The following is a 261,509-nucleotide window of genomic DNA, read 5'->3' as shown; positions in this document are numbered from 1 at the left end:
TACCGGCCCAGGCCCCAAGCATCTCTGGGTGGGCACTTTTCTTTTTACACCATAATCCTATATAATATTTGAGGGATTCAGTTGGACACTCCATCCTCAAAATAAATGCAAACACAGTGTATTCCCACTTGTTCAAAGGGAGAATCAGTGTTCCACCCCAGCCCCGGAATGGATGAAGTTTTGACTCATTAGCACCATCCCAACAAGGCAGGCCGGACAAGGGAAGGCCATCCCAAACGAGGGGATTTCACTGTTCAGTAACAAACTTATCAGAAAGAAAGAGTTTGTGGTCATTTTTCTGTAAAGAAAAGAGGAAATAAAGCACTTGGCTGACAGAAGTTGTCAAAGTTGTGAAACCTGTATGCTGGCCCAGTCTCTGTCCTTCACCAGAGGACAGGTGACTCAGCCTTTCTGGACACGAGCTTCCTCATCTGGAAAATGAGAGGGTTCCCTTCCGGAGAGATGGGCAAAACGCACGTTTGTGTCACCACTCTCTTTGAAAGCCACCAGAATGAACAAAGGCAAAAAAAAAAAAAAAAATTCAACCATAGTAGTATTAGGGAATGATCACAATCTCACACGACAAATTCAAAACCTACTCATTCATTCGTTCGTTCATTCATTCATTCTTCATCCATTCAACAAATATTTACAGGGGGCCTCTGAGGTGCCAGCAATGTTCTAGACGCCAGGAGTTCTAGCTGCCAGATGTAAAGAAAACTGAGCCCAAGCGAAAGAGAGCACAGAGGTCTGGCACCTTTTCCCTCTAATTCGAAACAGTGACAGAATTAGAAATGTAAATAAGAGTGCCGGTAGGGGCCTCGTTGGTAAAGAATCTAATGTCGCCCAAAGAGAGGTTTGATCTTTACTCTTAGCTTCTGGGAGGTAATCTCTAAAGCCCTCGGAATGCCATGCCTGCTAGGAATGTTTTTGTTTGTCCGCAGGCCTTGGGTCACCCCAGATAGACTAACAATGTGAGTTAGGGTGGGGGATTTGGGTCACAAGGTATCAGCTTGACCTCCGGAAGGGCTGGAGATGGAGATTAGTCACATGGGTGGTCAACCATGCCCACGTGACAAAGCCCTAATAAGAACCCCGGGCACTGAAGCTTGCGCGGGTATTATCAGACATCATTCCTAGGAAAAGCGACACTGTCCCCAGCACCACTGGGAGGGGACAGCTGGAAGCTCTGTGCTTAGAGCTCTCCTGGACTCTGCCCTATGCACCTCTTCCCTTGGCTGAGATTAACCTGTAACCATAACTCTGACTGTCATGGCTCTCAGTTCTGCGAGGCCTTCTAATGAATTATTGAACCCAAGTTCAGCAAGTTTGGGGACCCCCAAACTTGCGATTGTTGAAGAGAGGTGTCCTGGGGACTGCTGCTCTGTACGGGTAGAGGGTCCCATACCATGGATACAGAATAGGGGGTAATGAGAAGACCTAGAAGAAAAGGGGCATGTGTCGCTTGGGATCCATTTCCACAGTGGAGAAAGGCCAGTGAGATGGGCCTGAAGGGAAACTGCAAGACTCTTGTCCCTCCTTTTCACTGAATTTCCTAACTGAGAACACCCTTCAGGCTGACTGGCTGGCCCCAAAGTGAGGGAATAGCCCAAACCAGGAAGCGGTCCTCTTTCATAGCATGAGCCACATGCACAAGAGGGAAGACAGGCTTCATGTTCAGGCTCCTTTCTGCTGTCACTCACTTCCCAGCCCTCCCTGTAGGCAGAGGTCACTCTCGGAGGCTGCCCACGGTGCCCTGCACTCCCACTCAAATTCCAAGTACAGGTGGGGAAAAAGAACAATGAAGGGTGATCCACAAACGGGATTCTCAGGCAGATAATAAGCTGGAATAGAATGTTCCATCCAAAGATGAATAATAGGCTGTCCTCCACTCCGATTCCTGTGCATTGAGACCACAAAGAGAAAAGATCGGAAGGAATGTATCAAGTACAAATTAGATAAAGAGCAAAAGAAGAATTACTACACAGCACATGGTTTGGGGCACCTGGGGGACTCAGTCGGTTGAGTGACCGACTCTTGGTTTCAGCTCAGGTCATGGTCTTAGGGTTCATGGGACCGAGCCCTGTGTCAGACTCTGCACTAACTGTGGAACCTGCTTGGGATCCTCTCTCCCCGCCCCCACCCCCACCTCTCTATCTGCCCGCCCCCCCTCCCCCGCCAAATAAATAAATAAACATTAAAAAAAAATTTTTTGGTGTTACATTTATTTATTTTTTTTGAGAGTCAGAGAGAGACAGAGCACAAGTTGGGGGAGGGCCAGAGAGAGAAGGAGACACAGAATCCGAAGCAGGCTCCAGACTCTGAGCCATCAGCACAGAGCCTGATGCGGGGCTTGAACTCACAAACTGTGAGATCAGGACCTGAGCTGAAGTCAGACACCTAACCAACTGAGCCACCCAGGCGCCCCAATAAATAAACATTTTTAAAAATTTCAAGAAACCCAGAACACGGTTTTAGATTAAACTTGTCTGCAATATTAAAAGCACAAAGTTTTATATAAAACATGCTCAAAAAGATACTACCACAAGATGATAATAATAAAATCTAATATCTATTGAATATTTACTATGTGTCAGACATTGTTCTGTAATGTCTTATGTGTCTTAGTCATTTCAAAACCATAACAATACTGGGGCGCCTGGGTGGTCCAGTATTTTCTCTCCAAAAAAAAAAAAAAAGAAAAGAAAAGAAAAGAAAAAAGCCTGTGCAGTGAGACTATTGTTATCCCTATATTACAAATCAAAACACTAACAACTGTCCCAGATTTGCTGGTTAGTGGTAAAATGGGCTTCAACACCAGATGGTTCATTCTTTTTTTTTTTAAGTTATTTATTTATTTATTTATTTATTTATTTATTATGAGAGAGAGAGAATAAACAGATTAGGGGCAGAGAGAGAGACAGACAGACAGACAGAATCCAAAGCAGGCTCCACGCTGTCAGCACAGAGCCCCATGTGGGGCTTGAACTCACGAACCAGATGGTTTACTCTTGGCCTCTATGCTGTACTACCTGAAAGATTTGAAAATTTTTTACCAAATAGACGGCCATGAAAACCTAAGTAAATTTTGATAGGAAGAAGCTAATACTGGCTATATTATCTGACGGTGATGAAATAGTACAAGTGATTCTTATAAGAATGGTTTTTTTACTCCTCTATCCTAGTAAATTAAGTAATCTGAGTGAGATAGACAACTTTCTCAGAAATGTAAATTATTCGATATGAATGAATAAAATGAAGGCAAATTCAAATTAGTGACCAGAACAAAAACAATGAGATAAATTGAGAACGAAAGTTGTCAAATTGCCAGGCTGGAGAGTTTTATGGGTGAATACTTCAAGGGGCACCTGGGTGGCTCAGTTGGTTAAGCGTCCAACTCTTGGTTTCAACTCAGGTCTCGATCTCGCAGTTTCATGGGTTCGAGCCCCGCATCGGGCTCTGTGCTGACACTACAAAGCCTGCTTGGGATTCTCTCTCTCTCTCTCTCTCTCTCTCTCACTCTCTTTTTCTGACACCCCCCCCCCCTTAACACTGTCTCTGTCTCTCTCAAAATAAGTAAATAAACTTTAAAAATTAGAAAAAAAAATAGTGACTTACATACCAAGCCATTTATTATCAAACCTTACAGAAGTCTAGGGGTAGGTGTTTTCATTATTGGATCAGACATTTCATGAGACCCTCAAGGATCTCAAGTCCCAGGAATCCTGGCCTCAGAGGTGGAAGGAGGGGGGTTGATAAGTAGAAGGGGATCAAAGAGCCAGAGCCAACCGTGGAATAGACCTGTGTGGCCCATGTTGTACCGCTTACCTATACCCACCTATACCCACCCGGTGTTCTGACGTGCTGAGGACCTGTTCCCAGTGACTGGGGGTGTCTGAGTTGCATCTGTTTTTACGTGTCATCCTTGCGCAGGGGCCATGCTAATCTTCTCTGTATCGTTCCAATTTTAGTATATGTGCTGCCGAAGCGAGCACGCATCTGTTTTTAAATATTTTGAATATCATTCCTGAACATACCAAAGATTTCTGGACATTTAGTGTCTTCTGAAAATGCTATGTATTTTTTTTAATTTATTAAAAAAATTTTTTTAATGTTTATTTATTTTTGAGAGAGAGAACATGAGCAAGGGAGGGGCAGAAAAAAAGTGGGGACAGAGGATCAGAAGGGGACTCTGTGTGGACAGAAGCAAGCTTGAGGCTGGGCTCGAACCCACAAACCATGAGATCATGACCCGAGCCGAAGTTGGACACTCAACCAACTGAGCCATCCAGGAGACTCTAAAAATGGTATTTCAAATCAACAGGGAAAATATGGCTTATACAGATATCTACTTCATTCTTTAGAATAAAATAAAGCTGGTTCCCTGTCTCACCTGTCCTACTGTTCATTATCAATAATTTAAAGATTGAAATGTTAGAGAAGACATAGATTGCTAGAGGAAAATCAGAACGACTTATTTTTATTCTCTTTCAATGAGAAAGGATTTCCAAGCATGATATAAGAAGCACGAGAGATAAAAGAAATGTTTGATAGATCTGACCATTTAAAAAACTTGAACATTTTGTATGGAAAGAAAAAGAGCATTCTCATAAAGTCAAAAGCCAAAAACATCAAGACATAAAAACACAGCAAAAAACTTACTTACAACACATTTGACAGATAAGGGGCTAATTTCCTTGTACAAAAATCAATGAAAGCTCTTACAAATCAAGGTCTAATAAAGAAAAAAAAAGTCTACAAAAAATATAGCAGGCCAGATTTGGTCCATGGACCATATTTTTCCAACCCTTGCTATGAAACTTACACAAATACAAATAAAACAATAATGAGATTGGCTTGGTTGCCCCTAGATAACATCCAATATTGGCTAGGGTATGGGAAAACGGGCACACTTAAATACTTGTTAACATAACTTTTCAAGAGGAAAATTTGTCAAATCAGTGAAAACGTTAGATAGTTATACCTATTGGCAGGATCATTCCTAGCAACATCATTTGCAGCTTCACAAAATTGAAAACAACTCAAACATCTATTTACACGGGATCAATGACACAAATTAGAGTACATTTATTAATTCAACAACGTGTTGACTGTCTGACAGCTGGTGAAACTTGCATTCTTGTGGGGGCAGCTGCAGATCAAACAAGTGAGCAGAGAGCCATCCGAGGTTTGTGGAACATGCTTCAAAGGAAATAAACAGGCTGACGTTTGATAGCGAGGGTTGGCCAACTACGGTCCATGGGACAAACCTGGCCTGCCGATGTTTCCGTCTTGTTGGAATACAACCACGCTTGTCTGCACGTTGTCTATGGTAGCTTCTGTGCTACAAGGGCAGAGTGGAGTCGCTTCTCTAGAGCAAAGCCTAGGATGTTTGTTATCTGGTCTTTTGCTGGAAGAATGTGCTAACCTCGTTTTAGAGGGAAGGAATAGAGGACTCAAGAGAAATGAAAACATATCCATACAAAAGCTCATACACAAATGTTCATAACAGCGTCGCTCGGAAAAGCCCCAAAGTGGAGACGACACAGATACCCATCCACTACTGCACGGATAAATAAAATGTGATAGTTGCCTACTCGGTATCCGTCCGATATTCTTTACTGACTTAAGCCTGAGCAGCAGTGTGCCTGTGCCTAAAATGCATTTCCCAGCTCCCTCGCTGCAAGGGGTGATCACACAACACAGTTCCTAGCTAGGACACCTAAGTGGAAGTGTGATGGGAACTTCTGGGAAAGTTTTTGTTTCCTCATCGAGATGACAACCCTTCTTCCTTGTGGCTTCCTTCTTCTTTGTTCTGCCTGGACAGAGGATGGGAGGCAAGAGATTGAACAGTCATTTTGCAACCATGACTAACTAAGAAGACGAAAGCCACGTGCTAAGGATAGGAGAGCTTTGAGAAGCTGCCCGGGAGACCGGAGACATGGTAGAGCCACTGCACCAGTCCTGGACTGTTTACTTCTGTACGACTCATGATATAAGAAAAAATGATCTTGGTTAAGTCCTGGTAGTGGGGTTACTGCTTTGTGAAGCTAAGCGTCATTCCTAACTGATGTAGCAAGTTAGAAAACCAGAGAGAGAAAAGGAATGGTCAGGGAGCTCTTTCTAGGAGAACCAGGAAGTGTAGCATCTCAGAGATCAAGGGAATCAGAGTGCCATTGGCTGACAGCCAGAGCAGGACAGAGGCAGAGAGGGCATTCCAAGGACAAGCTCTCCACAGAGCCGGGGGTGAGAAAGTGAGGCTGCCAGGGTGGCTCGCACGGGGCCAGAGGAGCGGTCGGTGGCGTTGAGGGGGCAGAAGTCAACGCATTTGTCAGGTTGTTGACATGAATGTTGAAAGTCACTGGGATGATGGCAGCCGTGGAGAGAAAGAGTGAAAGTCTGATGCCAAAGAGTTAGCGAGGAGCTTAGGAGTGGGTCCCAAAGAGCAAGACTGAGTGTTGCGTTTAAGGAGAGGAAGAGCCAGCACCGAGATGGGCTTTCACCAGCCAGTCTTGGTCGGGGGTTTCACAGCAACTCAGTTTGTTTCCACTTGTCCATAGTGGTTGGAGGCTCAGGAACAGGCTCACTCTTCATAAAGCTGGACCTAGAAAGCCGTGTGCCTGTTGACTAACTCAGGGGGAAATACACCTTTTCGACTGGCACGCTCAGAGTTCTGTTGTTCTTGGCACCCTTTGCCTGTACCCAGATAACTAGGAAACTGAACCCATAGTCAGAAGATTGACGAGCCCCGAACCAGAATAAAAGCCCTCCTGCTTGAGTTCCATGCTTTCGCAGGAGCGGCAGTGCGGTCGCCCCCCTCTACTGCCCTTCATCTGGGTGGCGTGCATGCCTCTCGGCTCTGGTCCCCGAGGCTCTCTTCAGTCATACAGAACCCTCATGGCTGCCTGGGCTATGGCTTTCCTCATGCAGTGACCCCAGCATAAGGACATCCCCTGGTCACCTGGGCAGGTCTGATGCAGGCGTGTCCCTTGTCCTTCTGGCAACTGATTTAGAAGCCACGTGCAGCTTGGAGAGACTTCTGTGGCTGGTTGTTCTTATCCGTCACGCACTGATTAGTACCATTTTCACTGTCAAGGAGTGAGAGTTATCTAGCCTCTTCCTCAAAATCAGGAGTGCATTACTTATACCCCTGTGAATCGATGACAAACGTGGATAGTCGTCACTTTGATTCTTTCCAAGTCACTATCATAACTTCAGATCGTAGAATCAATACAATTCCTCATGGTGGTCACGCTGTCTTGGCAGAGACAACCCATGAACTTCTTGTTTTTTAAGTTTTATTTGTTTATTAATGAGAGAGAGAGAGAGTGAGAGAGAGAGAGAGTGAGAGAGAGAGAGAGAGCGAATGAGCGGAGGAGGGGCAGAAAGAGAGGGAGAGAGAGAATGCCAAGCAGGCTCCACACTGTCAGCACAGAGCCTGATGTCGGGCTCAGTCTTACAGACCTTCGTGGGCTCATGACCTGAGCTGAGATCAAGAGTCCGACACCTAACTGACTGAGCCACCCAAGTGCCCCATCGCATGAACTTCTAAGAGCAGGGAGCCCTCCAGTTGAGGCACTAGCCCACCTGTTCCTGTGCCTGCTCCTTTCTGCCTGGTGGCTGATGTATGTGCTTTTTGGCTCAGAAAATATGGCCACTGACCCATGGGTTAACATTTGTCCTGGGTGTTTTCAAAGAAAGTGGAGAAATATTTGGAAAGGATGAGCAAGGTCTCAAGCAATATCCTTTTGTCCTTAGGCATGACTGCCAGTTGCTCTGATTTGGCCAGGCCCCCACTGTGTGGCCTACAGGGTCCGAGCATCTCTCTTTCAGACAATATGGCAGCAAGGGACCTGCCTGGGACAGTGGGGGTGTGGATACCCGGGTGCTTCCCGAGAAGGGGACTCTACAGACAAGACCTGAGGTGCCAGGGTAACAGTCATCAGATTCCTGACAGGAAGTCAAGCTTTACCTTTGATATAAGAAGACTATAACCTCCACGGAGGTAGAATGGCTTATTTTGGGAGGAAATGGGATGACTGTGGAGCTTCCCTCCAGCAGAGGTTATGTGACGCTGTCGGGAAAACCATGGAAGGGATTCTTTTCTGGGGCAAAAAGTCAGACCATATGACATTTAAAGTCTCTCCGACACCAAGACGTGGCCTGATACAATGACGATTTACTGGACCCATACAAGGAGAGCATCCAAAGTGTATGTCCGTGCGTGAGTTTGTATCCTGACCATTAACTGTTAAAATCCTCCCAGCATGAATCTTGCAAGGAATGAAAGAAAGCACTTATATTTGGTAGGGAAAATACATAGCTGTCTTGTTACATGTGCTAATGGAGAACAATCGACAAAATGCAGCAAGTGAAAACAAAGTGAGCGCAACGGTATAAATAGCACACTTCCATCCACGTTTTAGATGACATATATTTGTATAGAAATATATATACTTGCGTATTCATGGAAAGATACCCAGAAATCTGACAAAAGTAGCTGTGTCTGAGGAAGGGAACTGAGTGTGCGAAAGAATTACGTTCCACTAGATTTTTTGTTTGTTTTTATGGGTTTTTTTGTTTTTACTTCTGTGCAACGTGCTTATAGTACCTTTCGAAACAATAACAATAAATTTTGGCTGACTTGCTGAGAAACCCCCGTTAGTGGCAAGTGCAGGGAAGCTCTGGAAAGGGCAGCCTCCAGGGGATCCCAGGGAGGGAAGAATGCCTGTATTTGAATACAATTCAACACGGCCCACAGTTAGCAATCATTTGTGGCGTATTCCTTGTGGGATTAGATTAGTTTGAACTTGAGCTGCCCTCAAATGGATCATAAAAATGAAAAGGTTGTGTCATGACTCTTGGTAAGTAAACAAGCGGTATTACCTCGGGTTGTGAGCATTTTGGTCTGATTCTTGTACTCCTGGATGAGGAGTCCAGACACCTGGGTCGGGACTTCATTCTGCCGCCAGCCAACAATGTGACCTTGGGGAAGCCTCTTGTCGCCTCTTGGCCTCCTGGAGAAGTAACAGCGCACAAATTCATTATCGAACGCATTCCGTCAGAACCAGGGTGTGTGTGGAAAAACCACTGCAGAGCAATAAAAACCGAAGGCTGGTCTTGGGAAATCAGAGAGCATATCAAGGAAACCACAGCCGAGTTGGGCTAAGCCTCGAGAGAATTACCATATCCTGTTTTCTGTCAGAGTCTCACCGACTCTTGACCAGGTTCCAGTGAATCACCAAATCTCTGTCCCAGACTGCTCCAGGCACAGCTCACCGTGTAGACGGTGCTGGGAGCCGAGCGAGCCTCGGTAGATGGTACATCTCTTCTCTAGTTTTAATCCCACCAAGCATATGCTTAATTGGGAAGAGTATGTTGGATTTCCACAGTACAGATGATTGAAAATCAGTGCAGGAGATGGCTCGTTTTCATCTTAAACACACACACACACACACACACACACACACACACTGAAAGATACACATGCGGGTAAAGTGTGACTAAATCAAGAAGGACAACTTGGTTAACTTTTGAATTTTTATTGTGTGCTTAACTATATGGAAACTGATTTTAACTGAAACGCCACCCTAGATTCTCTTCTGATCTTGTTTAATATGCAAACATCTTTGAAAATATTTATAGTGTTTTTTTATTTCAAAGGTAATGCGTGCTTTTATAGAAAGGTAATTGTATTTCAAAGGCAATGCGTGTTTTTTATAGAAAAAAGTCAGAAAACACATATATATGATTGAAGACAGTAAACCTTGTGATTGAAAAAAAAGAAAGTACCATCTTAGGGTGACGAATTGCTCAAGTTACGCTTAGTTAAGAAACTGGTGTTTCATTGTGCTTTGAAAATACTCTGATATCCCTCATGAGCCCTGGATGATGGAAGCCCTGAGATTTGCTGATGAACAGTACTCCCACATCCTCTGGTTTTAAACATGCACTTTATTTTTTTTTTAGATTATTTTTATTAATCATTTTTTAATTTTTATTTAAATTCTTTTAATTTACATCCAAGTGAGTCAACATAGAGTGCAACAAGGATTTCAGGAGTAGATTCCTTAATACCCCTTCCCCATTTAGCCCATCCCCCCTCCCACACCCGCTCTAGTAACCCTCTGTTTGTTCTCCGTATTTAAGGGTCTCTTATGGTTCTGTCCCCCTCCCTGCTTTTATATTATTTTTGCTTCCCTTCCCTCGTGTTCATCTGTTTTGTGTCTTAAAGTCCTCATATGAGTGAAGTCACATGGTATTTGTCTTTCTCTGACAAACACGCACTTTAAATTTATAAATTCAAACTTCTCGGAGATTAGTTTCCCGTAAGGTATTGGCTGCTTGGGGACTGGAGTGATCTGTTACCTGAACCTGGTTCTGCTGAAGGGCACCTGCCCCACCCCCACCCCCACCCCCGGCCTCTTGGGATCATGTGCTAGCCGCCATTGTCCCAGCCATGAGCCAAGCAATCTAGCCCCATCTTGCTTCTGTGGTCCCCTGACCCTGTCAGTGCCATTGCATTCCCCACTAAGGCATTCGGCTTCCTACAGGTCCTTGTCTTGCCGCCAGAAGGCCATGGAGAACCAGGAGCTCCCAGTTTGTCTAACTGCCCATCTCCTGCCCATCCCACCACACCGTCCCTCAGTGCTTGAAGCAGCCGCAGGTAAGTTTTCTCATACATTGTTTCTGTAGAACTGAGCTCCTAGCTCTAATGGCCTTGGGATTCTCAAGACTCGTCTGGATTTTTTTAAGTTTATTTTGAGAGAGAGAGAGAGATTGCGAGCAGGGGAGGGACGGAGAGAGAGAGGGAGTGAGAGAACCACAAGAAGACTCTACAATGATAGCGTGGAGCTCGACGCAGGGCTCAGACTCATGAACCATGAGATCATGACCTGAGCCGAAACCAAGAGTCGGCACTTAACCGACTGAACCACCCAGGCGCCCCTGTTGGGACGTTTAAGTGCCTGCCTGGCATGTGTGGAGAGGAAAACAGTCTTTCTCCTGTGTTCGTCCCATCTGAGCAGAACAGGACTGCCTTTGGACTCTCCGCTGTCTCTGTGTCATACCTTCCCTGTCCCTAGGTCAGCAGACCTCAGAGTTTAACCATCATAGGGCAGAGGCAGACGATTCTTCTACAGTGGAAGAAAGTGCGTGCTCTTTACCTTCTTGGATTAGTTTCTAATCTGGTTAAACAGGAGCTACAGGAATTTAGAAATCCTGTTTTTCCTGACAAAATCTGTCTTTCAAGACCTTTTCCATGGTCTAAAACTCTATTTTGGGTATCAAAAGCAAATTATTAACTCTTCCTTTTTCTTTTTTGATTTTTAAAAAATGTTTATTCATATTAGAGAGAGAGAGACAGTGCATGAGCTGGACAGGGGCAGAGAGAGAGGGAGACACAGACTCCGAAGCAGGGTCCAGGCTCCAAGATGTCAGCACAGAGCCCCACGTGGGGCTCAAACTCGTGAACCGTGAGATCATGACCTGAGCCAAATTTGGGCACTTAACTGAGCCACCCAGGCGCCCCTTCCTTTTTCTTATAGTAAGAATTCTATGTGCCCCTTCTGCCCCCTAGACCCTCACCCCCTCTCCTGTCCCTTCACCTAACACAGTTGGATTTCATAGGCCGATCAAAATCACATGCGTAGGACCATTAAGCAAACATTCATGTTAGCATACTTAGAAATATTCCTCTAGTTACAACATTTTTAATGTGAAATTTTTTGGTGAGTAGTAAGATTGGACATTTTTTAAAAACATTATTTAATGTAACATTTTTGTATAAAATGCATTTGATCTTATAAAATGTTTTATGTAAGGACGCCTGGGTGGCTCAGTCGGTTGAACGTCTGACTTCGGCCCAGGTCACGATCTCACAGTTTGTGGGTTCAAGCCCCATGTCGGGCTCTGTGCTGACAGCTCAGAGCCTGGAGCCTGCTTTGGATTCTGTGTCTCCCTCTCTCTCTGCCCCTCCCCAACTCGCTCTCTCTCAAAAATAAATAAACATTAAAAACTTAAAATAAAATAATAAAATGTTTTATGTAAACAGAGATATCATTCTTACACTTATGTTTCTTTCACAATTGTCTGCTTAGAAAATCTGTCCCAAGACCACTTAAAATATTGACCTATATTTCTCTCACATTTTTCAATCACCAGCATTTTTATGATTTTATTTTTTCCCTTTAATATTTTGTGACTTTATCTTAAAATGTAGTATAAGGTGAAGATCTAACTTCACTGTTTCTAAGTTGCCAATTTTTCCAGAACCATTTGGTGAATATTCTAGAAACATATATCTCTATTGCTGTATTTGGTGCAGATGCATTAGTTTATGCTTTTCATCACTGAACTTCTTTCGAATGGTAAGCATATACAGCCTCTTATATCCAAATGAGTGGTTCCCCTTCTGAGTAGTTTCTTTAGAAGACAACATAATTATTTCAAGGATGCTGCCATTGCTGAAAAGTTCTTTGCTGATTTCCTTTGGAAATTGTTGTTGAAAATAGCTTTTGAGCCACAGAGAAAACCAGTCTTATAACTTAATAATACTTTTCTTTGGACTCAAAATTGCTTAACTGCAGCTTACCTTATTTGCCAGATAACATGGTTCCAAATTGGTCCCTACTACATCAAAGGGAAAATAAACTTTGAAGCACTTTGAAGATGGGGAAAGTTATGCTTTAAAATTAGTCTTGTACTGGGGCGCCTGGGTGGCTTAGTCAGTTAAGCTTCCGACTTCAGATCAGGTCATGATCTCGCAGTTCCGTGAGTTCAAGTCCTGTGTCGGGCTCTGTGCTGACAGCTCAGAGTCTGGAGCTTGCTTCGGATTCTGTGTCTCCCTCTCTCTCTCTGCCCCTTCCCCACTCGTGCTTGCTTACTCGCTCTCTTTCACAAAAATAAACATTAAAAAATTTTTAAAAAGTAAAATAAAATTAGTCTTATGACTTTATAGTTGGATTTGATCAGGTTTGTGTATGCAAGTACATAAATAAGGCTACATCTTCCTGCACTACATATTTGACTGTAACTGTAAATTAAAGTCCACTCTGACAAAGAGAAGCCTAAGAAAGGGTCATGTGCACTGAGGAAAGAAGATGACCCAGTGGTCTTCCTCTCCTTCCAGGAAGAGCCTCTTTGGACCCCGAGCCCCCTAGAGGTAGATTCGCCAATGGGGATAACAAGTGATTCTTGGAACAGGATGAGCTCAGTAGCAAAGCCCATGGTTCCATTTAATTTCTTCTAGGGCCTTACACATTTCTAACAACACTGACTAAAGGGAAGAAATGCCAAAATTGATATCCTTCCGGATTTTATACATTTCCCAATTTTCTAATTGCTACAGCTACTGCCAACAAAACACACTGAAAGAATGCCCCATGAGGAAAGGTCTGAGAACACACCACAGGATAGGATTGCAAATTTCGGTGATTACAAACAATTAAAGTGGGCAGCCAACATGTAATTTTCTTTTTAGGCATGGACATAGAATGAGAAACTACTTACTGTGTTGGAATAGATAGAAACAGAGCTGTTTCCCTTTGTGTAAAAATCATACTCGATCAAGTTGAGATTAGAGCTAATGTGCTCTCCCCCAATTTGCTTTTAAAATTGAGGGATGTGGAAATTAGTGAAATTAAATTCACAGCTGCATTAGTTGCAAGTCACAAAAAATTCTATTTGATCTTGCATGAGCAAAAAAGAGGAATGTTTTGGCTTGTGGGGGAAAAAAAAAAAAAAAAAAAAAGAGTTTAACGACCAAACAATGAGAGAGGCAGGGACACAGCGGAGCCTCCACGAACAATTGGAATCATAGCCCCAAATATGACCAGAACCGTCTCCCTCTGTTCTGCATTTTGGCTTTTTTCCACACACTGACGTCATTCCGTCTCACTGCACACCAGCGTTCTCCATGTGTCAGAGTCGATGTCTGTCCTAAACTCCTGAATGTTATTGTCTTTGCTACTGGGAAGACACTGCCTTGTTGTTTTTAGTCTCAAGTTCAAAACTCCTGCCATAGGGAGCCACTGCACAAACCCGGAGGCACCATTCATGCCATAAAAACATTGTAGATTTCAACAATTTTCTCGCAGATGGGCATAAAGTATCTTGAGGAAGGGCACCTTTTCTAATTTCCACAAAGATGCCGTATGGACTGGTGGTGGTGGCCCTGCGTAGGGTTCTGATTGGCACAACTTGGGCCAGCCAACTATGGCCATGAGACTGAGGTCATCTAAGCATATGGAAGCCCCTATGGGATCCTTATAAGTGGAAGAGGAGCAGTTTGGGGACAAGGGAAGTACTGTTTCATGAAGAAAGGGATATGTTGGGGAGGTGATAACATTAATTTTCCAATACAGCGCTATAGCAGTTTTGTGAGCCTATTGTACATTTCTCTCCCCCTTGAAAAAGTTCCTTGCTTCTACTTTCCTTCTTTGCTAAATTTAAACTCCGGTAGGTTCATGACTGAGACTCCATGTGTTCCCAGAGCCAGGGCAAATACTATTTGTTAAAAGGACACATCAAGTCATTTATTACATGGTTAGTCTGAGTATGGAACATTTTCATCGAATTGATTGACCTACTTTCTTTGGCCTTTGTGCCATCCATGCAAGATTTTTTTTCATTGTTTCTCTTAGGAAGAGGCCTAGTTCAATGGACTTGGGCAGGCAGTTGGGTTCTAGGCCTGGCTTCGCCTTAGGATGATACCAACTTTAGGTAATTAGATAGCTACCTTAGAATGGGTCCTTCAACTCTCTTAGTCTCTACTCTTCTGAAAAATGGGGAGAATTAGATGTGCCCAGATATACTTCAGAAAGGTGTTGAGAAACCCAAAGAGCAAAATTAATGAGTGGGAAAGTGTTGGTAACATAAAAAATGCAATTATCTGTGTTAGAAAATTAAGATTAGTCTTCAAGCATTATTTGGTAACATGACTCCCTTCATCAATCCAAGTAAGATCCCTAATTATAGATTTTTATGCTTTCATCAGTTGACTCTTGTCAGGGAACTGTGATGTAGCCATCATTATGTGGGAATTAAAAACTAAGTGGTTGAATTTGATAATCCTATATCACATCAAAGATGTTCGGCTGGGGAAGAGAAATACTTTTCTAGTACCAAATCATATTGTTTTCTGCTCTCATCCTGGACTTGGGTACATCGAGATACATTTTCCAACGAAATCCTTTGGTCTTTTCTTCATCTTCATTTATAGTAACCCTGCATTATTTTCTACTACTTAATCTTATTAATAATATCTATGGTAATAATTCACATTTACACGATCCTATAGGTAATATTAATAACCACTTACTGAATATTTTAGATGTGTCCAACACTCTGCTTCATGTATTATTCCAATCATTTCTCCCAATAACCCCATTTGATGAGCACTGTTACTATGTCAGTTTAACAAAGTAGAAAAAAAGGCACATAGACAGAAAATGGTAGAGCTGGGTGTGTCCGATACCAAAACATGTGCTTGTTGTCCTAGTGATGAAGCAATGAAGGAGGGAGCAATCCTTGGTAAATTGTTGCTGGACCATTGCTGCCATCTTGCCTCTTTAAAGATGGGTTCTTGGTCGTCATCTTTGTAATTCTTACAACTACCATCACGCTTTGCACATAGCAGACACTCAATATGGGTCAAGTACCCTGTTAAGTTCGTTACAGACATTGACCAACAACGTGATTTTCATAACAAAACCCAGATGTATATGTGTTACTATTATCTCTATTTTGTAGAGTTTAGGAAAATCAAAATGACTTGCCCAAAGTGGCTCAGTCAAACCAGGAGCCCCTGTCTTGAGCTTCTACCCCTCTACTAGGTCCCTGCCCTACAGTTGGCACCTCTGGGACTCTGCCCTGGAATTCGGAATCAGTGAGGCCTGGTGTGCTGCCCGAGGATGCCCCCATGTCCCAAAGCTCAGGCCTGTGAGTGTTTGCTCTAGTATTCTCCCAACCCAGCCAGCAGGGTTCCTAAATAATCTATTGGGTCATATTTCTTAATACTATTATTTCAAGCTCCTATATTCTTTCTAACATTGTGTCTGCTCCATCTAGCAGTTTCGAAAAGAGGCAGGTTAATGTTTTACACTATGAATGCAGATTTGTCCATTTCTCCTTGTGAATGTATCAGTTTTTAAAGGCTGTGTGGTTAGGTGATCATGGTTAATATATATTCTTGTTAGATTGTTACTTTTATCATTATGTGATATATCCCTATATGGGCTTTATGCCTTAAAATTTATTCTGTTTGATATCATTACTGCTGTCCTTGCATTCTTTTGGATAGTATTGACATAGTATATTTTTTCTGTCCTTTTATTAACCTTTCTATATATAAAAAATATAGATTTTTTAGGTGAACCTTATAAGCAAGGTATAGGTCTATATAGATGGATTTTTAAAATTCAATATGATAATCTCTGCCTTTTAATATGTAAATGTAATCCTTTTCTATATATTAAATTGTTGATATGTTTGAACTCGTTTCTACCCTCTTCATTTGTATTTTCTATTTATGGTATTCTTCTTTGCTTTCTTTCTCCATTCCTTCTGTATGTAGATAAAAGCTTCTATCTTTAAATTTTCCCCTTTTAGCAAGCTCTGGGTATTATTTTTATTCTTTAAAGTGGTTATTCTAAATGTTTACTTTGTACATATTTAGCTAATTAGCCAATATTTCTATCCCTCTTTAAAGATGATACAGACATGAATACACTTTACCTATTGAACAATGTGTCCCTAAACTTCCTATTATTGTTTAGAAGATCAATTTACTGTTTCTTTGTAAACATATATCATTAGTTATTTTTATTTTTATTACAGTCAGTTTTTTGTTAAATTTATAGAAACATACCTTCTCATTCTGTGCTCACAATTTTTTTCTTGTATCCCAGGCTTTGCTTCTCTTTCCTTCATTTCTTCTTCCTTTTTCCTTTCTCTTCTTTGTTTCTTACTTCCTTAAATTAAAAGGTGCAATTATTCTCTTTGAGTGAGGACTTGTGGGTGTTAAATGCTCAGATTATGTGTATGTGTGTACTTTGCTATCTCCTGAATCACAGTTTAGCTGGGTATAAAATTCTAGCTTGCCAAATATATTTTCTTGCATTTTGATGATATTATTCCATTGTTTTTTGGTGTGTATTATTGTCAATAAGAAGCCTCTAATTGTCATTTATTTTTAGGTGATCTATCTTTTTCTCTAATAATTCTTAAAGATGTTTCATTTATTTTTGATGTCCTGCAGTCTTACTGTTAAGTATCTACATGTGGATTTAGTTACATTTTTCTTACTTGGTACTTGCAAAAAAAGGACATGTAACAACGCTTAATTCTGATGAGTTTTCAACTACTGCCTTTTCAATTATTGCTTCATTTCCTCTATTCTTTCCTCTGGAACCCTTTTTACATGTATTGTGTAGTTTCTCAATTTATTCTACATGTCTCTTAACTATTTTTTAACACTTTGTGTTCTGGGTGAATTTTGTGATAAGTCATCTAACTCACTAAGTTGCTCTTTAAAAGTGCCCAGTGACCTATTAAGTTTTTGATTACAAAATCTATTTGTCTAAGTTTGTTTACTTATTTATTTTGAGAGAGAGAGCACAAGCAGGGGGGGAGGCAGAGAGAAAGGGAATGAGAGAATCCCAAGCAGGCTCTATGCTGCAGCACAGAGCCTGATGCAGGGCTCAATCCCATGAACTCATGAGGTCATGACCTGAGCCAAAATCCAGAGTTGTATGCTTAACTGACTGAGCCACCCACGCTCCCCCAAAATCTAATTTTCTTTCAAAATTCTGGATCAATTTCATTGTGTAAAGCTGTTTTTATTTCTGTCTGTCTGCTTTTTTTGTCTTTATTTTTACGAATCTAGTTTTAGCATACTAACCACACTTATGTTTAAGTCTTTTCTTAAAATAACCTCTAAAACTTATTCCTAATGGAACAATTTCTATTTTTAATTCCTGATCTTGATTGTAGTCTTTCTTTATCTTAGATTTCTTCAAATGCAGTCATTTTAATTTTGCAAACTCATTTTGAGAGGGGGATTTGTTCCTATCTCTCTTCTCTGTTTAGTTCATTTGTGAGTTTCCCCCACCTTTTCTCAGGTATCTGAGTCTAGAACCAGATCTTATGTATATGGATGGGGGCTCCTGCCCTATGATGATACTGAGGACGTTTTAGATCCTGTCACCAGGCCAGTGGGCAGCTTGTTTTGCTTTCTGCTTGTGGGATAGTTTCTGTTTCCTACCTCCCTCTGATTCCTTTCTTCCTTTATAAAAGCTGAGAGCTCACACATTAGCCCAAAACAGTTGTCTTTTACAGCTTCCCATCATGGTCAGGTAGGTATTTCTGGCTTCAATACTTAATCTCATGTGGAGCACATTTGGTCCCCATTATTCTGCAGGAACTGACCTCCTAGCCATGGCTGTGCCTCTAGACCAGAAGCCTGGGAAGCCATGGCTTCAGCCCTGTTTACTTTTTGATGTTTTTATTTTTATTTTTTCTGGGTCATGGAAATTTTTATTTTCTTTTTGAACCCAGTTGTGTTATTTTAGTTTTGCTTTGTTATAGTTATCTATTACTGCTGTATTTTAGAGTAAAGGGATGTGTTAGATTTGCCACCTCCATTGGAAATTTTAACCCCATCGTTTGGCAATAAAGAGGCAAAGGGATATTTCCCAGGTTGAATACAAAGTATGTGTGCTTATTTATTTATTTATACTTTGCTCTATTCTCTAAATGATTTGAGGAAGTTTTATAGAACACTTACAGTAGTAAAATATAAGTAAGTCTTAAGGAAAATACAAGTTAAAATAGAATATTAAGATTAGTAGAAAAACATAAAACTCACATATTCACATATAGAGATTATAAGGTCCCAAAAGTTGGGCTGTATTCTTGGCTGTGAGCTTCCAGGTGACCAAAGTGAAGAAACACAATTGATTACTTAGTTCTCTCTTTCCACCAACAGAACACTTGCCAGTTCTTTGAGAAAAGTAAAGATTTTTGCCCACAAATTCTAAAATAAACTTCACCTGTGTGCATCATAGAGAAGACACTGAGAGGTGGGGTAGACGACGCTTTCAACAGCTTTGCTACAACATAAATCAGCAAGGCTGACTCTCACAGTCTCCCAATGAGATGCCAAGGCCTGATACCCACTCAGCAGGCAAATGGGTGAGTTGAGACAAACTCAGGTATGTGGCTTCCTCAGGTGTTTAAACCTCACAATACTTTCTTCTCTCTAGGCTTGAAAAGATTTCCATGTATGAACTTTGCATTAGAACACTTTGGCCAGCATTGAGGCAAGAAGTGAGCTCCCTTAACAGTTAAATTATTGTTTTTGTTGTTGTAGCAAGTGATAGGAACTCAACTCAAACTAGCTTAAGTAAAGTGAAATTAAAGTTTTTACAAAAGTCTTATTGAAACCAAGTGAATGATTGTAGAGAGGGCAGGGTGGATCTGACTGCAGAGACAACCGACTCTAGGGAATCAAACACTGCCAGGATTCTCTCTCCAGCTTCTCTCTCCTTCTGCCTTTGTGTTGCCCCAAATCCTTTGTTCTCTCTGTTGGACAGTCTGGGTAGCCATAGGCGGCTGTAGCTTCCCAACCTTACACCCAAAGAGGAAAGAGAATGCTTCTTCAATGGATTGAGTTATAACAATCCTTGGGAGGGATTGCTGGTGTGGTTTGGGTCATATGCCCACTGTGGACTTCTGCTAACATTTGTTAGGCACTTACTATGTGCGGAGATCTGAACTAGAAGCTTTGTGTGGATTAGGTCATTTAACCTTCAGAATAATGTTCTAGGAGAGATAGAAGGCAAACGAGAAACAATCAGCCTTCTATGGGCCATTTTGCCCTCTCCATTCCTTGTTCTCTCACCTGCAATGATCTTACCCTCCACTTCACCAGTCCTCACTCCCATGGTTATACGCTAAAGTTTACCTTCACCAATAACGGCATAATTCCAATTTCAAGTGTCCCACTCTTCAATCCCTACTTCAAGTACTCTTAACTTCAACATTCTTGGACCTCATTGGGTCTTCCAATCCTTTGATCTTATCACCTTTCACTGTCTTATCAACACTTGCTTTCCCTACCCCGCATCATATTCTTAATTCTCTCCCAACCTGGCTTAAAAACTATGGTTCATCATTGTCCTAGTTTGGTTCTCTCAGAGACGGACTCTGAGACAAGAATCTGAGTGTGAGTAGTTTATTTGGGAGGTGATCCCAGGAAGTGCTGAGGGGAGTATAGGGAAGTCCTACAGGGAAGAAAATGAAGTGAATAAAGGGCATTTATTGAACAGGCATGCAGAATAATCCTCAGAGTTATTTTCCCCTCAGGGGCAAGGAAACAGGGATATCCCATCCATCATTGGCTGTAGGTCATTGCTGGGGACACTGACTTACCGGCATTTCTGGCATGCCAACAACACAGATCAACAGGAAGTCCCCAGATAGAGAGTTGCAGGTGCTTCATGTAAAGAGACAACATATGTATTGTTATGGGGAGCACTGAGAGTGGGGAAGGCACTGATGACCATTACTGGCCATTATCCTTTTAGGATACACTCCTGCCCATAACTCCATCCATTGTACTCCCCTAGTACAATCCCAATCCTAGTGAAACCCAATCTCTTCCTGATCTGAGCAGGTGAAGTCATTGGAGAAAAGCACACAAACATGCTGATGGGTCTCACATTGAAAGGTCCACCAACCCCAAGTTAATCCTTAATTAATTCCCTCTACTACCCTCCAAAACATTGGTTTCAAACTTTCTCATCTCTTGCCAAACCTTGAAAGACCCCCTTCCTCATCCTCACATTTGATTCTTCTTGCTCCTTATTTCACAAAGAAAAGAGATGTTATCAGAAGACACCTTCCATGTTTCCTTCCATGTTGCCTACCATGTATTTAGAGAAACACCTACTCATACACTCTACCTTCTCTTCAGTTATAATAGACAAGTATTTCACAATCATTGGTTTTCATTGCCACCCCCCCCCCTTAGGTAGTCTTTTTAGATAGAATTTTTGCTAATTGCACAACCTCTCCCATGAGATTTTATTACCACAGATATACTGTATATCTGTTCATATACTGTAAGTATATGCACTTTATACCCCAAAAGAGTAGGAACCAATTTTCGCGCCTGTTGAGAATGTATGCAACACGTGAACTGTCCATGCTGCCACCATAGGCTAAAGCTTCCACTGTGCACTGGGTTCCAGCCCCTCTCACCAACTCAAGGGTATCATTCCCACCATCATCCCCTCTCTCCTCTGCCATTATTTCCACCATTCTACTAGATCATTCCCTTCAGCCTACAAAACTGTTGTATGTTCCATCTATGAAAATCCTCCCTGGAACCTGTGTCTCTCTTTGTCAGCATGTCCCATTTCCCCCGTACCCCTTATAAAAAAACTCCGAAGACATGCCTGTCTTTGCTGCTTTTCTTCCTCTCCCTTGTTCTCCCTTCAACCCTTTCTTATCAGACTTTCATTCCCGTGGCTTTACCAAATCTGCCATTGTCACCATGTCACTGTTCTCCACCTTGCCACGTCCAAACGTCACTTCTCAGCGTAACCTTCTTGACCTCTCATCAGCATTAGGCAGAGTGGATCATTCCCTCTTTCTTGAAACAATCGTCCTGTTCTCCTGGCTTTCTGCCTACCGTCTTGTTCTCGGCGGCTGGATTCTCTTCCTATTTCCTGCTTCTAAATGATGGCGTGTTCTTCTAGGTGTGTTCCTATGGCCTTCCTTCCTTCTTGGATGAGTTCAATTAGTCTTGTACTTGAAACATCATTCTTCTTTGACCCTTCTTCCTTCAAGGGGCGGGGTCTCTCTCCTTTCTCCTTTGTATCTGGGCTCTGCAACCACTTGATCCGTAGCACATCGTGACAATGGCACTGTGCCAGCTTCCAAGCCTAGGCCTTAAGATATGGGCAGCTTCCACCTTCTCTCACTTAGGATGCTCACCTTGGGCGCCTTGAGTGGTCACGTGGGCTGTCTAAGGGCTCTGGGCTGTGGGGAAGCTGGACTGCACGATGAGACCATGCGCCGGGGTATCGGCTGACAGCCGGCATCACTCGCCAGAGGGAAGGTGTCTCCAGACGATGCCAGGGTGAGCTTGAGTCAGCCCACTCTCCAACCTTGAAGTTTCCTAGCTGGGACCCCAGACATCATGGAGCAGAGACAAGCCATCCCCACTGTGTCCTGCCCCAATTCCTGACACACAGAATCCGTGACTGCTTTATGCCATTGTGTTTTGATATGGCTGGTTACACAACAGGGATAACTGGAATAATCCATCATTGCAATCACTCCTCAATTTTTTGGCCCCTCTTCCAATTCTTTATTTTCACGTGACAAAATCCTACCCACCTTGGTGAATCCAAACCCCCTGCCTTATTCCACACCCGCAGCTTCATAGAAGAGCATATTGGAAATGCTCAATCTACCCAGGTCGACCTGTGCCTCTACCCAGGAGGCACAATCCTTAACACAACTCCCCCGCCCCCCACCATCTCCACTCTTTCTCCCTTACTCTGCCCCTCCTTGCTATGCCTGAACTGGCTTGCCTGGCACGCTTCTGCCACAGGACCTTTGCACTCATTCTTTCCACTTCCTGAGAGCCTCCTTCCCCGGCAAGACATGGCAGGCTCCTTCACCTCCTGCAAGTCTTAGTTCCAATGTTACGTTCTCGGTATGGACTTTTCCAACCGACCTACTGAAAACCGCAGTGGCCCCCCACCCTGTTCCTCTTCCCTGTTTTATTTCTCTCTTAACACCCCTTGATGTTTACCGCTCATCTTCTGTATTTTCTATTTCCCCCCGGTTGGAATGCAAGCCCTGAGAGAATGGAGATTTTTGTCTGTTTCATTTACCGCTATCTGCTGATTTCCAGTATGTAGAATAGCGCCTGACACATAGTACACGCTTAGTAGGTATTTTGGAGTGAGTGACTCTCACTCAGGCCCCGCGGAAATTGTACAATAACAGCTCCCTGGCATCGGCAAGCCTGACTGTGTCACAGTCTTCGGTAACTGCTTGCTGGGGCCTTAAGATACTTCCATCCCAGCCCCTCTGGAATGCAGCCCCCTGGCCACGTGGCACCTCTCTCTGGACCCTCTGAGCGACATTCATTGCTCCTCTGTCCAGGCAAAAACACTCTGCTCCCGGCTGCAACTCTGGTCCCTCCCCCCACCCTCCCCACTCCCCTGTACCCACACCCCCATCTTGGGGATTCAAACAGGCTTAGTTGGGGACGGGGGGTGGAACCCCGGCCTGCACAGCAGCGTACCTACCCCTGTGCTTCTCTCGGGCCCAGAGGTCAAACCAAGGCCTTATAGAAACACACCCTCGTTTCCCTGGTGGCTGGCTATCCAAGCCCCAGGTTTTTCCATCGCCTTCCCCAGAACTAAAGAGTAGATATGCAAACGAGATCCCTGAAGGTCAGTTATGAGAGAGCTCAGCCCTATTCCTGCCCCGTTGAACTAGGAGTTTGACCACATGTCTGCACTTGGTGTGGATTTCCTGGTTTTTACCTCAGTTGGAAATGTGTCCCCTGTAGCCTATTGATTTTAGGCGGGTTGTTTCACCTCTATGGAGACTTGGTTGCTGGTAAGAAAATTCCTTCTTTCTGGGATCATTTGAAGGTGAGGTGAAATACATTAGTTTTAGGAGCGTTGGACAGTGATAGAAGGAACAGTAAAGTTTCACTCTCTTCTTTCCCCGGACCTTCACACTGCCTCCCATATTCTTAGATGAACTGAAGTTCATTGAGAGAAGGAGCCATACCTGCCACTTCTTTATGTTCTCCATGGCCCACGGAGTAGAACGTTTAATAAATTCTTACTTATTGTACTCTCGGTGTTCCACCCCGAATTGAACCAGAGGATACAAAAATCTCCAAAGCAAAAATTTCTAAATAACTCTTAGTTGAAGGTCTTTTGGTATAGAATTCTTTTTTTAAAAAAATCATGTGAACGGGGCCTCTTGATTTCTGCTCAGGTCATGGTCTCACAGTTCGTGAGTTCGAGCCCCAAGTGGGGATCTGCACTGACAGTGTGGAGCCTGCTTGGGATTCTGTCTCTCTGTCTCTGTCTCTGTTTCTCTCTCTCCCTCTCTCTCTGTGTCTCTCTCGACGCGGGGCTCGAACTCAAGGACTTCACAGTCCTTGTGACCTGAGCTGAAGTCGGACGCTTAACCAAGACTGAGCCACCCAGGCGCCCCTAAACACATTTCTTAAAGAATAAAACAATAATTTTAAACATCCCTATTCTTACACATTGACATGAAACCTGAAATTTTTGATTGAAAGAGAAACCTCTTTGCTTCTAAAGAGATTACAAATTTGAGCAATCCGTGAGTTCTTTTTCGTATTGTACCTTTTTCAATAAACTCTTGTGGTTTTTTTTAGTTTAATTTAATTTAATTTAATTTTTTTACAGGGCCAACCCTCAGTGAGTGCTTAATTTTGCCGAATTTTGAACCCTTTCGCTTCAGGCTATGGGTCTTTTCTATACTGGCATCCAAAGCCCTGAATGGTACGGCTTCACTCTCTTGTTCAGTTTAATCTCTTTCCACCCCTCCGCATGCCCTCCCTTCTCCTTTCTCTTTCCTCTCTCCCATCCACACATGCTCCTCTCACCTCTGGCCCTTTACGCTCGTGTTTTCTTTTGCTTTCTGCCTTCTTCACCTGGCTAACTCCTAGCTGTATCATCTTAGTTCTGGTTGCTTCTTCTTCTTCGGGGAAGCCTCCCCTGATCACCAGGACCAGGTGAGCTGCCTCCCCCAAGGCTCTGTCCTCTAACAGAATAGACGATTTTGCGGGGCGAGGACCTCTCTCCCCACACACTGCACACTCCCCAGTATGCAGCAGACTCTCCAGGAACACACAACTCTGTTGAATGAGTGGAAAACCTGGCTTCCTGGCATCCTCGAAAGGAAGTCAGAAAATGTCACTGGAGAGATGATCACTTCATCATTTCATTAAAATATTTTATACGTTGGCAGCCAACTCCAACAGCGGCCACGTTATGGGTTGCCAGCCCTTCAATATACATTAATGATACTTTGTAAAAAGCCTGGGAGAATCTCGTAAACCGATAGGCAGTGTATTTAGAGACAAAGCACCAGAATAGGGGAGGAGGGTTTAGAGTACAGTAATTATGATCTAGAAAGTAGTAGAGACACATGAATGTTCATGGCAGCATTAGTCCTAAGAACCAAAAAGTGGGGATAACTCAAATGGCCATGACTGATGAATGTATTCACAGTGTGGAATGCACACACACTGGAATATTAGTTGGCCATGAAAAGGGATGAAGTCCTGAGACACACTTCCACATGGATGAGCCTTGATAACAACCAAAGCAAAAGAAGACAGTCACGTAAGGTCACATACGATATGAGTCCCTTCACACGAGCCGTCCGGAATAGGCAGATTTATAAAGGCGAAAAAAGGACATCAGTGGTTGCCTAGAGCTGGGGTAAGAGGGAGAGTGGGGACTGAATGCTAATGGTAGAGGGTTTATTTCTGGGATGCTGAGAGTGTTCTAAAGTTAGATTGTGATGATAGTTACAGAGCTCTGTGAATATACCAAAAACCATTGGATTGTGCAGCCTAAATGGGTGAATTATATGGCGTGTGAATTATAGCTCAATAAAGCTGTTTTTAAAAAGTAGTAGAGAACATTTGTGGCAAAGTTATACCTCAGCAGACCGTAAAAAATTATTTTTCTAAATAATCTTTGTTTGGAGTAGTTCTACTCGATGCTTCTTGGTAAGCAAAAAAAAAAAAAACAAATCTCTAAAACTTAGGCCTTGGAGACCCTGGGCCCACAGGCCAGGCCGCCCCACTCACTGTTGACCGGGCAGTTGGTTAGAAGTCACAATTACAAGGTGCTAAAGATGCCCACAAAGCTGATGCTGAAATCGGTGGGGAGGGCTGTACGTGAAGAAAGTGGAAAGACTCTTCAGAGGACACCGCGTAATTAGGAAGGACACCGCAAAATTACGTTTATGATGTACAGTATAAACCCGTACCTAGAATCTGACAGCTTGTAGAAAATGGGACTGTTTCAGGGTGGACTCCTTCCTGGCTCGCTGTTACATCTGGGGAGGCTTCCAACTGATCGCCGACTGATGCGATTGGCCTCATTGGAAGGAGTGCTGGGACTCAGGACACCCACATTCTCATCCTGGCTCTGTCCCTTATTCACCATTCAGTGAACAACTATTGGAAGCCCACCGTATGCCAAGCATTGCATTTTAACCCTGGGGACCCAAAGTTCAAAGACACAGACTCCCTCAAGCATCTCACTTTTCAGAGAAAGACAATACAAAAGCGGAAGTGTAACAGGAAGGAAGGGACCTATTCCCTCTTGAGGAATGGAGAAAGAAGAGGTAAGGGGTGAGGAAGAGGCTTGCCGTGAATCGAAGTCGTATTGTTTCTCTGTTGATTGTTTGCTCTCTGAGGAGCGCGTCAGCCCCTTCAGGAAAAGGGAGACGTTTAGGTCTTACTTGTTATTCAAAGACAGCTTTATTGAGACATAATTCACATACCGAGCAATGTATCTGTTTTAGTATGCAATTCCATAGTTTTTAGTATACTTACAGATTTGTACAATCGTCAGCACAATCTAATTTTAGAACGTGTTTACTACCTTGGAAAGAAACCCATTAGCAGTTACTCCCCATTTGCCACCCGCCCCCTCCCCAACTCGATCTCCAGACCTAGCTAACCCCTGATCTACTTTTAATACGTTTTCCTGTTTGGGATGTTTGACATAAATGGAATCTTTTTTTTTTTTTTCAAAATTTTTTTTAACATTTATTTATTTTTGAGACAGAGAGAGACAGCATGAACGGGAGAGGGTCAGAGAGAGAGGGAGACACAGAATCTGAAACAGGCTCCAGGCTCTGAGCTGTCAGCACAGAGCCTGACGCGGGGCTCGAACTCATGGACCGTGAGATCATGACCTGAGTCGAAGTCGGATGCTTAACCGACTGAGCCACCCAGGTGCCCCTAACATAAATGGAATCTTACAGTATGTGGCCTTTTGTGCCTCCTTTCACTTTGCACAGTCTTTTCAAGATTCATCTAGGTGGCAACCTGTCTCACCACTTCATTCCCTTTTTTTAAATAAAGCTTTTATTTTGTGAGAAATCTCTATACCCAACATAAGGCTCAAACTCACAACCCCAAGGTCAAGAGTCCCATGCTCTAGCTACTGAGCCAGCCAGGCACCCCAGAACTTCATTCCTTTTCATGGCTGAATAACATCCCATTGTATGGATGTGCCACCATTTGTCCATTTATCAGCTGATGAGTGTTTGAGTTGTTTCCACTCTTTGGCTCTTATGAATAATGTCACTGTGAACACTTGTGTACAAATGTTGGAGCGGACAAATGTTGCCATTTCTCTCACATGTTGTGTATCTAGGAGTGGAATTGCTGGGTCGTGCGTTTACTCTGTTTAATCTTTGGAAGAGCTACCGGCCTGTTCTCCACAGTGACTGTGCCATTTTACGTTCCTCCCATCGATTTCTCTACATCTTTGCCAAAGCATGTTTTTTGTCTTTTGGGCCATCGATGTCCTCCGTGAGCATGAAGCAGTCACCTTACCCATTTTTGCATCCTGAGTGCCTTAAAGAGAACCTGGCACGGGCAGACGCACGATTTATTTGTTGAGCAAATTTGAGAACATGGTGAACATCAGCCATCTGGGGGCTCTCTAGCATCTGACCCACTTTTCTTTGTTTGGGGTCATCTCATAATTACTGGAAGGAAGCAGATCCCAATTACAATATAGAAGTAAAAAAAAAAAAAAAAATGTCAGCTCCTTGTTGGCCCAGCTCTGCCGGCAACAAGAGCAAGAAACTTACGCTAAGCTTAGTAAACCTGATGCATCTGCCCCAGGCTTCGAAGAGGGAGCTCTGGTGATGCAGAGCAGGGTGGGTGCAGAATCCATTCCGATGACAGTAACAGGCACCGCAGTGACATCTGGTTTCCAGGGGCAACAGCACTGGTAATGCCAGTGGCAGGGGGTCTAGAGTCCAGCGCCATTGACCTGGAAGTGTAAGCTGAGGTATCCTGTGTTGAATGGTGGTGGCAGTGACGGTCACCTCCCCAACACGTTGTGCTGTAATCTTGGCCGTGACCCTAGCTGCTGCCCAGGCTTCCTTGTTCTCGCTTATCGTCTGGCCTGTTTCTGCAGCCTCCTTAGCTATTGTGTCAGCCACCCCATAACCTGTAAAACCTGACTGTTAACCATGAATACCGGATGGGGGGGGGGGGCGGGGAGGATGGGTGGGTGGAGGCATCCACGGCTGAATGGGACTTCATGGAAATCGTTTTGAAGTATGAGGAGGGGTTCATCAGGCACAAACATATTCCAGGCAGAACCAAGAGCACAGCATAGGCACTGAGGAATGAGACGGCCCAGTGTCCTGCTGGGAATTCAGTCTGGCTGAGGTCTAAGGAGCAAGGTAGGGAGTGGGGAGGTGTAAAGATAAAGAGACTAGCCTGGCATAGATCATGAAGGATCTTACAGGCTATGCTAGAGAGTCTTGATTCTATCCTGAAAAGAAAAAAAAAAGGGGGGAGGGGAGGGGGGGAAACTATCAATATAGTCAAGATAGTGACATTATCAGCTTTGCATTTGTAAAACATGCTCTAAGGGAAGTAAATGTTGGCAGCGGGGAGGAGAATGAGTTGGAAAGGAGCAAGGGTGGAGACGGGAGGACTCTAGTTAAGGAGCTAGAGCAATAATTCCCACGAAAGATGATGTAGCCTGAAGCAAGGCAGTGAGCGTGGAGAGGAGGCATTGGTCCGAGATATGTTGAGGAAGTAGAGCCAGGAGGAATTCTGCCCTCGCTTTGATATGTGGGAATTCAGCAAAAAGGACGATCGTGATGACGCCAAAGTTCCAGCTTAAATGAGTCAGTAGATGGTGATGCCATTTATATATGCATCCATTCATTCAACCAAAATTTAATTAGCAGTGAATAAAACAGACCCGACCCTACTGTTACTGTGGTACTCCCTTTGCTCTATATCAGGCTCTGTTTACGTGTCTTAGATTGTCTGAGCCTCTTGCTGTGTCTCAGCTGCCACCACAATTGACTTAGTTAAGTCCCTTCTGGTTTGACTAAGGCCAACCAGCCACATATCCATAGTCTTCTCACACCACTCCTGGACTCCAGGGCAGGTCACCTGGCTTTCTGAGTCACTATCAGAGAATATAGATCATACGGTGGGAAGTATGGGAAAGTGAGCTCCCTTTGGGACCAGCTTTGACCAATAGGAGACAGGCGACATGCAGATAAATGTCTTCCCTTCCTCAGATTGCTCTAAGGCATGACTTTTCCTTGTTGTCCATCGGAAGATGTCCTGTATGGCCCAGTGGCTGCACCTGTCAAGAGACTGGCTGTATCTTTTCAAGGCTTAGCATGAAGCAGTGTTTAGCACAGTGATGCATCTTTCTGCATTACTCCCCATTCTTCCTTGCTTTTTCTCTTGTGGTCACTGCTCTGGGATAATACCTCCTAAATAAAGCACCGGCATCCTTGCACCAGGCTCTATGTTCCAGGGAACCGGGCTAAGGCACACTCAGAGAGGAAAACAAAAGGAGTTGATCAACTTTCAGTTGATGATGAGTTTGAGTGAAACTCATCCAACTATTCAAAAATATCTATTGAGTGCCTCCGTGTATGGTTAAATTAGGGATAATGTGGTGGACAAGAGAGACATGCTCAAGTAGGGATACTGTGGTGAACAAAGCAGACACGCTTCCTGTTCTCATAGAGCTCACATTTAGTGGGAAGGAGTGACAAATGATAAATCAGTACAGAAATAAGTGGATGTACTTCTAAATAGAGTTTGGAAGAGAAATTTAAAAAGGTGATAGGATAGTGTGGCTGCTATGCGTGTTTTGGGTGGGTGGTATATGCTAACCTAGAGTAGGTGGCCAAGGGAACAGAAGGAAAAGCCTTTTCTAGGAGGAGCAGGTTTTTCACAGGACATGGCTGGAAGGATAGATCCGGAGACAGACATACAGTCTAATGCTAGCGGTTTAGGTGTGGACAGGAAATGTGTCCCTATTTTCACTGTGAAATAGTTGGTCAGGGCATGTGCATAGAAGGTAATGGGAACAGGAGAATTGAAGAGAGGCAGCAAAGGCATGGGTGAGGGTAGAGACCAGGAACAGGGATATGAATTAGTGGGCAGTGTCAGAGCAGGAAAGGTAGATACTGTGTGTAATTTCTGGAGCTAAGTGGCCATCGGACTTTGAAGAAGCTCGGGCCTGGATTTCTTTATCTGAAAATAAGAGCATTGATCAGGCTCCATGACTGTATGCATACTTCAAGGCAAGCAGGAGCTGATATGAAGCTTCTATGTAGCGATATAATTTACTCCTTGAAATCCACCATTGACGTCTTTAGGACCCAATAGTAGTTGGCCCTTTCCCACCATTAATGATGTTCTGGCCACTCATCAGCTAACCCAATCGTCAGACTTCTTCAGCAAAATGTCTTTTTCATAGCTGAGGACTGTTTACAGTAAGGACAAACAACTGGGGCTCATTAATTCAATCATTAGGACACTGATTATGCATCTATTGTCTACCCTAGTCAGTTATGTTAAATAAGCTCTTCATTCTTCATCAGAGCAATTATGCTAACATGCTTGAAATTTTCCAAGAGCGTTATACCTTCATACATTAAACCTGCCTAGCAGCAGCCTGGCTCAGTCAATATTGTCACACACAGACAATTATAATCAAGGCATAAAGCCCTATTGTTGACATATGACTACCAAGTTACCCCTCTTTACAATAGAACTTTAAATAATTTGTACATTGTTCTTTTGGCATTTAGACATGGGCCTTTGTCTAGTTTTTCCCAAACGTATAGATCTTAAATAATATTTAAATGCCTTTATGGGCATGCTCGTTGCATCAAAACGGTTTTATAATTTACCAAGTAATATTTGAGCAGTCATTAGATTAGCTATCCAATGATCAATTGATCCAATGATAATTTACACTTTTAAATGTATAGATAAGAAATATATTAATTATCAGATGCCTGGAGAACGATGAGACATACGTTTTTAATTTTCACTGAATGTTTTTCTCAACCAGTGTCAACTTCTCAAATACTTTCTCCCTTCAAATCTAAAAAACCCTAAACAAATGTCTTCTTTTCTTGAGAAATGTTGGCCATAAAATGAGAATTTTCCACCATGCTTTTATGATAGGCACATAACAGACACCAGATAAATGCCAAATTTAATTCTTTTTTCTTATACATACTTTATTCTCCAGCATTTCCATCAGATGTTAAATTTTTATTATTTTTAATAAAAACTAGCATGTGAATAAAGACTGTGTGTACACAGAGGCAGGTACACATCTTCAACATGAATTCGTTTAAAAATTCGTTTAAAAATTCATTTAAAAAAGTGCTATTTCGTCATATTGAGATAAAAATCCAGCTGGTGTCAGATTTCTTCATCGTCATTTGCAACAAAAGTAACACCGTACCTTTGTTCTTTACAATTTCTACTTAGGTTATCTCATTTAATCGGTATCCTTTTAGTTGTAAATGACTGGATCTTTCTTTAAGAGGTAGTAAGCGGGGCGCCTGGGTGGCTCAGTCGGTTGGGCGGCCGACTTCGGCTCAGGTCATGATCTCGCGGTCCGTCCATTCATGCTCTGTCTCTCTCTGTCTCAAAAATAAAATAAATGTTAAAAAAAAAAATTAAAAAAAAAAAAAAGAGGTAGTAAGCTGGCTGCAATTGCATTCCACCGGGATGAGCGAGTATACAGACTGGATGCTGATAGGATACTCAAGAGTTGTGTCAAGGGCAACTCAGTAGATTGGGCAAAGCTGTGCAGAATGCCTGCAGACCTTTGACACACATAGAGCATATTCCTGCTACACAAATGCTCTATTTCACCTTTTTTCAATTACTTAGTAATTTTTTTTTTTTTTTTTTTTTTTATCTCCGAGTGTGGGAAGACAACTGAGAACAAGATGCTGTCCTTGTCCTTCAGGAATTTACAATCTACACGGGGGAGACAAAACATACACATGAAAAGTTAAAAAAACTGCTCAAGACTAAACTAACTGATCAAGGCATTAATCAAAGCGAAGTCGTGGTATGTAAATCATTTTGACTACGAGAGAAAATTCAGAGGTGAGTGATATCCTTTGGGCTGGAGTAACCAGGAAGGGTTTTATAGATTTATCAGAGGAGATGGAATAGGAGTTATATCTTTTGAAATATCAGCAAAAGGACAGATTTTTTAAAAACTCAAACTGCCTAAGAATTAATGATGGAATTTAAGTTTTCCAACTTGTGACTCCACAGATCTCTTTCCAAAAGCAATCACCATTACTATTTGTCTTCTGTGTCTTTCCAATACATTTAACTACTTTTAAATTGCTTCTGAATTGATTTTTTTTTTTAATTTATTTATTTTGAGAGAGCGAGAGAGCAGGGGAGGGCCAGAGAGAGAGAGAGAGAAAGGGAAAAAGAACCCCATGCAGGCTCCATGCCGTCAGCACAGACCCCAATGTGGGGCTTGAACCCATGGACCATGAGATCATGACGGGAGCTCAAACCAAGAGTCAGATGCTTAACCGCCTGAGCCACCTAGATGCCCCTGAATTGATTTTGCAATATCTATCCACATAAAAATAAGACTCAATACAATTTATACAATAGGGACCTACTGTTAGGTCTGTCTTGAGGTACCCCAGTGGATTTCCAAGCTGGTTGTTGCCACGACAATCTCTGCTCCATCTGCCTTTAGTTTCTGTCTTGACCCACTTTAGTTTAGATGCATTTCTGGCAGAGGGGACAGTAGGCATGCTCCCACTTCTAAGCCCTTTGGGGACATCATTGTAGTCAGGTTTCCCCTCCTCCCCTTTCCTCAATCCCAGAGGTCCTGAAAAGCTCCCTACAGGGAAGAGTTAGGAACCCAGATTCTGACACTTCGGAGAGATGGTCTAATGTAGACCTCAAGCATATTACCCATTTACTTAATGTACCCCAAAGCACCTGACTCCCATATTGGGAGCAGATTCTTCTGGAATCCCAGCCACCCTTGCTTTTGTTTCTACTCCTACTCACCCACGTGGACACCCAAGTGCACATCCGGGTCACAAAGGAGAAAATATTTGTGTGACCCAGGGTAGCTTTTTTTAAGTTATTTCATATTAAAACTGTTGGCTTGTGTCAGCAGGAAGAAGAACCAAAAATCAAACACAGCCTTCCTACTTCTAAATGGAACAGCCTTTGCCCTAGACTATCCTCCCTGATGTCTCTGGGAAGTGGAAATAGAAATCTTAGGAGGTGGAACAGCTCCACCAATTGGCTTCCCGGGTCTGCTTCACAAGCTAATTTTTAAAAGGGGTGAATATAGCTGTCCCTAAACTGACAATGGTAGAATCCACCCTGGAGGTAAACTTGTGAAGAATTTCTGCCGAGTACGTTCATCTTAGCACAAACAGAAAGGAAGAAATGATAACGACTATTGACTTTCCTTCCCCTTCAAAGCCCTATGCTCTTCATGGTCATATTTATTTTATTGAATCACCACGTAACTATTTTTATTTAAAAAAAAATTTTTTTTAACGTTTATTTTTGAGACAGAGAGAGAGAGCATGAACAGGGGAGGGGCAGAGAGAGAGGGAGACACAGAATCTGAAGCAGGCTCCAGGCTCTGAGCTGTCAGCACAGAGCCCGACGCGGGGCTCGAACTCACAGACCACGAGATCATGACCTGAGCCGAAGTCGGACGCTTAACTGACCGAGCCACCCAGGCGCCCCATGACGTAACTATTTTTAAAGAGCCATCATTGCAGGTGAATTCCACTTGTCAAAGCTCACAGATTGGGAACACAGCAGCATTCAAAACTACAATTTGCTTAACTCCAGGGCTTCCATATTGGAGGAGGTGGTAGAAATGAACATCTTGATGGTCTGGAAAACCTGCAGGACACAGAGAATGGCCAACTATCTCTCCAAGTCCATTTGAAGGCACGCTCTTCAGGGAAGCTTTCATTTCTGAAAAGAAAGAGTATGCTTCAAAACTCTTGCTGTTGAAAATGGTCACCTGGCCTGTTAGAAAACAGATGTGTACTACCAAGTGTCTCTTTCCTCGTTTGTCTTGAGCTCCCCGTTGAAGCCACAAAGTAAGGATGGAGGGGGATGAGTGTGGGCCATGGAGCCAAGAAAACTGAGTTCCGGTCTTGCTCTGGCACCAACTACCCGTGTAAGACCTGTTCCTCTTCGTCTTTGGCTCTGTGGTGCTCCCCGCCAAACGTAGTAGGTGCTTAATAAATACTTGATGTGATTAGCTGGGTTCAATGTTTCAGCATAGGCTTGGGTGTCCGTAGGGTACAAGCGACAAGATTACTGAAGTGCAGACACCCACCCACCAGCCTTGGACAGCCAGCAGCTTAGGGCCTTGTATCGCACATGTGCGAAGTTGGAGCCTAAGAACATCGCCTCATCAGTGGAGAATTGAAGAGGAAGGGAAGATAACCCAGCAATTAGGGAGCATCGTGCTAAGCGCTTATCTTTTAGACTTCGCAAGGATCTTTCAGAGCATGCATGACTAGCACCATTTTTAACGAAGACAGAACCAAGATTCCGGTTCTACCTAAATACCTGGCATCCCTTACCCTGGCTCCTAAACCCCGTAAAAATCCCCTCCTTGGGCTTATTTACATCTCGGACCCCGCCCCGTTTACCACCACGAGGGCCCCGCCCACTCGTTCGCCTCTGGGCGGGCCCAGGGTGGGTCGGGTCCTCGGGCTTCTGCGGACCCGTTTTCTGCCCCATCTCGTCCTGTCCCCGAGGCGGACCCCGGGCCCCCTCAAAAGATGAGCACGTGTCCACTCCCTGCTTGAGTACGGAAGGTGGACTAGGCGGCGGCCCCCACAGGCCCCACCCAATGGCGCTGGCAGGAGACCGGGGAGGGGCCCCGGGCCCAGGCGATGAGTGAGGGGTGGTCGGCAGCTCGGCGGGTTCCGTGCCTTCCCTTCCCCTGCTCATCTCTCCCCTCCCCTTCTCTTCCCAGAGCCTCGTGGGAATCGCGCCCCAGACGTAGTCAACCGAAACCGCGGGCGTCCCACTCCGCCTCATCCTCGGCCGCCCGGCAGCCCTCCCGCCCGGCCGCGCCTCGCCTCACGCTCTACGGGGGAGGCGGGACCAATCAGCGAGCGACGTCTCCCTTCCGATTCGAGGCCCCCGACGCGCGGCTCACACCCCGAGCACCGCGCGCGCTGATTGGCTGCGCGCGCCGCCGGTCCGGCCGGGAGGGCGGGGCGGCCAAAGGGAAAGAAGGTGGGGAGGTAGTGGCCCGCGACTCTCCGAACCCCGCTCGCGCCCCGACCCTTCCCGGGTGCTCGGCCTCCTTCCTTCCCTCCTCCGCTCACCCCGTCTTCCGTGCGCGCCGAGCGCTGCGCTCGGCCGGCGTGCCTCGCGCCCTAACGGGCGGCCGGGGGCGCCAATCAGCGGGCGGCAGGGTGCCAGCCCCGGGGCTGCGCCGGCGAATCGGCGGGGCTCGCGGCCCGGGGTGGGAGGCGGGTCTACCGCGCGGCCGCGGCGGCGGCGGAGCAGCTCCCAGCCAGCAGCCAGCGAGCGCCGAGCGAGCCGCCCGGAGGTGGGTGCGCCGCGCCGCTGCGGCCGGCGGCGGAGGGCGCAGGGCGGAAGCGGAGGTGGGCCGGCGGGAGCGGCGGGGGAGGGCCCGGCCGTCCGGGCGGCCCGAGGGGTGGGGGATGCGGACGGGCGCGCGCCTGAGGGGAGGAGGGGCGGCGGCGGCGGCGGCGGGACGCGCGTCCCCACCCCCTCCCTCCGGCGGGCGGTGGCCGAGCCCGCGCCCCCTCCCCGCGCGCCGGGCCGCGGGCCGGGCAGTGGCTGGGGGGCGGGGCGGGCCGGGCGGCCGCGAGAGTGTTTTCAGTTCCGCCTCCAATCGCCCCTTCCCCTCTCCCCGCCAGCCCCTCATCCCATTCGGAAGAGGAAGGAACAAAAGGTCCCGGACCCCCGGCTCTGACGGGGCGGGACCCGGAGCCTCGGCGCGCAGGTAAAGCGGCGGCGCCCGGCGGGCCCTCGGGGCTAGGGGTGTGTTTGTGTCGGGCTCGGGTCGGCGAGGCTCGCCGCGTCACATGGCCGCGGGGGCTGGGGGCCGGGGTGTGGCGGGGCCGGACGGCCCGGAGGGGAAGGGGTCGGCGCCCGAGCTGCTCCTCCGGGAGCTGGGGCCGGCCGGGGCCCGTCCCCTCCGCCGCGAACGCGCTTGGTAGTTTGTGGTTCTGATTTTCAAAGCCGGAGGGACGGAGCTCTCGTTTCGGGAGTTGTTGGCAAGCCGTGTTAGGAGCGTGCGATACTTCGCTTCCACTTTCCTCCCCCCGCCCTCGCCCCGTAACCTTTGTTAACCATTATAGTCCCGGGGTTCTGAATTGCTTGTGTGTACTCTCACAAGCACGCACACGGCTGATACTCTGCCGAGATCCTTCTGCATTCACTTGTGAAAGTTGCTCTGCGAGCGGAGCCCATTAGTTTTTATCACACGCCTTTAGGAAAGCACGCTAATTGATTCGCGTATTTCAAACTTGGTTTACAAATTGCAACTCTGTTTTGTTTTCTCTTGGGGGATACTGTCCTTGGGTTGGGTACTTTGGGCTTTTACTTAACCTTTTTGTGGTTATGGTTTCCTTTTGATCCCAAACAAAAGGAAAACAATACCTAGGTTGGTTTTGTTGTTCCTTCCTCTTGACCCCTTGAAAGTTAAATACTACCGGTTTCTTGTCAATTAAACCTTTAATTAGAAAGGCATCTCCAGGTGAAACGAGTTTGGAAGCATTTTTCCATCAAAATCGTGTCTTGTTTGTTACAGTTTGGAGTGTCCTAAATTTTGTTTTAAACTTCTGAAGTAACACATGTAAAGTAACTGTTAATGGATAAATAGGTGGCCACACAAACTTAACTTGGGAGTAATTACATCTTTCAAAAGTGCTCCTTGAAATTTGAATTAATTTATAGAATTCTTCATAATTCTGTAATCTTTGTTCCTTTTCATTTTTTTCCTGGTTTTATATGAATTGAACCTGTATCACTGATCGTAAGGATGTTTTTCCTTGAGCCACATAAGAATTAATTTGCTATTACTCTGAAAATACATTTGCTTTTCTAGTTTTGACCCCCTTTAAAATGTTTTCTTTAGATAGAAGTGTAAGTTAAGTAGTTAAATGAAGTTTGAAGAGTTTTAATGTAAATACATAAATATGTGAAGCAGATATAACAGAGATGGGAGACATAATGTAAAATAGATTTCATAAATGTATACTAGTTTGAGGATTTTTCTCATTTGCTTTAAAAAAACCATACAGGATATTGGAGGAATTTTCTCAACCAGAAGTTTATTTAGCAAACATTTATATTAAATTCGAAAAGTAACACTGATTTTTGTTTTCAAAGTTCCTTAATTTTTGCCATAAAATTAGTCGTGGTAATAAATAAGAATATGTTGAGTCTAAGTGCTCACTTAGTACTCTTAATGTTAAAATTGAGTTTAAAGTAGTTCATTGGCAAGTTTTAATCAATGTGATTGGAAATATCCATTTCTGGGCTTGTTTAGTAAGAAATTGCTCTCAGAGCTTTGCTTTTATGCGTTGTAGTTGTGTCTTCTAAAGTGCTTTTACATTGTAGGTGTTCACCAAGAGTTTGCTTTTTCATGGTTGTAACTTACCTGTGCCTAGCCGAAAGTGATCAAATCTACACAATCTGTAAGGTTCGTGTAATAATAGTCCTGTAAGAAACCATGAGGGGTAATTTCCTGTTGTTTGTGGCTTGTCAGGCCTGGTATGTGTTTTAACTAAGTAGGAATTTGGGGTTGGTTTTGTATATTTCAGCAGTCACTCTTTAATAGGAGCAAAGGTTATTTCTACTTCAAGATGGCAAAAGGTCCCCTTTTCATTTTCATATTGTGAATATTAGAATCATATTGTTATCATATTCACATTGGGGGGAGATATGTGGCTGCATAGCCTGCTGATCAAAGACCCATTTATTAAGTTTTTGTATTTAGGTGATATTTTCAGTTTTGGCTCTTACAAATGCCTGAATGCTCTCCTTATTCTATTGGTTTTGTACTTTAGGACTCCAAAGGCCTTGTTTTAGAACAGCTTTTTTTATACAGGTGTTTTTGTAATGCTTATAAAAGCTGTATTTGGCGCAGTCCGGCAGATGGGGGCTCATTCATGTTCTTGGGACGAGAGTCATTTTTAGAGGGTGGAGAGGGGCATGTCTTTTAGATCCCTTGTCTTTTGATGGGAGGAGAGGAACCGTTGTTAAGCTTTTAGTTTTTGTGAGATGAAAGCTGTTTTCCACTAAGTATTGCAAGAGTATGTCAGAAGTGAGAAATCCAAAGATTTCAAAACCAATTCAGGAGAGGTTATACATTTATTCAACAAATAACTTGTATTTATTGAACAAGTAGCATTTATTCAACAAGTAAAATAGGCTTTGCTGTGTGTCAGGCCCTGGACTCGGCAATAGAGTAACAGGGAACAAGTATACCCCTGTTCCTTAATGGAATTAGAAAAGTAGAAACTCCTTCTATCTCCTGCCTTGTCCTCCAGTCTTCAGAGTAAGGAAATCACTTTATTGTACAAATTGAGGGAGCTTGCGATATGTTACTGAGCCAGTTTCTAAAGTATGCTTGCATTGCATGCTTTACTGTAGAGGACATTACCAGGGAAGACAAGTGTTAACTCATAGTGTCACTGGGAACAGTCTGTAGTTTGGGGAGGAGCTTGTCATCAGTTTTTCACTATCTATACAACTGAGGATGTGGCCAGTGTTTCAGAAATACATCTGTTGCTGAACAGGTGAACACTTACAGAGCTAAACTTCCTTCGGCCTTAGTTTGACTATCCATTGCCCTTTAGTTATAGAAAGTGGCTGGAGAAAGGAAGCAAACCTGCATCAGACACATTCCAGAGAAAGAATTGGAAATAAAGTGCAAAGACAATGACCGACATCGAGAATAAGGATTGGGCTACAATCTCATGTAGTAGGACGGCCATGGGTTGTGGCATCAGAGAGACAGGCTAATAGTTGGTTTCTCAGTTACTATGTTGGGCAAATTGCTTAACTCCTGAGCCTTGTTTTTCTGGCTGAAAATGATTGTAAGGATACCTGCCTCTTCAGGTTATTACGAGGATTAAATGATTGTGGTTGAAGTACCTAGAACATTGCCTCAGACAGGGTCCTCCCAGGTGATCTGTTGCTCTCTTGTAGCTTTCTTTTTTCTTTTCTTTTCTTTTATTTTTTTGAGTTTATTTTGAGAGAATGAGAGGGGAAGCACAAGTTGGGTAGGGGCAGAAAGACTTCCAAGCAGGCTCCACCCTATCAGTGCAGAGCCCGACATGGGACTTGAACTCATGAACCCGGAGATCATGACCTTAGTGAGGTGAGATCAAGAGTTGGGCCCTTAACCAACTGAGCCACCCAGGCGCCATGTCTTCTGGTTGTAGCTTTCAGCAGTTCTTTTTAAGCTAAAGTTCTAGTGATAGGAGAGCCATCGAGACCCTTAATCGGAACCTGTTGGCATTTATTTCAGGTGTTTCTAACAAAGTTATCTAGCTTCTAAACCCACAGTAGATTAGAAACAAGTAGATTGTGAGTAATGTGGGAGGTTAAGAGGAGTGGAGGGGGGGTGGTGGGGTAGGAGGATGGGGAACTGTTTTAGCCTATGTGTGTCTGGAAAGAAAAAAAACAGATAACAGCCTGGTGAGGATAATAGAGATAATCTACAGGACACAAAACAAATATTCAGAGCCTAACTAGCATGTCTGGGACCATTCAGTGCAGGACCAGACCTGAAAGCGTAGTAATGAATGTTCATCAATTAGCTTAAGCCATGTTTGGGAAAATCTTTTTAAGAGTGCAGTAATCTACATAATATGCTTTAGATTGTCATTTGGGATGATTAGCAAATATTCTTAAAGGGGTAGAACATTGTGCCGTATAGAATGACTTGTTTTGTGAAAGATCCACAGGACCTACTATGAGCAAGATGTTTTTCATTTGTTTTGCTATTTAGAGCTCCACTGTTCGTGACTGAGAAGCCTTTCATGCTAGGCCAGTAGTAAAGAAAGGTGATCTAAGTGCTGTAGCACCCCATGCCACCCCCTTTTTTTGGAGTAGGTCATTCCTTGTCAGTCTGCAGGGGTGTCAGCTAAAACATTTCACTCAGGCTTCAAGATGGTGTGCTAGAGATTCCGAGGACTGAACAAGTATGGACAGTTGGCTAGCCTGTCTGTTGAGGGCTTCTTGCCTCTTATGTGTGACTTTGACCCAGTATTTAGCCTTAATAATTTTTTTTTTAGATTATTCTCCTTCCTACCCAGGAAGAGTTACTTTCTAAATCTACTCCGTTAAATGCTAATTGGTGACCTTGTAACACATAGCCTTAGCCTTTTTTTTTTTTTTCCCAGTAGTACACAAGTAATTCAATGTTACTCATTTAAAAATGAGTTTGAGGCTTATGGCTTGTCTCTGATCAATTTTGATCATTATTCCAGATTGTTATAATTGCAATGTATTCAATTAGGGCATATTTCAGTGCTGATTCTAGCTAGTCATGTCAAGGATAGCCCTCAGCTTCAGTTTCTGTAATTTCATGTGGGGAGAATATAATTTTGCCAAGCTAGATGGATTTAGACACTGCCTTTGATTTGGCCAGATAGCCAGAAATATTAAGCTAATTCTGTGACTTACATTCTAGAGTACACAGGGTGTACATTCCTCTTAGATGTAACTGAGCCACAGTAATAGGGCTGGTGCCTGGTAATTTAGATCTCTTTAAGTTTGGGCTCTTAAGAAAACAGAGATCCTAGTGAGTGACTTTAATCCCATTAAAATTTGTGAGTTTATTTCATTGTAATATGAAATGGTCACTAATTCTTCTAGCTAGTCCTGTGATTTTTCTTTTTCTTTCTTTCTTTCTTTTTTTTTCTTTTTTTTTTTTTTTTAGTCCTGTAATTTTTCAAAATCTGGAATTACTTTGGCCTGAGGATGAGAGCAGCGGAAAGTAAGTGTAGACTTTAGTTGCTATCTGTTCAGTACATGTGCCCAGTTTGCGTCTGAAAACCTGCATTTCCTTAAATCTGGTGTCCTCCTCCTAACTCCCTTCCATTTTGGGGGAGGGCATAGTTTCAGGCTTAATGTGTTCAGTTGGTAAGGAAGAATAATCTTGGGGGGAGCCATTGGAAGTCCATCAAGTTCGTTACCTTGATTCAAAAAAGATGCCATCTGAGCAAGTAACATGGGAAATCTGTGATCTTGTAATTTGCCTGTGTCTAAAGTGCATTTTCATATGCTGCTTCAGCTCTTCCAAAAATTCTATAAAGAGATAATGGTTAGGGGCGCCTGGGTGGCTCAGTCAGTTGAGCATCCTCCTTCTGCTCAGGTCATAATCTCGCGGTTTGTGAGTTCGGGCCCCCGCGTTGGGCTCTCTGCTGACAGCTCGGAGCCTGTAGCCTGCTTCAGATTCTGTGTCTCCCTCTCTCTCTGCCCCCTCGTCTGCTCATACTGTGTCTCTCTCTGTCTCTCAAAAATAAATAAATGTTAAAAAAAAAAAAAAGATAATGGTTAAACTTTTGTGAATATTAAGGAAATGCTCTATTTTAATCTCATGCTTCTTTACAAAATATGGGGCGGCGAATCTGATTTGCAAAGTTCACAGAATAAACTCCTGATAAATGCTACAATGGAAGCAGGGCCGTGAGCTTTCTCCCTTGATTTGAATGACCTATGGAAACTTTTTTGTTGACTAGAGATGTTCTATCTGTGGCAGTGAATGCAAATTTTCCATGCTTAGACCAGCCTTTTACTTCACAGACAGGTGGTTAGGCAGTAGTTCATGTAAACTGGCCATTTAAACTTTTATTTATAAACTGTTTTAAGTATCAGAGGGTTCAGCTTTGGTCTGAGGTTTGTACGTCATTTCTGCTCTGAGCCAGTAGTTTTCAGACTTAACACGTGCACGCTCGCGCGCGCACGTACACACACCCACCCACCCCTGTATGCGCACAACAGCACCCAGAACGTACAAAACGTTATGCAGAATCTCAAAATGTAAGGGGGATGGGCGGTTGCGGAAGTCCTGCCTGCTCAGTTGTCCTCTCCCGGGGGGGAAACCTGTGAAGCTCCCCCTGAGGACTGATAGATCACGGAGAAAAACCTTGGCTGTAGACCCGAACTAATATGGTAGACACTAGCCACAGGTGGCTGCTTAGCACTTGAACTGTGACTGCAGTAACCGAGGAAATAAATGTTAAATTTAATTTTAATAGAAAGTTTTGTTGAACAAGCCTACTGTAGACTTTGCTTTGATTGCACTTGCACACCCTGAGGACTGTAAGCGGCTGCTTCAGCAGGTCAAGACTCTGGGAGTTGGAAGGGCATTTGGAGTACTGAATCTTCATGCTGATTTGAGTCTGGGCCAGTGTGGTCTTCTAATAGTTGGATATATATATTTTAATCTGGGAATGATAAACCAGCATGTAATTTTATGTTTACAAGCTGCTTATAGACGTATAGATTCCATACAACTCTTTCAAGGAGAAAGGAATAGAACTCCAAGAATAGGTAGTCTCTTTACACAGCAGTCCGTATGTAATGTGGCCTTTCACTGAGCTAATGACCTGCTTTGAGGGTTAAATTCATGCTCTCACTTTAGGTTTTAACAGTCCATAAAATTGAACACATGAATGTTTTCTATTTGCTTTCATTTAAAAGACACCCATCGTTCTCTAGTGGGGCCACCTTATGTTTCCAATGGCAGGGTCTTTCCTTCCTGGCTTACAACTTTGGAAAAGAGCATAGTTACAGTGAGAATTGAGAAGTCTGTTTTTCAATGAGTTGTTGTCTATCTTTATATATATATTTTTAATACTTTTTTTATCCTCATTTCTTTGACTAAAACCATTGTCAAAATTCAGGTCATTAGTTGTTTTTTGTTTTTTGTTTTTGTCTACCTGTGTAGCACATGTTTGAACAGGATTGCCAAAAATCTTATGGTGATTTTGTACTCTTTCTGGAAGGACCTTAGGTGTTTGAGACAGCACTATTACATTTGAAGTATTTTATGTTGAAAAAATCTAGCTTTCTTTTGAAATAAAAATTCATGTAGGTATTTGGGGAATATTTTGTATTTGTAATTTGAAGATATTTGAAACCTACATTTGCTTTCTATATTTAATCACTTCCTTTGTTCTACCCTTGAACCTTGGAAACGTTTTTTGCCACTCTTTCATATTCGCTTCCTACCTCCCTTTCAGAAGTTACCAGTGAATTCTGAACAGCCAAGTTTAGCAGTCTTTTTTAGTTATCATACTACTTTTTCCAGTGTTTGTCATTATTGACTAAACTCTTCTTTACTTAGATTTCTTAAAATCACACAGACATGCCAAAGCAGACACAGATTAGGCCCATTCCACCTGCTATAAATGTTGAATTAGATGTAAGAGATTTCCTTGGGTATATATGTTTTTTCTCTTATGTATATAGTTGATCTAGAGAGGGAGGGGGAAAGGAAGGGAGGAGAGGGAGAGAGATGTTTCCAGGTACCAGAAACTTGGAAATCAGTCAGTGTTCAGGAAAAGCTGACTTTGGGGAGTTTACTAACGAATCCAGTTGCTAGGGATGAAGTTGTAATGATATGACTCTGGGAACTATGTGCTAAGTGTGTGTGTGTGTGTGTATAAAAACTACTTCAGTATCATTCAAGTATCTGGCCTCTGGGAAAAACAAGCCTCAACGCTCTCTATGAAGAAACTAGAAAAACACTAGTCTTTATAGATGAACTTACATATCACATGAAGACCAAACATGGTAAATAAAAAGATACCAGCTAGATGTAGAATGAGGAGCTTTTAAGATAGGTAATACATTATTACCATTCAAAATTCAAAAGGTGCAAAAGGATATATGGTGAAAAGTCTCTTTCCGAGCCTGTCCCTTGCCACCCAGTTGCCTTTCCAAAGGCTAGTAACGTTACTAGGTTTTTGTGTAATGTTCCAGTAATTCTGTCCATATATGAGCAACTTTGTGCATATATTACTTTTTAGGACAAAGGGTCACGTATTTTATATAATCATCTTATAGATTATTCCATGTCAGTACATAATGAGTACCCATTTACTTTGGTTTCAGAGTATTATTTTGTATGGGTGCTGTAGTGTATTTGACCAGTCTTCTGTTGGCGGACATTTAGGTTATTTCCAGTCTCAGGGTATTAAAAACAGTGTCGCAACAAATAAACTTAGTTTATTCATCATTTTACACATACATGAGGTAGGTTTCTAGAAGCGGGTCAAAGGAGATCTACGTTTATGTATTTATTCTATGGAATGGACTTTATTCATGTTTTTGAGTAGGTAGTACATGAATATGGTGCAAAATTCAAAAGGAACAAAATAGTAAATCATGAAAAGTAAGTCTCCCTGAAAACTCCCACCTCCTACTCCCCAGTTCTACTTTCCAGAAAGGGAACCACTGTTATGAGCTTCTTTCTGGTGTATCATTCTAGAGCTGCTGTGTCCCAACATGTGGCCACCGAGCACTTGGAATATAGCGAGTCAGAACTGAGATTGGCAGCAAGTGGAAAATACACAGGAGATTTATAACATTTAGAACAAAAAATAGAATGTATTTTACTTTTTAGTACTGATTGTGCATTGAAATAGTAATTTTGGATATAGTGGGATTAAATTATTAAATTATTTAAATGATTAATTTTATATTTTTACTTTAGTTTTTTAATGTGGCTAGTAGAAAATTTACAATTACGTGTGGATGGCATCCTATTTCTGTTGGGCAGCCCTCGTCTAAAGAAATTGCACGTGTATACAGACACGTATGAATACATGAGAATTTCTCAGGCGGTTTTTTTCTTCTTTTGCATTGTAGTCTGTGGGAGCAGAAATCTCTTGCTAAGGTGACGGTTAAAAGAGAGGTATCGGGTGGTTCTTTACTGTATCATTTACTCTTAATCATTTACGATGACCATTGTGGGTCTCATCACAACGCTTCCATTGACTTTTATGATGTTTGTGCACTTTGGAGAGAAGCCTGGCATTATTCTTGGCTGTATATTTTTGAACTTGCTCCAGTTTGCATTGGTTGCCTGTATACCTAGGACACAGCAGTCATCCTGGGATCCCTCTTCATTCTTGGTCATCTTATGAGGTTCCTTCACCTTTTTTCTTTGTTAGATCCCTTATTCTTTTGGCTCTCCTTCCTTTTAGTGAAACATGTCTGTCAAGACTCTCCTTGAGAGACAATGTATTAGGTAAATATCTGGAGATGTTACATGTCGAAAATACCTTTATTCTACCCTGGTTGGGTAATAGAATTCTCAGTTGGAAGTAGTCCCCCTGCCCCGAATTATGAAGGCATTGCTCTGTTGACCTCACTTACACTGTTACTCTTGAGAAAACCAAAGCTGTTGTGATTCTTTTTAAAATAACTTGTTGTTTCTGCCAGGAGACTTCAGACTTTCTTTGTCATTAGCATTCTGAAGTTTCACAGCCACCAACCTGGATGTATGTGGATGTGTTCTTTCCTATTGTCCTGAGGTCTTGATTGGCCCTTTAGGTCTTTCGGTTCAGGGAGTATTTCTTGATTTCTTTGATTGACCCCTGCCCCGCTGTTATCTCTAATGTCTTTCTGAAGTCCTCTTTGGACATTGGACCTCCTGAATTAAGTCCTTCAGTCCTCTTCACTTTTTCTACTATTTTTCATCCTACTGTTGTACTTTCTGGATTTCCTCTACCTTTCCATCCCTTCTATTGATGTCTGCCCTTTCTGCTATCAAGAACTCTCAAGCTATCCAAAGCTCTTTAATTTTTTTAATGTTTCTTTTATAAAACATGCTGCACTTGCTTCAGGGTTGCTCTTGTCTTCCCTCGTTTCTCTAGCTATGTTGATGATTTTTACAATGATTTCCTCTCTCTGTATGGTCTCAAATTTCTTGAGTTGCGTTTTTCAGGTTTGGGCCATTTTTTCCTCAGATAATGAGAGTCATCCTTGATTACGAATGTAGGGGTCCAAAAAGCCGATTGAAAACTGAGCCTGTGGGTGAGGCTTGTCTCCTTTCAGTTTCAGTGTAATCTGTGTGGGCTGTTTGTTGGTAAACTCTCAGTATTAGTATCTGTACGTCTTTTCTCCTCGGTCGGGTCAGGCACCCCAGAGAAGAGTCTTGATCTGACTAAATGGTAAAGGTTTGGCTGCTAGTATTTTGGGAGCCAGAACCCAGTGGAGGAAGGGATTGGGAGTCTGCGTTCAGCATGGAGTGTATTCGCGTTCATTTACTCCCTCTCTTTTCCCAGTGATCCCCAGGCCATCTCCTAGTCCAGTGAGACTGTTTTACTTTCTGCTGAGAATAAACATTTAGTCTTCTAGAGAGGGAGAGGAACAGGAACAGGTACTTAGTGACATAGATAGAGTTGGAGAGCAGATCTCAGGATCTAATTGCTTCTCAGATATCTCTCACCCAATCCTGCCTTTTTCATCTCCCCTCTCAGAGCCCTCAATTTTTGCTGTGACTAGTGCTGTCTTTTACTTAACCCTTTGAGGATTCTGCTGTGAAAATCAGGATGTTTCCCCATACCTCGCTTAGAGTTAGTAGAGTTAGTAGTCTCTGATCTGTTCATCCATTCATTTTCCAGTTATCAAGATTTTACTTGCTTTCTTTTTTACCCTTCTCTGCATGAGAGTGTCTTTTTCTAATTCCTTTATTATGGTTTTTTAGTAAGCTGTGTTTTCACCTGCACCCTACTGATGAAAGTTTTCCATTAAATTTTTAAGGGTATCTCCCCACCCTCCCCCCCCCCCCCAAAAGATTTGGAATTGAAGGTATAACTCCAAATGAGGATGAGGGAGTGGAAATGAAGAAATTTGATCATTCCAACAGAAGGCAAAAAAGGAGGAAAAAGCAAAGAAGATGCAGAAGAATTACAAAGCACAAAATAAGACGATAGAAAATTGGCCCAGGTATTTTAATACAGCTTGCTGGTTAAAGGACAGTGGCAACTTAAAAAAAAAAAAATTCAAATGCTTTTTATTAGTAGACACAACTAAAAGTATGATGACATAGTTTCAAAGTAAAGGAATAAAAAATATACACTAGGCGTTAGAATTTATGTCTGAATCCATTTTGGTCTGCTGTAACAATTCTATAGACTTGGGTGGCTTATAAAAACAAATTTATTTCTCACAGATCTGGAGGCTTGAAGTCCAAGTTCAGGGCACCAGCAGATTTGGTGTCTGGTGGGGACCTGCTTCCCACTTCTTAGACCGCTGTCTTTGCTGTACCCTCATCTGGTGGAAGGGAACAAGGGGATTCCTAGGGTTTTGGTTTTTTTTCCCCCCTAGGGCTTATTTTATAAGGACACTAATCACATTCACGAGGAAATGTTTCTTACTAAAGAACTAAAGATTAATGCGTTAACTATACAATGTGATGAGTTAGGAAAAGGAAGGAAATAAAGTTGAGAAACATTAATGAAAAAAAAAGTTATAATCGGATCGACTGAACCAAAGGTGCCAAGTTGAAAAGACTACGTTTGCCAAGATTGATAGAGGAGGAAAAAAAGGCACAAATGCATTAGAAATCAAAAGGGGATATGACTACAGACAAATTGAGATTTTAAAGCTGAGAACACTGTGAACAGCTTTTTGCCTTTAAATTTGAAAACAGAATGCACAATTTCTTGTAAAATAAATTACTAAAATTGGCTTAAGAATAAGAAACTTGACTAGATTATAATTTAAAAACTTAAATTAGACAACTACCTACACCAAAATAAAATTAAATAAAAACCCAAAACCAAGAAACCAAACCCCAAGTGAAAACCCCAGATGGGCAAGTTGTATAGAACATACAAAGAATCCATGATTTCAGTCTTACACGAAATGTTATAGGAAATAACAGAAAACATGATTTTGTTAGGCTACTGCAATCTAGATACCCCTGATGGGACGAATGTACTAGGCAAAGGGAAATGAATAGGCCACATCTCACTAATGAACATGGCAATACACATTTTAGGTAAAATATTAGTATTTGCTTAAAACAAAAAAACATAGCTAGTCAGGGTGTGTCACAGGAATGTAAAGATGATTAAACATAAGAAAACCCATAAATGAAATCACATCAAAGGAAAAAAGCCAAATGATAATCTTGATGGGTGAAGGGGAAAATAGCATATGATTAAATTCTGTACTGATTCTTAGAAAACTAGGAGTATAAGAGAACTTGCTTAATTTGAGCAAAGGGTGTTGGTTAAAAAAAAAAACAGAAGTGTACATATGACATGATTCCAATTATATGAATTTCTAGAACCGGCACAATTACTTCGATAGAAATCAGATCAGTAACGGGTGAGGAGGGTAAATTGAAAAGGGACACAAGAAAACTTGATGAGATGGTGGAAATGGTTCTATATCTTGATTAGGATGCTGGTTATGTGGATGTATATATTTGTCAGAACTCCTCAAACTATACATTTAGCATCTGTGCATTTCATTGTATGCAAACTAAGCCTCAATAAAGTTGATTTTTAAAGCCAATACATAAATACCCTGCATTTCTATATACCAGCGACAATTTAAATTTTAAAAAGTCACCATTTAAAATGGCAACACAAATTGTAAAATACCTAGGAAAAAATAAAGCCAAAATGTGTGGGACCTTAATGGAGAAAATTTTAAGGCTCATATAATTATAGGGAGATGTATATACTTGTGTTTATGAATGGAAGACACTATTATATATGTCAGTTTTCTTTCTCGTATATTTGGTGTCATTCCAATTAAAATCCCAGGAGGTGAAAGAAGTCACTTTCTCCAATATCAAGAAAAATACTTTCACTTTAGTAGTTAAGACATGATGGTATTTGCCTTAAATATAGATTAATGGAAAAAAAAAAAAAGAAAAGGACCCAGAAACACAAGTAGCATTGTAACTGCTAAGGAAGATTCAATATATAGTACTTGTATACTTGGTTATCTTTGTTGGGGAGGGAAAGATCTCTACCTCACAACATACACCAAAATACGCAAACCAAAACTTGAGACTTTATACCTCACAACATACACCAAAATACGCAAAGCAAAACTTGAGACTTTATGACTTTTAAAAGATGACAACATATGGAGGGATTTTTAAGAAGATACCCACGTAGGGGCACCTGTGTGGCTCAGTTTGTTGAGCATCCGACTTCAGCTCAGGTCATGATCTCGTATTTCGTGATTTCAAGTCCCACGTTGAGCTCTGCTCACAGACCGCTCAGAGCCTGGAGCCTGCTTCGGATTCTGTGTTTCCCTTTCTCTCTGTCCCTCCGCTGCTCGCTCGCTCTCGTGCTCTCTCTCTCTCTCTTTCTCTCTCAAACGTTAAAAAAAAAAAAACCCACTTCATTTAAAAAAAAAAAAGATACCCATTTATACGTAATATTTAAAATATTGATTAAATTTGAGCACATTAAAGTGAAATCTTAGTGTAAAAAGCCACCAAAAGTCACTTGCTGAGTGAAGAGATGTGGCAAGTGTAATTAACAAAAGGTTGTTATCCAGACTCTATAAATCAATCCCGTGATTTAAGAAAAAGGTGGTGAGTATGAACAAATGATACAAAGGAATTGAATCCTGAAAAGTCAATAAACATGAAAATATCCTGAGACTTCTTAGTAGTCAGGGAAGTGCAAAACATCAGCAACCCTCCGTGTCACACCCATCCTTTTGGCAAAAGTTCCAAGGGACTAAATAATGTCAAATGTTGGTGACGTGGGGCTAAAGAGGAACTCCTACTTCCCTGGTGGGAATGACAGTTGCTAGAACCCTGTTGACAGTATTCGTAGAGTCTGTGTGCATGGCCTCCTCTGCAGCCTTTCTGCTCCTCGGCATATGTCCCAAGGCAGTGGCTTTCGTATGTTTTTTACAGACCCTCTTGGAAAATGTATCTTACGTGTGATAAAAACAATTAAAATATTAAAATAATTAAGTGTACTGTTTTCTATTTTATTGTCTCTACTTTTTATACTTAATTTTTGTCTATTTTTTCTTTTGCTTTTTAAAAGGAATTTTTCAGAACCAACCAAATTGATTTCACGTTCACCAGTGGTTCACGACACTCAATTTAGAGAAATAGCAGAGGGTGACATACAGTAAAATGTCTGTTTTAATTGAGAGAGACTGATGTATTTCTCACTGCAGGTCTGCTCTTTTGATCAAGAAGTTTGAAAGTTTCTGCCCCTGAACAGCTCTCACATACGTGTAAGAAGGTATACAGACTACTCCTGGCAGCTTGTAAGAGTGGAGAATTGGAAACGATCTAAATAGGAATCAAAAGGAGAATGGACAGCTGTAATAGTGACACAGTGGCATGCTCTATGACAGCTGAAATGAGTGACCTAGAGTTCAGGATTATATATGTATCAATGTGGATAGTAATAGTGCAGAAAGCAAAGTGACATGAGCGGTATTAATGTGTCATAGAAATTTATAAAATGTGCAAGAATTTAGGGGTACAGTATGTACCCAAACCATTTAAGTGACAACAGGGGAAAATCAGGATGACGATGATCTCTGAGAAGCAAGGAGGAGGGGAATGGAAGTGGAAAGGGGTAGCTAGGGGGATTTGAGCTCTATCCATCTAGCATGTCTTATTTCTTCTATCTGGTCAGAATACCCCAGAATGCTAAGAGATGACAGAGCTGGGTGGGAGGCCCAAGGGTGTTTCCATATATTTTTGGTATGACTGAAATATTTAATTTTTTAGGTAAGACACCCATTCACAATGAAACCCAAGATACTTGGAAGAATAAACAAATTAAACAAGATGTGTGAGACCTTTCCGGAGAAAATTCTGCAACTTACTGATGGATCATAAGTTCAAAATAAATAGAAATATCTCATTTGCATAAATAAGGATACTCAATATTATAAACATGTTGGTTCTCCACAAAGTGATGTAATCACAATCCTGTGGGACTTTACAAACTAAAGATAACTAACGTACGTTTGAAAAAGGAGGAGAGAGGGACTCACCCTGCAGATGATCAGCTTCCTAGAGAGGGGAAGGAAGTAAAACATTGGGATTCTGGTGTAGGTGTGAACAAGTACAATAAATAGAATACAAAGCCTGCAGTCAGACGTTGGTTTCTAGGGATTTGCTTTGTGACAAGAGCCACGTGGATTATTAAAGGAAAGATAAACTAACGGCCCTGATAAAGTATGTCCTTACAGGAGATGTTTGGTCATTATCTCACGCCTTAACCAAAAGCAAATTCTTGGTATGTTGGAAACTTAAATGTGAAAAGCAGTACTAAAACATCCACAAGAATATCTAGGGAGGGATATCTTTACATCAGGGGCCTTCACACCTCAGATTCCTCATTCGTGAGCGATGGTAGGATGCTTAGAATTGAGTTAATGCTTAATTACCTGATTCCGAGACTAACCTGTTGTGTCATAGAGTAAGCACTAGGTGCTTGGGGGCAGAAAGGAATTTCTTTAGAAAGAAGCAAAGTGTGTCCTAAAAGAGTCTAAAGTAAAAATTTGTGTACTCTAGAAGACAGTATAAGAAAATGAGAAAACATTCTCAGGATTTGGAGGTTTTTTAAAATCTATATTAAGTGATCAGGTTTATATCAGAATAAAAACAATAAGCAAAGAGCAGCGTTGAGGGCTCAAAGAAATGAACTATAATAAAATACGTAGAGAGTCCTATTTGTAAAACTATGTTATACAGTGATTAATAACTTGAAGGCTTTATTTTTGAGTTCAGGATAATCAGACCTTTTACTTAACTGAAACTTTCCAGTGAGTAATCTTCGAATCCTAGTTTTACTGATCTATCACTTGATAAGGTTTCTTATTGAGCTGTACAGATAAAGCCTTCCTGTTGTAATGAATCCTGCTTTGTAAGTCTCACTTATTGCTGGAATTAGGAACAGAATTAGTATCTGAACTTGTTTTTCACTTCTTGCAGATGTTGAAAAAAAAATCTAATTTCAGTACAGAGCTCGCTGCCACACTATGGAAGGAAATCTGTATATTCCGTAAATGACTCATTTTTCAATAACTTGATCATAAATCTAGTTTTCTTATTCCGTTTTGTCTTCAACTTGGAGCACATTGACATGGATACCTTGTAAAAACCTAAATTCAGTCTGTTAACATTTCATTTCAAGACTGTTGGCTAAATATATCTTAGCTATTTAAAACGTGCAACCGGTTGAAATGTATTATCAGCATTACTGAAAAATATTTTACCGAATACTTTAAAAATTCTCTGGAGATAATTAGCCAGGTGTCAGCCAGCCCTGGTTACAAAGACATGACGACTGAAGGCTGTTAACGTTCGGTGGTTACATTGTTCCAAAGTGCTCATAACTGTTTTTCTAAGACATGGGACGCCGAGATTGTGTGGTTCTACTAGGCCATGAGGTCTCACAGATGACCCAGAATAGGCTTAAACTTTTCGGGTATTTATTCCCATGAAGAAATAAAACTAGAAAGGTTTCACAGAAAACTTTTAGATTCCCAAGAATCCATCTGACCTCAGAAACATTTCTCCCAAAAGAAGTGTTTCTGTTACTACCTGTTACTACCACTGGGAATCCCTTTCAGTTTTGCTGATGATACAGTTTAATTTTTATTCATTTTCTTAGGCTGAATTCTCATAAGTGGATTAACCAAGTTCAAGTGGATTAACCTTGAACCAAAGGTATAGATCCTTTCGGACAAATTCTTGTTATATTTTGTTTGTTCTATCAGTTTTTCACAAGGAACAGGGACCCCCCCTCGTGGAACTCAAGAGTTTTGTTCTAAGGATAAAATGGGTGTGGGGCTGGGACGGACCCGGAGAGTCTTCAGAAACCGACCCTCGAGACTGGCTGCATCTGCTTTTTTCAGCAGGGACGGTTGTCTGCCTTGCTTGGGCACACTCTTGTCTGTGTGCTGACTACCCTCTCCTGAGCCTCTGCGGTCTTCGGTGCTGCCTTCTGGTCACGTGGGGGGCACGGTGACTTACACTAAGGCCTGTGTAACTACTACAGTAGTGACCCCGTAAACCGTAGCCTTCAGACTTGCTTCTCTTTCTGGGTTCCAGACAGCGACTCGTGTGCCACTACACGCTCTTCAGTCTGGTTGGTCAGTGGCAGTTGTCTGAGTTCTCCTTTTCCGGGGAATGTCCTCATCGGGGTGGTGAATTGTCTTGGAAATACCTGAAGGAGGAGACTCTCTTTGGCTCTGTGCTCTGGGCTGGCCTTCCCCTCCCCTGCGGCATGCCTACCACATTGTTTCCTTCTACCCCATGTTGTAGCGATACCTACGGATTTTGTAACTCCTGGAAACTCTTTGGAAACATGCTGAACTTTCTGCCTGATGTTCTCTCTCTCCTCTTAGGCTTCTGCTCTGGTGTCCCTTCTGTGATCCCTCTCCCTTCTGAAGGTTGAATTAATCAGCATGTTCTCTGTGCTCCAAAAAGACTATGTCACATGGGCCTGAGGTTTACACAGCTGGCTCCCCTTTAGCATGCTTTGTGGCAGAGGAGGAATTCAGAAGAAGCCACAGATAGGCAGGTATACCTTTGGCTGCCCGGTAGTCCCAAACATCTGCTTCGGTGGATTATTACATGTGTTTGATGGAATTTTGTGTGTTTGCTTTATTTTTCAAGTTGTAGTTTTGTGTACTGGCTTGCTTATTTATGGGTAGTATATAGAGTCAACCACTGTAGACAGCTTAACCGTGCTACTCAAGTTCTCGCTGTGCTTTACTTACCTTACAAATCCCTAGCTCTGGGCAAACCTCACCTTCTCACCATGTCTGCTGTATTGCTAAAGAAAGTCACAGAATCCTGCTTATTGGCTTCCTTCACATTTTTAGTGTCTAAACCACAGCTGGACTTTGAAGAGTGCCAGGGCAGCATTGTTACATGGTTCCAGGAGATGTCCCTAAAGAAATGTACCCATTGGCCGGATAAATTTATGAAACGTGGCATATGGTATTGGCTCTTCTGGGAGACCCTTGGGACAGTGTCCTGAATTGGGGCTGGGGGCCTTAACCTCATTAATTTTTCTTCCCCTTTGAGGGAATGAGTAGGATTATTTATTAGGTTGTGACCATTATTTTCTAGCAAACTGTCCCAAGGCCCAAGTGTCTTCAGTTGGAAGACCATTTTGAGAATGGTCTTTTGAGAATCCAAAGTCCTTTTTTGAGAATTCTGTTTCTTTTTTTTAGCAAATGTATAGCTTTATCACAGCAACCTTACCACCATGCAGATTCCATGCAGTTTTCCATGGAGGCAGTCATATCACCAGAGAATATGCTTCTTTCTTTCCAGTCTTTTCTTTTCTTTTCTTTTCTTTTCTTTTCTTTTCTTTTCATTTTATTTTATTTTATTTTATTTTATTTTATTTTATTTTATTTTATTTTATTTTATTTTATTTTATTTTATTTTATTCTATTCTATTCTATTTTATTTTATTTTATTTTGTCTCTTGCCTTACTGGGCTGGCGAGAACATCCAGGGCTTTATTAAATAGAAGTGGCAACAGTGGACGTCCTTGTCTTCTTTCCAGTCATAAGGAAAAGGGATTTAATGTTTCATCATTACATATGTTGCGAACTCTAGGTTTTTCATAGATGTCCTTTTTCAGAATAAAGAACTTCTTCCTCTTTTCTATTTCCAGTTTGCTGAAACTTTTTAATTGCGGATGGATATTAAATTAACATACCAAATGCTTTCTTTTTTTCTGCATCAGTTAAGAGAATCGTAAAGTTTTTCTTTTTTATTACAATAAATGAGGTGCTTTATTTATTTATTATTTTACCGTTGAGCCAGTTTTGCTCTGTGCGGTAAACCCTGCATTGTAATGATGTGTTACCTTTTCTGTATGTATAACTGTATGTGACTTGCTGATATTTGTTACAGATTTCCCCATCTAGGAACAGCAGACCTTTGCTTTGTGTTAGTTCAGGATCTTGAGTCCCAGGCCAGTTTCTTGCTCCTGTGCCAGTGTCCGATAGCTTTTTCTTCTCCTTATTTCTCAGCATCAGTGTATCCTTGTCTGGGACTGGTGGTGACAGTGTTTCCTGCCTTCTTGTAGCACTAGACTGTGGTTATCGTTACAGGGGGAAAGGCTGGTGTGTGTGTAGCAGGTGGGCAAGTAGGTTCTGCCCCGTCCCCCAATAGTACCATGGCTTTTGCTCTGCTCTTCCCCTTGAGGCATGCTCTTTCCCTGGGCCCTAGGTGTGGGAGGTTTTCCTGATTCTCTCCTCCTAGTTGAAGGCTTTTGTTTCATTTGAGATGCTGCCAAGGCGGAAGAGCTCTCTCCCATCTTTTGCCCCATGCGAGTCTCTTTCAAGAGATCTCAGTTGAAGCCCTTGGAGAAGAGCTTATGAATGAGTGCAGGTTCCCCTTCTGTCTGGATCTTCAGTGAAGTTTTAGCTGTCATCCTAGCTGGCACTCAGCCTTTATCTTTACTTCTGTCTTTAACATTCAGCCCATTGACTGTGACTGTTTCCTTTGCACTTGCGGGTTGATATCTGCCATCATTTCCAATAAGTTCTTGACCATTATCTCTTCATGTATTTTTTTTCTGTCCCATTTTCTCTTTCATCTCCTTCTGGGACTCCAGTTAAACTCTAGTTAGTAGATATTTGGTCTCAGATATTCAGGGTTTTGCTTCCCCCCCCCCCCCCCTCTTTGATTTTCAATTTGGGTACTGTTTGGCCTGTTTTCAAGTTCACTGTTCATTACTGTCTTTTATTAAATTCATTTAAAGGAATCTTTAATTTCTGTTACTGTAGTTTTCATTTCTAACATTTCCCTGTGATTGTTTCTTTTCTAGCTTTAGTTCTGTAATGAAGTTCCCCATTTCTTTAGTGTTTTTGTCATAGCCATTTTAGTCTGTTTGATAATCCTGACATCTGGGCCCTGTCTAATCTGATTATATTAATAAATTCATCTTTTGCCTGTGGTTTGCTATTCCCTGGATCTTCTAATTTTTTTTTTTAAGTTTATTTTTGAGAGAGAGAGAGAGAGAGAGAGAGACAGTGTATGGGAGCAGGGGAGGGGCAGAGGGAGAGGGGGAGAGAGAATCCCAAGCAGACTCTGCACTGTCAGCGTGGAGCCTGATGTGGGACTCCATACCACAACTGCAAGATCATGACCTGAGCTGAAGTCAAGAGCCGGACACTTAGCCACCGAGGCTAAGAGCCGACTGGGCCACCCAGGCACCCCTGTATCTTGTAATTTTTTACCGAAAGCTGAATATTTATGCAAAAACAGTACGGATTGAAGTACATACTCTTTACTTCCAGAAAACTGCCTATTATTTCTCATGTTAGTTTAAGAGACAGTGAGGTTAAATCCAGAAGCTGTGTTGTCGGGCTAGTTCAGGGTTTTTTGCAACTTTAGTTTGTTCCAGTGTTTTGAGAGCAGGATTGAGACTTGACCTTCTGCAAGATTTGTTGTCTGAGTGTGATTTCAGTTATCTCTTTGTGCTTTATATATGAGCCTTCAGCTTTCTTGAACCTTGGGTGATTTCTCTGCTTTATAGCCCAATTGTCTGTCCCTTAGTCATTCTGGAGTTCTTTTTGCTCTCGTCCTGCCCCAGGCTTTTGTGCGTGGCGAGATATCTCCGTGCTGGTAACACCATTTCTTTTAGCAGTCCTTCCCCTGGTAGTTCAGTGTCCCGAGTATCTGGGTGGAACTTTTGGCCTTAGCTCTCCTGTCTCACCTCGGCCCTTGGCAGCTGAACGTCTGAAATCTCTGGGGTTGATTTCTCTCCTTTCTGTCCATTCTTTCCCCCTCCTTGTCAGAGGACAGATTACTTGCATTTGAGGGTATCTCTCAGCTTTCCAGGCCCGTCTCCCAGCCTTCAGCATAATTTGGCAAGCTTGCAGTGGGGCCCAGTGGGAGTGAGTGGCTGGGTGGTACAGGTTTGCTCTGTGAAATCCTTGGAATTTTTGTAGATCTTGTCAGCACACATGTTGCTGTTAAAATTTATGAAAGGGTAAGTTGGTTTCTCCTTACCCTCCTCTGTGGTGGGATGATTCCTCCTTAGCCACTCCACCAGGAAGGAAACCATTGGGGGGGGGGGGGCTCTCTTTCACGGCTCAACACTTTCTGGAATTTAGTTCCACTTAGGTGGAACTTTTTTTTTTTTTTTTTTTTTTGCATCCTGAGCTTTGACAGGTTCAGAAAAACCATGATTTTGTAGCTTTTATCTGGCTTGTTTTGCTTGTTAAGGTGAAAATGATCGTCTGTTGTCATTTCTTCATCCTGATTAGAAGTGGGGCTCCTCCGAAGGAATACTTTTACTGTGTAGCCTGGCAAATACCTGATCAAGTGTGCCGCCATCATTCTAGCTGGTTTTCTGTAGATGTTTCTTAGAGCTACGTTTCTAAATCTTCATTCTTCTCAAGTCCCAAGTCTCCAGTTCTGTCCTCAAGTGGTAAATGATCTTGTCTCTTATTTTGAGATTAAAGTCATCCGCATTAAAATTTAATTATGGGGCTTATGAGGAGTGTGGGGAGAATTTATGGCAGGTGCAGAGAAAAACTAAGCACATGACAAACTGAGATAAGAAAGAGTTGTACAAAAAGGGAAACATGATTATATAGTAGTTTACTACCGGTCTCATCAGGTGCTAAACTCCTTTGGGAGATAATTGTTAAGGCTGGAGGAAAGTCAGTGGTTGTGGTGTAAATCCTCACGTTCCGTAATCGGTAGATAATACCACCCTGGATGTTTCAGGGGATACCATCATGAGCCTATTACTTGAGATATAAATAGCAAGAATAAGGGGTAAAGATTTTGAGGAATTGTACCTCAGTGTGAGAAGAGGAAATGTATTTGATTTTAGTCACGACGCATATTGTTACTTAGACAAAAATGAAAAAATATTTTTACAAAGAGGCCTAATTGAAAGTCTTCTTAAGGGATGGTAAAAGTGAACCAGACCTTGTCTTCACAGACTCTGTTTACCTTTATTTTCTAATTCTTGTTGGTTTACTTCACACTTGATGCCTTTTCCCTTCTTACAACTTTAGGTTTTACTTTATGATACTATGACGTTTTGTTCTTTTAAGTTTGTTTCTACCGTTCATTTAAAGTAGTAAAGACCTTTTCGTAGGAGAAAAAGATCACTTCCGAAAGTCCCTGATCTGATTTTCTGCCTCCTTTTCACGTTCGCTTTAGATACAACATTGAAATTATTACTGGAGTTTGAAGTTAGCCTCTAAACCATCCTTTCCGTATCTCTTCTAGGTTAGATAGAGAAGCGTCTTTTCTCAGTGTGGGTTGCGGCCTTTGGTAAGAGCATGTCGTCCATCTTGCCCTTCACTCCGCCAGTCGTGAAGAGACTGCTGGGATGGAAGAAATCAGCCGGTGGCTCTGGAGGAGCGGGTGGAGGAGAGCAGAACGGACAAGAAGAAAAGTGGTGTGAGAAAGCGGTTAAAAGTTTGGTGAAGAAGCTAAAGAAAACAGGACGATTAGATGAGCTTGAGAAAGCCATCACCACTCAGAATTGTAATACTAAATGTGTTACCATACCAAGGTAAGTGTCGTTAGAGCAGAAGTTCGATGGTCACACTGTTAAATTGCTTAGAGGAATCCGAAGGAACGTCACTGAAATTGTGTTACCTTCAAGTCCCCTGTAAATCGTGATTTTATTAAAAGATGACAGCTATCTGTAACCTGTCGTTTCAGTTTTGTGTGACTAGTTAAGACTGGTTTATTTTACAGATCCTTTTCTTGAACAATGAGGTTTGACCAAGCAAAATAAAATACTTAGTTGTAGTGTTTCAGTCTTCACTGCGTTCATTGCCTAAATGCTTCACTGTAGCTTATCCTCGTGTCTGATTGAATGACATTTGAATAAAGAGTCAGAAAGCTTTTTCTCTCACTAGCGCAGCAGTGACTGACCGTTTTCTCTCCCCTTGGTCAAAAATTTGGTCAGTAAAGAGTTAACGGAAGCTGCTAACACAGTGATGAATTTTACTTCCATAATTTTTGCTTGAGTTGCAGCATGGCTTCTTAGAACGGTCTAGGAGGCAGCTTCTTAGATGTCTAGGGAGTCCGAACCTCACTCAGAGACCTACCTGCCTCTCGTACTGGAAGGGCCTGTTACCTAAGAGGGTGAAGTTTTATTAGCGTAAATCTGATTACTCGATAAGTACCACTGTCAGAAATGCTGTTTCTTTAACAGAGAGGGTGTTTTTTAAGTGTTTCACTACACTCGTATGCCTTGCAGGGTTTGGGGAGTGGCAGCATACAGCATTTTCTAAAATGACTTGTGGCAGTGTCCTACGTGTAGGCTAGCATGAATAACGTGACCTCATTCTACTTCACAGGTTTCCCGTGAGCTGTGTGTGGCAAATGCAGTCAAATGCTTGTTGATAATAGATCCCAGTAACACCAGCCTCTCTACTTGCAGAATCTAACAGTAGGATGTTTCCTGCCTTATTTAGTCGATTAATTACCCGTTTCTTTTACTTTACCTGTTTCATGTATATCTTCCAAAGAGTCACTCTTTTGGTTTATGCTTCTGAGTGCCTGCTGAGTGCAGGGCACTGTTTCTGGACCCATGGGGATACGATACAGTATGACCAAAACAAAGTTCCTGCTCTTCTGAGGGATAGGTCCACGCAGAAAGCAAGTGGACAAATTGCACAACTTGACACGGTAGTGAGCGGAAAGAAGACAATGACTGAGGGATAAAAAGGCTGCTTTTGATTGGCTTGTGAGCCTCAAACTGGGCTTTGAGAAGTAGCATCTAGCTGGAGGAAGAGTCTTCTGGGAGAGGAAGGAGCCAGTGTAAAGACACCCAGCTGAGAAATAGCTGATTGTATTGGAGGATTTAAAAGGAGCCCTGTGGAAATGGAGGAATACAGAATGAGTACAAGACGTAGAAGGGGTCAGATTATATAGGGCATCGTAAGGCACGGTGGAAGTGTGGAGTTTAGTCTAAATACAACAGAAAGCAAATGAGGACTTTGAAGCCTGGTTTTTAATTTAAAGTGTGTGTGTGAGAGAGAGAGAGAGAGAGTGTGTGTGAGTGATTGGACAGTGGGTCTGGAAGGAAGGAGATCAAGAGGCTAGTAAAGTGGTCTAAATTCGAGATGCTGGCGGCTGAACTGGCATGGTGGCTGTGCCGATACGTGAAGTGGACAGATTTGGATGGAGTAGACCTGAAGGGACTTGGTAATGAATTGGCTGAGGGTAATTAGCCAGTTAGGACAAGTCAAGCTACATTTGTTAATTTTTCATCATATGGTGTCTGGTATTTGAGTTCAGTAAACATTTATTAAACAACCCACTACGTGTGTGATAGGCTCTTCCTCACCGGAGTAAAAATTCAGTCTTTGCTTTTGAGTTGTTTCTAGAAAGGGGGATAAACTTGACAAAATAAAGAAGATAATCTCATGAGGTGTCATAGGTGTTAAGAAAGATGTTTGCTCAGGGAGTTATGTCCAGAGGGGAGGAATTTTGCCTACTCTGCAGCTTGTGGAAGTTTCCTTCTGGACTAGCATCGGTGCCAGAGTTGAATCTTGATGGGTGTAAGGGAGGGATTTAGTCAAGAGAGGCCCGGTTTGTCCAGAGTGGCACTGTGGTCTTGAGAGGGACGGTAAGGGGGCTCTAGTTGAAGGATTTTGCGCCAACTAGTGAGTGTCCTGGGAGGCTCTAGATCGGGGGTGGGATGTGGTTGGGCTGAGGCTGTGTGAACCTGAACCTGCACCTGAACCTGAACCTGAGTGGGTGAGGGTGGAGTCGCCGAAGAGTCTTAGCACAGCATCGGGCTGCGGTGAGGAGAGTGCTCGTGACACTGTCAGGAGTGGAGGCAGGGAGGCTGGTGAGTAGGTTCTCTTCCTCCTCCAAGGGAGCGTGTGTGCGGGAAGACCTGGCGCCATGGTTTTGTGCGCCATCACTGGAGGCTGAAGTGGCCGGTGCGGGGCAGTCTTGACAGGGCCGAGCCTGAGTAGAGCTCACGCAGTCCCTTCCTTTCAGGAGATACGGTGGGTGGTGAGCTGGTGATTGAAATTGATTGAAATGTGTGGGGAGGTCACCTTGGAATTCTTTTCCTATTTCCCATTCTTCTTTTGATAGCCTCTTTGAAAGATCCTTCTAGGGTTCTTCTAGGTTTTATCGTCATTAAAAAAAACATTTATTTTACTCTTTTACCTGAATAGTGAAAGTGGAGTGGTGGTGGTTCATTGTCCTGTCTCTTTTACTGTCCAGAGTTCTTTGAAGCTCACAAATTTGACGTGTCTAATTTGGTGGCTTTTGGTTTTTGCTTTTGGAAGACATGTAGATTTGTTAATATCGGTTGTTGTCATCAAGAAGTCTAAGTTTCTAATACTGTGCTTTGGTTTCGTGTATTTTATAGAGTTTGCCTCATTTTTTAGTAGTAGAACACTTCGGTTGTATCAGATTATTAGCTATTTCTTAACGAAGTGTCCTTAAACGTTCAGGCAACTCTTTATTTATCTAGACTGTAATGTTTGAGGAATAGGAGTGAGAAAGTTCTATTATGGATAAATCCAAACCATAGTTTAGGCAGAATTATTGAAAATACGACACAAAATGGTTTTACCGTGTAAGTTGATGTACTTAAAATTGCAAGGAAATTGTTAACAAAAACATGAAGGTTTTACAAGCCTAAAAATACCAACAAGTTCCTCTGATGAACAGGAAAGAAATCCCTTAATTTTTAAAAACAGCAAATGTTTTCTGTTAAGATACCTGTTTTGTTGACTGTTCATACTTTTCCCCCTCGACCCCTCTTTTAAAGTTAGAGTGGACCAAAGTTAGGGCGGAAACCGTCCTGGCTTCATGTCCCTCCCACCCCTCACGCAATTACTCTGCCTCCATGGCTTTGTCTCTGGAGGGATAGAAGCTGTGGTTAGGTATATATGTCACTGCCTCTTCCCTGTTGTTGAAGGTGGTGGTACAAAGCGATTCATTGGTAGAACGTCACCTTCCCAAGCTGCAAGGAGCTGAATAGTATAAAAGTAAAGTTTTGTGAGGTTTTTATATCTCAAACACTTTTGAGACCAAGGAATGGAAGACAACTCTGTTGTAAAATTAGAATGGCATTTGCTATTTGGGTAATGAATCAATCAGAAGAAGAAAAAAAAAAAAAGGCTTCCAATGCATATTCTCTACAATAAAGCAAAATCTAAACTGCTGTAGGGTTGGGAACTCTGAAGTTGAAGGAAAGGGGCTGTGAGGTCTAAAAGGGCCATTTTATAATATCCATTATACGTAAATGTGTAGGAATGAAGAATTCATTTTCATAGACGTGCGTTATAAGGCTTTCCTACGGTGGTGCTTTGACCATATAATCACATTTTTGATCTGTCATCCTAAGAAAATAGGAATATGGTCAGAGGTTGCTGGTGTTCGTTACAATTTTGTTGGTAATAGCAAAGAATTAGAAAAATCCCAATCCTGATCCTTCATTTTCTTACCTCTGGTTGTAAAGGAAACTTACCAACCCATTTTTATACCAGAATTGAACATGAACAGTACAAGAAAAGTTTATTATACCAGTGTTACTTATAAAAACAGTTGCAGAAATTGTAAATAAATATCAGAAACTAGAGTTATTGGGACGCCTGCGTGGCTCAGTCGGTTAAGCGTTCAACTTTGGCTCAGGTCATGATCTTGCGGTTTGTGGGTTCCGGCCCCGTATCAGGCTCTGTGGTGACAGCCCGGAGCCTGAGCCTGCTTGGGATTCTGTGTCTCTCTCCCTTTCTGTCCCCCCGCCCCCACCTCAAAAATAAGTAAACATTAAAAGAAAAAAGTAGGGTTACTAAAAACAAAATCACAAAATCATGACTAGGAAAGGTTTATTGCAGGAAGGCAAATACGATTCAACTGCAGGAAACCTATTAATATGAGATACTCCACAGTCATATTTAAGACTACTCTGGGGCACCTGGGTGGCTCAGTTGGTTAAGTGTCCAACTCTGTTTTGGTTCAGGTCATGATCTCATGGTTTGTGAGATCAAGCCCTGCGTTGGGCTCTGCACTGACAGCATGGAACCTGCTTGGGATTCTCTCTCTCTCTCTCTCTCTCTCTCTCTCTCTCTCTCTCTCTCTCTGTCCCTTTCCCCTCTCACACACATGCACACTCTCTCTCTAAATAAATAAATAAATATTTAAAAAAAAAAGAATAACTCTGATCATCTTGATGGATCTAGAAAGAGATTTTTATCAAATTCTGTATTTATTCATGTTAACAAATTAGAAATAGGAATTTCCTTAACTTGATAAAGCATACTTGTAAAAGTGTTAACACTTAACCATGAATCTTTAGAGAGAATGTACCAAATTATATGGATACTCTAAAAAAAGGAATGTCCTATAATCTTTTCCTAATATTTATATATAAAAGTGTGTTTTATTTTTATAGCCAGCACAATGAAATGTTTAAATAGGACTTTTGGGCAATACATAAACTGTTTACTCTTTTTTAGCCCTTAGAAGTCAATTTTTCTGTTAAAGGGTAATTGTATTTTTATTTTGTTAACAGTCTTTAGAAACATATACATTTATATCTGTATTTTCCTTCAAAAAGTATGTTTCTTAAAAACAAAAAGTATGTTCCTAAAAAACAAAATATAAGGTGTACATGATTCAGAATTCACCCCTGTATGATAGGGTGGGAAAGGTCTCCCCTACTCAAGTGTCCCCATCTCCTCACCCACTTTCCCTCTTCAGAAATCATTGTATTACTGGCTCTCCTGTATCCTTCCAGGATAATGTGTTTCTTTTTAATGCTGTTATTGATTTTTGGTTTTGTTTTCCATCTTCTAAAGTTGTAAACATCAGAGTACTTTAAAGTAAATGTGGATTGTCAACTTTGATTTCTAACTTCGTGTTCCTACCCTTTTACTTCTCTGTATAACCCAGGAAGAATTTTTAAAGAGCAGTCTTTTGAACCCGAGCAATGGGTTCTTCTTAAACTAGTTCTTCAGTTCTTCTTAAACTAGTTCCTTTTAATTTTTTAGAAGAGAGTAAGAATAACCCTCTTTCCCTCGTTCATACATAAGATATATGCAACTTGCCAGCGCGCGCGCGCACGTGTGTGTGTGTATCAGCCATATGTGTGAGAGAACTCTGAATTTGAAGTCTGGTAACCCACTGAGTCGGCTTCAGTACTGGATGAATGTGGATCCTGAGGCATGTGACTTACTTTTTACTGTTTCTTCACCTGTGAAAAGGGGTGGTAGATACTACCTGAGTACTTCCTCAGTACTATTTTTGGGTCCTTTGAAATAACGTGAGTTTGGTTTGTGAATTGTGAAACACTGTAACCACATGAATGTGATTTATTTGTGATATTCACATATAATCCGCGTCTTCATTTTCCTTCCATTTTTTTCTAAGAGGACTTTACACTAAGTTGTAGACATTAACTTGTATTGTCTATACTTAGACGAAGTTTCTGCCAGGTGACATTGCATTATGTATAATTTAGTTTATTCACACTATAGCATTTAGTCGTAAAATCAATCAGTCAGAACAATGAAGCTTTTCATAGATGCGAATTAGAACTTGGAAATTATGGGTAATAGCTACCTTTTATCAGCCTCAGCATCCAATTTGTCATTTTCTATGTGTTCTGTGTCTAAGTTGTGAAAGCACTTCTGATGAGGTGCAGGGTCCTGTGAAACGCAGTTGGAAATATGCTTTGCCTAGACCCTGCGCCTTTATCCGGTACCTATGTTTACAGTTAGGAGTTTTGAGGGAGCTCCTGCTGCGGGACACTGGTATTCAGAGCTCTTTTGTGTACATGATATATTCTCACATGGACATTTTTATCACTTACCTTATCAGGGAAGACAGCCACCTGCTCTGGGACTTTTGTCTTTCCATAAAATCACTGAGTTGCACCCAGACTAATTAACGTCTGTAAATATAACATTTAACACCTGATGCAATAAGCATTCTCTCCACTTGTTTTTTGTCCCATTAATGTAATGGCTTGGCTTTAAAGAATACATTGATCAACCTGGCTAAAATAATAGGCATTTAAGAAATTACAACCACCTTTGGTTTTGCCGGCATCCTTGGTCTGTTTCCAGTTGTACCTGGAGCCGTTCCAGCTTTGCTCAGACCATTTCTGTGTTACTAACCACATTCTGGGAGGATTGTAATTATTGGGGATGTTTAACCATACTGTTTACTCCTTCTCTTTCCTGTCCTGTGGTAGAGTGTTTCCAGGCTGATGTGATCCCCACTAGTGGTACACAAGAAAACGTACGACCATCTAAGGGACCTGAAATAGAAAGCACCACACATGGACTGTGGAGATGGAAAATAATAGTAAAACGCCAGTTTAGGATATCCTGCAATCTTGTTTTAAATCCTCTCTGGTACTTGGGCTCAAACGACTAGATGCCACATATTTCTTATGCTCTGTTCTTTTCGTTCTTTTTTTTTTCTTTTGTTTTCCCTTTTTCCGTTTGGATACTCTGTTGACCTGACTTTGTGTTTACTGATCCTGTTTTATGCTGTGTTTATTAGTCTGCTGTTAAACACATTTAATAAGTTCTTAATTTAAAATACCTTATTTTTCTGTTTTATTATATGTTCCTTTGATATTGTAAATTCCAACTCTCATTTGAAATTCTTCATCCATTTCTGTTTTTCTTAATCTTCTTTAATATTATTTATAATTTTTAATTTTTTTTTTAGAGAGAGAGAGAGAGAGAGAGAGAGTGTGCAAGTGCGCATGAGATCATAACCAGAGCTGAAGTCGGATGCTTAACCAACTGAGCCACCCGAGTGCCCCTGTATTATTTATAGTAGTTATTTTAAAGTTTGTTTGCCAGCTCTAATATCTGGATCATCTCTCGGTCTGCTTTCATCATTGTCTGTTCATTCTTGTGATTATTACATTTTCTGGCCTTTTACGTGCCGTGTAATTTTGACCGTGTGCCATATATTGCATGTCAGGGCATTGTAGGTGCTGCAAATGATGGTTTTCACAAAAAGTATTTGACCTTTCCTATGTCAGGTGGATGGAGGGGCTGATCGCTTTAATCTGATCGGGGTTGAGCAGGGTTGGGGCTCAGTTGCCATTTATTTGGATTCAGTCTAGCACTGGCTCATACCTTTTCTTTGAATAGTGCTCTCCTGGGATTTTCATTGAAAGCCTGGCAGGTCTCTGTCACCTACTCCCTCCATCACTGCGGGAGATTCACATCTTTCTTCCATGGTTTGAGTTTGGCTAATGAGCCTCCTATTGATTGCATCTTTAAAATCTGGCAGACATCTTTGAGGGAGGAGAATCCTGTGACTGTCCAAAGTTCTGTTATTCAGTAGAGTTTCTCTTCCCAGACCGAGCCTGACCCTTACCCTATTCCTGGAATCTGCAGATGAGCCCTGGGAAGGGAATGGCTCACAGTCCTCAGCTCACTTAGATGGGTTCCTTCTTACAACTTTAGTTCCTCCCGATCTCGTTACTTCAGTAGCTTTCCAATGTCTTTGCACAATTTTTTGTGGTTGTGGTTATCTTTTTCCCCCTAGTTGTCGCAACAGTAACATTGGCCTTCTGTGACCTGCTTATATCTTAACTGGAAGTAGAATTGTAACAGTATGTTCAAATGAGAATTCTTTGGTATGTTTTCAGAGACTCCCAATCTGAGATCAATAGATTGGAAGTAACCTACGTTCAAAACTGAGGTGCTATCTACCATTCAGTTGTAGGACTTGCGCAAGGGGTTCCATGAGACAGGTGTTGCTCTGGTTAACCCATCACTCATCTCTAGGCGATATTCAAAAAATGCAGGAGCTTGTAAGAGGGATCCCATATGAGAACTTCTTTGGAGAGAATAGTAAGTGCTGTGGCATTCCCCCTTTCTTTCATCCATATTGAGAGATTTCAGGGCAACTCACTCCTTTGACTTACTGAGGTTTGGGAAATAGACTGGTACCTGACTTCCTCCTGAAAATGGCCAACCAAGTGGGAGACCAGAGGGAGCTGCCTCTGCATCAGTAGAGTGAAGAGTAGGCCCGGTGAGAACGGCCTGCATGTTCAGGGTTTGATGGATCAGAGATGCGTGAGTTTTCCCAGGGTCCACGTAGACTTTACTAAGGTAGTGGAAGTTGTCTGGAAGTGATCGAGAGGCCCAGCCTGGAGAGTCAGAGTGACCCAGGCAGATGGGCCGGGGAAGTGCCTGCACTAGGAACTAGCCGCAGGTAAGAGGCAGCCCTGGGTTTCTGACCTTCGAGGGACCTGACCACCACGTTACCATCACATCAGATTTCAGTCTGATCAGCCCCATGAGACTGTTCCCTTTTCCTCAAAAATTCCCTCTTCCTGCTGCTACGGGGCCCTTAACAACGACAGCTGGGGAGTCCCGGAGGAGGTGGAGTTAGCAAAATTGGTAGGATGAAGTTTTCACTCAGATCGGGGTAAAACGTTAGTTTATGAAAAGAGATCTGTTGTTACTCCATATATCTGGGTATGACTACAACAGCCCCGGGTTCTTTCTGAACTGTCATGCAGGAGCGGGGAGAGCAGACGGACGACGGCTTGTTGGGGGTGAAACGATGTGAGAGAGGGCGGAGTCCACCTAGTCTGGCTTGTCAGGCAAGCGCTCTATGTTCTTGTGGTGAACACTTGGGAATACAAGTTTAGTGGTGCTGGCGATGGGTAGAATGTATGAGGAGAATGGAGGGGCATTATATGCCATTCGCACAACACATAAAACGTCTTTTCCAAACACAGAATATTTGACCATGATACCAGTCAGCTTATCCAATGAGGCTTTATTTCCAAAGAGACTGTGTTATTATGATGCAAATTTTCTTCTTTCACCATCTGCCCCCCTCCCCAAACAGTTAGATTAGTCTTTCAGAATCCAACTTTAGCTCTGCTTTTGGGTGGTTATGGGAAGCCCTGTGCAGTGGTGGTCTTCAGGCTCTTCGAAAATTGAGATCCTGAATAATGTTTACATTAGAACAGAAATATGTAAGACTTTTGACTAACCCCCTCACCCTGTGCCTTTTTCTTTTCTGAATTTGGTTTATTTGTAATGGCTTTATATGTCTGTAAGAGGATATAATTTCTCCCTGATTTGATTTATTCCCAAGTTTGCCAGGCCAGTGCCAGAGGGGGTGAAGGGAGGCTATATTTGTGTTCAGGACAGTGTGAAAGTTCAGAAGTAGATACCGAACAAAAATTTATGATGCAAAATAATTTAAGTAACTAGAAAGAACTTTTTCCTCATAGTTTTTATGTGATGGCTTGTATAGTTTGCATTAACACTTATAAATAATACATTTATCTTTATATATTACCTACGCATTTTAACTTCTACATGTAAAAGCATATTGTCAACTTCAAAGTGTGATACAAATGTGACTTGATTTTTATTTTGTAGAATGCTAATTTTTTTAATTGTCAAATTAAAAAAGCTTTCTTTACAACCGAATACAAGCATCACAAAAATGTATGACTTAGAGAGTTGAGTTTTTACAGAATTCTATTCTGTATTGCAATCCTCGTTTTATGCATTTAATCTTTTAAAAGATTGGAATGGTATGTACTTACATCTTCTGTTGGGATTTTTTTTTGTCATTTATGATACTTTTTTAAATTGTTAAAAACAACATATATATTAAAATGAATTTAGAAAATCCATCAGCTACATTATTTAAATGAATACTTCTGAGCCCATTTTATCGTCAGTTTTTTTTTTTTTAAGTGAAAAGTTTGTTTTTGGATGAACTTGAAATATGTGAGCGACTATTTTTAGAATTGATATTTAAATCATTTGTAGGGACTTCTGTGGTGGGGACTGTTTTCTTTGTGTGGGAGACAGTTTTCAAAGGCAGTTGAAACATCTGGCAGAGTCTCAAAGTAGTGTTCTAAACATAACATTTAGAGGTAAAGGTGAAGTAATTTTCCAGTCCTTACCTGGTCCTTCTTCTAAGAAGAGCGCTACCAAAACCAGAGAAGAAGAGTATCAACTTTGATTCTAAGGATTCTTTTGTCTCCTTCTATTTTGATTTGTGAGTGGCTGTGCCCATTTACTTGTCTAAAGAATTCTTTTTTCTTGAGAAAGTAACTCTTGGAGCGAAATGTCTAGTTTTTATAATTAAGGATAATCTAATGTTTTCCTTCTCTGGGATACTGTACCAAAGTTGTTGTTATTTTAGTTTTGTCTTGCTATGTTTTTATTACTTCTTTTTAATAACTATATAAGAAGCAGACTAGCGTCGATAATTAAGAATACAACTGGCTGTCTGGCATGTTCCTTTTTCTTGGTGCTTCTGTTGCCTCCTTTGTCCAGCGGGGTTAACAGGGCCTAATTCGTGGGTTGTTGGAAGCTTAAGTGATATATGTGCCAGGTCTTCATGCTGATATGTACATTGTAAAATGACATCTCTGAAGTGCTGACATCAGGAAGCCATAAATGTAAACGTGTAGCTGTCTAATAAAAAAGCTTTGTGATACATGTAGTAAAACTTGATAGAATTGATGGATCAGAATCACAAATCCGCACTTATAGTGGAGAGTTCAGTTAGGACAAAAAAAAAAAAATCAGTAAAGACACAGAAGATCTAAGTTACACTATTAACTACTGACTTGATATTTGTAGACTACTGAATCTAATATCGGTGTGATGCACCATCTTCTCAAGTGCTCATGGTAACCTCACCAGAAAGACTGTTTGCAGGGCACAAGTCTCAGTAAGTTTTGAAAGATTGAAATCGACAGACTATATTCTCTGCCAACAACAGAATGAAATTAGGAATCAATACGGATAAAACATCTATTAAAATATGGAGATTAAACAACACAGTTCTTTGACCGATGGGTTATTTAGAAGAAAACCCTGAGAGAAGTTAGAATATAATTCAAATTAAATGATAATGAAATTACAGCATATCTGTTATGTGGGATGCAGCTGAAACAGTGCTTAAAGGGAAATTTCTAGCTTTAAATAACTACTAGAAAAGTTACCTAAGACTTTATCTAAGAAAGTATAAAAAAAGGTCAAAGAACATGGAGAGTAAGTAGAAGGGAAAGATAATAAAAACAAGAAATTGGTGACTAGAAAAGGGACAGAATTAATTATCAACACCAAAAGCTGGTTCTGTAGAAAGATCAAAAGTTGGCAACCCCCTCTTTGACTAATGACGAGAAAGACTAGAGAGGCCATGAACATAAATTACCTGTTGGAAATGAGAGGGGTATCTTTCTGCTACGTCCTACAGACATTTTTAAAAGCACAGTATGCATACACTTTAGTGAATAACTTTATGCTATTAAATTTGTATGGTCAACTTCCTTAAAAAATGTTACCCCAGCTGATGGAAGAAGAAATGGAAAATTTGGGTAGCCTTATATCAATTAAAGAAACTGAATTCGTAATTGAAATCTTTATCACAAAGAAAACTCCTGGTATAGGTGGTTTTACTGGTAATTTCAAATACTGGAGCAAGAAATAACCTCAGTCTTGCAGGAACTCAGAAAAAAAGTTATTTTATGAGGCCATCATAACCCCGGTGCCAAAACCTGACAGATATGGTGCCGCCATAATTAAGAAAGAAGAAAATTGATAGATTAATATTTGTCAGGAATATAGATGGAAAAAAACCACAAAATACACTCCAGCAATATATAAAAAGAATACATCATGGGTGAGATGTATCCCCAAAACGCAAAGTTGATTTCTAAATTTCAAAAATTAGTGTAATTCACTGCACTAACAAAGGATCAAAAACCTATCACCTCACTTGGTAAAAAGTAATTGACAGAATTCATCCATTCATGATAAACACCCCCACCAAACTAAAATGTAAAGAGTTTTCCTCAGTCTGATAAAGGTCATTGAAGAAAAACTGACAGCTAAGAATACACTTAATCATAAAGTAGAGTTTTTTCCCAAGATCAGAAACAGGACAAGGATGTCCACTCTTGTGTTTTCATTTCATTTCATTATTTTAGTGGAGGACCTAGCCAGTGGAATATGAAATGGAAAAGGCATGAAGATCTGAAAGATTGGGTCACAACTCTTGTATTTTATAGATGACATGATTATGTAAGAAACCTTTTAAAAGGAATCTGTTTAAAAAACAGCTACTGAAGCAGATGAGTAAATTTAGCAAGGCTGCACTTTACAGGTCCCATGTATAAAAATCAATCTTTTTCGTAAATATTAATAGCAAACAAATGGAAGTGATGTTAAAACAATGCTATGAATAGTTGCAGACTTAAAAGTAGTATCATTAAAAATTAAAATACACTTTTTTTAAAAGACACAAGATCTCTACACTGAAATTTCAAAACCCTGAGGGAAATTAAAGACAAATTGAGAATTCTTGTATAGGCAGGTATACTTTTACCAGAACGACACTCCCTCAGATAACAATTAGAAACTGCACAAGATAAAAAGAAAAACATAAGGCACTAGAAAGTAAACAAAAATAGACATATTTTGGAGGGGATTTGACTCTTATAAGAACGGGTGAATTTTCTGTTTTTAATAAGCTTTTTATATCCATGCAGAATGTGCAGGATAGCCAAATGTCGATCGAAAACCCGCTGTGTTTTTTGTTTTTTGTTTTTTTGTTTTTTGTTTTTTGGTTTTTTTTTTGTCCTGAAAAACCAGAGGTCAGAGTTTGGAACAACCACAATGACTGAAGAGTAAGGGGAGAATCCTAGCGAGGAGAAAGCTACGGAACAGAGCAAGAATCCCAGATTCTGCTTAAGAACTTCACCGGAATCACTAGGCTGACCCTTAAACCCTCACATATGTGGGGTAGACTTAGTGCAGCCTAGCTAATGGTAAAAAATTGATTTGACTTATTCAAAGACATAATTTGCAGTTTGAGTGCAAACAAATTACTGCCTGCTGGAACAAAACCAGGTAAGACTTACTGGAGAAATAAAACAGAATCTAGCATCTTTATCACACCGGTAACAGTGTCCAGCATACGGTCCCAAATTACTCAACATATGAAGAACAAAGAAAATGTGATGTTGTTTCAACAGGAAACCGGCGGAGACCAGCTCTGAGATGACCTACATGTTGGAATTGACAGACATATTTATGAGTTGGAACACTCAGTAACATTGTCAGTTTCTTCCAATTTAGTGTGATTCAAATTCATCTCCTAAAAAAGGTGTTTTTGTTTTTGTGGAAATGTAGAAACTTACCCTAGCGTTTACATAGAAATGCACAGGGGCCTAGAATATTCAAAGCAATCATGAAAAAGAAAAACCAAGGACTTAAGGACTTAAATTCTCTTACTTCAAGACTTTCCATGAAGCCACAGTAATCAGTACAGGGTGGTTCTGGCATAAAAACATAGATAAATGGGATAGCATAGATAACTCCAAAGAGAAACATGGTTATTTGATTTTTGCAAAATGCCACAGCATTCTATGCCAACGTATAATGCTGGAAGAACTGGATATCCATATGGAAGAATGAACTTTGACCCCACCCATACACCATTCAAAAAATCAATTCTAGATGGATCATAGTTCTCATCTAAAAGCTTCTACTGGAAAATATATTTGAGTTGGGGATAGGCAAAGGTTAGTGTGATTTTTTTTTTTTTTTTTTTAAGGGTATAGAAAGCTGTGGGAGGAATTTGATAAATTAGTCTTCAGTAGTAAAGGGATCTCAAAAAAAACACTGTTAAATGAATAAGCAAATCACAAAGTAGAACAAAATATTTGAGAAACATATTTCTGACAAGAGGATTGTATCCAGAATTTATAAAGAATTTCTGTAACTCAACAGTAAAAAAAAAAAAAAAAAAGATAAAAACCTAATTTTGAAAATGGGCAAAAGATTCAGCTTACTTCACCAAAGAAGATATACAAAGGGCCAGTAAACCAGTGGAAAGTGCAATATTGTTAATCATCAGGAAAGTGAAAATTGAAACATTCTGAAATACCACTGCAGAACCACCAGAATGGTTGTAATTAAGTCAACTGGCCACACCAAATGTTGGTGAGGCTGTGGACCAACCAGAAACTCATAGATTGAAGGAGGGAATATAAAATGGTACTACCCACTTGGGAGGAAAGGTCTGGTAGTTTCTTCTAAAACTAAACACACATGTACCCAGTGACCTCTAAGAATTTCACTTCTAGATATTTACTCAAGACAAAGCACATGTCCACAAAAAGGCACATACTAATTTGAATGTTCATAGCAACTTTATTCATAATATCCCGGATCTGGCAGCAAGTCCGAACCATCAGTAAAAAATGACTTAAAAAATTGTTTATGTAATGAAAAACTCAGCACCAAAAGAGTAGACTGCTGTCACATGGGTGAATCTCAAAATCGTTAATGCTGAGTCAGAAAAGACAGATCTAAAGGAGAATATACTGTATGATTCCATATATAAAAGTTCTGGAAGAGATTAAAGCTATGGCAAAAAATATCCACAGATCGATGATTGCCTCTGAGGATGCTAAAGGGGATGGCAGGGAATGACTGATAAAAGAGCCTGAGGGATTTTCTGGATGGATGTTCTTGACAGGGTTGAGGGTTAACCCATTTATGCAATTGATAAAACAAGATGGCACTCTTAAGATGAGTTTCACGTTACATAAATATTACCTCAAAAAAGCCCACAAGGGAGCAATGAATTCTAGTTAACGTATGCATGTTTAAGTGTCTAGATTTGAAATATCTGCAACTTAATTTTTAATATATCAAAAAATAAGATGGGTTGATAAATAGAGGGGCAAGGACCGAGGACAGCCCAGAACTGTTGTTGGAGTTTTCCAGGGAAGTAATGGGCAATGCCAGGTAGGTATGCTGAGTGAGATTAGGATTGGATAGTTTGAATAGTTTTGGCAGGCTCTGGACTGTAGGGCTCATTCCTAGCTGTCCAGTACCTAGCCCTGGGGTGATTTAGGGCAGGAGGAATAGTGGCATGATGTGTGAGAGTTTGAAAGAACAGTTATGGGTATGGGCCCTGGAATGGTTAATTTTTATGTAAGAGAGGTGCACTCACTCGAGAGTCTCTTGTTACCTCTAAGAGTTAGCCCTGTAATTAGCAGCTTCCCCATCAAGGCTCCCAATGCCAGGGTATTAATACAGAAAATAAGAAAATACAGTCAATACATAGTCCTCTAAAAGATTGAGGTTGTTCATTTATACCATCATCGTGCAGAAATGTGTACCATGAAAAATTTAGGCTCTTAAGCCAGCCAGGGATGGATGTAAGTCCTGGTTCTTATTTCAATAGCTCTGTGACCTTTTGGCTTATTTAACTGTTCACAATTTTTTATTTGAAAAATAATGGTGATGTTAACTTTATAGGGTTGATAGGAGTATAAATCAGATAGTATATGTAAAGTACTTTGAATATGCCAGGTACATAGTAGTACTTAAAATAAGTGTTGGTAATGTTTTAAGTTTTCTGTAGCCAATGAAAATTTCTTAATTGTTTACTTGGACCTTTCGCTGATTTGTTAAGGACAAGAGTGTTCCTAATGCTCCTTTCTTGGTGATAGAAGGAAGGCAAAAGACCTATCTGGAGGTAGGCATTTTCTTTTTTTCTGTTTCTCAGCTCTTAGCTGTATAGTGATGATGACGTACACAGAGAGGTATAGCATGTGTAATTATAGACGCTTTATTTAAAAAAAAATTTTTTTTTAACTTTTTTAGTTTATTTTAGAGAGAGAGCATGAGTTGGGGAGGGGCAGAGAGAGGGAAACGCAGAATCCGAAGCAGGCTCCAGACTCTGAGCCGTCAGCACAAAACCCGACACGGGGCTCGAACACACAGACTGGATGCAAGTTCATGACCGATATGAAATGAAAGGGGTGTTGTAAGTAGAAATAATTATGGATGGGTAGTTGCAGATTTTTCCGTGGAAGTCCGTATTTCATGAGTACATCTGTAAACAAGAGCTGGAGCCTCGAGTGAAGTTTCTTTTGTTGATCTCATACTCCTAATTTGTTACCCCCTTTAATGTCACTCAGTGTGTTCAGCATGCCTTGTAGCCTTTCCACTGTGACATCCTGGATTCTTCCTCTTGATTGGTAGAAGAAATACACTCTTTAGGCAAGAAGGTAATGAAAAATAATAAATTGGTAAAACAGTGAGGTTTATTGCTTTTGACAGTGGTAGTTGAGCTGCGTCAGTAAATCATGCAAATAAGGCAAGAACAGTAATACTTCATGGTATATGAATCAATAAATATACACGTCCTTAATACAGTATGTTAATTAACAAACATAATGTCTTTTGGCACCAAAGTGGTAAATTGTTAACAGAGATGTGCACCTAAAATACTTCTGCATGTATATAGTTGGTAAATTGTACACTAGATTTCAATTTTTAACCTCAGTTTTCAAAGGCTGGTTTATTCTTAGGTGAAGAAAAGCTTCAGTGTGTTAATTTTACTGATATTTACTGTGAAAGTTTACTAGGGAATTCTGGGAATTTCTGCCAGGTTTACTAACAAGTAAACCTAGCTAATCTGGCTGTTCTGTGATCAGTGATACATTGTATGTCACACGACTTTTTTGGCACTTTAGTGTCCTGATGATTTTAATAACTTTTCCAAGCTATTTTTTTTTTAATTCAATCTATAAGCAGGAAGTTCACACAGGTGATAGGGGATAATCTGCCGTTAAGAAATTGTGTTGCATACAAAGGACTGCAGGACTTGCATGAGATTCTCACATGGGCACGCTTGCTCATCTGTCTGCGTATTGATGCAGGGACAGCATTGTAGATGATTTACGGTCTATTACATCCAATTTCAACATAGTTTGCAACAGTCTATGTTAATTGCTTTAGTGAACAACATCAAACTTTGGTCAGGCAGAATTTATCTGAGATGTTCATGTTTTTAGCCACTTAGCTTGGTATTTTTTAATACTTAAGAGTTTTTAGAGTGTCTTGAAGTCAGATGGTCAAATAAATTAAGGAAATGTTGAGGGCATGTGTCTGGGATAGTGCTGTCATAATGATAATAAAATTGTATACTTTTTTGGGGTATATGACTTCAAGTCGGTTTATTAGTTTAGCATTCTCGGATCTATCCTGTATTATTATTATTATTACTCCTAAATAGTTTAATGTTGTGCCAGTAGATGCTTTTCACATTCAGGTACTGTACAGACATTTCTTGTGGCTTCCCTTAATATTGTTTAAATATGTAGAAACAGAATGTAGTGTAAATTTAAGCCTATCAAAGAAGGCTTACGTATACCGAGCTCTGTAACCAAGAAAATTCTGATGTCTGTTCAATGAATGATGCTATTTTTCTGTTGATACTGGTTTTCTGTTTCCATTGTGGTTGTGGTGCCGCACGCCACCCGTGACTAAAGTTCTCAGGAGGTCAGTGTACTGCCACGTGCCCAGTGTTGCTAAATTCTCCTACTTCTTTTCTCTACAACTGCTGTGAAACATAATTTAAGTAGCACACACCCCGATACCATTTGGCCTTTCTGGTGTGATGTCATCATTTGCACGTTAAGTTGATCTATTTACCCTTGGTGCTGAGGTGCTTGTAACAGATCCAAACCCAGACGTTGAGGTGATAAAGCAATAAAGACTGGGGCTTATCCTGGTGACCCATATCCCAGGGTATGTGGATATGGAAGTTACTATTAGCTCAGAATACAAATGTAACTTAAAAAGTTACTGTGGGAACCAGACACACCCTTGCAAGTACTGTAGTTGAGATGCCCCGGTATCCGTAGGCTTTAGTCCTAGAAATGCTGATGTAAGTTGGTATTAAAGTAAAAGCTTAGAAAGCTCTTGGTAGAGTGAGAGCGTTGTTTGGTAAGATGTGGACTAGAATCCTGGCCCTGTCTCTTGTTAGGTGTATGACCTTGTTCTTTTATTTTCCCTCTGAGGCTGAGTTTTTGTTTTTTTTTTAATTTAAAATGAAATGGCAATACATAGCTTGCAGGTTATTATAAGGTCCATAATATTAAAAGTCTTACCTGTACCTGACATGCAGTAGCTAACTCAGGAAGGTAATTGTTAGTCCATATTTCATGGATCCCAAGATGACCATGTTTTCACCTTGGGATGGATCTTGTAAGTAAAATTAGAAGAGTTTTTTCTTTTTCACGTAACACAAAATAATGTATTTTAAATAGGTGACATTCTAGATTTATTGAAATAGGGAATGTGTAAAAGATCTTTTATGTAGTTGTTACTGTCAGTGCTATTTCTTTAACATTTTTCCTGCACTTGTTTCTTTTCACATTTTTATAGGAACTGTCTATACTTGCAATTACAAGTTGCCACTCCTTATTAACAAACTGAAAATCCGAGAGAGCCATTTTTCTGCACTGTTACTTAAAATAGATGTCTTAGTATGATTAGGAGTTTGGTGATCCAGTTTTTAATTTTTTTGTTTTTTTAATGTTTTTTTATTTTTGAGAGAGAGACAGAGCGTGAGCAGGGGAGGGACAGAGAGAGAGGGAGACACACAATCCAAAGCAGCTCCAGGCTCTGAGCTGTCAGAGCGGGGCTCAAACTCACAAACCACGAGATCATGACCTGAGCCGAAGTCTGATGCTCAGACTGAGCCACACAGGCACCCCTGTGATCCAGTTTTTATGCTATAAAAATACTGATTTAGTCACCAGTACCTTGTTACTAGCTGGTAGGTACGCAGAGATCTTTGGGAGCTCAGGGTCTTATGGGCAAAATAACATGTGGTTATAAAGAACCAATGTTTAAGGAAGAGGGGGTGATTGAAACTTGCCTGACTTAATCCCCTAGACTCCGGTTGGTCTTAAAAATTGACCTGGTTTGGTAGGCAAACCGAAAGAATTAATAGTGAAGACAAAAGGAGGCTAGGAAGGGGCTGTTGATATAAATGCATGTAGAAGAAAATGGGTTCCAAAGGTCCATGTTAGAGAGAGAAGACATTGTGCCAGAAGAGAATCAACAGGGCTCCAGCTGGCACTTTATCATCTCCTGCAGCGATGCCCAAAGTGAGCTGAAATGACACAGAATAGGAAATAACAATCTGTACTTACGCTTAGTTAACTAAGGTTAGAAGCAGATCTTTTTATAGAAATGTCAAGATGACTTGACTTGCATTTAATTCTGTGGCAGTATTTTCTTTTGTTTCATTTGTTTCATCATAAAAGGCAATATATTCAGTGGTTTAAAAATTTATATACATTTATACATACACATACATGCATGCATACCTACAAACAGCAAACATTGAAAAGCCTTCCTTCTCACCTCAGATAACCTCTGTTCGTGTGTGTGTGTGTGTGTGTGTTTCCTGTATGTGTACACAAAAACTTACAGATATTTCTATTTGTCCTTTTCTTTTTTTTTTAACAGATACTATACATACTGTATTTGCTTTTTTGCACTTAATATGTATGATATTTTAGAGAGTTTTCCCTGTCAGTTCAGAGGGAGCTTTATCATATACTAAATTACTGTATGAATATTTGTGTGTTGCTACTTTCCATTTTGAGTTTCATTGAGTTCTTTTGGGATTTTTCTTTGGTTTGTTGTTGTTTTTGTAGGTTCAGTTTTCGAATGGCAAAGTACATAAATCATAAGTGCTAAATAAGATGAGATTTGACAAATGCATGTACAGGGTATCAAGATAAAGAATATTTTCATCACCCAGAACATTCTTTCATACTCTTTCCCAGTGGTTTTTCTGAGGCAACCACTATTTGAATTTTTTTTTTTTTTTTTTTACTTTCAGTTTGGTTTTTTCCCCCCCTTCTAGAACTTCATGTGAATGGAATCATTCAGTGTCTAGTCTTTTATGTTCATCTTCTTTCAGCCAACTAAGTCTTCCTGAGATAAATATATCTCATCCATGTTGTATCAGTAATTCTTTTTCAGGATTGTTTTGCTATTCGAGATCCTTTGCACTTCTGATCAGCTTGTCAATTGTTATAAAAATATCTTGCTGAAATCGTGATTGGGATGGATTTGAAAAAACATAGACCAATATTATCAGGAAATTAGGGAAAATAGACATCTTAATATTGGGTCATTTGATCTTTAGAGACAGGGTAGGTCTTTGTATACTTAGGTTTCTTTAAAGTTTTTAGATGTTAGTGTACAGGCCTTATATATCTTGCATTAAACCTTTTGTCTAAATATTTTGGTTTTTGACACTATCATAAATGGAATTAAATTTTTTAATTTTCAAATTGTTTATTGCTAGCATATAGAAATATAATGGATTTTTATAAGTTGCCCTTATATTCTGTAGCATTGCTAAGTTTACTAATGAGTTCTAGAAGTTGCTTCAGAGATTTTCTATATAAATAATTATATTGTCCACAAAAGCAGGGTTTCTGTTCCAACTTTCTTGAGATTATTGTCATATAACATGTAAGTTTAAGGTTTACAGTGTGATAGTTTGATGCACATTTACTGCAAAATGATTACCTCAATAAAGTTAGTTAACACTTCCATCCCCTCACATTACCTTTTTTTGTGGAGGGAGAGAGAACTTTGTAAGATCTGTTCTCTTAACAGTTTTCCAATATATAGTACAGTATTGTTAAGTATAGTCACCATGCTGTACATTAGATCCGCAGAATTTATTCATCTTATAGCTGAAAGTTTGTATCCTTTGACCAGCATATCCCCATTTTTCCCACTCTCCAGCCCCTGGTAACCAACATTCTGCTCTCTGTTTCTTTGAATTTGGCTTTAAAAAAAAGTGGTTTTATTTCTTCCCTTCCAGTATTTTGTTTTTACTTTTTCTTGCCATATTGCACTGGCTAAGACCTCCAGTACAGTGCTGATTAGAACTATATCATTGTTGATTATGTCATTCAAGTATTTCTTCCTTCTAACATAGTTTTTAAGCAGTAAGTTTCCCTTTAATCATTACTTTAGATTTAGCACCCCCTCTCCAATTTCTTATACTGTAGATTCATTGTCATGTATTTTCTAATTTATTTTGTGATTTCTTCTTTGACCCATGGGTTATTTAGAAGTGTGTTGTTAATTTCCAAATTAATTGACCCTTCAAAAATTTTTTTGAAAGAGCGAGTGTGCAGCAAGCAGGGGAGGGGCAGAGGGAGAGAAGGGAGAGAATTTTACACAGGCTCCACACCCAGCATGGAGCCCAACTTGGGACTCAGTCTCATGACTGTGAGATCACCACCTGAGCTAAAGTCAAGAGTCAGCTGCTTAACCAACTGAGCCACCTCCGTGCCCCTAATTGACCTTTTTTTTATGGCCCTAGCATACAATCTCTTTTTCTTATTGTTCCCTGTACACTTGAAAAGGATCCTGTGCATGTCACTTAGATCAAATGGTTGGTTGATAGGATTGTGCAGCTCTTCTGTGATATATGGCTTTTTTTTTTTTTTTTTTTTCTTTTTGGCAGCAAAGAGTTACTGAAATTTCTGATTGTCGATGTGTTCATTTCTTCCTTTAGGTCTGTTAGTTTTTGCTTCATGCATTTTAAAACTGTATTTATATTTGTATTTGTATTTCTATTTATTTAGAGAGGGCACAAGTAGGGGGAGGGGCAGAGAGAGGAGAGGAGAGAGAGAGAGAGAGAGAGAGAGAGAGAGAGAGAGAGAGAGAATACCAAGCAGGCTCCACTCTGCCAGTGCAGAGCCCAGTCTGGGGCTCAAACCCATGAAGCCATGAGATCATGACCTGAGCCAAAACCAAGTCGGACACTTAACTGACTGAGCCACCCAGGCACCCCTAACACTGTATTCTTAGATGCACATAGGATTGTTAATGTCTTCTTATGAATTGACCTTATTATGAAATATGTTATCTCTGATAATATTCTTAGTGTTAAAGTCTTATATTTCTGATATTATGTTTTATTAAGCTTATTGCTTGCATGAATTGTGTATTTCCATTCTGATATTTTCAGCTTAACGGTATACATCTTTTTTGTAGATGTTTTATATCTTGTACTCATTCTGACAAGTGTCTGCTGCTTATTGGAATATGTGGTGTATTTATGTATTGTTACTGATGTGGTTGGATTTACCCTTTTACCCATTACACTTTATTCTTTGTTTTCTATTATCATCTGGTCGTCTTTTCTTCCTTCCTTCCTTTGAGGTTAATTATTTTTTAGTGTTTCATGTTAATTTTCTATATGCATTTTTTCTCTGTCTCTTCCCCTTTTCAGGGGCAAGGGTTGCTTTCTCAATGACAGTATGAATCCTTAGCTTTGTGACAGTATAGCTGTTTTTAACACGTCCTTTTGTTTCTGTTGCTGTTGTCCTACAAATTGCATCCACATACTTTTAGAGTTACAATTTTTGCTGTAACCAGTCATCTCCTTTTTGTAGGAATTAAGAGAAAAATAATTGTCTTTTACATTTTCCTGCATACTTAATACTTTCTAGTTATCTTAATTTTTCTCAGTGATTGAGAGTTTTCATCTGTTGCTGTTTCTCTTTATCCTGAAGAACTTTCCTTTAGCATTTCTTTGGGCAAAGTCTGCTACAAATGAGATCTCAATTTTTGTTTACTTGAACATATTTTTGTTTTGGCTTACTATACGAAGGATATTTTTATGGGGTATAGATTTTAGGTTGAGTTTGTTTTTCCGTTCAGCTCTTTAAAGATGTCCCATTGTCTTTTGGTTTCTGTTTCTGATGAGAAATTGTTACTCATGTGCTCATGGCTCTGTGTATGTGGATTGTTCTACTCCAGCTGCTGTCAGAGTTAAAGCCAGATACTGTTTCAAGGTGGTAAAAACAGATTTTATTCAGTAATCACAATGGTAGGAGAAGAGCTGAGCTCAGGTTTGATTTGCACAGAGGTGACTGGGAGAATAGGAGAGTAGGCAGCAGGAATGAATAGAGGCTTGAACGGAGTTAGGGAACTGAAAAGTTACCAAAAAAAAAAAAAAAAAATGGGTTAGTGGGTTGGTTGGTCAGTGTCAATGTGGCCGTCTGTGTCTGCTAAATGGCATTTCTCAAGTTAGGCTTCTACCCTGTCTCTGAGGGTAGCCTGGGATACAGAGGCCTTGTCCTTTCTGGTGACTGATTACATTTCAAAGGAATGGATTTCAGGTGCTTGAGAAAGACACTCCTGAGTTGTAGGAGACACATAATACATCTCAAAGAGACAGGAAAAGGATTGACAAGTGCGAGTTTTTAAAATAAATGCTCTAAGGAAAGGAAGTCAGGGGCCTATGGACAAGTGTTGGTTGGAACAAACGGTAACTTCTTTTGGCCGCCTTGACCTTTTCCAAACAGGAGCTCAAAAGGGTCTGGGTCCTATGAGGGACTTGGCCTTAGGCTCCTAAAAGCCATGCTAGAGCTTAGTTAAGTGTCTTAGTGCAGGAGTTTAGATGGAGTACTTGTGCCAAGAGTTTTGTAATTCTTACCACTTTGAAGATTTTCTTTTTATCTTTTAAGTATTTCGACAGTGATGTGCCCAAGTGTGATTTTCTTTGTAGTTAAACTGCTTGTTATTCACTGAATTTCTTAGAAGTATCAGTTTAATTTTTCACTGAAGTTGAAGATGTTTTAGGCATTACCATTTCAGATATTTTTTTCCGGTTTTTCATGTTTCCTCTCAGAACTGCACATGTTATTGAGACTATCCTTTTTGTTATTCAGTCTTTTTTATTTTGGTTCTTCTGCTTTGACAGTTTCTATTGACTCATCTTCAAATTGACTGATTGTTGTGTCTTCTCCAACCATCAGGTTCATTTTTTATTTTTGATTTTGTAGTTTTCAGTTCTAGAATTGCCTTTTGATTCATTTTGATAGTTTTCATCACCAACCGAGATTCCTGTCTGTTCATTAAGTCTGTGAACATGTTCACAGTAGTTACTTTAAAATCCTGGTCTTTTAGGATTTTGAGGATCTATTTCTATTGGCTATTCTTTCTCTTGACTAGGGGTAACATTTTCCTATTTCTTCATATGTTTAGTAATTTGTGCTTTTTATACAGGATATTTGGGATGAAATACTGTAGAGACTAAATTCTGTTATCTTCCTCTGAAGAGTTTTGATTTTTGTTCTAGCAGATAGTTTTGGTCGGCCTCATAGTCCAAACTGTCTGCCTCTGATGTAAAAGCAACAGTTGAGATTTTAGCACTTGGTGTTTCCGGACTTCCAAATGCAGGTTTTCGGCAGGCCACATAGTCTCCCCCACGTATATAGTTGACAAATCAGTCGAGGATTTGGGCAGAGTTCACATTCATATTTTGATCCCCCCCTCCCCCGCATGACTCCTTCTTTATAGGATTTTTCCTCTTCTTTTTTCAGCCTCTCTGGCAGCCCCAGATCCATTCTCTGATTATTTGTGCAAGTCAGTAAAACTGTGGTTTTCTGCTTAAGGTCTAGTTGCCCTGCCTAGCTTAGACTGTGGGGCTATCCTTGGATACAGGGCCACATAAATGCATCTCATTCACTTTCCCCTCTTGCAAAGGTTTGACTTCCCTTTGATGTTGTCCTTTTGGTCCCTCTCCACCATTTTCAAATGGTTGATTTTATTATATTTTGTTCAGAGGCTGTCATTATTGTCTGAAGGAGGGTTTGCCTAATTAAGGCTACTCTACAGACAGAACCTCTATTTTGTTTTATTCGTGTACTCTTTTGCTAATTGTGTACAGTTTCCATTGAGAATTTATATTGTGTTTCAGAGTTCTCTACTCTTCTTTGTTAAAGGTTTCCTGATCATTCTTACTTATTTTGGTATGTTATATTTGGAGTAATTTTGTCTGAGCTTTTTACTGAGATTGTATCAAATAATAAATTCGGCAGAATTGATGTCACTATGATGTTGTCTTCCTGAATAGGAAGATATGCGTTTTTCTCTTTGCTTCGTTTCCTTTGTGTTCTTCAGTAATAATGAAAATGTTTCTTTGTATAGTTTTGCCACATTTGTACTTACATTTATTCCAGGTGCTTTTGTGTTTTGTTATAAATTGATGCTTTTAAAAAATACTTTTTCTTATATAAACAAGCAAAAATTTTGCTAGCTAGAAGGAAATTTATTATTTTTAAGTAAACCTTCCAATTGTGGAGAGAGATGTTACCATAAACAGTAGAACTGAGGCTTAACTATACCTTAATATGCAAGTTGGAAAGTGGCAGAGTTAGGCTTGGGATCTAGGTTGGCCTGCCTGTTGATTGATTGCATGTTCTGAACATAATGTTGATTATTTTCTGATTTATTTCAAGGCTTGAATAAACGCACAACTTAAGCTTTTCTCTCTTTTAGATTCTGGTTCTGTGTCAGTGTCAGAATTACTTTAGTGAAATCTTCATTCTACTCTCATAGGAGCAGAGTTGCCTCTGAATCTAATCTCTTGTTAATAATTTTCCTTGGATTATTTTCAAAGGCTGAAGAGTAAGCTGTATACCTTTCCTTCTGAGGTTTAAATTCAGATTCGTAACACTCTAGAATGTAGGTGATTTTGTTCGTGATTTAAGCTACATGGTGCTATATGTTCTCAGTAGACACTTGATAAATATCTTAGAAGAACCATGTGTGGTCATGGGTTTTATTTATAGTCAGTACGTCTTTGGGGGGAAAAGATTAAATCATTTTCCAGTTTCTTGGCTTTTTCTGACTTTTGTCTTTTGGAAAATGAAAGATCGATTTCTGAAGCCTGCAAAGCGAGAGAATCTGTTAAGTATCTTAAAAGGGTGCTGGGGAGTATCAAAAAATGCATTTGTAAAAGCCAACCAGTATAGTTGCTGTGGCCCCCAAGGCATGGCCTGAAAAGTGTCTGGAGGCCCTGGGAGAGGCCCTGGAGCCCTGGAGCCACAGGATGTGTGTTTTCGGGCCACAGGAAGGCGGCACTTCTCACCATTGTCCTTTGAAATGTTGATTCAGTTAGCTCTTTAGCAGTGTGTGCACCTGGAGTTTAATCAGTTGTTTGATTTTACTTTCAAACACTGTTTTGAAACGATTCTTCCTCCTCTTTGAAATTTTGATGATTTTGTAATATGAGAGAAATGGAGTTTGAGTTTGTTTCAGAAATTACCTTTTGACTCTGATTGTAAAAGTACAGCTTCTGACCTGAGACACGTTGACAGGCACAAGTTCCCATTCCAGGCTGCCTTTGAAGGTCTCCTTCCCTCCTCCCACAGATAAGAAGTTACTTTGAAATTGTGGCAGGGAAAATAGGGAGAATTATCTCTGGGCATGCCGATGTTCTGGAAGGAGATGTGGAAGAAAAAGTTTGAGACCTTTCTGGTCTGTGTCTTTCAGGTGCATTGACTTTTGAAAACGAGACACAGCACATCTTTTATATCCGTCCTGCCATTTTAGAATTTGGTACTTTGACATATCCTCACAGCAGTTTCTCAGAACTTTTAAGGTGGTTATGCTCTGTTAGAATGACTTCAAAATGCACTTCCTTCTCCATCGTAGCAATAAGAGAGCAGTAATAACTTCCGGTAGAACTGAACGTGTGAGTTTCTCAAACAAATAATGTGAAAATATTAACTTTGGGTATGTATCTAATTTAAGTGAAATTTTTCCTGTATTAAAAAGACCAGTCGACATCCATTTTTAGCTAAGTTTTTAAACTAGATTATAGAACGACGCACTGTTAGTAAGGCTGATGGCATAGGTATTAGATCTTTTGCTGTGAGTAGTGGAAATTGGAAGGGGCATTATAGGTATGATTTCATTAAGCTAGAGAGCATTGGTGTTCACATTTTTAAAACATAATCATAACTTATCTGGAGTCACATGTTCCATTTTATTGGCTTCCTTCATATAGAAAATATAGAAACCAGCACTAAAAGCCCGTGAAAAAGTGAAGCAATGTATATATATTTTCTGGGTGAAGGAAGTATTCTGTACATTTTCCATGTTTTACATCATGGTATTTTGAATAACCATGCTTCCATGTTCACATCAATTTTTTGTTTTTCAATTTATGCACAGCACTTGCTCTGAAATTTGGGGACTGAGTACACCAAATACGATAGATCAGTGGGATACAGCAGGCCTTTACAGCTTCTCTGAACAAACCAGGTGAATATTCTGCCCTCTATGGAATCCTAGCAATCTTGGGGCGGGGGGGCTGTTTTGGAAGACCTGTAAGGGGTTGCTCAGTATCATTTTGCCTAGGATGTTTCCTTAATGTAAATAAGGCATGGCATTTAAAATACCTGCTTGCCAGTATTAATGATATATTAAATGTGTCAGCTGCTGTTTTGATCAATGAAATTCTACTTTTGAATCTTCTTTAAATTACTGCATCCCCTAAAGAATAGGAACTTCGATAATAACTATATTCTCATTTGATTTTGAGACTAGATTATAATCTGTTGTTGGCCTAATTTTCAAATAGATACCTAACCAGTTTTTGCTAAATTTCTTGCTATCATCTAAACTCATCTTTTTTATACTAATAAGTACGTAGTTATTTACCAAGCCCCTCCTATCACAATTCACGCTAGGCTAACTCATTTTTATGTTCTCTTTTTTTTTAAAGTCACTTTATTCTCTTTTTGAGCATTTTGGTATATGTCCATTTCATCTCATCATACTCATCACCATCTGCATTTATGTGTGAGCTGTAGGAATATACCTCGGTCCTCAAAACAGTCACAACTGGGTAATGAGTTACATTAGATTGAGTAAGTTACTTTACATCATTGTTGGTACTTCCCATTCTTCACACTAGTTCCTTTTTTTTTGATAACTCAGTCACCTACAGTATCAATGCCCTTCAAAGCATCCCTAAATAAGAGTTTGATTTACTCAAGATAGAAGTTGACAAAAAGTTTTTCGAGCAGACTCTATGATCCTTTTTTTAAAAAACTCAATTTCTTCCCAAGTGGTTAGCCATTCATTGACATCTGAGTCATTTATGTAGCCTATTTATGAGAAACATCTGTAGTGTGGTGCTGCTTGCTTTTATATCCGACCCATTAAATAGTACATTTTTCTTCCTTGTACTCACTAAAACTAACTAAATGTCTGTCATTCCTTTCTTTATGCTCTTACTGTATTAATTTAGCCCAGTCAGCTGCGCCTGTTTTTTTTTTTTTAAAGTTCCCACGTTTCTTTCCCCTTGCTTCTCGACAGGTCTCTGGATGGCCGTCTGCAAGTGTCTCATCGAAAAGGACTGCCACATGTGATATATTGCCGATTGTGGCGTTGGCCTGACCTTCACAGTCACCATGAACTCAAAGCCATTGAAAACTGCGAATATGCTTTCAATCTTAAAAAGGATGAAGTATGTGTAAACCCTTACCACTACCAGAGAGTTGAAACACCAGGTAGAAAAATTAGATTTGTTTCCTTGTTTTAAATTAAATGCTTGAACTTAAGTAAATGAGGCACTGCTATGTAATTGCCCCTGGGAAGTTTTGGTGTAAAATTGCAATAAATCACCTGAAATTTAGTGTATTATTTGGTAATAATTAAAACTACTTTTAAAACGTTTTAAATGTGGGAAAATAAACTTGAGAGGATAAGAGATGTCAGTTTCTTGGGATAGCATACTCTTTGACCTCAAAATTACATATCCAGAAAATTCTTTTTTTTTTTTGTAATGTTTATTTTTTTTGAGAGAGAGAGAGTGTGCGTGCATGGGATTATGAGGGAGGGAGGGGCAGGGAGAGAGAGAGGGAGACACAGAATCTGAAGCAGGCTCCAGGCTCTGAGCTGTCTGAGCTGTCTGTGCTGACAGCTCAGAGCCTGACGCAGGGCTCGAACCCACGAACTGTGAGATCATGACCTGAGCTGAAGTCTGATGCTTAACCGACTGAGCCACCCAGGAGCCCCTATTCAGGAAGTTCTAATCTCCGGATTCACAGTCTGGTTGGAACTAAACTGATACACCTCTCTACCTGTCTGCTGCCTGAGCTGTTTTCAGTCATTGTATTCTTTAGTATTTTCTTTGAAGTACTTTAATGGTATCATCTGTATCTAAGCAGATTGTGAAATCCACAGCAAGACTTTGTTTACTTAGTTAGCTGCATACTTGAAAATTTTAAAATTTTCAATTTCAGTACAGCTATGTTTCTAGAAATGGCCTAAATCTGACTTCACAGATCTTCCTGCAACTTTTCCAATGGGGATATATGAACTCTGACGGTAATGTTATAGTATTATCAGAATGTCCTTGTTCCTCAAAGTACAGGATAAATTGAAACTTGGAAATTTAATTCTGGACTCCATGGCAAATTAAAACCAGTCAGATTTGTCAATTTCTTAGGAACTAATATAAGGCTAAATTGATGGACCCTAAATTTTAAAAATTAAGCAGGCTACTTCCTTTTGTGTGTATGTTAATTTTTTAATAAAGGTCTGGTCTGTCCCCCTTCCCTGGTGCCCATCCTGTGCTCTTTGCCATTAACCTGGGTTCCTTTTACTCTTTCAGTTTTGCCTCCGGTATTGGTGCCACGGCACACCGAGATCCTGACCGAACTGCCTCCCCTGGATGATTATACCCACTCCATTCCAGAAAACACTAATTTCCCAGCGGGAATTGAGCCACAGAGTAATTACATCCCAGGTATTTTCACCTTCTGAATCTCCTGAAAATTGGGATAGATAAACAGATTTTGTTCATAAACGTTCACATACTAGTAACTTGTGATTTGACTTAAAAAAAAAAATCCTGGATTTTGAATAGAAAAATCTGCTTTGTTGGTTGATTATTTTGTGAAATGTATAAGCCTCGTACTTTAAACACTTTTGTCTGGAGAAAAGTTTTACTTTATATTTCATTTTCTTTTGCAGTGGCTTTAATCAAAGTACTGTGAGAAGCAGAAAAGAAAAGATCTTAGTAAGTTTGTCTTAGTTGTTGAAGCTAAGAGAGATGCAGAATGTAAGCAAAATAACTTGTTCAGGAAAAAGGTATTCCTGAAGCAAGTGTAACTAAAAACCACCCAAATAAGCATTTTCATAGATAGCTTGATAATGTTAAAGAGAAATGTACTATGCCTATAGAAGATAAAATATTTGAGTTCCTACAGATGTAGCAACACTGCTGTACTGAAAATCATAAATCCTCTAATTCGGTTCTTTTTCATCTGGGCCCCAGTCACCTCTGCTGGGAAGTGAATGAATTTAACTACATGGTTCTCAAATCCTGCTCAGATTATTGTAGTACGTGATCTAATAATACGCCACAACGCACTTTTAGTTTTCACTGTTCTTTTAGGAGAACAACTAATATTTTCTTACTTTCTTACTTTGTGTTTCCCTTTTTTGTTTTTTGGGGTTCCCCCCCCCCCAGCAGAAATTAAAGGTACCATATTCAAATGGGGATGAAGCTATCCATTGGATATTTTAATGTCTCATTTTTTTTCTCCTTTTGTAACAGCGTCTCCATTCCACTCTTATTTTCAGTATACAACAGAAAATACATAAGGAAGTTAGTTTCCAGTACGTTTAAAAAAAGATCTCTTTAATATGTCTCATGGAAGAAATGCTTGTTCGTTGACAATTTAAAGACATAAAAAGGATTTTTAAAAATAGCTAAATTTAAGGTAGAAAGTGTTTCCCGATTGTTTTAATGTGCATAATTTTTTTTTTTTACAGTTATTTTGTTCCAGAAGAGGGCTTAAGACTGCTTTTTAGGTTGCTAGGAGACACGCTTTTTGAGAAGTTAGGAGGGCAGGGCCTAGAGCCGGGTGGAATGCGAGGACCAGCAGGGGAGGGCAGGACTGAAACAGGTCACTCGCCGGGAAGACTTGGCCGGACATGGTTGTGTGTGGTGTGGGGGGCACATTTTAAGTCTTTGATGTGGGAATTTGTATTATTCAACAATACTAGGAAACCGAGACGTAAGCATACAGTCTTGTAAGACACCTACCCGGTAATTATTTGGAAGGCTGTTAATCAAAACGGTTAGTGGTTTTTCCTTGTGGAGATGCTTGGGTTTATTTTCCTTTCTTTCTTTGTTTAGATTTGGTTTATTTTACAAAGTAGCAAATCAAAAGTGGATCACACCTATTTGCCTCTCTGCACAATGGGGCTTTACCCAGCTCCAGCTGGCAGTGAAAGTTAAGGGTTCACTTTTTGTTCCACTTCAAAGGAAATTTTAGTATTTTCTCCAAAATGATAATAGCTGTATTATTTATTATTTTATACATAATAATGGAGAAAAGCAAAACAGGATAAAGTATTTAAAAGTTCTGTATTTCTTCCTGTTTAGACCTTTGAGACATGGATGGGTAAACTGGCAAAGCGTAGCTCTGTGTAATTTTATCAGCTTTAACCTTGAAGGTAGTGCATGTTGATGTGCATTATCTTATTTTTGTGTTCTTTATTGCTTGAGCATTTGAAGGTATTTTATTTTGAGAATTTCATCAGTAACACTTCTAGGGTATTGACACTTAATGAAGAGTTTGAAACTTCAGATTTGCAGTTAGCGTGTTGAAGGGAGAGCGTAAAGGGTTAAACAAAGAAGCCCTTTAACCCCCATTTTCTCCCTCTCCCTTTTGATAATTACATTATCTTGAATTGCTTAAAACTATCCAGGCATCTAAATGTTAAACTGTTGATAATCCCTTAAACTTAGTTTTCCTCCTTGAAATTATAATTGGTAAAATTATAGAAATGTATTTATCTTACACGAAGCCTATTCAGCTCTTCAGATGCCTCCTGAATGTAAACATCTTGTTCATAAAGCATCTTGGAAATGGCACATTAGAAGCTTACTTTTCTTACCTTCAGCGAGTATTTTACCTCAGGTTTGTGCAGTAGTCTGTTTGGATTTAAATTTCTGCTTCAAACACTCAGGATTTACTGGTTAGAAATCCCTGGAGAAGTATACTTTGTAGGTGAAACTCAAGCGAGACCAGGCCTGAACCATATTACCCTATTTTACCCATAGAACCTAATGTGAGCCCGTAGTACTTTGTAATCTGAAATTTCATACGTGTGGTGGGTCCTTTAATCACCTCTTAGGTGTCACCCATCGATGATGGCCATTAGTTTAAAAAAAAAAAAAAAATTGTAGGTACTAATGTCTTTGAAGCATACTGATTCAGTACTGAGGCATCTTTGAAGTTCTATTTTTGGCTCTTGCCCCAGAAAATATACATATGGGAATGAGCCAGATATGTAAATAATAGCTAAGAAAATATGCCTAGAGAGCTTGATCATATTACAAGTAGGCTTTAAGGATTCACCTATAAGATTTGGATCAAAACCTGAATTTTAAGCCCTTGGTACCAAATATTGCTTTTTATAATAATGTTATATAATATTCAGAGTGATTCTTTAGTTATCTTTAGTAGTAGGACAAAGGTGGTGAGATGAAATTGCAACTGTGCTTGATTTGTTCTGAACTTTTGTAGAAACGCCACCTCCTGGATATATCAGTGAGGATGGAGAAACGAGTGATCAACAGTTGAACCAAAGTATGGATACAGGTAAACCTCACCTTTCCAAATCCCTCAACAGTGGGATAATATGTTTTTGTCCTGTTTGGAATCCACAAGAAATATTTACAGCTCTTTTTTTTTTTTTTTTTTTTTTTTTTTAATGTTTACTTTTGAGAGAGAAACAGAGCACAGGTGGGGGAGGGGCAGAGAAAAAGGGAGACCCAGAATTTGAAGCAGGCTTCAGGCTCTGAGTCATCAGCACAGAGCCCGATGAGGGGCTTGAACTCATGAATAGTGAGATCCCAACCTGAGCCGAAGTTGGATGCTTAACCAACTGAGCCACCCAGGTGCCCCTTATTTTTAACTCTTAAATTTAGAGAAGTTGGGATATGCATCAAAAAAAGAACCTTCTATATTGATATAATCATATTTGAACCGTTGAAGGGAGGGCCCTCTTGTCAATGAAAAATTAACACATGCTGCTGTGCAGAATAATTGTTACCGGTTTCTCTCCTAGATTAAATGAAAATTTAGAAACCCTCAAATACTTTTCTTTTTAAGTATTCTGTACTTCTGTTTAAAGTTTTAGTTACCCGATGAAAAAACGTGTTTGTGATGAAAAACCATAATGAACCCAGTAACAGATTTTCTGAGGAATTTGCAGATGGGGGATGAGGATCAGCTTTTCAGTACTCCATTTTTTTTTCTAAAGTTTTTAAAATGTTTATTTTTGAGAGTGAGCGAGCATGAGTGGGGGAGGGGCAGAGCGAGGGAGACAGAATTCGAAGCAGGCTCCAAGGTCTGAGCTGTCAGCACAGAGCCCGAAGTGGGGCACAAACTCATGAACTGTGAGACTGTGACCTGAGCCGAAGTTGGACACTTACCCGACTGAGCCACCCAGGTGTCCCATTGTGCTCCTTTAACTTAATAGTGAGTTCTGAATGATAGTAGGTTGTTTACACAAAACACCTTGTACCTGACCAGATTCAGTTAATTCTTAATTTTTAGCTCTCCGCTCCAGATGCAGTGGAGAAAAAGTTTCAGCATGTAATAAATATTACATGTCAAAGCCTTAAAACAGTTCTTCTGCAATAAAATGTATAATCCATCAGAACTAATTAGGTTGCCAGTGAGGTAGTTGTGGTGACATGGGAATTGTCTGATTTCCTCTGTTTCTCCCTGTCTGCAGTCTTAAGGATTGGATACTTTAGTATCACAGCCTGTCAAATTACACCATCAGTTTTTCTACACAGTTTATACTAAAGCATTCTGTAGTTATGATAATCTAAGTTATTTTTACATGAATTAGCATTGACGGGAGTGGGGGGCTGGGGACTGGCTTTCACAATGATTCTGTTGTTCACATCTTTCCATTATTTAGACTCCCAGATGAAGAAGCTTCTCCTGTAGCAGATCATACTTGTAACTGTTCAGAGTAGTAGATAACCAAGAAATGTAGATAATCTAATGACCACTGGAAAGAACAGTGCATCTTAATGCACACTGTCTTACTGCACACGTTATTTGGCTTTCCAAATACATCTTCCTGTCACGCCTGTATGCCAAAGATCTGTATTCTTGAACCGGTCGTGTTCCTTTTTGCCCCATGATGGACAACTGCCACTGTGACATTTAAAAGTGAATGCCAGGAAAAGGTGCTCAACATCATTAGTCATCAGGGACATGCAAATCAACAGCACGGTGCCATACCACTTCACACCATTACATTGGCTAAGTCAGAAAGAGACGATAACAAGTGTTGGTGGGGATTCTGACAAGTCGGGAGTCTTCATTTGTTGCTGGTGAGAATGTAAAGTGGTTTGGTTGCTTGGGAAAAGTTTGTTGTTCTTTAAAAAGTTAAATATAGAATAACAATATGACCCAGCAATTTCACTCCTAGGTATATACCCAAGAAAATTGAAAACATGTCCACACTAAACTTGTGCACAAATGTTCACTTAGGTATTACCCATAGTAGTGCAAAAGTGGAGGCCACCCAATTGTCCATCAAATGATGAATGGATAAATTAAATGAGGTGTGTCTGTATGGTGAAATATTATTCAACCGTATAAAAGAATGATGTACTGATCCATGGTACAACGAAGATGAACCTTGGAAGCGTTATATTAAGTGAAAGAAGCCAGACACAGAAGGTCACAAGGATTCCAGTGAGTGCATGAATCCCTATTTGATCATAGGGCTGACACGGGAGGCGCCATGAGGTGCAGATAATCATTGGTTATGATAAAGGTCCAGTTTGAGAAGGAGAGAAGAAGTGAAATCAACTACAACGGATTCAGTGTTTCGGGGTCTTGCTTTGAACCGAGGCTAATATTTCTAATTCCGTTACAGTGGGGAGATGGTACTTTTTCCAAATGATATGTGTAAGTTATTTCTCGTAATGACGGTGTACATACTTGATTCATGAGGTGTTAAAAGTTGGTTCAACCACCAGGCTTCTACCCACTATCTACTCCTCTCTCAGCACTGTAGTGAGTTCTGACTGACGCAGGACCCCAATTTAGAGCAAAATTGAACTCTCTTTAAACTCTGGTTTTTTAGAATTGTGGGAGTTTTCTAGATACTTCCTAGATTTCTAACTTAATTCTGTTACGGCCCAAAAGAACATGCACGATTTCAGTCTTTGGAAATTTACTAAAATTGTTTCATGCCGCAGCGTGGCTTATTTGTAGAGATAAGAGTTTCATGTATAATTGAAAAGAAGGTCTGTTCTGCACATGTGATGTTCTCTACGTCATTTAGGGCATGCTCAGTGGTGGTGTTTAGATCTTCCTAATCCCCTCTCATTTTTCTCTACTTGTACTGTTAGTAATGGAGAGGAGCATTAATGTCTCCAACTCAGATATTGGATTTGCCCTTCTCTGCCTGTAGGCCTGTCAGTTTTTGCTTCATGTATTTTGAATCTCAGTCATTGACAGGTGCACATTTAAAATTATTATGTCCTTCTGATGAATTTGGCCCTCATTATAAAACGTGTCTCCTGTTAACATCACCATTTCTTATTTATTTCATTGGTTGTATGGTAGATTTTTCATCCTTTGAGTTTGTTTGTATCGTTGTGTTTAAAATGTGTCCCTTGTGGACAGCATTGTATGCCCTACTCTGTCAGTCTTTGTCTTTTAATTGGAATATTTAGTCTCTTTTTATTTCATGTAATTATTGCTGTCATTGGGTTTGGGTTACCAGTTTGCTGTTTGTTTTCTATTTGTTCCATCTGTTTTTTGTTCCTCTGTTTATAATTTGCCTGCCTTCTTTCAAATTCATCAAACATATTTATGTTTGAACCCACTCTATTCACTCTCTTGACTTGTTAACAGTAGCACTTAGTAGTATTCTCTCAGTGTTCTAGCGATTACAGTGCCAGTTGGGTCACCTTCTCCTTAGATTGTTAAGTTGTAATACTTTACAGCTTCCTGTGCAGTGTAAGCATTTTACAACACTAATTCCATTCACCTACCTCTGTTATTTGTGCTTCTGTCGTCCTTTACTTACACGTGTGTATAATCCCCGAAGGGTGTTATTTTTGCTTTAGACTTTGAGGTGGTGGTTTCTTTAAAGGGTTACAAAGTAACTTTTTGTGTTTCCCTACATATTTGCCATCTCTGCCCGCCCTTCCATTTCCCCCGACACTTGTCCAGTCGTTTTGGTGCCATTTGTTGAAGAGACATTTCTTTCTCCTGTTGATTCACCTTGGCACCTTTGCTGGGAGTCAAGTGGTGTATAAGAGGGTCTAACTTTTGGTCTGCCGTTAAGCCAATTCAGTGAATTCATTTCAGGTCATCTATTTTTCAGTTTTACAGTTTCCAGTTGAAAGTCTTCATCTGGTAATTCCAGTATCTGCTTCACATGTAGGTCTGCTTCTGTTGTCTTTTATCTTTTCATTAAGGGTCAGTCTTTCCTACTACCTTGTATGTCTCATGTGTTCTTTTAATTGGATGCTGAAATAATACGAGAGAGTCCCGTAGATCACATTCTCCCTTGGAAAGCATTCCCCTTTTCTCTCTCTGGTTGCTAAGTTGAGGAGCTGATCTCTTCCACACGATTAGGAGTTGAGTTGGATGCATGATGATTTAATGTTTTAATCAAATCAGATCACCACAGGCTTGAAAGTAGGGGCAGCCTCCTCCCTCGGCAGGTTTTCAGTTAGGAGTGTGGCAAGACTGCAGGACCTCTCGCTACTTTCCAGCCCCGCCCACAACTCCCCCTGCTACCCTGTCCTCAGCCAAAGACCTGTGGGTTAACACTGACTGGCGAAGAGGACTACGTCCGTGCTTGGGCTTTCAGATTCCATTTGCCTGTGCGTGGCCATTAAAATGTTACTTGGTTTTTCCTTTGGCAAGCCCAGTCCTGTGTGTGTCTGTGTCCCGACTTGGCGGGTGCTCTCAGTGATGAAAATGGTTCCTACTCTCTGCTTACATAGGAAGACTTCATCCGCCTCTGTAAACTAGTTCACTTAGGCTTCATAAATAGATCTCCAGCTTTTTGGTAGCTCTAAAGAAAAATATAATTTTTTGTGTGTTTTCAGTATTTTCTTCTGGTTAATTTAGGATCCAGGGTTTTTCTCCATCTTCTACATTCTAATTATAAGGGAAACCCTGTAGAAGTTATTAATAAAACAAAAGAAAAGCACCTTTATTCTCATCATAAACAGAATTCATTCTCATTGAAAATTTGAAAATGCATATAACATAATAAAGAAGCACATTTTTGAGCTGGAATTGACATATTACAAGTGTCTTTTTTCTTTTCTTGCCTATCTAATGTCTCTACCATTTCGTGTCAAATACAGGAGAATATTTTACAGATGAACTTATGCTGCAACATTTGGAATTCTGCAAGTGGGTGTTCATTATAAAAAATTAAAGATAGGTTAAAAAAAGAAAATACAGACATTCCATGTAATTTACATCATCCAGCAATAATTATTCTCTTAATTTTAAAAGTTTCAGTGTTTACAGAAAATAAAAATAAAACAACATTGCAGTGAACGTCATAGAAAAAGAGCTAAAAAGTGAGAGAAATATGCACCTAGGATGTCAGATTCTAGACACCTCATTCTTGACTGCTGCACTAGACTTCTCTGGGCTGGTTTCATGACATAGGGAGAAATGAGATTAATGGCTGAGCTACGACTTGCTTGGTAATGAGGTGTAGAGCTAAGGTTGAAGGAGTTACCCCAACATGATTCCCAGTTTCCTGAAAGGTTTATGAAAGTGATTGGTCTGTATTCAGTAAATTAGGTCCTTTTAAAGCTTGCTTTTCAGCAGGTGTGGTATAAAAACAAAAGAGTAGATAATTTTAGTTCTTCAGGGTTTTCACTGTAATATAAAAGCAAAGACATTCAGGTGAAATGGCCTTAAGACCTTTAACTGTCCTTTTGTATATGCCGTTTGAAAGAATAATTCTATTTTTGTTGTTTCATTTGAGATCTGTTCATTTATGGTTGACTAATACACTTGAACTTACTAATGTATCTTCAGCCGTTAATTTTGCTCAAGGAATCCAAACTAATACTCCTCCAAAGAAATTGCAAGATAACCCTGAACATGTAATTCATCTCATACCAAATGAATTCCATTTGGAGCAAACACTTAAATGCTAAAGATGAAACCCTCTAAGTTTTAGTACGTGACACTGAGGAATTTCCTAAATAATCTGAACGAGAAATACACAAGGTTTAAAACCATCAGAGACAATGTCGACAAGTTTAAATAAATAAATAAATAAAATTTAAAATGTTACTACCACACACCTATGAGAATGGCCAGAATCCAGACACTGGTGACGCCAAACGCTGGTGACAGTGTGGAGCACCAGGAACTCTCATTCACGGCTGGTGGGAATGCAAAATGGGACAACCCCTTTGGAAGACACATTGTGGCAGCCTCTTACAAAGCTAAACATACTCTTACCTTATGATCCAGCAGTCCCGCTCCATGGTGTTTCCCAAAAGAGTTCAAAATGTAGGGACACACAGAAACATGCATATGGATGTGTATAGCAGCTTTATTCACAATTGCCAGAACTTGGAAACAACTACGAGGTTCTTCAGTAGGCGAATGGATAAACAGACTGGTACATCCAGAGAAAGGAGTATTACACAGCGCTAAAAAGTAATGGGCTACCAAGTCATGAAAAGACGTAGAGGAACCTTAAATTCGCAATGCAAGTGAAAGAACCCAAAGTGTAAAGGCTACATACTTTATGATTGCAACTCCATGACGTTCTGGAAAAGGGAGAACTGTAGAGACAAGAAAAAGATAGGTGATATCTAAGGGGCTCGTGGGGAAGAAGAGATGAATAGACAGAGCCCAGGGGATTTTTATTTTTTAGGATATTACATGGTGACTATATGTTATATTCTTGTTAAAACCCATAGAATGTACAACTCCAACAATGAAGCCCTAGTGTAAACTGTGGGCTTTGGGTGATAAAGGTGTGTCGGTGTCATTTCCTTGATGGCAACGAGTGAGCCATTGTGCGAGGTACTCGTTGCAGAGGAGTTTGTCCGTGTGTGTGTACATGGGTATATGGGAGTTCTTTGTACTTTCATTGTACTCACTTTTGCTGTGAGCCTACTGCTCTAAAAAAGTAATGTCTGATTTAAAAAATTAATGTTACCTTGCAAGCTATGTCAAAAGAAACCAGAAATGTGGGGAAATAGTTGCAAATGAATGACCAGTCTTAATAACTGATTTCAAAGTTCATTTATTTTTTCTAAAGTTTATTTACTTAGAGCGCATGCACATGGGGGCTGGGGGAGTACAGAGAGAGAGGGAGAGAGAGAATCCCAAGCAGGCTCCTCTCTGTGCAGAGCCCGACGCAGGGCTTGATCGCACAGATTGGGAAATTATGATCTGAACCCAAATCAAGAGTCGGATGCTTAAGCCGACTGAGCCACCTGGGTGCCCCTGATTTTGAAATTTAAAACCACTTACAAATCAAGAAGAAACAGATGGTAGGTAATAGGAAAATGGACAAAAGTACACAAACGTGCTATTTGTAACAAAAATGAAACAAGAAAATAGAGTAGCCTCTTTAACCCTATCAAGTAGGCAGGTGTCAGAAGGTAGAGGCACAGAATGAAGATACTCTGGCTCGTAATTTGTGGGGCCAGTCGTTTGGGGAGGTACTTTGGCACCTGTAAAAATGTAATCCGCGTTCTTTTTGATCTAAAATTTCCTCATTGAAAAATGTATCCTACAACTACAGGCAAACTTGTATGCAGAGATACACAAGTATTCCTCTAGATGCTTCGGCTTCCAGTACTACTAGAAACCACTGCCTGAATACTGAAGATTCTTACTCTCGTTACTGGAAGTCGCAGACTTCAGTAGCAGTGTGAATATATGAGTAGCTAATCGGCTAATTATCCGTTAATCTGCATCTTTAAAAAAAGTTTCTAATAAATCGTTAGCTTATGTTAACATTTACACATTTTACGAGTGATTACAGTGAGCCATTCTTTCTAGATCTGGTCGCTTTTGATAAGTGACAAGTAGTTAATAGAGGAATCAATAGCTGAAAGATAAGAATACTTGGGCAGTTTCTTCCATTTCTCATGGTAGCTTTGTTTATTTTATACCAGCTTCAGGAAACGGTGAGTTTTAGTTCATTGTTCTAAATATATTTTGACCTTTCTTAGTTGGACCTGTTGTGACTTGCCAGCAGATTTTTCAAACTGAAGAACAAAAAAAGAACTCAGGAACTTAATTTTTTGTTTGGGAAGATGGTTCTGTCTTCAGAAAAATAATTGTCACCTGTTCTCTATTTTTGGTTCATCGGTTTCTTTGGGGGTTGCCATCTCACCTGTTGCTGCCTGGTATTTTGTCCTGGTTATAATGGCGTGGGGGAGGGGAGACCTGCGCGAGGCTGGGGTCTTCCCTGTCTTATTCTGCATCTGCACTGTTGCTGTGTTGCTTGAAGTGTGGGGGCTGTGGGTCGTGCTTTTTAGCATAACTTTCCCCAAACGTGAAGAGAAGATGACCAGAAAACACAACATATTCTGTAATTGTGAGATTGCTTAACAGCGTTTACGACAAATGCGCTTTAAAATGTAATTGCATGGAATTGGGTCAAGTAGTCTCTGAAAGATTCTGGTTTTTTTCTTCTGTGTTTGTGTATTTTATGTATCTGTGCCCCCTCTCCTTATTGCCTTGATTAGGTTTAACCTGTTTGCCTAAAACAGGAAGAAATGGATAATTTTCTAAGAAAATGTAATTTACCAAAACTGACTCAAGAAAATAGAGCTATCTTAACTGAACTTTCATGGAAGGAAAAGAGAAATGTCTTAGGGTAAACCCTAGAAAATTGTTAGCTACAGACAATTTTACACAGGCATTCTTTCAAACTATTAAAAATGCTTTATTACAATGCTATGTAAACTGTTACAGAGCTTAAAAAAGACATAAAGCTTCTAGATTGTCTCCATGAGGCAGTATAACATTGCAGTTAGAATGTAAATCCGCAGACCAGTATTGTTTGAGATTATTGATGCAAAAATGCTAAATAAGGAATTTTATCTCTCATCCCCAAATCACCGTCCTACTTAATGGGAAAATATTAGAAGTATCCCCTGAAGGTTAAGAGTAAGTCAGGAATATCCAACTGTCACAACTGTTTTATCGAAGTGTGACATATCCCAAAATGATTCACGAATTAAAACACATGATCGTTTTTAAAAATTCTGCTTAATCAAAATTAGGAAGAGTCAGTCTTAAGACAGATGACCAAATATTTACAAGCCATATCATAAAAGGACTGATATCCCTAGTACATAAAGACCCTTTTATAAATCAGTGAGGGTGATCAACACCACTGTAGAAACATGAGCAAAAGAAGAGACTGTTCACAGAAAGGAAATGCAATATAAAAAAGTTTAATAAAGCAGTTCCATGTCACTTATGAGAGAAATACAAATTAGAACTCTACTTGTTAAAACCATGTTTTCACCTGTCAGTGATAACACATCAGCATCCTCTTCACCATTTATGTTGCCACCGGAATGTAAACTGGTACCACCTCTATAGATGACAGTTTTGGCAAAATCTATCAAAATTATGGATGTATAACCCTTTGACCTGGCAGTTTCTCTTAAGAGAATGATATGATTGGAAGTATGCAAGATGTACAAGATTAGTCATTGCAATCTTGGCTCATAAATCAGAAGATCGAAAATAGTCTGAGTATCCGTCAATATGGGATCATAATACACCAATAATGTAAGATTATGCAGCTTATGTTGAGAGAGAGAGAGAAGGAGGAAGGGAGAGCAATAAATAAGGAAACATCAACATCCTTGATAAAGTTTGGTAGTGAGAAAGCAAAGTTCAGAATGGTTACCATTTGTGAATAAAAATCAGGGTGGAAGGGCACAAAACAGTATATATTTGCTTGTGTGGCTCATAGACTGTTTCTGGAAAGGTACACAAGGAACTGGCAACACTGGATGTCTTTGGGAAGGAGAACTGGGTGGCTAGAAGCTAGGGCTGTTCATACGCTTGTACCTTTTATATATTGAAGCCTCCAAAATTAAATTCACATATTGTAGTTGCCTATTTTGAATTGTTAGGATGTAAACTATCTGTATTATTTGTGATAGTTACAACCAGATGCAACCAGTTTTAACAATTATTTGGTCAGAAGTTCTGGAAGTACTTGCAGATCTGTTACAAAATTGACTCCTTTTGTTTCAGGATCTCCAGCAGAACTGTCTCCTACTACTCTTTCCCCTGTTAATCATAGTTTGGGTAAGTGGCAAATACTTCCTCTCCCCCACACCCTCCCCCCTCCCCCCCCCCACCTTTTATAATATTCCGTTAATCAAATGTCTTCTCTGAAAATTATTTTTCGTATACATGAGAAACAGATCTCAATGGATAATCAAATGATTGTTCAAATTAGTGCTTTTTAAAAATGATAATTTGCCTTAATACTATTAAAACTCAGTACTATTAAAACCTCAATACTATTAAAACTTTTAATACTATTAAAACAGTATCAAACCGAATAAATCTTTCTATCCATGGAAATCATATTCTTTATGGAAAGTTTTATGATATATTACGGCTAGATTTATATGGGTATGTTTATTTTATGATATTTTGTAATAGCAATTACTAATATAAAAAGGTGTGTGTCTGTATATATACACAGACACACAGTCACAAATATGCATGGGGTATGGAAGATTGTGTGTGTGTGTACATTGTGTAGTTTATCCTTGGCCTTCGTTTTACCTCAGTATTTCCCAATTTCTCTGCAGTTTCTACACATTAGGAGTTTATTCTACAAAATGTTCATGATACTCCTTGGGTCTTTTAATCAAAATTACAGAAGTTAAATTCATGTGGTCCATGAAATATGTAGATTCTTTTGATTCTATATTCTGTTTCTACTTACATGCCTTTTGTGTTTTATTACTTTCTGTTTCTTGTATATGCATGGGTTTTCTATTTGTGTAACTAGGGTAACTCACCGAGAATCTCATGTTAAAATAGACAATGTCAAAAATACGTCGTATTTTGTGTTCCATGATTATGATAGAATTTTTCTTCTTGTGGCGTTTGACTCAGTCCTTGCTCCAGCTTTATTCCACTTTATCCTACGAAAAATTAGTTTTATTATGTAAGTTGATTTACTTTACCCGCGATGGTTTTATATTTGAACAGGAACTAGGGTAAAACTACTAGTAGAACATGACCCCCCAGAAAGTCTAAAAAAGATGTTTGAAGATTAGATGACCGAATGAGATGGGGGAAATTTGAAACATTGAAAATCTGGTATGATCTAATGGAGACTGGAGTCTGTGGTGTAGATGTTAAGTCTGCTTCCTGAGCTGCAGCCAGTTTAGGCTGGCATAGAGCACGTACAGATATCTGATGATATTCAATCTTTTCTTGGCTTGAACTGTTCACACAACATTTCTTGCTTTTATGGGTTTGGTTTTTTTCCCCAGATTTGCAGCCAGTTACTTACTCAGAACCTGCATTTTGGTGTTCAATAGCATATTATGAATTAAACCAGAGGGTTGGAGAGACCTTCCACGCATCACAGCCCTCACTCACTGTAGACGGTTTCACAGATCCATCCAATTCAGAGAGGTTCTGCCTAGGGTTGCTCTCCAACGTCAACCGAAATGCCACCGTAGAAATGACAAGAAGACATATAGGTATGTGTTTTTACCTTCTGTCAAGAACCAGTGCCGTATACTCATAATGTGAGCATCGTGCAGTTTGCCACAGCAGAAGATTGTGTGCAGAAACGCCTGCCTTGTCTCTTGTCAGTGTGAGTGCACAGCTTCGCTGCTTTAATAGATCCGCAGACTCTGACCTTCGGCTTCTCTTTATTTGGCACCCTTGGTTCCGGGAAGTCCTTCAATAAATGCATGTTAAAATTACTTTGCTGCACCTCCACCAGCCATAAAGGTGTCCTGTTCAGATTTTCGAATTACAATTTTAACAAACCATGACTTTTTTCCAGTCCCCTAGTGTTTCCCCCTTCAGGGAATTAATATACTAAATAATTAAATCTGCTCACCCTTAATCTAAAACAAGATACTTTATTTTATTATTAAAAAATTTTTTTAGTGTTTATTTTTGAAAGAGAGACAGAGTGCGAGTGGGGGTGGGGGAGGGAAGAGAGAGAGGGAGACACAGAAACCAAAGCAGGTTCCAGGCTCTGAGCTGTCAGCACAGAGCCCGATGCGGGGCTCGAACCCATGAACCTTGAAATCATGACCTGAGCTGAAGTTGGACACTCAACCGACTGAGCCACCCAGGTGCCCCCGAAGCAGGATATTATAAATAAGAACTACTGTTTAATACATAGGTCAAAAAATAGTTCAGAGGCTCTCAAAATGTGGTAGTCCCAGACACCCTTTCAGCAACTTCGTGAGGTCAAAACTTCTTTCATAATGGTACTAAGATGCTATTTGCCTTTTTTTCCACTCTCATTCGCTCATGAATGTACAGTGAAATATTCCAGAAGCTACAAGGCATGTGATTTTGCAAGAGATTACATGTAGAATCTGATAAGAATCCAACTTTCTTCTCTTAAGCCAGACATTAGAGAGATTTGCAAAAATGTAAAACATTGCTGTTCTCACTAATTGGGGGGCGGGGGGGGCGGGGAGAGGAAATAGTTATTTTTCATAAACATGTTATTTATGTTAGTATTTAATAGATGTATTATTTAGAACTTTAAATGAATTATAAATTTTTTTGAATCTCAGTTTTAATATCTAATGTGCTAAGTTTCCATAGATGCAATCCACATAAACAGCAACTCTTTGAGTCCCCAGTATTTTTTTTGGCAATGAGGTAGAAAAAGTTTGACTAATATAACTGAACATAGTTCTCATTTCCTTAAAGTAACCTCTTTTAACAATAGTTTGCTTCAGTTTCTAATGAATTAACTCTGACCTCTTGTGAGAAATAATGCTGGTCACTAAAGAGCGAGTATCATTCTGCAAACGTGCTGTAACTTAAAGAGGTCTGTTAATGTTGCTTTGTGTGGAATTTCTCAAATCTTGCTTGATGTATAAATTCTGTGTAATCTTAGGTGTCTTGTGGGTAAGGAAGGCTTCTGACTACCCACCCTACGTTAACTAAAATAATTCTGGTTTTGCCTGTGTTTTAGTTGGGGTTCTGCATAAAAATTCAACAGGTTTCCTCTACTGTATTTCCTTCTCTACATAATTTTAGGTTGCCGCAATTATTGGATCTTTTTACTTTCAATTTCTAACTTATTGGGTGGTTTTGATGAGAGGCTATAGCTTGGAAAATCTCTGCTTTTTGGATTTAATCTTTTCCTGATGGTCAAGTGTACGTCTGGTTGTTTTACAAATATTCTGTGGTCACAAGAGCAGGGCATCAGGTTCTGTGTTTATGTATTAAATGTTTTCTTAGTTTTCATTTGCTGTGTAACATGTTACCACACGCTTGCCAGCCTGAAACAACACGGATTTATGATCTCACAGTGTCTGCAGGTCAGGAGTCCAGGCATGGGTTAGGAGTCTCCTCAGGATCTTACGAGGGGAAATCATGGCATTGACTTTGTCGTGTCCTCCTCTGGAGCTTGGAGGGCCTCTTCCAAGCTCACATGATTGTCACAGGGTTCACTTCCTTCAAGTTACAGCAGCGAGGTCTTCATTTCCTGCAGACTGACAGCTAGAAGCTGTTCTCAGCAAGTGGGAGTCCCCTCCATTCCTTGCCTCGCGGGCCCTCTGTCTTCACGGTCAGCAGCCGAGAATCTCTGGTGTTGAACCCTCTCGCTCACACTTTGAATCACTTTCACCAGGGACAGCCCCGTCCTTTTTAAGGGCTGGCACCTGATTAAGTCAGGCCTGCCAAAAGAGGACCTCCCTTTCTTGAGGTCAGCAGATTTGAGACCTTAATTACATGCGAGAAATTCCTTAACGGCAGCACCTAGATTCGTGTTTGACTGAATAATAGAAAAGATGTCTGCACACCAGGAGTGAGAATCTTAGGTGCTGTCTGAGATCTCTACCTTTCACAGTTGGTTTTTTAAATCCTTCTGTCTCTAATATTTTGTGTGTATTTGTCCGATTCTGAAAAAAGTATATTAAAATCTTCCAGCATAATTTTTTCTCCCCTAGTTCTGCTTATCTACCTAGGGATTTGGTGGACACCTTAATATAATTGTAAAAATGGCAAATGACACTAACTTCTTGATGATTTTATTCACTTTTTTCTTAACCTTAGTGGCATCTTTAAGGAAATACCGTCTATTATGACGAAGGCGTATTTATCCAAACAGTTAATTCCTTTAGACTTAACTCCATTTATTTTACGTGTTTTAAAATAATATATAATTTGTATGGAATTCTTTACATGTACTTTTTTACATCGTTGACGTACTTTTGACAAGCGTGTATTTTTTCAAATCAATAAAATCATTGTTAAAAAATACTTGGAAAAATACAGAGTGGTATGTTTCAGTGTTAGACCTCAGAAAAGCATTGCTATGGAAAAGGTTATCAAAATACCTTCTATCATTTTAATCCTCCTCCAAGAAGACTCTCCCAAAGTCATACTGAAACAGGAGATGTTATGAAACTAATCCCATATGTATTTTGTTTTAGGAAGAGGAGTACGCTTATATTACATAGGTGGAGAAGTTTTTGCAGAGTGCCTAAGCGATAGTGCAATCTTTGTGCAGAGCCCCAACTGTAATCAGAGATACGGCTGGCACCCGGCAACAGTGTGTAAAATCCCACCAGGTATGGATGCGTCTGTGTCAGCAGACCTGTTGTGTCAGCTCGCTGAGCTTCTCTAGTTGCTAGTAATTTTAGGAATCAGGAGATGATTGGCGTCCTTGCATTTTAAGATCTGTAGCCCCTTTAAAATTATTTTCTTGATCATGATATTCTTTTCACACAGTATTTTTTTTTTTTTTTTACTTTTTTCAATCGTAGGCTGTAATCTGAAGATCTTCAACAACCAGGAATTTGCTGCTCTTCTGGCTCAGTCTGTCAATCAGGGTTTTGAAGCCGTGTATCAACTAACTAGAATGTGCACCATAAGAATGAGTTTTGTGAAAGGGTGGGGAGCAGAATACCGGTATGAAATACATATTCAGTTCTTCAGTTTCCACAATGTTTGATTCTTTTCTCCCCCATTCTTTGTGTCTTCTGGAGTTCACACGGATCTATTTTCCTTAAGGTTATGGAGTCAGCAGAGCATATGCAAAATCACAAAAGGGAGTTGGAGGTCTCTACGTTCAAAACTACTGCCAGTTCCTATGCTGGCAGTGTAGAAGACAGAATTAGAACCTGTGCAGACATGCGCTGTAACGTAATGCAGGGTGTTAAATACCATAAAAGGGGTATATTTGAAGGCTATGTCAGTACATGGAAGGAGAGGCGCTTTCACTGAGGCTCTGGGAAGGCTTCTTCTGATAGAGATGCCACATGGTCTGGATTTGGAAAGATGCGTAGGATTTCAGTTAGGGGTTGAAGGGTTGGGCCACAGTGATCCTGGCAACAGAATCCAGTTCCGTGTCAACTGGAGTATGGAAGGTAAAGGAGAAGGCGGCTGGACAGACAAGTTGACCAGTTGAATATAAGGTTAAGAGGTAGAACTTTATTCAGTAATAGAAGGGGGTACTTGTTAGGAGCCAGGCACTGTGCTGTGTTTTTTGTTTTTGTTTTTGTTTTTTAATTTTATTTATTTATTTATTATATGATTTATTGTCAGGTTAGCTAACACCTAGTGTATACGGTGTGCTCTTAGCTTCAGGAGTAGATTCCCGTGATTCATCACTTACTTTATAAAACACCCAGTGCTCATCCCAACAAATGCCCTCCTCGATGCCCATCTCCACACACACCCGTTCCCCGACCCCCGCCACTCCCTTGATCCTCAGTTTGTTCTCTGTATTTAAATGTCTCTTATGGTTTGGCTCCCTCCCTGTTTGGAACTATATATTTATATTTATATTTATATTTATATTTATATTTATATTTATATTTATATTTATATTTATATAAATATTTTTCCCCTTCCCCATGGTCTTGTCCTCTGTTTTAAATAATGCAATATCTCACTCATTTCAGCATGGCTAAGAATTAACTGTTTCTGTTCCCTTTTTTTTTTTTTTTTTTTTTTAATGTTGCAAAAAGTGGTTCAAACGAATGCTTATTTGGAAACAGGCTTAGAAAAGATTTGATGATTTGCCCAGGGATGCACTGTAAGTGGCGGAGACGGGGGACCTGACGAAAGCTCTCCTTGACTTTTAGCCCCCTCTCCGAGGGTAGTAGTAACAGTCACGTAATTGAGTTTTACAAAGGCTAATGTGTCAGCAGGGGATAAGATAGATTAAGTTATTACCAAATTAAACAGTGGATTGAATTCCACATCAGAGAAAGCAAAGACTTCCTCAGCATAGTTAAGGCTAGAATTTTAAGTAAAATACTTAGCCTTTCTGCCGCTCATACTCCTCACTCTCTGAATGCCTGTGTATGAAAATACTCATATAGTGTAGTAATAGTATTCCTGTTTCGTCCAGTAGTTTGGGCCCTTCTTCAGAATGTATTTCATTTCATTTGGACCTGATTCTGTGTCTTGAACAAATTTTGGGAGGTGTGTGCCTCTTGGGGTCATGAGACTTGAGGTCGGCTGGTCAAATGCTTTTATAAGAAATATATAGTGTGTTATATGTTTATATCCTAGAATGAAGACTTGTCATTATTTTGTCCAAGTTCTATTGGTAGAATAACTAATTTTGTGACTTTTCTCTTGTTTTAATCATTTCCCTTTTGACATATGATGCCTTTAAAGAATGCCGAGTTCCTTTTTGCCTTGGACTTAAATTGACCTGAGTTGATATTAAAATTTAAATTTAAATGGTTACTATCTGATACCAGGCTTTTAGGTCACACATTTTTTTCTTCAAAAGATTAGAATATTACAGAACATGGGAGCAGAAATTTAGCGGAATTCAATGTGAACTGTAGAGCTCAGGGAGAATTCCACATATGTCCGTAGGTCTCCTGCTAACCACAGCTTTAATTGGTGGAGAGAGGTACTGCCCTTCATGCATGGCGGACTCTGCCGTTCATTAACTCAGAGAGAATTTAAAATCTGTAATTATGAGAAGCAGTAACACACAGTATGTTTTTATTTGCGTAAAGTCCGATAGATCTACCTTGGGTAATAAAGTAGTTTCCTTTAACATTTCCTTTAACAATAATGTCAAATACTCCTATCTGTGAACTATTGGCAGTTACCAGGAACCTTTTATCCTTATTGACAGTGGAGCTGAGGAGGTAGAGCTAATGGTTACATTTCTAAAACTACCTTTCAGTTTCTTAAAATGCCAGCATGTTTGCCAACATTAAAAAAAAAAAAAAAATCAGGAATTATCGTGAACAGGAAATACAGATGTGCAAAGAATTGATACTTAATTGAGAAATATACCTGAGTTCAGTGGATTGATACTGAAGTGAGTAAATAGGGGGATAAAGAAGTTCTCGGGTGCATTTCTGTGCCCACATACGTATAGTGACAACCTTCTTAAACCTACTTACTTCCCATTCAGTGACCCGGATTAAGAATTATTCCCTAAGGTTAAACTAATCTAGTAATGAATGATCTGATTCAAAACAAACTGAGAAATACCTAGAAGTCCACAAATGACGGGATCAAAATTAAAAGGGATCCTGGCAAAATCCTGCAGAATGCCAGATCTGAGGGAGAGATAGAAGGCAGGGGAAACTTTATGTGAAGAACAACAGAGAACAGAGGGGAAAATAAAGAAGGGTCAGTCTTGCCTCTGCCTCATGGATAACGTGAGTGAACTTGTGAAATGTGCCAGTGCAGTTTTAGGCTGCATCGACCAAAATGTAGTATCTAAGTCAAAATAAGACACTGAGTCTGTGCAGATCAGATTTGAGACTGTTGTATTGTGTTCCGTGTGTCATGTTTTAGGAATGATCACATATCAGCATGTCTTAGTGTACGTCTCAGACCCTGAGACAAGGATTCAAATGCAAGGAGTTTATTCAGGAAATGGAGGAAACACTGGTAAGGAAGGAGGAAGTAGGGAAGTGAGGTAGGGGAGGGAAGGCGGCCAATATCATTATTAAGCCATCTACTATATTGGGTGGGTCATTAGAGCTTTTTCCGCCAGGGAAACTTGGGAAATAGTAACGAATGTACAGAATTATCTGACCCAGAAGGAAAGGAAACTGGACATTTAAATGCCAACCCCCCTGTCGTTGGTTGAGGGCTGCTCCAGGGAGGTTAGTTTCCTAGCACTTGCGGTCTGATACACGTGTGGCCAGAGCAGAGAAGTTCTCAGGCACCGAAATTCAGATACATGCAATTGGAAGTTGGCTAGAGAACACTGAAAAATCCCAAGGTGCTAGTGGGGCACTGACACCATCTGCTACAGAAAACCACATCCTTTGAAATACAGTTTTAAATTCATTGAGCATGTGTCGCTTGGAGATGAAGAGTTGATAATGGCCTTTTCCCATGTTTGAAGGGCTGTCATGCTAAGAAGCAAGCAGACTCACCAACTTACTGTATATAATAAATAAGAACTAAAATCAGTATGTGCAAGTGACAGAGTGTCATTGAACAATTTGTTATTCCCAGAGTCTCCCATTATGTCGAGGTACTAGAGGTGTTTCTTATTAAAAGCCTACATGATGTTTCTAACAGGGATGTTTTTCTTTGGCTTTGTCAGGGAAAAGCTGAACTCCAACTCTTAACATTCTATGATAAGCTTAGGTCAGAATTCTGTTTTGTTCTGGTATACTTGAAATTTGAGCCCTGTTCCATTTAGACTTTCTTTGGTATTTGAATATCCTCTGTTCTATGGTTGAATAGTAAGTAAGGTATATTCTGGTTTGCTTGGGGGCAGTCTGGTTGGAGTCTCTTGTCCTAGCATGATTATTAATAGTGACTACATTCACTCTTTTTAATATTTATTTATTTTGTAGAGTGAGAGAGAGAGAGAGAGAGAGAGAGTGAGAGCGCATGCACACAAGCGGGGGAGGGGCAGAGAGAGAGAGGGAAACAGAATCTGAAGCAGGCTCCAGGCTCTGAGCTGTCAGCGCAGAGCCCGACGCGGGGCTCGAACCCACTGTGAGATCATGACCTGAGCGGAAGTTGGATGCTTGACCAACTGAGCCACCCAAGCACCCCTGATTTCCTCTTAAAGGTGTCTCATTTTGGATGGTAAATAGTCAGGTCACCCTCCTAATTTTAATCTGAAGAGAAAAAGATGTTTTTGTTCATCTCTTTAAAAGCAAAAATAAATAAAATAAAAAGTCATTAGAAGTATTTTGTTAGACTTTGAGGATTAAATCGTTTTCAAAGTAATCGCTATCCAGGCTGAATGCTTGTTCAAAAGGATGTAGGTTTTAGTATATACAGCCTTTTAATTTATCGGAATTCTTAATGCATGTAGCTAACTAAACATAGCCATGTTCTTTTCATTTCATAATTATTTTCTTGTATTCTCTTAAATAGAAGGCAGACGGTAACAAGCACTCCTTGCTGGATCGAACTTCATCTGAATGGGCCTCTGCAGTGGTTGGACAAAGTGTTAACTCAGATGGGATCCCCTTCAGTGCGTTGTTCAAGCATGTCCTAAAGCCTCGGCACCAGTCAAGCGCCATCAAAAGACTTAACGTAACAACTCTTCTGTCATAGTATTTGTGTGTGGTCCCCACGGACTGTTTACTGTCCAAAAATTCCAGAGAGAAAACAGCACTTGAGGCCTCGTCAATTAAAGCACCTTGTGGAATCGGTTTCCTATATTCGAATATTAGATGGGAAAATTAGTGTCTAGAAATACCCTCCCATAAAGGAGAAAGAGAAGATTTTAAAGACTTGACTGATGTCTTGTTGGGCCTAAAACTGAGTGTCCCAAAGGTTTATTAATAACAGTAGTAGTTATGTGTACAGGTAATGTATCATGATCCAGTATCACAGTATTGTGCTGTTTATATACATTTTTAGTTTGCAGAAATTAGGTGTGTGTGTGCTGCTTCTTGATTTAGGCAAGCCTTTATAAAGTTACAGTACCTAATCTGTTATTCCCACTTCTCCGTTATTTTTGTGTGTCTTTTTTAATATATAATATATATCAAGATTTTCAAATTATCATTTAGAAGCAGATTTCCCTTGTAGAAAAACTAATTTTTCTGCCTTTTACCAAAAATAAACTCTTGGGGGAAGAAAAGTGGATTAACTTTTGAAATCCTTGACCTTAATGTGTTCAGTGGGTCTTAAACAGTCATTCTTTTTGTGTTACTTACTGCTAAATCTCACTGTAACGAAACTTTGCAGAAAATCTTCCCAGACCTCTTCTCCATCCCCGCTTTTGCCCTGATACCAAAACTGTGTAGCATGACATCCATCACTGAAATGGTGGCACTGATACTGCCAGCACCAGTTAATTCTGGGGCACAGTGCGAATTCATATGGAATAAACCCCTCCGTCTCGCAGCGAATTTCAACGGATAGTAATTGACTTGCGTAACCAAGCAGTCTGGTGATTTATCCTTGCACCTCATAAAAACGCAAATGGCAGTATAATTGTTTTCAGGGATATGCTACAGTTATTTCACTATATTTATCCTTTTTTTTTTTTTTTTTTTTTTTTTAAAGCCAGTCTCTAGATACAAACACTCTTTTTTAAAAGCTATTTTAAAATACTTCAATAGCAGACCTAGGGCTCTTTGAGTTTCGTGTGATTTAGTTACCAGGTTGTATTATGAAATGGACCTTTTTGTAAATGTAATTGCTTCTGCACAATACCCACAAAAGTGATGCTGAGGTATGATCAGCAGATAAGGGCCATTTGTTTTTAAAGTATGTTGTATTAAATTTATAAAGTGTTATTTTACCTAATTGTGAATTGAGAATTTTAAAAATTGGGGGAGAAGCAGTTTAGCAAGCTTTTTTAGCTTATAATTACCTACAGTCGGAGGTGTTCTTAACTAATCCTGAAAATGTGGTTGACTATTGTACCCGCTGACGTTTTATGCTCTGCCATGAGAGGAGGTTCCAGACGCTCTGTTTGTAGTCCATGCAGCAGCAGATAATCCTTACGTCTAATGTTAAGTCTGCAGTTTAAACAGTTCTTGTTTGCGTCTCTTTAGAAGTGGGAAACAGCCACTCCTGACCCCCTTCTAGTAAATTTTCATATTTTTGAAGATAGACACCTTTGGTACTTGTTCTTTGAAACCATATTTAGCTGTCTCTGTAGGTATCCTTTTCAGGACTCTCAGTATTTGATTGTTTTCTATTAGATATTCCCCCATTTTCCTGTATTTGTGTGTACACGTATGTGTTCATGTAAACCTGGTATGGTAATTTTTTATTCTTTCAACGAATACTTACTGTTCACCTGTTACGTGTGCCAGGAACTCTCTTTGCCTTGGGTAAAGGTGAACAAGACAAATCTGGTCCCTGCCTTGGCTGAGACATCAGTTACTGTGACCCTTAATGAGCTTATTTGTCTATGAAGGAGATAAACAGGGTACTGTGGTAGAGCATGGCAGGGAAGGCTTCTCTAAGGAAGTGATGCTCGAGCTGACATTTGATGTGAGAAGGGAGTAAGCCATGGTGGGGAGCCAGGGAGATCGGCCTTCCTGGCCAAGAGAACGACGTCAAATGCAAAGGCTCATTTTGAAGGAAACTCACTATTAAGTATTAATGCTTATGTAGAAGTCTCTGCACAGATCCAAACTCGAGGATCAGAAGGGTTCTATAATTTGTAAGAGTTGAGGGTGGCCTTACTTTGTGATAGATGGCTTCGTGTGTTCAGGTATGACCACTGTCAGGCCGGCTGGAGATAACCCAGACCAACCTCTGCCCCTTTGGAAGAGTTGGGCTTACTTGAGAACTTGGGGTGATGTTGGAGAGCAGTTCCAGGGACAGAGAACAACCTTGAAAGTGGTAGAAGGTCCTGGTAATCAGCTGCTCGTGCCAGCTCTAGCGTCTCAGGAGTGATAACATCTCTGCAACCGTGTTGGGATTCTTCTCTGCAACATTAAACTGAGACTCAGCTCTTTGGAAATACCTGTAGTACTGGGACCTTGCACCTGTCGGGCAGTTGACTCTGTTGGCGTTCGATGACTTTACGTGCTTTTTAAGGAGATGCTGTGTTTACATTCTGTTTTGTCTGCTGCGGCCTAATTTTTGTTGGTTCCCTGCCCCCCCTCCCCTCATTGGGGTTGTTTTCATTCTTCTGAGTGATAAGTTCTCCTGTCTGTTGAATTTTGTCTTTATTTAAGTTAGCAACATTATTTAGAATTCCCCCTCCACGGCGCCGGTAATTTTCTCTGTTTCACATGAGAACTGAGTGAACATATTTTCTGTCACATTTCTAAGATGGATGGTGGTTTGCACAGCAGAGTCCATAGAGAGACATTGTAGGGAATCAGAGGCTGGTGACGTTCCCACTGACTTTGGTTTAACCAGTGGCAGCTTCGTTTTTATCCTATAATGGAGTTCTATTATAGATTTCTTTTTAAAAAAGAGTTTTACTGCTTTAAAAAAAAAGTTGAAAAGTCTGTGTAAGCACTGTTTAGGATTAGAACACATGACTGGACTTCGGCCCACTTTTTTGGAACAACCCTACCTGTGTTCTTTTCTCCTACTTCAGGGAACCTTCCTGATTTGGTTTGAGCTACGCCAGTTATACTAATTATACAGTATGCTATCCATTAATTCCGTAAACATTTACTGATGTCTGCTCTTTATCCAGCCACGGTGGAAGGTGCTCAGTAGTGAAAAGATGACTGGGATTTAGTCCTGGCCCTCAAGCTGTGGAGTTATTACTCCTTCTCCCAGGACCTGCCACTTTGCCAGAAGGAAAACTGCCTAATTTTTCTCAAAAGCTAAATATTCGTATTCTGTACTCTTAATTCTGTATCCCAAGTATATAATTGCAAATTGTTTAATACCTAGTTTGTTTAACTTTAAACCATATCCAACTTTGCTTGATTCTTCTGCCTTTAAATGTGTCCGATTTTCTCCTTTGTTAAAATTACTTTAATTTCAGTTTATTTGTGCCTTTTAGGTCAGTTTTAATGAAGACTAAGACACTGAAGGTGAAGAACAATCAGTCTGGTCTCTTGCTAATCGAAATCAAGGAAAGGATTATATATACCCAGTTGGTTTCTCTACCTCTTCGAAAAGATGTCCAAATATACCTTTAAGATCTGTCTCCCCACCCCCCCCCACCCCCGCAAAAATGCTTTTGAGCATTTATTCAGTAATCAGCACCCTCCCCAGTCTGGTTGATGGTGAGTTATAAAGTAACGCAAGAGAATGTTCACTTTGCTTAAAATTTGCCTTTATGTCCACTTGCTTTCATGGCTATACATGATAATTTCACAGACTGCCCCCTTCCACACCATCTCCTCTGTCTCTGTAGATAACTAGGTAGTCTGTGGACGTAAGCAACATGTGATCTTTTCTCTTACTCTGATCCAACTCACCAGTGTTTAGACGTGACAAATTTTTGCCCAGTTTCTTTCCTTCATGAGCTTTACTCTGCTAAATTCTTGATAATTCATCAACTGAATTGTATCCTTCCTCCCTTTCTCATGACAGAACGTATCCCTAGTGGTCTTGCTGGCTGCCCTCTTGCCAACCATGTTTTATCTGCAGACATCAGAATGTTTCTCTCCATTGACCTTTACTAAAGACCAAAAACGATGGTGCTTTTCATACCCAGGGTCCTAATTCACCATGCAGGTTGATGTTGTTCCAGTTGGTCAATCACTTAAATCTTAACAGATGGCTGAGAAATTCTCTCCAGTTAAATGTCTTTGTGACTAGTAAATAGCATGAATTACAGATTCTATTTTAAATTATGTTTAGGATTAGGAGCTTTTCCAGCAGTTGCAGCCAATGATTTTCCTCTAACACCAGCCCATTTCCACCTTGGAGCGTATTGGGTTGTTGTTAGTACGATCAAGAGTAATGACGATAGTGAGTGGTCTCTAGAGGTGGTCAGAATCCTACTGTTGAGTTCCTTTTATGTCTTTTCAAGCTTTCATGAATATTTTATGTGTTCAGACTACCTTTTATGTGTGGGGATTGAGGGACAAATCATCTCTTGGAGTGGAATTCCTGTGTTTGGAGCCTCAACCAGGAAACGTCAGCTATACTAGATATAGACAGCCTCATGATAGCCTTTATGGTAAGAACTTGTCTAATTTCTTGAATAATTTCTTGTAATTTTTTGAATAGGAACGGTTTTATCTTGGATATTATAGCTAACTTTATATATAGCATAACTGCCTTAAATCTTTTTAGTAGGAAATAAATTCTATCGTGTGTGTGTATGGATTTATAGATACATACACACTCCTAGGAAAACCTTAACAGTAGGGGTCATATATCTGCTTACATTTTAGCATCACGGAGTAATTCTGTTGTTTAAATCTCAGATCTCACTGAGAGTTCCTTAATTTGCTTGCAGACATTTTCTTTTCAGACCTTCGGAGTAATTTATTTATTCTGCCAGAGTCCTGATTGGCGGTTTGGTTAGTATGCCATTTTTAGGCAGCTTGATAATGAAGAATCATAACTGGAATTCTTTAACATCAAGTAAAACTACGATAGACACCCATTGATTAAATTATCATACGTCAAGTGGTCTCTGGAAGGTACTAGAGTAGGGTTAACTTTTTTTTTTTAAGTGTCAGATTGCCATCCTCTGTTTTCGTCTTAGCTTAAGATTGCTGAGCTGCTTAAGATACCTGGGAGGTAGCACTACCAAGTTAAGTTCTCCTGTAGTTAAGGGCAGCCTGAAGGTGGTTCAGACCTGACTTTCTTAGCTGTGCTCAACAGAAATGGATTTTCCGAAGTTCTTTGGGTCATCTCTGATTCACAGACTCCTGACCAGAGTGTGTTAGCCTAAGTTAACTTCAGTGTCCATTGGTTTGCTGCCATGAGATCTGTAATAGACCACACATTTCAAGCACTGGTGGAGACAGAAGGGCCCTTGGAAGAATAATGCTGCTGTTGATGGGAGTGAGAAGGATTCGTTAGCACCACACAAAGGACGTATAGATTTTTCTCCAAAAAAAATCCTGCAAAATCATCTTCTCCTACCCTTCCAAAAAAAAAAAAAAAAGAAAAAAGAAAGAAAGAAAGAAAGCTCTTTGTTTCTCCAGAATGTTCAGTGAGAAGTTAAGGATTTACTTCCTATTTCTAATTAAAGATGATCATTTATTGAACCATGAAATCCATAATATACTGATATAAGAACAAAAGTGAAGTCTTAGACCTCGAAAAATACTTCATTATGTATTTTGCGTTTCACACTCCACTTTTCTTCTCTCTCTCTGTGGCTTTAAAGCTTTTGGCTATTTTACACTGTTAGTCACTAGATAACTTGCCATATTTCTGGTTCTATATTAAGTTCTACCCTTTACAATGCCGTAGCAGAAAGTTGATTCTCAGCATCTGTCTGTAGGGATAGAAGTCTTACTAAAAGTCTCTTCCAAAGAGATTTTCATTTTCCTTTTTTCAGTAAGTCCCTTAAGAAATATGTCGGTCTCGTTATTCACGTTCTTGGATTGTTCAAACAAAAGAGTACATTGGTGAGAATAGGGTGCTTTTCTGGTGAATGTATGTACCTGCTTTAAGAATGTATTCATTTGTTGGTTTGTGTAACTACCATACACACAGATTAATTTAAATTGGGGGAAATCATCACATGTAGCAAGTAGGTAATCTGCATAGATTTAATTTTAAAAATCCTGTTTCTTGGCAAGACGCAGAACCCAAATTGGTCACTTTTTAGACCAACTTTACCTCAGGCTTCATTGTCGCTTTTCTGACCCTGACATTTAAGGCATAAATATTTATATCTTTTTATTAGCGATAGTGAAGCTGTGACACGAACCATTTTTACACAAGAGGGCAAAACAAGAAAAACTAGAGATTACGCCGAAAGCAGATGTGCAGTTGTTGAACTAGATCACAGCGTTGTAGGCAAAATAAAAATGTTCATATCTGAGAATACTCTTTGCCATCACTTCCCAAGGCCAGACCTTCTGGCAGAACGCTGTAAAAAGTAACAATTCCGGGCCTTTGTAATCTGAGGGGAGTATCTCCAGTTGGCAGTCTTTCCAATATATGAAGCAAGAATGTGGGAAATAGTTGGCAAAGAGTGTTTTCACCTAAAAAAAGAAAATGAAAAGACATATAAAACTGAATTATTCATTTAGCTCTGAAAATCTCAGAAAGATTCAGTGAAATACTATATAACTGGACCAAACGAGAAGAAGCTTTAGAGGATTTGTCTGAAAACAGGTTTCAAGAATGAACTTTTATACACTGACCACTAATTTGCTTAGGTACCACCAACTGTTCTTATAATGGACACCATTAAATAAAGAATCCATGGACTTCTAGGAGCTTGCCATAAGCAATGCCCTAAAAGTGTTTTTTGAGCTGATGTCCTCATAGGTAGCTTTACGATCTTGAAAATTCTTACCTTCTACCTAGGGATACGAGGGGAAGAGTGAGCGGTGTTCTCAGTGTGACCGACGGCCCTGGGACACTTGGGACTGAGGTGTTCCCTGCATACAGGACTTTCAGTTCCAAACCTGGGAAAGTCCTGGGTGCGCCGGGAAGAACTGTCACCCTAGGTGTTCTTACGACTAACCCTGACTCCCTAAAACATTGTGATGGTTACAGTTAAGTTCAGCTGCCTTAGGGCTTGTCAACATTGCTGATACTTGGATGTGTGTCCTCCAGTCACTTACTACTGTGGACGGAACGTGAGATTCATGACAAATAACAGCAAATGGCACCAACGAGGTGGTGAGACTTCACACTTAGTAATCCAGGGAAGGTAACCAGGGGGCTAATGAAACAGAAGAGGCAACTAGATAGCTAAGTTCTTCAGAACCTGTGTGTATATGGAAGTACAAATCATGTCTTTATGGGGTTAAAGCTAGTCTGAGATTTACATGTTTCACAGTAAGAGAAAACTGAGTGGTATTGTGGATTTCTCCTCGCTTGAGAGAAAATACGGCCTTGGATGCTCTAGCCTCTGCTACATTCTGCAGACTGTCCTGCTCAAGAGGCCAGAATGTAGTGTTGATTCTCAGTGACTGTTGTATTGAGATTACTAAATGCATCGGCCAATGGCAGGGGAAGAAAGTGGGTGTCCGGATCCAGACTGAGCGGTGCCCTCAGTTTTGGTAGCCCCCTACCCCTCAGGTGTTTACCAGCTAGAGCGCCAAGCACGGGAGGTGAGATTTTTCTAATACAGCATTAATTTTGTAATGCAACATATGAGGGATGCAGTCTGTCGTCGTTTCCCTGTGGTAGTCCTCGGAGCCTGCGTCCTCTGTGCACTGTGATGTAGATGGTAGGTGTGTTCTTTGTAAGCTTTAATCCTATGGTTGTCAAAAGTATGATGTGGTTCCATTTTTTTCTTCTTTAAACGATGAGCTGAGGCTTTATTGCAGCTGGTTTTCAAGTTAAAATTGTGAAATACTGATTTCCTTCCCCTCGCCCACACCAAATATTTTAGTCTATTTAAAGTACAAAAAAAAAAAATAGTTCTACTTAAGAAAACATTGCTTAAATGTCCTGTGATTTCTGGTCAATTTTTATATATATTTGTGTGTGTCTGTATGTGCTCTCACTTTTTACCTTGTTTGCTCTCTACCTGTGTTAACAGTACTTTCACCATTGAAAGGTGAACATTTTTCCTAGCATTAAAGAAAAAAAGCCATTTGAGTTGTTTACCATGTTATTATGGGACTGATTCTTAATTGTTTTAATTGATTTTAACTTAAACTGATCTTTCTTAGAGGGGATTATATTTTGCTGTCCATGCCCTAAATTATATGGAAACAAAAAAAAATTGTGTGTGTTTCACATAATGGCAGTATGATACGAAGAGTTCATCTTTTTCTTTAAGTTTTGTATAAAAAGTTTATTCTACTCCCGTGGCAGACAGATACACACTGCTTGATATTACACCCCACAGCACACCCATAACACATATCCCCCCAGTGCCGGTAAGTTACACGGTTTAGTTTCTTTCAGAGCCTGCTTGTGCCAAATTAATGATCTCCAATACGTATCAACTGCTGTAAACAAAACAGACAAGAAGGGGAAATTCACATTTACTCTCAAAATGTACTCCTAGCAAAAACAACAACAACAACAACAAAAACCTTTTAAGCAAGATTCCATTGAAAAAAGAGTAAGCCACAGCTTACTCATAATTATAGTGCCACAAAATAATTGAAAACGCTAAAAACTTTTTAGATGAGCCAATTCCTCTGTGCCTTGCAAGAGCTCAGCTCCTAGGATGAATCAATACTTCTGGTTAGCAGACTGCTCTCTTCAAATCATTTAAGACAGACGCGCTTTAGGATGTAACAAAAGGGACTTCACAAGCGGAAGTACGTGCTACTCTGCTTGGCATTGAACAGTCTAGGAACTAGCATGGTTGCATCAACAATCTTGAATTGGTAGAAACCTATTTAAACGAATCCTACTTAAATTGCTACTCCATGGAACTTTATAAACCATGTGAAAGGAATCTTCCAGCATTAACTACATCACTGCACTAGACGGCAGGAGAAGATCGTTTTCCATTGTCACCTCACCCTGGGAACGTTCCTGGCTCATTAACCTGTTAGTGACACTGGTTGTCTGCACTGGGAGATTTCCATAATTACCCTAGTCTCCATAATTGCACATGCTCACCAAAGGGCTGAAGAGTAGGGGAGGAGTATGTTGTATGTTTGGGCTTTATCACCATTTGGCAAATCCTTTCCCCTCCCCCCCGCCCTTGCTTCAAAATAGATTGAAAGCCCCTTAGTTTGGGAAGCAGATCTTTTACTATCAAAATGATGTATTCCAGTGCTGTCATTTTAAGCACCTGATACATCCGAGGGTGAAGACCGTGTTCATCTGCTACTCAAGAACATACTTGTCCTGTGCAGTTGTCCAGCTTCCTTTCCTCCTCTTCATCACCATATAAAGATGAGCCCGACCTGAAAATGAATAGTTCACCAATGTAGGAATCCCAAAGAACAAAGGCATATATAAAAGCTACTTTCTGCTATGATAAATAGGTATGGGAACGTGTAGAATCGGTTTAGCTGATGGTTATTTTGTGTAAAAGCGAATGTCATGTTGGTTTGCACATAGGAAGACGACATTTCCAAAATCAACCACATTACTAGAAGGCAAGAACATTGAATCCGACTTAATGGGTAACAAGTTCAGTGATAACCAACAACAGACTAAGCCTGCCTTTAGGAAGCTGCAAACAAACCATGTGTTTCTGTGCTCCAGTGCAAGCTACGTGACCTTACGGTTGGTTATGGGATAAATGGAGCTTGAGATAGGGATTGGCCACCGCTTCTGTGTTCTGTCTTCGATAGTTTTGTTGGCTGCCTCTGCACCTACCTTAATGCTATCCAGTAATAAGATTGCTTAAAAAGTTTTGAAAGTAATTTAGGAAAGATGACCCCGGAGGAGGAAGAAGGTGCTTCTGAATGATGTGCGATAAGAGAATGGACAAAATACCGTCTAAACACAATATTCAAGGATGCGCTGAATGTGGACGGATGGAGAGGACTTGAGAAGCTGTTCGAAATGAGGTCTTGGAGCCAAACTCTTGTTTGTGACTTTGTGCACGAAAGCGGGATGTCGCAAAGGATAGGAGAATACCCAACATAACCCTGGCCAAGTATGGGCTGCTTGTTTGGGCATGGGGAGTTGAAACACGTTCGTGTGTGTGTGTGTGTGTGTGTGTGTGTGTGTGTGTGTGTGTGTGTTAACCAAAACAACTTTTTGCTCAACGTACAGCTGGAGACTATTAATCTAGAGAACCCTCTGGGATTTTATGCAGAATGTTGTGTGTATGTAGGTTTTTCTGACAAAAAGTAGCAATCATCAGAGAGGCCTTAACCACTGCCCAACAGGAATTCTCCATTGAGATCCCCTGTCTTGAACTTAAGCTAGAGTTTAGTCTGATTTTAAGTCTTGTTCAAGTTTTATTCATGAGCTACCTTATCTCTAGACTATATTTGATCACACTTTCAAATATACATACCATGTAAATAAGATTTTAATGCTAATGATGACCTTCTAAATGATTGCAGTTTTTAAGTATGTTTGGGCTGCGGTGGCTAAAAACAAAGATTTAAACAAGCCTAGCTTAACATCTGGAATAAAAGTATTCTAGGTTGCCTTTTTATATTGAGAATACTTTCATATTGAAAAAACAGATGAGGTGTCTTCGTTTTACCCAAGAACCACAAACTACATCGTTCCAACTTTTAAATCAAAATCTTGAATAATAGCATGTGGTAGCACCACATTTTGAAAACGTACTTAGTTGATCACAAACACATTTTCTAAGGAATTGAGTTTTATAGAGATAATTGAATGCTTTCATCTGTAACGGAATTAGCGGCCTGCAAACCACTGTGGTTTCTTCCTATGCTCTGAAGTTGTCAAAGGGGACTTTTCCACTGCAAGATTCTTGTATAAAGGAAGTACGCAGCAGAGGAAATACAGTTTTTAAACTCAAATGACAACCACTGACAAAATGTTACACTCTAAAAGCTTAACTACTTTTAAACTAAAGCATCTCTTACCATTTCAGTATCCAGGTGCTTAAATTTTACATACATATGAAATCAAATATGTTAATAAAGTCAAGCTAGATTTGGCAAACTAAATTTGGAGTTTCTAGCAACGTCTGTACAATTTCCCTCGTGGTGCAGTCCTCATCTGCCAATGTCAGCTTCTTTCTCCTCTGTGTCCCGTCCCCCCCCCCCCCTTTCCCGTTCTGCCCCTAAAACCTCCTGTACATAAGCCCCCAGAAAACTGCCTTATCTTACAATATGTAATGGATTTGTTTGTATGTTTTGTAAGGCCTGAAATCACAAACAGGGGTGATGTCCTAGGATCTGGCCTGTTACTACATTCTTTAAGAGACTGCCTTTGAAAATTGGTGCATTTGTTATGTTTCCGCTATTCCCTAATTTATATTTACGCAGGGTATTTTTCCCTAATTAGTATTCCCACCAAGCAACAGCTGATCTTCATATATACAATTTACATATTTAGTGATTGGCTGAAGAAGAGGGAGGTTGAACGTAAAATCCTTTAAGATAAAACTGGGAAATAGGGGATCTATATGATTTAGTCTCAGGTCGTCTGGGTGTTTCTCAGCTGGGAATAGCATTATCCTAAGGGCCATTGAGGCAACAAGAATGCTGAGTAAGGGTGAAATGCTGTCATGGTCAAATACTTCAGTTATCTTGGATGATGGAATAAAAACTCACTTGTGTTCTTTAAACAAACTTTTTCTGTCTTTGATGACTTTGGACAGAGTACCATTCTGCTAGTTTGAAGCCTTGGTGATCATTTCTGATGTAATGGGAAATGGCACTAGGTCTTGGGTTTGGGCCCTGACTCTGCCAATTAATGGTGACATTAGATAAATCATGTCATCAGACTGCCTCGCGTTTCTCGTTTCCTCAGATTCCCTGAAGTGAGGAAGTGACTTTTCAGAGTGCCTATGGGGATTAGCCCAAAGTGGGTGCTCGGTGATAGATGACTGAATCTTCATGGTGTGCAGGAGAGGGGAGGGTAACTGTGAGGTCTCTACTCCTGGATCCTTCTTCTCTCGGAAAAGTTGGGAGACATGTCACACTCCGAGGTGTCAAGCGAGGCAATTCTTTCTTGCCACCCAAGTGATGCGTAACAACCCCAAAAGTCCAGTGACGTGCAGCAGTAAACGTTTATTTAGTTTAGGAGTTTGATCAGTGATTCGGGGCCAGGCATCTGGGCACTTCTTCTGGTCTTGCCTGGCTCACCTCAAGGCAAGTCGGCCCTGCCTGGGGCAACTCAGCCCTTCTATGTTCCTGTCCTCCATCAGCCGGCCCAGGCATGTTTGTGTGGAGGTGGCCGAGGGCAGCACCAGCACCCAAGGCCACAAAGCCCCTTTCAGGTCTGCCTCCTTTATGCTGACCAGCATTCCCCAGAAGCAAGCCACAGGGCTAAGCTCAGAGCAGAAAGTCACCACGGAGTGAAATGGCAAGGGGTTGGGGGTGGGGGGGTGGGGGGGGGCGGAGACAAGGAAGGATGAAGAACTGGGGCCCTAAATGCACACTCCACCACACCCATGCTTCGTGTTGTCGGATGGGTCTGTTTGTTTGCCAGTGAGGACTGGAACACGTGGAGAAGCTGAAGAGATCCCAAGCCGGGGTCTGTTTGGTTCAAGTGTGTTTTCATTCCCAGAGCATGCAGTAGACGCCTGTTCTCACGTACACCATGAAGGGGAGTTAAAACCAAAGGAATGTGTTCTCTGTCCGCTCTTGTAGGTTCATCATCGCCGCTGCTCCCGCCGTTATCACATGACTGGAATTCACACCCGCTCAACTCTGAGCCTTGCTTGTGCAGAGCTAGAAGAATCCACCTCACAAATGAGGTAACAGGAAGCATTCAGTTAAGAAGAAATGTTAATGATAAACATTTACATTCATTAGTGCCACTTCCAAGACATTTGTGGGACTTAAATGTGGTGATGCAGTCTGCACCCCTGCTGTACGTACTGCACGGTGGCCGTTTTGGAAGCATGGAGTGCTTCCGGGGAGCTTCACCAAGACTAATGCTTTAGCAAAGATCTGCTTGACTGATCGCGGTATGCTGTAACCGACACAAATCTTTAAAAAGAACACTGCAATCATCTGTGGCCCGTTTCTATACTGCAAGTATCAAACATTGTCTGGGGAGGCTGAGTCCCTGCGATGCAGGAAGTTAGGAAGTGAGCTTCTCTTTGGTGGTACAGCTGTGCTGGGTAGCCCTCGAAAGTAAAGTTGACCTCAGCCTTCAGCTTTTGTGTGTCCAGCATTTATTTACCACGGTTTCTCAGAGCACTGAGTACATTTCTCCTTGAATATATATTTAAATGGGCGCCCCTTCCCCACACTCATTTAATGGTCACACAACTCCCTTTGATTACCACGTTCATGTAAATACACCAAAGTTTTTTTGTAGTCTTACTGGCAACCCGGTGAATGGGACTGTTTAACATCTTTGTTGTCTCTAATATACCCATTTTTATGAAATACAGAACTGCCTAACAAAAACCTCACTCAGATCATAACAATCCGAGAAAAACACTGGTGTATGTTTTTTCCATTCTTTACTTTGGATGTGTATATATATTTAACAGGAAATGTTTGGAGCTTCTCTAACAGCATAGTTAGAGCTATTGAAAGTCGTTGAGAAAAATCTTAAAATACATCAACCCATTCAGCAAGCCATAGTGGACGTTTAATATAATTTCTTTTTACTTGCTTTGAGGAACACAAAAGATCTGTGTTGGTTTACTTAAAACTTGGGCTTTGAAATTAAATACAAACATTTTGGACATCCTTTTCATGCACGATTTTTTTTTTTTTTTATGTATCTAAATTGAGCTTCTACTTTGATTAGTGGATTTTTGGCAGCAAATATCCCTTTATCTTAAATATCCTAAAATTGTGCAGTGGAACCAAAGAATTTTAGTGATCAGCTATCAATAAGCGTTCAATTATAATGAGTATAGAAAGTGTATTGGACATACAGATTATTCAAGATGTCAAGTGAATCAGTAATGTTACATTAAAACATTTGCGATTACTTGTTAATGTTTTGATAAATTGCTTAGGCAATTATTAAGTCAAGATCTGTCTTTTTTCCAACTTATAAGTGTGTTCAGAAATACTATACATTTCACATATAATCTGAAAAGATGGTGAGATGCTTTGGGTATTTTTTTTTTAAGCTACATGGTTATATAAGAACATTTTTTTCATAAAAAAACCACAACTTCTGAACAATACATAGGTACAGTTGAAAAAAAATTATATTTCTTTCCATTCCAGCCCATCTCTACTGCCTTCCCTGAAGAATTTTTGGTATTTTGGTATTTTGGGTCTTTACTAAATGTGGAATGGAAGCTAAAATTTTCAAAGGAAGCTGAACTTGTCTCCGGGTTCTGAGAAGCCCCACCGTGTCTTTACCATCTCTTAGGTGACCCCCTGTGATTCCCACCATGACTCTCCAAAGCCTTTCTCCTCACCACCGCGTCCTGCTCAGAGGAAAAGGTGTCTTATGGCAGGGCTCAGCCCTGTGCTCTGAGACCTAGTTAGTTCTGCACGGCTTGTCTAGAGTGCTCCCAATCAGACATTCCTTCTCAGATTTTCATTCCAGGTGCCCCTTTGCCCACAGCCTCCACTTTAAAAGACAACAGGAAGATGAAGACAAAGTTCCCTTGCAACCTGCATGAGTACTTCCTGTCTCATCTGTGTGTAGTCAAGTGGATTGAGACTAGCAGATCCCAGCCAGCTCCGGTTCCTGTCCCAGCTCCCCACTGCACTCACCTGCACTTGCCATGGTTGCCCTCGGGCACTGCCCTGGTCTTTTCCCTCAGACCCAGAGGAAGGGATATCTTGTCCCGGGCTGATGCTCGCATCAGTGCTTGTGCTTCCCATATTGGAGTCACAAGGAAAGCTGTTGAAATGCTGCTTCCTTGCCCCGCACCCCTCCCCTCTCCCCAAGGATTCTGACTGTGTAGGCCTGGAATTGAAACACTGGGATCTGCATTTTTAGAAAGCCCGAAGCGATTGTCAGCCGGCAAACCACTGCGTTAGACCACGTTCCCTGTGGGCTTTCAGACCTTGCTCCTTTCCCACCTCCCACACGTTCAGACTCAGACTGTGCAAACAAAGCTGTAGTTTCTTCATTCCATACCACTAATTTAAAATCTCTCAGGAGCCCCATCAAGCCTTGGGAGGGGGTGGGAAGAGGTGGATGGCCTTAAACTTGCAAATCAGAGATAACTCCTTCTCTTAGTCTGTCTCCGGCTTCAGACTGCCTCCTTAGAATAAATGCTCAGCTTCGCCGAGCCTCCCTTCTCTTTTCCTCCCCGAGACGGCATCTAACAGATGGGAGAGGAGAGGTTATGAAAGTGGGTCCTCCAAGGCTTGCGCGCAGGTCCTTGGACAGTCTTGCTGCGGTCTCTGTCATTGGCCTCTGTCAGTGCTGAATCTGCTGGGTGATGTAAGTGACTCCCTGGCTTTTGCTCACATACGTGTTGGCGTTGTCCTGCTGTTGACCACAGCTCTGCCATCACCTCTGGTCTCACGGTCGTCACCTTCAACGGCCTCCATTTTCCAACACTAAGACTGTTTATCGGCGTGGCCTTTGGGGGTGGGGGATGGGGGAGGAGGTGGGAACTTGGGGATATCCTGAACATCCTGCTTAAGCTTTGGGAAGCCGGCAGTATTTTCTCCGACTAGCTAGACAGCTCCCTCTACCATTGGTGAGCCAATGCCTCTGTGCTGCTTGGGTGTGTCTCAGGCACAAGGAGCGCTTCTCTTGAGTGCTTGCCGCCTTGCCCAGGCTGTGCCTGGAAGAGCAGCCCGTGAGCCCACCATGTAGCTTCCGTCTCACCCTCCATCCCTACCGCTCTGCCCCCCATGCACCTGGGGTTCGACCCCAGGAATGAAGACACAGTCACACGTGTTCTTAACTTCCTTGCAACCTACTCTTCCTTTCTGAATCTCTCTCCCTGCCTTAGGAGTCATTCTACTTTCTCCCTAACAAAGGGGCTCTCCTTAGATCTCATAGGGGCTAAGTTCCTCCTGTCTGTGGCTTAGAGTAAAATTGCCCGTAGAGCCGTCCAAACTTTACCTTTAGTATGGGAATGGGGCCCTTAGAATTTGACGCTCCCCTTTCATCCTCCATAAAACCTGACTTTCAAGACTCCTTATCATCTTTCTAGAGATGCCAGAGAAGAACAAAACCATAAAAGACCCTAAGGGTCACAGCTAAATAGTAACTGTTAACTACCCAAGTACACATCCTTTCCTTTCCTGCCATTGCTAATCTTCATGGCCTAGCTTTAGTGGAAAGACTACAGATGGGGGAGACAGCCACAAGGAAAATGGGGTCTGTAAGGTTCTCAAAGTATTGGCCCAACAGAGACATGCTCACCCTGGACCTGCTCTTTCGAACTTCAGTGTTCGCCTGTTCCGTTCTTCCTTAGAGCCTTGAACATCCTTCTGTTGACGGCTGGCTGTAACCCTAGTCGTTCTGCAAAGCCTGCTTCAGATACCACCCCCACCACAGACCTTTCCCCTTTCTTCCCTCACTCTTTTGCCCCTTGTGAGCACTCTCTTCAGAATTTGTTTATACCAGTGAGAGAGCCTTCATCACATTCTAAGTAGGCCTGTACGTGCCTGACATTTAACTAAATCGTGAGCTCCTTTCTGCCTTGGAAAGCTCTCTGGCCTTCCAAATTTATCCGTTCTTCAAGGCCCAGCTGGGGATCCTGGGGGACACTGTCAGGGGCACCTAAGAAAGGAAACTTGGCGGTGAGTATGCATGTACAGGGGGCCTTTAGGAAGAGTGGTTTAGATTCGATTGTACCTCTTACGTTAAAGCTCCGTAAGAGCAGAGGCTAAAATCGGTTTTCCCCAAACGTTTCTTTTTTTATATATGCTACATCTTCGCGTCCATTCCAGCATTTCCAGCAGTGCCTTATGCATAACAGGCAGGCAGTGAATATTTTTGATCAACTGACAGGTGCTCAGAAAACCTAGCCCGATTGATTTTCTTGTGATGCCTTCCTTTCCTGAGAGCCCATTAATTTTTAAGTTGTTTTCCTCGAAATGTTGGTATGCTTCCCCCAACCCCACTTTTTTTTTTTTTTTGCCTTCCGCGGGATCCCATCCTGATGAGCTGCTCTCATTTTCTCTTTTGTGATCACAGGTTTTGGCAAGCCTTAAAATGTGCATTTGGGGTGGGAGCGGTGTAGAGAGACAGGATTGGAGACCAACCCATTTTAGCTCATACAAGTGAAGTGGTCCCTGAAGGGCGCAGAAGCATGTCTGTGAATTTCAGAGATAGCTTCTTTCACAGCCGTGTAGGCTGCCTGATGGGGGAGGCCATAAGCTCTGTGGTTGTCACCCTGTCCCCAAAAGCCAGATAGACAGCAAGTAGTTCTTACCTTCTTTATCGTACATTTGGGCCTGGGGACTAGAGGTTAGACAGGTCTCAGCTGAAGCTGTGGGTACTGCTGAGGGATCCTGACGAACACCCCTCGGTGCTCCAGTCCTTGGGGGATGGTAGTGCTCATTCCGAAGGAAAAACCTCTGAGTCAGTAATTACTGTCTTCAGAGAACGAGGCAGGCGCAGAAGTTGTTTGGGCATGAGAAAGCCGTGATTCGCATCCCCCGACTCACGTGCAAGGAAGACGGTGCTGAGTGCGGATGATGGTGCGAGAGTCTCACGGTTCAGCCATGGCTGCTATTGCTGATACATGGGGTTATTTTATGTACATTTCGAAATCAAATATATTGGTGGGTCAACTTGTCTTTTCAAAATACTGATTTTGTGCCTAGCACTCTGGGTCTTCCGGGAGAAAGGCACTACCTGCTTGGGAGGGTCTTGATATGCCGTCGTGGATGTAGCCAATACAGGTTATAAAGCAGTGTGGAATCAGAAGATCGAAAGCACAGGCTGGGGCACAAAGTGCCATAGGGTCTCAGCAGGAGTAATGAAGGTGGACTGCCGTAGGCAAAGAGGGTGTGGCATTTGACCTTGAGAACACAGCAGAGGCACGGTGGGGATGTGAGCCATGGAGGAAGGTGGGTGCAGGGGTGAGTGGTAGAGAAGAGGGAGGAGTGGAAAAGAAGAAAGCCCAAGAGGTTCTGGAATGAACAGGGACATGGCTTGAATGGTGGCCACTTTGTTTCTTTTTATGTATATGCACTTTGGAATTTCCTTGGTTCCTCGTATTCCTGGGTCAGGCACCTTCTTTCTAGGATAAGAAGCCATCCCACACACCCTGATTACCTGACTATAGTATTTTCCAGTGGCTCCTCTGTGACTTTGCTCAGATGAACTGGTCTGGGTGGCCGGGATGACAGGAGCCCTCTGACTTGATGTCTGCAAGGGTATGTGTTTCCAGTATATAATTAGCAGCACTTAACAGACTGTATCAGCCCTCTTTAGGATGGCTTTTGGCAAATGGGATAGAACTCTATTACACATTTAAATTACACTCAGTCTTCTCTTTGAAAGGTTTCCTGCAGCAAGCCCACTCCTCTCCATGTTCAAGTGTATCTCAGACCTTGAGTCAAAAGGAAGTAGGTAGCTTGTTCTCTTGGGTTGAAGAATTAAGAAGAAATCTCCACCCAAATAACAGGTATGTGGCGGGGAAAAAAATAACATCCCTCTCAGTGTTTAATCATCAGGCCAGGAGAGGGCCAGGGAAGTGCTTGGTAATGGGGAAACCTCAGAAGATTTAAAGAGAATTACAGCCCAGACAAGGCTGAACGTTGGATGCCATCCAACAAAGCTCTTAAAAGATGGGAGTCACTGCCCTGTTCTTGAGCTCTGACCTGAAGGGAAGAGGAGTCTGGGAGACCTGGCACAGACACAAGAGTGCTTCATTATCTTTCTGCTTCTGGGTCCTCTTTAGCTCCCTGGGAAGGGGGGCCAGGGGTGGGCTGTTCTTCATGAGTGCACATATCTATACCTGCTAGTCTCATGTGCAATCCCCTGCGGGTTTCCTCAACCTCTGCCCAGTTCAGTTTCCAGACTGGAGGGATGATACAACGCCACTCCCAACCCCACTGATCCTGCCGGCCTCTGACCTGGAAAGCTGTGACATCCCTTTATGACCAACTGACATCTACCGTATGCTTTAGGGAACTGGATAAAGGCAAAGGTGGGGATCTGGGGCCAACTAGGGAGAGTAGACTGCCTATGTTCATCGTTGTGCAGAACTTCACCCCACAGACCGTCTCCCACAGAGGTGCCAGAAGCATTACCGAGACTCTTCCATGAGCACTGCCTTTGACTCCTTTCATCATGTGGGTCAGTGGGCAGACTGTTGGAAATAGCTATAAATCACTGGGTTGATTCCCATAGAAGGTGCTGTTTACCGTTAGCAGTAAAAGTGGCACTGAAGCAATGAAACTGGTTTTCCTTGTGGTTTGTCAATTGATTCTGATATCAATTCTTAGAAGTCCAGAAATATTTCAAACAAACCAAGGTTCACTGAGATATGTAGATAGCCTTGGGTGTAACCAGTGTTCCAGGCACTATACTATACTATACTACTAAGCACTATGCTATACTAAGGGCTTTACATACATCATTTCCCTGAATCCCTACAACACTCCTAGTAATGTTCCCATTTCACTGATGGGGAAACTGAATCACACACAGATCAAGTGTCTTGCTCAGGGCCACTCAGCTGGTAAGTGCTAGAGTAGGGATTTGAGTCCAGGATTTTTTGAAAGCAGAGCTTAAGCCCTCAATCCTGACACCACATTGCCTTTCTCTACATTGAAGGGCATCTCTCATTGGAAAATAATAGAATAGATCCGTTAATTTAAGAACTTTTACTCAAGTCACATTTCCTATGTGCCATGAGGTCAGAGGCGGTCTTCTCTTTTGTGCCCCTATGGAGCTGTGCAGAAATAGAGGCTCAACCAGGTTGAGCAACTCCCCCAAAGTCAGCTGGTTTTAAGTGGCAGACCAGGGATTTGAGCTAGAAGCTTCCTGGCTCTGCTCAGCCCCTTTACCACCATCTGGGGGGATGTGGCTCCTATCTTCATAGGAAGGAAGGAGGATCAGCTGAGTTTTCCTCCTGTCACCACCCCTTCCCCGTCTCCTTAGTCTTGCCCACTGTTCCACCAGCCTTCCCTGCTCTGTAGGGTCATCTCCCTTGGGGAGATGGAGCTGGTTGGTGATCAGAACAGCCTCAAGTTCAGGGTGGAGGATGGGCACAGCTTTGTACAGAGAAGGAAGAAGCAACACCTATGTGGTTTCTACTCTTTCTGGACAAAGCCCCCCTTTGGGCTGTTGTATTTGGGGCACTCTCTATGGTGAGTCTTAGGTTCTCTTCCCAGGCTATAGCTGATAGAAGAAGAACACCAGGACTAACAGGTAACAATTGTAAAAGTGCTTCACAAACTAGAAAGGGGCCGTAAAGTTTAAAAACGTAGATAATGCTATTTATTCATTTGTTCCTTCATGTATTCATTTTTCCAGATTGAGCCGTCTTGAGATTACCTCTTTTGGGGTATGCTACCGCCACAGATTTATTCAGGGAATATCAGATACAAATTATCTGAGGCAATATATCACAAACACATTGTGAAGGATGGGTGGAAATGTTGCATTAGAGCACTGTGTTGGTTGTGATTTTGCACAGCACATTGAGCTATGCATTGCTAATGGGAGCTATGCATTGCTCATATGCACATGAGCATATGCACATGAGGTATGCATTGCTAAACATGTCATGGGAGGTCACTGAACGTATCGTGGTGCATTATCAATAAAGCCTTTAGTTATGTATATTCGCCTGTGTTACTTGGTGACCCACCCTGTACAAAGCACTGAACAAAGGAAAGGGGCGGTAGAGCCCAGAGCCCAAGCTGCTGTGAGCACACAGGGAGTTATTTCCACCTTGAGGTCTGTGGCTTCTTACTTGCCTGCCCCCAGGTCTATCCATGCAACTTTTCTTCATGGTGTCAGTGAGGTCAAAGTACACGGTGTCATGGGATCAAAGGGTTGTCCACGCATGAACAAGATAGAGTCTATACAAGAAGGCTCCCAGAGTACAAAAGCTTAGCTAAATCCCAAGACTCCTCTAGCCAGCAACACCCCAGGAAGGGTGGAGAGATATTTGATATCCTTGGAGTTAGGTGAAAGCCTGTCCCAGAAAAAAACCCTCCTGTCTGCCTGCCAAGTGACTGTCATTTCCATAATTAGTCATTCTTGTTAGTGGCTCCCAAAGTCTCTGGTTCACATGCTCATATTTATGGGCTGGGGCAGGGTTAATCCACTGATTTCTTAGTTTATTATTAGGATAAGAATGAATAGAATGGGAAGCATAAAACTAACATAGGTCTAGAGACCTATGTCCTATTCTGGGAGCCTTGGAGGACAGTGGTGGTATAGTAGGGAGTGCCCTAGCACCTGTGCCCAGTGGATCTGAAAGGAAACAGCTTGAAAAGCCTGCCCCATATGCTTTTCACCCAGAGCAATGATTGTAAAACAAACATCCCATTACCAGTGCAAGGTGGAGTTGTTACTCATTATATCAGTTAGCAAAAAGGACTCAAAGTAATGGGGACATGGGATGGGCAAATTTTGAGCCTGATGGGTGGAAGAGGATGTTGGTGGGCATATGAGAGAGAGGCTAGGGGTCTAAAGGGTCACCCTGAAAGGTCATTTGGGTGGAGACACTGTGATAGTAGTCCTTGAGAGAGTTTAGTGCTGTGTGTGTGTGCATGCACACATGTGTGGAGGGAGGATCTCCGAGAAGGAATGATGGCATAATTGGCTTTCAAGGCAGGAGTGGGAAGCAGGAAAGAAAGGAAGACTAAGGAGAAAAGACCCTAGAGTTCACAGAACCCGTGCCGCTTCCCATAGGTTAACAGGTAGGGCCAGTGGAAAGGTGGAGTCCTGGAGAGTGGGACAGGAGGCAGGTGGGATTTGGTTTCAAGACTATAATAACTAGAAATGACTCGGTACTGGGTTGGAACCCAGGAGACCTAAGGTCTCATACCCACTTGTCACTAATAGCTATTTGGTCTTGGCAAGACCCTTCTCCTCTCTGGGCCTGACATAGGCATTTTACTGGTATGGTTTCTTCTTCGACATTTAAAAAAAAAATTAATTTATTTATTTTGAGGCAGAGAGCTTGAGCGAGTGTGGAGGGGCTGAGAGAGAGAGGGAGAGAGAGAATCCCAAGCTGTCAGTGCAGAACCTGAGGCGGGACTTGAACTCACAGCTGTGAGATCATGACCTGAGCCAAAGTCAATGCTTAACCGACTCAGCCACCCAGGCACCCCCTTCAGACATATTCTTGAGAGAAAGCAGCACACAGACGTTCTGGAGAAGAAAGGGTTCAGATGGCCATGGAGGACACACTACTTTTCACATGGCCACCCAGGCTCAGTCACCAACAGCTTTCTGCCAAAATACACAACCTGAATCTAATGGTAAACAGTTGAAAAACTCCAGTTTGGAGACATTCTAGGAAATAATTATTAGCAAGAAGGTAGAAGACTAAGTAAGATAAAGACAGAGAGGTAAAAATGAGTCTTGAAGACTATTTTAAAGGTCTTTGTGGGGTTTTAGGCAAATAAGCCTGAAAGCCAGTGATGGGTTTTGAGCTGAGAGTGGCATATCGGTATAGAGGCAAGGATAGAAGCCATGTGAAATAACCCAGGCAGGAGACATTGAGGACTTGGACCAGGGTGATCATGATAGAGGTGGTGAGAAGTGATTTTATTATATGGTATTTCAAACATTTATAAACACAGAATAGAATAACAGATAACCATATACCCATCACCTAGATGCAACAGTTACCATCTCATGGCTGATTTTGTTTCATTTATATTCCTCCCCACTTTCCCTTTCCATTTTCTTTGTATGCAATTATCAGATGTTTTATTTCATTCTGGATATGCATTCCAGAATTTACTGACAAATTGGATGTGGAATGTGAGGGGAAAAGAGCATGGACGTCTCCAAAGTTTGCTGTGAAGGATGGAGGTACCATTTGCTGAGATGGGAAGACTGTACATGGAGGAATTTTGTGAAGGAAATGATCAAGAGATTCTGTTCATGTATAGTTTGAAATTCCTATTTGACATTACAGAAACTGTTGGATATACAAGTCTGGATATCAAGGAGAGATTGGGGTGTAGATATAAATTTGAGAGTTGTCAGATGATAGCTAGTATCTAAAGCCAAAAGATTGAACCTCCAGCCTCTGGTAATCACAGAGTAGCTTCTCTCAGACCAACTCTTGTGCTGATGATAATAACAACTCTGGAGGCATGGGAGAGCGACCTCAAGCAGACAGCTACTGGAGGAGATTCAACCCTTTAGAGAAGTGAAACACACTAAATGAGACCCACGTTTATACAACTGTTTTCCTAAGGGTGTTCACTGGCCCACACAATACACAGTGGAAGAACTCAAGCAGAGTTCTTGCTGGCTGAGGCTTCTAGAGAAGCTGGAAATTGAGGACGAAAGGGGGAGTTATAGGGCAGGGAGCCCTGTAATATGTATAGAAACTTTTCTCAAGTCCTTTCCTGACTTCTTAACTGTGCATGCGGGGCTCAGAACTCCAGGTGCCTCAAGGAAAGCAACAGCTGGAAAGGTGATAGAGCAGAACTGAGCAGAAATTTCAGCTTCTCATTGCACTCAAGTTAGTGGGGGCCTTGGTTTCAGACTTTCCGTGGAAAGTCCAGAAAGCCCATGATTTAGGAGTAAAGATATATCCTGGGACTGAGATTCATTCTACAACTAAGGACAAAAGTGAAATAAACCCACTCTTCATTTCTGTACTGTAATAGGTACTAAAACTAGGCCATCTCAGGTTTAAGATGATCTGCTAGTAATTTAACAGCTTGTTAGAATAACATACAATATTCTTCAGAGGAAGATAACAGAATCTAGAGCCTTATAATAAATTTATCATGATGTCTAATATACAATCCAGAATTACAAGAAATTTTTAAAAATAGGAAGATGTAACCCATAGTCGAAGAAAAAGTCAACAGAAGCAGACACAGATATAACACAGATATTGGAATCAGCAGATAAGGTCTCTAAAATAAATGTGATAAGTCTTTTGAATTAATGGATTAATCAGTAACAAGATAAGAAATTTAAGGATTAATAGGAAAACTCTCAAAAGGAACCAGATGGAAACCCTAGAACTGGATTATATAATATATGCAATAAAAAATTCAGAAGATTGGAGGTGCCTGGGTGGCCCAGTCGGTTAAGTGTCTGGCTCTTGATTTTGGCTCAGGTCATGATCTTGAGGTTGGTGGGATTGAGCCCAGTGTCGGGCTCTGCCCTGGCAGCATGGAGCCTGCTTGGGATTTTCTGTCTCCCTCTCTCTCTACCCCTCCCCTGCTCACTCTCTCTTTCTCGCTCTCTAAATAAATAAGCATTTTTTAAAATTAAAAAGTTGGATACAACTGTGTACTTGAAGACAAGCCAATATCCAAATGAAGCACCCAGAGAAAAAGATACTGAAAAAAAAATGAAGATAGTCTCAATGACCTGTATCAAAAAGTGTGACTTTCATGTTATTGGAATTGCACAAGGAGAAAAGAGAGAATAGGACAGAAAAACATTTGAAGAAATTGTAGCCAACATTTTCCAAGTTTTCTCAAAAATAGCAACCCACAAATCCAGAAATATCCGTGAATCCAAAGCAAGCTTTGAAAAAAAAGTACTAAATACACAAACTGCTAAACCAACATACTAAATATGGGGGGGGGGGGGGCAGATCTTAAAAATAGCAAGAGAAAAAAACATTCATCGCATACAGGGGCACGACATTAGGAATGATGACTGACTCCTCATCAGAAAAATCAGTTACTAGACAACGAATGGATCTTTAGGGTGCTGAAAGAAAAAGCCCTTGTCAACCTAGAATTCTATATCCTGCAAAAGTATGTCTCCAAAAAGGATACAAAATAAAGACATTTTCTGATAAACAAAAGCTGAATTTGTTGCCAGCAGACCCACACAAGAAAAGAGACTTAAGGAAGTTCTTCAGGCTGAGAGAAAATGATACCAGAATGGAAATTGTACCAGGTAGAAAGGGATGAAGAATTCTGGATGGGCAAGTATGAGGGTGTCTTCTTGGTCTGCCATAACGGAATACCCACAGACTGGGTGGCTTAAACAATATAAATTTATTTCTCACGTTTCTGGAGGCTGAGAAGTCCAACATCAAGGTGCCAGCAGGTCAGGTTCTGGTGAGCGTTCTCTTCGTGGCTTGCAGATGGCCACCTTCTTGTCGTATCCTCACATGGCAGAAAGAGAGGGCTGTGGCCTTTTCTTCTTCTCATAAGGTCACTAATCCCATCATGAAGGTTCTATACTCATTACCTAATCACCTCCCAAGGCCCACCCCCCTCTCCAGATATCACCACATTGGGGATTAGAGCTTCAACATATGAATTTGGATGGTGGGGAGGGATACATGCATTCAGTCCACAGCAGTGGATAAATATAAAGTCATGGGACGGATGATATCTCCAAGGAAGTGGTATGAATAGAGAGAGAAGAGGTAAAAGGACCCAGCTTCTGGGTAGTCCTTTCTCAAGAGGTTGGGAAAATGAGGAGGAACCAGCAAAGGACACTGATGGGTAGCTGCCTGAAAGGAAACAGGAAAACTAAGTGAATATGGTGGTGGGGGAAGTGAATGGTCAACCCGTCAATTGTTGTGCTGATGTGAGGTCACGTTAGGTGAGGACGGAGAAGTCATCACTGGGTTTAGCATCCTGGAGGCCAGTGATGTGTATGACAGGAGTTTATCTGGTGCAGTGATGGGAATGAAGGCCTGATCAGAATGAGTTTAAAACAGAGAAGTTTAACAACGGAAAAAAGAAGAATAGTGTCAGTAGTAGCCCGCACTCTATGCTCCCTTCCAGGTGAGGATTAAATGGTAAAATGCATGTAACATGCCTGGCCCACAGCAACGGCCTACAATTACCTGGTTCTTTCTCTATCTCTCTCTAGAAGGAGGCCAACACTGACCTGTCCCTGCAATAGAATGGACCACCTCTGTGGTGTTGAGGGGGAAAGTACCAGAGTTCTATTGTGACCATTCCTGTCTGCCCCTTACCCAAGGACCCCAAGCTCTGGCTGATTGTGGGGTCTTGTGGTGCACTGCTAGAACACTGCTGAAATCTGGGACACTGTCCCACCATATTAGATGTGAACCCGGGAGAGAGGTCCATAAAACCATATCCAAAGTGCCAGCTCCCCAACCCCATGTTACCATGGATGGACTTCTACTCAGCTTGGCTGCTGGCAGGATTCTCCTGCCTGGGTCCTCTTTCTCCCTGCCCAGTGGCCTAGATGGCAGTGATTCAATTAGAATGCTGTTGGCTGAAAAGAACAGACACTCCATTCAAAATAGCCTCGGTAGTAAAGAAGCTTAATGTCTCACAAAATAGAAGTCTCAAAACATCCTAGGCCCCGTGTTGCATGAGAGTGAGTTATTTCCTGTCTCTGCTATCTCCCCCATGGGTTCATTCACACATTCCTTTATCCAACAAATATTTGTTGGGGGCCTACTGTATGCCGAGCACTGCTCTAGGGGCTAGGACTACATCAATGTACAGATGTGCATACAATGTACATCAATGAACGGAACAAATAAGACATCTGCTTGTGGCATTTACATTCTCTTTTGGGGAGAGAGATGAGAGGAAAAAAGGGGGGCACGTAGGATACACAATATGGAAATAAGTCAGGCAGGGGTCTAATAAAGTGACAGCAGTTGTCAAAAGTCTATTTTATATAGAATGGTGAGGGAAGACCTCTCTGATACAGGGACTCCCTCGCAGAGACTTGTGGAAGCAAGCCATGTGGGTCTCTGGGGGAAGAACATTCCAGGCTGAGGGGAAAGCCAGTACAAAGTGCTCCTGTGGGAGTTGCTTAGTGAGTTTGGGGGCATCGGGATGGCTGAGGTACAAACCTGGAGGGACGGAGAGGCAGTAGCAATGCACCAGATCACACAGGCCTTTGTAGGTTTTGGAGGGTGCACTGGGTTTTACTCTGCGACGGAAGCCTTGGAGGATTAGGGGAAGAAAATACCTTGATTTAACTTGGCCTTGAAGAATCACTCCATCCTGGAGGAGGACAACGACAGAAGCAAGGAGCCGGGTTACGGGATGTGGAGTCAAGGAACACTCCTAGTTTTTGACCTCAATGACTCGAGGAACGGAGCCACCAACAACTGAGGCAACAGTGAACACAACCACGGAGGTAGGAGCAGTGGGTTTGGGTGTTAAAAATCAAGACTTTGGTTTGGGACATGTTTAATTTTGTCCAAATGGAGCTGTTGGTCGCGTAGCTGCCGCATATGTGAATCTGAAGTTCAGGGGCGACGATGGGCCCAGAGAGGTCAGTGGAGAGATTATCAGGATGCAGGCAGTGCTCAATGCTGAGTGTCTGTGAGCCCACCGAGGAAGTGAGTATGGACGGAAAGGAGGTATGAGGATCAAGTCTTGGATTCTCTGACATTTAAGAGTCGGATTAACCGTGTGGGGTGGGGTGGGTGCGGTGGAGGGGGGCCAAGGGAGAAGGGCGGTTGAGGAATTGGAGACAGAGCAGAGCAACAGTTTGTAGGAATTTTGCATGTACAAGAGCAGGTGCGAGGTGGGAGCTGGAGAGGGGGGAGGGTCAAGGGAGTGTTTCAGTTTGAAGATGAAGCCTCATGTTTGACTCTAAGGAGAATGGTCCAGCAGAGAGGGGAAAATGGGGGGGTGGTGTCAGGGAGACAGAGAGGTATTCAGGAGTCGGGGACATCTAGTGAACAAGCAGAAGAGTCTCTGGATGGAAACACAGAAGGCTCAGATCTGGGGAGAGGAGAGAAGGCAGAGTTGGTCGCTTTGGTGCTGGAAGTATTGAGAGGTTTCTTCTGGTTGCTTCTGTCTCTTCTGTGAATTAAGGACAGTCATTGGCTAGAATGGAATTGTGTGTAGCGGGGAGTTTGGGCATTTGAGAAGGGTGGGAAAGGCATCAAATAGAGGTGGGGGGGGGGGACCAAATGGATGGGCCAGATGGAGCCCATTCTAGGTGAATGGCATGCCCTACGAGAGAGGCTGTGTGCCCACCTGTTTGGTAGACTGCATTATTTTGCGAAAATATTCACGAGCACTCCGGGGGCCGGAGGGGAGAACTCTATTTTCCTGCCCTAAGGACACTGGGCTTGGCCAGAAGACTTGCACAGATCAGTGAATTAGGAAGGGAGGTGATGTGTGTCCCTTCGAAGCAGAAGCTCTGTGACATCGGGTGTGTTCACCATGTTCCCTTTTCTCTCGACCCCGAGGCTGGCCCTATCCCAGACAGAGGCTGCTCCATCAACCTGGACTGGAGAGAGGACCATGGGCGAGAGCCACCTGCGGCTCACCTGTCCTCTCTGAGTGGAAAGTGAGCCTCTGCCATGGCGGGGCCCTGAGGCCTGGGGGATGTTTGTGACGGTAGCGTGACCGGGGCTGACTGATACAGCCTGTTTGTGTGCTTCTCTCCAGCTCTGTTCCCTGGCCGAGTGCAGGAGCGGAGACGATAGACTCTTGATTTCCCCAGCACTGGGATTTTGCTAGAGAGGCATGACAGAGGGGGCAAGGGACGAGGAGACCGAGGGAGTGTTTAATGAGGCTGAGGCTGGGCGGGAAGGGAAGGAAGAGAGACGCCAGATTCATCCTGAGGTTCTTTACTATACTTATAGCTTCAGGAAGGCTGCCAGAGACAATTGGGAGGAAATCTTTCCTTCTCATGTCCCCGAGGAGAATTGTCCCTGTGCCCAGTTGGAACTTCTGGCAACACGGAGAGTCGTCAAGCTTTCTCTTTGCAAGGGCTCATTTTAATTTTCTTTCCAGCAGAGCCCCTGCTGCAGCCATTCCTGGTACCCACGTTTGTTTTGTCCTTTTGAGCTTGAGATTGGAGACTGAGAGAGAGAGACAGAGACAGAGAGAGACAGAGAGAGAGAGAACACATGCTCCTTCCTGTCCAGTCAGACATTTTGGAAGCTGGGCAGGCGGGAACCCGGCCTGCCCAACTCTCAGTTGATGTTTTCCTTATACATGGTAGCAGCAAGGGTCTAGAAGGCTCCCATCCTCATGACCCGCCCCCACCCCCCTTCTCCTTATTAGAGAAGCCAGATGAGCCTACAGCCATGGGCCCTGCCCACAGACACGATCTGCAAGTTCTGGCACCAGCCTTCAGGCCCTCTGCCCAGCCAGCTCTGGGGAACAGCGGCAGTCCTGCCCGGATGACTCTCCCAGCCACCCACCCTTCTGGCCAAAGACACTGGACAAGAGCCCACATGTTTCACGCTCCTCCTCAGCCTCCATTTGGGGACCAGCATTTAAAAGAGGCTACAGGACGGAAGATAGGAATGTCCAGACAGGCCCCACTTCCCAGGATCGTAGGGGTACGTGCCTCAGCTGGGCCAAGCCACCCCCCCTCGGCCAGGCATTTCTTCCACAGGAATCCGGTCTCACTCCAGACAGACGCTGTGGGCCTGCCCGGCACCCTCATCTGCCCTTGGCAAAACTCCCCCTGAAGGCAGGGGCACGGCAGGGACGACCCCACAGCCAGGGGTAGGGAGGGGCAGGCTCGAAGAACGAGGGTGTGTTTTACAGAGAGAAAGCTGGCCCTCAGCGAGGGGAAGTGGCCTCATGCCACGGGGTCCGGTGCTCTTTCCACCATGTCTCAGCCCCAGGGAGAGGGCCCTGTGCGCCCAGTGTCGTGTTAGCTCGCGGCCTCAGCCAAGCCGCGCTGCCTCTTCAGGCCTTTTCCCTGTGACACCTGCCTCAGCCGACTGGTAGGCCTTGCCCAGGGCTCCGGGCTGGGCTCTCTCAGGGCATGCTGGGACACCGGGGGGTGGGGGGGGCAGGGGAGGCTGCTGCATAGAGCAGGCCAGTGGGGGTGGGGGGCCACCCCTGCCAGACTTCTGCGCGGTTTCCCAGGCTCTCGTAAAGGAGGGAGGCTCCTTTTGTATTTTATAAAAAGCAAGCGTGCCATTTGCTCAGTGACCCCAAATGTCACCTCAGGTGCCTTTGAACAAACTCTGTGTGCGCTCGGGTGAGTCGCTTCTCTTCGCCTCAGTTTCCTCATGGGTTTTTGCCTTCAGCGGTCAACCGCGGTGACTCGAGAGGGCAGGACACCGGGCCTGGCTCAGAGGGGCCCCACTCTGCCACACGGGGGGAGTGCCAAGTGGGGGGTCTGGCGGTCGGAGACGGTCAGTGGGCAGAACTGATACCGGTGCCTGCCAGAGACAGTGACTCACCACCCTGGGGCTCTGGGCAAGTCGGGCAAGCCAGCCTCAGTTTTCCCAGGTGTAAAATGGGTGGCAGGCCATTTTCTCCCGTGGGAGGGCCTGGAGGGCTATAATTACAGCAGGGTGTGTAAAGTCCTGGGAGCCCATGATGGGCGTCCTGAGGAAACCAGTGGGATGGCCATGGGCCTCAACTGGTGAGGGGAATTGAGAAATCCCTTTAGAAGAAAGCACGCTGAGTGGGGGGAGGGACGGTGAATGGCAAGCCAGGGAGAAGGCTCTGGTGCCCTTGGGAAGCCATCTTAGCACACACCCAAACCCTCTCTCAGAATGCAATCAAGTTGTTGCTTCTGTTCATACCAAAAGGGCCTTTTTAAAATACAATTAGGCTCTGTTTTATTATGTGTGACAGACGAGGCCATTAACCATTCCGACTATTAAATCAGACTTCATTAAAAAAAATGGAAGTAACTGTAAATTGCCTTGGGTCACGATCGTTTGGAGCGGAGACATTGCAAAGAAAACCATTAGGGAGCTGTCTACCATCAAGAAGTTAATCAATCTGACACCTCTCGGTGGGGCGTGTGCACCCGAGGAAGGGCTGCTCGCTCGCCTCTCCCCAGAGCCGGGCTCCTGGGGCCGGGAGCAGGGGCCCGACCTCTCTGCTCTCCAGAGGAGAGCCAGGACCCAGGCACCGAAAAGAACCTGAAAATGTGGGGGAAAGGGAATTTCTTTTTCCCAGAGAGGTTTTGTTGGTTTTCTTTGCTGAAAAATTATCTAAATATATCAAATGTGATATCGAGTCATACATAATACATTTTTTTTTAATGTGTTTGCACCAAAAAGTGACTTTAGAGCTATAAGGAGCAGTGCTATATATAAGATAATGTGTCTCCCCTACATCCCAAAGTTGGGTGGGGTGACGTCTATGGACTTGCTGGTTGTCAGAGTTTGTGTCTCTTCACAAGGCCTCCAGAGCCTGATGTTGGCTGTGGGTGGGTCCTGAGGGGAAGGCGCCTGTGTTGGGGTGAATCTTGGCCCCCTCTCCTGTGTGGGGGTGGGAAGGAAGGGGGCTACAAGAGACCAGAGGAGACCCAGCCCCTGCGCCTCCTCTGCCCGCCCAGGCTCCGCTTAGCCTGGAGAGACCCAAACCCCAGTGCCCTCCAAAGGGGAGCAGGGCCTGGCCTGGGACAGAGGGCGCCCAAAGAGGGCCCCCGGGCAGGGTGGGTGGCAGAGTTGTGTCTGGGGCAAGTGGTCAGCCTTGAGATGGCACCAGGCAAGGGGTGGGCCCAGGATACTCAAGGCTGGCCCAGACAGAGGGGAGGGGTAGGCTTGCCGGGGACGTGGGCCTGTCTACACAGGGGTTTCCCAGCTGGATATTTAGTCCAAGTCCATCTTGGTCGTGTCGGGGGAGTGTGCCCATCCGGGAAGCTGTCAGCTGCTGAGAGCTTGCTCTCGTGCCTTCCTTCTGGCTCTTTCCTCCTTCCCGTCACCCTGCTGAACAAGAGGCATGGGACCCACTGGGCAGGAGCTCTCCTTCCTTCTGGTGTGGTCTGGGGGCCTTCAGAGGCCCGCACAGAGCGTGTCTCCTCCATGAAGCCTCCCAGGCTCTACCTGGGCTGTACCTCTGTGCTTGGGACCCTCTGGCCCCCTGAATTTCCTCCCCCTGCTGGCACTGACAGCTGTTAAATCAAGTAGTTCTTTGCCAATACGTCTCCCTCCCAGGCTCCGTCTCTCTGTTCCAGCACGCCCCGCCCTTCCTTGTCTTCTGCTGAACTGCTCTAGACAATTCCCTACAGCCCAGGGACATGGCTCGGACCCTCAGGACCCTTCAGGACCTGTCCCACATACTTCTCTGGCCTTCTTGGCCGCAGCTCTGCTCCAAGCTCTTAGCACTTGGGCTATGGCTCTTTCCAGTCTCCCTAACTCTGTAGCAGCCATTCCCTATGTCTGACTGTCCTCTCTTGCCCCACCCGGGGAAATCCTACTCCTGCTGTAAAGCCCAGCCATAGGCCACCTCCACCTGGAAGCCCTTCTCAGATCTGCCAGGGTTGATGAGTCACGCTGCCCTCTCTGCCTCCCTCCCTCCCTTCCTTCCTTCTTTCAACAAAGAGGCACCAAGCAGCTTCTGTGCCAAGCCCTGTAGCGGGAGCTGAGAACTCCAAGGTGAACAGAACAAGGTCTCTTCCTTCACGGAACTGGCATTCTGGGTGAGATAATCAATCAGTGTAAGCCTAGGAGGTGGGAATAAGTGCCTTGAAGAAACATAAGGCAGGGTCAGGGGACAGGACAGGGGGCGATGGGGTGTGGTCAGGGAAGGCCTCCGGCACTGAGGATTTTGGGCAGCACCTGAAGGCAGTGGGGGAGCAGATATCCATCTGCACAGAGTGGGACATGCTCTGTGTTCCCACAGCACAGCCCCGGGCCCGGGGCGGCTCTGGGGCCTGCTTTGTATCGTGCTGCCGCAAGCCAGAGCCATTCAAACTTCTGCTTCCTCTGGCCTTGGGAGCCACTCGTGGGCAAGGACTGTCTCATCGCTCCCTGAATCTACGCCGGAGCCCAGCCCGGCATCGGGCACAAGAGGGCAATTGCCACGTGCCCGCAGAGTGGTGGGACGAATGGCTGTATGACACAAGAGGAGTTGAATGAATTTCTGGCCTCGTGTGGGGCACCGCAGTGTCTGTCTCCAGGCATCCACTAATGCTCCCGTGCCCCAGGACAAGATGACAGGGTGCTCCCTTCCCAGGAGCTCCATCCTGGGACTTCCTTCTCTTGCATGAGAGGCTGACCACCCAGAACGTCTCAGGAGCCCCACGCGGCTCTTTTCTCCTGCTGCTCGCCGGGGGCCCACACACCCTGGAGATCGGCACTGTTGCCAACCGTGGTGATTTCAGTCCTTCTGTTTTTCCTTCCTGGAGACCAGGACCTTCCTGAGGTCCCTCCGTGCAGAGCTCCTCCCAGGCGCTCCTCGGGGGCGGGGAGCCCGAGCCGTTTCCTCCACAGGCTGCTCCCTGGGGAGGAGTGAGTCACCAGACCTGTCTCTGTCCGTCTGCAGAGGGGTAGAGGCTGCGGTGAGGCGCTGGGGGCAGGGGCCTGGCTTCCAGGGGGTGGGGGTCCCCACTCGTGTTGCTTTTGGCCCTTTGCTCATGGCTCAATAAAAAGCAGAGTTCTGTTCTAACTTGGAGCACGTCTAAGTGATGGCCCAAGCCTGGCAGGCCTCTGGTTTTCTCTGGCAGGGAAGGACCTTTTCACAGCTTTCTGCCCGGGGAGGGCCTCTGTCTTTGGAGGAAAAAGACTTCCTGCTCATACCTGCTGTGGCTGGTTAACAATGAGACACCAGGAGAGGGCGCCCGAGGACCGGTCAGAGCTCTCATCCTGGGGTCCCTCCTGCCACTCAGCCCCCAGCCCCAGCCTTTCCGTCCCCTGTCCCTCGGACCCAAACCCACAACTCCCAGAGCCCTGACGAGCGAGCGAGCGGGCCGGATGATTGGCTCCTGGGGCAACGACCTTTAACAAGCCAAGTCGTCTTTGCAATCATGTCTCCCCCCTGGACGCCTGAGTTCTTGACCTGGTAAGTGGGGATTAAAAAGAAGAATGAAAAGAACCACCACCCCGTCTTGCCAACCTCATGGAACATGAGGCTGTGTGAAGCTCCAAGCAGCTGAGGCTGGAAGGCCTGGCTTAGAAAACGCAGGGTACTATGCAGGTACAGGCTGGTGGCTATTTTTTCTTTTCCCCAAGAAATACAATGCCAGCCTGGGGAGAGACAGCCAGTTAAGGGAAATATATAACCCTTTACAAGGGCAGATAATGAAAGATATTTCCGTCAAGGTGAATTTTCTTTAGCAATAACAAAAAGTCAAGAGCTCAGGATTAGCAGTTAACCAAAAACTGTCACCCAACTTTTTTTCCTCTGCCGTATTACAGAAACACACAGTTTACGGAAAAAGAGAATAGGGAGAATGTTTACTTGTGAAATAAACGGAAGACGGCAAATTACTGAAATACTGCATCAAGCCTACCATTAGCGGCCACTGTATTCTTTGATTTCTCCAGTTTGGAATTACGGCGTTTTCACACAGCCACTGCCAAGCGCGGGAACGTCCGTGACTCCAGGGGCCTAGTCCTGACTCAGTTCTGACCCTGTCTCTGGTTCGGAGGTGGCCTCCAGCTCTGAGGACACGGGTCCTCTTTGGTGTCACCGTGACTTTCACCTTGAGCGCAGTGATGCGTTACTTCGCAGCTCCCTGGTCCTGCAACATCAGCGAGCGGCCGCGACTTCAGAGTTTGAAACAAGAATTAAAATCCGCATCCAGGAAGTGGTAACTGAGGAAGGGACCGTCCTGCGGGGTTTCTTTAACACGTCCAGCCCTCATTCCCCGCGACCCTTGCGAGCAGACTTCACTCTCCTCAACTGTCCTTTTGTGTCCTTCCATTGCGAGCGTCCGATGGTCTAGTGTCCTGCCCCCAGAAGAGGCAAGAGCAGCCATCAGCTGGGCCCTGGCCTGTGAACCTTCCAGCCTGCAACCCCCACCCCGCCCCCCGCCCCACCAGACTCCCCCCTTCCCTCCTGTAACAGTAGACGATGGGTCCCTTGGAGGCTCACTCCGCTGGTGCCCTGGCCGCGCCCTGCGTCTTGATGTCTCCTTCTCTCTCGGATCAAAATGCTCCAGTCTTTCCCATCCCCTCAACTGCCCACCTTCTGCTCTCATTCCCAGTCGGGGGTGTCCACACATCCTCCTGCCCTCTCTCACCTTTCCTGATCCTCGGTTCACTCCGGGGAGATTCCTGACACTGAACCTGCTCTTTAGGCACTGTCTTTGCAGGGGTCACCAACGGCCTCCATGTTGTTAAACCCATCCGGCCCAACTGAACACCCATCCGACTTGCCCTCTGAGTCCCTAACAGGCCAGTTTCCATCTTGATCCTTCTTGAGTCCCTCCCTCTGGTGAACGTCAGGGACCCCTTTCTACTGGTAGCCTTTCTTCCTTCTGTTTCCTTTGCAGGATTTTCCGCACTCCCCCATCTGACTGCTTTAAACGCTGGAGGTCTTCAAGGCTCTGTGTTGCATCCTTGTTTTCCTTTGAATCTTTTTAGTCTAGAAAATTTCAAACATAGACGAAAATCGAGAGAACAGGGTAATGAACCCTTGGGTACGCACCGCCCATCTTCAACAATTGCCAATTTAAGACGTAAATATTCATAATATTCATCCTTGCCCTGGTTTACTCGTAGGTAAACCCCATGCTACACATTATTTTACATGTAAACATTTTGGTATGTTTGTCTAAAAGATAAGGACTCTCCAAACATAGGCTTGATATCGCTAACGCACTTCATGTTTATTTAACAATAACTAGTTAGGTTGTTGGGTTCTCTCTCCTTCGGAATCTCATTTACATCCATGGTCTTAAGCAACCTGCATAGGCCACTGACTCCCAGGCTTAAATCTTCAATCCAGACCTTTCTTTCAGCTCCAAAACCCTATTTCTAATTCTCTATTTGACATTTCCACAGGCCGGGCTTGGAGGCACCTCAGGTTTAACGTGTCCCGAGTAGAGTTCATAATTTTCACCCTAACTCTGTTCCTCCTCTGAGCAACGCTGTCTTGGTATACAGCCTTGGTCTCCAACCAGGCGCCCACACCAGGAGCTTAGGCGTTGTCCTTCACACCTCCTTCACCCTCACCCCCTCATCCAACCCATCACCAGGTCCTGTGAATTCTTCCAGCAAAATATACTGACAATCCATTCACTTCTCTCCGCATAGCCGTGCGCCGAGCCCCCACCGCCCGCCCCCACCTGCAGGGCACAAACCTCTTCGTGGCTTTGCCTCTTTCACTTGTGCCCTCTGCTGAGTCTCCGTTACTCACACAGCAAGTGCATGCTGGGTAGGAGAATGTCAGAATAACTAACAGTCCGGCCAGTTAGTAAATGATCACTGCCCTGAGCCACTCCCCACCTCAGGGCTCCACCCCCATCCCAGCCACCAACCTCCTTCCATGGCCAAGCAAGGGACCTCAGTGACCTTGCTGCGATCGGAGGCTATGTGCTCAAATACTTAAAAACTTCACATGGTATTAGGATGACATAAGACTTCAGGTACCTTCTCTAGTGAGATTCAAGGGAAAATCCAGGAACTTCCGTGCCTCTACCCTCCAACAGCCAGAATTATATATTGACAGTATGTACATAGCCCTATCTTGGAGGGGAGAGGTGGTAGTGATGGGAGGGGAGGGGAGAGGAACTTTTGGGGTGCTGGTGACTTTCTACCCTAGATCTGGGTGGTGATTACACCAAGGCATTCACTTTATGAAAATTCATTGGTCTGAGCACTTACAACTGTATACTTTTCTACCGGTCTGTTCAATTTCAATAGAGTTCACTTAAAAAATAGCACCCAGAATTTCCCTGTGGTTGCTGCTCAAGAGGGGAGCAGTCTCTTGATCTTACTGTTTCTCTTGTTCACATTTTCTCCAGAAGGTTCCTGCACTGTCATGGGCTCCCGTGCCATCACTGAGGAGCTTTGTCTGTCTTCCCACCCCATGGGTCACCACCAGGGGTGCTGAGCTGATGATCGGTGAATGATGGGGTGGAACACAGGCCTCTTGTCTCTTACGTTTGCCCTTCAGCCTCCACAAGATCAACAACTCCAGGCTATTCAAGCAATGGGCAGTATCTTTCTCAGGGGCTAGGAGAGTTTCTGGAGTTACTGAGAGCCAGGCCAAAGATTTAAGTTCAGGTCCTTCTGCACTGCCCCTTGAACCTCACCAGGAGAGTTACCTAAAGATTCAGGCCATTAAAATCAAACCATGAAAAGATTCTTGATCTCACAGCTAGTAAGTGGAAATTCACATTCAAATCCCAGGGAGTCGCCATTTCATACCCATTAGCTTGGTAAAAATTCCGAAGTCTGATAATACTAAGTGTAGGCAAGGATACGGTGAGTTCAAACGTTTACAAGCGTGAGTATAAATTGGAGAGCACTTTCAAGAGAAGTTTGGCAATACCCAAAAGAGCCAAAGATGCCCCTGCCTCCCTGACCCAGGCATCTCCACTTGTAGGTCTATACCACGTGGGAGCATGGGAGCCTTATCACTAGGAGAATCTTCTTTTTTTTTTAACGCTTATTTTATTTTTGAGAGACAGAGAGAGCACCAGCAGAGGAGGGGCACACACACACACACACACACACACACACACAGAATCCGAAGCAGGCTCCAGGCTCCGAGCTGCCAGCACAGAGCCCAACGTGGGGCTCGAACTCGTGACCGGTGAGATCCTGACCTGAGCCGAAGTCACATGCTTAACCAACTGAGCCACTCAGGTGCCCCTGTTGTCCCATTTCTTAGAAGTAAAAATCTGAGGTAAATATGGTGTATTGGTAACTTTGATAAAGCCAGATAGCAGAAGGGGTTTTATGGTCTATCCTTGTCTGGATGTTTGATGTTTTCCAGTAAAATCAAGTAATGGAAAAAGTTACTTAGACCTCTCCAAGGACGGAGGGCGGGGGGGAGGGCATGAAGGATTCGTCCCTCTCCAAATGCCTCACCTGACCTAGGTTTGGTCTTTGCTCCCCAGGACCTCCCCCTCTTCTTCAAGGAGCTTAGTTGGAAAACTCTAAAGCACAAAGTGGAAATTTCCACACGTCTCCCAGGCTGAGCCTGTCAGTGGAGTCCTTTCCTCAGCCCCACATCCCACCCTGAGCCCTTTGGCGCCCCCCAATGCAAGCAGCCGCAGTGTTTGGGAGCCAGACTGTCTGGGTCTGAATGTGGGCTCCCCCAGCTACCTGTCTGCGGGGCCTGGGACAAGTCACTCCAGGTCTCTGTGTCATAGGATGGAGGGAGACAGCTGGAGAGGGTTCCCTTTCTGCACCAAGGGTTTCAGGGAAACATGGGTAAGCTGGCCACCTGAGCTCTCTGCCGAGTTTTCCAGAATGGTCACGAACCCCGGGCACCTCCAGGCTCCTGCCCCTAGGAGGTGTTACGGCCACATCTCTGTGGCCCTCATGGCCTGAAGACACCACACGGGTCCCTTCCATCCTGTCTGCTTTCTCTGCCCCTAAGTACTTTCACGTGTGTGGCCTTCTGCAATGCTTGTAGGACTTGCTGAGATGGGAACGGGGTCATTGCAGATGTGATGGTTAAGATGGGTGGGCCCTTATCCAATACGGCCTGTGTCCTTATAAAAAGGGGAGACGGGGAGACAGGTGCACAGGGAGAGAACACCATGTGACGGGGACGTCAGCTATCAGAGCGATGTGATTACGAGCCAAGGAAGGCCAAGGAAGCTTCAGCAGCGTCGCGGAACAGACTCCCTCACAGCCCTCAGAAAGAGCCGACCTTGGTAACATCTTGATCTTGAACTTCCAGCACCCAGAACTGAGAGACCATGCATTTCTGTTGCTTCTGCACCCCATCTGTGGTGCTTCTTATGGCAGCCCTCGCAAACGAATCCAGGGACTGATGTTAACCACTTTACGACGGAGGAACTGAGGACCCCCCGAGAGCCGTCAAGGTCACGCAGGTACTGAGAAAACTGAGCTAGCACTTGATTCCTCTGACACTGTCCCAGGGCGTTTGACAGTTTATACGAGGCAATCAGTGATTTCATCAGGGGCTGGGAATAAAAACATGTTGCGATTTATTCTTCCATTAAGCGTGACCAGTTACAACTGCTTTCTGGGTGGTCTGTTCTGAGCTTGATCTAGATGGTATTTGGGGAAAACAATGCTCTCACTTATCACCTGCGTAAGATCATATAACAAGCCAAATGAATGTCATGGGACCCATCGTAAAGACTGCAGCCTTCAGACACGCTATCAGCATGCTGGGTAATTAGAACGAGTCTGGCATGTTAGGCAGCTTAATTTACGGTACCTTTGGCATTTTGGCACAGCCTTGGCCTTCTGATCCAGGCGTCCTTTTCTGCTTTATATCCTTGGGTGTGGATGATTCTCAACTTCTTTCCTTGGGAGCAACCCTCCCCCCCCGCCCTTTCTCCCTGCAACTCTGCTGAGCCGGTTCCCACACCGTGCTGTCAGCCTGCCAGGGGAGTTTTGGAGTGCGTGGAGGTGGGAAGGGCAGTGGCCATCGGTGTGGAGGTCTGCAACACATATTTCCATCGATCGTTGTGTGGCCTTGGCCAAGCCAGCCCCCCTTCTGGGCTCTGGTTTTCCCACCAGTCAACAGAGGGGCTTGGACAGGAAGGTTTGCTCTTGCCAAACTGGGAGGAGCTTGGAGATCTGCAAAGAAGATAGAGGAGGCCAAGAGCGGGGCTGGCTCACCAGCTATTTTTGGTGTTCAAAACTCCCATGAAAGTGGTGGGTTTTTCTCCATCATGAGCCTGAGCAGGACATCCGGAGGTTGGGCATCTGTCAGCTCAGCTTGGTCCTCTAATTTTGCCCATGCTCACCGGACCCTCTTGGGTGAAAAAGGCAGGAAACATGAATTAATTCTAATTTGTACAATGTAATTGGTAAGGAACTCTTCCAATAGACGTCTTTTATTAAAAGACATCTTTGATTCTGAAAACGTGGAGAACAAGGGGGCTGGCGGGCCCCAGATGGCTGTCCGCTCTAAACGCCTGTGATCCCAGTCCTACACCGGACTGGTGCCCTCAGGCTCAGTGGTCCAGGTGGCGGGAGCCCAGCATCTGTGACCCGTCTCTGATGTTCTCAACAGCTGTGTCCCGTAACTTCACCCCCTCCCCTGGTCATGCCACATCCTCTCTCTTCAGGTTGTAATTGAGGGTCGTATGCTCTGGAAGGGTTTCCAGCCCCAGCTGGTTGCCAGTTGCTGAGATCATCCTTGGCCGTGTTTGTGTACCTCTCCACGTTGAGAATGACTCTCGAATATGTCTTCGTGTTGCATGTGGCACCCCTTCGCTGCAAGACGTGCAACTCCTTGAGTATCGGGACGGGGCTGTTGACAGCCCGTAACTGGATCTGGGGCCATGGATTCTTCCAGCCTCTGGCCAAGACCTCTGCCTCTGGCACTGTGGCGTCAGCTTCCGTGAGGAAGGGTCTCGGGGGGAGTGAATCGGTGATGGCCAGCGCAGCTAGTGAGGGGCCGAGTCGGAAAACAAACCCAGGCCTGGCTGATTTGGTAAGCAGTGTTCCCTTGTCTGTAATGATGTCATATGCCACACCACAGCCCATCTAGCTCAGCGGGACTGGGGGTGATGGACTCAGGGGGCAGGACCGGCTTTAGTGGGGCTTAATAACAACATATAACCTTCGTGGGGCAAGAGAAGTGCTTTCCTGAGCTCCTGAGGCATCCAGAGGAACAGCAGGGTCAAGGCCGGCTTTAGAGGCCGGTGGGGAGGTCTGCTTAAGGTCTGGGCGTGGCTGATGCGGGTGGTCCACCTGAGGTGACTCCCAGAGGCTCACTGGTGCAGCGTGGAGAATCAAGATCACAGGGAGTGCTGTTGTCTATCCATTTCCTTCTTTTCTTCTAATGATAGAATTCCCTCCCTTTTTTTGAAGTTGGGCACGTCGCTGCCCCGCCTGAGGGCTACTTTCCCCCAACTCTCTGGCGATGTGACTAAGTTCTAGCCAGTGGGTTGCAAGCAGTAGTGAGGAAGTTTTCTTAAAGAGAAGGAATGTTCCTTTACCTTCCCCTTTCCTTCTCGCGGCAATCTGGAAAGCAGACGTGATGGCTGGTGTTGGAGCAGCAAACTTGGCCTTGAAGTGACCTCGTAAACCTGAGGGGACCACAGCATGGAAGGTGCCGCTTCACGACACTGTGGAGTGGTATACTAACCAGAGTCCACCTATCTCTGGATTTGTGGGTGAGACACATAAGTTTCTTTTCCTTTTTTTAATTTTTAAGCTTATTTATTTATTTTGAGAGACAGAGAGAGATCGGGGGAGGTGCAGAGAGAGAGGGAGAGAGAGAGAATCCCAAGCAGGCTCTACAGAGTACAGAGACTGTCATGGGGCTTGAACCCGCGAACCGTGAGATCATGACCTGAGCCGAAACCAAGAGTCAGGCATTTAACCCACTGAGCCACCCAGGCGCCCCAGAAATAAGTTTCCATTTTGCTGAAGCCGTGGTTCCTGTGGGGTTTCTGTCTCCTTATCCCAAATTCCAGAGAAAACTTAATTCTTTTGTTTTTTCTTTTTTTGCCAGTTTTTCTTTCTTTCTTTCTTTCTTTCTTTCTTTCTTTCTTTCTTTTTTTTTTTGGTAATTCTTCTGATTACCTTTTGGTGCTGGTCTGTCCTGAACGCCTCTCTCACACTTGCTAAATCTCCCCTGTTTCAGCGAAGAGAACAGAGCTCGCTGAGGCCCAGAGCCTCTGGCAGGAACTAGCATCTAGATGTAATTTACTGACATTGTTTTGTTTCTATGGTATTTATTTTTAGGTTACCATCTACTTAAGGTAGGTGATACCCTTTTCCATTTACAATAGTGACATGAGGTCACTTTCCTTTTAAAATAATTTGCTTAAGCAAAAACAATTGAATTGATTTAACAGACATTAAGTGACTAAGAGTACAGTTTATGGCTATGATGGCAGAATTGAGGAGGTTATGACGATGGCAGAATCGAGGAGGTTATGACGATGGCAGAATCGAGGAGGTTATGGCTACAATGGCAGAATCGAGGAGGTGGCTGGAAGCTGATTAAAGCTGGGGAAATACGGGTGTCGCTTGTGCTGTTTTAGAAAGGATTTCTTCCTTCAATATCTTATGGTTTTTGTTTTTGATGATTCACAGTATTCTCGTAGTAGAACTACCTAATCCTTGAGGGCAATAATTTGGTAAATACTCCCACGGACCAAGCATGATAGGTAAGAGTATGAGCACTGAAGCCAAACTTTCTGCGCTCAATACTTTGCTCCTGCAATGATCAGCTGTGTGACCTGGGGCAGGCAACTGTACGTCTCTGTGCTCGACATCTCACCTGTACGATGGAGCTGATGATAGCATGCAAGGCACTGAACTGGGTAGCTGACATCCATTAAGTGTGCAACAAATGGCCGCTGTTATTCCTGATGCTATGTCTGACTTGAGCACATCAGGAAGTCCGTGTTGAAGGCTTTATACTAAGCCCTTGGGTATCGAGTAACTCTGTCCTGATGCTCAAGAAGTTTTACATCTTATTTTTTTTAAGTCAAAAAAAATGTCATTTATTTTGAGAAAGAGATAGAGAGCAGCTGGGGGAGGGGTCAAGAGAGAGGGAGACAGAATCTAAAGCAGGCTCTGAGTTGTCAGTGGCCTTGAACCCATGAATGGAGAGTTCCTGACTTGAGCCGAAGTCAAGAGTTGGAGGCTTCACCAACAGAGCCTCCCAGGCGCCCCAAGAAGTTTTACATCTTGAAGATTTCCCCCAGTTTTTCTACTAACATTCTGTTCCAGCTCTCGTCCAGGATACCACACTGCATTGATCTTCACATTCACCTTATTTACCTCTCTTCTGTAACGGTTCCCCATTTTTTCCTTGTCTTTAATGATCTTGCCACTTTTTAGCAGCACTTAGGAGTCTGGTATTTTACAGAATTTCCTGAAGTTGGTTTAGTAAAATGCTTTCTCACAGGTAGGCTGATATTATAGATTTGGGGGAACAATACCCAGAGGAGACATCTCACTGCATTATATCACGGGGTATATGATGCTGATATGTCTTATTACTGGTGATATTAACCTTGAGCCCTTGGTTAAGGGGATGTCTGCCAGGTTTCTCCACTATACAGTTAGTATTTTTCTCTCTTTATACTCTATTTATTAGAAGAGAGTCTAAATTCAGCCCACACTCATGGGGAGAGAAATTATGGTCCACCTCCTGAAGGAAGGCATAACAAAGAACCTGTGAATATATTCCACCACAGTCATGAACAAATATTTTGAGGAAGATATTTTGAAGCTATATCCTGTTTTCCCTTAAACTTTCACCCACTAGTTTGAGCATTCGTTGATGGATCTTGCCTGCAGCCATTGCCATTGAGATGTCTGAATGGTGATTTTCTATTTTTCCAATTCATTCTACATTTATTCATTATGTGTCTCATTTCATCCCCACCCTGTTCATTTATTTTTTCAATTATTTGTTTATATCAGTATAGACCAAAGGATATTTATTTTATTATTTGGGATATAATTCAATACTAACACATTGGGAGCTCTTTTAGAGTGGCCTAAAGCCTTTGACATGCTCCCATAATTTTTTTGAGTACTTCCTTACTTTCAGGTACCATAGGATGCTCAAAGTTCATCTTGTATTTTCCCTGCCCCAGCCCTGGGAATCAACTGTTTCTCCAAAGAACTCTGCTTCAGAAAATGGTATTTAGAAACCAAGATCTGAGCACTAGGTGTTCTCACTGCAATTGTGGTGTTAGTGTTTCTAAATCCTTTCAGTGAATAGATTTAGGAATGTATGTATATGTACTAACTTGCGTGAACCCACCTCTCTCTCTCTCCCTCTCTCCCTCCCCCATCATCATCATCATCATCAATTACTTTCTGATATCTCCAACACTAATACAATACAACCAAGTTTATTCTAGCCTTCCTTTATTTCTCTTGCTTAATTGTAACTTCTTTCTCCAATAGTGACAAACTTCACTCTCAGGACTAATAGCAGAATGGAGAAGGCAGAAAAAAGAATCAGTGAATGTAAAAGTTCACCAGTAGAAATGTTCCAATCTGAAGAAGAAGGAGAAAGATTTCTTAAAAAAGAACAAGCCCTCTAGGATTTGTAGGACAATAGCAGACGTCTACTGATGTCTCAGAAGAAAGGAGAGAAATGATGGGGCAGAAAAAATATTTGAAGAAATGGTGACTGAAAATTTCCCCGATCTGCTGAAAGTCATGAATTTATAGATTCAAGAAATCCAGTGAACCCCAAGAAAAATAAACGTAAAGAAAACCACATCTGGATGCATTATAGTCAGAATACTGAAAACTAGAGAGAGAGAGAATATTTGAAAGCAGCGAGAGAAAAACAACACATTACGTAGTGGGCAACAGTAATTTTGACACCCACAGACTTCTTGTGAGAAAACATGGAGTACCAGAAAATAGTGGAACAACATCGTTAAAGTACCAGAAGGAAACATAGTCAACCTAGAATTCTATATACAGCAAATATATCCTTCCAAAAAGAAAGCAGACACTCTTTTACAATGCCAGCAGATCTTCACTGGACGAAAAGCAAAACAAGTTCTTCAAGCTGGTGGGAAATTATACCAGAGGGAAACTTGGACCCCCAGAAAGGAATAAAGAACACCAGTAATGGTAAATGTCTGGGTAAATATATACAACTATTTTTTCCTCTCAATTTCTTTAAAATACATGCGGTTATTTTAAAAAGAAATTATAATAGTGTAGATGCAGATGTAATACACGTGACAACTACTGTGTAAAGAGTGCTGGGGGTGGGGTAGTGTAAGGGGTAAATGATGGAACTATACAGTTGTAAAGTTCCCACATCTGATGTGAAATGATAGAATACTGACTGAAAAATCAAGAGTGTGTGCTATAATCCTTGCTGCAACCTCTAAAAATCATGCAACTATTTATATTTAAAAGATATATTAAATAGATATATTAAATGTAATTCTAAAATACATTTAAATCGTCCAAAGTAGAAAGGAAAGGGGGAGTAAACAAGCAAGAACAGAGGAGACAAACCGGTAACAAATCATAAAATGGTAGACCTGATTTCAATCATGTCAATAATTAAATGTTAATGGACGAAGCAGTCCAGTTAATACATAGTAATTCTCATTATGATTACAACCATTATCACTGTGGGTTGCAGGAGAGTGAGGACATCTTTCTGATCTGATTAATCTTCTAGAATATCATTCAACCCTGAGCACCTAGGGTTTGCTCTGGGTTATCTGCTGCTTCTGGAAAAGGCTGCCTTGTCTCCCCACCAGGCAGTGTGCTCCTGAAGGGACCATGTCTCTGCTGAGTTCCCAGGCCTGAGGACAGAATTGGATGCTTATGGCATGGTCCTGACCAAATGCAGAACATCCCAGAATCAGCACCCAGGAGGACACAGCCGTCACGGAATCCAACCTGACGAATGTCTCAGTCTCCCTTAATAGACATCTCTCATCTAAGATTAGTTTTCAAACAGATTTCTTAAGGTAATTAACGTGCGCATTATATTTTTAAAAACTTGGCCATTAAAAGTCAGCCTTCCTCCTATCCTGGAACTATAAACGAATAAACACAAAGTTTTGCTATGTGTTCAGTCTGAACCCCCTCCTGGGGGACAGGTGGCAGGGCGTGGGGTGGGGCTGGACACACCAGCGACAGGAGCAGTTGGGTTTTGCATTCTTCTCTGCTCAAGCAGATGTCTGCCTCATGTTCTTTTTTTAGCTTTGGAAACCAACTTCCTGGAATCTGTGTCCTCACCATGGGCAAGCAATAATAGTATTCCAGAAAGCTTGTTTTTATGGAGGAAAATCCAGCTAAGCATAGTGGGCTGGTCCTGCCAGTTTCATAAAACGCAGAATTTGCATGAAGAGGAAAGTCCTTCATAACTGAGAGTTGAAGGAGTATGGGTGGGGGAGTGTAGCTAGAAATAATCTCTGCTGGTTAAATTTAGGGATTTAAAAAACAAGCCACTGGTGAAACGCTATTTAATATTCAAATGGTTTGGAATTGTTTCTCTTCAGAGGACAGGAAAGAGTGGAAAAGTGAAAAGGTCATGGGCTATGGAATCTGATAGAATTGGTTTCATTCCCATTCTGTCGCTCATGGCGATAGCAAGTCACTAAGCACTAAGCCTCAGTTTTCCCATCTGTGAAATGATCCTGTCATATAGTAAATACTTGACAAATACAGTTTTCCTACCCATCACTTCCATCTCCCTGTGCTGTGGTGTTTCCTGGCTGCCGAATAACAAACCATTCCCAAACCGAGTGCCCTCAATGGACGAGGCGTTACTCGTGCTGAGTGCTCAAGCAGCATCCGGTCATGGCTTCTGGCATTCTCGCCCTTCTTTGATCCTCTGCCCTTATGTGTGGCTGGACACAGTGACTTTCTTCTAATGAGTGGATGTGGCAAAAGTGATGGGACGTCACTTCTGTGATTAGGTTACAAGACCGGTGGCTTCGATCTTGCTCCCATTTTGGTTCAACTGCCATGGCTTGCGGGAAGTAAGCCACCACGTGATATTGGGCTCACCCGACAGGGAACTGGAGGCCATCCTGCCAGCAGCCACAGGAGTGAGCTTGGACTGCAGCAGCCTTCCCCAGGGGCACCTTGTGACGATTAAAGCCCCAGGCAACACCTTGATCACAGCCCTTGAAAGACCCTGGTGCAGGGGACCCAGCCAAGCCTTGTCCAGATTCCTGATCTGCAGAGGCTGTGGGAAAATAAATGTCTCAAGCCACAGAGTTATGGGGTAATTTGTTATGCAGTGATAGGTAACTGCAGGAATCTGCAATTTGGAGAGGACTCAGCAGGGAAGCTTGCCTGTCTTTTACTTGTCAGCTGGGTGGGTGTGGAAGCTGGGAACTGAAACTATGAAAGCTCCCTCCCCCTCCTTCCTTCTGTCTTTCCTTCCCTCTTTTCCTCCCCCCTTCCCTCCTGCACTTGTCTGGAGGTCAATGCTGGCTGTGGGCTGAGACTTTCGCTTACTGTTGGCTGGAACACACGTGTGTGGCTTCTCTACGAGGCCGGGGTTTCCTCAGAACAAGGAGGCTGGGTCCCAAGGGAGAGAGAGAACAAAAGAGAGGAGGGGTAGAGAGAGAGAGAGGGACACAGAGTGAGGGGCAAAGGAAGGGACAGAGAGAGGGGGAGTGCCGTATGGAAGCCGTATCACTTTTTCTAACCTAGCATCAGGAATTTGACTACATCACATCCGCTGTGTTCGATTCATTAGAAGAAAGAAAGACCCCAAGGCTGCGCAGTATTCAAAGGAGGGGAATTCTATTCTACTTTTTTAAGAGGGTTGTCCAAGAACTCGGAAGAGAATGTGGGATCCGAAATATTGCTATAGCCACCTTTGGAAAACGCGATCTGCCGCATTTGGGCAACTCCGTCTTCCTGCTTTCGTCAGGTGTCCCCTCTGCCCTTGTTGGCCTTACGTGACTTGGCACCCTTTAGAGGATAGGGCACCTGAGTAAGAGAAGATTTCAGAAAAGTCTTCTTCCTAAATGGTTCCATTTGCCGAGGAATCAACTTGGCCATACGCTCTATCTGCCTTAGGGGCCCTCCCCCCTTTGCTCTTTGAAGACGCAATCTAATGTGATGTGGCAGATAGACTTGGGTAATTCCTAAGTGACAAGGGGGAAGACCTGAAGTTCACTGACTCACTGAAAAGCCACTTGCTTGGTGGCTTATCAGCTCTCTATGGGAGCAAATCTGCAAAGGCAGCACTTCTTGGTGAGGGAAAGAAATGAAGTAGGGAAAGGCTAAGAAAGGAGAGAGAGAAAGAAAAAGAGAAAGAGGGAGAGAGAGGGATGGAGGGAGATCACCAGATCAGACATAAGAAACAAATCCAGATAGATGAGTGGGCTTTCAAATATAGAAAGAGGAAAAGAATGGAAAACATGAAATATAGAAAAGCAATGACCCAATACTACCCAGAATAAGGAAGCGAGTAGAACGCTGTTTTTGAAAAACAGCTTTATTGAGATATAACTCACATACTACACAACTCACTCACTTAAATTGCACGATTCGATGGCTTTTAGTATGTTCACAGAGTGGTTCACAATCAATTTCAGAACATTTTATCACCCCCCAAAGAAATCTCGTACCCACTGGCACTCACTCCCCACCCCCTCCCAGCCCCTAGGCAACCGCTACTCTACTTCCTGTAGATTTGCCTGTTCTAGACATTTCATATAAATAAAGTGATACAACACGCGGTCTTCTGTGACCGGCTCCTTTCAATTAGCGTAACGATTTCAAGATTCTCTCGTGTTGTAGCGCGTGTCAATACTTCATTCCTTTGTATCACTCAATAATATTTCATTGTGTTCATACACCATATTTTATTTATCTATTCATCAGCTAATGGGCTTTTGGGTTGTTTCCATTTTGGGGCCATCGTGGCCCATGATGACACAAATACGCACGTGTAGGTTGTGGGGGTATGTTTTCCTTTCTCTTGGCTCTATACCTTGGAGTGAAATCGCTGCATTACACGACACCTCTGTGTTTAACATTTTGAGGAGCTGATAATTTGTTTTCCAAAGTGGCTGAGCTATCTTACATTCTCACCGGCACTGTATAAAAGTTCCAGCTTCTCCACATCTTTGCCACAGCCTCTGTCTTTTGGGTTATAGCCCTTCTAGTGGGTGTGAGGTGGCATCTCACTGTGGTCTTGATTTGCATTTCCCTGATGGCTGATGAGATTCTGAACCTTTTCTTGGGCTTATGGACCATTTATACATTTTTTTTTTTTTCAAGAAACATCGACTCAGATGCTTTGCCCACTTTGAAATTGGGTTATTTGTCCTTTTATTGTTGAGTAGTAAGAGTTCTTTAGATGGTCTGGATGCAATCCCTTATCAAATACATAATTTACAAATGTATTGTCCCATGATGCAGGTTGTTTTTTCCCCATTTTCTTGATGGTATTGTGTGCATCGCGGGAGCTCGTAATTGCGATGAAGTCCATTTCATCTGTTTTTTCTTTTGTTACTTGTGCTTTTGGTGTCGTATCTAAGAAGATTTTGCTTAACCTAAGGGCATGAAGATTTACTGCTATGTTTTCCTTTATGATCTCTATTGTTTTAAGCTCTTGCACTTAGCTCTTTGATCCATTTTGAGTTAACTTTTGTGCAGGGGTAGGGAAGGGGTCCAACTTCATATTTTTGCATGCGGTTCTCCACAATACTATTTTTTAAAAATAATAATAACTTATATATCCACCTTTAACATTTTTTAGTGTTTATTTATTTTTTGAGAGAGAGAGGGAGGGAGAGACGGTGTGAGCGGGATATGGGCAGAGAGACAGGGAGACACAGAATCCGAAGCAGGATCCAGGCTCCGAGCTGTCAGCACAGAACCAGACGCGGGGCTCGAACTCACAAATCATGAGGTCATGACTTGAGCTGAAGTCGGATGCTTCACCAACTGAGCCACCCAGATGCCCCTATATCCATCTTTTAAATACTACTTTTCTGGACTAAGCAAGAGAAAGTCAGATCCCCTTTTCTCTAAGTTCAACCACATTTTAAACAAGAAATTTCATTGACCCCTGCTCTTTCATCACAAATCTTTCAATTTGTGTATAATGTGAATATGCATACATTTCTGAGATATATAATTTTGTAAAAGGGCCTCAGCCATTCCGTCTATTAAAAAAACTAATGATTCTCAACCCTGGCTGTTCACTGGGATCATCTAGGAGCTTTACAAAGTACCCATGATGGATTCTTGTGCCCAGATATTCTGATCGCGTTTGTCTGAACATAAGTATTTTTCCAAGTGTCTCAGGTGATTTGATTGTGCAGCCAGGATCATGCCCTTGGCTTTAGATGGTCTCTTTGGGGCTTCCCAGGACTCTATGGTTCCATGGAAGTTCTGAATAGTAGGACCCAAGCGAGTTTTGTCACTGATAACCCACAGTGGAGAGCGCCCCACAAGTAGCTGGTGTTTCTCGGTGGGTCGACAGGGCCGATCTGCTCCTCTCTTCCAAGAGCAGATGGCAGTGTTCCTGCCTGGTCCCTGACCCCTGCAGTAGCCTTGAGGGCACCTCTGAAATGGTGCAGACCCCTGACAATATTTATGGGGCCGCTGCTCCAGCCACACTGGCTTCCCCCGGCCATACGGCTTTATTCTCGCTGTTCCCTTTGCCTGAATATTGTTCTTCCCTTCTCCACCTGCCTTCCCCCTACCCAGCCCCCAGCTCAACTTAAACATCACTTCCTCAGAGAAGCCTTTCTTCCTTCCTCTCCTCTCCTCCGGGTTACCTCTTATATATTCCCATAGCGTGATATTTTTTGTTCCCTGTGTCCCAGCTGTGATTCATTACGAGAGTAATTATTTTCTAGAGTGTCTTTCTCACTAGGTGGTAAGACAGGGGTCGTGTCCATCTCGATGGCCGCTGTCGTATCCCCAGTGCCTGGCATACACATAGCCGTCACTCGGTCAACAACTGTGGAGTAAGTAGATGACCTTCTAATATGGACTAAAGTCTGACCTCGGCTCAGCGCCCTCTGTTTAGAAGACAGAGTGGCCCCCAGGGTACCTAGAAGGGGGAAGTCTGTCCTCTGTCCTAAGTTCTGCGTTTCTACCTCCTTCCCTCTCCACTGTACCCTTGTCTCTGTGCCCTTATATGCGGGTGGTAGTGGGGTGATGGTTTCTCTTGGCACAAGAGGCATTGGTTATTGATTTAAACAATAAAATCTAGGTCTGGGGCTCATAGACAATTAGTTTGCAATTCCCCAAACCACAAAGTCCCTCCCTACTTTGATAAGCCGCTTCCTTTAAACTGGCTAATCTTTGGTGACTTTCTTTTTAGGTTTCATTGGTGGCGCAGCTCAACCAGATTTCACCAGGATGGATATAGGCATGGGTCTGATCACAGGGGTTGGAGGTAGATGGGCTCATTTATCACCTAGACAGTGAGTGAAGTGGCCAAGGTCGGGGGCAGGGATACCTAGGCTGAGTTACAAGAAATTCTAGAGGATCCGTGGATGGGTTGCGGTTCTGATGCTGTATGACAATATCGAATATACGTGCTGGGGCAATTTTCTGGGGGAGGGGGTCAATAATTTGCATCCGATTCTTAAATTGGTCTGTGGCCTCTGAATGGTTGAGGAGGCTCGCCTGGATTTTCTCTGTGGCGGTCTCTCTGCTTCAGGCTCCTGTACTTTTATTTTTTTTTTTATTTATTTTTATTTATTTTTTTAATTTTTCTTTTTTTTAAGACATCATCACTTTTTTTTTTTTTTAACGTTTATTTATTTTTGAGACAGAGAGAGACAGAGCATGAACGGGGGAGGGTCAGAGAGAGGGAGACAGAATCTGAAACAGGCTCCAGGCTCTGAGCTGTCAGCACAGAGCCCGACATGGGGCTCGAACTCACGGACCGCGAGATCATGACCTGAGCCGAAGTCGGCCGCTTAACCGACTGAGCCACCCAGGCGCCCCCAGGCTCCTGTACTTTTAAAATAGTTTGTTGTCGGGGCGCCTGGGTGGCTCGGTTGGTGAAGCGTCTGACTTCGGCTCAGGTCACGATCTCGTGGTCTGTGGGTTCAAGCCCTGCGTCGGGGCTCTGTGTTGATAGCTCAGTGCCTGGAGCCTGCTTCAGACTCTGTGTCTCCGTCTCTGCCCGTCCCCTGCTCACGCTCTGTCTCTCTGTCTCTCTCTTAAAAACAAATAAACATTTAAAAATTAAAAAAAATAATAACGTGTTGTCTCAGGAGCCCCTGGAGCCGAGTTACAAGCAATGGCTGACTCCTTGGGGCCACCTGGTGGTGCTGGGGTGCATAGCATCCTTTGGGCAACAGGAAAAGCCCTGGCCAACTTCCTGTCCCACAAGTTGTAGGAAAGGGTGTGATGCCCTTCTCTCCACCCACTCTGCACTCAGCTTCTTCTGAGGCCCCCTGGGAGGCCACATGGGAGTCCAGAGTCAGGAACTGGGTGAGCCTGGGTCTGGTCTGGGTGGAGGGTGTGCTGAGAGCGGCCTTGGGTGGGGAGGGAGGCGTCTCGGCCCGAGTGGAGATAGAGGGGCTGGAAACCCCTGGCCAGACTTGAGAACAAAGACTGAGCTTTGCATCTCTCAGAGGGCTTCCTTGAACCAGCTCCTTCACCCTGTTTGTCTCCCGAGAGGCAGGCATGTCTATGCCCAATTCACAGAGGAGGAAGCTGAGGCCAGAGGTATGATGTGACTTGCCCAAGACCACCCAGCTAGACAGTTGTGAAACCGGTCTCCCCACTATAGATGCACACCTCCCCCTTTCCCAGCCTCCTTGCCTCCTCTCCTGGTGCCCCCCAGATTGGGCTGCCTGGGCTCCAGAGTTTGGAGTGGCCTTGCATGCTTCTGGTGGAGGGAGTTCCGGGTGGCAAGACGGGAGTCTAGTTCCTTCAGTTGTGCTTGTCGTGCAGCAGGCCAACAGACCAGACCCCCTGCCAAGGGCCCAGGGCAGGACAGGACAGGCACCTGCAGCCACCAGCTCAGCGGGACTGCTCCCCGTGCTGTAGGACAACCCAAAGGAAGGCCCCAGTGTGAGACAAGCATAGCGCCAAACAGTGGGGCTCACCACCGCGGTGGGAACTGGAGACTGACTATTGGAGACAGGAAAGGTTTGGTCCTCGGGTGTCAGATCAAACTATTGTTCTGGAATCTGAGTGAGGTTGACGCTGGGAGGTGGCATCACAGACCCTCTGCCTTCTCAGCCGTCTTGGCCAGGCTCCCTGTCTCCACCCTGAGTTTGGAAACCTTCCCTGTCTTCTCCCCCCATGCACAGAGCTCACGCCCTTCCCGTATTTAACATTCTCTGTTGCATTTGCCTGTTTGCTTGTCTACAGCGCTCTCAGGCTCTGAGCATCTGGGAGTGGGACTGCGTTTGTCATATTTCATTGTGGTATCCCTGGCAGTCAGCCCACGGTCAGGCACATGGCAGGTATTACCAAAAAATGTCTGAAATGAGAAAGTGACAGAGGCACATAGCATCATGGGGATTCTTTTTTTTTTTTTTTTAACCTGGACAGGAATTCTGAGATGCCCAGAGTGGAGCAGACAACTATCAGGCTCACTGGAAAAACAAAAAGGAACAAGGATCCATCCCTTGGTCTAGCCTCAAATCCCCAGCATGAGAGTACCTCCTGGTTGCAGTGGTCATGAGCAGTTCTGTGTCTTTGTTGGGCTATGTTGATAGAGACTTGACCTTGTAGGATGCTACAAGCTGGTGTTTGTGAAGTTCGTGGCAATCCCAGGGAGAGGCCTGTCTTCTCGTGGTGCCATTGCTGTGCTTTTCCTCTGGGTCAAGAGCACATAAGCTATCAGGATTTCAAAAATTTTAAAATAATTATTGAATTTTAAAAACTTCTTTCAACGTTTATTTATTTTTGGGACAGAGAGAGACAGAGCATGAACGGGGGAGGGATAGAGAGAGAGGGAGACACAGAATCGGAAACAGGCTCCAGGCTCTGAGCCATCAGCCCAGAGCCTGACGCGGGGCTCGAACTCACGGACCGTGAGATCGTGACCTGGCTGAAGTCGGACGCTTAACCGACTGCGCCACCCAGGCGCCCCAATAATTATTGAATTTTAAACACGTCAGAAAGGATATTATACATATGAACTTATAAAAGGCATAAAGAATACAAAGAAAATGAATGTGCATCTATTGTGCATTAAGCTTAAGAAATTGTTTTCATGTATTGTATCATTTAATTCAAAATATACATCTCAAAAAATATATAATTCAAAAATAAGTTTCCATTGCCATAACTTTGAAACCTCCTGGTACCCTTTCCAAATCCCTTCCCCATCTCCAGAGAAAATTTTATTGTTTTCTTTTTTCTTTATAATTTATCACAAAGGGATGTATTGCAAATAATATATTTAGTTTTGAGTGCTTTTGAAATTTATTTAAGTGGAGTCATGTTGTGTGCATTCTTTTATGACTGGCTTTTTAAAAAAATCAACATTCTAGGGGCGCCTGGGTGGCTAGTCGGTTGAGCGTCCGACTTCTGCTCAGGTCATGATCTCACGGTCTGTGGGTTCGAGCCCCGCGTCGGGCTCTGTGCTGACAGCTCAGAGCCTGGCCTGTTTCAGATCCTGTGTCTCCCTCTGTCTCTGCCCCTCCCCCACTCTCACTTTGTCTCACTCCGTCTCTCAAAAATAAATAAATAAATAATTTTTTTTAAAAAATCAACACTCTAGTAGTCTGTCCTGGTTGGCGAATATCGCTGTGGTTTACTCATTTTCATTGCTGGATGATACCCCACTCGACCAAATCACAATGTATGTAGCCAGTCTCCTTTCCTTTGAATACTATTTTGATGGTTTATTTACCTTTTCCATCCTTTTACTTTCTGCATCTTTGTGTTTTAAAAATGTCTCTTGCGGATGGCTTGTACCTGGATGATTTAAAACTTCAGTGATACAAACTTTATCTTTTAACTGGCAAGTTAATGAATCCACTTATGCTTATCACTACTGATGAGTGTGGATTTATTTACATTATGCTGCGTTTCCTACTTGCTCAGTTTCCAATTATTCCCCCCCCCCTTTTTTTGTTTGCTTTTGTACTGAGGACTCTGGTCCCCCCTTCATCAGTCTGGAGTTATATATCTTAGTTCTGTCCTCTTGGCGGGTACCCTGCAAACTTTAATAAGCGTACTGAATCTAATCTAATCAAAAGCTGATCAGTATCTTTCCTCTCCGGTTCAAGGCCCCTGGATTTAAGTGCAGTCACCTGCCTGACTTACTGTAATAGCCACACCAGGTGATCCATATTCCTGTACAGCCTCCTGTCCCAGAGTGTGGCTGCGTCCTGCGACTTGCTTCTCATCAACAGAATACGGCAGAGACGATGGGAAATCACTGCCGTGATTACGTTTCTTTATAGAGGATTCTGTGTGACTGGAAGAGAAAGACTTTTCTGCTAGTCCTGAAGAAGCAAAAACTCTCATGTATGAGCTGTCAGTGGAGAGGGCCACGGGGCAGGGGGCTGTGAGACGCCTCTAAATGCCGAGAGACATCAGGCACACAGGGCCCTCAGTTCTGAGCCGTGAGAAGATGAATTCTGTTGACAGCCCAGGGGAGCATAGAGGGGGTGATTCCCCCCGTCAAGCATCTGATGAAGACTGCAGCCCTGCTGTTTCCTGGCTCACCCTGTAGGGGGCGACATCCTGGAGATTCTGCCTGCTGAGGATAGGCTCCTAACAGATAGCCTTGACCTTTGCCTTCACTGCTTGGGGTAGGGATTGGGGCCGGGAAGCCGACCACCTCTTCTCTCTGTGATGTGAGCCAGATTGCGATTTGGGGGTTGGTGACTATATCTCCTTGTCTCAGAGGCTCCAAAGCCTGGCACCCGGTGGGTGTGTGATTCATGTTAATCGTGGAAAGATGTTAGCCTAAGGATTATCTGCTGGAGTCTCTACCTTCCAGTACTTTGTCTTATTCTCAAAGACAAGGTCTAAGGAGGTTTACTGGCTTGCTTACCGGCCCCACATTTTCCACAGGGTCCTACTCAGTTTTTCACCTCTCCTGTTAAGCTCTCTGTCATAATTCCAATTCAACGCTGGGTGGACATTCCCCCGAATTCGTACACGTTTTAGCCTGAATTCATCGTTTCATCGTCTCAATAAGACTAGCATCCACTGAAAAAAACTCATGTACCGCCTGCCAAGCTCTGTGCTAAGTGTTTTAATCCTTCAACTCAGTTCATCTTTACATCTTTTTGAGAGAGGTGCTTGTCATATTACCATGTTACAAAAGAGGAAACTGGGGCACAGAGAGGTTAAACAACATGGCCAGGGTAACACAGCTAGTAAGTGTTGCAGCCGGGATTCATGATGGTCTGACTCATGCTCATGCTCAAAGTAGGGGCTTTCTGGTGCGAGGAGCATGCCTTGGATTTTTATCTGTTTGTTTGCCTTTTCTTCCCCTTGATCTTCTGCCTATTCTTGATCTGCCTATGACGGCCTGGCGTCATGCCTGTGTCTTGATGTTTGATAAATTTGTTGATTCACTGACATTTCACTGGTGGCACTGTCATGCTGCAGCCTACCACTAGGTGGTGCTACATTCCAGAGAGTGGACGGCAGGCTTCCCCCGCCCCACCCCCACCCCCGCCCCAGCTCCGGGCACTGGGGAACGAGCCTGGTCTCTCCATCCAGAAGTGGGAAGGCTGGGGTGCCTGGAGGAGGGGGACGCCACACCTCCCAAGCAGAGAAGGGAGGCGAGAGAAGCCGGCACTCCACCCGGTGCCTGGCGCTGCTTGCTCGAAAGCAGGCTGGCAGAAAAAAAATGGGTGGACAAGACGGCAGAGGGACCAGAAAGTGGGTCTGTGGGTCACCGTGGTGGGATGGAAATGAGTCGGGGCCACAGCCTACCAGAAAAGCAGCCTAGAGGATCTTGCTAGAGAGGGCCTGGACGTCCCCCTCTTCTCAGGACCGTAGGATGCAAATGGTCAAATCAACCTTTGAATTCCAGCCCCATCCGGATGTGTGGCTTCCCCATCTCCCCGTCGGGCCTCCAGCCGCGGTTGCGTTTCAGATCCCAGGAGAGAAATGTGCAGGGACGGATCCCAGATCCCGACCTTCTGGCCCCTGCGAACCTTCCAGCATCCTCTTCCACGCACCCCCGCCCACACTCTGGCACTTTTTGTTGGAGAAACAGGTCAGGGAGGGAGAAACAGGATTGGGAGGGCGGGGCTCAGATGCGGGCGGGCCCCTGCAGGCTGTGGTCGGTCATGCGGGGCTTCCTGCAGGAGGAAGGTTCCAGTGGGTAGGGGGCCTCCAATTTTGTGGACTTGAGTGCCAGCCAGGTCTAGGCGCGTGGTTCAGCGCAGCAGGAAGAACACAGCATGTCAGGGGACCTGAGCGTGACCACCCCTCTCCTCTTCTGCAGGGGAACATAACAGTTACTGTCCACAGTGCAAAGGTGGTCTTGTGAGTGGAAGGCAGTATTATTAACAATTACCCTGGGACAATAGGTGGAAACTGGGACAGCTATCTTGACAAACCAGGAAACTGTGGCCACCCAGCGTATCCATAAAATGAGTTACCTTCGAAGAACCATCTAAAGCTGACGTCCTCCATGAGATGCAGAGAAGCTTCTCGTGGAGCTCACTCATTGATCCCTGGAGCCAATCAATCTGTCTGTTGGTCCCTGGATTATACGGATCCAATAAATACATATACAGCGGCTCGGGTCCCAGGCCCTGGAGTGTTATGCAGTCACACCCCGGTCCTCAGGGGAGAGGCGAGGTCCTCCGCTTGGCCAGGGTCTTCGTCTTGGGGTCATTGAGCCCATCCCTCCCTCCCTGATCCCATCCTAGCTCTGCTCCCAGGAGCCCTTGGCCAGTCCACTCTTCTGTCTCCGGGCTTCTGGTGCATGGAATACACCTCCCCCGGGAGGGTTTCCAGGAAGTGCAGGGAGAGTCCCCTGCCTTGCCCGCCCTTCCGCATCCCACCCTAGCTTCACCATCCTAACAACCCCATGACAAATTATCCCACGACCAAGCTAAATTGGCCGCTCCATCAAATACCGTGGATTATAGGGAAGGAAGGCACATAGCTCATTAACTCAAACCGGCCCCTCCCCCAGGCTTCATCTTCCCTCCCTCCCCCTCCATTTACTTCTGGAGACTTGGCCAGAGGACTACGGCCTCTAAGGGCTTCCTGGATGAGAGGGGAACTTGAGGGCAGGGGACAGTTGTTTGGACCCTCAGAGTCAGGACAGGGCATAGAATTGGCCATCCTCACGTGGCATGGGACCCTCCAGCAGAGGGCGCCATGGCACAGCGTGGCCCCTTCCCTTCCAGACTTTTCACCCTGTCCTGCCTGGGTCTCCTGGGGGGGGGGGGGGGGTGGCGATGGGGTGGAGAAGCAGCTTGGGGTGGGTGCTTCCTCCTGAGGCCATTCTATGAGGAAGGAGGAACAGCTCTCTCCCTGGAGACCCTTTTTGGAGCCGGGGAGGGGACAGCTCCACCAAGAACCAGGGTCTCACCCGGTGGCCCCTGAAGCCTTGATCAGCTGCAGGTGCTGTGGTGTGGAGGGAAGTCAGGGAGGGTCTCCCGGGATGCTGGGGCGACCTTGCCTTAGCCTGGCAGTGGGGATTCTGGTTTCAGCTAAACTGCATGGTTGGCATTTCCAAGGGGAGGAGGCTGTGGGAAGGAGGTGCGGGCAGCCCTGTTCAAAGACTCAAGAAAAGAACCAGGTTGGTTGAGAAAATAAAGTGCTTCTCCATTCAAGGGCCCACCTGTGCGCAATGGCCCGAAGGCCTGGAGGAATCACCCTTTCAGAGGGTAATGAAGAATTCATCAGGCTTTTGTATCTGCCTGCCCCTGATCTCCTTGAGCCCAGACAATGGTGCGCTGGGGGCCTTTGTCTCCCTCCCTAGAGAGGCAATGTCAAATGTTGGCCACACGTGGGTGGGGAGCCCGCCCCTCTTGGAAAAGGGGCAGTCCCGTAACTTGACAAAGGGCACCAAATTCAGGGCTAATTAGCTGGAAATTAAATTTTCCATTTGGCTGGGCCAGAGACAATTGGGGGTGGGGCCTGGAGTGAGGAGAGACCCCTGGGAAGAGAGATGGTGTCCGCTGTGCCTTGGTAAACCTCACATCATGAAGAAAGCAGGGGGTGCCCCGCAGGTACCCATCATCAGAAAACCAGTCAGCCAGCCAAGCAAACCGACCACCCAACACCAACACAACGGTGACTGTACTTTGAAAGTCTTTCTAGTGAAGACGCGCGCCATCCACCTGCCTTCAGATGGAGACAAAGGGTGCTGACAGAGACATCAGGAAGTCACTTTATTCTTCAGATCTTCTCTGGCACCCACTCTGTGCCCGTCCAGCAGCAATGCATAAAATTCCACCATTAGAAATCCATTTCTTTGTGACTTCACACCGGGCAATGAGTTTCACGTATATCAAACATTTACTGAACCCACGTTATGTGACAAGTATTATTTCAGGTGTGGGGATGCCTGAGTGAACAAAAGGCACAATGTCTGCTTTCATGGGCTTTCGGTCTAGCTAAAAAATCATGAAATATATATACCACGTCAAGTGAGGAAGTTCTGTGAAGGGAAACCAAGATGGGTCGAGGGATAAGGCATGATTGGATGTTCTTTGAAATATGGCAGTCAGGACCGGCTTCTAGGAGGAGGGAGATCTGAACAGCGATTAAAAAGCTGGGAAGATGGGGAGGCTGGGTGGCTCAGTCCGTTAAGTGTCCGACTCTTGATTTCGGCTCAGGTCATGATCTCACGGTTCGTGGGATCGAGCCCTGCATTGGGCTCTATGCTGAGCATTGAGCCTGCTTGGGATTCTCTCTCTCCCTCTCTCTCTGCCCCTCCCCCACATGCATACTCTCTCTCTCTGTCTCTCTCTCTCTCTGTCTCTCTCTCTCTCTGTCTCTCTCTCAAAATAAATAAATAAACATGAAAAAAAGAGAAAAGCTGGGAGGGAGTTAGCTTCGTGGCTATCTGGGGGTAGGGCACCCAGGCGGATGGAAAAGCCTAGGTGGGACCGTGCCTGGGGTCTGCAAATATCAAATGGGCCCGTGTGGCAAATATCAAAATGAGCGGGGAGGAGAAGTGGGGAGGACGAGCTCGGGGTCTGAGCATGCGGGACTTTGGGAGCCGCTGGAAGGACTAGGCTTTAACTCTGAGTGAGATTGAAGTCTTGTGTGGGCGGTGACTTGATTTGAGCCATGTTTCTCACCAGGTCCCTGGCTGCTATGCAGAGGATGGGCTAGAGGCGGGGGCACCCATGGAAGCGGGGAGTAGAAGCTTCTGCAGTGGTCCAGATGTGAGATGATGCCCACAGATCGCCTCGGAAATGGTACTGCCTCTGTGTCCGCGTGCGCGCATATATGTGTTTCCAGCAATTCGCTCCATGCCTCTGTGCCTCAGTTTCCTCATCTGTAACCTTAATGTAACATCAACAGACCAATCAATTCTAGGCCGAATGTGGGGAAGGCGAGAGTTGACCCCCTGAGCTCTCCAGGCTCCTAGGAGAGACGAGGAAACAGATGAGGGGGACAAATCATAATGGGGACCCGAGTGCCAGGAGCCTGTGGGAGGAGGGGCAGACCGCCTCTGCCTGGCAGGGGCCAGTGGGGGGCGGGGAGAGAAAGCTGCCCCTGGGAGGGACGGTAGAGTGAGGCAGATGAGGAAGCCCGCGATCGTGTGTTGGGCAAGGAACAGCAGGGGCAAAGGCTCAGGGGGTGGGAAAGGGAGTAAAGGAAAAGAAATCATTTTAAAATCCTAGACTTTTAAAGCCGGAAGAGACCTTGGAGATGGTTACATGCAGAGGTTTCCAGGCAGGTCTTCGTTCAAGCACGGTACGTCTGATTCTATTACACAAATCAGATAGTATTAATAGCTAAACCCTTATTGAGTGTATCCTGTACTCCAGACGCTTTACACGCGCGGATTCGATTAGTTTTCCCAATAACCCCATGAGTTAGCCTACTACTGTTAGTATCCTCATTGTATTGATGAGGAAAATGAGGCACAGAGAGGTTAAGAGACTTGTCCATGGGCACACAGGGAGTCCGTGGGAGAGCCAGGATTTGAACCCAGGCAGTCTGGTTCCCAGACTGCCCACGTGGCTGCTAGGCCGAACCCGCCTCTGTATTATGTGAAGGTTGGGGGCTGCTCACTGGAAGGGCAGGGGCCGGCAGCCGTGGTTCCATCCCTGTGCGGACATGCCCCTGAGGCACATGGGTAGAACCTGTCCCAAAGCGGCTCCCTCTGAATACCACCAATTAAGAGCCACCCTTCACCTGACGGAGAAGCCATAACCCTCCCCCCACTTCCCCTTCCCCTCCCCCCCCCCCCCCCCCCCCCCCCCCCGGCTGCCGGCCCTCCAAGGTTGTTCTGTGATGACAGGTAAGTCAGGGAGGCCTTCCTGGAGGGAGAATTCACATTTCATGTCATGGCCGTCTGTTTCTTTACCTATTGGGATGCTTTCTGAGCTGAAAGCTTCCGCCTCCCGGAGAGGAGGTGAGCAGGAGGGCACCGTCTCTCACTCCTTGGTCTTCGGGTTTCCCTTAGGACTAGAGTAGTTTCAGGTGCCGGGCTTGGGAGGAGACGGCAGGAGGGGCCAGACCGTCCGGGCGCTGGATGCGGTTGGCGATGGGGCCAGGTGGCGTTGGGGATGTGGGTGACAGGTCCCGGGTTTCTGGGCCCCAGGCAGAAAGCGCAGTGCCGGCACACGGTGCCCGAGGGAGGAGTGATGCCCCCGTCACGCTCCCCCGCCTTGGCTTGGGGGCGAAGAGGAGGGTGGTGGGCACTGGTGTCAGGAAGGGGGTAGGGTGATGGGGGGCCTGGGGGCAGGGGAGCGGCATTTTGGTTTCCTTGGGCGCACATCCCTCCCTGTTCCCTTTGCTGAGGGGTGAGCCCTACCAGAATCCATCCAAGCTCTCATCCTCGTTCTAAACCTCTGGCATGAGATTCCAGGGGCCAGGCTGGGACCACGCCTCCTCCAGAAGTCCTCCCTGACCACCCAGCCGGCGGTGTCCTCTGTCCCGCTCACATCGGAGGACGCCCCCCTGCTTCTTGCTGGCCTCTTTGGCTTCAGCCCTGCTTTCGGGCCAGGGGGCATGCCCTTCTCCCGCACGTCGGCCCCCAGCATGTTGTGGGCATTCATCCACCACGCACTTACCGGGTGGCAACCGCAGACTTCCGGCGCCGTGGACGTGGAGCCGAGCACGCTCTCAAGCCGCCGTGAGCCGGGAGGATACGCGCGCGCGAAGGAGAAAGACGATGCCTGGGGTTTAGCCTGGGGTGGGCTGGCAAAGAGGCGCACCGGCTGAGGGTCCCAACTCACCCTGAAAACTATCGGCTGACCCCAGGAGAGCCGGCGGCAGGGGCGGGCATGATCTTGTGAGACACCTGTCCCTGCTCCGCATGCGTGAGGATGACGCTGCATCCTTGTTAATTTCAGGCCAGGTCAAAAGCAGTCGTGCCCCCGCAGGAGACTCCAATGCTGGTGGAGCTGTCCCGGCCCTCTTCCCGGAACATTCCACCTCCCTTGTAATATTGAGCTCCCACCTCCGAGGAAGGCCCCCTTTCTTTGGGATTGTCTGTTTCAACCCCATTGGCAAAGCAATCCCCCAAATCCACCCCATCCTGAACCTCGAGGACTCTTTAGAGGTCTATTCACTCCATTGTGATTTTGACCCCGTCCTCTCTTCCTTGAGTCCAGCCACTGTGTCAGCCGTCCTCTGGGAGAAAGGCTGAGGGCGGAGGAGAAAGTCCGAGTAGGAGTTCTGGGGTTCTCCCGACTTCCGGCCCGTCCGCAGGTCAGTACGACAGCGCGGCCACCAGGGGGCGCCCGAGCGTCGGGGTTGGCGCGGCGGCCCTCGGAGGCCAGGCGGGCGCGGCGCGCGGCGGCCGCCAGGGGGCAGCAGAGCGCGGGGCCTCGGGCCCAGGGCGCGGGGCTGGGCGGCGGCAGCTGCGTTCCCGGCTCCGAGCGCCGTTCTCTGTTAGGAGGGTAATTTAGAGCAATTACACCGATTATTATTGCTTTTCTAATTAGTGCTTTTCCTACAGAATTAGCCGAGTGTTTATTAGGAGCTGCTTGTTGCCAGCAGCTTAACTGCTTCGCTGCCGCGCGCGGGGCGCCGCGAGCGGGGAGGGGCCGTGCGGTCGTCGCCGCCGCGTGGGGCCGGTTGGTTATGTGGTTTCGCATAAAAGCACGGATTAAATATTCATTCTGCTTTGTTACATATAGCATTAAATTTTTATCAGCTGTATGTTTTCCTTGAAGTTTTCCCTGCGTGTTAACATTCAGCCGGGCGGCAGAAAAACTCCCGGGCCTCGGCGGCAGATGGGGACCCGGCGGGCGGCGTTCGGGCCAGAAGGACCAGGGAGGAGAGGGATGGTCACCTCCCTGACGTCTGTAATAAGCCCTCCACCTTTCCTAATCCCTGTGTCCCCAGATCCTTCTAAGACTCCCGAGAGGTAGAGAGGAGAGGAATTCCTGACCCCATCTGATGGATGAGAAAACTGAGACCCCGTGGTGAGGGGTGGTGGTTGTCTTCTCCATCCAGCCCATTGTCATTTGGGGGAGCTTCCAAGCCTTTGGCCCCTCTGACACCCTGGGACATCGCTTAGGTGTCACACCCAGGGCTCCCCTCCTGATTTTTCTGGGCCAGATCCCAGCTGAACCCAGGACCCTGCCAGCGGGTGAACAAGTCCTTACATTGTGGTCCTGGATGCACCACTGCCTGTCTAGTTAGTTGCTCCTTCGAGAGCCCTTCACCCAGAGTCGCAGGGAGGGGGTGGTGAGAGGCAGAAGAGAGAGATGTGGGGTTTATTCAATGCACTGCCTTCATGTTGGGTCGTGGCTAGTTGCTTCTTGGATTGGGGAGAGGGTATCCTCAACTCGTGCGCTGTGGGGACCCCACGTGAGCAAAAACACGCACATGCACCCAGAGCAGAACCAGAAGCTTCTGGAAAACCATCCTCCTACCGCATCCAGGTGTTTGTTTACAGCTCATTAACTGCGTGATGGAAAAGCTGGGGTGGGGGCGAGGCAGGGAGATATTGACAGAAAATCAATCAGAAATGAAGATTAACGTTCCTGTGGGTCAATAGGGGAATGGGATTTGAGTTTGAAAAACAGGGACTGATGAGCTGAGGTTTCTTCCCCCCCCATTTGTCGCTGCGCAGAACCGGGCCCACCAAGATTCAGCCTGGCTGTGGGGAGGTGTGGCACACTCCCAGGGCTTCCGGGCTGGGGCTCGGGCTGGGGACCGCGGGCAGCCCCCGGTGTCTCCCCCTTCTGGCCGTGGGTCCTGGTCGGCAGGCGAAGGATGGAGGAGAGAGAGGGTTGGTTCACCTCGCCGCTACTGTGTGACTGATCACACTGGGCTCAGGACATGTGCCACGGGGGGGCTTTCCCCTGAACACAGCTGGGTAGACCCCTCCCCGCCAACCCCTCTCATCCCCCCCCTACCCTTTAAGGCGTGCTTTCCTGTGGCGAGGCTGTGTTCCCAGCCTGGGGACAGCCTCTGCAGGTGCACCACACAGCCGGCCGCCCCCACATCTGGCTGCCTCCCTCTGGTACTGCCATTTCCGGCCACCTGTCCTGGGGTCCTTTTCTGCTCACCGCCCTGCAGGACTCCTTGGGGCTGAGAAGCAGAACGGAGCACGGCTACCTGTCTGAGACGGAGAGAAGGAGACACAAAGGGGGAACTCCCACATTTATATGCTGCACGTCCCGTCTCAAGGGGCTTTGCCCAGTGGATGTCAACTTGGTGCTAAGGGGCTTGTGTGTGGAGTCTGGGGTCGGTGGGGCTGACAACCTCTGGGACAGAACAATGTGTCACTACAGCTCTCCGGCCTGGGAGGGACGCCTGCCCCTCGCCTTGAAGGTCTGTTCTGTCATGACAGTGGCGACCTGGGCCCACCCAAGCCTTTTGGGGATGCTCTCCTGCACTTTCCACTGACATTGGTGACTTGTCGCCACGGGCTCGCAGGGCTGGAAGAGGTTTTAGATGCCCTACACCACGGTGTCCCTGCCTCGGCACAGCTGATGCTTGGGCTGGACCATTCTGGGCATCCTGTGCATGGCAGGACGTTTAGCAGCATCCTGGCCCCTACACACTAGATGCCAGAAGCACCTTCTTCTCTCCCCTGTTGTGACCATCAATAATGTCTCCAGACATTGTCAAATGTCCCCTAGGGAACAAAGTCATTCCCGGCTGAGAACCACTGCTCTACACTAATCTCCTTTAACAAATGCACCAACTGATATCTAGAGATGGGCTGTGATCTGTGCAACATAATTCAGGGCAAAATAACGGAGTGGCCAAGTACTCCGGTTCTGGAATGAGCCATACCTACGTGCAGATTCTGTCTCTACTACTGACTAGCTCTGATGTGATCAGAGTGTAAGGCAGGTAAACTCTACCTGCCTTAACTTGTCCATCTATTAAATGGGGGTATTGATATTACCATCTTTGTGGGAACATTAAATAAATGATATTAAATAGGGTGATGCATATGAAGTGCTCTGCACGTTGCCTGGTGCCTCGCCCACGTGCAATCAACAGCGGTCAATGTCCGAATCGGAGATCCGTTCTGGACTCTTCTCCTGATTGCAAATAGGAAGACCCGAGGAAGGTTCCAGATGATGGCGTTCTGGGGACACACGGCAACTTTTCTTCCAGTCGGAAGGTATCTCTGAAAAGATAGGGAGACTCTTTGATCCGTATCATCAGAAGCGACTAGAGAGCAGGGAAATTAAAAGTTTGTTAGCTGAAGTAACAAAATCTCAAAATTGATGCACTGAATTGCAGAATGAGCGAGGCTAAAGGAAGAATTGTTGAAAAATCAAGGCAAGAATTTCTCCAGGAAGGCAGTGCAAAAGCTAAGGAGACAGGAAACAGGAATGAAAAGTTCGCGGACACCGAGGATGCAGGAATAAAGAGTACCAAAAGGAGACAACAGAAATAATGGAGGAGAGGCAACGCTTAAGGAATCAATCGAAGGGAATTTTCCAGAACCAAAGAAAGATAAAAGTCCTCAGACATAAAGGGCCCATTCACGTGGCCAGCAAAGTTTTAAAACCCACCAGCATAGACATATCACCACCGTGAGATTTTGGAACACGAAAGGTACAGGGAGGATCCTGAAAGCCTTCAGAAAGAAAAAACAATTCCGGGCACGGATGTTAGTTTCCTGTAACAAAGTATCTCCAACTCGGTGGCTTCAAACAACAGAAATATAATGATCACCCTTCTGGAGGCCGGAAGTCTGAAATCAGAAAGTTGCTACAGTTGGTTCCTTTTGGAGGCTCTGAGGGCGCATCCGTTCCACGTCTGTCCCCTGGCCCTGGGGGCTCCCGCCACTGCCGGACTTTCACTGGCTCACAGCCATGTCACTGCCATCTCTGCCTTCGCCCTCCCATGGCCTTCTTTCCTGGGCCTCTTTGTGTCCTCTCGTGTTACGAGGACACTACTGATCAGATTTAGGCCCCCCCCCCCCCCCCCCCCCCCCGCCCTGTAGGATCTCACCTGGAGATCCTTAACTTAATTATATCTGCCCAAAGAAGGTCACTCTCGAAACAGTGGCTGGGAGTCACGACGCGGACGTGTCTTTTCGGGGGGACACGCTATTCGACCCACTACACATGGGCACGAGAGCTGGATTGACGCCGTGCTCCTCATCAGCAAAATTGGATACAAAAAATATATATATAATGGAGCGTATTTTCAAAGCTCTGAGGGGAAATGGCTTCGAACATAAATTATCATTCAAGTGTGAGGGTAAAATGAAGCCGTATTGGACGAGTGCAGACTCAGAACATTTACCAGCCTTCCAATTCCCCTTTGGAAGAATTAATGTATTGGGGCTAGAGCACGAGATGCCTTCTTTCCCCATCACCTCCCCTGCCAACAAAGAAAAAAGTAGCCCCAAATTGCCTGGCGTTAATATATTTCTTTAAGTGTATTTTGATTTATATTGCTCGGCAAACTGGGACATTTGTACAGAAAAGAGGTATTACTGGGGGAGTAATGCAAAAGAGCAGTGTGCCCCCGGGTCTGTCTCTGCACCCTAAGTTCACACTCCCCGAAGCTACCGCCGTGAATCCTTTCAGCTGCCTCTTGCGCCGTTTACTTCCGTATTTCTCCGTTTCCGGCATATGTCGCTATTTATTCGTTTCTCAGTTTTAAGAGTTATCTACTGACTCTCAACTGTGGAAAGTGAGATTTTAGTTCACTCGTGGGCTTAACGTGTCCGTTTCCTCCCTGGCAAACACACGTATCTGTCCCTCCCCCGCCAAGGAAACTCCAGCGTACGTTTTGGTGAAAATCGCTACTGGGTGACCATATAAATACTACTCACAGCTAAGCTGTGCGGTGGGTTACGATTATAATTCTTTCTTTCTCCCCCCCGGATTAATACGTGGTTTCTCTTTTTATTTGCTTATTTTGTATACCTGTGAGCACATAATTGCTAATCCACTCCCCAGTTCTCCTACAGACCTGAAGATCTCTTCTCGTTACGTTCAAACGTGTCAACTATGCCGTCAGCTATTTTCCTGGGGTTTTTCTTCACCTCTTTTCTTGCTTGGGTTCCTGTTAGCTGCCAGTGTGGCTGTAGATATTCTGATTCCGAATCATTGGAATGGGACCTTTTTAAAAAAATGTTTATTTATTTTTGAGAGAGACTGAGAGAGAGAGTGCAAGCAGGGGAGGGTCAGAGAGAGGGGGGCAGAGGACCTGAAGTGGGCACCACGCTGATAGCAGGGAGCCTGATGTGACGCTCGAACTCACCAAGTGTGAGATTGTGACCTGAATTGAAGTCGGATGCTCAACTGACTGAGCCACCCAGGTGCCCCTGGAATGTGACCTTTTATTTTTAATGTGATTTTTGTTCTATTCTTCCGAAGCTTTTAGGACCTTCTATTGATTCCTGCTATTCTTAAATTTCACTGTAATGTGCCCTAATGTAGGCACGTCTCCATCCAGTTAAAAAAACAAAAACCCTCATTTCTTAGCCTCCTTTACAGCTAGACATAGCATATAAATATAGGTAGGATTATTGTGTTCTGGGAAGTCTCCTTCAAAGGATGGGAAGCTCTTCTTTTTCTGCCTTCTTCCTTCCTGCTATTTTGGATATGTAATGGCTGGAGTCCCAGCAGCCATATTGACGCATGAGGTGGCTTTGGGAACAGAAACCGTGTTCTATGAAACAACAAGGCAGATGTCCAAGTACCTGATACCACGTAGTGACCACACTAGACCTGTACCGATTCCCTCTTTTCTTTTACTTGAGAAAAAAAAATACATTTTGATGTTTTTAAGCTACTATTCTGTGGGCTTTTTTGTTAAACAAAGCCAAACCTATTCCTGACATTAACATGAACAAAATATTACATTTTCCTTCGCAAAGTAACTCTTAAAACACTTTCAAATAACTCTCAATGCCTGTAGGATAAAAACATGTTAATTCCTCCCCTCCCCCCAAATCTATTTGAATAAAGTTGAGACGGATTCTATACAACTGACTGTCTCACATGCAACCAAGTACCAAACAATGCATCTACAAGGAAGACGCAGTTAAGTGAAGAGAAATCAGTCCAGCCTGTTGTTTATTGTAAAAATATAGGAAAAGCAAAAAGCAGAACAAAAATCTTAGGCACTATCAGGAATCAGGATAGGAAGTAGCCGGGCAGAGGTGGGGAGGGAGGGATAGGCAGGTGGTTTGTTTTCAGTTTGAGCTTCGGGTGACTCTAGCTATTGATTGTTTGTAGATGTCGTTATGGCAGGTACAAGGGATTACTCATGAAATTTTAAGCATAAACCCTAGAAAAGTAGAAATCTAGGGTATGGTCTCTATATACTAGAAAACTGGAATCAAATGAAAACAGCTCAAACAAATTAGCAAAAGGCAGAAAAGTGGGTAAAAACTGAACCGGAGAGCTTGATAAATAGAATAGACAGATACACATGCACGGCATCGTTAGAATAACAACACGTATCAGTAATCGCGATCCTTGTGAACGAGTTTCATTCTTCTCAATCTGGGTTTTTTAAATCCAGTTTCATGAAGTTTCCAGCAAGATACACATATAAAGCTAATAGAAAAGTTGAAAATCAAAGGAAAGATGTAAAGATCTGTATATCAGGCAAGGTTAATGAAACAAGACACAGGAAGAACAATATTCATAACAAATAAAATAAAGGGGAATAGTTTATGTTGAAAGGAACTTCCTGTTCAGATGATATATAACAATCATAAACCATTATGCACATAATAAAAAACTTGAAAAATATATAAAGCAAAAATTGATAGCAATTCCTTGGAGAAACAGATAAAGACAGCATCAGATCAGAGGCTCTAACTTAGCTCTTTGCAGACCAACAGGATAACTAGGTAAGGATATAAAGGCTACAAATAACATGGTTAACAAGGGTCGTGACATCAAAATGTGTGATATATGCTGAACCAATAGAGAACGCCAACCCCTTTCAAACATATCTGGAACATTCACGCAATTGCCCATGTGTTAGGTCACAAATAAAATATCAATATCTTTCTAAAGATCACTATCTTTCCTAAATGTCACATTCAGTAACCATAATGCAATAAAATGAGAAATCATCGACAAAATGATCGCAGAAAGAAAATCTGTGCTCCTCTCATTTAAATAACTTAGTCCTCTAAATAATTATCAAATTAAAGGGTCAATCACAAAGGAAGTTGCATTATTAGAACAAATACAAGAATGCAGTATATTAAAATATACGGAGTATGGGCATTCAGAAGGTCATTTACAGCCTTAGATCCATTAATGACAAGACACCAAGTCTGAAAATAAGTGGACCTCAACCCAAGAAATTAGATAAACAATACAAGACCAAAGCCAATAAACAGAAGGAAGTAATAAAGATGAAAACTCAAACGAATTTAAGAGAAAACAAAAAGAGTTAATTCATAAGACCAAAAGCTTTTTGTCTTTTTTAAAGGCCACTATAATAGACAATCCTTTGCCAAGATGGATGAAAAACAACAAAGATTGATATAAATAAGCAACAGCAAGAACGAAAAATGGACCTCGTCACAACGAAAGGAAAATGGAAGAATAAAAATGATGACTTTGGAAAAAACATTCACATTAAGATTTCCACTCCCATCTTCAGCTTTTCGTGTCTGCAAGGACACAATAAATTTATTTAGAAAGCGACGACTTCGTTAGTAATATTTACTGGTCCCCTTTAATGTTCCCACCTTGTGCGTATTTAGATTTATAAAGGATATCATTGGGTTTTGTACTTATTTCAAAGTTCTCATTCCTTTTTTCAAAGCGCTGCCCCTCCCCCAAGTTCGCATCCTTCCTGGAAATGTCACCTGTCACCTCGAGCCTCTTAGGTTGGGCCTCTTCTGGTCCCAGCCACTTCTTAAGGGCCTCGAACCTAGGGGTCTGTTGGGTGGTGTATTCAGGCCGGACTCTCGCCTGTAAGGGACGGAGCACTGACTCAGGAACAAAAGGCCTTTGTCAGGCCACTTCTGGGTTGGATTGGGAACGATATTCGCCTGGGTGCCCGGAGAAGCGATCCCCTGTCTCCCTGCACCTGTTTCTCTCTGCGGGTCCTCCCCAGTCTTCTCTCTCTGCCTCCCTTGCTTAATTCCAGCCATGATTGTCCCTACTGAGCCCTGCGAGAGGGAGGGTGAGCTCTGAACCTCTCAGAATGTGAGTACCATGTCAGGAGGCAATGAGGGTGCGAAAAGTCCTGCCGTGTCTTCTGAGACTGAGAATCCTTGGGGTAGGAGGAAGCCAGTGGCCCCTCAGCATCGAACTGGCTTTTGGGCAGAGTTTCCAGGACCCTGGATATGGCGGCTGCGTCCTCCATTTTTGGAAATGTGGAAACTGTGCAGGCTGCCACAGGGCCTCTGGGGACACCTCCCTGTGGCTAGGACCCCAGGACAGGTGGCTGTCACCTAAGGCCTCACTTCTCTGAAATAAAACCAGCCCTTACACTTCACTTAGCCAAATGCTGTGTCCCTAACTGATCACTGTATCAGTATCCTGTCTCATAGGGTTTGAGGTTGTCTACACTGTGGGTCAGTGTTTGACAAGCACTGTGCTAGATGCAGAGACAAAAAAGATTAGTCCTTGACCTTGAACCTTCCAGTCTGTTATGGACTGAATGTTTGTGGCCCACCCCACCCCTCCTCGCCACCCCCCCCCCCCCAAATTTGTACGTTGAAATCCTACCTAACCGGCAAAGTGATGCTATCAGGAGGCGGGGCCTTTGGTAGGTGATCAGGTCATAAGGACAGAGCCTCAGGAATGAGACCAGTGATCTTCCAAGGAGAGACACGAGACCTTGCCCTCCGTGTCTCTGCTCCGGCCATGTGAGAACACAATGTGAAGACAGCCATCTCTCACTCTCCCTCTCTCTCTCTCTCTTCCTCTCGAGGAAGCGGGCCTTCACCAGATTCCGGATCTGTTGGCACTTTGATCTTGGACTTCCCGGCCCCTAGAACTATGAGAAATAAGTGTCTGTGGTCTAAGCCGCTCACCCCATCTATAGGGTTTTGTTATAACCCCCCAGACTTCCTAGGACACCCACATCAATGATAACGCCGAGGGTTCTAAAAGAAAGGAAGCCAGACGAAGGACACCCCCTCGCTGGGGTGGGGAGGGCCAGAACAGGCAACACATCCACCTCGTTCACAAAGCTGAGTATGTTTGTCTACGTTTGTTCATTTGTGCCCCACATCATTCCAGAAAGGTCTCGAAGGTGAAGAAGCCCTTGGCTTTATGCCCACAGTCCTGCTGCCAAGCATGAGAGCCTGGCGCGTCGAGTCCCTCAACAGATACGGTTGAATGGTGCCTGAAAGCTCCTGTCCTGTTCTCTTTCTTCTGCATCGCAAGCCTGTCCTCCAGTCCCCTCCCCTCCCAGGTTCCGTGGATTTAAGCTTCCTCCCCACCAAGCGGATGGCTCTCCTGGTGCATGTTAACACCTCCAAGCGGAGCCACCGGCCTCGCATCTAAAGCAGGTGGATGTTTCGTGTAAATGTTATTCCAGAACACATTTTTGGGATCTTCAGAAATCCTTGCACACCTCTCAGCTTCGAGAGCTTAGACTGAAGGTGCGAGAGAAGCAATGTGTGCATGGCATTTAGAGTAAATTATTAACGCTAAGAACCTCTTTATTAGACAGTCGTACACAAAGGAATTTTATTTCAGATTCTCTGACACATGACAAATGGCTGCCTCAGGTGAGAGGTAAACGGCGTCCTCTGGCAAGCGGCACCGAGGGCTGTATCGGCTGGGGGAAGCAAATCCAATTTGCTTTTCAACGCCATTTACAGCCTGTTTCTTTCATCCTAACAACACGTGGTATCGAAGCCGAGAAGGTAGAAGTTTTGACGTTAGGAAACTTTCCCCAGACTCTGTCTAGCCAAGGGGGTGTCGTCTTCCGCAGCCCAGGCTGGGGCCACGTCAGGTGGACGGGCATAGAACAGCCCCGTTTCTCATGCATCGTCTTTCTCTCTGATGTGCCAGGGGTTTGCGGAATAAACGACTTTGCCAGCCAGTGAGCGGAACATAAAATCCGCCGAATTACATCCTACTTAGGAGTTTCCAAAAGGCGGCTTTGGAACAAATTCCCAGGGATCAGTAGGATAGGCAGTGGTGTAGCTAATATGTGTATACACACATAGTGAACAAAGCCTGTCTTCTAACTGTTTAAACAGGCAGGGGTGGAAGGAGGACTGGAATTCATAGTCAACAGCCCATTGTTCTGCTGGCACTCTTCCCTTCAACCCCACCACCCTCGCTGGGCAATCAGTAGTGGATGCTAGTGGCCAGTTCCCCGGTCAGGTGAGGGGTGGGGTGGTTGAGGGGAGCCATATTGGATGGTGGGCTTTGTGGGCAGACTGGATAGGGAGTCGGAGCTGGTGGCGCGGAGGCAAGGCTGGGAGCAACACCAGAGGGGCAAGGACCCGGAAAATGGCAGTCGCGACGCAGGCAGGGGCTCTGCAGCCCAGGAGGGCGGAGGGGGTCAGTGAACACACAGCAGTGGGAGGTCACGGGGTTCCTCTTGGTGGTGTGGTAGTGGTGGGCAGTCAAGGGTGTGATGGTGATGGGTGCCGGTGGAGGTGAGTGTCAGAGAAGGAGATGAATAGAACAGAGACTTGGGGACAATGTGAGGCACGTGTCAAAAAGCCAGGAGGCACACGGATTCCTCAAGTCAGGGAATGGCTCTAGGACTAGGCAGGCAGTCCCGACAACGGCCGGGACATAGCACGGACAGGACAACCAGACAAGGGGATCCTGTCCAGCTCAGCCCCCAAAGCACAGCCTGGATTCCATCACTGGCCAAGAGTCACTCTGAGGATAATTGGCCTGGGCTCTGCGAGTGGGAGCAGGTTTAACAGTAAAGAGTCAACGGCGTGTGAGTGGTGACCGTGGGGTTGGTCGTCACGGGGGAGGGAACAGAAATGGACAGAGATCCAGTGCCCCAGCATCGGGGAGAATGGAGGCGATGTGCTGGGAGCGTGTGTCTTGCCACCCTAATGCAACCGTGGAATTAAGAGGGCTTGTCACTGTGGCTGCCATAAAATACACCTTCCCAGTTTCTCCAAGGCTGTCGAGTAAATACTCTGGGATTGGCGGATTGGCCATGACCCTGCGGTGGGCCTCGGGAGAGAAGTTAGCAGGCAGCAGAGGTGGCATGGTGTTTGTAGCACGGGCTCAGCAGTGGCCCTTGGCCCTACTTCCTGAGCTGCCTTCTGTGTCTCTCTTGGTTTCTCTGGCTAAAGAGTCGACCTGGATTAGGGTCTGCCTCTCTACCTCTGGCTGACCAACTGCCCCTCACTTCCCAAAGCTGCTCTCACCCAGGACAGGGACTTTGGTTCTCTGTCCTCCGTCTCCAAGGCAAGAGGCTGGCTCCTGGTTCCCAGCAGCCCAGCCTGTGCTGGAGACCCTTTCCCTACTTGCTTGGGGTGGGAGATCAGTTGGCTGGAGACAAGGGAAGTGGAGACAGAGGTGAAGCATCCCACAGGAGGGAGGCCAGGAGGGAGGGCATTTGCGGCTGTCTTTTGCCTCTCCCGTCAAATGGAAACTAGGACACCCGAATCCTAGTCCCAGCTCTGCTAACTCTTCCGTTCCATCCCACCCATTCTGTTCCACCCATTCTATTGCATCCCATCCGTTGGATTCCATCCCATTTGATGGGCACCTACTATGTGCCAGGCAACGTCCTAGGTGCTGGAGAGACAAAACTGACACGGTGCCTGCTCCCCGGGAGCTCATATTTCTGTGGAGGAGACAGACGGTAAATGACATCCTGCCGTTAGACAAGGGGAGCGGACAGACACAGGTCTAGGGATGAATCCTGGATCACTCGCTAACCTTGGGGAAATCCTGCAGCTTCGCGGGGCCTGATGTCCTCGTCTGTCGACTTGGAGGTTCAACCAGAACAATCCTTCATATCCCTTCCCAGCTCTGACGTTTCCATCTTTTCAAATTTCCTTTTCTGTCATCTGCCTATTTACTTACTTCTTTCTGCCTCCACTCGCGTCCAAAATAATTTGAGGCTATTGTCCGTCCCCAACATTCTTTCCCTCCAGGGGATGCAGCGTCTCCTAGTTTTCAGTGGGACTCGCATTTGGCCAAAGCAGAAACGAGAGCTGCCCGTCCTCAGCGCCCTCTCGTCCGGGGCCACTCTCGCCCCTTCATCAGCGTCCGCGGTGCGTTTCTGCTCAGCAGGGAAGTACTGAGCACCTGTGCTTGTCCACACCATTGCTGTTTCCTGCCTGCCGCCAGCTGGCTCCTCAGGTTCTAACTCAGCTCTGACCTTCCTCGGCCTTTGACCTTGTCCATCCAGATGGACTTGGCCCTTAGGCACGGACCCGTCCTCGGTTCACCTTTGTGGCCCGTGCACACGCAGATATCTACTCTTATAATGACCACGAACCCGCTCATTGGAGATAATAAGAATATTGGGGATGATAGTAATATTGGAGTGTATAATAACAGCAATATTGGAGAATACAATACAGTATAACATGATTTTACAGTGCAAAGTCCTCTACACAGATTCAGTGGGGGACAGCGATTCACCAGAAGCCTAGGGTGTGCTGACTCATGATAAGCAAGGGGTGGGCAGAGGTGGGATCCGGGGAGCTGGCCGGGCACAGAAGTGGCGCTGGGAGACGTGTGGTGGGAGCTGGGATCAAGGGTTTTGAGGAACTGGGTAAGACTTCAGGGGCTACAGCTGTAGGCCCAGCACAGCCCGTGTCACCTCTGTGTCAGATGCCTCAGCCACGAAGCACTCCTGATGGCCTTGTTTCCTCCTGGTTCCATCCAGTAAATAGTTACCGCTGTCTATGTGGCATCCATCTGACGAAGGCACTGGAGCTCTCGTGGCTGCCGCCTCTCCCAGACCCTCAGCACAGGGTGCGGAGATCTCTGGAATCTCGACGCGTGGCCACCAGTGTGGACGTGTATTGGAGAAACGTACTGAGCACCCAGAGCTCGGCAGGGAGCGGGTGAGAGCCTCATCTCGTCCCTTAAGGCTCCCACGCCATTCCGGTGGCCGTGGTGGCTGCAGGTTGGACTTCCTCACTTATGTCTGTCCCTCTGCAGCCTCCTGTCCTGGGGTGGCTCGGACCCGGTCACGTAAGCTCTGGTTTTAGGTGATTCGAGGTGGGGCGCTGGCCCTCCACAAAGGATAAAAGACACCGGGGACAAACCGATCACTCCTGCAGGCCTGACCTGCCTAGAGGGTGGGTTGAAAGAGATTCAGTGTGGCTGTTTCTATCTCTGGCACTTCCTCCTTCCAGAAGCCACCTCTGCTTACAGACCAATCCCTAATTTCAAGCCTACCCAGCATTCCCTTTGACTTCTTTTAATTAAGAGATATTTGCATGATGGCTTCAAGTGGCCCCTTTATCTGGATGACTAGTTCTCAGAGGGGTGATACCACACTCTCTTTTCCTTCCTGATTCTTACCAGTTACCCCAACACTATTTATAATCACACCAAAATATTATAATTACCCAAACACTATTATTATAATAGAAGACTTCTCCAAAGCGGGGGGGGGGGGGCGGGAAATCAACGTCCCACCCGCCACCCAGTTATTACAAAGCACTTTGATTTTTCTTGATCGCCGTTTAATTTTTGTCCTTAGTCATGCTTACCTCGTAGAGTTATTGTAGTGGAATCATGTTTTATGTCCTTATGTTTTTCTCCTTAAACTTCAAAGTACTTTCAAATGTTCTGGCAGGAGCATTTTTCCATGTTTCTACCTGCTGCTTGCCCCTGGACCTCCCTCCATAGTTCCCTCTGCCAACAGCACCCGGCAGGCACCCTTGGCCAGAGGAAGCCCAGACAGTTCTGGGGCTGAGGCAGGCAGCTTCTAGAAATCATTTAGCAAGTTCTTGGAAGAAGCAGGCACAAGGGCTTCCCAGGGCCTCCCCTCTCTGTCCCTCCCTTTCTTTCTCCCTTCCCCATCTCCCCCCACCCCCAAGCTGCTGTTTGGTTAAACATGTTTCTGCTTCGGTTGTTTTCTTCCCACATGCTAAGGCTTGGGGAATAACTACATTGCAAACTATCGAGCAGAGGCTGAAATCCACGCATTACATCCTGCTTAGGAGTTTCCAAAGGCGGCTTTGAGATGGATTCCCAGGGATAAGTAAGATCAAAAATACACCGGGTAATGTTTGTACACACACAGAGTGAGCAAAGCCTTCCAGACTTGTTAACAGAGGAAGGTGGGAGGGGTGGGAGGGGAATGCGTTTTATGGGCTGGGGCTCCCGTAACCCACCCAGCCCAGCCCAGGGTGGGCGGTGGGGGCGGGGGAAGCTGCTCTGGGACAGAGCCGCTGGCCCTGTGCTGCCTTGGGGACACATCATCTCCTGACCTGGTTTGGGCATTGGGTGGTATCATTTCTTAGAAGCCCTTGGCCATGTTATTGAAACATGGGCTGTCCAGGGTGCTGACGGGTACGGGGTCTTGTCCCTAAGGGGACCTCTGTGGTGCGGGGCCTGAGATTAAAGTCTGACTAAGGTGCTGCTTTGGCAGCTGGTGAAATTGGGAGGACCCCAAAGCATCTAAACTAATGTTCCCTTCCTCACCCTGCTTCCACAGATAAGGGTCCCCAACCACACCACTGTCCTTTATCCACGGGGCAATTCTGGTCATGCTCATCCCTGAATGATTCAAACAAGCGGGTCACACCTTCCCTCAGGAACCAGGGGGCATCTCGCCCTCTTTCCACTACAAAGCCTGCCTTCCACAGCCCCTGTTGTTCCCTCTGTTCCCGAGGGCATCCCCCCGGGTGGCTCTGCACAGCGTGAGACATCCTCGCTCTCGAGATTTGAGCATCTGTGACCAAGGGACTGCTTGCTCTCCATTTCACCTGTCTGGTGTTGGGTGTCGTGTGTCCCACTGTCCCTATCATCCTAGGGCGGGAATCCCTCCTTCGCCCGCACGGGGGGCAAGAGGTGATGAAAACAACCCCAGAAACACCGAGTGTGGGCAGGGTTCAGAGTCTGCCTGTGCAAGGTGTGACCCCAGGTAGGCACTAAGACCTTTGGGCCTCGTATCCTCACCTGCCCACTGGGACTGATTTCTGCCCTTCCTTGTGGCATTGCCAATGCACAGGGTGATGGCCCCACTGCTGTTCTGACAGGGGCTGGGGCGGGGGACAGGAGGCATGAAGAGCTCTGCGAAATGACGGGCACTTGTATGCATCAAGTATTATCGCTATCATTACCGTTGCACGATTGGATTCCCGTCTCTTGAAGCACATTCGCTTTATTTTCATTGTTTATCTTTTTCCATTGGAAGCAGCCAGAGACATTTTGTGCGTAAGTTTCTCCGTCAAGCCTCCCAGCTTCTCCATCGAGGAGTCGATGATCTGTAAACAAACGCCTCCATGCACGGGGGAGGGTCCCCCCCCCCCATTTAAAGGCACCTTAGGGGGAACCCTTTTACAATGAGAATTATTACCCTGTAACGTCTCTATTTGTGAATTTGGAGTTTTGCTTAGCAAGTATACTTTGAAACGAAGACCATGTGTCCTGTGAAACAGACCAGGAGCAGGTGGATGGGACTCTTCCCCCTTCTGGGAGATGGCCCCCTGGCCACAGACACAGCCAGGCGGGGCTTGCCTCTGTTAGGAAGTTTGCTTTTAAGAACTCAGTGGCGAATGAAAGGTGATGCTGGGGAGGAGGTCTGTGGGTTAGAGAGAGCCCCAGAAGCAGTCATGAAGGACCCCGCTTCCAGGAAGTCTTCTCTGATTAATCTTACCTTCGGCCTGATGGCTCCGTCGCCTTTTCGTTTTAATCCCTACCCCGCTCTCCCTCATTTCTTTCCTGTGCCTGCAGTTCAGGCCCCCTTACTCCCTTGCCTGCCCCTCTCGGCTGCTGCTTCTTTCTACAGCACCACCTTCCCTTGGGGACCCTCCTTTCTCCCTCTCCTCCCGTCACGCCTGCTTCTCCCACGCCCTCTGCTTCTTCCTCCCCCCACCCCCGTTCCACCCTGAACCCCTCGATCTGTGTCACAGAATCGGAAAGGCAGGCTCCGTGGCCTCCCCTGCCGCAGCCTCCCTCGAGCGCCACCACGCGGAATTGCCTGCGGTCCTGTCCCATTTTGCCCTTCTGTGGTCAGGATTTGCACAAATGAACCCGGGGTCCCAGCCTGGGGGCCCGGGGCACTGAGATCTGGAGTGTCAGCCTCCAGCCCGGCCCAGCTGCCCCCCTGGAAACAAGCTGCTGTCTTGCCCAAATGACAAAAATAAAAGAAATAACGGGGCAGGGGCCTACGCGGGCAGGCCCGGCGGTACCGAGCGAGACTTCCCACCAGCCTGTTCACCAGCTCCTGCAAGCTGGGCTAATTAGAGGGGCCCTGCAGTCCCCGTGGTAATTTGCTTAAATGGAAGAAGTTGATTTCCTCTCCTCTTTCTGTTCTCAGGAATTCCAGTTTTAGGCTCTGGCAGTCTCTAACCACCACTCCCCCTGGCCCTCTGGGGACGTGTTTGCTATGGAAATATGCAATTAATATTGCAGCGATCATAATTGCTAATTATTAAAACAATGCCACCCCCTTTTCCTGGCCTAGTTTCATGTTTAAAACCATTTAAATAACAGGGAGGAAGAAAAAAAAAAAGGGAGAAAAGTTAAACACCAGTGCTGAACTTGTGCAGAAGCCAAATGAGAGGGTCCCTGGGCAAGCCGGGCACTTGTCCTGGCATCTGGAAGGACAGGGCTCTCCCAAGCCCAGCATTTAGACTCCCCTGGAGCCATGTACTAGATAAAGTGAGGTACACATTGCACTTTGATCATGGGAATCCCACTTTTGCAGTGACACAGGGCTATTTTCTCTTTGTTCTGACCGATGCCCAGACCATGGCGTGACTCAGTGCCCCGTCTCCCACCTGAAATTTCCCCCAGCTCACTTCCTTAGAGCCAGGGCAAGTCTTGTCTGGGAAGAAACAATGCAGTGGACTCACTGTGTGGTTACTCCAATCGTAGAGCGGAGAAGTGTGTTTCCAACGCATAACTACAGAACCATCGTTTCTATTGGTTCTTTCAACAGGACTTTATCGGTAACAACCGCTGCTTGGTCGCCGCCCTAAGGCATGACGGGATGACGTCAGCCCAGAGCAGAAGGCTTTCAGTGCTCTTCTCCCGCCCTCTACCCCACCTCTCGGGGCCAGCCCTAAGCCTTAAGTGTGGCATCCCAGGGCTCTGTGATCCAGGCTCCTTCCTTTTGTCCAGCCACCTCTACCGCGACTCCCCACCCCAGCCAGGCTGGCCGTTCCCCAAATGGAATACTTCTGCATTTCCACGTCACGTCCATCTCAGCTTTACTCAGCAAAATTCGATGTCATCCTTAAAGATGTGCCTTAAATCTCTCTCTTTTCCAAAGCACCTTCTTTACAGAGACTCTCCTGTCCTCTGAACTCCCTGGCAAATATTTTGTCCCTCATGGGCCCTCGCTGCACACTTTTTTTTTTTTTTAACCTGGGCCATTTCCAGATGTATCTTCCAGTTCTGACTCAATCCTAAGCTTCTTGAGGATGTGGATTTGTACTCCCTGACCTTACTGAGGTCTGCTTCTCCAGAGCCTAACCTTATGCTTTGCATACAGGAGGGGTTCAATAACGACGAAGGCGGAAAATGGTAAAATTCGGGAGGGTTGCAAAGAAAAAAATGGTCATGGTCACTTTGTTACTTTCCTGGGGCCGCTGTAACAAAGCAGCATTAACTGAGTAACTCGAAACAATAGAAATTTGTTTTCTCACCCTTCTGGAGGCTGGATGTCCAAAATCAAGGTTGGGCCGTGCTCCCTCGGAAATCTCCATCCTCCCTTCTTCTTCCCGCTTCTGGTGACTGCTGGCAGTCCCTGGTGTTCCTAGTCACATAGATGGCCACTCCGACCTGTCTTCTATCACATGGCCTTCTGCCCGTGTGCGTCTCTGTGTCCAAATTTTTCCTCTTCTTGTAAGGACACAAATGACCTCATCTTAGTTTGATTACATCTGCAAGGACTCTATTTCCAAGCAAAGTCACATTCTCACGTTCCAGTGCGCACGATTTTTGGGAGACACTCTGTCACCAACAGGATAATGGAGATGGATATGAGGTCTTCATGCCTTTAAAGCCCGAGTAACTTGGAAAATGTGGGGTTGGAGACAAAGAACGGAAAGATTACGTGTGCTTTTTGTCATGTGGCCGGTGGAACAGTCATCCAGAAGCAGGAGGTCTGGCAGGATGGGACTGAATGGGGATAATAAATCGACCGTTATCAATTGGTTATCAATTAACTAGAGGGATGAGCAGAATCTAAGCTTTGGACTTCATTCAATAAAACTTTTTTTCTTTTTTTTCTTTTTTAAAGTTTATTTATTTTTGAGAGAGACAGAGACAGGATGCGAGTGGGTTGGGGCAGAGAGAGAGAGAGAGAGAGAGGCACAGAATCCGAAGCAGGCTCCAGGCTCCGAGCTGTCAGCACAGAGCCTGACATGGGGCTCGAACTCACGGACTTCGAGATCATGACCTGAGCCTAGGCCGGATGCTCAACCGACTGAGCCACCCAGGCGCCCCGAAGCATTTTTTTCTTTTCTTTTCTTTTTTTAATGTTTATTTATTTTTGAGACAGAGAGAGACAGAGCATGAATGGGGGAGGGTCAGAGAGAGGGAGACACAGAATCTGAAACAGGCTCCAGGCTCTGAGCTGTCAGCACAGAGCCCGATGCGGGGCTCGAACTCACGGACCGCGAGATCATGACCTGAGCCTAGGCCAGACGCTCAACCGACTGAGCCACCCAGGCACCCCGAAGCATTTTTTTTCAGTAAAACACACTTAGGTCCTCTATCTTGAAATATTTACTACAATGGTAGTAGGGAAATAAAAAATATGTTAAGTCACGAGGTCGAAGAAAATAGGAGAGTGGACAATGGTGCTCAGAGGGGTTTAAGGGAATCGTTTACATGTTGGGTGCAGGTGAAAAAAATGATGTCCCATGTGTAGGGAGAAGCCCTAGGCTCACATTGGACTTTGGCGCTTAGCACCTGTGACGCCATTTTCTCATCTGAGAAATGGGACGGTTTGACAATAGCCCTGGAGCGTGTTGTATACACGAGAGCGCTTTGTCCCGTGCGAACTGTCAACCTCAGACACGTGCACGGTGCGGCACCAGGCCCTGGGGTCAGGGTGGGGCTGGACAAGGTCAGAGAATCTGAGCCTGGGGTTCGTGCTTCCAAAGCCACAGCCTGCCCCTGCCTGCAGTTTGTCAGGTCGTGTCTGGCCCAGCCCATCATCTCACCGGTTCTGAGCCTTCGCTTTTACGTATGTGTGTATTTATTTATTTATTTAGCGCGTGCACCTGTGCACACAAGTCGGGGAAGGGCAGAGAGAATCCTGCCCTTGGGATCTTGACCTGGGCCAAAATCAAGACTCGGAGGCTCAACCGCCTGAGCCACCCAGGTGCCCCTGAACCTTTGCTTTTTAATGAAGCTTTCTTGGATTCATTCACTTGTGCAACAGACAGGTCTGTTCTGTGCCAGGCACGGTGCTAGTTGCTGAGAACATTGGCGGCGAAACCCGCACAGTTTGCCTTCACGGGACTGACAGTCCAGAGGAAGGCATATTTAATCAAATAGTCCACCACCGGAAGAAAGATCCCGGTGGTTGCAACGGTTACAAGAGAGAAGCCGTGCCTGCGATCTGTTCTGGAGCTCAGACAAGGCTCCCCCAGGGACACGGCACAGGACTGCATGTGAGCAGAGGGCGGGAGAGCCGGGGGGACACCGGGTTGCACTGAGCCAGGGATCCCTGGTGCACGGGGAGGCTGGAGGTGGGCAGGACCAGGCCCACCAAGGATTTTGGTCTTTATCCTAAGAGCCCTGGTGATCTACAGAAGGTTTTAAGGTGACGATGGGCTGACGAGGGGGCTCACGTTGCCCCTGCCCACTCGTGTGGCTAAAGTGAGGTGACAGGGCTCACTGCCCTCTGTGGCTTCTCCCCTCCCAGACACAGAGCCAGTGGGGCTGCTGTCCTTGGTCTGGGTCCAGTTCTACACTTACCCTTATCCCCTCTCTCTAAAATGCTTTAACGGCAGTTGTTATTTTTGAAGGCTTTCGCAGACCAGCCCTTCATTTACCCTTGAGAGAAACACGACCCTGTCCGACTGGGAAGGTCATTGCCTGTTCTACTCTTATTGCTTCTGGGGGTCCCAACATGGAGCGGCGAGGCCAGGAGGGCACCGGGGAGACCCGTGGGGCTAACACAGTTCATTCAGGTTCCCCAGGCTTTGGACGCTGGGGGTGAAATGCCCCTCTGCCACATGGTGCTATGTGGTTGGGACAGGTGACTCATCACGCAGGAGACTCAAAGGTGGCTTCAGAGGCTCCTGCTACTGAACGCAGGTGATACACGACAAGGTGGACCCTCACACACGGCCATGGTTTCATAAAGCTTAAAACTTCATTGTTGCCAACACGTGGAGATTTAACCAAGGGCTTTGTCATCGCTGGTCCCGGCACAGGGAGTGAAGGCTGAAGTCCCTGGTCAGCTACAGAGAGCCACAAGCCTGTGTCCCAGTGTCCTGGAGGTCCACTTCTGAGGAGTCCGGTCCCACAGAGTCTTGGGTGTTGGCCAAGGGTCACGTCTGAGGCGAACGTGTCTCCGTGCCACGTTTTGGGAAGAGCAGTCCATTTGTGGCAGGAACCTGGGTGTGGTTGTGACTAGGGGTGTGGTTTCAGGAGGCCAGACTGCCGTGGCCCCGTGGCACCCGTCATGCACCATTCTGGGCTTCCTCGTGGGGACAAGCCCCTTGTGCTGCTCCGAGAAAATCCTGCCACGCTCGGCCCCCTCTGGAACCGAGGGCCACTGGGAGCCCCAGCTAGTGCCCCAGCATCAGCAGGGTGATGGATCCCAGGCTGCTCCAGGCTGGGGAGAGTATCAAGGTTGCTGGTATTTTGCCAGTGTGGCTGTGGTTGGTCTCAATGTCCAGGCTGGGAGAGGCTGGGGGAGGCAGGGACCCACGGGACTGCCACAAGAGCCCTGTTTGGGACACAGTTGGCTGAGTTTTCCACTCTGCTGAGATATTAGCGGCAGCTCCTAACTTGGGAGATGTTGGGGTGCTGATTTGCTCTCGCGGTGAGCAGGAACGCAAGCCGGGGAACAGGGCCGCCCTGTCCTGTCCACATCCGATCCGTCCCTGGCCTGCACGCATTCGGGACCTTGATACTCCTGGATGAGACTGTGGGGTAGAGAGTGACCCTTGCCTTCTCCACCTTTGCTGAAACCGAATTCACCAATCTGAGGCAGGGGGGTTGCTTCCTACAGAGCTGCCCTTTGACAAGTAAAAGTGTGCTGTGAGTGTCCTAGAACCAAGGGTCCATTTTCTTCTGCACATAAAAGGAAATGAAATGTGCAGAGCTCTAATAAAACATGAAAGGCTTAGGTGTAAGCCAGGAAGCAGGGCTTTGAATGGGATCCGGCGGTCTCAGCTGGTTGGAGGTGTATCTATTATATGTCAAGCAATTAGAAATAGGTTTCTATTAACTGTCTGACTTTGTTCGCGGCATCCAGCGAAATGGACCCCTTCCCGGTGGCAGTCACCAACCTGTGCACACCCTGGAATCGGTGACAGGTGTTGGGAGGTTGTAGGTCCCACATCTGCATGTGGAATATGCACTCGGTTTTTCCAGGGGTGCGGGGGCCTTCGTTGTTATGCCGATGTCAGACGGTTTCATTCATTCCCTCATCCATTCATTCATCAGCCGTGCGTGCTTACAAAGCACGAGCTCATGGGTGCAGATGAAAAAGCAATGAAAGTAATACGAGGAAGTAGACAGCAATTGTTACCCGGGTGGCCCTCACAGAGGTCATGGGCGCTGGGAACAGGGAGATCGTTTCTGGGGGTCCCCATGGAGTACGAGGCACCTGACCTGGACCTTGGGAGATGGGCAGGGATGGAGTGAGGCATGCGGGCTCAGAAAATGGCATGGGTCACAGGGTGAATGCAGCCGAAGGGGACCGTGGAACAGAGATCTGGCCGCAGGGAGGGGAGTGGGGGGAGAGAGGACGAGTCCGGTGAGGGGGCTGCGGAGGAAGAGCAAATCCCAGGATCCGAATCCCTGCTCTCTTTTGCTTATTTTGCTGCCTCACTCTACCTGAGCCGGCCCCACTTCAAGTGCAAGGCCAAGCAATACGTCCCGGCTGGGACTCCACTGAAACGAGCCTTGAGGTCACACATGGCAGCGCAGTGTCCCCAAGTGAGGCCTCTGAAGCAGGTTGCAGGACTCCTGAAACCTGTGCCTTTGATCCTGTTTGGGAGGCAGCCCTCTGCCTGAGGTGGTCAGCAGCTTGGGCATCCTGGGCTGTGCTTCTGCAGAGCCAGAGTAGGGAGCTTGGGAGCCTGATGTCAGCTCAAGACAGTTTCTGCAGGGACTGAGCGCAAAGTTGCCCAATACAGCTGCACGGGTTGTCTACTGTACAACTCCAGGGATGCCTTTCATAGAGAACAGTGCTCCCAGAGCCGTTCAGGGTGTCATCCCAGCGTCCTGGCACGGCAGCTCTGGCCTTGGAGAGAAAGGCTCAGATAGCCTTGGAGGGAAACCTGTTTTAGGTCACACAGCTCTGAGGTCTGGCCTCCCAGCTGCCTAGACATGACCCTCCCTCCTCGGGTTCCCCTTGCTGGCATTTGGTACCTGGTCGGGCCTGGCCAGCCTGTTTCCAGATTTTTCTGGAAGAAGACTTGTGGCTTTGACCTGGGGTTACCTTCTGGGCCCCTTCTTCCACCTGTAGAGGGGCAGCCAGGTGAGATACCAGCCCAGCGGGGGTAAGAGCAGTGATGGGGTTTGGGGAGGACAGCAGATGGCCCAGCAAACTAGACAGTTAATCCAACCAAATTACGGCAACAGATGTTTGAGGATGTTTGCATTCAAATTCAAACTGTTAGGTCTCTTGGAGGAGCCAACCAGAGTGGGGAAGTTCAGCCTCCCTCTTAATTAACACAAGACAAAACTAAACAATCATTTTTAAAAATCAAGCCCTGGTACCACGATGTCAGGGATCATCCAGCAGCCCGGGTGGAGACTGGCTGCCCGTCTGGTCCGGGGTCGGGGCCCAGCTCTCCGCAGAGGGGCTCCCTGCGGGAGTGAGGCATCTGGGGAGGGTGGTCAGCCGCCCGGCAGGTGGGGGGAGGGATGGGGTCCGGGCGGTAATGATGTGCGGCAGGAATGCCCACCAGCGATGGCCAGGCCTGCGTGCGGCGTGGGGGAGGCACAGCATCGCGGAGAGGGAGCATTATTGATGCCCTCGCCTCGGGGAGGGAGAACCGATAATGGATGGCGGACGGGGGATGAGCTTTGTCATCAAACAAGGGGGCTGAAAGATGGTCCACTGGAATGTTATCAGTCATGCCTTGATCAAAATGTAAGACTCTCAAGGTCTCCAGCCCTCTCTCTCCGTCGCTTCCTCCCGCCGCCTCCCGTGCCCCTCACCCTCCCGGCTCTCCCTCCTCCCTCGCAGATCCCACTCTCCTCCTCCTCTCCCTTTGCTGCCTCCCCTGCCTCTTCTCCTCCCCTCCTTGGGGTTATTCCATGGCTTCCTTTTTCCTTTGCCTTTTCCTCTCCCCTTCCTCCTGCCTCCCCGCCTCCCCCTTCTTCCTGCTTAGCGTTTCCTCTAAGTCAGGGTTCCTCTCCTATCACTTCCTGGCCCCACTTCGTGACACGGGTAAGAGTTTTTATTTCAAACCAAACTCCTAAGTGACGCCTTCTTCCTGTCGCTACTTTTCCTGCTCTTTCCACCTCCCCCCTGCCCACAGATGTCACTGAAAGGATCTTGGAGGTGACGTGTGAGCTTAAGGAACCCAAACTAGCCTGTGTTCTTAGCAAATTCTCAGCCTCTCTGGAACCCAGGGATCACCCCAACCTGGATCCTGCACCGCCCATGCTGCCCGTGTGCCGGCTCCCAGCTGCGTGGGTCTCTGTCCGTCCTCTACTGCCCCAGACTGAATATTCTCCCAAATAACAAAGGTGCCGGGAGCCACTGTCATCACCTTCCCTCTGGACTGGGGCTCGTCTGAGCAAAACTGGGACACCGTCACGTTGGTCTGGAGCCCTGCCCCTCCCCTGGTCTCGCCTTCTACACACACGGTCCCCTACACCCAGTGCCCTCCCTTGGCTAGCAAGCCTCCGGTGACCTCGGGCTCTGCATCTGCGTGCGTGCTGCCAGCTCGGTGTTAGAATGAGGCCACACGGCGGAATTTCAGGTGTCATTGAGCAGGTGCGAAAAGTATTATTTGGGACAGGAGAGCTTCTTGATGCCCTTGACATCGCAAAATGAAGTCGCAAGATCACTCAGTCTGTATGTACAGACGATCTTTTTTTTGCTTGCGAATGAGATACAGCGGTAACGTCTCTCCAATCTTAAGGCAAAGATCCAATCCCCACCTAATTCTCAAGAGGTCTTCACAGGGCTCGGACAGTGTTCCAGAGACTATGCCGGGTGCCGGGTGTCCTTCAGCATTTGCTTGTAGACTCCCAAACAGCACCGTGCTCCGCGGGTCTCACTCCCCCACTGCTGCCTACATTTACCGAATGCCTCCTACGCAGGCGACCGTGCGAAGTGACTTGTACACGGGAGCTCGTAATGCTCACGTGTCTGGGATACAAGTCACATTAATCTTATTTCACTGATAAGAAAAGGTTAAGCAACCGGCCGAAAGCCATCCATTTCATTAAATGGCAGAACTGGGATTTCATCCTAGATCAGATTGACTCAAAAGGCCATACCCCTAACACCTCATCCCGGTTCAGAGAGGCATAGCAGTGGCTGCTGGAGACAGCAGCGCGAGGCCGTGGGGCTGGCGGGTCGCTTCGACACTGCCTGGCTGGGCGTGTGCTGGAGCCAGTTCTATGGCATCCCCTCCCAAGTCTGCGTGCAGTCCATGGGTGACTTGACATGGGCCACAGTAGGGCTATTCACACCATAGAAATTGGCCAATACTACAAATCAGGGCTTTTCCCCCCAGGGAGCTGGTCGTTGCCCCTTTTACTGGCCCACCGCTGATTCGGATCCACCCATGGGTAAGGCGAGGGCAGCTTCGTGGATGCGTGTCCTAGGCTTTGCAAAGTAGGGATGAGGGAAGATGGAATGGCCCATCATTTCAGGAACACTCTGGCAGAGGTCAGCGAGGGCTTGGTGGGGCGGGTAGAGTCAAGGAGATGGCAGAGGAGGGCCAGGGGAACTGACTTCCAGAAAGAACAGGTGCATTAGCATTCCCCGAAGAGCCACAAGGCCAGCTAATGCCTGAACCTGATGCCTGATGGAGCAGCCGCCCAGGCCTCCTGGCTTACGTAGGTGGGAAGAGAAGGAGCCAGGGGCATTGGTGATTACAAAATCGATGAGGGCGGGGGTGGGGGTGGGTGGGTCGGTTTTAGCTGGGGCAGAGAAGGGGGTAGCCAAGGGAGGGGCCTGCCTGGCCCTTTGCCCACTGCCTCTCCACCTCTCTACATCCATCCTTCCAGACCTTTCTGGCTCTGAGCAGGCAGGTGCTCAGATCGTGCAGACACCTGCTGTCTTGCCCTGCACGATTGAAGTCATGCCCAGAATCCCTCCCTCAAAATGGCCACCCACACGGACTGTTTGAAGGAAGCCAGGGTGCTGCCTCACCAGGTGCCGAGCAGGGAGGGTCACTGAGGGCTGGAGCCAGATTCATCTGCTGCCTCCTTCTCCGGAAATGTATCCCCCCCGCCCCCTGCCACCCCATACCTGGTCCAGCTGTGTGTCCTTCCTCTGACTTCCCATAGTCCTCACCCCCATCCTTCCCTGAAAAATTGCCTGATACCCACCTCTTCCTCCCACCTGTGATGAGCGGTCCTCAGTGTCTCCGCATCCTGCCGTTGCACCTCTTTATTGGCTAAATAAGTAGAGGGCGAGGGAAGGTGCCCATAGGACGTGAGACCTCAGTGAGGAGCGGAGGTGACGTGGCTCAATGGGGCCCCGAGGAGAGGTGACTGGTGGCAGGCTGGGAGAGGGGCCCGGCCCCCGAGCCAGGGCCACAGGCTGGTTTCCGGGGGCACCGGGAAAGGGGAATCTCCTACAGGCCACAAAGGGGTGAGGACAGCCAGAGGAGAACTTCCTCTCCAGAGAGCTGCTGCTGCTGGGGCCCCGGGACGGAGACCCTGAGGGAGGCGGTGCCTGAGCCTTGGTGGTAGGGCGGGTGGGTCGGGCTGGGGTGGCTTGTCCCCCAGGAGAATTCTTCACTCCACGGCAGAGCAAGGAAGTGACCTGAGGGTGGAAAGGACACCCCGTGGGCAGAGAGAGGTAACTCTGGCTTAGGGTCCAAAGCTATAACTTTACCCCGGGGGCCCCGGAAACTGCAGCCCTCCTCAGCCCCCTGCCAGCCACACGTGGACCACCAGACATCCCTGTGGCAGAAAGAATGATGGCCCCCAAAGACGCCCAGGAACCTGTGAACATATTACTTTACACGACACTCAAGGGCTGATGTGATTAAGTTAAGGCTCTTCAGACGCGATCTTTACTCCGGAGCATCTCCATGGGCCTAATGCCATCGCAAGGGTCCTTCTCAGAGGAAAGCAGAAGGGCCAGAGTCAGAGAGCAGGAAGCCAGCGGAAGCAGGGAGCAGAGGAGCCAAAAAGCGCATCACAGCCTCTGCGCCCGGAAGATTCTCCCCGGGCACTTCCGGAGAGAACCAGCCCCGCCCAGCACTTTCATTTCAGCCCCTCCAGACTCGTTGTGGACCTCTGACCTCCAGAATTGTACGGGAATAAGTTCGTGTTGCTCTAAACCCCTACGTTTGTGGAAATTTGTCACAGCAGCAACGGGACAGTAGAGGCACCTCGAAGATCAGGTGAGACGCGGGGCCGGTTGGGCACAGAAGGTGCTCCCGGCAGGCCAGGCTCTCTCTGCCTCCTCCCTCCTCTCGTGCCACGCCCCTGTCACCTCCACACATCCGGGCCCTCTGCAGCATCTCTGTCCCTCTCCCCACTGCAGGGGCTTCCCCTTGCCTGGACTCTCTCTCTCCATTACTCCTTCTCCGTCCTTCAGTCCTTGGCCTGTCACTTCCATCTAAGTGACATTCCCATTATTCTCTGTCAGGGCACCCTATTTATTCACTCACACGTACACACGTGTGCACACACATGCACACATGCACACCCACGCGTATTTGATCTGCTCATGGGTCGTTGTCCGTTTCCTGTCATTAGCATGCAACCCCCTTGAAAACAGGGCGTCCTCCTCTTCCTACGTCTGCTACGTCTTTCTGTATGGCACGGACTCCCACCTGAGCTTCCCACATGGATTACCTCTTTCCCATCACTAGAATGTAACCTCCATCCAGTGGAGGCTTGGTACGGGCTCAGCATGGTGCCCCTGCATAGGGCCTGGCTCAGAGACGGTGACCAGTGTTTGTTGCTGAACGGATGCAAGGATGGAAGGATCGATGAATGGATGGGTGGGTGGATGGGTGGGTAGGTGGGTGGACGGATGGACGCTCCTAGAAAATGTCCCAAGGGCGTTCGGTGACATCGCGTAGAGAGGTGAGGGCTTGAGTTCTCGCTCAGCTGAAGTGGTGCCTCTCCTGTCGCAACAGATTCTGAGTCTTGAGCCTTTTCTGGGTGCCAGCGTCTCTAAACAAGCCAGCCGTGGAGGCATCATTACCCCTGTTGAAAAAGGAGAAGCCTGAAGTGCATTGAATGGTTAGCTCAAGGTCACAGTCAGTGGGCGGTGGGTGGAGTGAGTTTCAGACCGAAAGGCAGCAACTGCACTAGGCCACAGGTCTCTGGTGGCCAGAAACCTGGGCCCACGGGAAGGGGATTTTAAACATCCCAGGGCAGGATGAGGCGTGCTTTGAAGCAGAAGGTGAGGGATTCTCGAGGGTTCTTGTAATCATAGCGGGAGGGCTCAGTCTGTGGGCAGGGGGCTCCCAAAGCTTGGGCCCCATAGCCAGCGAGCTCAGGGGGCTTCCTTCATAGATCTGCTCCCTCCTCCTGTAATTGGTCGATCGCCATCCTAATTTGGAAGTCCTCCTGGACCAAGGGCTGTTGAATCCACTCGGTGGCCCCTTTCTAGCACCTTGGTCACACGGCCATGGGGTTTTACGGTTTGACGAGCCATAAAACACCCTCGGAGCAGCGTACCTTTTATTGACTTCAAATTGCCTCTGGCCATCAGAGGTAGGGGGATCATAAAATGCCGGCCTTATTAGTTTTCACTGCAGTGGGAGCTGCTCTCAAGGACAACTTCCGAAGGTGGGGTTGGAGATAGCTGGGTCTGTCTGTCTTCGTCCGACCAGCTCGGTTGCTTAGTGAGGACAGGAGGCCAGCCCCTGGAGTAATCTACTGAAAGTGTTCATCTATAAGACCCCTCCCCTGACAGCTGTAAAATGTTGCCCCCCGCCCCAACACACTATGTATTTATTTGTGTGTATGTGTGTTTAAATTTTAGTGCTTATTTATTTTTGAGAGAGAGTGGGGGAGGGGCAGAGAGAGAGGGAGACCCAGAATCCAAAGCGGGCTCCGGGCTCCGAGCGGTCAGCACAGAACCCGACGCGAGTCTCGAACTCACGAACCGTGAGATCATGACCTGAGCCGAAGTTGGTCACTCAGCCCACTGAGCCACCCAGGCGTCCGTGTGTGTGTGTGTGTGTGTGTGTGAATGGACTTTCTCCATCCACTAGAATGAGGTTCCAGGAGGGCAGGCACTGTCTGTTTTGAGCACTGGTGTGTCCTCGCCCCTTAGAGCGAGCCCTGGCTGAGAATAGATTTGTGGAATAAATCTATTTATTGAGTGAGGAGAGGATCACTAAGATTGAGTGAGGAGAGGATCTGCCCCCTGCCTCTCCTGCCATTTCTGCGCTCCTGGCTCTCTGCCCACAAGGCCAAGCTCCAGTCAGTGGGCCCCCAATAGCCAGCCCATGGTGTTTCTTATCTTCCTGGCCTCGCTCCTGTGCCCCCTGCCTGGCAAACCTTACCACTCCCCCCACACCTGCCCCTTGTGCCTGGGGATTGCAGCCCATCCTTTAAGACTCAGCTCCCTTACCACCCCCTCCAGAAAGCCTCCCCAAGACCCCCATCTTAGTGGACTCCTTCTCTGTGTTTCCCCTGCCCCTGTAGTCCCCCCATGGATGGTGCCATGCATCCATCACCACACCAGACTGTGTGTTCTTATTTACCTTTGTGACAAAGGAGGTGCTCAAAGTTTAGTGGATGAAAGACAGATGTGGTAAGAGCCTAGAGATGGGGTGTCCTACCAAGAAGCTTATGATCTAAGAGGGGCCAGGGCACCCCCAGAAACCGTGGAAGCAAAACGTAGATGGGCAGCAGACACACTCGTGCTCACAAACATGTAGTGAGGACAGGGGCTGAGCAGGATATGGAAGGCGCCCAGGAAGGATGGAATGAGCAGGTGAACGGATGGATGGATGGATGGATGAGCAGTGGTGGGACGCAGCTCAGCAGGGGCTGTTTCCAGCAGGAGGAAGTTTTGCTCAGGACTCATGGGAAGAATGAGGCCAGACTGCCACAAGGGGAGAGACAGGCAATCCAGCTAACTCACCGTGTTCCCCTAGAGCAGTAATGTCGACTTCAAGTTTGCTTCTTGACTGCGTTCTGTCCTTGCTCAGTTTCCCTGAGTTGCAGAGCGGGAGACCCTCAGACCTGGTCCCTGCCCAGCGAGGTTGTCCTAGGGTGAAGCTGGGAGCATGGCTGGTGCTCTGACGTGGACAAGATGTGCGGGGCAGGTGTCTGGGAGGTCATTCTTTCAGCACAGTGATGACCCAGCAGGCACCCTCGTTGGGGCCAAACTGAAAAGGCTCAGTAGTGCTCAGAGGTTTCCGTGGGCCTTTCTTCAGCGAGGCTGCCGGCCAGGGAATCTGTGCAGATCACCGCCCCACTGCCCTCCATCCCCTCCCCCTCTCCTCCACGGCCCAGCTAGGTCCCCTGAGACTCCAGCCAGGGTGGGAGTGAGCAGGACGCAGAGGGGTGTCTTGGCCATGGCCTAGACCTTGCTGGTCCCTACCGCTTAGTGCTCCATGCAGAAGTGACGTTGCTCTAGAAGGAACTGAAGAGCATCTTTGACAATAGAACATTCCATCTGCAAAGGTATTCAGAACTCTCTCTTTCCTAAGGCTGCTTCTTGGACTCCTAAGGTACAAAATGAGAAACTGAGCACATGCTCTGCTCCTCGGAGTCCTGGCTTAGGAGCTGCAGGAAATCTTTGTCTCCCGTTCAAACGGCAGAGCCTTGCAACTAACCACCCAGACTGCAAAGGCTTATTCATCCTTCCAGAGCTTGATCTGGAAGCTGGAATCTGGAAGCCTGACAGAGCACCTAGCATGTGGCAGGGACGGTGACTGGCCAGGAACTCACATGTCAATGGGGGGGGGGGGCGATGCAGAGTAATGGTACAGAACCACGTGCTAGGTCATGGGCGACAGTAGAGGCCCAGTGGCCCGCGGAGGAGGCGAGGGCTTGGGCAGAGATGGGAACTTGATGGACGGACAGGAAGTCAGCAGTTTGGAGGCAATCACTCTACCGGGTGAGGTCGTGAGACAAGGTGAGGAGGAGAAAATGTGGAAACCATGAGGCTGCAAAGAACAAGGTGGCTAGAGCAAGGGGGAGGTAGAATCCATTTCAACTGCCCGTCTGTGACCGGGCTGCACGAGGCTTTGTTTCAGCTTTCCCCCAACATCCCTTCCCCAAGCAGTTACAAAGAGCTCCCCCAACCCACCCCCGCCACCCTCCCACCTCCCCCCCACCCCACTGCTGTCTAAACCAGTCCACGGGTGGCGGAGAGCACGCCCAGGCCATTCATTGTCTTCGCTTGTTTAACTGGTTCGCAAGTTCCCCCATGACCTTCTTCCCTTCCCACAGCCCGCTTCTTGCTGTCCCAGAGCATTAAAAGGATTTCAGAATGCCGAACGATTATTGATACACTAATGAGTCTGTCCAATGGCCATTAGCCTGCAGACTGCTTGGGTATTTTTAAACTACTAAAATCAAATCTTGCAACATCCATTACGCCCGGGGTGGTACATTGCTGCCGAGGCCCCAACATGTATAAATGCAATTGAGCCCTGCATTATCAAACATTTAAGCCCTTAAAAATTGCCCAACCTCTAAAATCTCCTCTTAGGACCCTGCTCTGGCACGGCCTGGGCAGACACTAATCTCCCCATTAAGACCTCTCCACCCATTCCCTGCTCGGGCCGGGGTCTGCTTTAGACCCGAGCAGCAGCTTTGAGGCACATTAAAGGATCAGGCTGATACAAAGATGATCTTCTTCTCTCTTCGTGGGGAGGCGGGCTTAGTGGGCAAGCCGACCAATCACTTTTGCAGACCGAGCACTATCGAAGACAATTCTGAGTGTGTCTGTGTCACGGGGGGTGGGCTTGGGTGGGGGAGCACTGGAGGCTGGTGTGGTTCTGAGACCCAGGCGGTGGTCCCTGTGGTCCGCAGAGAGACCAGGGTGGGTCTTCACGAATGGCAGGCACAGTTGGCAGGGTCTGACCTCAGGGCCACCAATGCCCCCTTCCCTTTGTCAACGTACCTGTCCAGCGTGTAGAGGGAGCCACTCCAGAGCTCCCGTCCTGGCCTGCGGGACAGGAGTGCCAGCATTAGGACGTAGGGGAGAGCTGGCTTCTACAGATGGAAGCGTGCATCCATTCTCTTCTCAGCTTGGCCTCTGCTGGCAGGTGCGGTCTCACCTCCCCGTCCCGGCAGGCAGTTTACAGAGGCAGGTCCAGCCCAGTGTGGGGGAGGCCCACTGCCGTACCTGGGAGGAGAGGATCCGTGTCTAATTCAGGAGTCAAGTAAGCAGGGCCTGGTGGCTCAAGTCGTATTTCCAAGCTGGCTTTACTAAGAACTCGGTCGTTTTGGATTCCCTCCGGCAGACTCTTATGTGTTAATTTCTCAGTCGATGCCGAAACCGAGAGGAAGAGAAAGGGCGTTTCTTATCGATGCCCTGATCCTGCTATGCCCTCCCGCTGGGGTCTAACACCCTCCAGCTCCCCACTGAATGGCCCCTTGTGTCTCCCCTCAGTGAGAGCTTCCTGGTGCCACAGTCTTCTCATACCTCAAAAACCCATCGTTCTTTGCCCTGAACCCTAAACTCAGAGCCAAGCTGATAAAGTGGTTCCAAGTTGCACCCTGTATGGGACAATGGGTGGGAGAAGAGAGAGGCACGGGGCTCTGGCCCTAATTGCAGGCTGCTCGCAGCCTACCTGGGACATAGATTCCTGCAGCCCAAACAGTAACTCGTTTGCCCCTACATTTGCAAACCACCCCCGGCTGGCTAACCACTCTCACCCACTCCCCTGCAGGTGATGCTCGAAGCAGCTGGGCCCCGGGGCGGTGAGAGATGGCAGCAAAGCTGACTGTGTTCGGGGTGAGTGCCCGTGGCTCTGGTTCCAGCCTGCTGTGGCCCTGTGAGCAAGAGATTTAATATTGACTTATATGAGCCTCATTTTTCTGTCCTTCTAGGATTCCAGGACTCACTAGGGTTCCAGCGAGGGGGACCCACAAAGAGCACTTGGCATATGATAGATGCTCAATAAATGTTAACTTCCTTCCCTTCTTCCCTTTGCTGTGCTGGCCGAGTGATCTTGAAAAGCCACACAGCCTCTCCGAGCCCCCATTTCCATTTTCCTTTCTTCTCCCCACCAGTCTCCATCCGGGTGAATTTCTGGCATAAAACTCTTGATGACTCTCCCTTCACCTGTAGACTTTCCCATTCCTTTTGGTCACGGAGGGGAAAGGGTGATGCAGCCATTTCTGTCCTCTCCTCCCTGCTCCCACTTCCCTCTGTGACACGGGGCCCCTGGCCCAAGGGATAGGAGCCGCAGAGGAGGAGGGAACGTGAGCAGGACTTCGAAGTCCAGCCAGTGTGCCGGCCAATCCTGCATGCAAGCCTGCGTTTGCTTGATCTGGAGAATGGACAGTTTGCCAAGACAATAATCTGCCTGTCGGAAGGGGGGTGTAGGTAGGCTGATTTTCCCTCTTCTTGGGGTTCTCTCCTCCCACGGTGATTACGTTCACTGCTGCTCTGGGCAGAAGGGAGGCCTGGGGGCTGTGAGGGTGGCTTCACCCAATGTACTTATCCCGGCTCAGCCTGTTTGGTACACGCCAAGCCCCTTTGGTCCGCTCCTGTCCAGGCCGGGAAGGGCCGGGGGCCAGAGAAGGCGAAGTCTATGCCTGCTGGTCAATGGCCCCCGCGTGACTTTGGGGGTGGAGCCTCCAGGGGTGGGGGCGTGCTCTGTGTCCCAGCTTCCTGCCAAGTTCCCCCTTATCGTTTTTCATGGCTCAGGCCCCTAGCTGGAGTTAAGCCGGGGCTTACACTACCCACCACCTAGCAGTGTGACATCTGTGAATGGATTTCTAATTACATATATAAATCAGCATGATTGGAAATTCTTGAAATTTTATTGGGAAGGAAATTTATAGTGATTAAAACCAATTAATTTGGGCCTCCTATTAATCCAGGCGGTGGGGTTGGGGTTGTCATGCTGCTGTGCCTTCTGAAAGCCATTGGGTGGGGCTGGGCTCGATCTGGGGGCCACTGGGGGCGCGTGCTCATTTTTCAGGTTACAAATGCTCATCCCGTGTTTTAAATTACACCCGTGCCCCTGGCCACGTATCTTGTTTTGTGTCTAAAAATAGAGTTCTAGGCTTTCACTAAAGATTCAGAAACACTAAAAGGAATCTTTTTAATCAAAATAAAGAACCCTTTTTAATTACTCAGCCTCCCTCACAGTTGGAGGTAATAATTGTCGTGTGCTCTTAAGTAGGGCTGTTATTAGATTTCCCTGGGGCTCCTCTATTTTCTAGAAGTTAGCAATACTGGCTACGCAACGCCGGAGAAGGAGTCAACTCTTGTCTCTTTAAAGTCTTTCACGTTAAGACCCCCTTTAATGTCAAGACCAGGTTGGGGTCCTCCCCTGGTCACATGGGAAGAGGTGGGAGAGGGGCAAGCTATGGTAGATTCCAGGCCTGCCTTGGGAAGAGCCTCCTGGTAATTCTACACTGCAGGCAAGATCACGTTCAAATCCCTCCATGGCCAACAGCTTCTTCCCCATCTAATGTCTTCTTCCCAAGATCCCAGCCAAGACCTTCTCCTGCTTCATCCAGGCCAAGAGTTTTCTTGGCTTCCATTCCTATCGACTCGTCCTGAGCCCTGGGCCAGTGAGAGTGGATTAGCATCCCCGGGGATTAGCCCAGTGGATTAGCATCCCCGGGGCTGCCATAAGAAAGGACCACAAACAGGCAGCTTAAGGTAGTAGACATTGACGTCTCCCAGTTCTAGAGGCGAGAAGTCAGCAATCAAGATGTCAGTGAGGCCACACTCCCTCCGAGACCTGTAGGGGAGAATCCTTTCTTGTCTCTTCCGGCTTCTGGTATTTGCTAGCCATTCCTGGCTTAGAAATGTAGCGCTCCAATGTCTGCGTCCATTGTCACATGGCCAGCTTCTCATATGTCTCTGTCTTGTCCCCTTCTTATAAGGACATTGGTCATGTTGGAGTGGGGCCCATCCTAATGACCTCATCTTAACTTTATTACATATGTCAAAACTCTATTTCCAAATAAGGTCACATTCACAGGGGCCAGGGGTTATGGCTTCAACACATATTTTGAGGACTAGGAGTCAATCCATAGGAAAGCCCTTTATTGAGAGATCTCTGAAGCTATACGATTATTTTTGGTTCCAGCGCGAACAATCCTTAAACACTTGTTTTCTATTCTTCTGATGTTCAAGTCTACTGACCCTGCACCGGGTAAGATCTGGACATTAGGCTCCTGGCCTTCCCTCCAGGTCTCTCCCTTTGGGACTTTGACTTTTATATCACATGGCCAATTGTCACTACACCCCCATTTCTTCTCTTCCTAAACTACATTTCCCAGCCTGACTGCAGCTGGTTGAGGCCGTGTGGTTGAGTCTGGCTGACGGAGGGCAGTGAGAAGTGTGCGTACCACTTCCGAGCCTGGCCTCTAAAACCTCCTGTGTCGTCCTTCGCACGTTCTCTTCTCTGGCCTGCAGGAGGGACGTGGACAATTTGGGGCAGCCCATATAACAAGACGGTCTTCTCTCCCCTCGTCTCCCCTCTCAGTGCCTTTTGAAATCCTCCTTTCCTCAATCCCAGCCCCCTTTATCCTGTTGCCCTATAACTGGGGTGCATTTCTCCACCCTGAATTATTGGGGGTTTATTGTCTCACTCCTGGGTGGGGGAGGTGGGTAAGGAAAGTGTAATGCCTCACAGAAATGAGTTGACAAAAGGAAAAATTTGAGGCGTCAGTGACGGGCACAATGCAGATGTCCAAAGCAGGCCATCTTCTCTGTCGGTGGGCAAGACCAAGTGTCCTTGAAGATTTGAACTCATTCTTGATTTTTTCCTAAGTAGATGATACCTCTCCTACCTCTGCACCCTCCACCAAGTAGTAGAACGTCTTTCATCATGTTCTCCTTGGACTTGGTCTTATGGGCACTTGACTTGGAAGGATCCAGGAAGGTGTGGGCTCTACATTTATTATCCATGTGTCTGCCGTAGCGTGTGTGTGAGAAGAGAGAAAGACCTAATGTTTGCTGAAGGCCTAACACATCTCAGGCTTTGTGCTAGGTGCTTTATGTATATTATTTAAACCTCCTAAAAATCTTAGAGGGTGGATATTGCCCCATTTTCCAGATGAGCAAACTCAGGTAGAGAAGTTAATCATCTTACCCCAAGGCAGAAAGTGCCAGGACTTAGGCTCATTCGACTAGCTTCAAAGATGGCGCCCTTTCCAAGATCCCTGATACACAGTAGGTTCTCAGAATATTTTTATTGGACTAAGTCCAGCCAAACACATCACAGGCCCTTGTGAATGAGGTTTGAAAGCTGGATTAGGCCCCAAGATAACTGGCACAGATTCATCCCTCAACTCTGGTTCCCTGGCATCCAAGTCCCTTTAAATCAGGCGGGTAATTGCTCTGGGCTTGCTGTAAGGCAGTGCATTTAACAAAACAAACACAGGTTCCGTTTCACACGCAAGTAAACATTTTCCCTGAGCGATTAGCACCCAGACAGCTAATAATTACCCCACGTGACACTTTTAAAGGCTGACTATGCATATTTATGGAAAATGATTATTATCACAATATTAGGAGCTCATTAATCCACAAGAGCACATGTGAGAACATTCCAAAGTCAATGTAACATTTGTGCGCAGTAAATACCCATCTGCTTTGAAAGCTGGTGTGGCGAGTGCTTAAGCATTCCACAGGTAGGGAAGCCTTCTGAATGGGAAAATACACCCTCTTGTTTGGGATATGGCTTTGAACAGCCTTTGTTCTTTCCAGATAGCACCCCACCCCCACCCCCCACGCACACGCACGTTTCCCAGAAGGATTTAAGAAAAACCAACATGCCTTACTTTCTCCCAAATATCTGCTTCACCCAAGGCTGAAGTCCCCACCCTCAGAAGATTTCCCCAAGTTCATGGTTAAAGCACTGAAGGCATCATTAGAATGCAGGCAGATACTGGGAAGGGCTGGCATGCATTGATTTTGTGGGAGTAGGGTCTTAACACATCAAGTCGCAGAATGAGAGCTTCAAGGGATCCAATTAGAACAGGATTGTTCAAGCCAAAGGCCCAGCTGGGCAGGCAGACCTTGCAGGGGTCCCATGTCAGGGCATCTTCAGCACACAGGGAGGAGAGAGAATGGACAAATTCTGGCCCGGAAGTCAGAAGTCCCGGGCTCTACAAGCAGCTTGTTCTGAAACCTTGAACAAGCTGTTGAATTACTGTAGATCTAGTCTTATCTGGGGAAATAAAGCACTGGATTAAAATGACCTTTTCCACTTGGGGCGCCTGGGTGGCTCGGTCGGTTGAGCATCTGACTTCGGCTCAGGTCATGATCTCACAGTTCGTGAGCTCGAGCCCCGCGTGGGGCTCTGTGCTGACACCTCGGAGCCTGGAGCCTGCTTCGGATTCTGTGTCTCCGTCTCTCTCTGCCCCTCCCCAGCTTGTGCTCTGTCTCTCTGTCTCTCAAAAATGAATAAGTGTTAAAAAAAATTCATAAAAATTTTTTCTGCTTTGATCTTGTCTCCGTAGGAGTAAAGGGAGAAAAAAAGAGGTAAGTGAGGGGTGTGGCTTCAAAAGCATCCCATAGTTGTCAGTTGTGCACGGGAGAGAGCGCACATCCTTGCGTGCCTCCTTGTAAATGCACAGCCTCCATGTACATCACGATACCACCAGCTCCCCTCACCAGCCTGTCTTGTTTCTCTGGTCCTCAGAACCCAGCTTCTGCACAGAGCAATCCCACTGCCCGCTCACCCTCCACCTCACCGGAACTGCCCTTCCCAAGCGTAAGAGGACCCCTTTGTGGACGAATCCAATGGGCCCCTTTGCAGTACTTGCTTGGCCTCCTGGCAGCATCCGGTCTTGCTGACTTTGCCCCCTTCCTGCAACCCTCTCTGCTCTTGGCTTCCATGACTTCATTTTCCCTTGGTTTCCTAATGCTCAGGCCTCTTCCCCTTTTTTGGCCCCTCTTCCTTGGCACGCTCCTTAGGCGTTGGTCCTCACGGTGGTTCTGAGCCAGCCCTTCACTCTGTCCCCCAACATTCCCTGCCTGGGGGGGGGGGGGTGGGAATCCCATGCCCTTCTTTGGCTTTAGCGGCCTTCTGTAATCTATATCCTGGTGGCTCCAGATCTGTATCTTCAGCTCATGTCGCTCTCCTGAGCTCCAGACCCTTTTACAGAACCAAATTCTGGATCTTAGCATAAGCAGTCCCTTTGAGCCTCTCAAACTCCTACTGTCCTTCCTGCTTGTGGATTCCCCACCATTGGCCACACGGCCACAACGGTGTGCCCTGGTGATAGGTCGTCTTTAGTTACAAATCTAATAACAAAGTCCCTCCTTGCCAAAAATCTTTCGTGATGGGTCTCCGGTTTTGTTTCTGTTTTTGCTACCCAGCATCCGGGCGTCGTTCTACTGGCAACACATCTCTGATTTTCCTTTAGGGAGCTCCACCCCCAAGCCCTCCCCACCAGCAGCTCTCTCAGCCCACATCTTAGGGGTGGGTGGACGCAGCAAACCGTCTCATCCACAGATCGGCCCGTTTCACCCTCCCGGCCGCGGTGGTTGTCGGGGATGGAAGGCTCCAGCCAGGCCAGGCCCAGGGCGTTAGCATAAATCACCTGAAGAATCCTTTGAGAAAGGACTTGCTGGAGGACGTGAGTTGAGCGTAGCTGTGGCCTCACATGTGGAGCCTAAGGCGGAAACCAGCTCCCGGAAGAGACCAAAGCCGAGCTGGGAGATGACAGAGCCAGGTCCCGTGGCTTGTCTGAGCCAGATTCCTGGATCACCTCTAGATAATCAGATCACCTCTAGATAAAGCTGCCCAACCCCCACAGTTTCAACTGCAGGTGCCACTAGCTCTCTCTGCTGAAGCCAGTGCGATTGGGGTTCCTCCCATTTGATAGTGACACGCATTCAGTGATCCTCTCTTGCCTTTGGGAGAAAGTCTAGATTCTGGAGCAAGGCTTACAAGGCCCTCTGCCATCCGGCTTCATTTTCCTTCCAGCTTCATCGCTCGTTGCCTTGCACTTGATGACAGGACTCCTTCCAGCTCCCTGAACACCCTTCAACACTTTCTTGTAATGGCTTTTAATTGTCCACCTCCCCCGGGAGATTGCGATGCCACAGGGATAGGGCTGTGTTTATTTTATTCATTGTTGTAGCTCTGGCTCCTAACAGGATGATTGGAATGCAGTGGGTGCTAATAAATATCTGTCACGACTGCCAGTGAGGGTGGGTTCATGGGGTATGGGTGCAAGATACACTGGTAGCTTCTTTCGTTCTTGAACTAAATCTCATTTTATTCATTTGTTGGCTCAATATTTATCCAGCATCTCGTATATGTCAGAAGTCAACAAAAATCAGAAATAGTCTCAGATTTCAAGCGGTTTTTAGTCTGGTGCGAAAAAAAAGATACAGAAACAATTATATGATACAATATAATTTGTGCTATAATTGCGTTGTATACACTCTACAGTGGGAGCATGAGAGAAAGCTCTCCTAAAACTTCCTGGGGATGTCAAGGCTGTTAGGAAGACGTCACAGGGGAGATAATGCTGAGATTGTCATGCCAATAACGATCCAGGGAAGCGCCGGGATCAATCTGGAGGCAGAAGGAGAACTGTGGACAAGAGCCTTTATTGTGCTTTCTGCAGGAAAGAATGAGCAAGGGGGAGTAGGCAGTTTTAGGACTGGCGATTCTCAATAATTTTAGCAGGTCCTATGGTTTACAGGCTGTTCCTAGTTGCTTGGTATACTTAGTGGCCCAGAGGGATTGGGGGTGTAGACTCTGGATTGCCTGGTTTATATGTGAAAAGCATGCTCAGAGGTGCATTGTTTATTATCTCTGGGCATTGGCCAGCCCCTAGAGGGGAAGCCTCTCCAGACTCAGCAAATCCCGGGAGGTGAACATATCAGCAATGCAGAAACGCAAAGACATGGTTAACACAGGTCTGCTGAACCCCGATGGATGGATTGGCGTTGGAAAGGAAGAGAAGCTCTTCTTCTGTAGAGGTGGGTCTTAGGCAAGGCTGGAAATGGTGCAGGTATGTGTGCACGCACGCTCAGGGGTCAGTTACGCCGGTGAACTTGAGGAATTTCATGCTTTTTTCTCTTTTAATTTTGCTTGGAACCATGTGACCGTGAATTCCAAGGAAAAAATTGGGTCCTGTGGTCTGATGGTACAAACGAACTAAGGAGGTTTTCTGGGGAACGTTGGCTCTCCAGGAAGCCTAGATGTGGGTGACCCGGGGACTAGGGATCAGGAATACCTAGACTTCTGTTCTCACTCTTTGAAATTCCTCAGGTGACCTTGACCACGTCACGCCCCCTCTCTGGAGTTCTCATGCAAGGGGTCTCATGGTCCCAGAAGGAGGTGGTCCTGAGCGAAGTAGGCTGGAGCTGCATGAGAACTTGGATGTGGACGAAGGCACTGTTTCAGACCCTCGTCATCGAGGGCAGGTGCCTACAGGAGTCTACATGCCCAGAGACCCCATGTAGAAAAAGCCTTCCTTAACTCAAGGGACAGATTGGAAGGAGGTTGTTCATTTTATAGAAGAGCTTTTTAAATGGCTGTTTAGAGATCATCAGCAACTTGACTAAGGTCTCAGAGGCAGAAAACCTTAAAACTGAAGTTAGGAGCCACTGACCATGGGAAATCAACTAAGACAAAAATAGACATCTCTGGAATTTTGCAGGTTGAGGGGTCAAAGAAGCCTCCATTTATTGGCTCTGATGTGTGCACGACGCTGCAAGAACACATATCCAGTAACAGCTTTTTAATAACTTAAGAAGCAAGTGCCTTTGGAACACCTGCTGTGTGCCAGACATTGTGTGTGGAGATTTACATTTGAATAAGATGTACCCTCAGAACTCCAGAGCAGAGATGCTCCGACTCGAATGGATTCAAGATTTACCTCTTTCTGTAAAGGGCCAGACAGTACATGTTTCAGGCTTTGAGGGCCATCCAGTCTCCGAAGCCACCATTCAGTTCTGCTGTGAGAGCGTGAATGCCGCCACGGAGGACTCTGGACGTGAATGAGCGGGGCTCTACTCCGGTGAAACTTTACAGAAGTGGGCGGCTGGAGAAATTTGACCCCCAGACCCGTTTGCCACCGGGTCTGGAATCTGAGTCCCTAGTTTTTAGCTCTGGGTTTTTTTTATTATTATTTTATTTATTTATTTTTTTTATATTTATTTTTTATATTTATATGTATATATATATTTTATATTTATATTTATTTATTTTTACGAGAGAGAGAGATGGAGCGCAAGTGGGCGAGGGGCAGAGAGAGAGGGAGACAGGAGCTGAAGCAGGCTCCAGGCTCCGAGCTGTCAGCACAGAGCCCAGTGTGGGGCTTGAACCCACAAACTAAGAGATCATGACCTGAGCCGAAGTCGGACGCTCAACCGACTGGGCCGCCCAGGCGCCCGAGCTCTGGGTTCTTTGCTGGTGTCTCCATTCCCAAGTCTCTGAAGGAAGGACTTGCTCTTCTCTGGAGCAGGGATTTAAAGTTACAGCCTATGAGGGTGCAGGTGAGGCCTGTGAATGTGCAGATCGCTGGCGTGATTCAATCTTTCCTGGCCGATGCTTTGCACGCCTAAGTCACAAACAAAACACCGTGGATTCGAACTTCACTGTGACTGGCCAGACTCTGCTGAACAACACACGGCTAGTAACAATGACAGCTTCTGCCTGCTGACTTCTTGCTGTGCTCCCAGACGCTGCGCTAATAATTCCCTGCTCTATCTCAGTGCACCCTCTCAGCAACCTTACTGATAAGGCACGGTTATTATTGCCAGTTCAGAAAATAACAGAGATCAAGTAACCTGCCAAAGGCCACTCAGTAACTTGTAGAGCTAGGACTCCAGTCCAGTAGGGTTGACATCAGAATCCTGCTCCTAATATAGCATAACCAGTGTGGGATGGGACTCGATGGCTTATAACAAACTTCGGGCCACACGTGATCTATAGGAGGGCCAAATGTGCTCACTTTCCAGTTGCTTTGAAACTCATGACAATGGAGGTGAAGGAGAACTGGCGTCTGGAGGTTTCATGCCTATGCTTCCCCCTGGAAAGCCGTGGCTTGCTGGGATGGCCAGGGCTCGTTGAAGTCATCAGACTCAGAGAGGCGGAGAGGGAAATAAGAATCCGAAGCTGCCTCTGACCATTTAGCAAGGGCTTTTCCAAGAATGTCTGGAGCCTGTGACTTTATACCTCTGCCTTCAACCTGGAGAAGCTATAGCCTTGATCTGAGAGAAGAAATGCATTCAGCCCCTGGGTTTTATTCTGCTGGCCACGCTATCCGGGGGGCGGGTGAGAGGGGGGCGGGGGAAGCTCAGATCTGCCTTTCTGTCACTGCCTTGATCAGCCTGATCAAGTTCAGGAGTGTTCCCTGTCTATTCCCACTAGTTTTCAAAACTGTCTCCAGTTTCTTGTAAGTCCGAAGCAAACTTTGTTTTGGAAATGGCCATCGTTTTTCCGGGAACTTCTCAAAGGTTTTCTATTTTCGTCGTCTGTGAAGTTTTCGGGAAATATCCCATCTTCCCTTTCCAGACTTACTTTGCTTAGCCGAAGACACCAGAGGTACAGCAAAAGTCTCTGTGCTCATCAATCTGCTTCCAAAGTGCACCAACACTTTGGTTGAATGTCTGTACGAACCATCTGGCGTAACACGAAGCCTGATGGAAGCAGGTGTTAGAAACAAGCCTCTGGGGGCACCTGGGTGGCTCAGTAGGTCAAGCGTCCAACCCTGGATTTCGGCTCAGGTCATGATCTCACGTCTCGTGAGATGGATCCCTGCATTGGGCTGTGCGCTGGCAGCACAGAGCTTTCTTGGGATCCTCTCTTTCCCTCTCTCTCTGCCCCTCCCCTGCTTGTGCACGCGCGCTCTCTCTGTCTCAAAATAAAGCAACATAAAAAAAAAAGAAAGAAACAAGATTCTGGAAAGCAGGCCTTGAGCTTCGTGGGGGCCAAGATTGGGCATCTCACGGATGTTTCTTCTGTTCTGTTTTCTGACGGCCTAACACCGTGTTCCTCAGATGACAGGTCTCGGGCGGCACGAAGGTGAATCTTGTTTGCTCCCCAGGCTATATCCATCTCGTTTTTGTAGAAAAGTGATTTCTCCTGCCTGCCTTCCTCCCCACATTTCAGTGTCCACCTTGGAGTCGATCTCGTGCTCCAGGAAGAGACGCCAGGTTTCCTGGTGACTCCTTGTCTCCTCTGGCACTGCTGTCCCTGTTTGAAATGGGGGTGGGGTGATCCCCCCAGAGCTAGAAATGATGGAATAATTATGTCCCAGGCCACTGGCCAAATCTTGCGAATGGACATGCCTTTTTCCCTCAGTGAGTGTATAGCCATCTGCGTGGATTCTGGTCCAGAAGTGGTTAAGAAGGCAGGCCCTGAGATCAGACGTCCTTGAGTTCACGTCAAGGCCATTTGCTAGCTGTGTGACCTGGGGTAAGTCCCTCAGACCTGTCATATATTGAGGCGGAGAGGTTGGGGACACAGCTGGATGCATGAGACTGGCGGAGCCCAGGGGAGAGCTTAGGGTGGGAGAAACAAATGAGGGGTCCGTAAATGGGTGGCGGGTGAACTAGGGGGCTGTGTAGTTTGGTGTCAGGAAAACATATGAGCGGAGAAACGAATGAGGCCCGGCCGGGCCCTGGGTCCCTCCAGCACTTAGCAGTGTGGTTGAGGGGAGAAGGGAGTGCGAAAGCTGGTGAGCAGGAGTGGCCAGCCAGGCGGTGGAGATCCTGGACAGAGGGATGGCGCGGAAGCCCCCGGGCCATGCTTCTGGGAGGGAGGGTAAACCCAAGAGACAGAAAAACGGCCCCTGTACGTTGCAACCCTGAAGCTTTGGGTGACGCCGACAAGAGTGGCTTTGGTGATGTGCAGCCCTCGCTTAGTGGAGTGGATGGGCTGTGGACACAGCGTGAGGCGAGGAGGTGGCGTTAGTGGGGACAAGCGAACTTGTTCCCAAGATTGGCGGAAAAGGGCACTGACAGCTGGGGCCGTAGCTGGAGGCTAAACGAGAAACGTGAGCGTCCGGCATGTCCGACACGAAGTGCTAAGACAGAGTGGCTACTTTTACCACCCAGGTTTCAGGCTAGTCCTTCACGACGCACCTGCACGGCGGGGCGAGGGGGGGTGACTTTCAGGGAACTCCGAAGACCGAAAGGTTCTAGACATGAAGGAGTGAATCTCTAGAGGTCAAGCTGTAGGTGAACTGGAAGGTCTTTCTTTGAAGGGCTGGACCTGTTCAATTTCCTGTGGGTGGGACTGCCGCTGGGAGGTCTGGACGGCTTCTGGAAGCTTCTTCTCTGGCTGTCCACGTCACGTGCCGGGTGTGCACTTCTACCGACACTCCCGCTCACAACTCTCACCCACAAATCGGATTTGCTGCTGCAATCTGCCTGGTGCAGAAAACCTGTGTGTGGGTGCATGTGTGTGCGTGTGTGCATGTGTGATCTTTTTTAAAGAACAGAGTAAATCTTACACAAATCCGATAATCGTCTCAAACACTCTGGGTCTTGCCATTTACCTTCCCCGACCTAGTCTCCCTTCCATGCCAAGGACAAACATAATGGCTCGTGAGGGCTTAACGGCTTAGGGATGGAAAACTTAAAACTGGTCAGATTCTGCCCAAATCCTATCAGATTTTCTTGCTTCTCATAAACCTTTAATCAGCATCAACTGTGTGCATGCGTGTGTGTGCGTGTGTGTGTGTGTGTGTGTCTATACTCGGCTTCTGTCCTCTCAACCAACTTTAAAAACCTAACAGCAGTGTGAAAGATGCACACGCACAATTGGAGTTGTGTCAGAAACAGGCTCCACTCTTGGCAACCCCTGGTGTATCTGGTTATCCCTTATTTCTAATTTTTTTTAAGCTTATTTATTTATTTATTTTTATTTACGTTTATTTATTTTTGAGACAGAGAGAGACAGAGCATGAACGGGGGAGGGGCAGAGAGACAGGGAGACACAGAATCAGAAGCAGGCTCCAGGCTCTGAGCCATCAGCCCAGAGCCCGACGCAGGGCTCGAACTCATGGACCGTGAGATAGTGACCTGAGCCGAAGTCGGACGCTTAACCGACTGAGCCACCCAAGCGCCCCTAAGCTTATTTATTTTTGAGAGAGAGACAACACAAATGGGGGAGGGGCAGAAAGAGAAGGGGGGCAGAGAATCCCAAGCAGGCTCTGCACTGTCAGTACGGAGTCCGATGCTGGACTCGAACTCATGAAACCGTGAGATCAGGACCTGTGCCGGGATTAAGAGTCAGACACTTAACTGACTAAGCCATCCAGGCGCCCCAGCCCCTTATTTCTAATAGCATATCATTTGGGGGGAAATAAATCAAATCACAAGGTGCAAAATAATGAGGTGCTTATCACTAAAACTAAAACGAACCCAGTGAATTCCCTCATCAGGTTCATCAGGAACTAATACTTATTCAAGCTAATCTCTACCTCCAGCCTGGAAGTGACCTGGGGCTCTGGGCTGTGTGTTAGCCAGAGTTGTCCAGAGAAATAGAAGCTAAACACACACACACACACACACACACACACACCCTCTCGCGCGCGCACACACACATACACGAGTGGGGATTTTATTTTAAGGAATTGTCTCATGCAATTGTGAGGGCTGACAAGTCTGGAATGTGCAAGGGAGGCCAGCAGGAGTTTGTCAGTACTGCAGTTTTGAGTCTGAAGACAGTCTAGAGGCAGAATTTCTTCCTTTTCAGGGAAGTCTTTTCTCTTAAGCCCTTCAACTGGTTGGATAAGGCCCACCCACATTATGACTGATAATCTGCTTTACTCAAAGTCTACTGATTTAAAACGTAGTCACATTTCAAAAGCACTTTCACAGTAACATCTAGACTTGTGTGTCGACCAAATAGCTGGGCGTCATAGCCTAGCCAAGTTGACACATCAAATTAACCATTACAGGCTCCATACTTCTCAGCCAGGAGAGATATCATGCTAGTCCATTTTTTTTTTTTTTGTCATTACTAAAGCCAAGAAGTGGATACAGACACTTTAGAAACATTTCAACATCAAAGGCTAAAATTAAAATAAGTTTTAGGTTAATAATATGAATAAATTACAATTAACGATACTCCTCTCCCCTGACTGTGTCCTCCACCATTCTAGAAACAGCCCAGCCATCTGAGATACACAGACTTGTTAAAGTTTGCCATTGAAAATAACAAATACAGATCAAAGACCTAACCTGGACACTTGTTTTCTGCAAGGGGGAATCAGAAAGGAGAAGTAGATAATCAACCGGAATGAGAGTTTTTAGTGCCGTTGTGTCCAACCTTTGGACCAGGCGTTCCCGGGTGGACTAACGCTGTTGTTGGCTCATCCAACCACAACTTCTTTCTCTCTAGCCACCGACCAGCCAGGGGTGGCCAGGGACATGGGACATAATTATGGCTAAAGAGATTTTTTGGTTCTCTTGAGTTTCCAGAAAAGTCGTTGCTTTCTCTCTACAAAGAGACAGATTGGACACTTCTGGATCTAATGAAGATGGGGTCATAATACTCCACCCTACCTCTCCCACAAAGTATGATGAAAACCTGAGGCAGAATATACAAACCAACTATCTGAGGACTTCAAAAATAAAATAATAATAGTGAGTTGGGGTAATCAAAACTCAAAGAATGATCCATACCATGGTGAATCCTCCTCCCATAGGATCTTGGCTCAGATTCTGAGACAGCCATAATCTGGAATGGCACAGACAAAAGAAAAAAAAAAAACCTACAGGAAAAACTCTCCCCCTGGCTAATGGACTGGGAAGGGGGCTCCTACAGGATAGAAAGTAGGGCGGTGGTGGTGTTTCCATTTATTTTTCTGTCATTAGTTTTTGGCCCTGCCCCAAGGCAAGCCTAAGTCACAAAGCCATACTCCTGCCATAGTAGCATCAGAAATAACAACAGAGATGGCCTCACAGACACCTAAAATTCAGAGAAAATCTGTCTCTTGGACCACAGGAACTGGGAAAAGGGACTTCCACAGTCTGGAGAATGTATGTGAGAAGTAATGCCCATTTCCCCTCTCTTTTCTCTTGTCATTTCACCCTAAGATGTAACTAATCATGATAAGTATGTGACAGCTGAAACCCTGGCTTCCTAGCCAGTGTGCTGGGGAAAAGAGCCCTTTCTTGGGGGCAATCATAGAGAGCGGGAAACTTCAGAAAGAGGTGTTTTAAATCTGTCTGTGAAGCCTTGGGATTGTCTCTGGGCTGTGCACATATGGAACTGACCCAATGCAACAAAGCAAAGCTTTCGAGAACTGAACTACAAGGTAGACCACCACCCCATTGGCCCCTAATTATGCATATGGTAGATGGACTGGATAGGCACAGCAAAGCCTTAGGAAGAAGATGAACATTGGAACCACAGCCCCAAGAAGGCAGATCAGGACTTGCATTCTGAACTTAACCAGACTCATTGCTTATGAAAACAAATTATCAACAAGAACAACAATCTCCAATCCATATCAACAGGACCCCAAATCTCATCAGATTCAAGATATCCAGGACACAATTACTTGATATACAGAGAAGAAGGAAAATCTTAGCAGCTCTCAAGAAATCATAATCAACAGGCACCAACCCTAACATGACACAGATGTGGAATTATCAGACAAAGACATAAAGCAACTATTATAACCATGCTCCATGAAGTCAGGCCAAACACTGTTGAAATGAACGAAAAGATAAAAAGGTGTCAGCAAAGAAATAGAGCCTCTAAAAAAAGAAACAAATGGAAATTATAGAACTGAAAAGTACAGGAATGGAAATGGAAATTTAAATGGAAATTTTAAAAAATTCATCAGAGGAACTTAGTAGAAGAATGGAGATTATAGATAGTAAACATGAACAAGATAAACTTGAGAAAACTAGAGACCAATGTCCCATAAACAAAGACATAAACATATCTAAAAAAATATTAGCTAATTGAATTGAGCGATATAGTAAGAGAATACCACATCACAAATAAGTAGGGTGTATTCTGGGATTGCAAGACTAGTTTATCATTAGAAAATCAAATCAATCCATAATACTAACTGGCTAAAGAAGAAAACCCACATGATCCTATCAACAGATGCAAAGAAAGCATTTGACAAAATTCAACATTCCTTCATGGAAACAAAACACAACTCAGCAAACTAGTAATAGAAGGAAACTTCTTTAACTCCAAAAGGAGCATTTACAAAAAGCTTACAGGTAACATCATTTTCAATGATGAAAGATTGAATGGTATTCCATTAACATCAAGAAGAAGGCAGTGATGGGCACTCTCATCAATCTTCTTCAACATTGAACTAGAAGTTCTAGCCAATGCAACCAGGTGAAAAAAGAGAAAGAGAGAGAGAGAGAGAAGAGAAAATGCATATAAAATGAAAAAGAAGAGAGAAAACTGTTACTATTTTCAGATGACATGCTGTCTACATAGAAAATCTCAAGGAATGTACAAAAGTTTCCAGAACTAAGTAGTGGCATTAGCAGGGGCGCAGAGTGCAAGGTCAATATGCCAACAAAACAAAACAAAACAAAAACCCAAGCGTATTTTTTATATATAGCAGTCAACAATTAGAAACCAAAAACAATTTTTTTAAGTACAATTCACAATAGCTGCAAAAGAGAGTGCAAGCCTAACAACATATATGCAAGATATTATAAAAATAGGCTGAAAATGACAAAACTAAGATAAAAGAAATCAAAGAGCTAAATGGAGAGGTATCTAAGTTTATGGATTTGAAGCCTCCGTATCATTTGTGATATCGACTCTCCCCAAATTCATATGTAGATCTAACACAATGCCAATAAAAAATATGAACAAGGTTTATTTTTTTTTTTTTGTAGAGATTCTTCAGCTGATTATAAAATTTACATGGAAAGACAAAGCAACCACAGTAGCCAAAACAACTTGAAAAGGAGCAGGGTGAAGGACTCACAGTATCTGAATTTAAGAATTACTTTAGAGTAATAGTAATCATGACATGGCATTGGTGTCACAATAGACACCACAGACCAATGGAACAGAGCAGGAAGCAAATGTGGCCAGTTGATTTTTGACAGAGGTACACAGATAATTCAATTGAAAATAGTCTTTTCAACAAATGGTAGAAAAATTGGGCATCCATAAGCAAAAATTGAACCAGGGGCACCTGGGTGATCCAGTCGGTTAAGTGTCCGACTCTGGGTTTCAGCTCAGGTCACGATCTCAAGGTTCATGGGTTCGAGACCCACGGCAGGCTCTGTGCTGACAGTGCTTGGGATTCTCTCTCTAAATAAATAAATAAATAAATAAATAAACATTTAAAAAAAAATTGAGCCTTGACCAATACCTCAAGACTTATATAAAAGTTAACTCAAAATAGATCGTAGACTTAAATCTAAAATGTAAACCATAAAACTTTTAGAGGAAAACATGGGAGGAAATCTTTGTGACTTTGGGTTACCAAAAGCACAAACCATAAAAGAATAAACTGGATTACAACACCACCAAAGTTTTGCTCTGTGAAAGACACTGTTAAGAGGCTGAAAATTCAAGTTACAGATTGAAAGAAAGTATTTGCAAATAAGGTATTGAGCAGCATATATGAAGTACATGCAAAATCCAACAATTAAAAGACAGCCCAAGTAAAAAGAAGAAACGTCTTGAACAGACCCTTTACCAAAGAAGGTATATTGATGGCAAGTAAGCACACGAAAACCTGCCAACCATCATTTGTCATTAAGGGAATACAAATTAGAACCACAATGAGACAACCCTACAAATCTACCAGAATGTCTAAAGGATAAAAACAAAAAAAACTGACAATGCCCAGTGGTGGTGAGGATACAGGACATTTGGAACTCTCACGCATTGCTGGGGGGAATGCAAAATGGCACAACCCCGCGGGAAAACAACTCGACAGTTCCTCGTTAAGTTAAACTTACTCTAATCGTCTGACCCAGCAATCCCACTCCTAGGGATCTATCCTAGAGAAATGAGGACTTTTGTTCACACAACAATCTGTGTGTGAGTGCTTACGGCAGAGTTATTCATAATTGCCCCAAACTGGAAACAACCCTATGTCCTCAACAGGTGCATGAATAAAACCGTGGCACGTCCATACAATGGAACGTATGATGGCATAAACAGGAACGAACTGGATCTCAGAGGCATGAGAGGAAGTGAAAAGAGTCAGACTCAAAGTGTTTGATTCTGTTTGTACGATACTCCAGAAAAGGCACACGGTAGGAAAGGAGACAAATCAGAAGTTGCCAGCGTTTAGGGCTGAGAGGAAGGTCTGACTCCCAAGGGGCACCCCAAGGGAATTGAGGGGCGATCCGTGAATTGTTCCATCTCTTGATGGTGGTGGCCAATTCAAAGCACTTCTGAAAACTCACAGCACTGCACAACAACAACGATAAAAGTGCCTTGTACTCTTTGTAAATTAAAAAAATATATACAAAAAGGGACTGATTTGGCTATTACTATTCTTTGCCCCTGTCCCTTTGCTCTTCCCACTTGTTGTGGCTGGAAGGTGGACGTAATGGTTGGAGGGGCAGCAGCCTTTTGGTGACTGAGAGGAGAAGTGAGGGTAGAAGCCAACAGGCCAAGGCTGGTGGAGGGAAGATGTGGACAGAACTGGGGTCCCTTGCTGCCTTGCTGGACCCTGGAGCATATTCCTCCCGACCAGCAGCTCACCAAAGGTGGAAGGCACCCGCACTGCCTGCAGGCAATTAAGGGCTGCATGGTCTGCAGAGAATTTAAAACGGTAACAAAGCCAACTGGAAGTCAGACTGCTTTTGTGCCAACAGTTCCAAAAAATGCCAGTGATGAAATCCTCCTCCTCCCCCACGGAAGTCCTTCATTAGTCCAAACGCTGAGCAGTTGTGCCGGTTACCATGGGGTCTGAATGTATGTCAGCCACAGCCGGTCACCGACAGGACCCACGTGGACTGACCTACAGGCATTTGCTTTGAGTAAGCCGGCGAGGGTTTCCCTAGATTCAGATCCATTTGGGTGTGGTTTGTAAAGGGTCACCCCTGCCATTCTGCTTCACTCTTTTACATTTTAAAGTATTTTTTTAAGTTTATATATTTATTTTGAGGGAGAGAGAGGGTGCAAGCAGGGGAGAGGCAGAGAGAGAGAGGGAGAGAGAGAATCCCAAGCAGGCTTCTCGCTGTCAGTGCAGAGCCCGATGTGGGGCTCCAACTCACGCACTGTGAGATCACGACCTGAGCCAAAATCAAGAAGAGTCAGACACTCAACCGGCTGAGCCCCCCGGGCACCCCCCGTCCTTTTAAAATTAAACACAACTTCGGAAGCTCTGTGTGGTCATATAGAATGACAGACTTGGAGTAACTCAAGTTCAGATTCTCTACTTTTACAGACTTTGTGCCATCATTGTTTGCTACGAGTCTAACACATACAGGGATGTTTATACACGTGTGGTCACAGATTGCACTCAGGCGAAGCAGGATGATTCAGACTGTTACGAAGTTTCTGAGCGTTCTCTGAATTCACCTCCAGGCCGAGCACAATGTTCATTTAAAAATACGTAATAAAACATGCTGCTTTGAAACGTATGCTGAAAATGATTTTGTCGGAAAGAGAAGTGATTCATTTCGCTGTCACATATGCTAGGTAGGCAATGGCTCTTGACCTCTTGTGAGATAAATACACGGATATTTAAGCCACATTAAATAGGTATCCTGTTACTTGCAGGTGAACCCAAGCCCGCGTTTCTTGCACTCATGGGTGGTCCTACAAATCTTGGGGAGAACTGGTTACATGACTCCACACCATCAAAACTTTGATTTCCTTTGGAAATCATCTCACAGCAGTTCGAAGCTCTCCTTGGTTGCGACATGGGTGTCCACACTTACCACCTGTTCAGCCTTTGCAGGGGGTAAACGTTAATCAGAGGGAGGGTCTCTTGGGGAAGTTGATCTCTCTGATGATTGAAGTGGAAAACAGAATTCCAACATGGAAGAATTCAGTTTGCTTTTCAGGCATACTGATTTTTTATCTTGCAATGCAGGGACAGAGTGCCCTATTGGAGCGCTCCTAAAGCATGATGGCCACATGGGGCTGCATGGTCCCGTGTCACGCTGGCTGTTTGTCTCCCAGGAGAGATGGAGAGGGCCTGGCCACATCCCCTTCCTCCTCCCTGGGCCGCAGTCTCCGTGAAAGCCAGGCTGACCTCTTGTTCGTTTATTCCTTCTCTGCGTTTAGTTTCATCCATCGGGCTTCTTCTCTGTGTTGGGCACCATGGGAGTCCCAAGGGCACAAGAGGAGCCAAACGCACCCAGCCCTTGACCTTTCGGAGCCCACATTCTAATGGGAAGAGAGAAGAGACACAAATAGTCCCAAGAATCAGTGTATAATTATTAGTTGTGCTAAGGGGTTGTGAAGGGAAAGTCAAATTGAGCTAGGAGAGAAGACAGGAGTCACAGGCTTAGTCTAGGCAATGCTTACCGAGGACATTGTGGTCCTGATGGGGCCAGGCCACTCTTATTATCCTCTGCTCTAGAAGTTACCGCCGCACCCCCATTTTGCTTAGGGGAGTTTGAGTGGATTCTGCCCCTTGCAATCAACCCTAGAGAGAACCCTAGAGAGAAGATTAAGCAATAAAAACCATTCTGAATTCAAAGGAATCCACATCAAACGGGGTCATTCTAGGCGCCCGGAAAGAGGACAGAAGATGTTTTTGAGGGGGGGGGGGGCCTTTCACTGCTTTTCAAACAATATTGCCAACGTAAAGGCCATTTCTCAGTAAGGGGATGCTGGTGAAAGTGAGCAGGGGGACACAGTGGCCCTCTGGTCAGTGGAAGGGCCCCCCGTAGTGGTGGAGAGGTTCTTGCAGTTTTCCGACCCAGGAGGGAACGATGACATTAATTCCAGGCCTTCAGAAGAACAGAAAGTAGTGCTCCCAGGAGCCCAGGCACAGCCCTCTGGCTTTGCTGGGAGTTTCCCTGTGTTAAAATGCATTGGCTGTGAGTCAACATTTCCCTCGCAGTGGGGGGCTCTGCGCCTGAGTTCCTCGGCCTCATTTCCTTCCCAGGACCCGGATGACTGGCAGGCAGCTGTGAATGACAAGCCCCCCAAATAGGGGAGGGGGGTTGGCAGGGAGGAAAACAGCCCTGACTTGGCAACAAAGGTCTTAGCGCTTGGGCCACGTGACTAGCATCCAGGCGCATCGCATCCAGAAGTGCACCTCCGGGCGGGCACAGGACGAAGGCTTGCAGGTATTAGGGACCGTGGAGCCAGTGGGAAAGGCAGTACAGAGAAGGGCTCACACGAGGGTGGGGGCATGAGGAAGAGAGAGACTGGCAAGGGTATCCTGGCTGGCCTCAACGTGTAGATTGCCAGCGCCCTGTCTTTCAGGAGACAGGTGGATGGCCAGGCCGCCCCCTGGCAACCCCCACGGGACATGAGCAAACACTTGATTTTAATAAAGTCTAGATAATCTAAAAAGTTGCAAAGAGAGTACAGAGAGAATTCCCTCATACCCTTCCCCCAATGTTCCCGCATGTTGACATTTTACGTAACAATGGCACATTTATCCAAAGGGAGGACATGAATGCTTGTAGCACCCTATTAGGCACGCTACAGGCTTTATTTGGATTTCCCTAGTCTTTCCACAAATGAACTTTCTTGGTTCTAGGATCGAACCAGGATTCCGTGACACATGTGGTCATCCTCTCTGCTTTGTGTTCCCGTAGGGATCTGCGACAGTTCCTGTCTTCTCCCCCCCCCCCCCCCCGCTTTTTTTTCCTCCATGACCTTGATACTTAGGAATAGTTCTGGTCACGCATTTTGAAGGCTGTCCCTCAGTTTGGGTTTGTCTGATGTTCCGGCACGAACAGATCGGAGTTGTGAATTTGGGGGGAAAGTACCAGAGAAACGAAGTGCCCTTTCCATCGTATCATCACAGGTACGTGCTATGGATATGAGTTATCACTGGTGATGTCAACCTTGATCGCTTGGTGAAGGTGATGTCTGCCAGGTCTCTTCACTGTAAAATCAGCATTTCCCCCCCTTTAGTTTGTTAGAGGTGATTGTGAGTCTTTCTTATGCTTTGAGATTGTTTGGGGTACGATTTCCAAATGTAGGTCCCGATTAAAAAAAAAAAATGCCTCCCGTCCTAAGGAACGTGATTCTCTGAGACTGCAATGTAATTACTGTACAAGGTGCTTTGGGAGGTCCGGGTGGGTCTAAGCAGGTGCCAGCAGGTTAGATGAAGACGGGCTTCCAGCTGAGGTTTCCGGAAAGCCCGAGTGGGCTGGGGCAGCAGGAGGTGGGGGAGAAGGAATGGGGGGCCACGGGAGCAGGCTGAGCCGGAAGTTGCAAGAATGGCAGGTTTAAATGGGACCTATGGCAAATTAGGGGGCATCTGTGAGGGTGGTGCGCTCGCATACTTTCCCGCACCTGACTGGTTCCATGAGGCACTCGTCCAGATTACGGAAGCCATCTGTGGCCATTCTGCTTGGCCTGTGTGGCTTGTAGACCCCTGACCGACCTCAGGGTCAGCACTACGGTACTAGATGGCCAGGAGCCCCATTCAAACAATTGTTAAACTACAAGGGGTCTGCTATGGGCGATGTGCGTATCTGACCGAGTTTTGCCTGGTGTCTAAGAATGTCAGTACTTGTCATCGATCAGAAGGAAATCTCATACCCACTGCAAGCAAGGGGCCCGGGGAGAGCAGACTGTCCCGACGTCTGACGGGTATGGGTTCGTAGGAGAGTCTTCTGGGGGCTCATCCCCTGTATTGCCCCACTCTGTTCATCAGAGGCCAGCCATCAAGCTATTGTTCCAAGGGGAAGGCTCTGGGTCACTTTCGCTGCCTTCTTCAAGTCACAATGACTTTTAGCAGGCAACATCTGACAGTACGGGAGCCCCTTGCAGCCCTGGGTGAAATTATGATAACAAGAGAAAAAAGCTATTACTGCCACCATGCTTTCATTATGCAAATGATATTAAGATAGGCTGTGTGGATCGCCCCTGGCTATGCTATAATCTCCATGCAGTGATTATAATGTGTCAAACTTAGTCATTTTGATTATGACATGTTAATTACATGCCACCCTCATGTAGACATGAATATTATTCCCCGTCAGACAAAACACAAATTGGGGCCATTGTTAGTTGGTTAGTTGTGTGTATGTGTTTTAACTTTTTTTTTTTTTTATTAAATGGATTAAAAGATTTAAAAGATATGTAATATTGCAAACTAATTAAATACCGGCCCGCGCCTCTGTGCTCTGCTGGTGGGGAGGGGGGCCGTGGCTCACTTGGACTGCTTGGGTTGCATTTTTGTGCTCTGGGCGCCGTTGGCAAAACGGGGGGTTTCCTGGGAAACAAGAAGCCTGAGTTGTTGGGAAAGGGGGTGGGAGGGAGCGGGTAGAGGTTGGTAGGGAGGGGTGTCAGGGAGCATTTGAAAACTCCAGGCCCCATGCGGATTGGGAGAGAGCGGAGAATAGCAATTAGAAGCCTCATAGGGATGGCTGAGCCAGAAGGGCCCTTACAGACCTGCCAGGCCACTTCTTCTTTCACAGATGAGGAGATTCAGGACTGAGACAGGTCAAGGAACTCGTGCAAGGTCACCAGGCCAGGCTGAGAAAGAGATGGGACACAGCCCTGCCCTGTGCCTCGTGACTTGGGACCGCCATTTCCCTGTGGCAGCGGAAGGGCTGGTCTGGCCTTAACGGGAACCATCACATCTCCTCCAAATGACCACATACAGTCATGGGTCAGAATCAAGTTCAAGCTTCCCATCTGGGCACCCACGGTCCCCCATAGTTGGGCTCCATTCTACCTGTTTTTCAGGCTAGTCTTGTCTACCATAATTCCTTTACTTCTATGCATATGGTTTCCACCTCGTTTTCCTCCAAACATACCTTGAATCTTCATTCCTTTGGGCTTACACAAAATCTGAAATAATAAGGGCTGGTGTCTGTTTAGTATATTTTTATTGGTATCTATTTAGTATGTTCCAGGCACCATTCCAAAAATAATGGTTATTTGTATGAATTCACAAGTATCAAGTATGTTTTATTAGTATATTCACAAGTATCAAGTATGTTTATTTAGTATATTTTTATTGGTATCTAGTTACTATGTTCCAGGCACCATTCCAAAAATAATGGTTATTTGTATGAATTCACAAGTATCAAGTATGTTTTATTAGTGTTCCCATAAAACAGATAAGAAAACTGAGGTATAGACACAACTCAACCCAGGGCAATCCTGCCTCTAGAGCCCACTCTTTAGACTTCTAGAATACGCTGCCTCTCTGAATTAATGTCATGTTTCCTTTCTTCTTTAAATTGTATTTGTCTTTCAAAGCCCATGTCATGTCACTTCTTCCCCAGGAAGCTTTCTTTGCTGTAGGAGATGGTATTATTATTCAAGAATAAGTTCTGTATGTCCCCGTTCCATTGACAGTGGACATGTTGCTTGTTTTGGTCATAAGATGGAATGATACTCAATGTGGGACTCGCTCAATGAAATGTGAATAGAAATGACAAGGAACACACCCAAGCGGAAGCATTACCAGCCAGTTCTCTCTTTTCTGGCCACCGGGACAAATAGAAATGTCTTAGGGAGGGACTGTTGCCTCAGCCTGGGTTCTAAAATGAAGAGAACAAGGCAGCTGATCTACATAGAGCAAGTTAGAATAAATAGATGCAAACCATTGCTATTGTGAGCCACAGATAGTTCCGGACATTTGTTACCCCAGTGTAACTTACCCTATTCTGACTGATACACCTGCTTATGCATCCCCAAAGAATCTGTCCTCACCCCCGGCTTCCTCACCCTGCACTTACTCTCTGTACCTCCTGGCATGTCCGGACTGAATGGTTAGCTAACTTGTCACGCTTCTCTTTCCTTAACAGGACCGTCAATGCCTTGAGGGCAAGCCATGTGTCATACACCCGTCTGCTTCCCCTACACCCTTAACACACACCTAGAACAGTCTAGGCACATAATAGTTTCTTAGCACATGAATACCTATTGAGTTTTTGATCAGTAAAATGATTTTACTGAGATCCCATGTGGCCAGGCCAGGGGCTCTGGTGACATCATTTCCATCTCTCCTCACCCTTCTTAACATCCCGTCTGCTCTCAAAGCCACCATTTGTGTGCTGGGGACCTGGGAGAAGTCTTGCATCAGAGTGGGTCCTCTCAGGGCTGGGAGAAGGGATATTAAAGGTTGAAGAGTCAGCCTTGGTGAGAGGGAGACTGTGGGAAAAATAATAATAAAAATAAAATAATAAAGGTCAAAGAGTCCAACAAGCAAGCCCATCCTCAAGTTCTTTCACTGTGTCTCCATGATGCACCATTCAGGTCTACATCCAGCCTTAACATCTTGGGTCCCAATTGCTTCATCCTTACATGTCAGTGCGCTGGACCAGGTGGTCTCTCCAAGATCCTCCCAGCTCTATGACTATAAGTCTGGGCTCGCTGTTGATAGTGGTGGAGGAATTAGTGAAGGGAGAGGACCATGGATCTGATATCTCTCCCATCTCCTTTGAGGTCTCTGGGCTGAAGAGAGGAGATCCCGTGAGGATTGACTAAACAAGAGTGGCAATCAGAGTAGGGTAGGTGAGCATCAAGGTCAACAGCCAGAATCGGGTAGGTCAGTATTAAGGTCAAGAATCAGGGCAAGAGGCTCATCCGAGATCAGAACATCCAGCATCAGAGGAGGTCTTGCTCTGATGGTGGTCTCAGATGTCCATCCTGGGTCCACCCACTGGCCCCTTTCCCTTCCAGGCTAATGCCTTCGTACTCATCCAGGCTTTCTTGATGGAGGTGGGGTTGGGGGACAACAGAGACCTATCAGCCATCAGCATCGGAGTCTGAGGCTGCAACTTTCACCAGTGGGCGTTGGAGGTGAGCTCATCTCCATATGAGCCCCTCGGAAGTCACCAGGGGTTGTACAAATGGAAGGGATTATCACTGAAATATAATTTCAACAAAGATGGCACAATGCTCTGTTCCGCTGTGATGAAATGTGTCATTAAATATAGAAATAGATCAAACACCTTCCCACTGAGATCCTCTGGTACCAAGTATCTAGGTGAAAAGCTGAGTATCTGTGAGAGCTCACAAAATGTGAAGGAGGTGGGAGGAAAAAAAAAAATCCCTCACTAGGGAGATATACTTAACTAGACTTATAAATAGCCTGATCACAGCTCGTTTGATTAATTTGGGGAAAAGGAGTAAAAGTGTTTTGCCAATTCATCAGATTTCATGCTTTCAAAGCAGTTGCTAATGTAAATATTAGCATCCAAAATGAACAAATTGTCTTTGGTAATTAAATGCCCTAATTTACAGGTTCTATTACCAGAGAGCAGAGATAATTTTCCCCTTAAATTAACTCTTCTCCCTTTCTCCCTTCTCCTCTCTTAACTTGATATTCTACATTAGTGGGTGTGCTTGTAGACAGAGTGGGAGGAACGCTGGGTAAGCTCTCTCATGCTCTGAGCGCAGAGGCTGAGTTAGTTCCTAGAGACAGAGCTCAGATAGAGTAAAGTGGGTTAATCTCTAGAGAGTTTAACTTCCGTTGGATGTCGCAGGGTGAACACAGTCCTGAAAAAAATGGCTGTTTGGAGGCCCCTGGCCTTGGCCTATGGTTATGGGGTCAGGAGACCTCCCACTGACTGTGAGATCTGCCTTCTTATGTTGCCTCTTCCTAGACAGGGACATTTCCCTTGGAAACCTTCAGCGAGGAGAGGGGAACATTGACCTGGCCCCCAAGGCTGGCACCAACTGCTAAGTCATCATGTTTGGTCTTTGCAATACCTTCCCTTTCAGAATTTCTCCCATCTCACAAAACTCCCCTAAGGAGCCCAAGACTGTGCCCCACTGCTCCGTGGCGGCTCTACGTGTCCTATTTTGTCTTCCCAAGCTGGGACCAGGGGGAGGTGAGTCAGGCACGTAGGGTGCAGAATTTAAGAAAAGTGCAGGGTCAGCATTTGTGGGACCCGCAGAGTGAGCTTCTCCCTAAATCTGTACCTTGGACACCTCGCTAATCTTGCCCTAGTCCTGGCCCTGCCACGGCTCGAAGGGAGGTTGGCAGAGGCATCAGTGCCCCCTCCCCACCACCCCTCACTGGTTATTCCACTAACATAGACCTGGGCTCGTGGACCTTACAGGTGGGAGGAACCACAGAGCAACCTTGGTCCAGCCCCTGAGCTTTGGGGATGAGGCAGCGAGGGCCCAGTGACGTCCAGAGTCTTGCTTAATTTTGTACACCTGGATGGGGGTGGTGGATAGAGCCCGTGCTGTGGGCTTCCTCCATCAGGAGGCCTGCCAGCTTCCTTTGTGAAGCTGAACCCCTGTCCTGTGAGCCAGACATAGAGGAAGCATCTCCACATGTTGGATGTGGCCGACTCTTGTTCAGCAAGGCTCACTTCCCTCTGAGAAGCCTTCGCTCTCATCACTGCCGTCACCTCCTTGCCTGCCCGTTAGGCACCCCCCTTGAAGAGGCCATCTTCAACCCCTGCCTTCTGAGATGTCCTGAGCGCATGCCTAGATTTCTGTGGTTTTACACCCAGAAGGGAGAGAAATCTAGAAATCGCCTTAGGAGCTCGCTTTCTGCATTAGAAATGGTGTATCAGCATTTGGCATTTTTTCCAACCTCTTGGTTATGTGCCTTTCTGAATCTTAGAGTCTTGGAAAGTTAAAACCTACAGTTCTGAGACTCCCTCGCAGCTAGGGTTCTGTTTGAGAATTCAGTTCATTCCACTTGATATACCTCCATGACATTTGGAAGCCAGGGCAATTTCCCTGAGGGTGTCGCGAGCGCTGCAAGAAAGCATGGTGTGGACACCTGGGGTTTCTGCAGGAGCCTTTTGGGTATGAGCACTAGCTCTGCGGGTGTTGACAGACAGCTGTGGTGTGAGAGCATTGCCTCGTCACCCCTGGATCGCACTAAGGACGCTGTGCTCTCAAATTCAATAGATCCACCGTGGGCTCCCAATTCCCACCTTCCACGAGCTGGTCAGTTTGGCATTGATTGCGCATGCTCAGGGCGTTAATTCTGGAGAGCCAGCCTCCAGCTTCTTCTTTCAGCTTTTCCACTAATTTTGCGAACAGCGATTTCTCAGGGTAAATCATTTTCGGTTTAATATAAGCGGAATGACTTCCTTTCCTGCGTGAACTCTGGCTGATCCTTTGGTTGACTTGGCTAAAGCCTGCTTTCTGGTGTCAGGCCACCGTCTCCCAAATGTTTGTCATTTTCAGAGGACTGCTTCCCCCCACTGTAGGGTGTTTACTCTTCAATCTTAACAGCTTGCACATGTCAGGACCCACACATTTGACCCAACATAACAGCAGGAGATGGCAGTGGGTGGGGGTGGGATCTGCATTACAATTGCTCCTTTAGTATATGGTTTCTGTCCCTTGTTGTCCCAATCAATTAGAATTGCTCAGACATGTACACACAAAGTTGAAGTCCCAGCGGGCACCATATGCTAGGACATGAAAGATCCTCTAGAACCCAGGGGTTTTTCTGTCCAGAGAACTAATGTCCTAAAGCACCAGGCCCAAAGCTACTAAATGGGTGGTGCTCCTATGAGCCTTAATGGATTGGTTCCCATAAATGGAGCCATTGAAGAGTAAAGACACCAGCTTTGACAAGCTCCCTGGAAAGCCCGTGTCCTGAGCAGAGTTTCCAGATGGAGGAGGGCAGTTGAGGTCTGAGGGCATTATCACCCGGGGAAATGACAGGGCGGAAATGACCCACAGTGACCATCCAATTATGCCTAATCACATATCCATATATTGGGGTTCTGATTCAGACTATTTTCATACTGAATTACTTACACATTGCTGCGTAAGACCATAGCCCCCCAAAACTTGAGTGGCTTAACATAACAAGCATTTATTACAGCACACAGCTTCTGAGGGTCAGGAATCTAAAAGCAATTTAGCTGGATGGTTGTAGCTCAGGGTCTCTCATAAGGCTGCTGTCAGGATGTCTGACCTCCTGGTCCATTGGAGAGCATCTTGGAGATGGGCCACCACACGTACTTTATTATTATTATTATTTTTTTTTTTTTTTTGCCAAGGTGATGTTGTCATGCATGCTTTATTCAAAGCAAATTTTAGTGGGCAACACTCTTTACCCAGAATTCAAGTTTTCTGACCCTTAATCTAACAGTGTGGGCTGACCAACAGATCCAAATGTAGAATTTGGAGTTTGCTGTCTAAAAAAATTAGAAGTATTTCCATGTCTTAAATATTGCAATATGGATATTTTAATTGCTTTGGTGTTAGGAGGAAGAATTTTTTTCCTAAATCTGAAATAATATTTTAAGTACATTCTTGAGCCCAGGGAGTGAACTGCTTACTTCTTGCTTGATCATGGTGGATGTTGACTGGGACCCTCTCTTGCCTTGTGCACTTGGGTGCACCTGCTCCTCAGATCAGCTCTGTCCTCTCATTTAGTTTTTCCAGGAGACAAAGCACAAGCCACCAGCCCATTAAGATAACTTTGGAACCACTTAAGATGGGCTATTTCAAAAGGTACCAAATTCCCTGATCTTATAACTGAACCATTTAACTAGATCATCCTGTAAAGAGAAAGTGCGTTAAAAATACCAGTTAATTACTTTTTTTTTAATTCCCAAGGCACAAATAAGTCCTAGTTAACTGTCTTTGCACATTTATATATTTAGACATCAGGATATGACTATATAGCAGTCAAAGAGCCAGCAGGCACTTAGGTAGAGGACAACCGATTCTAAGTAATGGCCTGGCTGCCACTTGCTGTTGGTAGGTTATATTGAAAGACCCTGGGAAGAAAACCCTAGAAACCAAGGCCTTGTTAGCAATTCTTTTCTGGAGAACACACATGCACCTTCATTAGAAGTGTCAACATGAAGAAATATTAACACCTTGATGTGCCGGGTGAATAGAATCCAAAGGCAGGTTCAATGGACTTGTCAGAAGCAATTAGCATTAAAGAAATCCCAAGGATTAAAAATTTAATAAAATACAATTTGAGGGTGACAAAATGATCATCTTTTTCTCCCTCTCTGCATTTGGACTTTAGAGCTGTCCATATGACAAAGGCCTTGTATGGCGAGGGCCTCTTAAAATCCATTCATATCACATTAGATACATCACATAGAAATGGTTCTTATGGACTAGTCCATAATCTATTTTATTTCTGGAGGGACATTTCATGTGTCTGGAAATCCAACTACCAAGCGGTCCTAAATGTTTGGAACCAAATACATAGTGGATTAATGAAGGAATAAATGGTAAGCCCCAGCCAAAGTAAATTTCACCTACTGATGCATAGAAATTCAAGCCCTTTATCAATAGGAGAGGCTGTTAAGCTCTATCTCAGAGCCCTGGAACCCTTAATTTTTGCATCAGTGAACGAAGATCAGTTATCTGGCTCCTGGATAATCAATATATCAGGATCGGTGAACTAAGAAGAGAAGTTGCTCCCAGAGGTAGGCAGTGACCCTAGTAAAATATGACAGGTGAAGCCCCCCAGAGAGGGAAAAGACAAGACACTGACAGAAAGCCTCCAAAAACTCAAAGATATACTCAGGGTTATAAAGGCAGGAGACAAACCCTAAGTACCCTCCTAGCTTTGGGGGGAATTCGTGCGTTATGGCTCAGTCCAAATTCATTTATTTATTCCTACACTTATAGAACATTTACGTTCCAAACAGCTGCCCAAAATGAAGAAACTGGCCACTATATTGGGTAAAATCTAAAGTCTTCTAGCCCTACTATTCTGTAATTATTTATTGGGCATTCCGTGAAAAGCCCATACTGGCCATTCTACATTCTCTGAATCTATTTCCAGGTGCCACTAAATAAAAACCCTAACTTGCATTCAGCTTATTCAGTAAAGAAGGCAGGAGAGCCTAAACTGCTTTAGAAAGATTTTCATCTTGCTGGGTATAATTTGTCAGTGTTGGTTCTCATCTGGGAGCACAACCCAGTAGAGTGGCACCTTTCCAGGGAGGCAAGAAACAAGACATTAACATATACATCTGTGAAGGATGGGAAGGAATAAAGGCTGGGTAATACAGTTTCTATCTTGGGATTAGAGGACCGGTACATGTTGGGAGTGTCAGAGCCTCCTGAGAAGCCAGGTGAGAACATCCCAGAACTGCAATCCTCCCAAAGTCAAGGCCTTAGCCATAGTGTTGGTGGAATCAAGAAAGCGGCAGCCCGTGAGTATGGAACCACCAATAGGGGAACCCTCCTTCAATGTCAGGGTGACTCAGGACCACTGCTACACCAGGCGACATAATTTGACCTGCAGAGCTTTGAATCAGTATAAACCAGGGGGTGATGGTATTCTCTTGAAGTGTCGAGATTATTGAATGCACTTTGGGTTTACTGAAAGATTTGTTTATGCCTTCCTGGGTCCTCAACAAACGCCAGCCTTCTCCCAGAGTTATAGGTTTTCTAAATTGGAAGAGACTTCAGCGAACTTACTTGTTCAAAAATGATCTGGGCCCCCTAGGTGTGTTCCTTGTTCAGAGTACCTCCATGGGCACACGTGGGTACAGCTTCATTGCCCTCTGCCCGTTAGAGGAGACTACAAGCTGCACGAAGTGATGAGACCAGGGTGGAGACAGTCTGGGACGCCATGGCCAATGGCAGCCGTAACACACAACGTAAGGGGAAGCATCCCAACGAACTGAACCAGACTTTGTTTTCTTCATTTCACAGAAAATGGAGAGTGCCAGTACGGGAGAACTAGGAAATTATTAGAGGACTATGTAGCCCACGTGGAGTATAGAAAACTATCTCCTTTTTTTTTCTTTTTTTTTTTTTTTTGCAGCTAAGGGCTGGAGGGTTGATGAGGTTTGGGAATGTTTCCTAGTCATCTGTGAAGTTAGAGGCAGAGCCAGACTTGAGCCTTCCTCCCCTGCCCTGGGTCGTGCTGTTTCCTGCTGCCCCACAGTCTGAAACTGTCCATGGTTATTCTCTACACGGGGCAGGAAAGAGGGGCTTCATTTCCTGAGTGAGGGACCTATGACTTAGGCATTAATGACTTGTCTAGGGACACCCATGTGATGGTTATCTAATCTTTTAAAGAATCGTGTTCTAGTTTCAAAGGTGAAGTCAAGAGCTGGTTCTTTCCTTCCAGCTAAGTGAGACCTTACACAGAGAGTGTTGGCACACTAGATGGGAGTAAAAGCAAGTTTTGGTGCTTTTCCCTAAAACCCTAATGCTCTTGCAGAGGAGAGCGGGAGAATGTCAGGATGGGGTTCAGATCTGGCTGGAGCCAGGCGGACCTCATAATCTACATATCCTTACAAATTAATTAAGTGGTAATCTAATGTCTGTATGCTTGAATTTTCTCATCTGGAAAACAGGGCCAGTAACAGAACTCATTCCATAAAGGTGTCGAGAGGGTGAAATGAGTTAATACATACAAACGGCTTTAATACAGCGCTTGGCACAGAGTTAAGTGTTAGGTTGTCCAACTTGATATATTTACGTGACATTTGGAGGCCAGGGCAAGGCGTCACTTGGCCAAGAGGAGAGTTAAGAATTATAGCTTTTAGTTTTCTATGCAGGATACGGTCAGCTTTTCACTTCTCACTATCAGGCAGAAAAGGAGGTGCGGATTAATTGTGAGCCAAGTGCCCAGGGTTTAAACATCTCAGTACAAGGGACAGAAAGTGAAGAAATAAGCAGAATCAGCAGCCCTCTATTTGCCACTTGAATTCAAATTCAATTCAAGACAATTGGCTTGAATTTGGCCAATGAATTGAGCCTTTGATGACATTGGACTTTGGTCCAGACCTGATTTGTTCATTTTAGCCACTCTGACTGGCGTGAGGTGGTATCTCAGTGTGGTTTTGATTTGTGTTTCCCTGTTTCTATTTTTCCACCAATGTTTACTTCTCTGTACATCAACGTGACTATCTGTCAAATCTATACTTAGTTCGGTTTAGCAAACATTTGCTGCGAGATGTTGTGTGTTTGGACACATTGCTGTAAGACTTGGTGACTTGGACGAAGGACAGGAGCTGGAAAGGCAGCCTTCTTAGCCTCCTCCTCATCCGCTTCCCCTCCATCTATACTCCATCCTTTGTTCTTCTTTAGCAAAACTCTTCAGAAGTCTTCTCTTTACTTCTGCCTCCAATTTCTCCTTCCTTTCTCACTTGAACTTGCCCCATTTATTTTATTATTTTGTTGTTGACACTTATTTTTGGGGAGAGTGCAAGTGGGGGAGGGACAGAGAGAGGCGGACAGAGGATCTGAAGCAGGCTCTGCGCTGACAAGCTGACAAGGATGAGCTGGACGTGGGGCTCGAACTCACGAACCGCGAGATCATGAACTGAGTCCAAGTCAGATGCTCAGTCCCCTGAGCCACCCAGGTGTCCTGAACTTGCCCTATTTAAGCTTTCACCTCCTCTTCTCCACTGAGATGGTTCTTGTCATCCTATTCCAGATCTAATAGCCCATACTCAGTCCCAGTTTATTTAAACGCTCGGCAGCATGGAACACAGTCGATCACTCTTTCTGCCAAAACACTTCTCTTGGCTTCCAGAGCACCCTACACTCCTGTTTGTCCTCCTGCTGGACTGGCTGCCGCTTCTCAGCTTGGAATTGGATCCTTCAGGGCTCAGTTCCCAGAGCTCTCCTTCTCTGTCTCCTCCTACTCCTTCGGTGGTCCCCTCTAGTCTCAAGTGTATGCTGAAGAACAATTGTAACTCTAGTCGGAACTGCTCCCAGTTCAAGATTCACGTATTCAACGGCCTGCCAGACACCTCCACTTGGATGTTTAATAAGCATTTCAAACATCCCATTGTCCCACTGATCTCCTAATCCCCAAGCCTGCCATTTTTGGTAACTGACACCTCCCTCCCAGTGGCTCGGGTCAAAAACCTTTTGATTTTTTTCTTCATTCTTCTCTTTCTTTCGTACCCCACATTCATCAGTGATTATGTTTATCTTTGCCTGAAAATTACTTCAAGAACACGAGCTCTTCTTCCCACCTCCACTGCCACCCCCAAGCCATTGCCATCCCTTGCTTAGAATATTGCAGTCGCCTCCTTTTCATCGGTCTCTACTTCCGTCCTTGTGCCTCTTTCATTAGCCCTTGACGTACAAGCCTATTAAAGTCAGATCATGTCACTCCTCGACTCCACCCTCTCCCCCATTATGACTTCCATGCCAGAGTCCAAGCCCAAGTCCTTATGGTGGTCAGCTGAATAATACTCCATGGTATGGACACACCACAGTTTGTTCCTTCACTTGTCTATTGACGGGTGCTTGGATTGTTTCCATTTTTGGAATGAATGATGCCGCCATAAACATCGGCATGCCGGTATCTGTTGAAGTCCCCGTTTTCAATTCGTGCGGGTATATACCTGGGCGTGGAATTGTTGGCTCACACGGTAATTCTGTGCTTGACTTTTTGAGGAACTTCCAAACTGTTTTCCGCGGCCGCTGCACCCTTGTGCACCCCCACCAACGGTGCACAAGCTTCCCGATTTCTTCACGTCCTTGCCAACACGTGTTATCTTTTGCTTTTTGGAGAGTAACTGCTTCTTGTTTTTCCTTGAGGGAGTCAACCATCCTCCGGTCTTGGTGCCTTGCTCTTCCTGTTCCTTTTCCTTGGAATATTCTCTCACCAATATGCGTGGCTTCCTCCCCCATCTCCTTTAAGTCTTTGCTCAAAGGCCTTCACTATTAAAATTTCGCCTCCGTTACCAGAGTGCCCTAGCCACTTTCCCCTGCTGTAGTGTTTTTTTCCAGGCCCGGAAAGTTACAACTTTCTAACTTACAGGATAATTTACTATTCCTATACTATCTGCCCTCCCCCACGTTTGTCACTGCTCTACCCCAGTGCCGAGAACAGTGCCTGATTCTTAAAGGAACTACTGCAAGAAATAACTGTGAAATTAATGAGTGATGTCAGAGCTGCGTCACCGTAAAGGGCGAGCTGGACTAAGCTAGGCAGAGAGGGAGAGGGGAAGGGAGAGGTTTTCTGTGTTGAGGGAACACATGGGTTGCTATGGATCGGGCCTGCTTAATGTCATGGATGAGGGTCTTCTCGAGGCAGAGATCCCAGAGCTGCGGAACACATCGCTGGATTTTCTTTGCTCACTGTCCGTTAACACCTGTTTCCCCTGCAAGCACCGAAATTTGCTTACAGGCTGCCGAGCGACCACTAGAGTCTGCTGAGTTACGACAATGTGGATGTCAACAGCCCAGCATCCCCCAGCAGTCGCGTGAGAGGAGAAAGTCTACCCATCTGTGCCTGGATATAGGCGTATACGATTGTCATCTCGACCCTACTGTTGTTCCAGTTATTTCAGTACTAAGTGCAGGAACTTCGAGCTCAAGGCTCTTACGTGGTGCTGCTGCCTCCTGCTGCTACAGAGGGCTGGAAAGTCCCCTCCCCATCTGGGTCAGCAATGGGATTTGCCCCGGACCACGGTGGTGCCTGCTCCGTGCCGTCCCCGTGCTCTCTCAGGGAACCTAGAGCATCAGAGGAGATGCATGAAATCGTGACAATTTGCATCGCGGTTGGAGTAAATTGAGGGGAGCTGGCGACAAGTGCTGGGAAGTGTCCTCCTCTCTCTGACACCCTTCGCTTCCAGCTCCGCCAGGCAGCAGCTGGCTCGGGGACTCGGTCAGACTTCAAGGCAAGTAGAAAAAGAGGAAGAAAGGGAGGCGAAACAGATCTTTCTGGTCCGTTTTCTAAGTCCAAACCCTCCTGGAGGGAGGGGCTTTCTGGGCCCTAAAGGTGCTATGTGGGCTTCTGTAGATGGAGAAGGAACATTTCCTATGGTGTCCCAGAGGCAGCCCTCTTCTTGGCCCCCAACTTGCCCCGGGCATCAGAGAACATGGATGGGAGCATAGAAGCAAATCTGAGTGAGTTATTTTGCAGCAACTCACAGCCACCCCTACTTCTGGCCTGACCCATTTTCTCCAACTACAATGTGGCTCTAACAATCCCTGCTCGGCTCTCCATCTTGCCTAGAGGCTACTAGAGTTCATTAGATTAAAAAAAAAAAATCTATAAACTACTCTGAGCACCTTGGAGGTAAGTGCTCTATAAGTACAATGTAATAATAATAATGCTACAATAATTACCTTGATTAATTTATGCATAAGACAAAAAAAGATTCTTAATTAAGAGACATTCCAACAGCGTGAACACAGGCCCCATATATTGGAAAGTAATACCACCAGCAGGGATTCTAACTCTGGGCCAGAATGACAAGGATAATGAGCCACTCACCCTCACTCTGAGCGTCCTCTGCATCTTTTGGGTTCTCGGTGACGACTATAGGCTCTGTGGCCAGCAGACTGGAAAGGCAGAAGATGAAAGAGAGGAGTTTGGGTGTTAAAATTACGTAAGACACGAGCTAACTTAACCTCATCGCACTGCAAGTAATTAAAAACCAAAGGTAAGCTAGTCAGTGGCATCAGTAAAATTCATGTTTTTCTTTAGATGTAGTCAAGATTTATGGATCGCCTATTGACTGGCCCTCCCTTCCCTAGATGGCAGCTGACATCCGTCCTGTGACTCTCTCCTCTTCTAGTGTAACTTTCTGCAGTCTTCGAGGCCCTGTTGGGTGACAGAAGAATTGATTCTAGCGAAAGTGTTAATGGCTAACAACAGCAGTGTTTCCCCTGGGTACTTACTCTGCATTTGAACTGAAGTTTTCAATGTTTGTATTTGTAGAAACGACTAGACATTATGACCCTCGACTTAGGCTGCTGGGGATAAAAGCGTTAGAGCATGGAGTTCACGGCGTCCTTCGAATTATAGGGCCAAGCCATTTGGCACATGAGGCCCTTCTACAGGTGGTGTTAGAGGCTGAGAGATAGAATGGGCCTACAGCTTTCTATCAGCAGACCACGTTAGCCCGTGGCTCATGCTTGCCCCTCGTGTTTTCACAGCAAGTCTGTGAAACGGATCTTGATTTCAGAACCAGATCTTGATTTCAGAATCAAATCCCCCCAAATATCTGCTCCAGGTCCTGTCTTTGATCTACTGACATCATTACCTTGTGCTCACTCTCAGCTGGGAACCGTACCACTGCCTATGAATTATCCCGGCCAGCGTAGAAGCTTATCATGAGACAAGCCCGCCCAGGAATGGCTGGTTTTCTGCAGTGGGGTGTCGTGGAAAGAGCCACCTACAAGTTGCATCTTTGTAACCTGAGTTTTATCTGCGCGACTCAGAGAAGACAGCTAAAGGAACCCTTTGGTAATAACCCTCGTGTTCTCATGCCTGTCCGGTCTGGAATAGTTACAAAAAATATACTGTGCTTTAACCTATACCCGCAGTTTTAGGCATAGTCATTCATACGTGCTGTCGAAATTCTCAGGTATGCAGCAAGGATGGAAAAGCACATGAATTAACACCCGGGTGTGCAAGAGCCAGGCACAGAGTCTGCTGGTGTGGAACATACGCCTGGCGGAGAAAGCACCTTGGCCTGGGAACCAAGACACCTGGACTCGTGTCCCACCTCTGACACTGACTGAGCCCTCTCTGGGCCTCTGCCGAATAAAAGGGCAGCACGATCAATTTCTAGGTCTTAGTTCCCATTCTGACATTATAGGACTCTATGCATATCATGTACCCCAAATGGCCCTCATCCACACGAGATGTATGACCCTGCCTGAGGCAGTTTGCACGGAACAGAAATCAAAACCATAAGCCACAGAGCGGAAGCTCCAATGGTAGGATTTCCAGTGTTATCATTATGGGAAGAATGGGGACAATGTTGAGGACTGAGGGCGAGGTCTGCCAGGTCACAGGTGGTGCTTGATCTACACAAGGTCAAGGTGTTCAATCTGGGCCCATGGGTACCAGCAAGCCCCCGGCACCCGGCTTGGGCTCCAGGTATAAACTTAGGGGGTCTGTGGGCTCACTGTGGGCTGACTATTTAGTTTTAATGCCCAAAACCAATTTTAAATAAAATAAAGGAACCCCCTAAATATTCTATATGGGGCTTTCTTTTTTTTAGAGGGACATTTCAAGACTAGTTTCACACAGGTTTAGCCGAAAGGGAAATTAAACTCTACATTTAAATGGGAGATTACGCACAAAGGAATCCATTACTTTCAATATTTCTCAGCAGGAGGGCTCAGAGTTATTTAAATAAGTTTAGATATTAAACCTAAAGTAGCCATTAAAGCAATGTGGATTTGTTTGTCTGTTTTTTTTTTCCCCCAGAAATCTTTTTTTCCAGCTGACTGAAAAAATCCATTGCTTAACCAATGGAGGATATTTTAATGCATTAAAAAAAAAATCCAGGGACTTTTTAATATAGCACTTCCTTTGAATTTTTAAGTATCATCTTACGGTAAGTGTCATCCTTTGGACAGATTAACCAAAGCGCATTCCCTTCCCCGCCCCCACCCTGGGCAGAACAGTGCTAATATAAACACCGACATTAAACCATATTGGCTATGGAAGAGGCTTTGATTGTCATTGAGATTATTTTAAAAGTTATTTAGGCCCCCCTGTTACATCTCTGCAAACCACTGAGAAAACGTTGCGCCGGGTTTCTCTTTGCGACATTTCTTTGGGGATTCATAAATATTGATTGTACCGTAAAAAAATTGATGGAATCTTGAAACAGACTGCAGTTGAGGCAGCTGGGGAATTTACTCAATTTTTCTCAATCGCTGCAGTCTATAAAAAGAGGAGATTTTGCAAATTGTTTCTCACCTTGTCTTTTTAGTATTTAATAGCTCTCAATTCTATAGCCTTCTGAACCATGCGCTGGGCATGTTTTCTATCAAAACAGAATCAGGCCTATTCAATGGGAATTAAAAGGTGGGAGCCGGTTATGAGTGGGTTAAACTCTGCCCTGTCCTCCACCTTCTCTCTTCCTCCCCTCCTGGCACCTTCTCTCAGTTTTCTGTGTCCTGCTGCTTTGGTCATAGCCCTGCACCTATCCCACAGATGCCCACATTGTGCCCTGGATTATCCTTTCTCTTCCTGTCCCAGGGCCATGATGGAAATGAAGTCAAAGAAGCCAATGTCAGAGGCTCGCTGCGGTCCTGCCTTTCACTACTCTTGGTAGCTATTAAACCACACTCCTAGCAAGATAACCCTGCTCTCACTTTATACAGCAGAACTCTTCACCATCCTGGCATCCTGCCCTCCATCTGGCTCCAAACTACCTCTTTAATCTTATTCTCACCACTGTCCTTCTGGAACCCTAGTGTCTTTGGTCCCCTCGTTGTCTGTCCCTCAAAACAACTACTACAGGCTTATACTTTTCCATCATTCCTGGAATGTTCTCCTTACCTTCCTTCTGTGGCAGGCAGAATAATGTCATCCCGACCCTCTGCCCCCGTGTCTACGTTCTAATTCCCAGAACCTGTGAATCAGTTAAGTTATGTGGTAAAGGGAAACTAGGGTTGCTAATCAGCTGACCTTAAGATAGAGGGATTATCCTGCATTATCCCTTGGGGCCCCGTGTAATCACACGGATCTTTAAAAGTGGCAGGGGGAATTGGAAGGAGGCATCCGAGAGATGGCAGTGTGAGAAAGAGCCCCAACATGGCTGGCTTTGGAGGATGGGGCCATGAGCCAAGGAAGGCAGGTGGCCTTTATAAGCTAGAAAGGACGCCGTAAAAGGCAAGGAAACAGAGTCTCCCATGGAACCTCTAGAAAGAACTGGTCCTGGAAACACCTTGATTTTACCCAGGGAGACCTGTGCTGAAATTCTGACCTGCAGAACTGAAAGATAACATATTTGTGCTGTTTGAAGCCACTAAGTTTGTGGTAATCACCCTTAACCACACCTGCCAAGTCCATTTAGCCACATAGGGTAACATTCACAGGTTCTGGGGATTAGGGTGATTCTAATCTTTGGGGGTGATTATCCAGCCTGCCACACTGGATAACAAGAGGTGGCTCTGCAAGCTCCTGGACAAGAACCTAAGGATAGGGAGGGGATAAGCCCAGTCAATTGACATTGAAATTATTGTTGGGTTCAATGTTGGGATTTCTCATAGGAGGCATAGGACATGGCATTGATCTCATTGATCTTGAATTAATCATCCATGGAAGCAAGTAGAAATCCCTTTTGTCTTAGCCATTGAATTATTTTTTCTCTTGTTACACTTTGCTATCTGAGGTCCAGTGACTTGTCCAAGATTATACATGGCCGGTGAATTTATAAATCACACATGGCACCTGAATGGGCCTGAGATGAACCCTCCTTGGAGGTATCTGTAGGCTCAGATGCTCTAAATGAGGGGAGCCAGTCCTTGATGACAATCCCCTCTCTATTTCACAAGACACAAAGCATGAAAACATCAAATCATCATGTATCAAGTGTATATTATGTGAGGAGCCCTGGGCTGGAGCCCCTACCCTCAAGGAGCTTACAGGCTGATAAGTAGTTGGGAGCTGTCCACGGAGGGTTTCAATACCAACCATACGATATTAAGTATTCTGAAAGTGTTGAGGAGAGAGGGCATCCATGCGGGATGTGGATGGTCTCATGGTGGTGGTAGGGCTGGTAAGGGAAATAACGGGTAGCTAGAAAGGGGTGGAGTGGCTTGGAAGGATACCCCAGGCAGAAAGAGCAGAATAATAAGCAAAGAAGCAGAGTAGAAAATCTCATGCCTATGAGGGAAGCCATGAGAAGAAGTGCAGTCCAGGGATAAGAAGGTAGGGTTTCAGGTTTCTGGATTTTCCTTAATCATGGCCTCCAAGACCTAGCTCAGGTGTGGTGGCCTGTTTATTTATTTATTTGAAGTTTATTTATTTATTTTGAGAGCGAGGGAAAGCAGGGAAGGGGCAGAGAAAGAGGGAGAAAGAGAGAGTCGACACAGGGCTCAAACTCAAGAACTGTGAGATCATGACCTCAACGAAAATGAACGGTTGGCCACTTAGCCTACTGAGCCGCTCAGGCACGTGGGGGTTTCTTTCTGAAACCAGCTCTTCTCCTATGCCCCTGACACTCAGTCTCCAACTCGACTGAAATAGCTCTGTTACCTCTAAGGCATTCCTGGACTAATGCCACCCCCGTGAGCTCCGGGGAAAGCTGGCCAGGACAGAGGACAGATTCCAGACCCACCCTTATCTGGGCCGTGGCATCTGGCAGGATCCAGGAGGGCATCGTGACGGGGATGAAGGAGACAAGGCCTCACCCCATCTGTCCTGCAGAGCTGGTGCAACAGGGAGTTTGGGTTATGAGTTTACCTGAGAGAGAAACAGACCATGAGATGGAGTCCCCCAGACGTCCCCCCAAAGCTCCACTGGTTTCTGTGGTGCCCGCCAGTGGCCTTTCATTGATGCAAACCCCCGTTCCCAGACTCCCCTCGCTGCAAAATCAGCTCACCTCCAAATTCCCTTCCTATCCAGAAGCTCAGCCCCTCCGGAGTCCGCTTCTCCACAGACCTCCACCGCCTTCAGAGGAGAGTGATGTCCTTGCTTCTCTGGCCCGTCTACTTGTTCTTGGTGGGGATGCTGGCCTGCCTCGAGCTACCGTATCCCGCCAGGAAGCAGAAACCTCTCCATCTTCGCTTCTGAAGGATATGTGCATTGTAGGAATTTTCTGTTGGCAGCTGTTTTCTTTAGGCCCTTGGATACATTATTCCCTGTCTTCTGGCCTCCGAGATTTCTGTCGAGAAGTTGGCTCTAAGTCAGCTATGAGTCTGACTCCTGCTCTTCGAAGATAATGTTTCTCTTTTTTTCTCTCGCTGCTTTAAAGCTTTCCTCTGCTCTCGTACTCCAGTTGCGGTGAAGTTAATTTTGTCACCATGTCCCAAATGGCCTCCGTGCCCTTCTCCGTATTCCCCATCCTTTTGTCTTTCCATGCTGTGTCCTGACCCGCCACTGGGCCGTCATGCCTCGCCTGGTTCACTTTCTCGTGGCCCCTCAGGTGGATGCCAGCTAGTTAATCCCCTGCGCCGCTCTTTCTGCCTCACGGCTTGCTCGCCTCTCTCCTGTTCCTCCACCCACTGGGCCTCGAGGGCATTGTCACACCAAATCTGACCATGTCGCTCCTGAGTTTAACATATCAAGTGATTTCCCATTTCTTATGGGCAGGTGACCCCCACCCCCACCCCCCCTGGCTTCTTAACAGGAGACTTGGGCCTTTGCACTTCTCCAGGCTGATTTTATGTTATTTTCTGCCCTTAACCTTGTGCTCTAAGAACCCTGATCGGTTTCAAATTCTCCCATGCCCCTGAACACACACACACACACACACACACACACACACACACACACCTCCAAATTGCTGCTCTACCTAATGCCTCTGTTAATGCTGCTCCTTCCATCCGGAAAGCTCTTCTGTCCCCTTTTGTCTAATGAAGCCACATTGAATCTTTGGGCCGTAGTCATTATCCTCATCTCTGCCTCTTCCCCAGACCCCCCCACCTGCTGCTCCCATAATACACTTTGCATATTGCTATCACTGCGCTGACCACAAACAACCAAGTTCATCTTCCTCTCTAGATTGCACGTTTCTTGAGCAACGATGTCTTGTTAATCTTTAGATCCCCGGTGCCCAACACCTTGTCTGAGACAGAGAAGGTAACCCAGTGAATGTTTGAATGATTGACAAATTAGTACATAAAATTTGTATGAAAATTCCCTGAGTTTTCACATTCTTGCATGAATCATGCCCAGATGGTGGTCTCCATGGGGCGGAGCCTGAGACATTGCCACAACACCTCCCTGGGGAGGGCCTCGGGTTGGGGGTCGACAGGATGCAGCCAATGGGAAAAGGTGGTGTCCACAGCGATAGGCCAGCCTGCACCAGGACAGCCCAGCAGGAGGTGTGGAGGCTCGGATCTGGCTTGCACAGGAATTAAACAAGAGACGTGGTGGCCGCCATGTTGGCAAATGGCAGCCCCTGAATGCTTAGCCAGAGTGGGGCTGACGGGACCAAAGCAGGGCCCGAAGGCTAGACAAGCTGGGGTTTGGCCAGTTATCAGGACTGAGGCTCAGAAGAACAAGCAGGGGTCCCAGTTACCGAAACTGGGGCCCAAAGTGGGACACAGCCTCAGGAAGAAGGTGTCATCCAGCATCAGAAGTCTTACAGGGACTGGCAGCCAAGCTAACCTGGACCAGGGGCGTCTGGACTCCTTAGTCAATACATTTATCACTGAGGACAGCCCAGCTTGAGGTTGAGCGAGTGTGGCAGGAGAGGGAGGGGTTTTGCCAAGTGGCCCAGCTGGAAGATATGGCTGTGCTGGGCAGACACTGACCACTGCGGGCCAAAAGGGCAGCAGGTAGCGAAAGCTGATGAGGACCCAGGAAAGAAAGAGATGGGGCAAGGCCGGAAGCCCATAATACGAGGTCAAGATGGGATGAGGTGGGGCTGGGGAGAGGCTGGGAGGCTGGTGGTCAAGGTGGCACCGAGGGCCTTCAGCCAGATGCATGGGTGGTGAGTCAGATTCTGGGCAGTCCCACTACGTGCTAAAGCCCACCGTAGGCTACACGTCCAAGGTGCCAGGAGGTAAACAGGGCATCAAGGGTCAAGGTGATGGTGATGTTCTGATATGAAGGGGACTGGGTAGGACGAGGTTAAGACCTGAGTCTGTGGTCAGGGTCCCAGGAAGTCCTGGAGGCAAAGGAGAAGAAAGCAAAGTCTATATTTAGGATTCAGGTGAGAAGGAGGTCATGAAGCTTATAAGATGCTCAAATCCAGGGGAGCCAAAGAACCCAAAAGGGCAGAGACCTGGCCCAGAGGGGCTTTCTAAGGTCTTCCTTCCAGCAATCTGGAGCAAATGGCGTCTGGATAGGCTGTGTTTGTCAGGTTCTCCAGAGAAACGGAACCAATGGTAAGACATGCATTATAAAAAATTAGCCCATGCAGTTGTGGAGGAAAGAAGTCCCACGATCAGTCATTGGCAAGCGGGAGACCCAGGAAAGCCAGAGCTGCCAGAGGCCTGAGAGCCAGAGAGCTAACGGCGTAGATTCCAGGCTCAGTCCCAAAGCCTGAGAAGCAGTACTGCTGAGAGCAGGAGATTCTTGTCTCAGCTCAATCGGACACAGCCAGAGGGAACCCTTTCTTCCTCCACTTTTTGTTCTATTCTGGCCTTCGGCGAGTTGGACGAGGCCCACCCACATCGGGGAGGGCCGTCTGCTTTACTCATTCTGCGGATTCACATGCTGATCTCTTCTGGGAACACTTTCACAGACACGCCCGGAATAATGCTTAGGCAGATACGTGGGTGACCATGGCCCAGTCAAGTTGACACGTAAAATTAACCATCAACCAACCACCTGGGCGAGCGGCACGGATCCTGCCTCCCCGCCTGCGGCTCGGGGATGCCCAGTGCAGTCTCCTCGCAGATCTATGGCTGACGTTGACTCCACCCTGGCCGGTCAGGCAACCCCACGCCACTCCACAGCCCAGGGCTCGGGACATCAAATGCTTTCAGGTAGGATCTTCTGGTGATGAAACCTAAGCGTGGTTTCTTGCTTTTATCTTCATTGGAGCCATCTTGTACAGCTGACCAATTTGCTGATTCCTGGCCTCCGCTTGGAAAGCTTCCAGCTCATTTTCATGCTACGCTGCGCAGTTCTGCCTCCTTAATGTAGTTTTAAACTTGTATTCAATAAACAATGGGTATAAAATCAAATTAATTATCGGACACTCCATGCTGTTTAATTTTAAGGCTCCCGTTTTGCCAGTATTTCTTCTGAGGACAACCAGGCGTGGAGTGCCAGGCATCTGGGATGGCCCTTCTTGAGCGCCCCTGGGGAGGAGGAAGAGGCGGGAAAGGAGGAGAATGCGAAACCTCCTGGGAGAAGTGTTGGTGGAAAGGGCCACACCCTTTACTACCAGGATATGCCTTTGGCCCAGTTAGTTGGCTTCTCCCGACTGTCTGGGTAGCAATGCCTGTGAGGGGTGATGCGTTTGCTCGGGCGGTGAGTGGGGCCATGCACACCTTCCTCATGGCACTGGATCCCCACAGTCTGGCTGGGCTTGCCTTGCGCGAGGAGCTCCAGCGCGACCACGTGGCCTCCTCACCTCCTCGTTACCCTGGGCACGTGTCAAACACCGGCCTAGTGCCCTCTGACTTCTGGGGGCCCCGCCCACTCTCCAAGTGCTTCCTGGAAGCCCCTCTCCCTAGACTTGAGGTCAAGGGGAGGCACACCTTCCTCTCCCACGAGACGCAGGCCTCCCAGCACACCCACAGTTCACACTCTCCCCAAACACCCTTTTGCCGCTTCGACTTCAGCCTTCTTATACCCTTGATGTGTGCGAGGCTGCGTACTTCACAGGCGGTCCATACCTCACTTTTAAAGATGGGGGCATCACTCCTATTCGACTGGTTTGGCTTTCGGACTCACTAAAAGGAACCTGCACCGGGGTGTGAAAGTATAAGATGTAAAGGATGAGCCTCAAACACCTGCTTGTGCCAGAAGGTAAAGAAAGGCTCTCAGAACAGAGGGGACATCGGGAGACCCAGGGGCCGGCTTGAAGGCTCCCAGGGGCCAAATCTGGGACAATGTGAGCACCACAATGATTAGTGAGGGTAGAATTATAACCCATGGAAGAAAAACAGAATTCTTGGGTCCATGCTCATACTAAGAAAGGAAATGGTTATAAAAATCGGAAGTGTGTCTGTAGCATTTTAACCCCCTGCACCGTTCCCCACCCACCCACCCCCAACCCAGGAGCTTTCACTGACAGGAACTCTCTCGATTCCATTCTTCCCATTGTCAGCTGAAGAAACTGAAACCTGGGAAGACGTGGTCACTTCCCCAAGACTGCTTAGTGGCCGGTCGGTGACAAATCCAGGACTAGACCCCCAGGTCTTTTGACCTTGGTCCTCTCCCAGGCAGGGGGTGCAACTCATGACCACGAATGACCTTCAGCCCCCACTGCTCTAGGCATGCCTCTGTCCTGGGCCTGGCCAGCGCTTTAGCCTCCTGGGTACAATGTCCTTGGAGCAAACCTCACAGGACCCCACCGCTCTCCCATCTCCTGGCCCCCACGCCAAAAACTTATTAAGCAGCCGCCTGTCACCTCCACCTTAATAAATAAGAATCTCTTTTCGGCTCCTTTGTCTTCCTCACCTCGGGGCCCACCTCCTGTAACCACACTGTCAATTACACCTCATGTCTAGCAAGGCCAGAGCTAATGAAAAGCAATAGAGAATTCACTGCCTTTTAATGAGGGAAACATGGCTTTTTACAGGGAACAATTTATTGGGCCAATTCCCCCCGTCCATCACCCAGGGGAGTTGCTGCCTTTTTGTACCCTGTGTTTGTTACTGTGTCAGGCACTGTGTAAAATTGCCAGCCAAGCACCGAGGTGAAGGCTCTGACTCAATTTACGGGGTGACATCTCCAATCTCCCTCCTTGGATCGGTAAGTGATCCTGGCAATGATATGCATAGAAATTAATTACTCCACCCCTTCTGCTCCCTGGCAGCCAGGACTGGGGCAGCCAGGACTCCTCCCTGGCAGCCGGAACAGCTGGGCCGACAGGCCACTGACCTACATCATCTCTACTTGCTTGTCCTGGCGGGAGTCCGTAGGGGAGACAGAGGACCACACTGCCAGAAAGACAAGAGAAACACAGGGAGGAGGGCGTCTTGGTCTGCTTAAGCCCCGTTGAAGGTCAAAAGCAAGTGCCAGGTCCATCACCATTTCCAAGATGGAGAGGGAGGCAGGAGATACAGGAAGAACTCCCCAGGCTGAGATTCAGGAGGTGCCTCATGCTGCCACTGATTTCCTCTGTGGACTTTGGGCTTGACACTTCATCCCTAAAGTAAAATGCTTCAATCAGAGCAATTGCTCTGATGCTCTGCCAGAGCCTCCCTCCCCGTCCTCCTCCCCACCTGTCTCTGGATAACATAGTAGGCTGCCCCCAATCATTGTGTTTTAGACTCGACTGAGCTGCGCGACCTTGGGCAAGTCCCTTTCCTTCCCCGCACTTTGTAGAGTCATATGTTCATGATCTACCTCCTCCCAAAGATGGCTTTGGGAGTCAAATGAAAGAAAATTGCTTTAAGACATAAGATCGTATCATTTCAGTTCCAGACCTAGCTTTAGCTTGGAGGAATTAGGAAAAATGACCATTGGGAGGCACACCAAGGATTCCTGAGTTAAAATATCTTCCATGTTTCTTGTGATGTCTTAAACTCTGCCATCAAGGATTCATCTCTTGGTGACTTCAGCTTTAACTTTCTAATGATAAGTTAGTTTTTATTAGGTGCTCACTCACTCCGTCCCAAGTACCATATTTCGATCGCCGTAACCCTTACGTAGATCATCACAACACATTTGCAAAGTAAATATTGTGGCCATTTTATGAAACTGAGGCTCTGCAGGTTAAAAGAACTGACCCAGGCCGCTCTGTAAATGATGAGGACAGAAGACTTTTTATTTTATTTTATTTTTTTTAATTTTTTTTTTCAACGTTTTTTATTTATTTTTGGGACAGAGAGAGACAGAGCATGAACGGGGGAGGGGCAGAGAGAGAGGGAGACACAGAATCGGAAAGAGGCTCCAGGCTCCGAGCCATCAGCCCAGAGCCTGACGCGGGGCTCGAACTCACGGACCGCGAGATCGTGACCTGGCTGAAGTCGGACGCTTAACCGACTGCGCCACCCAGGCGCCCCAGAAGACTTTTTAAAATAGACTTTACTGAGGTGTAATATGCAAACAGTAAAATGCACACATTTTAAGGATATGTGTCATGAGTTTTGACAAATGTATACATCCATGTAAGTACTGCCACAGTCAAGACATGGAACATTTCCATGACTCCAAAAGGTTTCCTTGTCCCCCACCCCATCAATTCCCACTCTGTTCCCAGACAAACACTGATCTGTTTTCTTCATCATTGATTAGATTTTTTTTTTTTTTTTTTGCAGAAGTCACTATATACTCTTTTGTAGTTGGCTTTTGTTGAACCAGCATCATGTTTTAAAAGTTTTATCCATGTTTGTGCACAAATCAGTTGGTTCTTTTTATTGTTGAGTATTTGTTTATCCACTTGTCTCTAGATGGACATTCGCATTTCTTCCTGTTTTTTGCAATTATGGAAATAGTTATTATGAATAATTTTTAACGAGCTTTTGTATGAACAAATGTAGCTTTTTCATAGATCTTAGGATTTTTAAGTACCTATTTCTGCAAATAAAGACACTTTTACTTTTTCCTTTCTAATCTATAAGATTTTTATTTTTTTTCCCTTGAATTATTGCACTAGCTAAGACCTCCAATACAATATTTAAATAGGAATAATGAGAATGGATGTATTTTCGATGTTTTCAATAGTAGGAGAAAAATATTCAGTATTTGACTGTTAAGTATGCTGTTAACTATTAATTCTTCATAAATACCCTTTATTAGTTTAAGGAATTTCCCTTTCATATCTTGTTTGATGAGAGTTTTTATTTTTTTAACCATGAGTGAGTGTTGAGTCTTGTCAAATGCATTTTCTGCATCTGTTTTAATAAGCATATAGTATTTCTTCTTTATTCTGTTACTATGATGAATTACATTGACTGACTTTTGAATGTTAAACCAATCTTACATTTCTGGTATAAATCCCACTTGGCCGTGGTATATCACCCTTTTCTTTTTTTTTTTTTATTATTTTTTTTTATTATTTTTTTTAACGTTTATTTATTTTTGAGACAGAGAGAGACAAAGCATGAACGGGGGAGGGTCAGAGAGAGAGGGAGACACAGAATCTGAAACAGGCTCCAGGCTCTGAGCGGTCAGCACAGAGCCCGATGCGGGGCTTGAACTCACGGACCGCGAGATCATGACCTGAGCCGAAGTCGGCCACTTAACCAACTGAGCCACCCAGGCGCCCCTATATCACCCTTTTCTTATATGTTGTTGTATGCAATTTACTAATAATTTATTAAGGATCTTTATGACTGTATTCATGAGCATATCATTTCTTTTCTTGTAATGTCTTTGGTTTTGGTGTCGGGACAATGCTCTCAATCTTCATAAAATGACTTGGGAAGTGTTCTTTCTTCTTTATTTTCTGTAACAGTTTGTGGAAGATTGGCATTATTTCTTCCTGGTATTTATTTGTAAAACTTCCTGGAAAGCTTTTTTTTTTTTTTTTTTTAAGTTTATTTATTTTTGAGACAGGGAGAGACAGAGCATGAACAGGGGAGGGTCAGAGAGAGGGAGACACAGAATCCGAAGCGGGCTCCAGGCTCTGAGCTGTCAGCACAGAGCCCGACGCAGGGCTCAAACTCACGGACTGTGAGATCATGACCTGAGCTGAAGTCAGCTGCTTAACCGACTGAGCCACCCAGGCGCCCTGGAAAGCTTATTATTATTATTATTATTACTAATTAAATCTCTTCAATAGATGTATAGGACTCTTTAGATTTTCTATTTCTTCTTCAGTTTTGTCATTTGTGTCCTCTTAACAGTTTACCTATCTCATCCAAGTTGTTGAATTTATTTGCATAAAATTACTCCTACTATATCCTTACGATCCTGTTGATGTCTCTACCCTTGGAGCCAGGATTTTAAAACAATTCTGTCTGACCCCAAAGTTTGTGCTTTTACTTCCACACAATCCTATTCCTGCAATGAAATACGGTCTCTCTGGGAGAAGCCATATATGAAGTCCGCAGGAGGAGAGGCCTTAACAGCACCTGAAAGCCAGGGGAAGGCCAGGTTTGCTAGAAGGAAATCCATATGTGTGTTCAATAATGAACCAGGGACAAAGTGGCCAGGGAATTAACTGAGGGGCTTCAGGAAAGGTAGAAGGAAGGAAGCAGTAACAGTGTTATTTCTTTAAGCACAAACTTAGACTGCATGAGCCCACCAGGGTCTTTTATGCTGCCAAGGGTGGGTGTTTTGAGGTGGGGAGGGGGACAGAAAAAGAAGAGGTGACTTTGGTTTACTGAACGTATGCGCAGCATTCTGAGTTGGGTTTGCCTGTGGCAGCAGGTCCCAGATGATGATTAAATCTCTTTCATAGTTTTCTCCACTTATTCCTCTGCAACACTGTTGGCTCTACAGCACATGGTGACAGCATGTAGCTCTAGCTTGGCACAAATACAGAATGTACTCGCCCAGAAGCCATCCTCCCCTTTTTCCTCTCAAACTGCCAAAGCTTGTCTTCTACCCTAGAGGCTAAGGCTGCCAGATAGTTGCTTTCCCAGCGTTCTCTGCGAGGAGGAGTGGCCCTGTGACCAGTTGGAGTACAAAGACAAGTCTGTTGGTGGACTTCTAGGGGGCAGATTTTCCTCGTCTTCTGGTGAGCACTCACACAGTCCCACCCTGGTTTCTCACCCTGTAACCTGGTTATATGGAGATAGGATGCCTGGGGCTTGGAGCAGTTCTTTTGGGACTATGAGGCAACAAGCCTGGGTCTGGAAAGCTGCTATGAAATTGGGTGGCAGAGAAGAAAGAAAGAGGCTGGATCCTTGATGATAGGACCGAACTTCTGAACTGGCCACGGAACCACCTATCCCCATGCTTATTAATAGAAGACAGTAAAAGTTTTCTGTTTGTCTGGTTTTTTTTGGGGGGGCCTTCTTTAGAGGTGGGTAAATGTCTCTTTTTTAAGTGTCATGTTTAAAAAGATGGATGTTCTATTATTAGAGCCTTAGCATCTTAACTGATGGACTTATTAGGTCCACCTCCATTTATCTATTAGGCCCAACCTCACTTGGCACCAAGATGTTATAATCAGAACCGTAGCACTTCTAATTCCACAGAAGTCCCACAAAACAAGATGGCCCAGAAAATGTTTATTTTACTCTAATTTTGAAAGTATGGCTAAAATGAAAACATGCGTCAAAGTGTTTCCTGTAGAGGACTTTAGACACTTACAAGAAGAGATCCGTGGGAGTGGTCCAGCGACCTCAGGATGGGAGACCTTCTCCAGAAGCGTGGATTTTGCAAGTAAGAATTCTGTGAGATCGTGGGACATTCATAACACCCTCCTGATGGTATTTATATCATCCCCTGACACTCTCTCTGGAGCCATTGACAGTATGACCATTAAGCCACAAGGAGACTTGGCTCTCGCAGCAGAGCCAGGAGGAAGAATAATGACTTCTTCTTACAAAGGCAGCCTTCTTAAGAGAAGACCAGCTCCGGGGACAGAGGAGCAGCAGGGCAAAGGGGGAAGCTGTTACTACACAGAGGAGGAAAACTAAACAGCCAGGAAACCTATGAAAAGAAGGTCCGTCCCTCGGGCAATCCGAGTAATCCAAGAAACGCAGGGAAATACAAGTTAAAAGCACATGACACTGTTTCAGAATATTACCCAAGATATTATTGCCAAACGAAAGAGGCCTGACCACCCCAACATTTGGTGAGGGTGTGAAGCAAGCCTGACTCACACCCACTACTGGTGAGAGGCTCCATTGCTAAACCAGTCTCGAGAACAACCTGGCAATATCTAAGAAAGTTGGAGATGTGCAAACACTGACACGCGGCCACCCCGCCCCTAGGCCTACACTCTGCGGAACGTTTGGCAGAGTATGCATGAGGCAGAGTTACAGGAAGATCCCTAGCAACACGGTTTGCGATAGTGGGCAGTCAAAACTACCCTAATCATTCATCAGAAGGGGAGCAAATTAATAAGCTGTTGTGTTTTCACGAAATGGAATACTACACAGCCCTGAACGCGGACAAGCCAGTGTTTCACTACTGTTGAATGACGGAAGGGAGGTGTGGGAGACGAGGCGTAGCACATGACCATTTGCACAAGCGTAAAAACCTGCAACATCAGTCCGTGTGCCTTTTGTGCACACATCCACATGAGTTGATAGTGTAACTATTTACGTGGAAATTACAAAGCCAAGTTCAGGATAGCTCCTGCTTCTCTGGGGGAAAGAGGTAGACAGGATTGGGAAGCGATACATGGGGGAGTACAAATAGACTGGTCATGTTTTGCTTCTCAAGCAGGATGGTGGTATACGGGCCTTCAAAAATCTCAGTAATATTTTGGATGCCTGGAAAATTTCATTAACACTTTTTTTTTTTTTAAAGAGAGACAAGCGGAGACGCAAAGGAGCTTCATAAGGGGAGAAATCCTGAGGGCTCGACGGCAGGAAGGTCAATGGCACGGGCAGGAGCCTCGCGATCAGAGACCTGTGTCTGAATCCCAGCTCTTCTGTTCACCAGCTGTGGTGTGGTTTGAGGGGCAAGTTAATTAACCTCTCCTGAACCTAATTTTCCCAGGTGCAAAATAGGAATAATGATATTTACTCTTACCTGAATGTGGTCAGTTCAGTAATTAAATAAAATATTTTAAGAACCCAGCACAGCGCCTGGCACAATTTTAGAAATATTACACATTCCGGTTTATCTAGGACAATCTTCCGTTAACACCTGCCGTTTTATTAGGCCATCTTTCCATCTTGAAAGTGTCCTGATTTGCAGGATCAGTGATAGTGCTACCCCGTACATTTTAAATACTCAGTTCCTGTTAGTCCTCTTTTGGATTTTCAAGTCCTTAGAGTCAGCAAGCAATCCCTCCTCCCTTCTTACCCTATCCCAGAATTGTTAGGGCAAAATAGGGCAGAAAGTATCGATAGCAAGAAGCAAAAAAAATCGCTGAAGAAATACGGTGAAAACTGTAGTTTCTTGAGTATTTACCATGTTCCAGGCATCAGGGTTCCCGCTTGTCCATGGTTCTCCATGGTCTCTGGATTCACTTTCTAAGACGTTCCTCTCTGTCCATCACCTTCCACGGCCACTGCCGAAGTGTGTGGACGTGCATGCCTTCCCTGGGGCTGCCAGCTCTCACAGCCCTCTTTCTGCTTGGCCGTTTGAAGGCCTGGGGCTATTATAGGGTCCCTATGGCGGATGGCCTCTTCTATAATACAGTTCCCTCAGAAAGTTCTGGTCTACGCCTGTCCGGTCAACTCCACATACCAGGAACCACAACAAAACTTCTATTCTGGACGTATTTCTTAGACTTGTTTTCATGTCTCTTTCTCCCAAGGTAACGAAAGCTACCCCCCCGCCCCCCCAGGACATCTGAAGCAACAGGTCTGAGTGGACGGGAGAAGCCTATCTCCTGCTCTTTCTGGCTCAGGAGCAGCCTACCTTCCCAACCGTGTGAACTCTCAAATTTCTGGGCTCTCTCTATTCCCTTCCATCCCTGCTTTTCAATGCCAGAACTCACAGCTTTCTTTTATAGCTTAGATACACGAAGCCCATCATTCTGGATCTTTTTCAACGTCTTCCCTTAGGGTTACAGGTTCTGTAAGCATCTCAGTCTGGCTTCCAAGTTACCGAAGGTGACAATTCCGTCATGTGTTTGGCGGCTGCTTCATGTGGAGCTCCCTCTTTCCTACTTCCGGGGTTTCTTTCCCTGCTGCTCATCATCTGACCCTTAGGCCAATGCCGTGTATTTTAGCGTTTGCAGGCAGCAGTGCCTATTTCAAAATATTAAGCACAGTAGAAGTGTATTCTTGCTCAAGTAACGGTTACTGGCCACGGGTGACTCAAGGATCCAGGCTCCTTTCCGGTCTACTGTGAGCGGTCTTCTTGAAAGCAGCCATAATTTAAGGCTCGTCTCAAATCAAAGAAGTCAGCCCCGTTAAGCAGGGGGCTTCACCCACTTGGATGAATTATGGGAAATGGCAATCGGAACCAAATCAGAAAAGCAAATAGACTTTAAAGAGCAAATAGATTTTTTTAATTATGATTTATTGTCAAACTGGTTTCCACACAACACCCAGTACTCATCCCAACAGGTGCCCTCTTTGGTGCCCATCACCCAGATTTTAAAGACATTACCCAGGACTAAGGATGCCTTTGAGTGGAGGCCCCGGGGGATCTGATTTAATGAATTCAAAAAGTTCTTTGTAGCACATTCCACACTTTTATACAGATGGGTGTCCCTGAGGTGGGTGGGTATAGAGTGTATTCACAAACAGGCTCAGACAATGCCAGTTCTGTCTGTGGATTTTCTTAGTTCAAGAGACCAGGATTCTACCACCATTTCTTCTACTCCATGTCCCTGTGCCCTTGGGAAAGCTATGGTTCCTCTCTGACCCCAGAGTCCTCATCTGCGGTCCAAGAAGACCAAGTGAAAGGGTATCTAGGGAGCTTGCTGACTCTAGCAGTCCATGATTCTATGCTCTAGCGACCCATTTGGCAAATTCTGAAAACCATAGTTTCTTCTTCATCTGAGTCAATAATTTCCGTCTTGAGAAAGACCCAGAATCCCATAAATCTAGTCTTGGAAAGACGACCCTCTGAGCAGTAGATGTTCAAGTCAAGGAAGTGCGTTGGAAGCAGCAGGTCTTTGGTCGAAGGCTTGCTTTGGGGGCCAGGCTATGGCTGGCCATCTGGGTCAGATCCCGTCTCCAGGATGGGCCTGCCTCAGACAACTCTTGTCTTGCTCAACAAATGGCATTTCGTAGAGTGGAGCAAAAATGAGTGGAGTGTAGAAGAGTGGAGCAAAAATGGAAGAAGGTCCTAAGAACGTGAAAGGAGCGACACAAGAAAGCTGAACACAAGGGGAGGGAGGACTGAGGGGCTGCTTCTCTCCCGGGAGCCCCCACTTGGTGGCACGACATTCGCACTATTTTTTATTCGTTCTCCTCACCGAAGGTCTGAAAATGGAGTCCTAAAGCCTCCTGTCCACCAGAGCATCGCCCGCACATGATTCAATTAACCTTTATGGTGGCTTGGGAAGTGTGTGGAGTAGGAGAAACCTGCCTTAATTGGCAGCCTGACACAGACAATACAGTTTGATCAGATGAAGAGGGCATCGGGGACATCATTAGCATCCTCTACTGAAAACTACGTGGTGTGTAAAAGTTGTTTAATTTCTGCTGGAGAAGGAAGGGAAGGGAAACCTGCTTCCCATCTCCTCATTTTTGGGCTTATTAAATATTTCATTTCCTCACTGTAAGCACCAAATGCGCCCCATATTTTGGTGTCTGTGCAGCTTCCCACCTAGCTTTTACTGCTCTGTAATCTGCCAAATGATCATTTCCCTGTTATTAAAACTTTGCATTTAGCAAGAAGTGTTTTGGAAAAACAAACATAAACGGAGACGGGTAGAGTGATTCTTTCTCGAGACTTTCGAAGGGGAGAGGTGGGGCGAGACAGAGGGCAAATGAGACAGTGTGGTGGTCTTAGTGTCCGTTCACCTTCCCACCCGTAGAAGGTGAGGGAATCCGGGGGAATCACACCAGGCCAAGGTCTGGGTCCTCTCTCGTTATCCGGATGCGTTTGTAAGTCGTGGCTCCTCCCGGAAGCCTTCTCCGACTGTGAAGAGGAAAGGGGAAGAGAGAGCCGACTTCTATGGGATGATTGCATGTGCTGGGCATGGTCCGGGTTACCTCAATTCTCACCCCTAGTCCTGGGAATGAGGTCTTATTATGCAGCTCTTATGGATGAGGTGTGTGAGATTGAGAGAAGCTTTGAGACTTGTTCAGGGAGCTAGTCAGCAGGTGGCAGAGCCTGAATTTCATCTCAACTGTCTTTACCCTGTTAGAAAGAAGAGGGATGGCCCTCCTCAAATGGAACTTGACCCCCCCCAAAAAAAAATGCCCCTCTCTGCTAAGTGCGTCACCTTCCCATCCCCCTACAAGAGACTAAAATGCTTACCAAAGTAATTTATGTACTAATCACGTGCACTTGAAAGAGCTTTGAGGTGGGCAACGTGCTAAAAACGAACAATTAATTTTCACTCATGCAAAGGCATTTAAAATTCAATAAAGCTAGACCAACGTAGGTACGACTGTCACTGCTGTATTATAAACTCTTTTGGAATCAACAAATTGTCATCAAGTACGGAGGAAATGCTTGCTCTGCACCAAATACTCTGCCGAGGATGGTGGGGGTGGGAAAGAGAGGTAGAAGATGGGCTCTGTGGTTTACAGGAGGGGAGACCAGGCGTGAATGCGTGAGAGTGGATAGGACAGGTACCCTATTCACGCCCATGCGCACACACAGACACACGCTCACGCACATATACACATAGCGTCCCCTCTTACCTTGGGCACAAGGCTTAAATGCAATATAATGGATCCCATGTCTGCCCAACTTACGAACTTGGGGATAAGATAGGCCCCGAATAAGTATTACACGTGTGAAGAAGAGGACTTGGGAATGCCCTTGGAGTCTTGGCCTCTGTGTGTGTCCCCGGGGGACTCCAGGCGCCCCCCCTTAACCCTCTAACGCTGGGATGGACCCTTCTGATGCATCGTGACTGCGAACGTCACGGGACGCCACTGTCCCAGGACAGAGGGAAAATGACGCAGGGACGCTCGGGCTCCTTCCTCCCGGCGGCTGCCATCCTCCAGCACACCTTCCAGCCCGACAGCTGTCCCAGCTCTCCCCTGATCGCATTGTCCTCACTGCACTCGGGGTCACCTCTCTCCCTCAGCATGCTCCTGGCCCAGGCTTTGGTGCTCTGACGTTTGTGCTAACGCCTAATCCTTGACCATTTCAGCTGCAGCCTCCGGAGCTGGTGCTTTGGTGGCAAATTCCATGAATGAGAGGAACGGCAGGAATCTAAAGACACAGAAGGAGAAAAGACAGCTTCAGTGTGGGTGCTTGGGGGTTTGGGGGTGGGGTGGGGCTGCCCCCTATCCCAGAGTTCTCTTCCACATGAGGCCCCTCTCCGTGTGAAACTCCATGGCAGGAAGGGAAAGTTTAGAGGGTGATTCGATGGCTAACCGAGAAAAGCTCTCTCCCTGCACTTGGAGGAGTGCCTCTCCTAACTCCTTAATTTCCAGGCTCCATTCAGGCTTATTCTCTAGACTAGACGAGGAGTGTAGGAACAGTTTGATGAAATAGTCATTCGGCAGAAATAATGATGATGATGATGGTGATGGCAATAATAACAGAAGAGGCTCATTTATAGGGCTTCTCATTTTCCAGTTTTCTCTGCGATCTGTCTCCGATGAACATCAGCTAATTGATCCTCTGGCATCTCTGAGAGGTAGGTAAAAATTAGAATTCCTTCTCAAGAAATACTCAGTTTGTTAATAACCAAGGAGGCAGGTGATACACTGTTCAAGTACTGCCTTCTCCCACCCAGAGTCACTGTTAGTGGATCCCCTTCCACGGTAACAGCGGGGGCCTGGTTTCTGTAGCCCTCTGGGCTGAGTCTGGCACATAGTAGGCACTTAATAAATTTGCTGGTGGGTCCGCTAAAATACTGACTGACTAATGAGTGAATGGATGCAAGTCTTGAGAGGCTTGTCAGATGCAGCCCATGGGGGCCTTTGGGGACTGAACACCTGTGTTCTGGATGTTTCTGACAGGTATGGTTTATTGTAGAGATGTCATATGACATCTACACTAGTTGATCGCAGAGACTAAAAGTCCACCATTGTCATTAATCCTCATCTTAGTGGGAAGGAAGGGCTCCGGGAAGGGGGAAGACGGGAACAATGTAACCGGATGAGTGAGCCGGGCCTTGTGTTTCGGCTGAATCCTCTGCCCGCCTAAGGCTGAACAATTCTCCGCAACAACTCTGGGAAAGCCAAAATGGCCTCTCTGTCTCCCGTGGCTCCTCTTATAATCTAGGCCCACCTCCTTGATGAAGCTGGAATTTTCACTCTGTCCCTGCAGCTCTCCTGATCAACGAGCAAGCAAGC

General features: G+C 45.1%; 1 protein-coding gene, 5 long non-coding RNA genes and 1 other non-coding gene across 12 annotated transcripts; 3 read left to right on the top strand and 4 right to left on the bottom strand.

Moving 5' to 3' along the window:
• Positions 1–3,889: 3,889 nt before the first annotated feature.
• LOC128777178 (U6 spliceosomal RNA) lies at positions 3,890–3,995 on the bottom strand. Its single transcript, XR_008422364.1, has one exon. It is a non-coding gene; the product is annotated as a U6 spliceosomal RNA (small nuclear RNA).
• A 31,598-nt stretch (positions 3,996–35,593) lies between these two features.
• Positions 35,594–111,795, top strand: SMAD2 (SMAD family member 2). Of its 5 annotated transcripts, XM_019464118.2 has the most exons (12): positions 35,594–35,708; positions 36,043–36,128; positions 58,389–58,677; positions 85,982–86,071; positions 87,131–87,324; positions 88,431–88,565; positions 91,360–91,434; positions 101,104–101,157; positions 102,366–102,578; positions 105,513–105,650; positions 105,846–105,990; positions 110,410–111,795. In XM_019464118.2, the coding sequence occupies exons 3-12, from the start codon at positions 58,442–58,444 to the stop codon at positions 110,531–110,533; spliced, it is 1,404 nt and encodes a 467-aa protein (XP_019319663.1). In that variant the 5' UTR covers positions 35,594–35,708; positions 36,043–36,128; positions 58,389–58,441; the 3' UTR covers positions 110,534–111,795. The 5 variants fall into 5 exon arrangements, with proteins under 5 accessions (XP_019319663.1, XP_019319666.1, XP_019319667.1 ...); XM_019464121.2 differs by lacking the exon at positions 36,043–36,128 and having other exon boundaries at positions 35,596–35,708; XM_019464122.2 differs by lacking the exon at positions 36,043–36,128 and having other exon boundaries at positions 35,676–35,763.
• An 8,020-nt stretch (positions 111,796–119,815) lies between these two features.
• Positions 119,816–125,463, bottom strand: LOC128777088 (uncharacterized). The gene is made up of 2 exons (XR_008422283.1): positions 125,328–125,463; positions 119,816–119,933 (listed from the first exon to the last, which is right to left on the bottom strand). It is a non-coding gene; the product is annotated as an uncharacterized LOC128777088 (long non-coding RNA).
• On the top strand, positions 119,928–124,338 carry LOC109275747 (uncharacterized). Its single transcript, XR_002084347.2, has 2 exons — positions 119,928–120,634; positions 123,282–124,338. It is a non-coding gene; the product is annotated as an uncharacterized LOC109275747 (long non-coding RNA).
• Positions 125,464–184,878: 59,415 nt separating the features above from the next.
• Positions 184,879–190,545, bottom strand: LOC109275748 (uncharacterized). Of its 2 annotated transcripts, XR_002084349.2 has the most exons (4): positions 190,188–190,545; positions 189,393–189,514; positions 187,656–187,799; positions 184,879–185,653 (listed from the first exon to the last, which is right to left on the bottom strand). It is a non-coding gene; the product is annotated as an uncharacterized LOC109275748 (long non-coding RNA). The 2 variants fall into 2 exon arrangements; XR_008422282.1 differs by having other exon boundaries at positions 184,879–187,799.
• Positions 190,546–199,108: 8,563 nt separating this feature from the next.
• On the top strand, positions 199,109–242,668 carry LOC109275749 (uncharacterized). The gene is made up of 3 exons (XR_002084350.2): positions 199,109–199,274; positions 241,024–241,209; positions 241,331–242,668. It is a non-coding gene; the product is annotated as an uncharacterized LOC109275749 (long non-coding RNA).
• Positions 199,394–202,668, bottom strand: LOC109275750 (uncharacterized). The gene is made up of 3 exons (XR_002084351.2): positions 202,445–202,668; positions 201,983–202,054; positions 199,394–200,088 (listed from the first exon to the last, which is right to left on the bottom strand). It is a non-coding gene; the product is annotated as an uncharacterized LOC109275750 (long non-coding RNA).
• Positions 242,669–261,509: the final 18,841 nt, after the last annotated feature.

This window comes from Panthera pardus, unplaced genomic scaffold, assembly GCF_024362965.1.
Source record: "Panthera pardus isolate Hobbes unplaced genomic scaffold, ASM2436296v1 HiC_scaffold_15, whole genome shotgun sequence".
NCBI classification, from domain to species: Eukaryota; Metazoa; Chordata; class Mammalia; order Carnivora; family Felidae; genus Panthera; species Panthera pardus.
This window is presented reverse-complemented; position numbering and strand designations above follow the sequence as displayed.

Bases quoted from the DNA above. Each gene is read 5' to 3' on its own strand.
- SMAD2 (XM_019464118.2), top strand. From the start codon at position 58,442: ATGTCGTCCATCTTGCCCTTCACTCCGCCAGTCGTGAAGAGACTGCTG. The intron at 87,325-88,430 runs GTAGAAAAATTA...TTACTCTTTCAG, and splicing joins CCAGAGAGTTGAAACACCAG to TTTTGCCTCCGGTATTGGTG. The intron at 102,579-105,512 runs GTATGTGTTTTT...ATTTTGTTTTAG, and splicing joins AATGACAAGAAGACATATAG to GAAGAGGAGTACGCTTATAT.